This window comes from Columba livia, chromosome 4 (genome assembly GCF_036013475.1).
Source record: "Columba livia isolate bColLiv1 breed racing homer chromosome 4, bColLiv1.pat.W.v2, whole genome shotgun sequence".
NCBI lineage: Eukaryota > Metazoa > Chordata > Aves > Columbiformes > Columbidae > Columba > Columba livia.
Genome location: NC_088605.1, coordinates 269,304 through 473,554, shown reverse-complemented (window position 1 = coordinate 473,554; position 204,251 = coordinate 269,304). Strand labels below are relative to the sequence as shown.

At 68.3% G+C, this 204,251-nt stretch overlaps 12 protein-coding genes across 42 annotated transcripts; 4 read left to right on the top strand and 8 right to left on the bottom strand.

The window, feature by feature from the left end:
- The first annotated feature begins 6 nt into the window (after nucleotides 1-6).
- LOC135579301 (uncharacterized) lies at nucleotides 7-1,960 on the top strand. Of its 2 annotated transcripts, none has more exons than XM_065060102.1 (6): nucleotides 7-370; nucleotides 440-530; nucleotides 699-825; nucleotides 999-1,073; nucleotides 1,271-1,373; nucleotides 1,504-1,960. In XM_065060102.1, the coding sequence occupies exons 1-6, from the start codon at nucleotides 29-31 to the stop codon at nucleotides 1,627-1,629; spliced, it is 864 nt and encodes a 287-aa protein (XP_064916174.1). In that variant the 5' UTR covers nucleotides 7-28; the 3' UTR covers nucleotides 1,630-1,960. The 2 variants fall into 2 exon arrangements, with proteins under 2 accessions (XP_064916174.1, XP_064916173.1); XM_065060101.1 differs by having other exon boundaries at nucleotides 437-530.
- A 3,975-nt stretch (nucleotides 1,961-5,935) lies between these two features.
- Nucleotides 5,936-10,692, bottom strand: LBX2 (ladybird homeobox 2). Its single transcript, XM_065060103.1, has 2 exons — nucleotides 10,000-10,692; nucleotides 5,936-6,595 (listed from the first exon to the last, which is right to left on the bottom strand). Exons 1-2 carry the CDS (start codon nucleotides 10,316-10,318, stop codon nucleotides 6,207-6,209), a joined length of 708 nt encoding a protein of 235 aa, XP_064916175.1. The 5' UTR covers nucleotides 10,319-10,692; the 3' UTR covers nucleotides 5,936-6,206.
- A 15,285-nt stretch (nucleotides 10,693-25,977) lies between these two features.
- PCGF1 (polycomb group ring finger 1) lies at nucleotides 25,978-30,350 on the bottom strand. Of its 5 annotated transcripts, none has more exons than XM_065060098.1 (9): nucleotides 30,168-30,350; nucleotides 29,268-29,373; nucleotides 28,907-29,059; nucleotides 27,809-27,880; nucleotides 27,566-27,674; nucleotides 27,062-27,095; nucleotides 26,765-26,851; nucleotides 26,610-26,704; nucleotides 25,978-26,145 (listed from the first exon to the last, which is right to left on the bottom strand). In XM_065060098.1, the coding sequence occupies exons 1-8, from the start codon at nucleotides 30,261-30,263 to the stop codon at nucleotides 26,648-26,650; spliced, it is 714 nt and encodes a 237-aa protein (XP_064916170.1). In that variant the 5' UTR covers nucleotides 30,264-30,350; the 3' UTR covers nucleotides 25,978-26,145; nucleotides 26,610-26,647. The 5 variants fall into 5 exon arrangements, with proteins under 5 accessions (XP_064916170.1, XP_064916168.1, XP_064916172.1 ...); XM_065060096.1 differs by having other exon boundaries at nucleotides 26,610-26,690; XM_065060100.1 differs by having other exon boundaries at nucleotides 26,765-26,848.
- Nucleotides 30,351-37,007: 6,657 nt separating this feature from the next.
- TLX2 (T cell leukemia homeobox 2) lies at nucleotides 37,008-47,047 on the top strand. Its single transcript, XM_065060095.1, has 5 exons — nucleotides 37,008-41,520; nucleotides 43,822-44,059; nucleotides 44,405-46,064; nucleotides 46,478-46,602; nucleotides 46,666-47,047. The coding sequence occupies exons 1-3, from the start codon at nucleotides 40,752-40,754 to the stop codon at nucleotides 44,619-44,621; spliced, it is 1,224 nt and encodes a 407-aa protein (XP_064916167.1). The 5' UTR covers nucleotides 37,008-40,751; the 3' UTR covers nucleotides 44,622-46,064; nucleotides 46,478-46,602; nucleotides 46,666-47,047.
- A 529-nt stretch (nucleotides 47,048-47,576) lies between these two features.
- Nucleotides 47,577-50,260, bottom strand: LOC135579456 (interleukin-12 subunit beta-like). The gene is made up of 6 exons (XM_065062942.1): nucleotides 50,191-50,260; nucleotides 49,581-49,802; nucleotides 49,050-49,158; nucleotides 48,797-48,978; nucleotides 48,527-48,675; nucleotides 47,577-48,136 (listed from the first exon to the last, which is right to left on the bottom strand). The coding sequence occupies exons 1-6, from the start codon at nucleotides 50,258-50,260 to the stop codon at nucleotides 47,975-47,977; spliced, it is 894 nt and encodes a 297-aa protein (XP_064919014.1). The 3' UTR covers nucleotides 47,577-47,974.
- A 2,610-nt stretch (nucleotides 50,261-52,870) lies between these two features.
- DQX1 (DEAQ-box RNA dependent ATPase 1) lies at nucleotides 52,871-59,405 on the bottom strand. 2 transcript variants are annotated; one of them, XM_065060059.1, is made up of 11 exons: nucleotides 58,585-59,401; nucleotides 56,790-56,983; nucleotides 56,163-56,538; nucleotides 55,674-55,913; nucleotides 55,338-55,437; nucleotides 55,069-55,227; nucleotides 54,735-54,926; nucleotides 54,526-54,651; nucleotides 53,904-54,094; nucleotides 53,633-53,823; nucleotides 52,871-53,446 (listed from the first exon to the last, which is right to left on the bottom strand). In XM_065060059.1, the coding sequence occupies exons 1-11, from the start codon at nucleotides 58,861-58,863 to the stop codon at nucleotides 53,266-53,268; spliced, it is 2,229 nt and encodes a 742-aa protein (XP_064916131.1). In that variant the 5' UTR covers nucleotides 58,864-59,401; the 3' UTR covers nucleotides 52,871-53,265. The 2 variants fall into 2 exon arrangements, with proteins under 2 accessions (XP_064916131.1, XP_064916132.1); XM_065060060.1 differs by lacking the exons at nucleotides 52,871-53,446; nucleotides 53,633-53,823; nucleotides 53,904-54,094 and adding an exon at nucleotides 54,111-54,450 and having other exon boundaries at nucleotides 58,585-59,405.
- Nucleotides 59,406-59,581: 176 nt separating this feature from the next.
- On the top strand, nucleotides 59,582-134,739 carry LOC102085717 (dedicator of cytokinesis protein 2-like). Of its 8 annotated transcripts, none has more exons than XM_065060039.1 (53): nucleotides 59,584-61,988; nucleotides 63,742-63,825; nucleotides 63,976-64,016; nucleotides 64,194-64,249; nucleotides 64,335-64,431; nucleotides 64,502-64,650; nucleotides 65,061-65,196; nucleotides 65,314-65,468; nucleotides 66,261-66,342; nucleotides 67,343-67,478; nucleotides 68,570-68,645; nucleotides 69,624-69,700; nucleotides 70,044-70,169; nucleotides 70,266-70,390; nucleotides 71,127-71,225; nucleotides 71,655-71,727; nucleotides 72,877-72,980; nucleotides 75,625-75,814; nucleotides 78,247-78,344; nucleotides 78,519-78,608; nucleotides 79,175-79,275; nucleotides 80,280-80,414; nucleotides 85,153-85,264; nucleotides 88,641-88,711; nucleotides 89,273-89,379; nucleotides 90,115-90,242; nucleotides 90,923-90,994; nucleotides 92,528-92,623; nucleotides 115,009-115,107; nucleotides 115,354-115,448; nucleotides 115,921-115,999; nucleotides 116,122-116,222; nucleotides 116,339-116,397; nucleotides 117,163-117,311; nucleotides 118,176-118,261; nucleotides 118,770-118,926; nucleotides 119,141-119,181; nucleotides 119,292-119,382; nucleotides 119,513-119,599; nucleotides 120,106-120,195; nucleotides 120,296-120,400; nucleotides 121,187-121,328; nucleotides 121,468-121,549; nucleotides 121,646-121,730; nucleotides 121,972-122,058; nucleotides 131,847-132,023; nucleotides 132,129-132,212; nucleotides 132,293-132,430; nucleotides 132,739-132,824; nucleotides 133,223-133,373; nucleotides 133,544-133,655; nucleotides 133,788-133,921; nucleotides 133,988-134,739. In XM_065060039.1, exons 1-53 carry the CDS (start codon nucleotides 61,931-61,933, stop codon nucleotides 134,078-134,080), a joined length of 5,484 nt encoding a protein of 1,827 aa, XP_064916111.1. In that variant the 5' UTR covers nucleotides 59,584-61,930; the 3' UTR covers nucleotides 134,081-134,739. The 8 variants fall into 8 exon arrangements, 6 of the variants coding, with proteins under 6 accessions (XP_064916111.1, XP_064916112.1, XP_064916115.1 ...); XM_065060043.1 differs by having other exon boundaries at nucleotides 59,585-61,988; nucleotides 64,340-64,428; nucleotides 119,480-119,599; XM_065060041.1 differs by having other exon boundaries at nucleotides 59,585-61,988; nucleotides 64,340-64,431; nucleotides 119,480-119,599.
- LOC135579297 (INSYN2B protein-like) lies at nucleotides 94,817-112,244 on the bottom strand. Its single transcript, XM_065060067.1, has 4 exons — nucleotides 112,155-112,244; nucleotides 101,679-103,512; nucleotides 98,019-98,093; nucleotides 94,817-95,225 (listed from the first exon to the last, which is right to left on the bottom strand). Exons 2-4 carry the CDS (start codon nucleotides 103,157-103,159, stop codon nucleotides 95,018-95,020), a joined length of 1,764 nt encoding a protein of 587 aa, XP_064916139.1. The 5' UTR covers nucleotides 103,160-103,512; nucleotides 112,155-112,244; the 3' UTR covers nucleotides 94,817-95,017.
- A 215-nt stretch (nucleotides 134,740-134,954) lies between the features above and the next one.
- Nucleotides 134,955-146,651, bottom strand: AUP1 (AUP1 lipid droplet regulating VLDL assembly factor). Of its 5 annotated transcripts, none has more exons than XM_065060062.1 (15): nucleotides 146,383-146,651; nucleotides 146,089-146,226; nucleotides 145,456-145,606; nucleotides 144,578-144,762; nucleotides 144,424-144,496; nucleotides 141,510-141,583; nucleotides 140,668-140,734; nucleotides 140,021-140,279; nucleotides 139,590-139,730; nucleotides 139,270-139,430; nucleotides 139,004-139,092; nucleotides 136,761-136,890; nucleotides 136,394-136,488; nucleotides 136,111-136,260; nucleotides 134,955-135,314 (listed from the first exon to the last, which is right to left on the bottom strand). In XM_065060062.1, exons 1-15 carry the CDS (start codon nucleotides 146,427-146,429, stop codon nucleotides 135,266-135,268), a joined length of 1,809 nt encoding a protein of 602 aa, XP_064916134.1. In that variant the 5' UTR covers nucleotides 146,430-146,651; the 3' UTR covers nucleotides 134,955-135,265. The 5 variants fall into 5 exon arrangements, with proteins under 5 accessions (XP_064916134.1, XP_064916136.1, XP_064916135.1 ...); XM_065060064.1 differs by having other exon boundaries at nucleotides 136,111-136,232; XM_065060063.1 differs by having other exon boundaries at nucleotides 136,394-136,485.
- A 34-nt stretch (nucleotides 146,652-146,685) lies between these two features.
- HTRA2 (HtrA serine peptidase 2) lies at nucleotides 146,686-154,635 on the top strand. Its single transcript, XM_065060073.1, has 8 exons — nucleotides 146,686-147,157; nucleotides 149,591-149,795; nucleotides 149,866-150,060; nucleotides 150,309-150,341; nucleotides 150,605-150,713; nucleotides 152,183-152,252; nucleotides 153,936-154,031; nucleotides 154,290-154,635. The coding sequence occupies exons 1-8, from the start codon at nucleotides 146,775-146,777 to the stop codon at nucleotides 154,453-154,455; spliced, it is 1,257 nt and encodes a 418-aa protein (XP_064916145.1). The 5' UTR covers nucleotides 146,686-146,774; the 3' UTR covers nucleotides 154,456-154,635.
- Nucleotides 154,636-156,675: 2,040 nt separating this feature from the next.
- LOXL3 (lysyl oxidase like 3) lies at nucleotides 156,676-174,866 on the bottom strand. 7 transcript variants are annotated; one of them, XM_065060050.1, is made up of 19 exons: nucleotides 174,092-174,866; nucleotides 173,900-173,976; nucleotides 173,438-173,440; nucleotides 167,303-167,615; nucleotides 166,613-166,776; nucleotides 165,685-165,896; nucleotides 165,085-165,147; nucleotides 163,643-163,702; nucleotides 163,187-163,406; nucleotides 162,682-162,862; nucleotides 162,234-162,388; nucleotides 161,434-161,607; nucleotides 161,101-161,256; nucleotides 160,737-160,899; nucleotides 160,162-160,405; nucleotides 159,441-159,556; nucleotides 159,148-159,284; nucleotides 157,735-157,846; nucleotides 156,676-157,310 (listed from the first exon to the last, which is right to left on the bottom strand). In XM_065060050.1, exons 1-19 carry the CDS (start codon nucleotides 174,849-174,851, stop codon nucleotides 157,237-157,239), a joined length of 3,384 nt encoding a protein of 1,127 aa, XP_064916122.1. In that variant the 5' UTR covers nucleotides 174,852-174,866; the 3' UTR covers nucleotides 156,676-157,236. The 7 variants fall into 7 exon arrangements, with proteins under 7 accessions (XP_064916122.1, XP_064916116.1, XP_064916117.1 ...); XM_065060044.1 differs by lacking the exons at nucleotides 161,101-161,256; nucleotides 173,438-173,440 and having other exon boundaries at nucleotides 167,303-167,617; nucleotides 173,900-174,866; XM_065060045.1 differs by lacking the exons at nucleotides 161,434-161,607; nucleotides 173,438-173,440 and having other exon boundaries at nucleotides 167,303-167,617; nucleotides 173,900-174,866.
- A 315-nt stretch (nucleotides 174,867-175,181) lies between these two features.
- On the bottom strand, nucleotides 175,182-195,958 carry LOC102086261 (protein O-GlcNAcase-like). Of its 8 annotated transcripts, XR_010472002.1 has the most exons (18): nucleotides 195,349-195,958; nucleotides 192,640-192,691; nucleotides 184,968-185,061; nucleotides 184,418-184,548; nucleotides 183,644-183,846; nucleotides 183,229-183,327; nucleotides 182,749-183,033; nucleotides 182,239-182,388; nucleotides 180,568-181,727; nucleotides 180,323-180,497; nucleotides 179,980-180,036; nucleotides 179,075-179,160; nucleotides 178,729-178,833; nucleotides 177,074-177,165; nucleotides 176,506-176,698; nucleotides 176,255-176,426; nucleotides 175,678-175,920; nucleotides 175,182-175,561 (listed from the first exon to the last, which is right to left on the bottom strand). XR_010472002.1 is itself a non-coding variant. In XM_065060055.1 (17 exons), the coding sequence occupies exons 2-17, from the start codon at nucleotides 192,666-192,668 to the stop codon at nucleotides 175,784-175,786; spliced, it is 3,168 nt and encodes a 1,055-aa protein (XP_064916127.1). In that variant the 5' UTR covers nucleotides 192,669-192,691; nucleotides 193,286-195,958; the 3' UTR covers nucleotides 175,182-175,783. The 8 variants fall into 8 exon arrangements, 7 of the variants coding, with proteins under 7 accessions (XP_064916127.1, XP_064916124.1, XP_064916129.1 ...); XM_065060055.1 differs by having other exon boundaries at nucleotides 175,182-175,920; nucleotides 193,286-195,958; XM_065060052.1 differs by having other exon boundaries at nucleotides 175,182-175,920.
- Nucleotides 195,959-204,251: the final 8,293 nt, after the last annotated feature.

Here is a 204,251-nt window from a genome sequence, read left to right as displayed (position 1 = left end):
TGGGGTGGACTAGAGCCTGAGGCTGCCCATGGGGCTGGGGGTTGTCGGTGGGGCTGGCTGTGGGTGTCAGTGGGGCTGGCCGTGGGGCTGTGGGTGTCAGTGGGGCTGGCCGTGGGGCTGTGGGTGTCAGTGGGGCTGGCTGTGGGGTGCCGGGGCGCTGTGGGTGTCAGTGGGGCTGGCCGTGGGGCTGTGGGTGTCAGTGGGGCTGGCCGTGGGGCTGGGGGTGCCGGGGGCTGTGCAGGCAGCGGGACTCGGCTCCTCTCCCCAGCGCTACGCCGAGGCCGCCAGCGCCTTCGAGGAGCTGCTGCGCCGGGACGGGGCCAACGCGGAGGCGGTTGCCCAGCTGTTGGCCTGCCGGGCCCTCCTGCCGGTGAGTCCCCAGCGCGCTCCTCCCCCGCTGCCGCCCCACGGGGCCTGACCTCCTGTCCCCCCACAGCAGAACGGCCCCCATGGCTGGAGCAGCCCGGGGGGGGTCCCCGTGTCCCCGCCCCTGCTGGAGGCTGGAGAGCCGTCCCCGCTGCCTCCCTCCGGTAAGGGGCCTCGGCGCCGGTTTTGCTTTGGAGCTGTTGGCAGAGCTGGCAGCAGGGGGGAGTGTGGGAGCTGGGCTGTGGTCTCGGGGGGCGCTGGGCTGGGGGCGGCCATTGTGGGGGCTGTGCCGGCCTCCAGAGCCACCTGAGCCCGTCTCTATCTCTCGGCAGGGGAACGCGCGAGCAGGAGCTGCCAGGACAAGGACACGAGTGGCCTCGGGAGCTACAGGAGCCAGGGCCGAGCTGTGACCCCCCAGCCACTGCCCCCCCAGCCACTGCCCGCCACCCACCCTGCCAGGTACAGCTGGGGCCGGCAGTGCCGGGGCAGCCCCCTGCCCCACTGGGACGCTGCCGGGGCTCACGGGGGGCACTGGGCGGGAGGGGGCGGATCCCAGAGCTCCTAGCGCCTGGGAGTGCTCAGGTTGGTGTGGGGCAGCGCCGGCTGCCGGTGACACTGGTGCGGTTCTGCAGGGACTGCTATCCCCTCTGGGTGGGGAATGTCACTGCCAGGATCGGTGAGAAGGTTCTGCAGGGCTCCTTCTGCCGGTGAGCACACCCCCGCAGCCCCCCAGCCTTGTACCTGTCCTGCCCCGCATCACCTTCCCACCTTCCCGCCCCGCGTCCCCTTCCCGCTGTCCTGCCCCCCCATGCCTGCCCCCTTCCCTGGTGCTCCTGGCCTGGGGGGCAAACCCTGTGAGGGGAGCAGGGGGGAGCCTCTGGGGTGGGTGCTGACACCCCCGCAGGTTTGGGGAGATCCGGTCCCTGCGGCTGCTGCCGGAGCGGCGCTGCGCTTTCATCAACTACACGCACAAGGAGGCAGCAGAAGCGGCGTATGCAGCCATGCAGGTGAGCGGGGGCGCCCTGACCCCCCAGCTCCGGGGCAGGGGGCGCTGGGGGGTGTCTGTCCTGGGCGCTGCCCCTCCTGTCCCTCCCCCTGGGGCAGCGCTGCCAGCTCCCCCTGCCCTCCTGTCCCCAGGACGCGGAGCTGGAGGGCAGCCGGCTGGTGCTGCAGCTCAAGCACCCCTCCCACGCCACCCCGGCCCCCCGCCGGCACCCTGAGCCCTGTGGCAAGGTGGGTGCCCCCCCCGGGGGGCTCCTGTAGCCAGCGGGACTTGGAGCTCCCCCCAACACCGCGGCTCCCGGGGCCGAGCCAGCGCCTGCCTGTGCCTTTCCCTCTGTGGGCAGCGGGACCTGCCCCCCCAGGACCTGCCCCCCCAGGACCTGCCCCCCCACTGCCTCTAGTGCCTGTGCCTTGCGGGGCTGCCCTGGGGGCTATGCTGGGCTCACCTGCGTGGGGCCACAAGGGTCCCATGGGGCTGGGGTTGTCTGTGATTCCCTGGAACTCTTCCTACCACTGCTGGGGGGGCTGTGCCCCTCGGCCCCTTCGTGGGTTTGTACCTCATTTGGGGTTTTAATAAAACTGAGAGCCAGTGGTGGCTGTCTGTCCTCCCCATCCCTCCCCATCCCTCCCCATCCCTCCCCATCCCTCCCCATCCCTCCCCATCCCTCCCCATCCCTCCCCATCCCTCCCCATCCCTCCCCATCCCTCCCCATCCCTCCCCATCCCTCCCCCTCTTCTGTGGGACCGGGGGCTCCTTCCCACGCTGAGGTGGGTTTTGTCTCTGGGACCGACTCTGTGCCCCTGAGGCGCCCGGTGCTGCCGTTGAGCTCCGTTACCGCTCCCGGTGCCGAGCCGGCCCTGCCGGGGCTCCGGTAGGTCGGTGCCAGGAGCCGGCCCGCGGCTCCACCCCACCGCAACGCTCCCACCGCAACGCTCCCACCGCAACCCTCCCGCCGCTCCTGGTACCGGCCCCGCGCGGCGCCACCGGCGGCCGGCAGGGGGCGGCCTCGGCCCTCGCGGGGGCGGGTCCGGGTCCGGTGCGGAGCGCCGCTGGGCGCCCTCCCGGCCCCGCGCTGCCCCGGGGAGCCCCGGGCGCGGGTACCGGAGACCCAGCAGCGGGAGCGCGGAAGCCCCCGGCGCGATCTTCCCCTCCCGAGCCCGCCCCGCGGGTCCCGGCCGCACGGCCCCGCTGTAACGTCGTTTGCGGGTGACGGCGTCGCGGGGGCGTGCGGGAGGTGACGGGCGGGCCATCAAGTAGAATTTGATTAATATGCAAATAGGCAACAGGGAGAAGGCGCGCGGGAGACAGCGAGTAATTAATCACTAGTTAAAAGAAATTAATACCAACAGCAGAGGTTGTCAGGAAACAGCGGTCGAGTTAATCATCCAGAAAATTGGAAGAGGAAGAAGATGAGCGTGTGTGCGGCGGGGAGGAGCGGGGGCTGAGCCGGCACAGCCCGCGGCCCCGGCGACGGGCGGCAGGGGCGACAGGGGTGACGGGCGGCAGGGGTGACGTGCACCGTTGCCCCGGGGCCGCTAGGCCGGGCCGAATCCCCCTGGGCCCGTTCCCCGCAAGCAGGGGCGGGTGGTCCCGGGGGAGCCGCAGTGGGTGCTGGGCAGGGGCCGTGGGGCTCACACGTGTGTGCGGTGCAGCCCTGGGGTCCCCGCTCGAGCTGTGTGCCCGGCTGCCTGTGCCACGATGGGACACGTGTGCTGTGCGCACAGCCGGAGTGTCCTGGTCACAGCTGTGCCGCGATGGGACACGTGTGCTGTGGGCACCGCCAGCGTGTCCCGGTCACGGCTGTACCACGATGGGACACGTGTGCTGTGGGCACCGCCAGCGTGTCCCGGTCACGGCTGTACCACGATGGGACACGTGTGCTGTGGGCACCGCCAGCGTGTCCCGGTCACGGCTGTACCACGATGGGACACGTGTGCTGTGGGCACCGCCAGCGTGTCCCGGTCACAGCTGTGCCCACAGCAGCAGCTCTGGGCCCCACATGCACACTGGGTGCCTTGCGCTGCTCCCGCATGTGTGCGTCCTGCTGTCTGTCTGTGTGTGTATGCGTGTCCCCCACGCCGTGCCCGTGCCGGCGGTGTGGGCAGGCGCTGGCGGTGGTCCCGGTGGTCCCGGCGGCCTGGTGTGGCCGTGTGGAGCAGTGGGAGCCGGCGGGCGCAGGGCTGGTGGTGGCAGCGTGCCCGGTGCCTGCACTGTCTCCTGCAGCAAAGCCTCCCGCCGGGCAGCCGGGGGCGATGCCAGACGCTGCCAGGCCCGGCCGACGCTTCCGCCTGCGATTAGCTGCCCCGGGGGAGGCTGGTGTGGGGCAGGACGGGGGCGGAGGGGCAGCAGCCCAGAGGCCACGGTGAGGGAACTTGGCATCCATTGTCTGCCCTGGGCCGAGAAGGGACAGGGGCGTCTGGAGGTGCTGGACTGGCTCGTGCTATGGGGACGGATGAGATCCCGGTGGAAAGGGGGCTGGTGGGGCAGGGCTGCCCGGCTCTGTGTGCCGCGGTGGGGCCGGCACCGTCCCGCGGCACAGAGGTGTGACCCTGATCCCGCCAGCTGCTCCCGCGTGGCTACCGAGGGACCCAGCCCGGCTGTGAGCTCATCTTTGGGGCTGGACACCCCGCCCCTGCTGCTCCCACGCAGGTACCTGCACACCCTGGACACATGGACACCTGGGACACACAGACACCTGGGACACACACATATCCAGCACACACGCGTGTGCCTGCACACAAGCCCGTGCGTGCGTGCGTGCTGGGACGTGCTGTGGGGCTGTGGGGTGGTCCTGGGTGCAGCCAGAGCAGCTCAGCTCTGTCACTGGGACTGGGCTGTTGTCCAGCCCTGCACACACCAGGCCCAGGCTGCGGGTGGCACGGCTGTGGGTGACACGGCTGCGGGTGACATGGCTGCAAGGGCAGCAGATGCCATCGCCTGCAGCAGACATGTCTTTATCGTGCGGTGGCCGGGCTGTGGCTGCATAGCCACTGGGAGCTGCCGGGGTCACCGGGAGCTGCTGGCACAGGTCTGGGGGAAAACCTTCCCTTTCTGGGTGAACCCCAGTGCCGGGTGTGTGAACCCCAGGCCGGGCTGTGAACCCCAGTGCCGGGTGTGGGAACCCCAGTGCCGGGTGTGGGAACCCCAGGCCGGGCTGTGAACCCCAGTGCCGGGTGTGGGAACCCCAGTGCCGGGTGTGCAGCCCCTCCAGGGGCTGCAGGGAGGGGGTGGAAGGTGCCAGCCCCAGAGCAGGCCCAGGGAGCTGGGGGTCCCGGGGGCTCCTCAACCCCCGGGGTGCTGGGATGGGGGCCCTGAGCCCGGGGGATGCCAGACTTGGGGTTCCTTAACGTCGGGGGTGCCAGGGTGGGGCATCCCGGGGGGGTCCCAGGGACTGGGGAGAGGGAGGCAGGATGGGACCCCCGGGGTTGCTCCCCATCGTCTCCTGCCCCTGCCGTGCTGTCTGTCCCTGCCGGTCCCTGCCTGTCCCTGCCCCCACGGGCAGGGGTCCATGTCCCCCCTCCCCTCGCCGTGCCCCCGGGTCACCCCCTGCCGTTACCGGGCGGGGGCGGGCAGCGGAGCCGGGGGGCGGGGCAGCACCGCGCATGCCCCACGCGTGTCGGCCCGGCCGCTCCTACCTGTCAGATGAAAAGCAATTCCCCGCGGGGATGCTCAAAGGCACTTTCAGGCTAAATCTCATTTCTCCCCCTCCCCCCTCGGCCGGGCGGCTGCGGCGCGGGGGGAGGGGCGGGACAATGCAATTAAAACCGGAGAAAATACCGGGGGGCCGGCTCTGCCTTCGGAAGTTTGCACCGCCGTAATTAGATCAGCGGGGGCTCATATGGACGCTGGAGGGACCCGCAGCCGCGACGCGCGTAGCTGCGGTGACAGGGGCCCCGGGGGACCCGCCGGGGACAGGGGCGGCAGCTGCCCGATCCCCCCGCGCGGGCTCCTCCCGGCCCCCCCCGCTCCGGCTCGTCGGAGAGTGACGTCACCGCTTCGCGCAGTGACGTCACCGGGGCATGACGCAACGAGGGGTGGTGTGGGCTCCAGCGGCCGGGGCGGGTCTGCGGGAGGGGAGCGGGGAGCGAGGTGCCGCCACCCGGCGCTACCCCGGCCCCGCTCCGGTCACGAGTCGGGCAGCGGTCACGGGGGGACGGGCGCAGCCCCTCGACCGCGGTACGTGCCCCCGCCGCCTCCCCCGCGGGTTCTGCGTCCCCTGCAGCCGACATGCGGGTGTGGGCGTGGGGCTGGACACACACAGACACCCCCAGCGCCCCCCGCAGCCGGGGCGCAGCGCGGCCCCGGAGCCGCTTTGGGGCCGTAGCCGGGACCTCCATCCCCTGCGCTCGCCCGGGCCGGTACCGGGTGACCTCCCCGAGCCGTGCTGTCCCCACGAGGGGGCCTTTCGGCTCTCGGGGGCGGGAACGCGGGGCAGCGGGGGACACGGGGTCCTCAGTCCCGGAGACGCGCGGCGAGGCCGGGGCGCCCGCGGGGTGTCTGGTGCTCCGGCCCGGGGGGTGCGGGAGTGACCTGTCCGCCCGTCCCGCCGCCAGAGCCGCTCCGCGCTCCTTAATAAGGTGTCGCCTTTATTCCAAATATGTACACCCGGCCGGGCCGGGCCCCCCGAGCCCCCGGCTCTGCGGCCCCAGGGCCACGGATGGGCCGGCGGGACAGACACGGTAGAAAATAACGTTAAAATTAAAAAAAAAAAAAAAAGGAAAAAGGCGAAAAATTGCACCAATTGCCCCCGGGGGGGCAGCGCGGCCGCCCCGTCCAGCCCGGGGGCTCGGTCAGTCTCGGTGCCGGCCCGCGACCCCCCGGCCCCACCGCCGCCGCTTCAGTCCCCCACGTCGATCTCCTCCTCCGAGAGCTCGGCGGGCGGCGGCGGCGGCGCGGGGCCGGGCCCGGGGGGGCGCGGGGGGTCGGGCAGGGCCGCCAGCTGCTGCAGGGCGGCGGGGGGCAGCGCCTGCAGCGAGGCCACGTCGGCCCGGAGCTCCTCCAGGTCCCGCTTGAGCTTGGCGCGGCGGTTCTGGAACCAGGTGATGACCTGGGCCGTGCTGAGCGCCAGCCGGGCCGCCAGCTGGTCCCGGTCCGCCGGGGACAGGTACTTCTGCCGCAGGAACCGCTGCTCCAGCTCGTAGATCTGCTGGTTGGTGAACGCCGTCCGCGACTTGCGCCGCTTCTTGCAGGCCGGGCGCTGCCCCAGGGCGCCCAGCGGCTCCCGACCTGCGGGGACAGCGGGCTCAGCGCGCCGGCACCGGTACCGGCACCGCGCCCGTACCGGCACCGCGCCGCACCAACACCGCACCCGCACCAGCACCGCACCCATACCGGCACCGCACCCGCACCGGCACCGCCGCGCCTCGCTGAGCCGAGCTTAAGCGACCCCGGCCGCGGGGAGCCCAGCCGGGCCCGTCCCTCCCCCGCCAACCCCCGCTGCCCAGCACCGACCCCCCTCCCAGCCGTGAAACGCCGAAACCGGCCGAACCGACCCCACCTGGGTCGCGCCGAGCTGAGCTGAGCTAAACCGAGCTGAGCCGGCCCCAGCTCAGCCGCACAAACCAGACCGAGCCGCACCGAACCCCGGGCCTACCCGCGGCGCTGCCCGGGAGTGGCGCCACTGCCGGGATCCCGGTACCGGGAGCGGAGAGCTGCCCGGGCTGGCCCCGCGCCGTTCCGCAGCGGTTCCTGTCCCGCCGGGGCCGCCGTCCGCCGCGGCGCGGGGCCGAGCCCACCCGTGTCCCGCCGGCGGCGCGGTCCGGCGGTCACGGGACTCCGTGAGCCCGGTCCGCTGCTGCGGGGCCCGCACCGCGCCGGGGCCGGCATCCCGTAACGGAGCCCCGGGAGTTCCGGACGGCGGGGCCGGACCGGCAGTGCGATTCGCGGCCCTTCGATTGCTTTCACTCAACGGTTTTCACGAGCCCCGGTGCCGGTGACTCCCCGGTTCGTGCGGGCCCCCCGGGGTTCGGTCCCCGCTGCCGCTCTCGGCACGGCCGCGCCGCAGCCCCGAGGCCCCGATCCCGTCGCCCTCCCGTGCTGGTGACGGTGGAGGACAGAAACCTCCAGTGAGCGGCGGATCGCGTCTGCCCGCGGCACCGGTACCGGCTCCGAACGGGCCGCAGAGTCCCGGTTCTGCCCCCCGGGGACCCCCGGCCCTGCCGCTGCTGTGAGCGGGTCCGTCCGTGCAGCGGCCCCCGTCATTCGTTACCGGAGCACCGGGATCTCCCGGCCGTGTCCGTGGGTCCCTCCCGGTAACGGGGTTTTGCGTCACTCGCGAACCCCGGTCGCTCCGTTTCTGTCTGTCTGTCGGTCCGTCGGGGCAAAGAGGCTTTTTTTTCGTTTATCACGGGACCCGCGCTCTGCCCGGGCCGTGTCCGTCTGTCCGTCCGTCCGTCCGAGCAATGGGGTTTTACCTTAATTACGGGAACCTCGATCTGTGTTCTTTCTGCCGGTGAGTCCGTCTGTCCGTGGGTCCCGGTTTACTCGCCGTTAGCCGCGGGCCGCCCCGCTCGGACAGGGAAGGAGTTTTGTTTTCGCTGATTACAAGACCCACGCTCGGCCCGGCCGTGTCCGTCTGTCCGGCCGCGTAACGCGGTTTTACCTCCATCCCGGGAGCCCCACTCTGTCCCGTGTCTGTCCGTGGCTCCGTCCGAGTAAGGGGATTTTTTCCTTTATCGTGGGACCTGCGCTCTGCCCAGCCGTGTCCGTCTGTCCGGCAGGCAACGGCTCTGTTCGTTAATTACGGCAGCCCCGCTCTGCCCGGCCGTGTCCATCTGTCCGCAGGCTCTTTTCGTTAATTACCGCAGCCCCGCTCTGCCCGGCCGTGTCCGTCTGTCCGGCCGAGTAACGTGTTGGGTTTTTTTAACCATAATTCTGGGAGCCCCAAGCTGTTCCCTTTCCGTCCGTCTGTCCGTCCGTGCAACAGCTTCTTTTCGTTAAATACAGAGCGCCGATCCACCCGGCCATGTCTGTCTGTCTGTCCGGATAAGGGCTTTTCCCCTTCGTTAAGCCCCGCTCTGTCTGTTTGTCCGTCCGGTTCGTTAGTTAGCGGAGAACCGCTCGGCCCTTCCCAGCCCGGCGGGGAAAGGAGGTTTTTTTCGTTAATTACGGGCGCTGGGCTCTGTCCGTGTCCGTCTGTCCGCCCGGACAAGGGTTTTTTCGTTAACCGCGGGGCTGCACTCTGCCTGTCCCTGTCCGTCTGTCCGGCCGGGTAACGGATTTCTTGCTTAATAACTAGAGCCCCGCTCTGTCTGTTTGTGTCCGTCTGTCCGGCGGAGCAATGGTTTTCTCGTTAACGGCGAGGCCCGCGCTCTGCCGATCCACGTCCGTCTGTCCGGCCGAGTAACGGTTTTTTTTTCTTCGTTAGTTGCATGAGCGCAGCTCCACTGGTCCCTGTCCGTCCGTCTGTCCGGCCGAATAAAGGGGTTTATTTGTTGTTTTTTTTGTGTGTGGGTTTTTTTGGTTTTGTTTTTTGTTTCTGTTAATCGCAAAGCCGTGCTCTGTCTGTCTGTCTGTCCGTCTCGGTAAGGGTTTTTTCATTAACGGAGGGAGCCCTGTTCTGTCTGTCCGTGTGTCCGTCCATTTAAGGGATTTTTCGTTATCGGCAGGCGCCGCGTTCCGCCCGCGCTTGTCTGTCTGTCCGCCCGACAGATGACTTTCGTCTGGGCCGCAGGGGCCCTGTTGCCGCTCGGTTCGTCCGTCTGTCCGTCCGTCCGCTCTCACGGCGGGTTTGCTCGCTGGGGCCGAGCCTGCGACCGTCGGGGCCGGTTCGTACCCGCGGGTCTATGACCCACCGGGTCTGCCCAGCCCGGTGTCCCGGGAGAGCTGCGGCCGGTCCGGGAAGCGGCTGCCGGACCCCGCCGGGAGCCGCCGCCGTTCCCCGGCCACCCCGGGAACGGGTTTCTGCCGGAGAACCGGAGCCCGGCCGGAGCCGCCATGCCCGGGGCTCGCGGACGCTGGCGGAGGGTCGGTAACGGATTTTCGTTGCCAACGGGACCGATCCGTCGCTCTGCCCCTGCGCTCGGTCACGGTCACGGCTCGGCGGGGCCGGCTGCAGCCGCTCCACCCGGTGCAGCCCGGTCGCCGCCGCGGGACCGATCCGCCGCCCGGTACCGCAGCCTCCGAGGCCCGAGGCCGGGTCGGTCCACGCCTGTCCCGGTAAAGCTGCCGCGCCCGGCCCGGCAGGTCCTCTCGGAGCTCCGGGCTGCCCGCGGCGGTGTCTCGGTCCCGCTCGCGGCTCACCCGCCACCGCGGAGCGGATTCGGCCGGCACTCGCTCGCGGTACCCGTGACCGGCCCCGGGCCTCTCTCTCCCTCCGGGCCGCGGCCGCCGGTGCGGCTCCGGGGAGCGGTGTCGGGGCTGCCCCAGCCGGGCTGCCGCGGCCCCGCGGCCCCGAACCAGCACCGGCCTCTTCCCGGCCAGCGGCCGCCGCGTCTCTCGGCCGCGCTCGCCGCTCCGGGGGACGAGCGAAACTTACCGGGGCCGCGCCGGGCTGGGGGCGAGGAGGGACCCCGGCACCGCCAACGGGCCCGGCGGCGGAGCAGTCCCGGAGCCTCCCGCCCGCCGTCCCGGGCACCTGCCCGATGCCCGCCCCTGTCCCCCCGCTCGCGCAGACCCCGCCGCCCCGGTACCTTCGGCCGCCTGCAGCACGCCCAGCTCCAGCCCCTGGAAGGTTTTGCTGGCGAGCTCCTCCAGCGCGCAGAGCGGCGAGGACGGGGCGCAGCCGCCGCCGCGGGGCCCCGCTGCCTTCTCGGGGAGCCGGGCGGGGGGCGCGGCGGGGCCGGGGGGGCTCCCGCCGCGGGGCCGCCCCAGGATGTCCTCGATGCCGAAGGGGGTCAGCGGCTTGTTGGAGTTGGCGGGCGGCGGGAGCTGGTCCAGGGCGCTCCGCCGGCGGCCGCCGCCCGGGGGGTGCAGCGGGGGGGAACCGGCCGCCTCCCGCGCCGAGGTCATGGCGCGTCCCCGCTCCCGCACCGGGGCCGCCTCAGCACCGCGCCCGCCTCATCCCGCCGGGGTCCCCCCCCTCTGGCCGTCCCGCCCGCGCATCAAGCCGCGGTCGCACTTAAACCCCGTGGGCGCAGCCCGCCCCCTCGGCGGGGGCCCGGCGGCCGCGGGGAGCGCTCGGCCTCCCGGAGCCGCTCGGCGGGGCTGGGCAGCTCCGCGCTCGCTGCCGCTCCCCTTGCCCCGCGGCCCGGCTGCCGCAGACTTAAAGACCCGCGGCCGGGGCGGCAAATTGGGCACCGGGAGGAGGAGGAGCCACCGGCGGGGGCGGGGGGCGCCGCTCCCTCTCCGCCGCCGACACCGGGATGCAGACGGGGCGCGGTGCCGCGCCTCCCCCTCGTACAGCCATCTTAATTCCCCCCCGGGGAGTGGCCGGTGGGTGCCCGCTGTCCCCCCTCCATCATCCTCAGCGGAGCTTTTACCGTCGCAAAAATTTATTAGCTCCCCTGCTCTAAAATGCCCCATAAAAGCGCAGGGGCCGCCGCGTCTGGGAGTGATTAGGCCGCTTCGGGTGGGTTTTGGGTTTCAGAGTGCGGCCCGGCCATAAATCCGCCCCCCCCCCGCAGCTGCCCTCCCCGGTACAAATAGCTCTGGGATCCTGACCGCTCGTAAAAAGCCCAGGGACGCCCGCACACGCAGGTGAGCCCCGGCTGCCGGCACCGGGCCTGGAGCCTCTGGTAGGACAGCGACTGGGGGGTGCCAAATCATCCCTCCGGGGCTATTCGGCATCCCCGGTCCCGGTCCCGCCCGGTGACCCCATGGGGCAGCTGCCGGGATGTTCTGGGCCTGGCAAGGGGACATGGGGGGCACACAGGGGGGTGTGGAGGGCGCAGAGGTCACAGTAGTAACGGGAGAAAATGAACCTGTGGGCAGGGGGTGGTGGGAGAGCTGTGCTGGGCTGGGGGAGCAGGTGCAGGGGACCTGGCAGTGCTGGCGCTGGGAGGGGTTGGGGGCTTCCAATCTTGCTGACAAAGGCAGAACGCGATCCCCCGGCTGGAAATTGGAGTTAGACAAATTCAACCTTGAAATTTCCCAGCAGCCGGAGCAATTAAACGCCGGCGCGGGCGGGGGCAGGGGCTCCGGCAGCCTGGGATCAAACCGATTTGGGAGAGATTTCCAGGCTGCTCGCAGGAAGCGCCGGCCTGGCAGCGCGGCTGCCCCGGCATGGTGCTGCCAGACAGGCCCCCCACGGGCACACCGGGCCTCACCGGCGTGCGAACAGCGTCAAGCCGACACAGCGGCGTTTGCACGGCCGCCTCGCGTGCGGCTTTTGTCCTCTCCGATGGCGGCAGCGTGATGTGGGGAGACATGGAGCTGCCGCTGCTGCGTGTGCCGCCAGCTCCCCTCGCGTGCCGGAGCGGGGCCTGCTCCGGGGGGGCTGTGTCCCCTGCTCCGTCCCGGCCACTGGCCCCACAGGAGCTGCCAGTGGACCCGGGCTCAGCTGGGCCCTTCCAAGCCGCAGTGCCCCCGGGCAGCGCCGCGCTGGACACGAGGCCGCGGGCACCCAGCAGGCAGGGCCAGGGAAGGGACACAGCCCCAGCACAGCCCCGGTTGGCGCCCGTGCCCTGCGCTCCATCCCAGCTAATGTCCTGTGACATGCCAGGAAATTGCTGCTCGGGATAATTCTTGTTCTTGCGCCGTTCGGGCTCAGGGCTCGCAGGGCTCGCAGCCGCCCTGCCCCACTGAGCAGCCCCCTGCAGCCCGGGCGCTCGGGGCTGGAGCGAGCTGTGCTGCAGAGTAGAGTGCTGGGCCAGCAGTGCCTGAGCGCTGCAGCCAGGCCGGGCCCCTGGCACCAGGGCAGGCAGGGCCGGGCTGGCGCCCAGCGGAGCTCCGGCAGCATCGCTCACCCCGGTGGGACACCCCAGCGCCCCTGCTCCATGTCCCCTGCCCATCGCTCCGCAGTGGTCGGGTGAACACCCTGCACAGCAGCCGGTGCCCAGGGAAGCTCCCGCGAGCGGTGCCAGCACCTCTCGCTCTCCTTGAGCCCCCACTCGTGCCCAGGAGCCCCATGGCAGCCCAGGGTGCTGCCGGGGTGGGCTGAGCAGCCCGGGTCCTGCCGGCCCACAGGCAGCGCTGAGCTGGGCAGGGGAGGCGCCAGCTCCAGCTGTGGGAACATGGGAAGGGAACCGCTTGTCACCCCAAAACGGGACACACAGGGGAAATGGAAGGAGAGCTCTGGGTTCTTGCAGGAACGTTGGAGTTTCCTGCGGAGTGGGGCAGAGCGCCCTGCGCCGGCCGGCCGCCCATGGCTGGGGGGATGGCGGCGGGCACGGCTGCTTGGATGAATCTGGTGGCACCACGGGGCAGCACGGCTGGTGTGACACCGCCAGCGCCGCCTCAGCTCCCACACCTCCGTCCCACCGGGGCTGCGGTCCTTTGGGGGTCCCTGGGGGTCTGGGGCCCTGTGCAAGGCCTGGGCCCCTCCCCAGCAACCATGCCAGGCTCTGCACATCGGCACAGGAGCAGCGGCGCCTGAGCGTGTGTGTGCACGCGTGAGGGTGTGTGTGCACGTGTGAGGGGGTGTGTGTGTGCACAAGGGTGTGTGTGCACGTGTGAGGGTGTGTGTGTGCACAAGGGTGTGTGTGCACACGTGGGTGTGTGTGCACACGTGGGGGTGTGTGTGTGTGCACAATGGTGTGTGTGCACGCGTGAGGGTGTGTGTGTACATGTGAGGGTGTGTGTGCACGTGTGAGTGTGTGTGTGCAGGCGTGAGGGTGTGTGTGCACACGTGGGTGTGTGTGCACACGTGGGGGTGTGTGTGTGTGCACAATGGTGTGTGTGCACGTGTGAGGGGGTGTGTGTGTGCATGAGTGAGTGTGTGTGTGCACAAGGGGGTGTGTGTACATGTGAGGGTGTGTGCGCACGCGTGTGTGTGTGCAGGCGTGAGGGTGTGTGTGCACGCATGGGGGTGTGTGTGTGTGCACAAGGGTGTGTGTACGTGTGGGGGGGTGTGTGTGCGCACAAGGGTGCATGTGCACGCATGAGGGTGTGTGTGTGCGCACAAGGGTGTGTGTGCACGCATGAGTGTGAGTGTGCGTGCATGAGGGTGTGTGCGCGCACAGGTCAAGGCATGTGTGCGTATGTCAGGGGGTGTGTGTGTGTCAGGGTGTGTGTGCACGTGTGAGGGGGTGTGTGTACACGGGTGCCAGGGTGTGTGTTTGTGCTGGGGTGTGTGTTTGTGCCGGGTGCATGCATGCACACAGGGGTGTGCACGCAGGGGTGTGCACGCAGGCACAAGGATGTCCCTGCGCTGGGGACCGTCCATGCCAGTGGGGGCTGCCCTGTTCCCCCACTCAGGACGCTCCATCTCGGGGTCACCCCCAGTTCCAGGCACCGGCAGCTCTGTGGCCCCCATGGCGGGGCACCCAGGGCCCCCCGAGTGTCCCAGCCCGGTGCAGCCGCTGCGGCGCAGGCCGGCGGGACACCCGCACCGCGCCGGGTAACGCGGTTGGGGGAGGCGGTGGCTCAGCCCGCTAACACGCTTACGAACCAGCACCGCACGCTGCCCCTGATCTATTATTTAGCGGATCCATTTCAATAACGCGTCTCCGTGCCGAAGCGCCTGGCGGTAACTCGATTAGGGCCGCTCCCAGCCCTGCGCCGGAGCCGGCGCTGCAGAGCAGTTTGCACATGGAAATTGCTTGCAAATGAATTTTCCTTTAATAAGGGGAATAGCTCGGTGCAAAATTAAACTGTCGGTAGCAGAGACAAGTGGGGCATCGCCAGGGGAGCCGCTGGCAGCGCCGCGCCATGCGCCGGGGGAGGAGACCCAGGCAATTATTGGCAATAAATCCTGACCCTGCTCACGGGGCTGGTGGCCCCTGGCGAAGCCACAGCTAATGGGATTACACCTCGCCCCGGTAAACAGGGATTAATGTGCTGGGAGCCGGGGGACGCTGGGGATCCCCCCCCAGGGGCTGTTGGCAAATGATCTATTCATTAACATGTGCCGACCTCACTGCACACACCGGTGCGGGGCTGACCAACCTGTCTGTGCGCACCGGTGCAGGGCTGACTGTGCGCACCGGTGCCGGGCTGACCAACCTGTCTGTGCGCACCGGTGCAGGGCTGACTGTGCGCACCGGTGTGGGGCTGACTGTGCACACCGGTGCCGGGCTGACCAACCTGGCTGTGCGCACCGGTGCGGGGCTGACTGTGCACACCGGTGCGGGGCTGACTGTGCACACCAGTGTGGGGATGGCCGATGTCGCTGTGCGCACCGGTGCAGGTCTGACCTGGCGCCGTGCACAGTGAGCGGGAGGGAGCAGTGGCAGTGACAGGGATGAGATGGGGATGGGATGGGGATGGGGATGGGGTTGGGGATGGGAGGGGATGGGATGGGATGGGATGGGATGGGGATGGGGATGGGAGGGGATGGGATGGGGATGGGGATGGGAGGGGATGGGATGGGGATGGGGATGGGGATGGGGATGGCATGGGGATGGGGTTGGGATGGGGATGGGATGGGATGGGGATGGGAGGGGATGGGATGGGATGGGGATGGGAGGGGATGGGATGGGGATGGGGATGGCATGGGGATGGGGTTGGGATGGGGATGGGATGGGGATGGGAGGGGATGGGATGGGATGGGGATGGGGATGGGGATGGGAAGGGAGGGGATGGGGATGGGATTGGGATGGGGATGGGAGGGGATGGGATGGGATGGGGATGGGGATGAGAAGGGAAGGGAGGGGATGGGGATGGGATGGGGATGGGAATGGGATTGGGATGGGGATGGGGATGGGATGGGGATGGGGATGGGGATGGGGATGGGAGGGGATGGGATGGGGATGGGGATGGGGATGGGATGGGATGGGATGGGATGGGGATGGGAGGGGATGGGGATGGGGATGGGAGGGGATGGGATGGGATGGGATGGGGATGGGAGGGGATGGGGATGGGATGGGGATGGGGATGGGAGGGGATGGGATGGGGATGGGGATGGGGATGGGGATGGGAGGGGATGGGATGGGGATGGGGATGGGAGGGGATGGGATGGGGATGGGAGGGGATGGGATGGGGATGGGGATGGGGATGGGGATGGGATGGGGATGGGAGGGGATGGGATGGGGATGGGATGGGGATGGGGATGGGGATGGGAATGGGATGGGGATGGGGATGGGAACGGGATGGGATGGGGATGGGGATGGGAATGGGATGGGGATGGGGATGGGAACGGGATGGGGATGGGGATGGGATGGGGATAGCGATGGTCCGGGAGAGGAATGTCAGGGGCTCGTCCCCCGGGGGCACTGGGTGGTGGGGCTGGGGACACACGACACGTGGGGCCTGGCACACGGCTCAGCTGCTTCCACATGCGTGTTCCAGGGCAGGCTCAGCCTGGCGTGCAGACGGGGGCTCACACGTGGGTGTGCTGTGCTCACACGTGTGTGTGGTGTGCACAGTCACCCCCTGCAGACTCCCTGCAGCCATGTGCATGGGCCCAGCTGTGTGCAGGAGCGTGCAGGCGTGTGCAGACGTGCATGGGGGCCATCCTGGAGCGCCAAGACGTGCAGAGCTGCCACACGCGTGTGCAGGTGCACACACACACGGGAACACGCTCACAGGGACACACACACGGGGACACACACACAGACACACGTGCCAGAGCCGGGGCTGCAGGGACCGCCAGGGCCAGGGCCAGGAGCAGGACATGGCCCTGGGGGGCACCTGGGCAGGGTGGGAGGATGATGCGGGTCCCCGGCCCCACGCCGTGCATGGGGTGAGCGATGTGCCAGGGACAGGGGTCCCGCCGGCCCCAGCCCCAGCTGCTGCCCCGCCCCGGGACCCCCTCCCCACGCCGGGGCCTCCATATGGGCCTGGGCCAAACTCCAGCCAAATGGGCTGGGGGGGGGGTTGCATTTCAAAGCCTCCGGCTGGAGCAAACGCCGCTGCCCCCCCGCTGGGCTGTCACCCGTCCGCGCCCCCTGACCCCGGCACGGCGGCCCTGGTGGGGACCGTCCTGTCCCCTTCCCAGGGCTGGTGGGGACGCTCTGACAGGGGCCCATGCTGGGTGGCCCCGTGCTGGAACCCCTGCAGGAGTCGGGGTCCCTCCCGGGTTGATCGCAGGAGGACGGGGGGACATGCCAGATGACACGGGGAGGGGGCTGGGGCAGTGGGTTGTGGGAACCGTGTCCCGGCGTGGGGCAGAGCCATTGTGTGGGGCCACGTGCCCGCTGCCCGTGGCGGTGGGGGCTGTTGGTGGCGGGCGGGCAGGAAGCGGGCAGCAGCGCCGGCTCACCGCGCCGCTTCCTTCCCTGCCGCAAAAATAGCTGGGATGGGATGAGAAGGGACGGGATGGGGACAGGGACGGGGACGTGGTGGCTGGCAGAGGTGGCGGGAGCCGGGCGTGCCAAGGCCCCGCTCTCCTGTGACGCCCCGGCACGGCGGAGGTGCCGGCAGGCGCTGGCATGGCCTGGGTGGCGGCTGCTGCGGGACACGGCAGCCACTCTCACGGGCACAGCCGGCGCAGGGTTTGGGGCTCTGGCCATGGTCCAAGGGTGCCTGTGTGCGGGGCAGCCTGGCCACTGCCTGCTGTCCCCCCGTGTCCCCAGGGCCCGGGACCCCAGGACCCGCGGCCGCAGCAGCCGGGGTGTGCCGGCGGGGCGGCCATGCGGATTCAATTAGGGCGCGAGCGCGGGGGGCTCGGTGCTCGGGGGGCAGCGCGGAGGAAATGGCCCGTCTGAGCCGCTGACAGCCCGGCCCCGCGCCCAAGATGAACGACCGCCGGATGAAAGCTCCGCACGCCGACAGCGCGCACCTGAGCGAGGAGCAGGGCCGGGGCGGCGCGGGGGCTGGGACCCCGGCCCGGGCGCTGCCGAGGAGCTGGGGAGGGTGGTCCCCGGTGGCCTAAAGGATGGGGGACGTGGCACTGGTGGGGCGCACCCCAGGGATGCGCACCCATGGCTGGGCCAATGGTGGGAAGGGTGAGGGTGAGCAGGGCACCCGTGGCAGCGCCGTACGCAGGGTGACATGTGGGGCCGGCGGGGCTGCAGCGGCACAGCCGCTCCTCCAGCACACGGCGCCCGTGGCACCCGCTGGGCACCCGCCGCGGGACCGGCCCCCTTGCGCCCCGGCGGGCGAGCACAGGACTGGCAGCGCGGAGCGGGGATCGATGGGCCGCGGCGGGTCACCGATGCCATTAACCCCGGCGAGGCAGCCGAGCCGCGCCACACAGAGGTTAATTAAAAAGAAAAGTGCACTGAAACGCGGCAGCGGCGGCGGGGGGGCGCGGGGCTGCGCTTCGGCGGGCCGCGGGCACGGGGCTGCTGGGTTTGCCACTGGCGCTTGTGATGCCAGCACCCGCCTGGTGGTGTGGGGGGATGTTGGGGGGGTGTGTGTGTGTGTGCACGTGCGTGTGCCCCTGTCAGTGTCTGCACTTGGGCACTTTACCGTGTGGGGCTGGGATACCCGTGTGCCCTGGAGCTGGGGGAACACGATGATCTTGAGGGTCTTTTCCACCCAAAATGATTCCGTGACTCGATGACCTGGCCATTCCGGCAGAGGGCAGGGCGAGGGTTGTATCACACTGTGCCATGCCATGTGCGCCATGCCATGCCGTGCCATGCCATGCTGTGCCATGCTGCGTGGCGGGCTGGGCCAGAGGAAGGAGAGCCGTCGCAGAGGAAGCCCCATCCTTCCTCCTCCTCCCGCCCAGCCCAGCTCTATTCTTAGTCCTGGTCTGTCCTGCATCCTCCCCACCCGGCCGGGGTCCAGCCCTGTGCCCCAGAGGGACCCAGGGGTGGGAAAGCGGGGGGTCTCCCCCACGGGCACTGCGTCCCTCTCCCGACCCAACAGCTGTGCCGGCCTGGGCCCCCCAGCTTCCGTGGCACGGCACGGCACGGCACGGCACGGCACAGGGGTCAGCCATCCAGCGTGCTGGTGCAGGATCGGACCCTCCTGCCCACCAGCATCAGCCCTCATGCAGGGCCCAGCGTGGCCAGGTGTCCCCTGGCCTGTCCCTGTCCCCTGGGCTCGGGGGGCTCTGCCCCGCGGCTGGGGGTGTGGGAAGGGAGACGGAGCCCCGGGGGCGTGAAAGGGGAGGAAGAATGGGGTGTGGGGACAGTGTTCCTGGGGACGGGGCTCATCTGGATGTGGGAACAGGGGGTGGCGCCGTTCCCTGAATGGGGACCCCGATGACGGTGTCACTCCCAGCGTGGGGACACTGGGGACCCCACCTGTCTGTGTGTCCTGGGGACGTGTCTCTGTGGGTTTGGGACTGGAAATGGTGCCTTGCTGGGTTTGGGGTTCAGGGGGTGTCCCCCAGCTGGGGCAGGGCCGTGCTGGCCGTGCTGGTTTGCGGTGACCCCTGCGTGGTGAGGCCGTCCCTGGTCCGCGGCAGGTGTGGGGGGGCCAGCACAGCAGCTCCACATTCCTGCTCCCGGCAGGCCGATCCGGTTACCCGGCTGGCTGCCGGCCCTGGGATTAATCTTCCCGGGTGCCCTTTGGAATTTGCCGCCCGAGGCCCCGCGGGGTGTTTGGGGGGGTCTGGCCGGGCATGGGCTGGGCCAGCAGGGATGGGGACACAGGGGGTGGCAGCCGGGCTGGCACAGGAGCAGGAGTGGGCTGGACCACAGGGTGGTGGATGGGGATGGACACGAACCCCTCGGCCCCAGCACCGGCCCTGCCGGGGTGATGGTGGCCCGGGCAGCACAGGTGGCACAGGCAGGTGGCTCTGTGTGCTGGGGATGGGATGGGATGGGATGGGATGGGATGGGATGGGATGGGATGGGATGGGATGGGATGGGATGGGATGGGATGGGGATGGCGCTGCCCCCCAGCTCGCCCCCCAGGAGCACCCTCTGCCACGCCGGGGCGCCCCTGACCCCTGTCCCCTGCACCGCGGTGGGTGCCCCCGCCAGCAGAGCCTCCTGGCGCGGGTGCTGCATGACTGTGGCGTGGGAGGGGGACCGTGCCGCCGCGGGACTGGGATCACATGCAATTAGCCGCCAGACGGAGACGCGGCGTTTCAATAACCCACCAAATTGATTTAGGGAGAGTGGGAGCGGGTGGGCAGCAGCCACAGCAGCACAAGCACCCGCACTGGGGCTCCAGGGACACCCGCCAGCCCCGTCCCTTGGTGGGACCTGCCTGGCAGCCCCGGTCCATCCCGAGGACACGGTGGGGGTGGGCAGCAGGGCCCCCATCCTGGCTGTGGATGTGCTGCAGGTGGGTGCTGGGGGACAGGGCTGGGGTGCCTGGGGCCACAGAGCGGTCTGGGCAGGGGGCAGCGGTATCGGGGGCTGGACGTGGGGTTGCTGTGCTCCCAGGGTACCCACAGCCCAACACATCCCGGGGCCCATTCTGCACCCCCTGCCCAGGGACGTGGCACCTTCCTGCTCAGCATCCCGTGCCCACTGCCGGGGTCCCGCTCACGCACGCCCAGCCGGAAGGTGGTGATGGAGCTGCCACCATGGGAGAGATCCCAGCTCCTGCCCGCAGCCCCGGCACGGCCGTCGGACCGGGAAAAGGCATGTGGTGGCTGCCGGTCAGCACCGGGCCCCGGCACAGCGTGATGTCGGCATGCTGGGGATGGCATTGCCGCTGGCATGGCCGCAGCGGGGGCTCAGCCTGGTGTGTGTGGTGTGGCCAGGACCCCTGCCAGTGGCTGAGCCCAGCAGTGCCGTCACAGCTCTGGGGGTGCCAGGGCGCGGACGCAACACACCATCCCACCCGGGGGCTGCAGCTGCCAGCGGCCGCCGGCGGGAGCGGGAACGCTGCAGCGATGGCTGCGCTGCTGGCGTGGAGCAGCAGGGAGAGAGCCGGGAGCCGTCCTGCTGCGCGTGGAGCCGCCAGCTCTGCCGCGACCGGGGGCTTCCTGCGAGGAAGGTGCGACCAGGAGGGGAAGGCTATAAAACCCAGGAAATGCTCTGAATAGCGAAGGTAACCGCTGTGCCGGGCCCGCGCCGCCGGAGCTGAGCCGAGCAGGAAGCTCCAGGGCGCTGGGGTGGCCGGGCAGGGACTGGGACAGCGGGAACCCCCCTGCGGCCTGGGCACCTGCAGCCCTGGCACTGGCAGCCCTGGCACCAGCGGCCCTGGTGCCGGCAGCCCTGTGCGGCGCGTTGGGCTGGGCTGAGCCCTCGGTGACCGCGGCTGTTTCCAATCTTGCTGTGATTTGCCCTAAAAGCCTGACCAGGCGTGGCACCTATTTGACTGCTGGGGGTCACCGGGGAGCAGGGGGTCCAGTGTGGCCACAGGGAAGGGACCGGCCGGTCCTGTGTCCCTGCAGCGCTGGGGCAGGGTGACAGCACAGGGGACGCACTGCCCCATGGATGGAGTGCTCACGGGGCCAAGACACAGGACCAGGGGCACCCGTCCTGTGTCTCCCACCCTGCCTGGGGCTGTGGACCCCTGGGACCATGCAGGGAGGGAGGAGTGTCCCTGGCCATGGTGGCTCCAGGGCAGCCCGTGCCCACGGCGCCTTCGCTGGGGCCGAAGCGTGGCCAGTGGGAGCCTTGGGGACCAGCTGCCGTGGCGCGGTGCAGGTCCCTGTGCCAGCCCGGCACAGCTGCACGGCTCGCCCGGGTCCTGCCGCTGCCCTGGTCACGTTCCCGGCAGCCGTGGGCTCGGCCGGTGCCCTCACCGGGGCCGTGGGCACGCGGGCGGCCGTGCCGCGCTCCCCCGAGCCTCCCCGTGCAGAGTGATTTATGGCGGGGGAAGCACGCGGTGCAGACAGATCGGGCCATAAAACCGGGACAGGAAGTTGCCCGACTTCAAAGGCCGCGCGGGACTGCAGCCGCAACAATGGCAGGGCCAGCGAGCACCCAGCTGCGGCGCCCACGGCACAGTGCAGCTCCCACGGCACCCACAGCTCAGCACCCACGGCATGGCACCCGCAGCACCGCACCTGCGCTGGCCCATCCCTGGCGGCCTGGGTGACACCCCACCTGTGAGCACCCCACACCTGCAACCCATGTGTGCATCCCGTGTGCATCCCATGTCCGTCCCGTGTCGGTCCCGTGCGCACGGCCGGTCGGTGCCCGGGCCTGGCCGCGGTCCCTGAGCCCTTCCACGGGGGGTCCCCCGGTGTGAGCGTGGCGCTGGTGTGCACCCCCGCCTCGTGCCCGGCGCACACAGGAAGGCCGGGGGGGCGCGGTGGCCGCAGCCTCGCAGACAAAGGGCCGCAGGAAACGCCGTCAGCCAAGATAAACCGGGAAAGGTGAGGGGGTGCGGGGTGCCCTCCCTCCCGGTTCCCACGGCCCCACCACACCGCACGCCTTGAGATGGGCTGGAGGCGCCCGGCCCCGGCGCCCCCTTTGCCGGGAGCACCCGCCCTGCCGCCACCGGCACCAGGAGGATGCCAGGTCCGGGCTTGTCCTCGCAGACGGGTTTGTGCCGGGGGTGCTGGTGGGGCTGGTGGTGGGGCTGGGTGCCGGGCTGGGGGGCCAGGGCTGCTCCCATCAGTGGCCAGGACTGCTCCGAGCTCCCCTGTGCGCCGCACCAGTCCCAGCCCCGCCCAGGTGGGGACCCCTGGCTGGGGGTGTCGGGGTCCCTGCAGCCAGCACCACTTTCCCAGGGCCCCGCGGCCACGTCCCCCGGGGCTGGGGCAGGACCCGCCGTGGCCCCTCCATCCGCGGGAAGGTGCCCCCCACCCCCGTTCCCACGCTGCCGGGGCGCCCGGTGCCAGCGCCGGTGCCCACATCCGCGGGAAGCCGGCAGGAAGCCGGCACCACCATCCCGCCCTCCCCGGCCCTGCCGCCTCCGTGCAGGGCATGGCGGGCACCGGCCGGCGCTGCCGCGGTGCCGGAGGGCGCGTGGGCACAGCATGCCGGCCCGTCAGAACCGCACGGCGTCGTTTAAAGACGATCAGGCAGTGACAGGAATTAAATTGTGTTTTGATTTTCTCATTAGCCTAATCTCCAGCACGCCTCGTTACGGGATAATTTCCCTGCGCCAACATGACAGCTCATTCACACCATGACAGCCATATGCCAGTGTGCCCGTGCCATGCACCGGCCGTCACCGCGGTGCCCGGCAGGGATGACCGTGTGCCCCGGCGCGTGCCCTCAGGGTGGGCCGTGGTGGAGGCGGGGATCAGGGTGCGGGGCGGCGCCAGCTGGGCCCTGGCGCACGTGTCCCCGCGGTGCCCATCCGTCGGCGCCCCGCGGAGAGGCGCTGGCAGGTCCCGCTGTGCCGCGGGCTGGCAGCCGCGCGAGGCCCCGCTGTGCGGCCCAGCAGCTGGCCCAGCAGCACGGTGCCACCACGCTGGCGCTGCCGGGGCTGGAGCCGGGAGGCCACGGTGGTGTCGTGAGGGGGGACCCTGGCCCAGGCTGTGTGGGGGTGTCACAGGGCCAGCCCCACGCGTGAGTTGCACTCACCCCGCACTGGGGTGTGAAGGCGGTGGCAGGCGCAGGTGGCTCATTTGTCTCTGTCAGGCGCCAGCGCGGGAGCCAGCGCTGCCGGAGCGTGGCAGGGATGGCGTGGCCGGGGGTGCTCAGCACAGCCCCGCTCGCCCGTGACACGGCCTGTGACACGGCCTGTGCCAGCCCCGCACACCAGCTGGTACCGGGGCTGGGATCCCTGTGCCCACCCGTCGATGGGGCAGGGGCTGGCGGGACAAGCGGGGCCCCAGAGCGAGGCCGGTGGGGCAGCAGGGAAGGGGGCTCAGCCCCAGCAAGGGGCGGTCAGGAGGGGCCATAGGGTGGGGGGCGCAGCAGGACAGCTTGGGGACCTCGGCACTGGAGGGAGGGGGGCTGACACCATCCCCTGGGCTGTGCCGTGCCCCCAGGTTCCCCATCCTGCCACTCCATGGTGACTCCAGGGTGCAGGGCCAGCAAAGCCACGGGGGCCATTGTGGCTAATGGCGAGGGGCCCCTCCAAGGAGTCCCTCCTGTCCTCCTGGCAGCCCCACAGTGCTGGCACAGGCTCATCCTCCCGCTGAGCCACCCTGTTACCGCCTGGGCGGCCAGGGGCTGCGGGAGCCCTGGTACGGCTGGAGCGTCCCCCCGGCACCGGGGGTGACCACAGCAGCACGTCCCTGCCCCAGTGTCACCCCATGGGGCTGAGGGGGCAGCTGGGGCTGTTTACCCCTTCACTCCCCAACAGTCCCTTCGCCGGGCCCGGGACCCCCCGGGCTGGGGGTGTCACCGTCCCCAGTGCACAGCCGGGCACGCTCAAGGGACATGGGGACAGGGGAGTGGGAACCCCAGGGTCCCCGCATGGCCGAGGAGCTCCCGGGGCTGGGGGCCGTGCCAAGGTCTCCCGGGCAGGGCTGCGCAGCCCCCGCCGCCCCCGGAACGGGGGGCTCAGGTTTCCAGCGCTGCCGGGCTGGAGCCCGCGGCCATTAGTCCCCTCGGAGCATGACGGGGGCGGGATAGCAAAGTGCCTTCGCCCCTCACTAGCCGGCGTGATCGTGGCTCGCAGCCCCCCCACCACAGCCGGGCCAAGGGTGCGGGACCCCGTACCGGCACCTGTCCCTGCCCCGCTGCCCCCGGCACTGCCCGCGGCCTCAGCCGGGGGCTCCCGCCGCACCCCCCAGGCTTGTCCTGCTCTCCCGGGCTCTCCTGGGAACCTCCGTCTCCAGGGCTGCCTGCGGCTCCCCTTGCACCCCCGGGCTCCCTCTGCCCCCGTGGGCCTCCCCAGATTCCCCGAACCGCCGTCTCCTCTCGCTCCCCCGCAACCCCAGCGCCCCCGGCCCCTGCTGGACCCCGGCAGCCCCGGGGGATGGTGCAGCCCCAGCCCCCGGCGGGCGATGAGGAAAGACTGCGGGCAGGGGCTGCTGGCACCGACCCCCGCGCCCGCCCCCGCTCCCGTCCCGGCGGGGGCTCATTTACCAACGTCAGCCCCGCAGTTGGTTTGAATTAGGCTGCTCCGCGGCCGGCGCTGATAAGGGAGGGGGCGCGGGGCTGGGGCGCGCGGGGGGCTCCCGGCCCCGCTCCCGCTTCCTGCTCTGCCGTCTGGAACCGACTGCCAGAGCCGCTGCTGAAAGACACGGGAACGGCCCCCGCCTCACCGCCCCCTCCATCCATCCATCCGTCCATCCATCCGTCCGTCCCCCGCCCGCTCTCACGGCCGTGCTGCCCTCCCAGCGCCCCGGCAGGCGGCCCCGGTCGGGATCCCCGTCCCGCACCCACCCCGCGCCCCTCTGCCCTGGCTGCCCCAGGAGGCTCCAGTGGGTGCCGGGGGGCGGGACGGAGCGGTGCCGGCGGGCCCAGCGCAGCCCGGGGCTGCCGACCCGACCCGGCACAGGGAGGCCCTGGGCACCGCGGGGGGGGCACAGCGGCGGCCGGACACGGATCCCGTCCCCGCAGGGGCAGCGCGGCCCCCGGGCCTCTGCCCGCGTTTCACCACGTACTTAGCAGGGGCTTTCGGCACGGGGGGGCCGCGGCCGCCCCGAGTGAGGGATGGCCGACAGCTGGGCCGGGGAGAGGGGCCGGTAACCGGATCCCCCGGCGGCGGCGGCTGCGCGGGGTCCCGGCCGCGGGGTCAGCCGCGGTGCGGGGCCGGGGGTGAGGGAGGGGCCGCGGCCGCGCCCCGCAACGGCTGGGGACCCCCGGAGGGGACGGCTCCCCGACGGCTCCGTGCCACGGTCACTGAGGACGGGCCCCCAGGACGGGCCGCCCGGCTCCGCGGCGCGGGGGCAGCAGAGGGGCCGCGGCCGCCACCGCAGCGAGCCCCGGCACCACCAGCGCCGTGCGGGGCGGGACGGAGCGGGACGGGGCTCCCAGCAGGACCAGGGCCCACGGGGACGTCCCATCCGGCTCCGGCCAGCGCTCCAAGGGCACCCGCGCCCCGTCCCCGCGCCCCGCCCCGCGGCCGGGGCCCCTCGGGGTCGGCACCTGCTTGTTGCTCCGCACGGAGCGGCGGCCGCAGCCGCCCGATCGTGTTCGCGGCGCCCGGGCGGGCGGAGCGCGGCCCCAGCTCCGCACCGGGAGGGACCCCCGCGCCCGGGGACCCCCGGGCCGCCCCGCGCCGGCAGCTGGGCCCGACCCTGCCGCGCTCCGGCAGCGGCCCAGATGGCTGCGATATTGTCCCCACAATAGCGAGCTAATTAGGCGAGCGCTGGGGAGCTGGGGGGGGCGCCCCGTCCCCCCCCCCTCCGCTCAGGCAATCAAAGGGCCCATGACTTTATTACGGCTCATTATGCGCGGGCGGCGGGGGGGCGCGCAGCCTGCGCCGAGGCGACAGGCGTGTTATTTCCCCATCACTCCTCATCGGGATTCTGGCACCGGCGGCGGCGCGGGGGGGCCGGGACGTGCGCCAGGCAGCCGTGACCGTGATTAATCTGCCGAGTGCCCGCACAACTGCGCGCGGGAGAGGAACCGGGAGGGGCCGCACCCCCCCGAACCCCATCCCCACCTCCAGCACTGCCCCCCCGCACCCACTGCCCACCGTGCATCCCCAGCCCGCCCCTCCCCAATGCTGCATCTGCTCCCCAGGGCCCCCAGCACCATCCCCCCGCATCCTCCCCAGCGCACCCCAGGGCTCAGCCCCTCCCAGCACTGCACCCCCCATGTCTGCAGCCCTTCCTGGAGGCACTGCTACCCCCAGCCCCACTCCTGGAGGTGTGGGGTGCTCAGCAGGGCCCCCAGGTCCACCGCAGAGACCCCAGTAGCAGAGAGAGACCCTCAGCCCCACCAAAGCTCCCTGAGGATGGAAGAAGGGCTCGGGGGGTATTTTCCAGTTTTATTCAAAAAATATACTTGAGCAGGAAGGGTATTAAGTTAGGGGGAGCAGAGCGGGGGGCAAGGGGAGCAGGGCTGCGCTCTGGGGGTAGCGCCCGCCCCCAGCCCCTACCTCCTCTTGTCCTTGATGCTGTAGTGCAGCAGGAGAGGCGCGGGCTGCAAGGGAACGGGGGGGTCAGGGCTTCCGGCACCCCCGCCCCAGGGCAGGCTCCCCCATCCCGGGGCGGACAGTCCACGCAGACACCCCCACCCTGGACCCGCGGGCGGGTGGGAGCGACCCCCCCTGCAGGGAGAGCCCCGGGCTGCCCCGTGAACTTGTCCACCCCCTTCTGGGACCCGTCCCCCTGCTGACCCGTGAGGAGCCGCGGGCTGGGCGGCTGTGGGGCGGCCGTGGGCAACCCGGGTCACCAGCGAGCGACATTAATCATCTTTGACTCTCCGGCTCCCGACTCAGCCTCACGGCCTCAGCCCAGCGCCGCACCGAGCCGCGTCCCGGGGACGGTCCCCCCGCGGGAGCCGTGGAGCTCCCCGGTCCGGATGGGGACACCCCCACCCCGAGCTGTGCTGTGGGGGCCACAGTGGGGTGGGCAGTGCGTCCCATCCCACTGGGGGACGCCCACCTTGCCAAACCAGCGTGAGAGCCAGAGCTGCTTCATCGTCATGTGGTCGGGAAGGGCCTCGTTGTTGAACAGGATCTGCACCTACGCACGGGAGGCTGCGTCACAGGGGGCTCATGACCCCACCCAGCACTGTGACCCCCAGCGCCCAGACTCACGTGCTGCAGCGGCAGCCCCAGGCGGTGGCACAGGACCCTCCGCAGGTGCTGGATCTGCGCCCGCACAGAGCATCTCACGTACTTCTGCTGCAAGGGCGGAGTGGGTCAGGGCTGCGGGAGCCCCAGCCCCACGGGACCAGTACCCGTGTGTGGCGAGGCCCCAGCTCCCCTCAGCCCAGCCCGGGAGCCCGCGCACCAAGCCGAGCCCGGGCGAGGGCTGTGGGGCCAGGTCTGGGCAGAGCCCGGGGGCTGGGGGCCTGGAGCAGCAGCAGGGCGGCCGCAGGGACCCCCGCTCACCTGCAGCACGGCCTTGCTCTTGTCCTTGCTGGAGCTGCGGAGAGAAGGGGCAGCAGGGAGGGGGCTGTGGGCTGTACGCCCTGGGGGCACCGCCCCCTGCAGGGGCACAGGCTGCCCTGGGCTGGGTGCCCCTGCCCGCCCCAGCGCTCCCCCCGCCCGCCCGTCAGGCACACGGAGCCGGGGACGGCTGAGCGGCACGGGGACAGCACGGTGGCAGCTGAGCGGCACGGGGACAGCACGGTGGCAGCCGAGCTGCAGCCATCGATCCCACCACAGCCCCCAGAGCTGCCGCTTATTGACTTTGCTGTCGGAGCGGCAGGCAGCTGCGCAGCGCCCGCGCGGCAGCGATGAACGCTGCGGCCTCGGGGGACAGGGCTGGGGCAGCTCCAGAGGGGCGGCAGGACCCCCCAGCTCAGCCACGTCCCCCTCCGCGGGGGCCAGGGGACACAGCAATGCTGGTGCCCCCCCAGCCCCTCCCTGTCCCGCAGCCCTGCCCGCGCTCACCTCTGCTTCTCCAGGCACAGCGAGACGTGCTCGTCGTAGCGGAAGTAGTGGGCGCGGGAGTGATCGAAGGTGCTGTAGGGCAGCCCCATGGGGTCACCCCCAACCGTGTCTGGGGAAGCGAGGGGAGGGGGCAGGAGTCAGCCCATGGCTGCCTTGCTGGCACTGCATTGCTCCCTGTTTGCCGCAGCAAGACCCCACACCCCGCTCGGCCCGGCCATCGGCCCCCAGGGTCCCCGCGCCCACCCTCGCCGCTGGGCTGCGTCACCCGGTCGAGGCCGCGGGACTGGTAGAACTCCCGGATCCTCTTCTCTTCGCCTGCGGACGAGAGGCCGGTGCTGCTCAGGGACGCCGCTCGCCCCCGTGCCCCCCAGCACCCAGAGGTGGGTCCGGGCTGCTCTCGGCACAGCGGTGCTCATGCTGCCAGAAACCAGACCCTCCTTCCCCGTTCTCCTCCTCTGCGCCCCGGGGGCTCCACCGAGCCCTGCCGCAGGGGGGGCCCCAGTCCCTGTCCCAGCCCACACAGACACGTCCCCGATGCCGTCGCCGTCACACCTTCCCCGCTCCGCTGCAGGGTGGGGGAGCAGGGCCCATGCTGTATGTGCTGTGCCCCCATCCAGCCCAGGCCCCCACCCCCGTGTGGCTGTGTGACATTTCCAGAGAGGCGTCCCCAGCGCCGTCCCGTCCTGAGTGACAGTGGCTAATCCCGAGGCTGCGGCGTGGGGCTGCCCCCCCACGTGCTGCTTTGCGTTCACCGCCACCGGTTCACCGCGCCGTCACTCAGCGCCCGGCCCCAGGGACGCCACTCACGCAGCGCCAGCCCCAGCACCCGGCCCTGCGGTGCTGAGCCCTGGCACAGCACCCACCTCCATGCTCCGTTCCCCATCCGGCAGCCGCTCCCCCGCCGGCACCACCAAGGGAAAGGCGCGGAGCCCCGGCACAGCCGGAGCCTCCAGTGGGTCCCCACACCCGGACCTTCCAAACCCGCGGCACCAGCACAGAGCACGCCCCTCCGCTCTCCATGCCCAAGCAGCCCCGTGTGCTTCCCGGGCACGGTCCCCGCGGTCCCCTGGCCCTTGCTGCCATGCCTGGAGGCCATTTGTCCTGCCTTTCTCTCTACAACCAGTTTGGCACACTAAGCTGTCCCCCCCGCCAGGTTTAGTATCCACAACAGACGGGGTCAGCAGCGTTTCGAAGACCCACGGACAGACTCCCACACCCCGCAGTGAGGTGCCTCCCAAAACCGTCCAATCCCTCCCCTTGTCCCTGCCCTGGCCCCTTCCCAGCTCCTCCACAGGACCCCGGTGACATGGGACACCCGACCCTGGCCCCCCGGACACTCACTCTCCTGCAGGCCGGGCACCAGCTTGTAGACGATGTCCTGCATGACGCGGTCCAGCTTGAGGTTGAGCAGCGGCTGCGTCTCGTGGATCTTGGTGTTGCACATGGGGCAGTATTTGCTGGTCTGCAGGTACTTGACGATGCAGCTCTTGCAGACTGCAGCCAGAGGGGGGTGTCAGGGGCCGGGGGGGGCACAGCCCCACAGCCCCAAACACCAGCGCTGACCAGGGGACACATTCCCCTGGGCCCCCCAGACAGGAGCCCCGGCCCCGGGGCAGCGCTGGCCCGCCGGTGGGGACGGGCAGCTCCGCGGGACACCCTGGGGACCCCGCAGCGACGGAGCCAGCGGGAGGCGGGGACTCACAGGTGTGCAGGCACTCGGTGATGGTGGTGGCGTCGATGAAGTACCCGGCGCACAGGCAGCACACGATGTGCTCGTTCAGCTCTTTCATCTTCACCTTCACCTCCTCCTGCAGAGACGCGCCACGGTCAGCTGGTCCCCGCCCGCTGGGCTGGCACCTGCAGGCACCCTGCACGGCCCCACTGCTCGGGCTCTCCCCCCCACACAGCCCCCGCCTGCCCCACTGACAGCAGGAACCCCCGTCACACTGGGGAAGGTGCCCCATGGGCAGCACAGCAGGGGACATGGGGCTGGGGGCAGCTCCCACCAGCACGGGCGGAGGGACCCCTCACAGACCGGGCCTGTGGGACAGCGGCTCAGAGCCACCCTGCACCCGTACCGGCACCAGCCTCACCCCACGGCCCGGCCCCGGGGCCCCGGGCGGAGCTGCCACTGTGACGGGCAGGGGGACAGGGCTGGTGGCCGATTCCTCCCCTGCTTCGGTGCCCAGCGCCTGCTGCGGTGGGGCTGCCTGGCACCCACAGCCTCACAGAGCCGAGCCGAGCTGAGCCAGCCCAGCCCGGCCCAGAAAGCCCGTTCCCTGGCCAGGACAGGGCTTAAATCCGCTGTGCCACACCCTGCCCCTGGCCCCGCCCCCAGTGCATGTCCCCGCCCTCACCTGCGCCCCGCCCCTCACACCTGGCCGCGCCCCTCTGTGCGCGCCCCGCCCCTGGCCCCGCCCCCGCCCCTGCCCAGCGGCCCCGCCCCGCCCTCGCGGCCCCGCCCTCCCGGGGCGTGGGCGGCCCGGCGCATGCGCGGGACGGGCGAACAGCGCCTGCGCGGCCCCGGCGCCCCCCGAGCAGCGGCGCGGCGGCCTCTTCCGCCCACGCATGCGCCGGCCCGGCCGCCGCCGCCGCCGCTCGCCTCGTTCCGGAGCGGGTCCATCTTGTAGACGGCCTGGAGCTGGTTCCGCAGTCGCATGGCGATCGCCATCGGGCCCCCCTGAGGAGGCGACGCCATCTTAGAACCTCCTCCGCCTCCCCGCTCACTTCCGGGTTCGGGGCGGGGCCGCCGCCACCCACGCCGTGACTACAGCTCCCGCCGCGCCGCGCGCGCCGCCAGGCATGCCGGGAAGGCCGGGCCGCCGCGGAGCGCACCTGCCCCCTGCTGGGCGCGGCGGGGACTGCGGCCTCGCGCGCCGGTCCCGGCGCTGACCCCGCCCCGCAGGGACCCCCGGCGCTCCCGGGGCGCTCGGTGGGGCGGAACCCCCGTCCCGCCCGCCCGTCACCGGGGCGCCCCCGCCGCCGTTGTACGGGCAGCGCGCCGGGCAGGGACCGCAGACCCGCTTCGGGGCGGGTGTCCCCCGCCGGTGGCCAATGGCGGGCGGCGCTCTCTTGACAGACGGCAGCCGCCGCCAATCGGAGAGGCCGCTGTGTGCGGGGGGGTGCCCGAGCCGCCGCCAGGGGGCAGCAGAGCTCCGTGGGGCCGAGGGCGGGGGCGGCGGGGGGGTCCCGGGGACACCGTGGGCTCCGCGGTCCCGAGGGTCCCGTCCTGCCCCGGTGCGGGCGGCGGGGCCGTTCGGGGCTGTGACCCGCGGGGCTGGGGTTGGGGACCGTGCCCAGCGCTGCCGTGCCCCCCGTGCCCGCCCCATGCAGCCGGCACCGCGGGCCCCGCGAGGGGTCGAGCCCACCGTGCGAACCTCGTGAAGGTCAAGGCCAAGTGCGAGGTCTCGCGCGTGGGTCGGGGCAGCCCCGAGCACAAGCGCGAGCTGGGCAGCGATGGGCTGAGAGCAGCCACGAGGAGGAGGACTCGGGGTGCTGGCTGATGAGAAGCTCAGCAGGACCCACGATGTGCACCCACAGCCCAGAACCCACCCGTGTCCTGGCTGTGTCACCCGCAGCGTGGGCAGCAGGTTTGGGCGATCCTGCCCCTCTGCCCCGCTCTGTGAGACCCCCCTGTAGTGCTGGTCCAGCTCTGTCCTCAGCACAGGACACACATGGACCTGCTGAGAGGGGCCAGAGCAGCCCCAGGAGTGACCCGAGGCTGGAACAGCTCTGCTGGGGACGGGTGAGAGAGCTGGGGGTTCAGCTGGAGGAGAGAAGCTCCGGGGAGACTTTAGTGTGGCCTCCACCTCCTAAAGGGACCTACACGAAAGATGGGGACAAACTTTTTATTAATACAAGGGCACGTAGTGACAGGACAAGGGGTGACGGCTTTAAACTGAAAGAGCAGTGATTTACATTAGGTGTAAGAAAGAAATTCCTCCCCACGAGGGCAGTGAGAGCCTGGGCAGGTTCCCGGAGAGGTGGAGGATGAACCGTCCCTGAGACACCCCAGGCCAGGCTGGACGGGGTCTGAGCAACCTGAGCTGCTGAAGATGTCCCTGTCATGGCAGGGGGGGCACTGGGGGGCTGGGGAGGTCCCTCCAACACAAACCATCTGTGACTCCGTGGACCCAGTGTCAAGGGGCAGGGCTTCTGGCAGCGGGCAGTGTCCCCTCTGCACAGGCACTGCGGGGGCAGGGGGCCATGAGGGGTGCGTGGGGGCCTGCGGGGGCACGTACGGGGCTGAACTGGGGGACAGTGGGTGCAAGGGCTGTACCAGCGGGAGGTGGAGGGGGCTGTGCTGGGGGCAGAGGGTGCAGGGGTCTGGGCAGTGGTGCAGAGAGCAAGGCTACAGGGTCCCAGGCTGGGGGGTCAAGGGGCGTTGCTAGCTCTGGCAAGCCGGGGGTGTCGGTGCCGCGGCGCTGGCGGATCGGGGTTCGGGGGGGCCGGTGTCGGGGGGGCCGGTGCCGCGGCGCTGGCGGACCGGGGTGCCGGGGGTGCCGGTGCCGCGGCGCTGGCGGATCGGGGTGCCGGGGGTACCGGTGCCGGGGGTGCCGGTGCCGCGGCGCTGCCGGGCGGCGGGCGGGCTCCCTGGCGCTGCCCGCCGGAGCCTGGAGCCGCGCTAATGGAGGGTGATTGGATCAGGGCTCTGGAGGGGAAGGAGCGGCCCCGCTAATGCAAAGCAGAAGCCGTTAAAGGCCGTAATGGCTCGTTATGGTTACGATTATTGCTCCAATCCCGAGCAACAAGTGCCGCCTGGGGACCCGGCGGGGGCTGCCGGCGCGGGGAGGCTGCGCGGCCCCCCCGAGGCTGGGCGGGCGGGGGCGGCTGCTGCCCCGCGGGGTACGTGGGAGCGGGCGGGGGCGCTGCGGGAGCCCGGGCCGGGCCGGCACCGCCGCTCACAGCCGATGTTCCCCCCGCGCCCCGCTCGCATCGGCCGAGCGTCCGCGCTGTCGCTCCGGGGGCTCGCGGGAGGTGATTAAATGCCGGGGGAGCCCAAATGCCGCGTCCCGGCGAGCCGGCCCGGGCGCGGCCCCGGCACGGAGCTCCTCGGCTCGCAGCCGCGCTGCCAGCCCGGCCCCGGCCCCGGCCCCGGCCCCGGCCCCGGTCCCGGCCCCCTGCGGCCCGGCAGTGCCCGCAGGAGCGGCCGCGCTCGCCATGGCCGTGCTGAGGCGGCGACATCTGCCCCCCTGATGGAGTGCGCGGGGCCGGACGCCTCCGGCTCAGCGGGGAGCGGCAGCTGCGGGGCCCGTGGGCGAACCGGAACCGTCCCCGGCCCCATCGGCGTCCTCACACACCGAGCAGGCGGCTGCGGCTGGAACCCCGGCCCGGGTGCTCCTGGACGGGTCCTGCTCCCGGTCCCATTCCCCTCGTGATCCGGGTCAGTTTATGTACTCCGGGTCCCGGTCAGCCCAGTGTGGCCCAGTCCAGCTGGCCAGGCTGTCCCGGCCCCCTGTGACCGACCGCAGTGGTTCAGCCTGGCCCTGTGCAGCGCTGCTGGCACCGCCTGAGCCCCGGCGACCCCGGTGTGTCCCCACGGCGTCCCTGCCTCCTGCATGGCTGGGCTCCAGCACCCGCAGCCCGGTGCCCCGGGAGGGGACCCCACTGGGAGCGGCGTGGGCCCCATCCCCGGCGCCCCACGGGCAGAGGCGGGCAGGATCGTGGCCCCCACGACCCACCCACCCACTGCGCGCCGGAGCCTGCCCGCCCCCCCGGCCCCTCCTCGCCGGGGGGTGAGAAATGAGGGTAGGGCGGGTGACACCCGGTCTGGGCAGGACCCGTCCCCATTTGTACCTGCCAGGGGCAGTTCCTGGGCGGAGCGGCCGGGCTGGGGGCTGCGGGGGTCACGGCCCGGCCAGCGCAGCCCTGGGGCAGGGCAGCATCGCTCACTGCCCGTGCCGCGCTGCACCCGGCACCGCACCGCATCCGGCACCCGGCACCGACACCGGCACCCGGCACCCGGCACCGGCACCGCACCCGACACCGGCACCGCACCCGGCACCGGCACTGCACCCAGCACCGGCACCGCACCCCGCACTGGCATCGCACTCAGCACCGGCACCGCACCCAGCACCAGCACCGCTCTGAGCACCAGCACTGGCACTGAACTGAGCACCAGCACCGCAGTGGTACTGGCACCACACCAGCTGACCTCTGGCACCAGCACTGGCACTGCACTGTGCACCAGCGCTGCACAAGCAGCAGCACCAGCAGCGCTGAAAGCCCCGAGCACGGCGCCGCAGTGGACACTGCCTGCCCGCTGCCCAGCCCCACGCGTGCCCTGCGCACGCCCCTTGTGCCCCCATGTCGCCCCTCGGCCCAGGCCAGCAGGACGGGTGGGTTGTGGTGCTGATCCAGAGTGAGGCAGCGCTGGCGAGGGGACAGCAGGACAGGGACAAGCACTGGCGTGTGCTGCGCAGTGGTGCCTGCTTGGTGCACGTCCCTGCGGAACCCTCTGACGCCAGCACAGAGCTCTCTGCGCCCCACACGCCGTCTCCTCACGCCCCACCTCATGCTCACCCCCGTGCTCATGGCAGCAGGTCCCCGCACACCTGCACCTACTGTCACCGGTGCTGACAGCCCCCGTTCGTGTGAATGAGCGCACATCCCACCCCTGTGCTCCCGCTCGTTCCCCCCTGCGCACACCAGCCTCACCTGTGACCCCTAGGCTGGTGAGGTGCAGGGTCCACAGGGCAGCTCCGGCACTGCCCAGGCAGGGCACCCACAGGGATGAGGGGCTGTGGAGGGGCTGGGGGGCCTGCAGCACCAGGACGGGGTACGCACACATGGTCCCTGTCCATGCTGGGCATGGGGGCCGGGGAGCCGGCAGCCAGCGCTCCCCAGGGCCGTGCTTGCCAGCCTGGCACGCATGAAGCTGCGCAGCTCTATCCTGTAAATAATTAATGCCTGGGCGGCAGCCGGCACTTCTCCCGGCCTCAGAGAGGCTCTGGGGCCGGGTGGGCCAGTGCTTTTAGCAGAGACCTGCTCAAATATTCAGCTCCATTTCCGCTGCGGAGCTGCGCGGGGCCTGGGCGGCTCCTTCTGGTAAGCGTGGCCGGGGGCTTTCCCGGCCGGGGCTGAGACTGGACACACTTGTGAGCACAGGGCAGCAGCGCTCTGCCCCGGGGCAGGCGGGTGGGGGCCACGGCCAGACCCGGCTCAGGACAGCAGGGACCACAGCGGGGCTGGGGCCAGCGGGTCCTGGGGCAGGATGGGCAGGACAGGCAGGGCGGGCAGGGCAGGCAGGACGGGCAGGATGGGCAGGATGGGCAGGGTGGCAGGACAGGCAGGACGGGCAGGGCGGGCAGGACAGGCAGGACAGGCAGGATGGGCAGGATGGGCAGGGCGGGCAGGGTGGCAGGGCAGGCAGGACAGGCAGGGTGGGCAGGACGGGCAGGACGGGCAGGATGGGCAGGACGGGCAGGACGGGCAGGACAGGCAGGGTGGGCAGGATGGGCAGGGCGGGCAGGGTGGCAGGACGGGCAGGATGGGCAGGGTGGCAGGACAGGCAGGATGGGCAGGATGGGCAGGGCGGGCAGGGTGGCAGGACGGGCAGGACGGGCAGGGTGGCAGGACAGGCAGGACGGGCAGGGTGGCAGGGCGGGCAGGCTGGGCAGGACGGGCAGGGTGGCAGGACAGGCAGGACGGGCAGGGTGGCAGGGCGGGCAGGCTGGGCAGGACGGGCAGGGTGGCAGGACAGGCAGGACGGGCAGGGTGGCAGGGCGGGCAGGCTGGGCAGGACGGGCAGGGTGGCAGGGCGGGCAGGGTGGCAGGACGGGCAGGACGGGCAGGGAGGCAGGACGGGCAGTGTGGCAGGGCAGGCAGGATGGGCAGTGTGGCAGGACGGGCAGGGGGCCCCGCGGGTTGCGTTGCGGGCGGCCGGGGGGCTGGGCGGTTATGGACTGAACTCCTGCCTAATGCACCTGATTGGATTTGCAGAATCCAATTACCTGCCCTCGGCCTTTGATAACGAGGTTCTGAGCGACGGCTTCTGTCAACGGCCCCACGGCAGCCACGGCCATGGCTACCAGCACCTGATGGCACCCCGGCACGGGCAGCACCGGCACCTGCAGCCGCGCGCCAGGCAGGAACCCCCAGCAGCCCCCAGGCAGTCTCAGGCCCCAGGGGAGGCAGTGATGGGGCTGGGGGCACCGGCGCCCCCAGGAACGCTTGGCCTGGTCAGGGAGGCTGGAGTACAGCAGAGGATCTCGGTGTGCCTGCCCGCGGCTCCGGCACCGCTGGTCCAGGGCGGAGGAGCGAGCCGGGCGGGGGCCGATGCTGCCCACCCTGCCAGCGCTGTGCCTGCCCGGCCCTGTGCATGAACCCCTCCCCCAGCACCCCCCCAAACCCCCTCTCCATCTCCACCCCCAGCCCTCCCCCCAAGCCATCGCCCCCCTGAAGGCCTGGGGGCTCGGAGCGGCCTGTGGGAGGTGCCCCCACCCGCAGGGCTCCCCACGACCTTCCCCCAGGTGGGGAGGTGCAGTGAGGGGCACGGCTGCCTGCGGCCCCTGCCCAGCGGCCCCCCCACGGCCCGGGCCGGTGTCCCTCGCCGCCCATGCGGCCCCGCCGCACCCGGCTCCTCCCCGAGGCCGCCGTGCAGAAGCCAATGGTCAGATGGTCACCGTGACGGTCACCGTGATGGTCACCGTGATGGTCACCGTGACGTGCGGGGCCCCGGGCGCGCGGTCTGGCCGCCTCCCGCCGTGCCGGGTGCTGCTCACGCTGCCCCCGCGCTCCCGGCGGGTCGGGGGGACGGACCGTGCGCCCACCGGCTGCCACCCCGCTCACCCCGCGCACCCCGGCCGGGTGCCGGCGCCCAGCCCGGGGCGGGCGGCGGGGGGCACCGGGAGTGTTTCATGCGGTTAAGAAGTGTCTGATTGAGGCAGGAGGCGCCAGCAGCTCCCCCGGGAGCCGCAAGCCAAGGACTGGAGGACCAAATGCAGGCTAAAGTAATCCAATCTGGGCTGGCTTCATCTAATTAGCCCAGAATTAACCCAGCAGCCAGAGAGGAGCTGACTGTCCCTACAGTTTGCCAGCGGGTTTGGGGGGAAGCGGGAGGAAGAAGGGGACGTCCAACAGTAATGAGATTACGGGGGGGAGCGGGCGGGAGCGGGCGGCTTGGCAGCATCTTGCCAATGGTAACGTGGGGCCCTACCAGGCCTCCGCTGCTTAATTGCCACGCACTGGCCGCGGTCGGCATGAGGGGCTGGCAGGGACCCGCTTCCATAGCTCCTGCCCCAGCAGCACCACCTGAGCACAGCAGGACTCCCTGCAGGGGACAGGGACACCGGCACGGCTGTCTGGCAGAGATGTGGCACCATGAAGCTGGGCGGCTGCATTGGCTGCGATTGGCAGCCCGGGGCCATGGGCACCGCGGGCACGGTGCGGGATGGGCACGGGGCCGGTGGTGGGGTCCGAGGGAGCGCTGGCAGCTCTGGGGTGGCTGCAGGGACGGGCAGTGCCACCAACAGGACCCCGTTATGGAGCAGGGTGGCAGCCAGACCCCCACGTGCCCACTCCCTGCCTGGGGAGTGTGAGGGCCACGGAGCCTGGGCCGGTGTGGGGCTGTGGGGTGGTTTGATGCTGAGATGCAGCCCCGCTCCCGGTGCCGGCCCCGGCAGAGCCGGTGCAGCTCCAGCAGGGCCCGGTGCCGCAGTGGCCATGGACAGAATGTCATGGCTGAAGGCTGATCTATCGCCTGGAACTGGGCAAATGCCCCTTCTGCTGTGTCCCATCTGGCCATCCCGGACTCTGAGGTGCCAGGTCACACTCCTGCCCCGATGTGGGGACGTGTTTGCTGTGCCCTGCAGAGAACTCCCGGTCCAGCCCCGTGGGGAAGGGAGAGACACACTCTGGGGACCACGGGGGCTCACGCTGTGGCGAGAAATGAGGAGTGGGTTTGTACCTGCGCACGCTGGGTGGTCCCAGTCCTCCCAGTGCGGGTGTATGGGGTCCCCCTGCCTGAGGCCTCGCTGGCCATGGGGTGTGAAGCTGGGGGCAGAGCCGGGGGGAGCCAGAAGCAGCAACTCTGCCTGGTGGCTGCATGGTGGCTCTGGGGACCCAAGAACAGGCACAGGGAGACAGCACTGTCCAGCTGCTGGTGGCCTGAGTGTCACTGGCCAGCCAGAGCCAGCAGCACGAGAAGGTGACAGCGGGGGGGGCCCTGGAGTCCCTGGGAGGGTGACCCCTGCACCCACAGCCCTTCTCGAGCCCTCGGGGCTCTCCCTGCCCTGGGGCAGCCGCAGCCACGGTGCTGGGGGGAGCCGGGCAGGGGTGTGCAGCCCAGCCAAGGGGCTGCATGTGCTGCCAGCCCCAGCCCCCTGTGGACACCTCCCGTCCGTCCAGAACCGGTGCCGGGTGCTGGGGTCGCCCTCTGCACCGGGGTCAGGCCGAGCACCCTCCTGGTGAGGCTGCAGACGGGGGTGCGGCCCAGGAGACCCCGTGGGCGCAGGGCGGACCGTGGCGCAGGCAGGCGCCGCATGAGCCCGTACGGCCCGCGGCCCCGTCACCCGTCCCCCAATCCATCTCCCAGGAGCAGCAGCATTCCAGCCCCTGGGCACGGCAAACATCTGCCTCGCGCTCCGGGTTTAATTAACCTGCTGCCTCCTCCCTCCCCCAGCACCCGGCGTTTCCTCCCCAGCGCTGCTCAGGGCTGGGACAAGCACTGACAGGGCCTGGGCCGACACCAGTGCCAACACAAGTGCCAGTGCCGTGGCCAGTGTCAGTGCCGGTGCCAATGCTTGCTGTGTCCACAGGGCCATGGCGAGCCTCCCTGCCGCACCAGCCCACAGCTGGCGGCTCTCTCTGGGCGGGAAAGCCACGGCCGTGCCGTGTGGGTGCAGCTGGAGCACTGGGTGGGTTTCTCCCGGCACCTGTCGGGCCATGTGCAGCAAACTGTAGGGAACTGGCAGGGCAGGGTCCTGGTGCTGCAGACCGGGGCACAGCGTCCCCCCGGCTGAGGCGCGTGGGGCCTCCCACCCATGGCACAGGGCTCCACGGGAGCAACGGGAAGAGAAATGCCTCTGGCATGCAACGCGGCAGTTCCGCACCTGCCCGGCACTGTGGTGGGACAGTGGCACAGCCAGCTCGGCACAGCACGGGGGTTGGGCAGGGCAGCGTGTGCCCAACCTGTGCCTGGCAGGGTTGGACATGTGTGTGTGTGTATGTGTGCATCCGCGCTGTGCCGCATGCGTGTATGCGTGTGCAGCAGGCTGTGCATACACACGCGTGTGCAGGCAGGCTGTGCCCCTGGGGAATATGTTTGTCTATCAGCACCCCATGGCACTGGGTGAGTGGGTGCCCCTGCGGCCACAGCTGCCCCACACCCCAGAGTTGCTGCGGGAGCAGGGACGGTCACCCCACACTGCAGCGGAGCTGGCTGAGCCTGAATCCACCCAGCGCCCCTGGTGTGTGTGGCCCCTGGTGCCCCCGGGGTGTGTAGTGTCCATTGGGACATGCAGTGCATTGCATGCGGTGCCCAGGATGTGTAGTGTGTGTTGGGACATGCAGTGCATTGCATGCAGTGCCCCTGGGATGTGCAGTGCCCCCAGGATGTGCAGTGCCCCCAGCACGTGCAGTGCCCCCGGGATGTGCAGTGCCCCCGGGATGCGGCAGCTGCGGTTCCCGGTGCCGCTGTGATTTACAGGCACAGGCCCCGGTAATGTCATTTACCCCAGACCGGTGGCGCCAGGGTGGCCGGGCAGCTGCCCCTCCTCGCCAGCCCCTGCCCCGGAGTCGTGACCCGCCCGGGACCCGGGACCCCCGTCCCGGGAGCCGCCGGGACCGACCCGCGGGTCTGCCCCACGACCGCACCTCACGGGCCGGACCCGCCGCTTGCGGAGCAGCTGTCGTGATAGCTGCCGGGAGCCCCGGTCCGAGCCGGTCCGGCCCGTGCTGCTCTCCGGTGGCCGCTACCGCCGCCGGTGGAGCGGGGCCGGTCCGCCGGCCGGGGCCGAGCCCGCCCCGGGCGGAATCGTTGCACCCCGCACACGGGCACCCGGTGGGGCTGCAGCAGGCCCCGCTTTTGCGAGCCAGGTACGAGCGTCCCGACGGGCCGGTCTAGGCTCCGTGCCCGGGAACGGCGGGTCGGAGGGACCGGGGTCCGTGTCCCGCGAACGGCTGATTAATAGGAACAGCGGGTTCGCGCTACCGGGAACGGCGGGTCCGCGGGAACCAGAGTCTGTGACTCGGGAACGGTGAGTCGGGGGAACTGCGATCCATGATCACAGAACGGCGGGTCCGTGGAGAATGGGGTCCGTGCTACCGGGAACGGCGGGTCCGGGGGAAACGTGATCCATGGCCCGGGAACGGAAGGTCGACGTAACTGGGGTCAGTGTCCCGGGAACGGCGGGTTCCTGGTAACCGGGGTTCATCCACCGGGAACGGCGGGTTTGGAGAAGCGGGATTCGAACCACCCGGCAGGGCGGATGGGTCCGTGCCCCGGGAACGGCGGGTCGGGGGAAGCTAAACGTGTGTCCCCGGGAGCGCGGGTCCCTGCTACCGGGAGGGGCGTATTAGTCCGTGCTCCGGGACCGGTGGCTCGGGGGAACCGCGGGACGTCTGGGAGCGGCGGATCTGGGCAAACGCCGGGTCCGTGTCCCGGGAGCGGCGGCGCCAGGGACCGAGAGGTCCGGTCGCTCCGCGGTGGACGGGCTCGGTGGTACCGGACTCGGTGCGCCCGGACAGCAGCGGGTCAGCGGAACGAAGCCTGCGCGACTCAGAAGCGGTGGGCGCGGTGCGGGTCCCTGCGTCCCGGGATGCAGGAACGGGCTAGCGGCGCCCGGACCGGGACTGCTCCATATGCCCTGGGGGGCGCAGCCGTGTGTCCCGCGAGGACGGGAGGCCGCGGCTCCGCCTCGGGCGGCCAAGCGGCGGTCCCGGCCCTTCCGCGCTGTGCGCCCCGACGCCCCCGGGGCGCGGAGAGGCACCGGTATCGCGGCGGCTTCGGTGGCCGCCGCGCCGTCCCTTCGTTGCTGCGCGCCGGAGGGCGTCAGGCGGCTTCCCCGGCGGCGGGGAACCGGACCGGAGCGCGGCGGGGCCAGGGGCGTCCCGGGGCCGGCCGGGGCGCTGTAAGCTCTGGGCCCGACGGGCCGGGCTGGAGCAGGTGCGAGAGCCCCGGCGGCCGGCGAGCCGGGAGCCCGGTGCCACGGCAGGGGGGGGGCCGGTGGCGGGGTGTGGCCCCGGGATGCGTGAGCCTCCGCCCCCGGGGGCGCGGGGCTGTCAATCACGGGGCACGGCCGCCAATCAGGGCGCGGGCGGTCGGGATTTTGGCAGGTACAGATGGAGCGGGGCAGAAAAGCGCGCGCCGCCGGGACCCGCCGCGCACCCGCGCTCCCGCGCCGGGGCCGCCAGCAGCCGCGGGCCATGCCCCGGACCCGGCCGCTGCCCCGGCCGCTGCCCCGGCTCCAGCCCCAGCCCCGCCGGGCCCGCAGCGGGCGCCCCGAACCAGCCACCCCCGCTCCCGCCCCCGCGCGGGGCCGCCCGCTGCCGCCCGCCGCCGCCCCCCGCTGCCCCCCGGCCATGTCCGCGCCCCGCCGGCTCTGAGCGCGGCCGGGCGATGGAGGCGGCGGCGCTGGCGCGGGAGGGCGGCGGTCAGGGCCCCCCGCCCCACGAGCCCATCAGCTTTGGCATCGACCAGATCCTCGGCGGCCCCGAGCCCGCGGGCGGCGGCGCGGGACCGGCCCGGGCGGCGGGGGAGCCCGACTACGGGCTCTACGGCGGCGGGTACGGCCCCGCCTGCACCCTCGGCTCCTACAACCTCAACATGAGCATGAACGTGAGCGTCAACGTGACCCCCGCGCCCGCCGCGCCGCCCGCCGGGGTCATCCGCGTCCCGGCCCACCGGCCCGCGCCCGCCGCGCCGCCCGCCCCGCCGCCGCCGGTGCCCGGGCTCTCGGGGCTCACCTTCCCCTGGATGGAGACGACGCGCCGCATCGCCAAGGACCGGCTCTCAGGTGAGTGCGGCGGGACGGCTACCGACCGTTACCGGCGGCTCCGCTGGCTCCGTCGGTGCGGCTCGGCGGGCGCGGAGCGGTTCCGCGTCACCCGCGGGGACCGGGCGAGGTTGGCCGGGCACCGTGCGCTCCGCCGGTTCCCGCAGCGCGGGTCCTCGCCCGCGGCCGCCCCCGCCCCGTTCCTCCGGGTCCCGCCGGGCCGGGCTCTCGCCGCCGCTGGACGCGGCCGCCGTCGGGGCCCGCCGGGAGCAGCTCGGGGCTGGCGCGGCCACCGGCAGCTCCGCCGCGGTCCCGCTCTGCCGCCCGGCGGCTCCGGGCAGGAGGCGGGCCGGGGTCCGGCTCCAAGCGGTGCCCGAGCAGTCCTGCCGTGCTCTGGCCTCGGACTCTGCGCCATGTCCGGTCCCTTCCTTGCGCCCGAGGGCAGCAGCTGGCGGCTCCATCCCACCCGTGGCTGTGTCAGGAGCGGGTGCAGGGACCCACGGTGGGGTTGTGGGGCAAAACCCATCTGCGTGCGGGACTGGGCACGAGGAGCAGGTACCCCTGTCCCATGTGGCCGTGGGGATGCGACAGGTGCTGTGGGTGTCTGTGGGGCCCGGCTGTGCAGTGCCTGGGGATGGACTCAGAGACCCACTGTGCCTGGACAAGCACGGGGCATGGGGCACGGGTGCTGTGGGAGATGCTGGGCTGGGGCTGGGGAGGGCAGCTGGTGGTGCAGGTGTCAGGGAGGTGGTGCAGGATCCCGGTGCTGCCAGCGGGGCCAGGGGCTGAGTGCTTGTAGTGGGGGCTGGAGCACCCAGTGCTGGGGTGGGGATGCCGACTGCTGCACCCTGGAGGAGAAGGTGCGGGGTGCTGTGGTTGGGATGCTGGTGTGGGTGCGGTGTGCCGGGCGGGTGCCGGGGAGCTCTGGCCTGGCTCAGCTTAGCTCGGCTCCTTCCCAAGATGGCGGCACTGCCACGTCCGCAGTGCGTGGCTCCATGTGGGGACAAGGCTGGGGCCACACGGGGCTGGGGGCTGAGCGCTAGCTGTGGGGACACTGGGGCCATGTGGGGTGTGGGGGCTGTGGGGGCCCAGCCTGGACACCAGCAGAGCCGGGTTCGCCTCCCGGCCCACCCCGCCATCGCGGTGGTGACGAAGCACCGTCCCTCACAGGGTGGCGGGTGACGTCCCCGTCTCCTGCCTGGCGCCAGTGGTGGGTGGACGAGGCGGCCCCTCCCCGGTACGGGGTCTCCCAGCATGGCCATCACTCAGCACCGTTGGCCTTGGGGTGGTCTGTGGGCTGTCGGCATCTGTTGTCAGCGAGGGGCCGCCCCGCATGAGGAGGAGGCGCGGGGGCCTCTGTCCCCCGACTGCGCGGCTCCACCTGCGTCAACCGCGTCCGCCCCCGCCGGCGGGCAGCCTGGCTCCCTGCCCGCGCTGCCTGCGGGTGCTGGCGGGAGGGGGGTCCAGCCTTACGGGGAGGGTCTGCTGGGCACCAGGGTGTCCCCGGGGCTGCTGTGGGGTCTGCCCATGTCCCTGTGGCCCCATTGTGGCCCCATGGCAGCCCCATGAGCAGCTCTGCCCGTGCGGTGCTGGCGCTGGCACTCACGAGGGCCATGGTGTGCAGGGCTGTGGCTTGGCTGTGGGTGCCATGGGAGCAGGAACTGGGTGCTGCACCCCACCGAGCTCTTGCCTTCATCTGTGCCGCTTTGCTGCCCCGACACTCCCAGTGGCTCTGGCTGTGTCCATGGCTGCATGTGGCACAGCGGACTCGCTGTCCCTGGCTCATCCCGGCCATGCGGGGACAGCCCGTTCCCAGCCCCTGGGCAGCTGGCGGTGGCCAGACTGGCCGCTGCCGGCACATGGAAGGAGATGCCGGCTGCCTCCTGATGGCATCTCCAGGAGGGCTGGGAAGTCACTGCAGAGCCGCAGAGGCTCCTCTGGGGCTGTGACAGGGCTCGGCACGCAGGGAAGGGTGAGTTTGTGCTGCTGGCCACCCTGCTGGCCCCAGCCCATAGCCACCGGGCCAGGGGAGCAGTTGGGCTGTGGCCGTGGGCTTAGGACTGGCCTTGTCTTGAGCTGCTCGTGTGCCTCTGGGCTCTGGGAGCAGGTGGGGTGACTCAGGGTCTCCTCCTCCCCTCCTCTCTGCCAGGCAGTGCTGGTGGCCTTCCTGGAGCTCGCTGTCCCCACGGCCCCGAGCATCCCCGCAGGCCTTGTGTTCAGCAGGGACCCTGCCCGGCCCCTGCCTGTGCGGAGCAGCAGTGACAGGGTGTCCCTGTCCCTCACGGCTCCCCGAGCAGCCCCTCACCCTTCCTCTGCCCGCAGCCGCGCTGTCGCCCTTCGCGGCGACCCGGCGGATCGGGCACCCCTACCAGAACCGCACGCCGCCCAAGCGGAAGAAGCCGCGGACCTCCTTCAGCCGGGTGCAGATCTGCGAGCTGGAGAAGCGCTTCCACCGGCAGAAGTACCTGGCCTCGGCCGAACGGGCCACCCTGGCCAAGGCCCTCAAAATGACGGATGCCCAGGTCAAGACCTGGTTCCAGAACCGTCGCACCAAGTGGAGGTAACAGAGCTGGGCCTGGAGCGGCTGCCGCAGCCCCCACAGCTCTGACCCGCTGCCCCCTCCAGCAGCCACTGCGCCCCGTGGCTGCCACCCCCGGGAGAGGCTGGGCTGGCACCCGTCCCCACGGCATCCCGCTGTGCCCGTCCCCACGGCTTCCTGCTGTGCCCATCCCCATGGCATCCCCTGCGTCCATCCCCACGGCATCCCCCGTTCCCGGCTGGATGAGGCGCGGTGGTGCCGGAGGAGGGAAGGTTGGCGGGTGGAGGCTCTGGGGCGGTGCCGGGCCGGTGCACAGCGGTGCTGGCAGCTGGAGGGGCAGCGCTGGACGGGCTGTGTTCCTGGCAGGAGGCAGACGGCAGAGGAGCGCGAGGCCGAGCGCCAGCAGGCCAACCGCCTGATGCTGCACCTGCAGCAGGAGGCTTTCCAGAAGAGCCTGAGCCAGCCGCTGCCCCAGGACCCGCTCTGCATGCACAACTCCTCCCTCTATGCCCTGCAGAACCTGCAGCCCTGGGCTGAGGACAACAAGGTGACGTCCGTCTCAGGGGTGGCCTCCGTGGTGTGAGGTCCCCGGGGGCCATGGACACGCCGGTGGGCAGTGGGAGCACGGCGGGGTCTGAGCCCAGCACCTTGGGCTGCTGCCCAGGAGCTGCCCCCATCGGCAGCCCCCTCCCTACCGTGGGATGGCCTCCCTGGGCCCCCTTTGCTGTCCCCCCGGGCCCATGGCCACCCTGCAGCTCCAGGTGGGCAGATGTGCCCCTGGTTGGACTCCAAAGCTCTGTCGACCCTGCCTGGGCCCTGCCTGCGTCACCGCCGTGGGCAGCCCCCGTCGGACCCTCTGGGGAGCCCAGGGCTGGACCCCACACCCTGCTGTGCCAGACCGGGCCCCCGCCCCAGGGCCCCCCACGCTGGGGGCAGCTCCTTGGGTGGTCCCAGCTCAGGACCCGCTGCCCACCCACCAGCAGCCCCCAGCCCGGCAGCCTCCACCCGGAGCCCCCAGCTCGCTGTGGGGGGAGCCCCCGCCCGCAGAGACGGCTGCTGCGGGGTCTGCACCACCCACACGCACTTGCCTTGTCCTGGCTGGAGTTTGCCGGCTCTGGGTCCCAGCTGCAGCCCCTGGACTGGATGAGGAACCTACAGCCCCCACCCCCCAGTAGTGGGACAGACTGACGGACTGGGCTCACCCGCCCCGTGGGCCAGGCTCCTGCCCACTCCTGGCCCCTCACCCACCGGTGTTCTGGCTCCCTGGAGCCCCGGGCCTGGACGTGCCCCCACAGCACCCCGCTACAGACTCGGATTGCACCAGCCCCCCCAAATGGGACTGCCCTTGTGCCCACAACCCCCAGTCTCTGGCTTCAGGGACCCCCTTCACTTCCCCCTGCGCCACCGGGGTCAGACTGAACCTCGATCTGATGTGACCCACAGCACACTTGTGGGGAAGCAGAGGGGTGCGCTGGGGCTGGAACACCCCCCTTCTCCAGCAAATATCTCTTCTTCCCTGGTGACCTCCTGAGTGTCCCCAGCCATGGCCGGGGGTCCCCACCCCTGCCTTGTTCCCCTCTCAGCTGCCCCCCAGCCCCATCGTCTCCCCTGCTTCACCAATGTGGTGCCTGGTCAGTGGGACCCTAAACTTGACCTTGACCCCACCTCGGCGCTGTCCTGGAGCCTCTGCTGCCCCCGCGTTGGGCCCGGCGGGAGGCGGGCAGCCGGTGCCGGTGCCCCGGCAGCGGGATTGGCTGCGGTTCCGTGACGCGGCCCCGTTTCACCGGGGGCGGAACCGCGGCGGCGCGGCCGCAGAAGCGGCGGGATGAGCGCGGCCGAGGGCTGGCCCCGGTGCCGGCGGGGGGGCGAGGCGGTGCTGCGCGCCCGGGCCGAGGCTGCCGGGTACCGGCGGCTGCTCCGCGCCCGCGCGGCCGAGGTGGAGGCGCTGCGCGGGGCCGTGGGCGCGCTGCACCGGCAGCTGCAGGGGCTGCGGGACCGGCGCAGCGGGGAGCTCGCCAAGTACCAGGTGCGGGGCGCCGGGCGGCCTGGGAAAGGGCAGGTGGCTGGGCTGAGGGAGGGCGCGGAGGTTGGGGGTTGGAGGGGAAGCCCAGGCGCTGGGGGGGTGTGGTGCGGGGCTCGGATGCCCGGGGGCTGGGGAGCGGGAGGAAGGGAGTCAGGACGGGGCTGAGGAGGAGGGTCCGGGTGGCGTTGCGGGACGGGGGTCAGGCAGGATCTGCGGAGCGGGGTTCGGGTGGGCCGGGGGTCCGTGCTGGGCCAGGGTCGGAATGGGGCTGGGGAGGGGGGTTCAGGTGCGGCAGGGGGTCGGGATGGGGGTGGGGAGGGGGCTTCGGGGGCCGGGCCGGGGCTGGGGGGCTCCGGGTGCCTGTGCGGGGCAGGGCTCGGGCCGGGGTCCCGGGCAGTGCTGACGGACGGCGGCAGGAGCGGGTGGCGGAGCTGGAGCGGGAGATCGGCGCGGCGGAGGCGGAGATGGCCCGGTGCCTGCGGGAGTACCCGGCGCTGCTGCGGCTGCGGATGGCGCTGGAGGCGGAGATCGCCGCGTACCGGTACGCGGGGGGGGCGGTGGGGCGGGCGGGGCGCGGGGCTCAGCCCGGGCCTGTCTCTTGCAGGGAGATGCTGGAGGGCGAGGAGCTGCGCCTGGGCTGCCTGGCCCCGCCGTGACGGGACCCCGCGCCCCCAGAGCCCGGACTCTGCTCCTCGGCGTCCCCTGAGTCCCCCTTGCCCGCGCCTTGGGACCTCCACCCCCAGACGCCCAGGCCGAGGGCCCCCCGGCCCTTCTGGCGTCCTGGAGCCTCGGCCCTTCTGTCCCCTGTGCCATGGGCTCCCTGGACTCCTGGGCTCCCTAGACCCCCGCCCCGGGAGACCCCAGCCCCCCAGGAGGGCAGCGCGCGTGGGGTCGCACACTCTCACCAGCCTCCCCGGAGCAGCAGCGAGGCTGGGCTCCCAGCCCCAGCCTGTGCGGAAGCACCTCAATAAAGCCCCGTGGCATTACCCAGAGCTGGCCTGTCTGTAGTGGGGGGGCTGCTCGGCTGGGGGGCCTGGGCTCCCTCCCACCTGGCTGCAGCCCGTCGCCCCCGGGCTGGGCACCCCATGGGGATGCCAAGTGGGGCACATCATGGAGGCCCAACCATGGGCATGTGGTGTAGGGGACTGTGCCCCCCCAGTGCTGGTGGGTGGTCCCTGGCCGACCCCTCCATGTCTGTGTCCTGTCCTAGGACAGATGTTCCTGGGGTCAGGCAGGGATCTTGCACCCTGGGATGTAGGGAGGGGGCGCGGCCCCCCAGGGCATGTCCGCTTGGTGGGGACTGGGGATGATGCACCGCTGCAGCCACACTGGAGGAGGCAGAGCTCTGGGGTGATGAGGAACAGGGGGTCCAGGGTGCCTGTGTACCACGGCGAGCAGCTGGGCAGGGCCATGGGACACCCACCCAGGCTGGGGCGTGTGTGCGTGTCATGTGTGTGTTCTCAGCCGCATGTGAAGACCCTGGGGGCTGAGCCCGGCAGCCCCCGCTGGCAGGGAGGGGGCCCCTCAGGCAGCTGTGGGGCAGCGGGGACCCATGCAAGCCTGTGACTCTGTGGGACCGGCACCATTTGGGCACCTTGAGCAGGAGGGCAGGAAGCAGACCTGCCTGCGGGTGCCTGGCCAGAACGCGGGGACCAAGGGACCAGCACCCCCCACCACACAAAAAGTGACTGAGGCTGTGCTAACGCCAAGCCCAGCTCTTTAATGGTTAACAATCCATTCCAAACCGTGCAGGGGCAGGGGAAGGTTGGTGTCGGGTGCCCATGGCAGCTGCACCTGGGGGATGCTGTGCTGTAGCCCCAGCCCCGGGGGGCCATGGCCACGGCGTCCCTGCGCACGCAGGGGTGCAGCGGGTGGGAGTGGTGCGCGGGGAGAAGGGGTGTCCGTGTGCGAGGTCACCGCGCTCGGAGCCGGGGCTGCCGAGCTGCGCCGACATCCTGCCAGCTGCTCCAGGGGCTCCAGGCGGGGTTGGCATAGGGGTCCTGGCAACTGATGCGCACCCGCCGCACCCGCCCCTGCAGCCGCAGCTCCTCCGTGCCCTCCACGTACCTGTCAACCTGCAAGTGGGGCAGGTCACAGCCTTGGGGGGCAGGAGGCACCGGGGCCGCGGGGGGTGAAGCTGTGGGGACGGGGGACAGGGCGGGAGCAGAGCTCAGCGCCGGGGCTCAGGGTTGGCGGACACGGGGAGCTCCCGGGCTCGGGCAGTGAGGCTGCTGGGTGCGGGTGGCACTGGTGCGGGGAGCAGAGGTGACAGCCGGGGTGACCATGCGGCACCCCAAGGGGAGCAGCGTGAAGTGGGGAGGGGGTCTTGCTGAGCCCCCGGTGAGTCCCCGTTCCCAGTGGCCCCCCCGGCAGCGGGAAGAGCCCAGTCTGGGGCCGGGCGGGCGCAGCAGAGCGAGGGCCGGGGCAGCGTGCGCGGGGCCGGGGCTCGGGCGTCCCGCGGTTACCTGCGTGCCGTTGCGGAGCTCATACTGCAGCCGGTAGAGCAGAGCGAAGTAGGACTTGGGGAGCGGCCAGGAGGCGGGGGGGGCCCAGGTGAGGTGGAGCTGCTCCCCTCGCCGCTGCACGGTCAGCTCCCGCGGCGGGTCCGGCCGCACTGCGGGCACAGCGGGGTCAGCACGGGGCGGCGCTGCCCAGCCCGGGGCCGAACCCTCCCACAGGACCCCCAGCGCCCCCAGAACCTCCCCCGGGCCCCAGTGCCGCCGGGCTGAGCTCACCGATGTCGCGGACGAAGAAGTGGAAGGAGAAGTTGAGGTAGGAGGTGTCCGAGAGCCCCTCCAGCTGCAGCTCCATGGGGCGCAGCTCCTCGGCGAAGGGGCAGAAGGATGGATCGGCCAGGCTGGCGCTGAACCGGCCCCAGCGCCCGGCTGCCGGCACCCACTGCCCCAAGGAGCCGTCGCTGCGGGGGGAGGCGGGCGTGAGGGCTGGGTGCTCACGGGCCGGGGCGGGGGGGGTCCCTGGGGCACCCACCTGCGCGTGAGGCGGGCGCGGAAGATGGCGGAATGGGGTCCCATCCAGGAGCAGTGGAAGGAGCCGCGGTAGGACTCAGCCTGGCAGGACACGTTCATCCTCTCCTTGCCTGAGGGGGTTGATGGCTCGGGGGGCTGCACGGGGCCTGTGCCGTACGGGGAGGGGCCTGCACAGCCTGCCCGGCGCGTCCCCGCAGCCCCGCGGGCTCGGCACCAACATCCGCAGCTGCACGAGCACCTCCCGGTCCCCAGCCTGCCCCTGCACCCCCGTCACCCCTGCTTCCCCTGCACCCCCGTTACCCCCGCTTCCCCTGCACCCCCGTCACCCCTGCTTCCCCTGCACCCCCATTACCCCCGCTTCCCCTGCACCCCCGTCACCCCCGCTTCCCCTGCACCCCCGTCACCCCTGCTTCCCCTGCACCCCCGTCACCCCTGCTTCCCCTGCACCCCCGTCACCCCTGCTTCCCCTGCACCCCCGTCACACCCCACTTCCCCTGCCTGGCCGTGCCCCCCCCATGCCCACCCCGCGTACCGGTGCCGCTGACCACCACGTAGGTGCTGTCCAGCAGGACGGAGCCAGCCCAGCAGCTGTAGTTGCCGGCAGCCGGCAGGTCCAGGCCGAGGATGGTGAGGGTCTGGCCCTCGGCCACCACCTCGGCCATGGGCTCGGGCTCCCCGTTCTGCGTCCAGCTCACGCGCTGCACCGACGTGTTGCATGTCACCACCACGTCCCCATTCAGTTCCCCCACCTGAACTGGAGACCACAGGCGGAGTCTGGGGTCAGACGGGCTGTGGGGTGGGCAGCCCAACCCTGCCACAACGGGCATCCTGACCCACCGCATCCATCCTGACCCACCGCATCCATCCTGACCCACAGTCCCCAGCCCTGCTCCTCACCACCTTTGCCATCACCCCACGGACATCCACAGCCTGCCCATCCCCTGCTCCCTCGCCCCACGTCCCCGTCACTCCCCTGCCTGTCCTCTAACCCCCACCAGGAGTGCAGCCCCAACCCGGGCTCACGTCACCCCATGTTAGAGGGGTGTGGGTGCTCCCTCCTGCTGCTGTGCAGGTCCCACAGCCCCCACCCCTGGGGTATCGCCCCCCAAGGCCCCCACAGTGCCCAGGCGGGCAGGACTCACACTTTGGGGGGAAGGTGGTCAGGGCACCTGCAGACACAAGGCACAGCACCAGCCCCAACAGCACCAGCATCTGTGGGGGAAGGAAGGGCAAGGGCAGCCCCGTGCCGGGGGTTCTAGTGGTACCACCAAGGATGGGAGCCGCCAAGCTGGGTGCACCAGCAGGACCAGTAAGGGCCGAGCCCTCGGCCCTGAGGCAGCAGCAGGGTCAGGCAGGAGGGGGAGCGGTGGGGGGGGAGCTGATGCAACACCCCAACATGACACCCTGACCCTTCCCACCGCCACCCCGCTGGGTCCCCGTGGGTAGGGGCTGCAGTGCCCCGGGGATCCCCGGTGCTGTGCTGCGGGACCCCAGCCGTGCCTACCTCTCCGCCGTGGTGCGCGCTGCTCCGGGGGCTCGGCCAGGCTGGGCCGGGTATATAGCAGAGCGGGACCCTGCGGGGCTGCCCCAAGGTGAAGCCAAACCACAGCAGCATCACAGTTCTCAGAAGAGGAGAGAGCTGTGCGGCTGGGGCTGCGAGCAGGGACCCACGCTCAGCCCCGACCCCCGCCCAGCCTGGAGGACTCACCGCCCGTACTTCCCCGGCTGGGGGGAGCTGGGGGACACCAGGACCTGCTGTCCTGCCCTGACCCACCTCCCCTTCTCCAGGGTTTTTCCCCCAGAGGTGCCGGACACTGAACAGGCTCCCCAGGGAGGTGTCACGGCCCCAGCCTGACAGTGTTCAAGAAGAGACTGGACAACGTCCTCAGACACACGGGGTGACCTGTGGGGTGTCCTGTGCAGGGACAGGAGCTGGACTCCATGATCCTGTGGGTCCCTCCAACCCAGGACATTCTGTGACGCTGCGACCGAGGGCATGGCCGGGGCAGTGAGGACGGGCCCCGTGCTAGGAACTGCTGGGTGAAGAGTGACAGAACCCCGGGTGCTCCCAGCACCCTCAAGCGATCCTGGCTGTGGGTCTGCATGTCACCGTGTGCCGCAGAAGCACCTGCTGCCCCCACCACTGGGATGGGACCACCGGCTCTGGCAGCACCTGTCCCAGAGGTGTGGTGCTTGGCCCCAGCCTTCGGGCTGCCATGGGTCTGGGGAGCGGAGTGGGTTCCCAAGGAGGCTTGGGGTGCTGCATCCCCCAGGCACCCACTGTCCTGCCCCTTCTCCCCCTCCCAGGCCACACGGCTGCTCTGGTGCTTGTCCCCCGGGATGCTGGGACAGGGACATGGGGGTACAGGCAGCCACAGCCACCGGCCTTCCCTTTGCCATCCTGGCAAGCACAGCCCAGCTTCTGCACCCATACCAGGCACTGGGCAGCCCCCAGGACAGGCTCCCCAGGACAGGCTCCCCAGGACAGGATCCCCAGGACAGGATCCTCAGGATGGGCTCCCCAGGACAGGATCCTCAGGATGGGCTCCCCAGGACAGGATCCCCAGGACAGGCTGCCCAGGACAGGATCCCCAGGGCAGGATTCCCAGGACAGGATCCTCAGGATGGGCTCCCCAGGACAGGATCCCCAGGGCAGGATCCCCAGGACAGGATTCCCAGGACAGGATCCCCAGGATGGGCTCCCCAGGACAGGATCCCCAGGGCAGGATTCCCAGGACAGGATCCTCAGGATGGGCTCCCCAGGACAGGATCCCCAGGACAGGATTCCCAGGACAGGATCCCCAGGATGGGCTCCCCAGGACAGGATCCCCAGGACGGGATCCCCAGGATGGGCTCCCCAGGACAGGATCCCCAGGACAGGCTGCCCAGGACAGGATCCCCAGGATGGGCTGCCCAGGACAGGATCCCCAGGATGGGCTCCCCAGGACAGGATCCCCAGGACAGGCTGCCCAGGACAGGATCCCCAGGATGGGCTCCCCAGGACAGGATCCCCAGGACAGGATTCCCAGGACAGGATCCCCAGGACGGGATCCCCACGATGGGCTCCCCAGGACAGGCGGCCCAGGACAGGCGGCCCAGGCTGGGCAGGGCAGGAGGCGCAAGCGGCGCTCGCTGCTCCTGCTCACGTACTTTCTGCAGTTCCTAGAAAGCAAAGGGGAAGTGGGGGCTGTGGGGAGGCCCAGCCCTCACCTTTCTGCCCAACCTTCGAGGTTCTGCGGTGGGGACAGGGCGGCGGGGTCTCCGGGCCCCTTCCCGGGAACAGCAGAGCCCCACGCGTGGGTGTGGGAGGGAAGGAGGGGACGGGAAGGAGGGGATGGAAAGGAGCAGACGGGAAGGAGGACACGGCGGGGCATCTGCCGAGATGGCAGTCCTGTGCCATGGTGCCGGGAGCCGTGCGACTCGCTGGAGGGGACCCCAAGGAGGGCAGGGAAGGTGCGCTGTGCCCCGGGGTGTCGCCGTGCCCTGTCCCGTCCCGGGGAGGCGCAGGGACCGCTGCACGCCCGGGCTGGCGCCCGCCCCCACACCAGCCGCAGCTTCCCCTCCGCTTCTGCAGAAGAGGGGCGGCCGCGGGGGAAGCCCCGTCCAAAGGGCAGGGCTGCCCTCGGCCGTACCCAGAACCAGGCGCGGGACGCCAGCGACACCAGGGCCACCTCGTGTCCAGAAACCCCCGGGAGAGGGGAGGCTGGGTGTGCAGAGTAGGGCTGGGGAGCCCTCACCCCACTGCAGGCCGGACCGTGGGGGTAACGGAGCCCACCCCACCGGAGCCTCCCCGGCTGTAATGAGGGACACGAGGCCAGGAGCAAAAGTCACAAAACTTTATACAGGACAGACACGCACGTGGCCCCTGGGCCCCAGCTGCTGCTCCCCCCGCGCACGGGGAGTGAGACGGGCAGGGCCGTGGCCCCAGCCCCAGGAAAACACGGGGCGAAGGAGCCGGGCGGGGGCCCCACAGGACACCCCAGGCCCGGGGCCAGCGCTCCCCGAACCGGCTCTGGCCCCAGGGCCAATGCTGGGGCCAGTCCCGTGGCCGCCGGCAGGGTGACCGCGGCGCAGAGCTGTGGTGGCAGCCGGCTCTGCCTGCACCTCCCCAGGGACCGGGCCGGCCCCGCAGCAGCACGGCTTTCCGGGCTCTCCCGGCCCCGGTGCTCGAGGGCCAGCCCAGACGGCCCCGGCGCAGGGGCTCCGGCGGCTCCAGCTCACTGCAGCACGCAGACCTCCCGCTCCTCATCCTCCCCGCCCGCCGCCTCGCCCAGCGGCTCTGGCAGCGCCGGCGCATCCTCCGCGGCCACCAGCTTCTCTCGCAGCTCCATCAGCAGGTCACGGCTCTCGCTGGGCGGCAGGTTGCTCAGGTAGTACTGGGGTGCCAGCTCCACCAGCCTGGGGGAATGGGGGGTCAAGGAGTGGACCCAGCCCTGGGTCTCCCTGGAGCAGCCTCCTCACTCCCCAACGTGGGGACGGTCCCCCCTGTCCCCGCACATCGCGCCCCAGGGCTGTGCCAGCTCCACAGCCATGCACAGGCACGGCCCGGGCACGTCCCGTCCCTTCCACCCGCAAGGCGCTCACATCTCTGGCTGGATCTCGGAGACCACGCGCAGACAGTTGTCCTGCGAGATGGTGAACTCGTGGTAGAGCACCCAGGGGGGCGGGCGCCGGGGGGGCTGCCGCAGCAGGTAGCAGCAGGCGGGGGGCAGGTGGGCCACGTGCTTGTGCGTCAGCATCACGTAGTTGCCGGAGCCGTCGATGTCCCGGGCCACCTGCGGAGCGCAGCGGGAGGGCAGCGGGGCCGCTGGCATGGATGGCCCCCTCGGCTGGGCCCGGCGCAACCCCCACCCACCTTGAGGAAGTAGCCAGAGATGAGGGCGCGCTGCAGGTTGAGCGCGTTGGCGGCGGTGCCGAAGGCGGGCGGCGACACGGGCAGCTCGATGCGCCGCATCACCTCCAGCAGCTCTGCCCGCACGATGCCCGCCAGCCGCAGGGCTTCCCCGCTCAGCCCGTGCTTGCGGCACCAGCCCTCGTCCCCATTGTCTGCAGAGACAGAGCGCGGTCACACCGCGGGGCCGCGCCGCAGGGCCAGGGCTGGGCCACACCACGGGGGCACGGCTGGGCCACACCAGCGGGTCACGCTGTGGGGACAGGGCTGGGTGAGCACAGACCCCGCATGAAGCGGGTGGCCTGGCTGGGGGCTCACGGGCCGCGAAACCAGGCACGGCTGCTCCCATGTGCCCTCTATGCAGCGGGGACAGGGACCATGCTGAGAACACCGTCCCCAGGCTGGGGCTGCGACACCCTGCAGCCAGGCTGGGGCACCCAGGTGGAGTCATGAACATGGCTGCAGTGCTTGTCCCCAGGAGGAGCAGGGGACACATGGGGGGCTGTGGGACCTGTGGAGGGATGTGGGACACGCTGTGGGGGACGCGGGACACGCAGCCCCTGCAGCCCAGCCCAGCCGCACTCACGCTGCTGGAAGGCGTTGAAGATGTTGATGAGGGTGAAGTGGTCCCCGTGGGGGTGCAGCAGTGCCCGCCGGCGCAGCGTCACCGCCTCCTCCAGGTGCGTGGACGGGGACACAAAGCAGGGGGATGCTGGGGACAACACTGAGAGGTCATCACGCGTCCTCCAGCACCCGCAGCCCCCAGTGGCAGAGGCGCCGCGCCCTGGCCGGTACCGGTGAGCATGGCGGCCAGGCTGACCATCTCCTCCACGCAGTCGAACTCGCAGGACGCGATGAGCGCCTTGGCCAGCTGCGGGTCCAGCGGGAACTCCGACATGATGATCCCCACCTCCGACAGGTTCCCGTCGTCGTCCAGGGCCGCCAGGTAATCCAGGTCCTCCAGCGCTTGCATCAGCGACTCGGGGGCTGGGGCGGGACGTCACCCAGGTGCCAGGCGTGGGCAGCCCTGCCCCGCTCCCCCCGCACCCGTGGGACCCCCAGCCCCTCCCCAGGGGCACCCCAGGCTGCAGGGACAGCCACAGCCAGCCCCCAGCTCCCCGCACACTACCTGGCCGGTCAAGGAAGTCGCACTGGCCCATGTCGGCGATGTCCAGGCGCTTGAGCAGCAGCACCAGGCGGCTGAGGCTGGTCTCGCTGACGTGGGGCGCGGGGCTGGGCGGCAGCCGCTGCTCGTAGAACGGCTCCGAGTAGAGGCGCAGGCAGGTGCCTGCGGAGCGGGGCTGTGAGCCGCGGCAGGGACACGGCCGGGGACGGGGCAGCAGGCGCAGGCAGGGGCTGCCGGGGACGCCAGGGCATGGGGACACACTCGGGGCTCACCTGGGGGGCTGCCGGCGGCTCGCTGCATGCGAGACTCCGCCTGGCTCTTGCTGATGGGCCGCAGCACCTGCGACTCTGCACGGATGCGGGGGTTGTAGACCTGCGGGCGCAGTGTGAGAGAGGACACAGGCCGTGCCACCGGCAGCGCCACCGCTGCCACCTCCCTGGGGCAGGTCCTGCAGCCCGCCCAGCATTGCCCAGCCCGGGGCACCCGCAGGGCTGGGACGACTTGGGGCAGAGACACAGCCCTCGCTGCTCCCGCCGGCTCGCAGAGCCAGCCCCCCGCTTGCCATCGCCCGGCCCCGTCCCGGCGTCCCGGCACCCGCCAGCACTCACACTGCGCAGCTCCAGCCCCGAGTCGATGACGAAGCGCACGGTGCCCAGGGAGAAGGACGAGTCCGCGAGCCAGTGGGTGACGATGACCCGTCGCTCCCGGCCGCTCTCCTCCGGCGCCTCGTACACCTTCTGCGCAGCGCGGCCCACGCCGGGGTGCAGGGGCAGCACCAGCAGCGGGCCCAGCGCCGGGCTCAGCGCCGCGGCCTCGCTCTGGATGGCCCGGCAGCACTCGGTGATCTCCTGAGGAAAGACGGGGGATGCGAGTGACACCCGCGGGCACCTGGAGCGGCCCCGTCCCCAGGACACAGTGCCGTGCCATGCGGGGAAAGACCCCGGTCCCACCAGCGCCTGCAGCCCCCAGGCACAGGAGCCCCGGCTCTTGCGGTTCAGTTCCCTGCAACCCCCAGGGCTCTCCGCATGCAGCTGAGGGGCCCCCCACCCTCCCCCCGGCCCCCACGGTGTGCCCCCGCCGCGGGCACCGCAGCACACCTGCTCGCTGGCCAGGAAGAGCAGGACGTGGCCGGGCTCGCGCCGCCGGTGGATGTCCAGCACGGCCTGGCAGGCGGCCGCCACGTGTCCCCGGGCCTGCAGGTCCCGGTACAGCAGCTGTGGGGGGGGCCCGGGTGCCGGCACCCGCACCACCGGCGGGTCCCCGCAGAAGGCGCGCAGCCGCTCCTCCATGGCGGGCGCGGTGACCAGCACCAGGCGCAGCGCGGGGCGCTGGCGCAGCACGTCCTTCAGCAGCCCCAGCAGCACGTCGCTGGGCACCGTGCGCTCCTGCACCTCGTCCAGCACCACCACGCCGTACTGCCGCAGCAGCGGGTCCGACGTCATCTCCCGCAGCAGCATCTCGTCCGAACAGAACCTGCCGCCAACGGCCCGTCAGCGCGGGGGCCACGGGGCCCTTGGCTCTGGGGGTGCACCCCGCGGGTGTCCCTGCAGGCAGCCCCAGCGGAGCACGACACGGCCCCCCAGGCCAGGAGCCCCCGCTGTGGCGCCGGGGGGGCAGGGCAGCCCCGCTCCTCGCTCCCTAACGAGGCCAGGCCGGATTAAGGGATTAGGCTGCAGGCGGAGCTCAGCAGGATTAGCGCCGCGGCGCAGGCAGCCCCGCCATACCTGAGGATGGTCTCGGTGGTGCAGCAGTCCTCGTGCGGCACGCAGTAGCCCACCTCGTGGCCCAGGTTCAGGTCCATCTCGTCGGCCACGCGCAGGGAGAGGCTGAGGGCGGCCAGGCTGTGGGGCTGGGCACAGGCCACCAGCCCGTGGGCAAACTGCAGGGACAGCGCGTACTCGGCGCACCACTGCGGGATCTGCGGGGACAGGGCGGGGGCTGGGGACAGCGTGGCCCCGGCAGGAGCGCAGGATGTCCCCCTGTGCCCCCAGAAGGGCAGAGGGACCCTCCCCACAGCCACCCCCTGAGACCCGGCTGCAGGACGTCTCTGCAGAGCCCGTACAGGAGCACCCAACAGCCCCGGCAGGACTGTCCCTCCCCAGCACTGTCACTTGTGAGCCCAACAGCCTGTGACACCAGCCCCAGCGCCCCACGCCCGCAGCTTTCTGCCTCACTGTGGGACGGCCCGGCCCTCGCACCGAGGACACGGGACACCAGCCCGTGCTCGAGAGGCGTCTGGACAGTCCCTGAACAACCGCTGTGGCTCGGGCCGGCCCTGGCGCCACGGGCAGTGGGACAGACGATGCGCCGGTCCCTTCTGACCCGAGCCCTGCTCACTCTCACCAGCCCCGGCCCCTCTCCGGTGCCCCCGGGCAAGTCCCAGCCGGCTCCAGCACAGAGCCGTGGTCACCGGCCACGTCTGCACGATCCAGACCTTGCAGCAGCTGCAAACCTGGGCCAGCGCCTCCAGCACCCTCATGTGGGGCCAGAGGGACCACACATCACCCCGGGAAACCCAGGGAGGAAAACACCAGGCGTGGCTGCTGCCCGAGCACCTGTCCCCGCAGGACGGTCCCGGGGCCACGCGATGTCCCTCGGGCACTGGGGCGCAGGGATCTGCTGCTTAACTGCACGGGCAGCCCCGGCTGCAACAATGGTGAAGAGACCCAGCTTTGGGTAGAAAGGCGGCGTTTGAGGAGTGCTGGCACACCAGCAGCCCCAGGCCCCGCGGGGACCGTGTCCAAACGCGGCCCAGCCCTGGGCCAGGCCAGCCTGCACACGGGCTTCACGCCCCAAACCCGGCACCCACGGGCGGCCGGTGCCGCGGGCTCAGCCCAGACCTGTGCTCAGCGGGGTCACACCCAGGGGAGGTGGTTTGGGCAAGTGGCCCCGAGGCTACTGCCAACACAACTGCCAACACCACAGTGGCCCCAGAGACCGGCAGCCGCCGTGTCACGCAGCGCACAGCCGGCCCCGCCAGGGCCACGGCTGATCCCCCACCGGGTCAAAGTCTGCGTGACGATGTCCGCGGTGCCGCAGCAGGGCTGCCGGAGGGACTGGCTCTCTGGGGCAGGCAGGCAGGACCCGGCACCAGCCCAGTGCCGGGGACGGGCCGTTCCTCCCCTGCGCCCGCCTGACGCCCTGTGCCACCGTGGCAGCTGCTCCCAGGCAGCCGCAGCAGCACCTCCCGGCTCGTGCCGAGGCTTTGCCCGCGGCCTCAGCGCCTGCCCTGGCGCATCCTGGCGTGCGACTGCCCGGCTCTGCCTCGCGCCGGGCTCATCGCAGCCACGCGCTCCAGGTACCGCGGTGGAGCCCAAGCTCCGGGGGGCCCGTCACCCCCTGTTCCCCAGCAGCCCAGACGGTGCCGCAGGGTCCAGGAGCCGCCGTGCAGCCAAGGCCCCGTCCCTGTGCCTCTGGCCGCAGCCCCAGGCTCCCGGCTTCCCGCGCACCGCAGCCCCGGCAGCACACGCTGCTGACGCAGGGGCGAGCACCGGTCGCTCCCGGCACAGCCGCGCTCACCTGGGTGCTCTTGCCGGTGCCGGGGGGCCCGGACACCAGAATGATGCCGCTGTTGCCTTCCAGGTGCTCCATGAAGCTGTACTTGGTGGTCCAGACCGGCAGGTCCCGGCGCTGCCGCAGCAGCTGGTAGTAGCGGGAGGAGAAGGGCAGCCCGTCGTACGGGTTCACCTCCAGGTCGCCATCAGCGCCCAGGGCCGGGTCCTCGTCCTCGTCCTCCACCAGCGCCGAGCCGGGGCCGCGCTGCCGGGCCGGGGAGCCGGGGGCCCCGCTGCCGGCCATGGCGGGGACACCGGGGCTGCGGGGACACCGGGGCTGCAGGGACAGGCGGGAGCTGCGGCGGCCCCAGCGGGTCCCGGCAGAGCCGGGGCGGCCGCTGCTGACCCTCCCGGCCCCGGTAGCAGCCGGTGCGGCCACCGACCCGTCCCGCGGGGGACACGGGGGACAGGGACGGGCAGGACGGCAGGGACAGAGGGGGACACGGCCCGGGCAGGGCAGCAGGACAGGCCGGGGACCGGGGCAGGTGGGAGGATCAGGCCGGTCCTGGACCGAGCGGCGTGCGGCAGCCGGCCTGGGCTGTGCGTGGGGAACCGGGCCGAGGCACAGGGGTGCGGGACACGGCGGGCACCCCGGAGGCGGGCGGGCAGCCCGGGGCCGGTCCCGGCGGGCGGACCCGAACGGCACGGGCCGTGTCGGGCCGGGGGAAAGGGGATGGAACGGACCGGGCACCTGAGCACCGGGACCAGACCGGACCTCACCGGACGGGTTCCCCGGCTCAGCCCCCCGCGCCGCGGCTCCGGTTCCGGTTCCGGTTCCGTTCCGGCCGCCGCTCACCTGCGCGCGCCGCCGCCACCGCGGGCCCTGCGGGGGGAGAGCGTCAGGTGACCGTCACGTGGCTCCGCCCACGGCCGCCAATCAGCGCCGCGGGGCGTGCCCGGGACCGCGCGACCCCGGGCGCGGCAGGGGCGCGTGTGGGCACGGAGGGGGCGCCTGGGACCTGCCGGTGTCCGTGTCCGTGTCCGTGTCCGTGTCCGTGTCCGTGTCCGTGTCCGTGCCCGTGCCCGTGCCCGTGTCCGTGTCCGTGCCCGTGCCCGTGCCCGTGCCCGTGTCCGTGCCCGTGCCCGTGCCCGTGCCCGTGTCCGTGCCCGTGCCCGTGCCCGTGCCCGTGCCCGTGTCCGTGCCCGTGCCCGTGCCCGTGCCCGTGTCCGTGTCCGTGCCCGAGCCCGTGCCCGCGTCCGCGCCCGTGCTGCGCCCCGCGCTGCCCGCCCCTCCGCTGCCAGGCCCCGGTGGGTGCTCCCGTTGCTCGGCTGCAGCCCGAGCCCGCCAGCATCCCGTACCCGTGTCGGGCACCCCGTTACCGGGCATCCCGTGCCCGTGTCGGGCACCCCGTTACCGGGCATCCCGTGCCCGGGACCCCGCGCCCGAAGCGGCGGTCTCATCCCGCAGGGCTCCCAGCGCGGCCAGCAGGTGGAGCTCCCGGACCGGCAGACGGCCCGTTACAGCCCGGCGCGGAGCTGCCGCCGGGCCGGGCCGGGCAGGGCCTGCGGGGCTGGGGGAGTTCGAGGCTCCGAAGCTGCCGGCAGTTACCGCTCCGCCCCCACGCTCCGGGCGGGCCCCGCCGTGCCCGTACCCCGCTGCGCCGGCTGCTTGACCCGGTGCTGCAGCCCCGGTGCGGCCGGTCCCGCCGGCAGGCGCTGGCTGCTGCGGCTCCCGCCCTCGCACCTCGGCCCCGGGCGGCAGCTCCTGCACCGAAGGTTCCGCTGCAGCCCCACGGCAAGTGTCCCTGGGCTGTGCCGCGCCATCCCACCGCGCCATCCCACCGCGCCATCCCACCGCGCCATCCCACCGCGCCATCCCACCGCGCCATCCCACCGCGCCATCCCACCGCGCCATCCCACCGCGCCATCCCACCGCGCCCTGCCGGCACCGCCGCCCTGGCAGTGACCCCGCTGTGCCATCCCACCGCGCCCTGCCGGCACCGCCGCCCCGGCGGGGACCCTGCTGTGCTGCCACCCACGACCAGGCCCAGCAGAACGGAGGACGCCGGTGGAGCGGTGACGGTCCCAGGGGTCGTCCCCTCCAGCTCTCTGTGCTTGGGGGCCCTTCAGTGCTCCCGGCCAGCTCCTTGCTCCCCATACCCAGCTCTGCTGGCTCACCCAGAGCTGCTCATGCTCTCTCTCCCATGGCCTGTCCATCCCCTCCCCAGGCCACAGGGTCCAGGAGGGCTGCCCGGGGCAGAATTTGGGACAGGAGTCTGTCCTGGGGCCGGGGTGACCCGTGGGCCAGGGGAACCGCTCCCGGGTGACCACGGTGCAGGCTCAGGCTGTGGGAGGAGGTGGGGGCTGCGAGGGGGGCGCAGGGCAGATGGAGAAGTGACGGAAAGGTGGCTCAAGCTGCGGGAGCAGCAGCCCGGCTGCGGCGGCCCTGGAGCAGCTCTCGGGAGGACGTGAGTCCCAGGGCAGCTTGGCTGTGGGGACAGAGGGGCCGGCCAGCGCCGGCGTTGGCTGAGCAGGGCCAGGGAACAAGCACCATCCCCGCGGGCGCTGGACAGCCGGGGTTTGCAGCGGGCGGGAGGAAGGAAGTGGTTGATGCTGAACCGTTGCTTTGCTTGCCGTCCTGGGGCCGCAGGGAGCACAGGGCTGGTGCGGGTCAGGCCGCAGCGTGCGCTGCACCGGCATTCGCCACCGAGCCTCGTGCACCGAGGGCTGAGGACGGGCGGCCGGGCTGGGCAGGCGGAGGCCAGTTCCCTGCAGGGCTGCTCCGGGCGCGGGGCCGGCCCGGGGGCTGGGCTCCCCGCGCTCCCCGGGCGGCTGGAGCTGCGCTGGCTCCGAGTCTGGGGCTGCCGCCCGTGTCCTGGGTCTGCTGCCCGTGTCCGGGGCCACCGCCCGTGTCTGGGGCCGCCGCCCGTGTCCTGGGGCCTCCGCCCGTGTCCGGGGCCGCCGCCCGTGTCCGGGGCCGCCGCCCGTGTCCTGGGGCCGCCGCCCGTGTCCTGGGGCCTCCGCCCGTGTCTGGGGCCGCCGCCCGTGTCTGGGGCCGCCGGGCCCTGGCTGCGCAGCTCAGCCCGGGGGCTCCTGGTGCCGCAGCATCGCTCGGGCCAGCAGCCCCATTCCCCCGCGGCAGGGCCGGTGACCCACGCAGCGTTGGCCCTGGGGGGTGGTGTGGCAGGTCCCGGGGCTCTGTCCCCGCCGCCCCTGCTCCGGCTCGCTGTGGGGTGCTGCCGGTTGGGTGGGTCCCTGCAGCACCCGCTGCGCCGTGAGGAAGCGGAGGTTTGCACAAGCCGGTGAGGTACACGTGACCGGGGACCGCGGCAGGAGGAACCAGCAGCCGCCCCACGCAGGGTCCTGGTCTCATGGCACAACCGGACATGGCCCCGTGGCTGCCCACCAAGGAGGAGAAGTATGGTGTGGGTAAGTGCCAACGCGCGGGTGCCGCTGGGCTCCCCGGAGGGTGCAGGGTGGGCGGGATGGTGCCGACGGCTGGGGTGATGCTGACGGTGACCGTGGCTGCGGTGGCCCCGTGGCAGCGGGCTGTGGTGGGGCGGGTGGGCGATGGTGGGGGCTGCAGGTGAACGGTGCCGGTGGTGCCGGGCTGGGTGCTTGTGGCGACATGAGGGGGTGCAGGGTAGGGGCTGGGTCTGGTCACTGCTGGTGCTGGGCGGCCGGTGGGCGCAAGGACAATGGGGGTGCCGGCGGAGGCTGCAGGGCTGGGGACAGGTGGCCCAGGGACACGGGGCTCAGCACCGCAGGGGTCAGCGGGACCACACTGAGCACGGCTGGTGCTGGTGGGGCCGGGAGCTGCGGGGCTGAGCGGGAGGCAGAGCGCTGGGGCAGGCGCTCGGTGCAGGATCCGGCCCCCGGGCTGTGGGCCTGGGCTGGGCCCGGCTGCTGAGGCGCAGAGGCCTCCCCAGGGGCTGGCTGGCTTGTTAGCAGGGATGGTCAGCAGGGACAGCTAGCTCGAGCGGGCTGCTCTCGGGGACGTGTCCTGGGAACCCCGGAGCCACCCCAGGAACGTGCCTCCGGTCCCAGCTGGGGCTTCGCTCCCGGCCGCTGCATCGGGGCTGGCAAAGCCCTGGGCAAACCCTGCACCTCCAGCCCAGGGCCCCCGTGCCGACCCCGGCCCGTGTGAGCACCCCCGTGCGAGCACCCCCCTGCGCCCCCGCTGGCCCGTGCAGCCCTGCACCCTTTCCCGTTTCTGAGGGGCCATTTCCCGCCCCCGCCTTGGGCTGCCCGCAGCCCCGGGAGCGAGGGCAGAGCCCCACGGGGACAGCAGCATGGGGAGCGGGGGGACAGCACCGGAATCAGGGTCCCGTCTGGGTTCCTGCCTGTCCCCACGGGTGTCACCAGCCCCGGGAGGGAGCCTGGCCCGGTGGGGGCTGGGCGTGGAAGGGGCTGTGGGTAGCGAGTGGGGACTGTAGGGCGGCAGGAGGGTCTCTGGGACCTCAGGGCTCGTGCTGCTGTGGGGTGTGCTGGAGCCACACGGGGTTTCGAGGAGCCGTGTGGCTCTGGGAGCGTCACAGCGGGGGCTGGCGCTGGGCACAGGGCACAGGGCACAGGCAGTGTCCCCGCTGGAGCCCGGCTGCCGGCGGGGCTGCGGGGACTGTCCCAGGCACGGGGTGCAGCCAGTCCTGGGGCCGAGCCAGGGCTGGCTCCGGCAGACAGAGCTGTCCCTGTCCCTGGGACCAGAAATAGCGGCAGCACTAACCGCAGCACGGCCGGTGCAGCCCGTGCCGCAGCAGGAAGTGTTGGCACCGCGAGCTCCTGCACTCCCCCGACGGCTCCCCCCGCCACCCCCTGCCACTGCCACCCCCTGCCACTGCCACCCCCTGCCACTGCCACCCCCTGCCACTGCCAACCCTGCCACTGCCACTGCCACCCCCTGCCACTGCCACCCCCTGCCACTGCCACCCCCTGCCACTGCCAACCCTGCCACTGCCAACCCTGCCGCTGCCACCCCCTGCCGCTGCCACCCTGCTGCCCCTGCCAGCTCCCCCTGGGTCTGCGGGGCTGGGACCCCGCACCGTCTCTCAGGGCTGAGCAATGGCTGTTGTGGGGCCCTGCTGCCTGTGGGGAGGCTGCCGGGGGGCTCACTGCCCTGAGAAGGGCACAGGGTGAGGGGTCTGGGTGAGGGACCCCGGCTTGCAGCTCCCGGCTCTTCCCGCAGCCCTGTGGAACTTCCCACGCACCCACGAGCATCACCTCCCGCTGCAGATCGGGGAGACGGTGCACATCCTGCAAGCCTCTGAGGGTAAGGGGGGCCCCGGCTGCACCCCGACACCGGCTGGGTGACCCTCCCTCAGCCACGCTGCCGGCGGGCACCCAGCCCTGCCGTGCCATGCTGCGGGCTGCTGTCCCCGAGCCCGGCTGACGTGTCCCTGTCCCTGTCCCTCCCTGGCAGGCTGGTACCGCGGGTACTCGCTCCGGAACAGGGCTGTGCGGGTAGGTGAGGGGGCCTGGGGTGTGGGGGGGTCCAAGGATGGCTGGTGGCTTGTCCTGTCCCTGCTGCAGCACGGCCAGGCTGAGACCCTCAGTCCCAGGACAGGGTCCCCTGGCCGTGCCCCCCCAGGGGCTGTGTCCTGCCCAGCCTGCGGGCACTGACGGCTCCGGCTCCCCCAGGGCATCTTCCCTGCCTCGCTCATCCACCTGAAGGCGGCCGTGGTGCAGCGCAGGGGGTAGGTACCGCAGGGCATGGGGGTGGCCCCATCAGCCCCCCAGTGTGGGGGCTGCAGGGCTGCAGGGCTCCCCGTGCCCCCCCAGGGCAGAGGAGAGCCTGGTTCCTGCCGAGATGCCCATGGTGCAGGAGATCACCACCACGCTGCGCGAGTGGGCCACCATCTGGAAGCAGCTCTACGTGGTGAGGGCCGGGGGGATGCGGGCGCTGGGGGGCCGTGGGGCCGCGCAGTGACCTGGTGCGGCACCCGCAGGCGGGGCAGACGGAGCGGTACCGGCAGGTGAAGCAGATGATGTGCGAGCTGATGGAGCGGCGCTTGCAGCTGCTCTCGGGGACGCTGCCCAAGGACGAGCTCCTGCAGCTCAAGAAGGAGGTGACGGGCAAGATCGACTACGGCAACAAGTGAGTGTGGGGACAGGACGGGGGTCTGGGCACCTGCAGCCCAGCGCGGTGCTGAGGGACACTTGGCCTCTCTGCTGTGGTGTCCCTGCCAGCCTGGCTGTCCCTGTGTCACCATCACCCTGGCTGGGTGTCCCTGGGACACCCTGTGTCCCCAGTGTGCTTGCTGGCTGTCCTGTGGTGGCTGGGGACAGTGAGAGCTGGTGACTGTGAAAGCCATCTGGCCAAGAGCTGTTGGCAGCAAGCCCTGGGTGGGACAGGAGAGCGTCCCCTCGCCAGGGCTCTGCTGGGACCCACTGGGGTCTGTCCGGCACCCTCAGGCCCCATGCCAGCCTGTACCTGGGCCGGTGGGTCCCCCCAGGTGCACAGCCCCGTGTCCTCTGCCCCAGCCTCACCTGTCCCGTCCCCCACAGGATCCTGGCGCTGGACCTGGTGGTGCGGGACGAGGACGAAAACATCCTGGACCCCGACAGTACCAGCGTCATCAGCCTGTTCCAGGCGCACCGGAGGGCTGCGCAGACCATCACGCAGCGCATCCAGGAGGAGACGGTGAGAGCCAGCGCTGCCCTGGCACGCCGACCCCCGTGCCCAGAGCCCGCTGCCCCCCGTGTGGCTGTGCTGTGCCGCGGGTCTGCGCCACGGGGCTGAACCGTCTCGTGGCCGCAGAGCCCGCAGCAGAGCGCGCTGGGCTGCAGCACCCGCCGGGCGGCCTCGCCGTCCCACAGCCTCTACCTCTGCGTGCGCAACTTTGTCTGCAACATCGGGGAGGAGGCGCAGCTCTTCATGGCGCTGTACGACCCCGCCGAGCAGCGCATCATCAGGTGGGCAAGGGTGTGGGGCCAGCCCCCACCGACCCTGCCCCAGCTCGGCTGGTGCCCGTCCTGCTGCTCCCCGCAGTGTCCCTGTCCTGGCTCCCTGCACGGGGACGCCCCTGGGTACCCCCAGGCCGCCCTGGGCTGCCCATCCTGCCCGCCCTGGGCTGCCCATCCTGCCCGCCCGGCTCAGCACTTCTCGAGGGGAAGAGGCTCGTCCCTTCCGCGGGGTTTTCACCTCCGGAGCGGAGAGTTTGTCGCAGTGTGCAGGGTGTGCATGTCCCATGGGACACCCGTGGCTCACAGCCCTGTCCCGTGGGACACCTGTGGCTCGTCCTGCCCGGGTGCTGTGTGCCCGACACCCTGTGGCACATTGCGCTGTGCTGTGCCGTGCCGCCCTGCGCAGATCTGCCCGCGGCAGGTGGGTGCTGGCTCATGGGGCAGCGTGGCCCCGTGCACAGGACCCGTGAGCTGACACGTCCCGCACACTGCGAGCTGCGTGTCCCGCGGGCAGGGCTGGCTGGCAGTCCCGCTGCCGGGGGTGGCCGGGCCGGGCCAGTCCTGTGTCACCGCTGGGGCCACTGGTGGGACGAGGGGTCCGTGCGGGGCAGCTGGCAGAGGCCAGGTGTGTGAACCGGGCTGAGCAGCACCCTGTCCGTGGCCGGAGCCTCCAGCCCCGTTGTGGTGTTTCCCCGTGGGCCGCAGCCGCTGCCCGTGGGGCCCGGGGGCATGCTGAGCTCCCGCTCTGCCGTGGCGGTGCCTGGCCCCACTGTGGCTCCTCAGCCCTCGCCTCCCCCGCAGCGAGAACTACGTGATCCGCTGGGCCAGCACCGGCGTCCCCCAGGACATCGAGCTGCTCAACAACCTCAAGGCTGTGTTCACGGTGAGCGCAGCCCCTGGGGGCGCTCCCCAGCGCTGCCTGGGTCTGCTCCCTGCTGCCTGCCGACGTGTCCCCAGCGTTTTGGGTGCATCCAGCACCACGCACAGGACCCTGGGCCTCGCCACAGCCCACGTGCCCCCCGAGCAGCCAAACCCCGCTGCTGCCCACTGCTTTCCCCTGCTGGCTGTTTCCCACATGTTCCCAGCCCTGCAGCTGCGGCACAGACCCCCGTGCTGGCACTGGAATGGGGGCACCTGCCCTGGGGCTGCCCCAGGAAGCCCCCGCTCCGGCTCAGGGTGCGTGGGGCAGTTGGGGTGCCCGTGCCCCGTCTCTGCACCGTCCCTGCCCACAGCCGGCTCAGGGCCCTGGCCGCGGGCAGGAGCAGGCGCAGGCAGCGCAGGCAGCTCTGCTGAGCCAGCCATTTTCCCGCTGCGCCAGCAGAGCCGAGCTGACCCTCAGGACGGCCCAAGCGCAGCCATCGATATGCAGATGAGCCAGGAAAATCGATGCTAATGAGCAGCATCAGCACTTCCAGCCCCCGCAGCCCAGCTCCCCCGGCTCTCACCCAGTTCTGACCCCTGCCTGCTGCTGGTGGCGGCCGCGTGTCCCCGCGCACCGCGGCGTGTCCCCGCGCACCGCGGCGTGGCCCTGTGCACCGCGGCGTGTCCCCGTGCACCGCGGCGTGGCCCTGTGCACCGCGGCGTGGCCCTGCCCTGTGCCACAACCCTGTGCCACAGCGCCAGGGTGGCCCCTGCGGGACCCAGCTCCCATGGGGTGCCTCAAACTGGGGTGCGTGGCCACCCCCCGAGCCCCACGCTGTGTCAGAGCTGTCCCCTCCCAGGTGACATGTCCCCCCGGCCATGCTGGCTGCCGCTGGCTGCCCCGTGGGGCCATCGGTCCCCACCAGCCCCAGCATTGTCCCTGTCCCTTGGGCTCAGGCTGCCGGGCTGGCAGAGGCACATCGCACGCGGTGCCGCCGGCTCACGCAGCCCCTGACCCCCAGGACCTGGGCAGCACAGACCTGAAGCGGGAGCGGCTGTTCCTGGTGTGCCAGATCATCCGCGTGGGACGCATGGACCTGCGGGACAGCTTCAGCCGCAAGCTCAGCACGGGGCTGCGGCGGCCCTTCGGCATCTCCGGTGAGCGCGCGGCTGCGCGGGTGCAGAGGACAGACCTCGCTGTCTGCACCGGCACCCCAGCACCCACCTCCTGCCTGCCGGGCTCGGGGTCTCCCTGCATGGGGGTGTGGGGGTTCAGGGCTGCTCCTGCCCCTGCCAGGCACCCCCATCCCGACACAGGCCCCGATGCCACTGCCGTGGCTGTTTGCCCCGTCCCCCACGCTCGATGCCCCATGTCCCCATCCCAGCCGGACACACAGCCCCCGGTCCTGCTCTGGGCATTGATCCCCATCGGCTGGCTGCGCTAGGAAATTGTTGATCTTGGCTAATTAGTGTGTGCTGGGACCTCAGCCACAGAGAAGTTACCAGGTGAATTACCAGCAAATCCGTGGCTGACTGGGTTCCGAGCTGAGCGTGTTCCTGTGGAGGGGACAGACAGAGGGACTGTCCTGGTGCCTGTTCTGCAGTGACCTGTCCGTCCTGCACTGAGCCCCCTGTCTGTCCTGCACCAAACCCCCGTCCCTGGGTGGTGGAGGGTTCTGGATATGGCTTGTTTTGGCCCAAATCTGCCCGAGAGCTCTGAGGTCACCTGTGGTGATGGTCTCAATGATGGCTGCACCGTGTCTGTGCCGTTCCCCAGAGGTGCGCAGCTGGAGGGACACGGTGCTGTCCCCAGCAGCCAGGGAAGTGCTGGTTGAGGAGGGGGAGCCAGGGTGGGCTTGGTGCTGCCGAGGTGTTCCGCAGAGGGACCCTGCACCGTGCCGGGGCTGGTGCTGCCACAGCTCCCCGCAGCATCCCTGTGTGTGAGCTGTGCCGGGTGCCAGGTCGTCACCATGGTGCTGTGTGGGTGCCAGGTTCCTCCTGCCAAAAGCCCCAAGCAGCTCGGAGTGTCTGTGGGTGGCAGAGGGGTCTCGGTGGGGCAGGACGACCCCCCATGGGGCACAGACCAGAGCACAGCAGGGTCAGAGCTGGGGACGCGGGCACAGCGGTGGCTGCAGGGTGGGACAAAACTGTCCTGGGTGCTGGTCCCTGGAGGATTCTGCACAAAGGGCCCTGGGCTGGGGGTGCCAGCGCCCCGGCAGCTCCCCCAAGCTGCCGCCTCTGTGCCGCAGTGATGGACATCACGGACATCACCAAGGGCAAGTGCGAGAGCGACGAGGACAAGCAGCACTTCATCCCCGTGCACCTGTGAGTCCCGGGGGAGAAGGCGGCGGGGCCTGTGGGTGGGGGCCTGTGGGTGGGGGCTGTGGGTGGGGGGCTGTGGGCGGGGGGCTGTGGGTGGGGGGCTGTGGGTGGGGGGCCTGTGGGTGGGGGCTGCGGGTGGGGGGCAGTGGGTGGGGGGCCTGTGGGTGGGGGCTGCGGCTGGGGGGCTGCGGCTGGGGGGCAGTGGGCGGGGGCCGCAGTGCTCTGCGGGCCTGGCTGGCCCGGGGACATCGGCTGCAAGGGGGGCAAGATGTACCGGGATGAAAGAGAAAGGATTTTTCCTTTAAACGTGGCTTTGCAAAGGGACCATGGATCCTGGGACACGGTGTCACCAGGGCCAGACCCCCAGAGCAGAGGAGGTGTTTCTGTGGGCAGGGCCGCGCTCAGGGTACCGGAGCCCTGTGGAGCTCTGTCCCCTCGGGCACATGGCGCTGGGGTCCCAGGGCTGGGGTGGATGGGGACAGGCTGAGAGCTGGGCTGTTCAGCTGGAGAAGAGAAGCTCCTGGGAGACCTTATTGCGGCATTTCCCGACTTAAAAGGGGCTGATAAGAGAGATGGGGACAGACTTTTGAGCAGGGCCTGTTGTGACAGGACAAGGGGTGATGGTTTAAACTAAAGGAGGGAGATTCAGGCTGGACATGAGGAAGGAATTGTTGCCCTGAGGGTGTGGGAGCCTGGGCAGGTTCCCAGAGAGGTGGTGGATGAACCATCCCTGGAGACATCCCAGGCCAGGCTGGACGGGGCTCTGAGCAACCTGAGCTGGTGAAGATGTCCCTGTCATGGCAGGGGGGGCACTGGGGGGCTGGGAAGGTCCTTCAACACAAACCTCTGTGGTTCTGTGATGCCATCCTGCTGGGGTCCCTGTACTGTGTCCCCGTGCTGGGGTCGGTGGCAGCCGCGGGAGCAGCCATGGGGTCCCCGTGTGTGTGAGCTCCTCCGGATCGCCCGCTCTGGTGTCTGCAGGGCAGCTGGTGACGATTTTCTTCACAACATGATCAAGAAGGCAGTGGAGGGGAAGGACATCAACCACAAGGGACAAGGTAGAGCCCCCGGCACATCCCGCATTTCCCTGTGGCTGGTACTGGTGCTGGGGGCCAGGCAGCCCTTGGCCCCACGCTGGGGTCCCCCCGTGTTGCTCCTCGCGGGGTTTGGGGGCTCCTGACCGGCCCTGGGCCCCTCCTGCTGCCCCCGGCTCCTGTCTACTGTCACCCAAAGCTGCTTCGGCTGCAGGGCTGTGAGGTGACCCTGGGCGCAACCGGGGCTCACCGTGCCGATTGCCCGGCCGTCAGGATCGTAGCGGGACGGGGTGGCGAGAGGAGGCATGTGTGGCACAGCCCGAGCCACGCTGGTGGCTCCATGGGGACGATGTCTCTGTCCCTGCAGGGTTCTGGGTGTCCCTGAAGATGCTGTGGGGTGACCTGAGCCAGGTGCGGAAGGACCACCCCCACCTGGTGGACCGCAGCACGGTGGTGGCACGCAAGCTGGGCTACCCGGAGGTCATCATGCCAGGCAAGCGGGGCGGCACGCTGGGCCACCCAGGGTGGTCTCTGGGCATGCCAGCGTGGGGGCAAGGGGGTCCCGCTGCTGACAGGGCTGTACCCGCAGGGGACGTCAGGAACGACATCTACCTGACGCTGGTGCAGGGCGAGTTCGACAAGGGGAGCAAGAAGACGCAGAAGAACGTGGAGGTGACGGTGTGCGTCTGCGACGAGTCGGGCGGCGTGCTGCAGGTACGGCAGGTGCTGGATCGGGCCCGGGCTCGCTGTCCCCCTTGTCACCCCCTGCGGCAGAGGCAGCAGCACTGGTGCCAGCAGGAACGGCTGGAGCAGCCCCTGTGGCTACTATAGCAGTCCCTGTGGCTACTGGAGCCCCTGAAGCTGCCCTTCAGAAAAAAGAACTGGGAAGGCGGTGGGAAGGGACAGAAAGTCCCCTCCCCTGGGGACATGCAGCCCCTGGCCACCCCGAGGCCGCGGCTCAGCCCCGGTTCCCCCCAGGACCGGCTGTTGCCCCGTCTCTCCAGCGTGTCCGCTCTCACTTCCAGCACTATTCAGGGCACAGGCTGCGCGCTGCTGCGGGTCCCGCGGGGCTGGGGGCACAGCCCCCACCTCCCTGGCAAGGCCCGTCCCACGGGGCAGCCGAGCCGTGACCCTGCCCCGGGGTCGCGTGTCTGTCACCGGCTCCCTTGGCGGCGGGACAAGGCCTGGTGGGGGCGCAGGGGACAGGGGTGGGACGGCGACCCTCTTGCACCCCCTTGGCGCCTGGCTGGGGAGGGACTGTTGGAAAGATGCCCCCGCGCGGGCCGGTTGCTGTGAAGCGGCCCCTGTGCTGGAGTTCAGGTGGGGACAGCGGCTCGGGGGCTGGAGCGTGCGGGGCTGCCCCGGGAGGAGGGGACACGGAGATCCTCAGCCCTTGGAGCCCGTCTGATCTGACCATGATCCGTCTCTGCTGCCGTTGCTCTCCCTGCAGAACGTGATTTACCACGGCGCGGGGGACAAGCCATCGAGCGAGTACCACTCCGTGGTGTACTACCAGCAGCGGCACCAGCGCTGGATGGAGACGGTGAAGGTCTGTGCCAGCCCTGGGGCATGGGACGGCTGGGACTGGGTGGGACCCCCAGACCGTGTCCCTCACGGGACGGAGCTGCCGCGGGGCACACCCCGGCAGGGCCGAAGTGCCCAGCTCGAGGGGATGGGAGGTGCTGCTGGTGTCACTGCCTGACCCCTGACGGGCACCAGGTGACCACAGCAGGGACGCGACGTCCCCTGGGTCACTGTGTCACCGCTGGTGCCCCTGCATCGCTTCTGCCCCCGCCACGGGCTCAGGGACACGCCAGCAGCCCTGCACAGACACCTGTGGCACCAGTGCAGCCGCGTTAATGGAAAGGAAAGCACGTGGGGTTGGATGTATTGGCTGGCAGCTCAGCGCAGGGGCCTGGGCCGGGCGGGTGGCTCAGCCCACACCCCCCCATCCTCACACGCCCCCGCTCTCGCTCAGATCGCTGTTCCCATCGAGGACGTCCACAAGACCCACCTGAGATTCACCTTCCGGCATCGCTCCTCCAATGACTGTAAGTGTCTGCTCAGCTCTCCCCCAGCAGCTCCCGGCCGGGCTGCGCTGGAGCGGGGCTGCACTGGAGCGGGGCTGCGGGAGTGCGGGGCTGCACTGGAGCGGGGCTGCGCTGGAGCGGGGCTGCGGGAGTGCGGGGCTGCGCTGGAGCGGGGCTGCGCTGGAGCGGGGCCGCACTGGAGCGGGGCTGCACTGGAGCGGGGCTGCGGGAGTGCGGGGCCACGAGCAGCCCCCCCGACACTGTGCGGGGTACGTGGGGTGCTGCGCTCATGTGTGGGGGGCAGGCGGCCAGCCCCGCGCTGCTCCGGCCCCGCTGCTCGTGGGAGCAGCAGAGCCCTGGGACACCGCGACCTCCAGCAGCAGCTGCTGCCCGGGTGCTGTGTCTGTGCCCGGCTCCCTGAGCCCCTGCTCTGCACCTCAGCCCCCTGCTCTGCATCCCAGACCTGCACCCTGCATCCCGGCCCCCTGCTCTGCACCTCGGCCCCCTGCTCTGCATCCCAGACCTGCACCCTGCATCCCAGCCCCCTGCTCTGCACCTCAGCCCCCTGCTCTGCATCCCAGACCTGCACCCTGCATCCCGGCCCCCTGCTCTGCATCCCAGCCCCCTGCTCTGCATCCCAGACCCGCACCCACACCCTGGGCTGCAGTGCCACAGGCTGCACCATTGCAGCTCTGAATCCCCACATGATGGGACATGGTGTGGCATGTCTTCCGGTGCAGGGACCTTCCCCGGGGCCACTGCGGGGACCTGCAGCTGCTGCTGGGTGGCCCGATTTTGTGCCAGCTCAACCCTGCCAGCCCCACGCCCTGCCTGTCCCCAGCTGTGCCAGCCCCATGCCCCTCTGTCCCCGCAGCAGTGTCTCTGGTGGCCCCGGCCTGGGCAGCACACGCAGGGGCTGGCAGCTCCTCCGGCCGCACACCGGCCATCGCTGCCATCTGTCCCCTCTCCCCATGTGAGCTTCCCAAATGGCTGCAGCAGCTTCTCCCCAGTGCCGGGGGTCCCACTGCCGGGGACACAGCCCGTGGGCTCCGGGACAAGAACCACCATTTCCCTGCAGCCGCTGCGGCTGTGCTGCTGTTCCCTGCCCGTGCGGTGCAGCCTCGGGCTCCTACTGTGCCGGGTCACCTCACCCTGCGTTTGTCCCCCCAGCCAAGGACAAGAGCGAGCGGATCTTCTCCATGGCCTTTGTGAAGCTGATGCGCCCGGACGGCACGACGCTGCGTGACGGGGAGCACGACCTGGTTCTGTACAAGGTGCGGGAAGGCAGAGTCCCGGCGCGGGGAGGCTGCGGGGTGGGCTCCCAGCCCCTGCCAGAGCCACCGTGCTGGTGACACGTCCCCAGGGTCCCCGAGGCTTCCCGGTCCCTCCCTCCCCCCTGTCCGTTCTGTCCTTGGTGATGTGGGCTCCTGCCACTGCTCCCAGCACATGGCATCTCGAATCTCCACGTGGCTCCTTTGCGAATGACAAGTTTTGTTTAGACAATGGTAACTTAAATGGAGCTGACTTGGGAGGGAACGTCCCCGTGAAGATATTTGCTGCGCTTTACCTGATCTCACCAGGCTTCCTCCACCTAAAACCCCTCGCTTTTTGTTTGAGAGCAGAGAACGCAGGGAGGGAAAATTCAGTGTTTGGAAAAAATGCAGTCAGCTGCGAGGCTGGAGCGTGACAGACCCTGTGGCCGCGCTGTCCCCTCGCCCCGTGTCCCCTCTCCCGGCCGGGCGGCTCTGCCAGGGCAGCGGGAGGCGTGAGCGGGTGCCCCGCACGGGCGAGCTCAGGCTCGGTGCGTCGGCTCCGCCGCAGTGTTCGCCACCAGCACGGAGCTCCGGGCTCCTGGGGGCCGCTGTCCCCCCTCGGTCCTGGGCTGCTCTGCATTTAGCTGGAGTTCCTGTGATTTTCCTGCTGTTCCTGGTGCTGTGACCCGTTCCTGGAGGCTGACCCGCCTCCCTCCCCACGCCACCACCTTTGTGGGCGAGCAGGTCTGCGTCCCGGCTGCTGTGACAGCTGCGCAGCCCGCCTCGGCCTGTGCTCCCCGTGGGCTCGATGGAGGAGGTCCTGCTCTTCACCGCCTCCTCTTCATCACTTCCTCTTCTTTGACTCCTCTTCATCGCCGCGGTACCCTCCTGGCCCCCCACGCTGTTTCTGCAGCTGTGGGATCTCCCCGCAGGGTGGCTGCTGCCAGGGCACCGTTGTCCTGCGTCACAGGGACGTGTGGTGGGTGTGACAAGGTGTCACCCAGGGTGCTCCCGCCCCACACTCCTGTAGCTGCCCTGCAGGGGCTGAGTGTCTGTCTGTCTGTCCTGGGCTGTCCCACCCCCCTCCTGCCCTGGGCAGCACCAGCTGTCCCCGAGCCGTCCCGGCGCTGCCGTTCCCGTTGTTCACGTCCCGCTCTCGTGACACCACTGTCCCTCCCGCAGGGACCCATGGTGCCCGGCCGGCCCGGGGACGGGACAGAGCTGCGTATTCCCTCCCCGGCAGCTCCTGTGCCTTTGAAATCGTTACTGGGTCCCTCCTGCTGGTGTTTCTGGGCAAAACACCCAGACTGGTGGAACGCCGTGGTGGCCTGCAGAGCTGCAGGCATGGTCCCGGCTCTCCGCAACTGTTCCCTCGGCAGCCGGTGCTGCGGCAGGAGCAGCTTGCGGCTGTGCCGGTGCCGCCAGGGCAGCGCGGTCGCACCCTGCGCTCCCCCCTGCTGCTGCGGCTTCTCCTCAAAGGGCTGTCGCTGCCCTCGCTGAACCGTCATGTTCCCTGGTGGCCCCCGAGCGGTGACAGCCACGTGCGCCGCTTTGTCCTCACCCCGGCCGACTCCTGTTCTTCCTGGCAAACGCCGCGGCTTGATCCTGGAAGTCAGAAGCTATTTCATCTTTGTATCTGTTCGCCAGAGGAATGTGAATGAGGAGCTTTTAGCTCCTCAGACCTCTTGATCTCGCGCTGGTCAGGAAAAGTCTGAAGCGCAGCGGGTTCACCCTGCGAGGGCTCCGTGCCCTCGGGGCCCCCCGCGTGTGGGCTGCGCGCCCGGGGGAAGGCCAGCAGCAAACAGAGTGTGATCTTCAGCCGCCCCTCGGCGGGGGGATTCCATCATGCGGGGTTGCCGGCAGGACGGGTGCTCCACGGGCTGCCGGGCTGTGAGCCGGCACTGCCGAGCCGGCAGCCGCACGCTGCGCCCGTCCTCGCGCGTCCCCCCGGCCCGGACACCCCCACACCCCAGTGTCGCCAGCGAGCAACGAAGGGTCTTTAGAAAGTCACCCAGTGGGTCCTCCTGGCTGTAACGTCATCTTAATTCTTCTATTTTAGAGTAGGGGACACAGAGAAATGGGCTCTTTTGTGCCGTGGAGGGACCCTGGTGTGCCCGCGCGGGCAGGAGTTGCCCCATCGGGCTGGTGTCAGTGACGCTGTGGGACTGTGCTGGCCACCTGCCCGTGTCCTGCTGCCTGCCCGTGTCCTGCCCGTGTCCACGTGCTCAGCCGTGTGTTCCGTTCCCGGTGCTGCCGCCTGGCCCCAGCTCCTCTGTGTCACCGGCCACCCCGTGCTTTTCCCCTGCCGGTTCCCGTGTCCTCCGTGTGGGCTCTGGTGGGGTCCGTGTTTCTCCGGGCCGGCCGTCCCTGTGTTCCCACGGAGTCCCGCAGGGAGCAGCTCTGGTGGGTGCTCGGAGCTCCGCAGCGCAGGCAGCGGATCCCTGTCCGGCTCCGTGTCCCAGTGTCTCCCGTGAGCCCGAGGTCCCCAGCTGTCAGGATGCCGTTAGTGGGAGCCACCGGCTCTGCTGACCTCTGTGCCCTGCCCCGTTCCGCACAGCCGAGTCCCTGCAGGGGCCTTGACGTGGGGTCAGAACTGAGCACAGGGGCTCTGTGCATGGGGGTCCCGGGCTGTTCTGCCCGGTGCCAGCCCCTCTCTGCCTTGCAGGGTGACAGCAGGAGGATGGAGGACGCCAGCGCGTACCTGTCCCTGCCCTCGGTGAGGAACGTGCCCGAGCCGAAGCTCCTGTCCGGCTCCTCGTTCCGCATGAGCGGGGCCACGCCGGGCCTGACGGTGTCGGCGCGGGACAGCTTCCAGATCTCCACGCTCGTCTGCTCCACCAAGCTGACCCAGAACGGTGAGTGCTGGCTCTGCAGGGGTGGCAGCAGGGCCGTGTGTCCCCCACCGCGGCGTCCGGCCCCGGGCTGCTCCGCTCCTGGCAGCGGCTCTGCGGCTGCCGCCTGCCAGCGCTGCCAGTGCTGTGGGACACGGTGACGGTGCCGCTGTGGGACACGGTGCCGCTGTGGGATATGGTGACGGTGCCGCTGTGGGACACGGTGCCGCCGTGGGACACGGTGACGGTGCCGCTGTGGGACACGGTGCCGCTGTGGGACATGGTGATGGTGCCACTGTGGGACACGGTGACAGTGCCGCTGTGGGACACGGTGCTGCTGTGGGACATGGTGATGGTGCCGCTGTGGGACACGGTGACGGTGCCGCTGTGGGACACGGTGCCGCTGTGGGACATGGTGATGGTGCCGCTTTGGGACATGGTGCTGCTGTGGGACACGGTGACAGTGCCGCTTTGGGACACGGTGCCACGGTGGGACATGGTGACAGTGCTGCTGTGGGACACGGTGACGATGCTGCTGTGGGACATGGTGACGATGCTGCTGTGGGACATGGTGACAGTGCTGCTGTGGGACATGGTGACGATGCTGCTGTGGGACATGGTGACAGTGCTGCTGTGGGACATGGTGCTGCTGTGGGACATGGTGAAGATGCTGCTGTGGGACACGGTGACAGTGCTGCTGTGGGACACGGTGCTGCTGTGGGACATGGTGACAGTGCCGCTGTGGGACATGGTGCTGCTGTGGGACACGGTGCCAGTGCCGCTGTGGGACATGGTGACGGTGCAGCTGTGGGACATGGTGCCGCTGTGGGACGTGATGACGGTGCAGCTGTGGGACACGGTGATGGTGCATCTGTGGGACATGGTGCTTTGGTGGACTGTGTCCCCTGGGGAGGGGCAGTACTGGGCAGGGACGCCTGCGGCTGGGACACCGCTGTCCTGGCTCCACTGCCCTGCCCGCGGGCCAGCAGTCTGAGTCACTGTTCCTGCCCTGTGCCACCGCTGCCACCTGCCCTGTGCCACTGCCACCGTCTGCCCTATGCCACTGCCGCCGTCTGTCCTGTGCCACCACCACCACCTGCCCTGTGCCACTGCCACTGTCTGCCCTATGCCACCACCGCCGTCTGCCCTGTGCCGTGCTGCTCTGGCGCCCACATCACCGGGTTGGGCTGGGCTGTGGTTTGCCGCCAGCTCTGATTGCGTGTCGCTGGGTCGATAGCTCGGGGCTGTAACTGGGAGAGCTGCTCCTTTTCTCCTCTTTCATTAGGGTTTTCCAGCTTCTCTGTCTCCCGAGCCTCCTGCGTTACAGCAGATCAGTGCTGCGGGTGTGGGAATGAGGAGGAGCACTCACAGGCTGCCTGCAGGTGCTCCCAGCGCCGGGTGCGCAGCTGCTGCCGGGGCCGCGGGTGCTCAGCAGGGCCTTGGCCGCCCGGACTCTGCAGATGGGGTTGGGTCTGGTCCTGCCCCGGGGCTGGAGCCGCTGGACGAGCTGCTGGGTGCTCTGTGACCTTCCTCGGCCGCGCAGCCCGGGCGGCGGTGGCACTCCTGTTCCACACCTGTTCGCAGTGCTCTGGCTCCAGCGCCGGGCGCTTTGTGCAGCTCATCCCAGCCGAGAGCGCACGAGCCTCCTCGGCACAGACGCAGCAGTGTTTGCAGATGCATTTTGCCCTGTACAGAATGTTTTGGGAGGTGGCAGAACCAAGACGAGTTGGCAGCCTTGGCAACGGCTGGCGTTACCAAACGCTTCCCCCTGGGCCTGGCAGGGAGCAGTGGTGACATGAACGCCCGGCGGTGACGTCTCCGTCTGCCGGGAGTGCTGGGTGCTGCCAGGAGCACCGGTGGCAGTGGCACTGGGACAGGGGATGGGCAGTGGGACAACGGGTTCCCCTGTCCAGCAGCTCCTCTGCGAGGCCAACAGACACAAACTCTGTGTCAAGCTGGTGCTGGAGCGCAGTGACACAGCTGGGGACACAGTGGTCCTGGCACAGGGCTCGGGGACACCGCAGCCCTGTGGTTGGGGACACAGCGCACTGTGACCCCTCCCTGCTGAGGGCTGGGGCCTCTGCGGCTCAGCGCCAGCCGGGCTGGGCTATGGCTGCTGCATTAACTCCCTCCCGGCAGCAGCAGCAGCAGCGCGGTTACAGCTTCTGCAGACCAGCCCCTCTCCCGCCGGGCTTTGTGTTTCCTGGTACGAGGTCAGGGAGCTCTCGGGGCCCAGCAGCCGCTGTGCGGGGCCGGGGGTTCTGGCTGCTCCTGGCACAATGGGGCCACAGTTGCTCAGTCGCGATGGGTGTTCGGTCACAACAGGCGCTTGCCCTGTGCCCGCCCTGCGCGGGGCCAGCAGCGGGGATCCCTTGTCCCCGGGGACGGGGCCGCTGGGGGCCGGTGGGGTCGGGCGGCGGGTGAGGCCGAGCTGAGTGTCCCGTCCTCCCGCCCAGTGAACCTGCTGGGGCTGCTCAAGTGGCGCTCGCAGCCCAGCCTGCTCGCCGGGAACCTCCAGAACCTGATGCACGTGGACGGCGGGGAGGTCATCAAGGTACAGCAGCTCTTCCCCTCCACCTCCTCCCTCCCCGGCTCCCACCCTCACCTGCCAGCCATGTCCCCGCGTGGCTGCTCCCTGGGGACACAGCGCTGTGAAAGTTCCTGGGGACGTGTTGGCACGGTGCTGAGAGTGAATGCTTGAGCCCTCACGTCCTCTTGTCTCCCTCAGTTCCTCCAGGACACGCTGGACGCCTTGTTCTCCATCATGATGGAGAATTCGCACACGGATGTCTATGACACGCTTGTGTTCGACGCCCTGGTAAGCAGGACCTGCGTCCCTGCGAGTGCAGAGCGCGGGTCTGACCCTGCCGGAGCCCAAGGCGGGTGCAGGATGGGCCCCGGGGTGGTTTCAGATGGGGTCACTGCTCTGACCCCCGAGCTGTGCTCAGGGCCCGCAGCCCCCCGGCTCCACCGCGGTGCCTCGAGTCGGCAGAGCCCGGCTGACCCCACGCAGGGCAGGGCCGTGGCTGATGGGGACACTGTCCCTGCAGGGGACAATTCTAGCAAGGGCCAAAGGTGCTTCTCTTGCAGCGAGACAGGAGCAGCCCCAGTGACGGCCCCGGGCAGGGCCGGGGTTGTGGTGACTCCCCTGGGACATCGGGTCGGTGACCGGGCGAGCTCTGTGCAAACTGCCTGTGAGATTCCTGGGGCCGCGGGGCTCGTTTGGAGCTCTTGGCCTTGGAGCTCTGTCTGTCCCGGCGGGCTGGGCGGGTGTGCAGGGGGCTCTGGGGTCCCAGCAGCCTCACGGGGGGTCGGTGCTGCTCTGGCCACCCGGCTGTCCCCAGGTGTCCCACCCGCGCTGAGCGTGTCCCTGCCGCTCCCCAGGTCTTCATCGTGGGGCTGGTGGCTGATAGTAAGTTCCAGCATTTCAACGCCGTCCTGGAGGCCTATATCCGCCAGCACTTCAGCGCCACGCTGGCCTACAAGTGTGTGCGGGCACAGGGGACAGGGGAGATGGGGCTGGGCCACGGGTGTGGGGAGGGACAGGGCTGGGATGGGGCTGGAGCCCGGGCAGTGCCCGGCGGGCAGTGCAGCTCGGCTCAGCGCCTGCCCCGAGGCTGCTCAGCCAACCCCGGCCACGCGTGTCCCCGTCCTGCCCAGCCCTGGCCATGTGTCCCCATTCTGCCCAGCCCTGGCTGTGTGTCCCCGTCCTGCCCAGCCCTGGCCATGTGTCCCCATTCTGCCCAGCCCTGGCTGTGTGTCCCCGTCCTGCCCAGCCCTGGCCGTGTGTCCCCATTCTGCCCAGCCCTGGCTGTGTGTCCCTGTCCTGCCCAGCCCTGGCCATGTGTCCCCATTCTGCCCAGCCCTGGCTGTGTGTCCCCGTCCTGCCCAGCCCTGGCCGTGTGTCCCCATTCTGCCCAGCCCTGGCCGTGTGTCCCCATTCTGCCCAGCCCTGGCCGTGTGTCCCCATTCTGCCCAGCCCTGGCCGTGTGTCCCCATTCTGCCCAGCCCTGGCTGTGTGTCCCCATCCTGCCCAGCCCTGGCCATGTGTCCCCATTCTGCCCAGCCCTGGCCGTGTGTCCCCATTCTGCCCAGCCCTGGCCGTGTGTCCCCATTCTGCCCAGCCCTGGCCGTGTGTCCCCATCCTGCCCAGCCCTGGCCGTGTGTCCCCATCCTGCCCAGCCCTGGCCGTGTGTCCCCATTCTGCCCAGCCCTGGCCGTGTGTCCCCATTCTGCCCAGCCCTGGCCGTGTGTCCCCATTCTGCCCAGCCCTGGCCGTGTGTCCCCATTCTGCCCAGCCCTGGCCGTGTGTCCCCATTCTGCCCAGCCCTGGCCATGTGTCCCCATCCTGCCCAGCCCTGGCCGTGTGTCCCCATCCTGCCCAGCCCTGGCCGTGTGTCCCCATTCTGCCCAGCCCTGGCCGTGTGTCCCCATTCTGCCCAGCCCTGGCCGTGTGTCCCAGCCCTGGCCATGTGTCCCCGTCCCGCAGGAAGCTGCTCTCGGTGCTCACGCAGTACGTGGAGCATGCGAGCCGGGGGGAGCCCTGCGAGCCGCTCCTGCGCACCTTCAAGGCCCTGGAGTACGTGTTCAAGTTCATCGTCCGCTCCCGGCGCCTCTTTGCCCAGTAAGTGCTGGCGATGGTTTGCACCGGTCTGGTGCCGCGCTCTGCCGGGTGCTGTGCCAGCCCCTGGGGAGGGAGAGGAAGGGTCCCGGGGGTCTCTGTGCTGCAGGAGCGGTGTTGGTGCTGACTATTGGCTTGGGGGATGCGGCACTGGCGCCTCCACCTGCCTGGAGCCGGTGCCGGCTGCTCGGGCCAGATGTGGCACCCAGGGTGGCACCCCGGCTCCTGGCACACTGCAGTCATGGGCTTTGGGGTCCCTTCAGCCCAAACCACCCCGTGGTCCTGTGATATGTGGGGTGAGGGGTGGGAGCCTCGGTGGCTCCTTGTTGCTGCTGAGGGTAAGGTCAAGGTCCCCCCGGCATCTCCAGACCCCTCCCCACACCTGGTTTCATTTGTTCCCTGTGGTTTCGAGGTTCCCGTCCTAATCCGAGTGACGGGACAGATGAGGCTCCCCGGGCAGGCGCGGCTGAGCCCGGCTGTGCTGCTGCGCTCAAAACCGAAAACACAACCAGCGGCGTTACCAGAAATAGCCAGTTACGTTCCTCTTTCGTTCCCCGTACACGGCGCCGAAAGCCGAAGCGGCCCAGGAGAGGCGGGAGGAGGGTCCCTGTGCTGCGGCAGTGCCAGCCCGTGCTGGAGAGCGGCGCGGTCGCCCTGTGCGGGGGCTGCGGTTTGGCCGGTGGGTGATCCCGGGGTGGCGCTTGTGGAGGTGCCGGTGTCAGTGTCCCCGCGGGGGCCCCGTGTGCGGTGCGGGGCTGCGTGGGGGTCCTGGCACCCCCGGGGCTCTCAGACCTCACTGTCCCCACCTCGTCTTTGCTGTCTGGCTTCGGCGTCTGCTGGCGCTCCCCGAGCAGCTGGCGCGTTCCCCGTCGCTCGCACTGTCGCCCCGGGGCCACGTCACGGCCGGGCGGCTGCTCCAGCCCCGGCTGCTCTAGCGTTGACCGAGGTGTCTGCCTCCTCGCCACGGGAGAAGACAGAGCAAACTGCCCAGCCTATGGAACTCCTGGCAGAGAGAATTCATTACGTGGCACATTTGCAAAGGGTCCTGTCAATTATTTTGCTCTGGAATTGAGACATCCCTGAAGACATTTAGTGTTTTTATTCATCTTCCCTTTATCTTAGCGATCTTAACACTGCAATAACACGGACTCCTCAGATCTCCTGAATACTTCAAAGAGTGCTACAATTTGTACACAGTCTGTAATTAGAAGACTTAGATTGTAATTCGGATAAGTTGCTGCAGATCGCTGTATCTATGTGGTTGTGTGCGGTACCGCTGGGGTCAGCTCCGGCTGTGGTACGGGGATCCCGGGGGCTGCGGGGACGGTGGCCCCGGCGCCCGGCCCGTGTGGCCGCGGTGTGGGGACGGGGCTCCTGGTCCCCTCCTGCCCTGGGGGCTGGGGCAGCCGAGTTTGGTGAGACGGTGGGTGACGTGACCCCCCGCTCGCGCTTCCTCCCTGCAGTTCCTCCGGCCGCTTCTGCTTTTCGGCTGCCACCGCGGGGACAAACTTCTCCTGGAAGTGCTTGTTGTCACCTCAGGGCTTGCCCCGCCAGGTCGTGCTCTCTGATGTGTGGGGGGAGCTGGTGTCACTCGCTGTCACCATTGTCACCATTGTCTCCCCACAGCCGCCTGCCCCACAGCTCGCAGCCCCCCCGGGCTCTGCCACGGCCACCTCGTCCCCTCTCCTGTGCCCTGGCGAGGACTGTCCCCTTGCCCCCCAGCCAGCCACTTGTGCCACCGGGACCCCGGAGCTGCTGGCTGTCCCCATGGCCCTTTCTGCAGGACTTCACCAGGGTCCCTGAAGGCTGTCACCGCTCCGGCTGCAGCGCCGGGGCTCTCGGGCAGTGCGTCCCTTTCCGAGGGAGCCCCGTCCAGCACGGTTCCATCGCAGTCTGTGCCAGTCTGCTCTGTGAGCTGAGCGGGGGATTTCTCCTGCCTCCTTGCCATGGGTGCTGCCGGGGTTCCCGTGCCGGGGTTCCCGTGCCGGGGTTCCCGTGCTGGGGTTCTTGTGCCAGGGTTCCCATGCCAGGGTTCTCGTGCTGGGGTTCCTGTGCCAGGGTTCCCGTGCTGGGGTTCCCATGCCAGGGTTTCTGTGCCAGGATTCCTGTGCCGCGGTTCCCGTGCCGCGGCTCGAGCCCGGCCGCACGCGGAGCCTGCCGCTGCGGGCCGGGGCGGGAGCAGCCGCTGTGCTGGCAGCGCGGAGGCGCCGGGCTCCGGGATGGGCTCTGCTGGGCAGTTCTCCTGACAACCCCCCAGACCAAGGGCTGGTGACGAACTAAAGACCGCGCTGACCCCCGTCTGCTGCAGCAGCTCAAGCCAGCCCTGAGCTTGGCTTAACCAAGCTGTGCCCTGAGTGCTTTACCCTGCTCTGGCTTGAGTCATCGCACAGCTAGTGTCAGAAATCAGTGCTGACGGTGTGTCTTACAGCGGTTAAAACAGTGTGTTGTGCTCCTGTGTGCCCTCGTTACGACAGAACTGGAGTTTTGTAGGCGGGAGTTTAGGGGGGTGAGTTTGGAACTCCCCGCAGCGAGTTGTGGGCACGTGTGTTAAAAGTGGGGCTGCGGAAAACCCAGCGGGTCGCTCACAAATGGCAACCCCTGCGCGGCATCCGCCGGGGCTGTGGGGAGATGGGGGCTGGGGGCTGTGGGGAGATGGGGTCCGGGGGCTGTGGGGAGATGGGGGCCGGGGGCTGTGGGGGGGATGGGGGCCGGGGGCTGTGTGGGGAGATGGGGGCCGGGGGCTGTGTGGGGAGATGGGGGCTGTGTGGGGAGATGGGGGCCGGGGGCTGTGTGGGGAGATGGGGGTCGGGGGCAGTGGGGAGATGGGGGCCGGGGTCTGCGGGACGGGGCAGGTTCCGAGTCAGTGTGAGCTCTGCTTTGCCTGGGGCTCAGCGCGGGGCTGTGAACGGGCTGCAGCTCAGCCCGGGTGTTGGGGCACATCCGAGGTGCCCAAAGTGGACCCGGGGCTGTTCCCACGGCCAAATCCAGGGGTTCCCCGGGCTGGGCACCAGGCGGGGAAGGGGAATGCGAAAGGAGAACCGTCCAGCTGTAGTTACGAGTCAAAGCAGCCAAGTTGCCACAAGAACCCGACTCAATTTAAACAGCAAAACCGGACAGATCGTGTTTGCTCTGCTGCTCTTTGCACAATTAGAAACCAGAACGTGATTCGGAACCAAACACCTCCCTGGTGCCACGGTGGCGGTGCGGGGCAGGTGGGGTTTTGTCCCGCTTCCCGCCCGTCCCCGCGCTGGGTGGGGGCGCAGGGCGGGGGCGCTCAGAGGCGCCCGGGGTTGGGTTTCGCTGTGGGTCACTGTGCTGACTTTGTTCTTACGCCCGTGCGTTCGATCGGCCGCTCTCAGTCCCGCTGGAGGCCGTTGCTCGTCTCGCAGCTGAAGCTCCCCCGCGCTGGGGTTGCGCTGCAGCGGTCTCGCAGGTCACGCTGGGGAGGGGGCGCAGGGGGGTCCTGCCCAGCTGGGAACATCCTGAGCCCCCCCGCAGGACTTCGGTGTGTAAAATGGAAAAGGGTCTGTATAAATCAAAAGGAGTGCCTGTGGGGTCACATCTAAGCGTGTGCACCGGCACTGCGGGGGAGCAGCCTCTAGTGCGGGTGACTCTGCACAGCTGCGGTGCTACTGCTGGTGGCCCTGGGGCGGGACAGGGGCCGTGCCGGGACAGGGGCCGTGCTGGGACAGGGGCCGTGCTGGGACAGGGGCCGTTATGGGACAGGGGCCGTTATGGGACAGGGGCCGTGCCGGGACAGGGGCCGTTATGGGACAGGGGCCGTTATGGGACAGGGGCCGTTATGGGACAGGGGCCGTGCCGGGACAGTGACCGTGCCGGGACAGTGACCGTGCCGGGACAGGGGCCGTGCCGGGACAGTGACCGTGCCGGGACAGGGGCCGTGCCGGGACAGGGGCCGTGCTGGGACAGTGACCGTGTTGGGACAGGGGCCGTGCTGGGACAGTGACTGTGCTGGGACAGGGGCCGTGCCGGGACAGTGACCGTGCCAGGACAGGGGCCGTACCGGGACAGGGGCCGTGCCGGGACAGTGACCGTGCTGGGACAGTGACTGTACCGGGACAGGGGCCGTGCCGGGACAGTGACCGTGCTGGGACAGTGACCGTGCCGGGACAGGGGCCGTACCGGGACAGGGGCCGTACCGGGACAGGGGCCGTGCCGGGACAGTGACCGTGCTGGGACAGTGACCGTGCTGGGACAGGGGCCGTGCCGGGACAGTGACCGTACTGGGACAGGGACCGTGCCGGGACAGGGACCGTGCTGGGACAGTGACTGTACCGGGACAGGGGCCGTGCCGGGACAGTGACCGTGCCGGGACAGTGACCGTGTTGGGACAGGGGCCGTGCTGGGACAGTGACCGTGCCGGGACAGTGACCGTGCTGGGACAGCGACCGTGCCGGAACAGGGGCCATACCGGGACAGGGGCCGTGCTGGGACAGTGACCGTGCCGGGACAGTGACCATGCTGGAACAGGGGCCGTACCGGGACAGGGGCCGTGCTGGGACAGTGACCGTGCTGGGACAGGGGCCGTGCCGGGACAGTGACTGTGCCGGGACAGGGGCCGTGCTGGGACAGTGACCGTGCCGGGACAGGGGCTGTGCCAGCGCTCACCGCTAGGCCCAGCTGTGGCAAATGGTTACCACGGAGCACAGTGAACTGGCCGGCGGGTGACACGGCGGTGCCGGGCGGCGCGGCGGCAGCGCGGTGACTCTGGCTGTTGCAGGCTGTACGAGGGCAAGGAGATGGCCGAGTTCCAGCACTCGCTGCAGCGGTTCTTCCTGGCCCTGAACCAGCTGATGGAGTCCCCGCTGGAGGGTCCCACGCTGCTGTCCCAGGTACGGCGGGGCCGGGGCCGCGGGGGTCAGCGCTGGTGTGGGGGGACCAGGCTGGCACGGGGCCGGGCAGTGGGAGCGATGCCCTTTGCACTGCGTGTCGCTGCGGCACGGCTGCGTCCTTTGCTGGCAGCCGGTGTCGAGCTCCTCCAGCCGCCGGTGTGACGGTGCCGGTGGCAGCCGAACGTGACCCACGGAGCCTCGTGCGGTTGGTGCCAGGAGGCGGAGCCGGTGCCGGGGCCGGTCGGTGTCACTTCGGCGCTGTGCAGGGTGCGGATGGGCTGTACTCTGTGGGGACCGCGGCTGCAGGCCGGGACGTGCGCAGGGGCAGCCGGAGCTCCTGCGTTGTGTTATTTCACGGCATTCTTAGATAATTCCTTATAAATTAACCTGATTACAAAAGAAGAAGTAGTTTGAAGACCAACGCACAGCTGTCGTCAGGCCAAGAGGAGCCTTGTCCCTCCCGCGCCTCTCCCTGTGATGTTTCTCTGATTTCCACCTCAGTGCTGCTGCTCTAGAGACTCTGCCATGGTCACCCGGCTGCGGCACATCCCGTCACCACAGCTGCCGGGGCCTGGGGTGGGGAGCAGCGGTGACGGCAAAGAACAGCGTGGGGGACACGGGGGTGGCAGGGTCACCGCCCGGCACAGGTGGTGCTGCTGGCTCTGCCACCAGGCACGGACCCGCCTGCTGCCGCTGTCGGGAGGAGGCAGGGGACAGCCAGGAGCCACATCTGGTGAAGCCACATCTGGGACCCAGGAACGGATTAAACCACATCTGGGATCCATGAATAGATTAAACCACATCTGGAATCCAGGAATGGATTAAACCACATCTGGGATCCAGGAATAGATTAAACCACATCTGGGATCCAGGAACGGACTAAACCACATCTGGGATCTAGGGGCTGGTGAAGCCGCATCTGGGACCCAGCCGCGTGTGTCCCGCTGAGGCTCGGGGAGACCTGCGTGTGCTTCGCCCCGAGCGCCGAGGCCGCAGCTGGGCACGGTCGGTGTGATTAGCTGGAGAAGCCGAGGCCCCGGTCGCTCGGCTGGCGGGCGTCCCAGCTCTGGGCAGCCCTGGGCTCAGCCGGCAGCCCCGGGAGGGTGTCCTGGTGCAGCGCCACTGCGGTTCTGCGGCTGCCGGAGGCACCGTGGCTGTGCACGGTGGCCCGGCGTCGGTAACACACCAGCTGGGAAATGGCATCTCCTCATGTGCTGTGGCACCGCTGTGGCTCGGGGCAGGATCCCTTGGCTCAGGGTGAGGGTTCAGCGGGAGCCGCTCTCTGCCCAGAGCAGCCTGTCGTAAACTGGGGACGGGGCTCGGGGATTTGGCCCCTGCTGGTGCTGGTGCTGGTGCTGGTGCTGGTGCTGGTGCTGGTGCTGCTGGTGGTGCTACTGGTGGTGGTGCTGGTGCTGCTGGTGCTGGTGCCGCTGGTGCTGGTGCTGGTGCCGCTGGTGCTGGTGCTGGTGCCAGGCCTGCGCAGCCCGGTGGCGCTTCCTCCCGGGAGCAGCCGGAGTGTGCAGTGGGACCCCGGCTGCCGAGCGGGAGCTGTCGCGGTGCAAACCGCCTTGCTGGCTGCGGTCACTGGCAGCAGCAGAGCCCGAAGCTTTGGGCAGCCCTGCGCGGTTTCCTCCAGGGCAGGAAGGGGACGGGTTCCGTCAGAGTGGGGTGGCGTCAGGTGGCTTCTTGTTGACCTCCCCGGTCACTTTTGCTCCTTGCCTCCCGACTCTAACGTCCTCAGTTTTGTGGCATTCGTGTGTTTGGTGTTTCTGAGCGTGGCTTTGTGCTCGGCCGTGTTGCGGTGCGCGGTGTCACCTCACCCCAAGCGTGGTGTCAGCCGGGTGTCCCTCGCCGTCACTCGTCCCCCTCGGTGCTCGCTGCTGGCTCTGCCGCTCCGCGGTGTCACGGTGATGGGGTTTTTCTGCCACATCACCCGCAAAGGGTTTCAGTGAGGACAGGGTGCCCAGATGGAATTAACCGGTGTGGAAGTGAGAATCAGAAAATGGTCTTAAAAGCAAGAAATCCCTTAACTTTAAATGCCCGGTGATGGGCTCCGAGGGCCCTGCGGTGTTCCCGGTGTCCTGACCACAGCCACCCGGCCACGGTTCCTCTGCCGTGTCCTGGACGTTTGTTCGTGTCCTCTGGCTGGCCGTGGCAGCGGCTCGGCAGAGCTGGCAGCTCCGGCACCGGCACCCGCGGCGCTACCGGAGAGATCTGATGGCGGCTTCATCCCGCTCTGCCCACTCATGTTCCAGCTGCAACTATTGATCAGTCCCAGGCAGAGCGGCTAATGGCTGCAGCGCTTCTCCCAGGGACACACGGACACATGGACAGGAGCTGGAGGGAGCAGCGTCCCTGGGACACACGGACAGGAGCCGGGGGCAGGGGACACCACTGTCCCACAGCTGGGGACTCGCACACGGTTTGTGCGTCGTGGCCGGCCGGACACGATCCTGCCGCAGAACCCCGGCTGGGACAGCCCATTCCCGGTGCGGACAACAGACGGTTTGTCCTGCAGGTGCCGCGGCAGCCGCAGTGAAAGCTGGACAGGGTTTCTGCAGGGAGTGCTCTCTCAGGCGTAGACGCCGGTACGGAGAAGTCTTGTAGCACCAGAGGAGTCCCCAGGAATGGGAACGTCTGTCAGATTGGTTTAAGAAGCGAACCCGGTGCCTTCGCAGCGCAGAGCGCGGGCTGGCCACGGGCCCGCTCAGCGGTGGGAGCAGGCAGGGTAATTAACGTTAATCAGTGCAGCCGTACTCAGCATGGAGTTTAATAACAAAAGGCAAATTTAGCTGTTGCTTTTTGAAGTTGTGAATGTGACAGGCTGAGATAACTGACATAACAGGCGAGACTAACAACTGCTTGACTTCGCACTGCATTCTGACTTAAAATTAGCATTGCGTAAGTTCATTAAAATAACGACTTTTCATTTCCTTAAAAGATATCTTCTCTGTTCTAAAAAGGAGTTTCAAGTGCAGAACCGTCTTGCTGGATGGGCATTTCCCTGGGGTCCCGGGCCGGCCCTCGGTCCTGGAGGTGGCCGCGCAGGGCGTTAGCGGGAAATGCCCGCGGGCGGCACGGCCGGACCGGCGCTCGTGCCGGGGTCGCGCGGTTCCGCAGTGACGTGCAGGCACGGCTGCCCCAGCGACGGCCGGGCTGTGGGACGGCGGCGGTGCCAGGCGCTGGGGCACCAGGTGGCTCCCGGCCCGGTGTCCCCTCCTGGGGACGGCGATGGGTGACAGGCTGGCAGCTGCTGTGACCAGCGGGCGAAGGGCGCGGGTGCCGGCTCAGCACCCGCAGCCAGGGTCACTCCCTGCCCACGCGGCGTCCGTCTGTCCCCCGGGCACCGGCGCAGGGCACCCTCGTGTCTCCGCAGGGAGCGGCACTCAAGTTCCTGCCGTCCGTGCTGGGGGACGTGTTCGGGATCCTCGACTCCTCGGTGCTGGGGTACGGTCCTGTCACTCCGCACCCCCGGCCCTGCTCTGCACTGTGGCTGTGGCTGTACCTGTGCCTGTGCCTGTGCCTGTGGCTGTGCCTGTGCCTGCCACAGCCCCTCAGCCTCCCACCCCACAGTAACCCCATCCTGCAGTGACCCCATCCCGCAGCGATCCCCATCCCGCAGCGACCCCATCCTGCAGGGACCCCATCCCACAGCGACCCCCATCCCACAGCGACCCCATCCCGCAGGGACCCCATCCCACAGTGACCCCATCCCGCAGGGACCCCATCCCACAGCGACCCCCATCCCACAGTGACCCCATCCCGCAACGATCCCCATCCCGCAGCGATCCCCATCCCGCAGCGATCCCCATCCTGCAGTTACCTCGTCCCATAGCGACCCCTGTTCGGGGTGGCTGGTGGGGACACGGGCTGATGCCACCCAGCTGGGACAAGAGCAGGCGGAGGGGCTGGGTTTCCCTTCCCAGAGCAGAACGGGGCTGCAGAGCGACTGGGGCTCTTTACCTCTCATTAAATCAGCGCTCCTTAACCCCTCTGTCCCGGCCGCAGGGCCTTGCTGCGGGACTTCATCGGGAACCTGCCGCCCCAGCGGCTGCTGAAGCAGAAGCTGCAGTCCCTGCGCGACATCGTCACCAGCAAGGTGTTCCAGTCCTACGGTGAGGGGACAGCGGGGTCCCGGTGGTGCTGCCCTCGGGAGCGCCGGGGGTCGCTGGGACGGTGTCAGGGGCTGCCAGAGCGGAGGGGTTTGTGGAGCAGGTTCCCGGGGCTGTTGGGTGTCTCAGCAGGGACACGGGTGATGCAGAAAAGAGCAAACGGGGTGAATTCTGCCTTGCGAGAGAGGAGTGGCCGCGGGTGTGCTGGGGGCAGACTCGGGACTTAAACAATCTCAACAAGTTGGAGAAAAGGTTTTGAAAGACACAGCCGCTGTTTAAGGTAAACCGACCCTGTGAAGGCAGTCGCTGTGCGAGCGGAGGACGGAGCGGGGGCTCAGCCGGGCCGGCTCGGGACGGGTCCGTGGGTGTGAGCTGGAGCAAGGGAGGTCCAGAGGAGGCTGTTGAGGCTGAGTTCGCTTTAGCAGAGAGGGGAGGTCACAGTGTAACACCTGCCCACCAGGTCTGGTGTTTTCCCAAAACCTGCTCCCCCCGAGGACGTTGGCAGCTCCATGTGTATGCAGGGTCCGTGCAGGGTCCACATTGGCAGCTCCATGTGCCTGCAGGGTCCATGCAGGGTCCATGTGGGGTGCACGTTGGCAGCTCCATGTGCGTGGGTCGCAGCCCAGCCCAGGCGTGCTCTGGTCCTGTCCGTCCTCTTGGTCCCTTTCCTCCGGGTCCCCTCCTGTGCCGGGAGCTGCTGACACCCCCGCCAGCCCCGTGTGTCCCACCTGTCCCCAGAGTGCCGGGAGCTGCTGCTGCAGACAGTGGTGCCCGTCCTGCGGGAGCTGATCGAGAGGGGCGAGGAGGAGGACGCCTGCATCGAGCTGCTCAGCAGCATCCTGGAGGTGCTGTACAGGGCCCAGAAGGTAACGCCCGTCTGCTCTGCTGCTCCTTTGCCCTCCCCAGCCGTCACCTCATACATCACCTGCCTGAGCCCCTCCGAGTGGGACTGAGCACAAGTCACTGGCCACGGGGTGGCTGGGGCCAGCTATGGTCCAGCCAGAGTCAGAAGGGACTGTTGGTGCCCCTTCCCAGTGAGAAGCTGCCCCAAACCGGGCAAAGCCCCTTGGATTTCCCCCTCAGCTGGTGTGTGGTGAGTTCCATCAGTCCTGGCGGTGGGGAAGAGGCCACCAAGCCAAGGACAGCACGGCCCTGGGAACAAGGGGGTGCATGGCCGTGCCCCCGCTGTCCCCGCAGGAGAGGGGCACAGGCAGGGACACCTATCCCCGCACTGCCCCGTGTACGGCTATTCCCGCACTGCCCCACATACGCCTGTCCCCGCACTGCCCCACGTACTGCCCCACGTACCCCTGTCCCCGCACTGCCCCACGTACGCCTGTCCCCGCACTGACCACATGACTCTCCCGCGTCATGGGGCACCAAAACCAGAGGCCCTGGTGACCCCTGGGGCTCATGGGGTGTCTGACGGCATGGCCCTGCTGGGGGGGCCTGGCTGCCCACATGTCCCATGTCCCAGGTGGCCTCCGGTGGGGCAGGGTCCCCTGTGCTGGGCGCCAGCCCCATGTCCCGGTGCTGTGTGTTGCAGCGAGCGGAGCAGCTGCGGGCGCAGCGTGGTGCCGGCGAGGGACGGCACAGGGACCGCGGGGACATGGAGCTGGTGAGTGCCCCGTGGCGGGTGGGAGGGAGCCGGGTGCCCCTGCGTGTTTGTGACGGGCTTGTCTGCACTGCTGCGGTGACAATCCCTGTGCGGTCACTTGGAGCTGCGGTGACAATCCCTGTGCAGTCACTCGGAGCTGTGGTGACAATCCCTGTGTGGTCACTCGGAGCTGTGGTGACAATCCCTGTGTGGTCACTCGGAGCTGGTGGGGTTGCTGCAGTGACAGGGTCGGGCCGGGGAGGGGCCTGGGGAGGGGCTGGGGCTCTGTATGGCTCTGGCGGGTGGTGACCTACCCCGTGTCCCTGTCCTGTCCTGGGGGTGTCTGTGCGCAGACCGCTGCCCTGGCCCCGCAGCCTTGGTGCCGTGCAGCAGCAGGTGGTCTCGCGCCGCTCCAGCTCCGCAAGGAGCGAGGGGGCTCATGGCCCTGGGGGCTGCGGGGGCGCCCAGCAGCGTCCCCTCACGGCAGGAACTCGCTGCTCCCCAGCGCTGGGAGGACAGCCCGTGGGTTTGCAGTGCTGGGAGCCCTGCACAAAGGATCAAGCGCAGTGGTGACAGCCGGTGACCCCGGCAGCGTGACCGGCGGTCATGTCTCCCCGTGTGGGATCCTGCCCCGGTGCTGTGGGTGCTCGCGCTGACATGGGAAGGCCCAGGGCTGTGTGACGGGGCTTGCGGAATTCCATGGCACTGGGAGCCCGAGCGGGGATGGGAAAGCTTGGAAATTGGGTTGAAACGTCTCCTTTTGGCCTTAACGTTTTGACCTAAAATAGGATGGTCAGGATGCTCGTGGGGGAGGATCCTGCTCCAGTTTCAGGTCATAGGAGCTGAACCCTGCCTTTGTCTGCCTCCTGCGGGTGCTGCCAGCCCCAGCTGTCCCGCCGTCCCCAGCCGTCCCCAGGGCGGTGTATGAGCCCGAGCTGTGCAGAGACCCCGAGCCCCATGTTTACAGCGGAGAGCGTCACCTTGCTCAGCTCCAGCGGTGGTGCTGCCACCCCCGCGGTGACGGAATGAGCTGCACCGGCTGTGCTGGTGCGGACAAGCCTTTTGTGCTGTTATTTCACATAAATGATGAATCTTTAGTCAGCTCGTGATTTCCCACCTCCCGAGGCGCCGCGGCCTGTCCCTCCTGGCAGTGTCACCGCCACGGACCAGAGCCGCCTGGTGCCCCGGCCGAGGGTCCCGGGCACGGGGCTCGTCCCGTCCGGAGCAGAGCTGCTCCCCCTGCGCGGGGCTCCCCAGCTGCCCAGGACCCCGTGTCCCCATCCCGGCTCCTCTGCCAAGAGTCGCTGTGAACACGTTGCCCCCTCCTCGCCTGCCGTTTTTGGTGACCCGCGCTAACCGCGGCAGTGCCGCAGGGCCGATGGCGCTGCCATGGCCCCAGCCCAGCCTGTCAGCACCCGTGCCGGCGGGGCGGGGGCCACGTGCCAGCTCTGTGCCGCCGGGGCAACTGCCGTGGCTGCAGTGATGGTGCTGCCACCCATGCCCTCCTGTGGCACCGTGCGGGGTGCTCCGGCTGTGACACCTCGTGCCTCGCAGGTGCAGGTGAAGAAGCACGTCCAGCTGATCCTGGAGCGGCTGCTGCACACCGTCAGCCGCAGGCTGATCGTCCTGGAGCGGGAGAACGTGCTGCGGGTGAGTGTCACCGTCACCGTCACCGCCGCGCGCTGCGCCGAGCAGGGAGCGGGGCTGGAGCTGGGGCGGGCGGGCGGGTGTTTGCGGTGCGTGGAGACCATGTGGGCAGCAGACGGAGGGGTCTGGGCTGTGTTCTCCTGGAAACAAGGGACTGGACCCGGTGAACCGTCACAGATTTACATGCCAAGAGCAGGCGGGGGGATTGTGCCGGGACCCTCACCCCCGGGGGGCAGCAGATCCGAGCGCGGCTCAGCCGCAGCTCCAGGCAGAGCCGCTGCCCCGGTGCGAGGATCTCGCTGTGCATGAGGGAAAGGGGCTGTGGGCACGCCGCGGTGGACGTGGCAGAGCTGGTGTGCTGAGGAGTGGCCCCACCGTGTTCCGTGAGCCGGGGGTGGGCAGCGGGGAAGCACTGTGCCGCAGGGAAACGCTGTGCCGTGCCGCAGGAAGTGCCGTGGTGCAGGGAAATGCTGTGCCATGCCAGGGAAGCGCCGTGCTGCAGGGTAACACTGTGCCGTGTCGCAGCGAACCACTGTGCCATGCTGCAGGGAAACACTGTGCCGTGCCAGGGAAGTGCCGTGCCACAGGGAAACGCTGTGCTGTGCCAGGGAAATGCTATGCCGCAGGGAACCACTGTGCCATGCTGCAGGGAAACACTGTGCCGTGCCAGGGAAGTGCCGTGCCACAGGGAAACGCTGTGCTGTGCCAGGGAAATGCTATGCCGCAGGGAAACACTGTGCCGTGCTGCAGGGAAGAGCCACGCTGCGGGAACACCGCGCCGTGCCACGCCGTGCCCGGCAAGGTGTGGTCATCCGAAGCGGCATCCGGAAGCTCAGCCCTTTGCTTGAGCCCTCTTGGGCCAAGCCTGCAGGTTTGCCATGCTGGATTTGTTCCTGTTAAAGAAGTCCCAGCTAAAGGGGGCGATGAGGCCGGCGGGCAGGACGGCAGCGTTATCCCACGAGGCTGCCCGGCTCTGTGCGTGTCCCACCAACGCGCTCCGTTGCCAGCCGAGTTGCTGGTGGGTGCAGTCTCTGGCACGTGCCCGGGCACAGGCGCCTCGTGGCCAGGCCGAGCCGCTGTGCCAGACATGCCCTGGCTCTGCTGCCGAGGCTGTGCCGCGGGGCTGTGCCGGGCATGGCGAGCTCTCGGCGTTGGGGTGGGATCCGCCTGTGACCCGGCGGGACGTGTGCGGGTGGCGTCTGCATCGATGTGCTGTCAGGCTCTGCGCCCGTGCTGCTCAGCGCCGGGGGAAGCCAGAGCACAAGGAGTGCCGGGTGCGCTGTGTCTGCCTGTGACAGCTGCTTTAATGTCGCGTTGGCTCCTCCATTTGCGAGTCTCCTGGTTTGGAGGCACCAGGGTGCAGGGCACCAGCTGGTGACGCCATGGCCAAACCTTCCCGTCCTCTGTCCCCCTTGACGGACCCTGTGACTGCAATGGTCACTTGCTGTGGCGCGAGGAGGCCGGGCAATGTCCCCTCTCCGAGGCTGGTGGCCCCGCTGGCACAGCCGTGGCAGCTCCTGCGCTGGGAGCCCTGTTGCCCCATGCGTGTGGTGTCTCCCGGTGCCAGGCCCGGGCTCTGGGCACCGCTGGCCCCGGGCACACCGCAGGCTGCGGCGGCCGCGCTGGATGCACCGCGCAGGGTATGCGCTCGCTGCCTGCTGCTGCAGCTGCTCCCATCCCACACCTCGGCAAAACGAGACTGAATTTCTCTCCTCGGGGCAGCTTTGCAGAGGCTGGAGTATTTGAGCTGCTAATTTCTTTCTCCTGTAATTAGCCAGTGCATCCTGCAGCCAGTGAGGGAGTTTTCAGCCACCGGAGCGCTGGCAGCCCCAGCACGGGCTGTGCGGGGCTCGGTCCCCGGCATCAGCGCCAGATGCTGGCTGGAAGGACAGCTCTGTGCCCCGGGACTCCCCAGCCCACCCACCCACCGGGGCGCTCGGGGTCCGGTCTCTCCCCCAGCTCGGGTCCCGCAGTGACCCCACCACTTCCCACTGTCTGTGGCTGCTCCTGGTCACCCTGCAGCAGGGGCGGGGACAGGCTGGGCCCCCAGGGCTGCGGGTGCCCATGGGGACACCCGAGGCTGCTCTCGCCGAGGGGCTGTGAGTGCCCCTGGGCAGGGAAGGGCTGCTGGCCCCCTCCTCATCGTCCCCCTCCCCCAGAACAGAAGTGCACAGCTGGGAGAGGGTGTAACAAAAATAGCGTCTCTGTAGAATTTATTGAATTCTCGCTAAATACAGCTGTTGTTCCCCTTGCCTTATTTACACGGGGGCTTCAGAACATCAAACCGACCGGTTAAAAATATAAAAGCTGGTGCTACCCAAACCCTACCGTGAGCGGAGGGAGAGGAGGGGGCGGGCAGGGGGTCAGTGCTGGGACGGGGCCCGCGGCACAGCCGCCTCACAGGAACCAGAAGCACTTGCGCCGCGATTTCTTGGCGTCCAGCTTGGCCGGCGGCTTCGCCACCGGAGACAGGTCCAGCCGGGGCGGCACGGCCACCGCGGGGGAGCCGGGCGCCGCCGCGGGGGAGCCGGGCGCCGCGTGCGGCTCCATGTGGCTGAGCACGCGCTGGAAGCGGCCCTCCTGCTGCCGGAAGTCGTGCTCCACGCTGCGCAGGGACGAGGGGACAGCGTCAGCGGGGTCACCGCGCCCCCGCCGCCACGGCCCCGCGCCGCCTGCACCCCGGCACAGGCACGGGTGTGACTTTGCCTGTGATGGGCCGGGAGCCGCCGCCCGCCCTCGCTGGGGACAGGGACAGCCAGGCTCTGTGGGACCCCCGTGGCACCCCAGGGCAGGGCTGCGCATCCCTGGGGACACGGCCTCTCGTCCCACTGCTGCTGCCACCGGTCCTGTGCCCAGCGCTGGCTGGGTGTCAGGAGGTGATTCGAGGGCTGTGCCTGTCACAGCCCGGTGACGTGAGAAGCTGGGGCCCTGGGTCTGGGGACGCAAGGGGGGCTGTGTCACCCCCCGGTTTCCTGCCAGTGCTGGAGTCCCGGTGTCCCCGCAGCACCCGTGGCGTGGGCTGGCTGCCGGGGCCACGTGCCGCGTGTGTCCTCACCCGAAAGCACTCCACGTCCCCACACCAGCCACTTCCCATCGCATCAGCGAGGTGCTGCCGCATGTGCCAGGACCACGCACATGGCACAGCCACCTTGCACACAGTGCCCTGCGTGGCATGCTGGCACCTCCTGTCACCTCCCGTCACCACCTGCCACCTCCCGTCACCTCACCCTGTGAGGACACTGTCACAGCCATCTCTGGGACAAAGGCCAAGCCCTTAACGGGGGCAGCACGTGGAGGGACCCGAGTCCCCAGCACGGACACAGAGGAGGGCTTGGGGACACCATGGGGTGACGTCCCCAGGTCGGAACGCAGGCGGGCAGCTCTGTGCCCTCCCTGCGGGTGACCCGGAGGCGGGTGCTGGACGCTGCCCTCGAGCCCGGTCCTGCCCCCACTCCCCATGTCCCACCGGTGCCTCTCCCCGTCACCGGACGCAGTGAAGCCTGGGGGGAGTCCCCAGCGGGAGCCTGGCAATGACAGGAGCCACCCCCTGATGTGACATCTCTCCCCGCTGTGGTGCCGCGCAGAGACAGGCTTGTCAGTCCCAATTAGCGCTGAGCCCCCCCCGAGCTGCAGCGGGGGTCGTGGTGTCAACAGGCGCAGAACAAGAGAGGGGACGCGGCAGTGCAGGGGTGCAGGGCTGCGAGGGGCTGGTGCGCGGGGCTGGGGCACCCCCAGACCGAGGAGCCCAGGGGAGGGGACGAACCTGTCACACAGACACACAACAGCCCGGTGGGCAGCGGCACAACCGCCTGTGCACACACCGCGAGTGCTGCCCAGCGCCGGCCCTGCACGCTGCCCAGCCCTAATTAACAGCACAAGGGGAACACGCCTGGGACCCCGCCGGTGCGCAGGGGCAGCTGAGGGGCTGCACGGCCGGGGCGCACACGGACACCCCGGATTCCTGCACAGGCGGGAGTTCAGGCAGAGCTGCAGCACAGGGCCGCGGGCAGAGGGTCGTGGCGCCTTTCCCCGAGACCAACGGGCAACAAGGAGAGAGAGCAGAGGAAAGCGCCTCACACCCCGCCCAAAGGCTGGAGCTGAGGTCCCCCAGCCCTGTGCCGAGGACAGTGGCATCCATGCCCCCAAACCGGGTGCCCAAGGGTCCCGCACGCTGGCTGCTGCCGTGCGTGGGGCGGCGTCACCGTCCTGCCTGCCATGGGGCTGGCACGGCAGCTGTGCCGCTGTGCCCTGCTGCCGTCGCCCTCCCCGGCACCGCCTGGCTCTGAGCACGCTGCTGCCCGGGAGCAGCAGGGAGCCCCGAGGGCTGCTGCCAGAGACACACAGCCCCGCGCGGGCAGCCGTGCCGCCCTGCCCTAGCACGGCCCGGCTCTGCTCTGGCTCCAGGGCCATCCCCGTCCACCTGCCCTGGCGCAGCAGCCCACCTGGGGACGGTCCGTCCCAGCTGCTCAGCACCTGCTGCCACAGAGCCTGGGACCAGCGGTCCCGGCCGAGACACGGGAGTGTGTCCCCTGCTCCGCCCTGGCCACAGGTCACCCTGCGCTGCCGCAGTGCTGGTGAGCGCCCCGTCCCTGGGGCTGCACCTGCATTTCACACCCAAGTGTCTTGGCACAACAGGTGCTGCTGTCTTCCCTGCAGCCCCACAGGATCTCCTGGCAGGCGAGGGGGCCTTGGCAAAGGCCTTTCTCTGGTAAATTGGTACCTACCGGCTGCACCCACAGCCTGGCAGCGTCAGGAGATGGGGCACAGGGTCAGGAGATCACAGAACCATAGAATCATTTCAGTTGGAATAGACCCTCAGGATCATCCAGTCCAACCATAACCCAGCCTGTCCCTGCCCCGTGTCCTGAGAACCTCATGTCCGTCTGTCCAGCCCTCCAGGGCTGGTGACTCCAGCACTGCCCTGGGCAGCCTGTTCCAATGCCCCACAGCCCTTTGGGGAAGAAATTGTTCCCACATCCAACCTCAACCTCCCCTGGCGCAACTTGAGGCCGTTTCCTCTGCTCCTGGCGCTTGTTCCTGGGGAGCAGAGCCCGACCCCCCTGGCTCCAAGCTCCTTTCAGGCAGTTCAGAGATCAGAAGGTCTCCCCTCAGCTCCTGTTCTCCAGCTGAACCCCCCAGGTCCCTCAGCCGCTCCATCACACTTGTGCTCCAGCCCCTCACCAGCTCCGTTCCCTTCTCTGCACTCTCTCTAGTACCTCCAGGTCTTTCTTATGATGAGGGGATGGCGACAGGGACAGACATGTGGCGCAGGCGGGTCCCCTCCCTCCCCAGCGTGGTCCCCAGGACTCGCAAACCACCTCGCAGCCACATCAGCAGCCTGTGGGTGGAGGAGAATGGGGTCCCGCACGTGCACGGTGGTGCCAGAGCTGGCTCTCACCTATAGATGATGCAGGCGCAGTCCCGGCAGGTCCCGCAGTTGGCAATGTCCTGTCCTGTCCGGTACGAGTGTCGCCTGCAACAGAGCACAAGTGCCATGAGCCTGGAGACCCAGCGGGTCTGCCTGTACCCCCCAGCACCCCCAGGCCCCTCAGCTGCATCCTGGCTTCGTGCTCCAGCAGAGAGAGCCAGGATCCAGCTCCTCTCCCCAGATCCAGCTCCTCTCCCCAGATCCAGCTCCTCTCCCCAGATCCAGCTCCTGTCCCCAGATCCAGCTCCTGTCCCCGGATCCAGCTCCTCTCCCCTGATCCTGCTCCTGTCCCCAGATCCAGCTCCTCTCCCCAGATCCAGCTCCTCTCCCCAGATCCAGCTCCTGTCCCCGGATCCAGCTCCTCTCCCCAGATCCAGCTCCTGTCCCCAGATCCTGCTCCTCTCCCCAGATCCAGCTCCTCTCCCCAGATCCAGCTCCTCTCCCCAGATCCTGCTCCTCTCCCCAGATCCAGCTCCTCTCCCCGGATCCAGCTCCTCTCCCCAGATCCAGCTCCTCTCCCCGGATCCAGCTCCTCTCCCCAGATCCAGCTCCTCTCCCCGGATCCAGCTCCTCTCCCCAGATCCAGCTCCTCTCCCCGGATCCAGCTCCTCTCCCCAGATCCAGCTCCTGTCCCCAGATCCAGCTCCTCTCCCCGGATCCTGCTCCTGTCCCCAAATCCAGCTCCTCTCCCCGGATCCAGCTCCTCTCCCCGGATCCAGCTCCTCTCCCCTGATCCTGCTCGTGTCCCCAGATACAGCTCCTGTCCCCAGATCCAGCTCCTCTCCCCGGATCCAGCTCCTCTCCCCGGATCCAGCTCCTCTCCCCGGATCCAGCTCCTCTCCCCGGATCCAGCTCCCTGGTGCGGTGCCGGTTGGTGCCGGGCCAAGTGTGGCGCCTCTCGGCTCTGCAGATTCCGCAGCTGGTTGCAAAGCAGAGACAGGCGCAGCCAAAGCCCCAGACCCTTCCCACCTCCTCTCATCTCCACCCAGAGCTGTTCCTCCTGCCCGCGGTCACCAGGCATCTCCCCACATGGTGCCACAGGGACAGCGGGACCGTGGGCGGCACAAGGCCTGTGCGTGGCCGAGGCAGCAGTGCCCGACAGATGGGCAAGGGAGATGGGCCAGACTAATCTCCAGCCTACGCCAAACTCGGGATTTATCTCTTTTTGATGCTCTCACATCAGAGAAGCATCCTCTGCCAAGGAAGGTGCATGGGACTCAAGCTGACGAGCCCCAAAGCCCAGCTCAAGCCCAAAGCAGTCCTCGCCGCAGAGCTCTACAGAAGAGGGTATCTGCACCTCAAATAGTGCCACGACGCGTCTCTCGGTGTCCCCACGGCCTGCACGTCCCAGCTCCTGCCACCCTGTGAGTGCCGCACGTCCCCGGCTGCAGCCCCTGACACTGGGATGGGCAGCAAACCTCCGGCAGCTGCAGTGCCAGCCCGGTGCTCCCGAGCTGGCAGCCCCCTGTGCCGCGGCCGGCCCAGCTCCCGCTGCCGGCACAGAGCCACCAGCTCCGGGAAAAGGGTCCCGGTGCCTCTCCCTGCTCAGCAGCCTCTGACCTGACTCGTGTGCCTCTGCAGCCCCCCGGGTACCGGGGCCGTGCGGGGCTGTGCCGAGGAGCCCCCCGCAGCCCCCGGCACCGCAGCAGCGCCGGCGGGCGCTCCCCGGTGCTGCCCGACGCCAGCTGCTCTCAGAGCTGCACGCAAGGGCCCTGTGAGACGCTTTTGGGCGCCTTGCAGACCCCGTCTCTGTTGCCCTCTCCAGCCAAGCAGGCTGCGGCTCCTGGGGGCTGCTGAGCAGACACCCCCGTGCCCCACATAGCAGTCACATTTTCCTGGTTAAATCTTTCCCTGTTACTTGACCTTGATCATGATTGTTCTCAGCCCTTGGAAACTAGGTCTTTTAATGCACCAAATTATGTATTACAATTGGGATTATACTCCCAGCACATAAATTAGATCATGATACCTTTTATATATAGAGAGAAGGTAGATAAATACGTGTGTGTGCGGGTATCTGCTGCTGTAGAAGCTGCGCATCTCTAGCAGGATGAGCTCTGGCGCTCGGGTGGGTGTTCGGTGGGGGCTGTTGCTGGCGCAGACGCCGGGACCCTGTGAGGACACGTTGCACCGCGAGCGGTGCCGGGGCTGGCAGCACCGCGCTGGTGCACAGCGGGTGCCCCGGAGCCACCGCGCGTCTGCAGGACGCTGACCCGCGGCAAATGAGGCCGCGCTGTTCCGCAGCACCAGGACACGCGGATAATTCTTGATGTGATTTCCTATCCCACTCCTTATGTCTCCGGGCACTTTGTTTGCTCATTTGGCTGCAACAGTATATGGAGCCGGGATCTTAATTAATCGGCCTGCAGTGAAGCTAAAGCCGCTCCCGAGCAGACAAGCTCAGTCCTGACCAGGGGAGCACCCCTGCGCCCCCGCGGGCCCCGCTCGGCAGGTGCCCCCGCAGGGCAGCAGACGCCAGCCCCGGCCCTGGCACTGCTCTCGGCTCCCGTCGCAGCGGCAGCAGCACCGCGGTGCTTGCCCACCAGCAATGCTTTGCCAGCTCTCTGCTCTGCTAAGCCCGGCGGGCGCAGGAACACAAGCGGGTGCTGCACCCCGGGGCGCCGGGTTGCGCCGGGCTGTGCCGGGCCGCTGGTGCTGCCCCTGTGCCCGGGAGAACGGGACCCAGCCCTGAACACGCTCCCCCGTGAGAGCCCGGCTGTGCCGCGCCGGGCAGCAGCGGCCGGGGAAGGAACAGAGGCGAGCAGGGCGGCCGGGACATGGGCACTCAGGGCACCGGGAAGGGCCGTGGCAGCCGGTGCCCCAGGGCTGCTGGTGGCTCCAGTTGTGCCGCACACACGGGCTGCGCCCGTGGCTGGGCAGCCTGTGCCGGGGGGACCGCGGTGCTGCCCACCCTGCTGGAACACCCCGTGGGCTCACACGCTCTCGGTCACCTTTATCGTCCCTAATTGGAAGGGGGTACTTAGCAGTCATTTGTTTTAGATAAAACAAACACGTGCACAGGCATCGGGTCAGGACTACCCAGCGCCGCCCATCTGGCAAGTCCAGATATCCCCCGCATGCCACCCCATGTCCCCAAAACCAAACCAGACACCAACACCACTGTGGCACGCGCCAAGTTCGGTGTTCCAGCAGGGTGGGGCCCCCTCAGTCTGTGAGGCCAAACTAACGAACTGCCAGCCTAACGAGCACTCCTGTCCCGGTGCCCAGGGCTCTGCCCACAGGGCAAGGGATGCTCCACGTCACCTCTGTCCAGGACCAGGGACTCCGGTGGCCCCGTCCCCCGAGCCCCGCTCTGGGAGCGCAGGGGCAGCTCTGCTGGTGCGTCAGTTACAGCCAACATGGGCACAGCAGCTGCACCGGAGCCGGGCAGGGGCCCAGCTCCCGTTGTCCTCTGGTCTGCACCCCTGCACCTTCCCCAGGCACTGGGCGGGTGCCCCGGGCACAAGAAGGACAAGCCGGGGCGGGTGGGGCGTTGCACCGAGACACGGTGCCACACGCATGGACGGTGGCTCCTGGCACCCAGGGGCAGCAGCACCCAAATCTCTGGCAGGGCCCCCCCCGTTTTCCATCTGCCCCCCTGAACATCAGCGTCCCCGGTCCCCTGCTCACCCGTCCCGCTGGGCCTCCTTCTTCTCCAGGTCCTGGATGACGTCCAGCAGCACGCGGATGGTTTGCTGGCTGGTCTCCAGCACCCCTTCCAGGGACTGCAGCTGGGACTGCAGCTCCCCCTGCGCCCCGGGCCCCCGCGGGGCCTCTCCCTGAGATGTCTGGGCGTCCTCATCCCCCGCCGGTGGTCCCTTGGCTGCCACCACCAGCTGCAGCAGGTCCTGGACGTGGCGCAGCGTCTCCGACTGCTCGGCGGTGAGGCAGGGCTGCCCGTGCCGGGGGATCTCCGGTGCCCACCCAGCTGGGTGCGTCCCCCCGCCGGGACCCGGCGGGGCTGGGGGCAGCGGCTCCCTGGGCCCCTCCAGTCCTGCGCGGCCGAGCCCGGGCTTGGCGGCACGGAGCTGGCTGCAGGCGCTGCGGGGATCCCGACAGCCGAGCGCAGCTGGTGTCTTCTCCGGCGTGGCGGTGGCAGAGCCGTGCCAGCCCGGTGCTGGTGGCGTGGGGGCTGGCGAGGTGCAGCAGGGCCCCCCCCGGGGCGTGCCGCAGAGCTGGTGCTGGGGTGGCGGGGTGCCCTGAGCTGGCTGGCGGAGGCCATGGGTGTCCGTGGCGGGGCTGGGCGGCTGGCGCGGTGGCGAGGGCTGGGGCAGTGGGTGCCCGCGGGGCAGGATCCGCTCTGAGTCGCTGCGGCCGAGCCCCCGCGGCCGGGCGGTCGGCTGGGGCTGAGCGCAGGGCACCGAGGCCGGGCGCGGGGGGGCCCGGTGGCTGCCCCCGGGGTTCGCCCGGAGCCGGGCGCAGACAGCGGGTGGCGGGCATGGCTCTGGGGAGCAGCTTTGCACCGGGGCGGTGCAGCGGGCAGCGGGGCACCCAGCCGTGCCCGGATAGGGGGGACAGGGATCCCTGGGCGGTGGCAGGCTGCGCGCTGCGGCGCGCTGGGCGAGGGCTGTGGCGTGATCGCGGGCGAGAAGGCTGCCGGGCAGCTGTGGGGGCACAGCGTGGCCGGTGCCGGTGGGCACAGCCACCCCTGGGCACCGGGCACTCCCCAGGGCAGCCAGCAGCACTGCATCCCTGGCCACGTCGCAGGCGCTGCTGCTGCGGGGCTGGGGGCCCAGGAAGGGCTTCTGGAGGCTGGGGGAGGTCTGGATGGCGGTGCTCATGCAGGCCTTCCTGGGCATGGGCAGCGTCAGCGAGCCCGGCTGCGCCTGGGGCCAGCTGCGCCGCGAGGCACGGAGAGCCGCCGGCTCAGGGGCGTCCCTGGGGGGCGGCGAGGCACGTGGGGTGTTGGGGCTGGGGGTGGCCGCGGGCCCCTCACTGCCCTCCACCAGGTCCTTGAAACGGACCTGCTGCGTGCGGTTGCGCCGGCGCCGGAGGCGACTCTCGATGTCGGGTGAGTCGCGGTTGAGCAGCACCGAGCGCACCGTCATGGCTTTCTCCTGGCCTCCCTCGCCGGTAGGGACCGGGCTGGGCCGCGGCTCGCGGCTCACCATGGCTCAGGGCCCCGGGGCCGCTGCCCTGCGGCCAGGTGCTGTGGCAGGGCAGGGGGGCCACGCACCGGTGGCCGGAGCCCAGGGCTGCGCCCGTCCCCGGAGCTGCCCAGGGCAGCGGGCGGCCTCATCCCGCGCCGCCGCAGAGAGGGGACGCTGCGCGGGAGGGCGAGGGGCCGCCGGGCATGCTGCCACCGCCCGGCCCTACAGCCCCCGGCTCGCTGCCCCTGCAGCCCTGCCCGCTGCTGGGCCCCCCCGCTGGCGCCGGCTGCCCATGGTCTGTCTGCTCAGTGTCCCCTGCCGCGGGCGGCCCACGGCACCAGGCGCTGGCTGTCCCTGCCCATGGCTCCTGGCACCTGCAGGGACAGAGAGAGCAGTGTCAGCCCCGGCCCCCCATCGCAGCGTTTCCCCCCCTGAATCCCCCCTCAGCATCCCCCACACAGTGTCCCCCTCAGCGTCCCCGCACGCCCGCTGCCCTGTGCCGCGCTGCCAGCCCCACCATCACCAAACGCGAAGAGACAAGCTTTGATCTCTGGCACTGCATCTTCAGCACAAAGAGAGGGAAAAGAAAGAAACCCCTTTAGCATAAACACGTTACAAGTTCACAGCTCAAACCAAGCAGAAGCAGCTGTTAAAAATAGCGGGGCCTCGCCGGGGCGGTGCGCGCGCAGCGGGGGCAGAGCGGGGCGGCAGCGGCTGCCGCGCGGGACGGGGCACTCGGGGCACCGGCTCTGCTGGGGCTGGACAGCGCGTGGGGCTCCCAACCTGCGTGGAGCACGGCTGGGGTGGGCACAGGGGACCCGTTGTACGCGGGACATGGCCAGACTGGGTACAGGGGACATGTCCTGAGCGGGGCACGGCTGGGGTGGGCACGGGGGACCCGTCGTATGCAGGACATGGCCAGACTGGATACAGGGGACGTCCCGAGTGGGGCACGGCTGGGGTGGGCACGCGGGACCCCCCTGGGGGTGTGGAGGGTTGGTGGGGCTGCAGACATGGGGGACCAGCTCTGTGGGGAGACTGTGGCACAAGGACACTGAGCCACTTCGGGTGCGTGAGAACCAGCCGAGAGGGAGAACAGACACGGTGACTTCGGTGAGGTGGTGATCGCTCCCTCCACCTGCCCCGGAGAAGGGCGACTGCTGGGGTCTCTGCAGCGCTCGCCCCCGGCTCTGCCACAGGGCTGTGGTTGGGGAGGCTGCTGCCCCCGGCACACCACACTGCCCTGGCCTGTCGCACCGCGGAGCACGGGGTGCACACAGGAGCCCTGCTGAGATGCCCCCAAGGTGCAGCAGAGCCTGAGTGCTCATTTTAGGAAGTGGAGCAGGGACAGGGCAGGTGAGATGGGGTGCCCGGTGGGCAGCAGCGCTGCTTCGCGCGGCGGTTCGGTCTCACAGCATTCAATGGCTGCGGACACCCAGAGGTACCTGTGACATGGGGGAGGAGCAGAGCAACGTGGGGTTCCCCACGGCATGGGCTCAGCACTCACACCATGGACTCACCCCTCGCACCACGGACTGACCCCTCGCGCTACAGACTCAGCCTTTGCACCACGCCACTTCCCGCATCTCGCAGCCCCGGAGCACGGCCCCTGCTCCCCGGTGCCCCCGCGCCCCGCTGGGCACACGGAGCGGAGCCTGCTCGCTCCGCAGCCCTCCTGCCCTCTGTGCAGACAGACACACGGCCCCAGCCAGCTTCCCTGGCCCCCTCACGTCGCTCCCACTATAAGGAACCTGCTGAATCAGCACAGCACCCGCAGTCACCCCACGCTGCCGAGGAGCAAAGGTCCTGAGCACTGACCGTGCCGGTGCCCGGCACCAGCCCAGCGGAGTGGGGGTGACGCAGCCCCCAGCCCCTGCTCCAGCACCCCCGACGCTAGTCAGGATGCTGCTCCACGCACCACCCAGCCGCCCGGCACCTCCCTCCCGAGACTGGAGCCGTGCCCAGACAGCGGGAGATGCTTGTGAGGCAGGACGCGACGGAGACGCGGCGCAGGGACGGCCACCTCGTTAGTATGGACAGCAACAGGTGGCGGAGCGAGCTCCAGGACGGAGCCAGCGCCTGCCCCGTGCTGCTGCAGCCTGGACAGCCCTGCAGGACGGGGCAGAGCCCAGGGGACAGCGAGGGGCTGCGGGGACAGCCCGTCCCCAGGCCCTGCCACAGCCACAGCGTCACCTCTCCCGCTCACGCTGCAGCGACGGCCGGTGCCGGGGCTCAGCATCCCTGGCGAGGGCATGGCGCCCAGTGGCAGAGGGGACATGGCTGTCACCTCTCCGCGCCAGACTGACCTCCTGAGCACGGCCTGGGACAGCGCAGCAGGCTGAGTGCTCCCGGAGGGCAGCCGGCACGTGGCCAGCCTGTTCCAGAGGCTTCCTCAACGGGAGCACTAATGGGCACAGGGCTCCAGGAGCCACTCCGGCAACTGCGCACGAGGCAAGAGCACCCCTGGCACAACCCGAGCACAGATATGGCCCCACGAGGCGACGGGGACCCCACCGAGGCACGGCTGGCGGCAGAGCGAGACGAGGCCCTCGCTGCCACGCAGCGAACACGACGCTGTCAGTCAGCGGGGCCTCCGCCGAGGCGCCCGTGCCTGCGAACCGCACCGCCGGAGAGATCAGAGACGAGCCACAAGGACACAGAGAAGGGCTATAAATTATACATGTACCAGCTCCAGTTGGGAGCAGCTCTGAGGATGTCAGACACCGAGAGCTGGGACCCTCCCCCTTGTCCCTCTGCGGATGCTTTTTGGCACGGTTGGATTTGTGCCGAATCTGGGCGGTTTGCAGCATGCCGGTACCTCGGAGTGCTGATGCCGAGTTCTGCTGCAGGATGGAGCCAGGAACGTGCAGCCCAGCGCTGTGGAACCTGATGGCCCCTCCTGCAGTGAATCCTCGAGCATATTCACTGGGAAATGGCTCTCGGCCCCTGTTCCCGGGGCCATGCGCTCACCCACAGCCCACACGTGTCTGGCCACCCCACCGATGTATCACGTGTCCGGCGCACAGCTCCGGTCCCTCGGGGCTGCCATGGCTCCTTTCCCCGGGGGACAGCGGGGACAAGGCGTGCAGGGAGGGCACGGCTGAAGGAGACCTGTCCTGGCTGCCGTGCCGTGGCTGATGCTGGTCCCCAGGCGCCCTGCGCCCGCGGCTCTCAGGACAGCTCTCACCGGCCGGGGGACACGGCTGCCAGCCCCAGGTGGCCGGGGGACCGGGCTGGGAGCGTGACAGTCACAGCACGTACCAGCCACAGCAGCCAGGACGGGGCCTGGGAGAACACGGCTGATCAAACCCGTTTGCTGTCTGGTTTGATGAGTTTCCAAGTTTGGTCGATGAAGGTAAAAGCCCCGATGGAGCAGACTCAGATTTCTGAGAGGCATTTGACATTTCGACAAAGCAAGCGGAATAATATGAAAGCAATGTGGCACGCATTAGATGGATTAAAGACGGCTAACCAGCACGTTTCAAGACATAATCATCCGGCGACCGTCGCCAATTAGCCGCGCTCCGGCCCGGGTCCCGCAGAGGGGCGGCCGCCCCGCGCAGCCGCTGCCTCTCACCAGCACCGAGAAAACGTGCGGATCATCCCCAGCTGAGAGGGCGAGGCAGGAAAGGACCAAGGCAGAGGCGGGGGAGGAGCACGGAGCAGACGCCGTGCAGCAGGGGTCTCTGCTGCGGGGGCCTTGGGCAGCAAAACACTGAAAACCGGGGCTCAGCACAGTCAGGAGTGGCCAGTCAGGACTTTCTTAAAACGTGGGGCCAGCCAGCGCTCCAGCAGCTCGAAAGGATTTGCACGGCGGCGGATCCTCCGTCTTGGCAATTTTTTTAAGGTCTGAGTGTTTTTGTCCTGTAGTTCTCGTGAATGAGGTGAGGCAGCAGGTCACATCAGATGATGAACGGATGAAACCAGACGACGCCACTCTACTGCAATAGATGACACGGGTGCTTCAACGACGGGCTCTCGGTTCAGCTGTGAGTGACGTCTCTGCTGAACAAGCCCAGGAGCTGCCAGGGACGGTTTCCTACGACCTGCCCACGGACACCGCTGCACATCGGGTGCCGGCTCCCACGCAGCCCTCAGATCGTCCTCGCTGCCCGCAGACATCAAACGCTCCTCAGAACCAGGGGCTTTGTGAGCAGGGCCGGGGCTCCGCACCCTGCGTCAGCCCGGCTGCCATCCCGGCCCTTCAGGTCCGTGAACCTGCCGTGACACTTGGGATGGCGGGTCCGAACCCCGGTCCTCACCACCCTGTGCTCTGCGGTGCCGTCAGCTCCTGCTGCCGCTGCAGTGGGCTTGTGGGTCCCCTGGGAGAGCCAGTGGCTCTGTGACTGGGGCACCCGATGGTGAATTTTGTGAGACAGAGACCCTAAATCTTGTGGGTTTGTATCTTGAGATTCACGTCTCCGGGGCTGCAGGGAGCTCAGAGGAACGGAGCCCTGCGGAGTGCGGGGGCAGCCTCCAGCTGCCTCCTCCTCCTCCTCCGGGGCAGCAGGGCCCAGCTCAGCTCTTCCTCCCGGCTCGGGCTCGGGAGGGACGAGGAGGCTGCCGGGCACTGCCGGCCGCGGCCACCGAGCAGCAGGGCCAGGGGCACCGGGGGACCGCCCAGCTGCCCCGCAGCCACCAGCAGTCCTGCCCGCCCCCGGCCACCCATCCTCCACCTCGCCTTCCTGGCAATGTCTGTGGCAGAGGGAGAACCAGAGCAGACACATAAATCTTCTCCTCAAGACGCAGGAAGCTGGGAGATTAGATTTATGAGGAGGAAGTCATATTCTCCGGGAACGGCAGAAGAGAACAGCTAATTACCCAGCTCCACTCGCTGGGTACAACGGCTCCTCCTGGGACAAGACCTTTGCTTCCCCCGGTCCCTGGGAGGGACAGGGGTGCAGGTGGTGCTGGAGGATGAGGCATTCGCTCTTGGCCGAGCACCAGCAGGAGCCGGGCTCAGGACACAGCCCTCAGCAGCAGAGCTTAATCCCGCTTTGGCTCCGAGAGGGCTCGATGTGTTTGTACTCAGATTGGAGCATCTGTGGGACCTGCAGTTGGAGGACTAAGAGCATCTCCTCGGGCAGCGAGCAAACCCCAAATCTGGTTCCTCGCTGTGGAAGGCCCGCCACGAAGCCAGCTCGTGGCCTGCCCTCGTGGTTCTCTTGGAGGCTGTTCCAGCGCCCGGCGGTTCGCAGGCCTTCTCGTTTCCTGCAGGCACTTAATCACGGCCAGGCACACCGCCGGTGCTCGCGCCAGCACCGCGCTCCCGCCGAGCGCTCCGCTCCCTGCTCCGCGTCCTCGTGCACTCACGGACAGGACGAACGTTCTCCGTACGGCCACGCTCTGCAGGACGCAGCAAAGCCTGCTCCGCCAGGATCCCCAGGGCCAGCTCCCTGTCTCCCTGTGGCCCCCGCAGCCTCCTCCACACCTGCGGCACTCGAACCTCCTCCCTCCCAGAGGGTTCGGGTACTCGTGCTCTGCAGACACTCCGGGCTCTGCTGCAGACAGCGCACTGGCCCGGCTGAGGCACGGGTACGGTCCCTGTGCCGGGCAGTGCCCGGGGTGCCCCATGCTCTGCAGTACCCCGGCACCATTGCCAGGGCCTCCGGGGAGTCACCGACACCTGGTCCTCCCTGTGCTGGCCGGGGCTGGTGCAAGCAGCAGATCGCGTGAGCCGAGGGATCCGCGCGTCGCTATTCAGGTCACTGTCTGAAGTGCTCTGCGGAACGTTAGTCACTCCCCGCCACGCGGCCCAGGAGACGGCTCTTGGCACCCGCTGGAGCAGGGACCCCGTCACCCCAGCCCCACAGTGCCAGCACCCCCGGGCACCCTGCGGCACCTCTCTGGGGCTGCATGAGGCTCCCGGCCGCCCTTGCCATGCACCACGGTGGATGCCCCATGGAAGGGATCCCAGCAACGAGGGACAGAGCAGCAAGCACCTCCTCCCACCACACAGAGGTCGTGGACTCGCACTCGCATCGCTCTGTCAGCTACAGATACGCTGGTACTGTCAGACAGAGACTTGATGTGGTCAGGAGACACAGCCAAGCACAAAGCTTCAGAAACCTGCAGCAGGCAAATATTCCTCTGTCTCCCGTGGATGCTAATAGGGCTGTCGTGGCAGTCGTGTCTCTGTTCCTGGTGCTGCCCGCTTGCTCCCACCTCTCCTTGCCCGCACAGGAGCACTGGTGTCAGCATTTCAAAGGGCACCTGAAGAGGCAGGGTGACCTGTGCACAGGAACACGGGCAGACCGTGGCACACAGCCCGTATGGAGCAGGACGAGGTCAGAGGACCCACGTCCTCCTCGGCCACCCCCGTGGAGGAGCCGGTGGGCATCCTTGGCACCGCGGCTCAGCACCTTTCCCAGGGGCTACCAGAGGGGCCACCGCGGGAGGAGCAAACGCCCTGTCTGGCTGCTTCCTTCCCAACAAACGTGGCGTGGGCGCTGTCACATTCCTCCGTATCCCAAGACGCCTTGCGTGGCCGCACGGATGTGAGACCCAGCGCAGAGAGTGGCAGAGCTCGGCCGGTGCCCAGCACCAAAGCATGCAGGCTCTGCTGGCGCCTCTGACACACTGCTCCTGCAGGGGCGACAGGGCAGGGGAAGCAGGACACGGCCCAAAGGCTTTGGCCACCGGACCTGCGGCTCATCACAAGTGTTCCCGCAGCCCCGCGCTCCCTGGTGAGGAACGCTGCACCCGGACAGGAATGCTGCACCCGGTGAGGAATGCTGCACCCCTCGGGGAAGGCGCTTGCGCCCATCTGGAGCCAAACGGCCCCAGCGAGCGGAGCAGCCGGCGGGCCTGGGGAGCCCTGGCAGACTGGGACTCCGTGTGCTCCTCCACATGCCAGAAATCTCGTTAGGAAGCCACAAGCTGTCCACAAAGCACACTATGGAGAAAGCTGGAAAGGCTTCGCTGCCCAGCAGCTCACGGAGGCGACAGCAGCATCGCGGCTGACCCTGCGTGCAGCAGTGCGGGCGCAGTGTCCCCCCGCAGCCCCGTCCCACCGCGCTCGCCCGGCGCAGCGGCCGCTGCGGCTGCAGCCTCCCGGCACAGGTAGGGAGAACGCCATCTCAGAATACCAATTCCTGCCTTTAAGTGGATTCCCAATGCCATCGAGCAGCCACCCCCTCCCCCTGTACGAGCTTTAGACAACACCGGCTTCTGGGGGAAATTAGGAATTAGCAAGTGTCTTTCTTTGCTGTGTGCCTCGGTTTCCCCACCAACTAAACAGCTGGGATGACACAGACCATCCTTGTAAACAAGTAAGAGAGACTCCGTCCAAAAGCACCAGTCAGGACCAAGACAGTATTGTTACTACAGAAGGGAATAGACCCACTAATTATTTGTGGCCTCTGGATGCTACCAAACTATTAAATAGTTATAATAATTACAATTCATGAAGAAGATAACCTAAAGGAGCCTCTGCATTTAAATCCTCTCCACTCCTCGGAGTGCACGGGAAGGACCAAACGGTTCCTGCAGAGCAGACGTGCTGGGGCAGGACAGCAGGAGCACAGCCGGCGGTCCCCAGCGCCCCTGCCCCGCGGCTGGCCCAAGGGCTCACCGCTGTGCCCGGGAGGTGGCGAGTGAGGACCCTGCCCGAGTACAAGCTGGCGAGGTTGCTCCGTGCCTCGGAGAGCAGCCCGGCCGACACAGCTGTCCCCATCGGGCACGCACGGCAAAGCCCGGGTCCCGGCGATTACTCAGACGTGTCTGCCCCATGCTCCCAACAGAAAACGGCTCCACAGAGACCCCTTCTCCAGGCTCCGCCCGCACCCCCGCCAAGAGCCGCGGCTCCAGCTGCGTTTTGTGCGCACTCCTGCGGGGAGGAGAGGGGCTGGAGCAGCCCCAAGAGCTGCACACGCCGGTTTCATGGGGAGCAGCTGGGGCTGTACCCAGCTCCGCTCCCGCCTCAGCGGCTGCCGGAGTCCCGCTGGCAGAACGCAAAGGCCTTGAGCGCAGAGCACGGCGCTGGGAAGCTGCTGGGAGCAACGTGGGCTGAATCCCTCCAGCCCGAGCAGCCGTACCCTCGGCCGGCATCAGCGCGGCGTGCGCTACACAAAGTGACATCCCCGGGATCACGCGTGCACACGTGTCAGCCCAACACAGCCCAGGCTGATGGACGCGCCTCCTAACGAGGGCGAGCAGAGCGCCAGCCAGCCGGGCCGAGCGGCGCCCGGAGCGCGGCTCCGTCCCACAGCCCCGCTCCGGGCTGCTGCGAGCGGAGCTGCCGCGGCCGGGGCGGCACCGCGGGCAGGCGGAGTGGGCAGCGAGGCGGGGGCCTGGCCCGGGGGTCTCCTCAGGGGTTTATCTCCCTTGGTTGCACTCCACGCCACCGCCCCCGGTGTGGCTGTGTCCCCCTGAGACCCCGGCCATGGCGGCCAGCGGCTTGCTCGGTGCCCGGTGTCGCCAGCCCCCTGGGTGCGGGTGCCCAGGGCAGGGTGCCTGGCACGGGGCGCTCGGGGCGGGTGTCACCGGCTCCTTGGTTGCGGGGCATCCCGTGCAGCTCCGGCTCCGTGGCGGGGCAGACGAGGAGGAGACTCGGGGAGCGCAACGGGGTCGGGCACCGCGCACCGGCGGAGGGGTGGATGGGGCACGAACGCCCGGGCACCGGGGTCCCGCCCGCCCATCCCGGCTCCCCGCCCCGGCCACCGCAGCGCCCGAACCGCCCCGGAGTTCCCGCCCCGCCGCGGGTCCTGGTCTGCGGGCTCCCTGAACCGCTTCGCTCCGGCCGCAGGGTCCCCGCCCAGCCCCGGCGTCCCCGGCCGCGGGTCCCGCTGCCCCGGGTCGGGGCTGCCGCGCCTCTCCAGGTGCCCGCGCCGCCCGCGGTCCCGGTCCCGGTCCCGGCCCGGGTACCTCCCGGGTGCCCCCCCGGCGCTGCCGACGCAGGGAGCGGGCGCCGCAGGGCCGATGCCCACAGAGCCGAGCCGAGCCGAGCCCGGCCCGGCCGCCGCCCCGCTCCGCTCCGCTCCGCCGCCCGCGGCCCCGTTCCCAGCCCGCGCGGTACCTGGTGCTCGGCGGTAGCGGCGCGGGTCGGACGGCGGCGGGCGCGGAGCACGGCGGGGCGGAGCCGCGCGGGATCGCCGGTACCGGGGCGGGGCCGGCGGGGGCGGAGCCCGGCCGGGTCGGAGCCGGTGGCGGCGCCGGAGCGGCGGGCGGGCGGTGACGGTGGGGCTGCCCGGACGTGGGGTCGGGGTACCCGCGGGGAGGCCCGCGGCGGGGAACGCGCCTGGGAGCCGTGCCGTCCCGGCCCGTACCCGCCGTGCCCCGCAGCCCGGTACCGGCAGCCTGCCGCCGGGCCCGGCTCACCGGGCGGTGCGGTGGCTGCACTCCCGGAGCATCCGCTGCCCCGCGGGGGCTGCGCCGGCGCCGCAGCAGCTGGTGCGGTGGCTCCGGGAGGTGCTGGGCAGCGGGACTGTGCCTCGGCTGGGGCGGTCTGGGACCATTCATGTCTGTGACTGCCCGGGGCGTTTGGGGACCGTGTGCTGGGCGGCCCCTGGGACTGGTTCCCACACGTGTGCCATCCACAGGACAAGCCACATCCGTGTGTGTAGCACTGCTTCCATGTGTGGCTCCCAATAATGTAATTTAAATGTAAATACAGTTTCCCCCGAAGAAGGTGTAGGCTGTGCAGGGAGTTCACCTGAATCTAATTCTAGCAGCCACCAGAGCAGCTCTTTCCACATGACTGAGCTAATCTCATCAAATCCCCAGAACAGCCTGTCTTGCTACAAAAGTTTCCTCCTGTCGCTTCCTCCTGTCACTTTCTGGCCTTGCCCCACGTCCCCTGTGACATCCCCCCTTCTGTCCGCGGTGATGGTGGGTGATGTCCACCCCTGGCTGGCACGTGAAATGTCCCCAGAACCTCAGCCGGGGCTTGGGCTGTGCAGCTCTGCCCGGGGGCTGCACGGCTGGGCGGTGGCCGTGGGGACGGGGACCCTGACCCGAGGGCTCTGTGGTGACATGGACACGAATGCTCAGGGAACGCGGGTGGATTTGTGGTACTTCCCCACTTTGCCGGTGCCCGGTGCTTGGTCCCTTGCAGGGTGCGGGGTGGTGGGAGCAGGTCACGCTGCGCCGTGAGGAGGAACCCGCTCCAGCTTCCCGGAGAGCTGTGCTGGCTGGCATTCCCGGGGCAGCCGGTACCGTGTGTCTGCAGGACCGCTGCGGCGTGCGCGGCCTCCCGGTGCGCAGGGGTGATCAGCAGGGAAGCCGCAGCTCTGCGCCTTCACTTTGATGCTGAAAGCACTGGGATCTCTTGGGGTTTTATTTGTTCGCTTTTCACAAAATGATTCCCTGCAAACCGGCCCGTGTGCTGAGGGCAGCCAGGGCTGGTTGTGGCCACGTCCCGCAGGATCCCCGCGCACGCTGCTGCCCTTCCCAGGGTTGCCCAGGGGCCAGGGGGTGAGCCCGAGGCCTTGATCACAGGCAGCAGCTGCTAAACCATGTCCTGAGAACCTCATGTCCGTCTGTCCAGCCCTCCAGGGCTGGTGACTCCAGCACTGCCCTGGGCAGCCTGTTCCAATGCCCCACAGCCCTTTGGGGAAGAAATTGTTCCCACATCCAACCTCAACCTCCCCTGGTGCAACTTGAGGCCGTTTCCTCTGCTCCTGGCGCTTGTTCCTGGGGAGCAGAGCCCGACCCCCCTGGCTCCAAGCTCCTTTCAGGCAGTTCAGAGATCAGAAGGTCTCCCCTCAGCTCCTGTTCTCCAGCTGAACCCCCCAGGTCCCTCAGCCGCTCCATCACACTTGTGCTCCAGCCCCTCACCAGCTCCGTTCCCTTCTCAGCTCGCTCCAGCACCTCAAGGCTGTTCTTGGCGTGAGGGGCCCAGAGCTGCCCCAGGACTCAAGACAACAGTAGACGTCAGGTGCCCTCATGCCCAACCGTTGGCCCAGCTCAGCCCCAGCAGTGCCGGGTGTCCCACCGTGCTGGGGTGACCTGACCTGTCCCAGGCTCTGGCACACCATGGCAGTTCCAGGGGGCCGGGCTGTTTTCCCTGGCGTGTGGCTCCGGTGCGGTCCGTGTGGTCCCAGCACCCTTGCTGAGGGCAAACAGCTCCTCCGCACAATGGCTGTGCCGCTGCGGGGGCTGGGCCGGGTGACGGCGTGCGGGGAGACTCCTGACAGCGGCTCCTGCTGCTTCGTCCCAAGAGCAAAGCTTCCTCAACCAGCCAATACTCAAACTGCTTTGAAGTCTGTTGCAGACTCAGGTTCTGCCTTGGAAGTGTGGTCAAGAAAACGTGCTGGTTGGCTGAGGGGAAGCTGAGGCTCTGCGGTGAGCAGGGGTGCTGGACCCGCTACCCGCGCTGCTCGATCCACGGGTGCCGCAGCTGAGCAGAGCTCCGGCAGAGCCGGGTGCCCGGGCAGCCCGCGGCGCCGCCGCACGGCTCGTCTGGCAGCACAGCTGAGCACCCGCAGCAAGAGCGGGGACCGTGGCTCAGTTTGGGACCCTTCGCTGGAGGCGGTCGAGATAAATCGGCCTCCAGGCAGGAGCTGCTTGCCGTTTCAGAAATGCACTTACATCCACATGCCTCCTTAAATTACTCTAAAAACTACAGATGTATGCTGCAGCAAACATCCTAGAGAGTCACATCTGTGTCCGCTCAGCACCACAGCGGGTGTCAGAGCTGTCCCGGGGGGGCTGGCGTGGGGGCTGGGCTGAGCAGGCAGGAGAGAGCTCTGCAGAGCTGGGGAGGAGGGCACCGCAGCGGGCGGGGGCGCCGGGGCAGCGGGACCTGGGCTGGGAACTGCCTGGAGGAACACGGATGGGTGCACAGGTCCCACAGGGCCCCCGCACGCCCTGCGGTGCCAGGCACGGGGGACACCCCGTGGTGCCACCACCCTGACCCACCCTCTCCCCAGAGCCACTACGTGGCCTGCTTGGCCGCCATCCTGAGCCAGATGGACAAGGACCACTACAGCTCCTACATCAAGACGTTCCCCTCCCAGCCCGAGCTGATGGTGAGTGCTGCTGCAGCGAGACCCAGGCGCTCCGTCACCCCCCTGCCTCCCCTCCCCGTGTCCCAGCTGGGGCATCTCCCTGGTCCCAGTGCCTGGCGCTGGTGCCACCTGCCCCGGTCCCCGGCACAGCCCACGTCCTGGCCCACAGAGGTGAAGCTCTCGCTGCCAGGTGCCGAGGCTGCTCCCAGCCCCGGTGCTCAGTGCAGCATCGCCCCGGGACGGTGTCCTGATGTCTCCTCCCCGCAGGACTTCCTCATGGAGACCTCCATCCTCTTCAAGGACCTGATCGGCAAGACGGTGTATCCCTGCGACTGGGTGGTGATGAACATGGTGCAGAACCGGTGAGGACCCTGGGGCCGGGAGGGACATTGGGCTGGGACATGAGGACCTGGGACCTGGGCAGGGGACGAGCAGGAACGGCAGCGCACGGCAGCTCGGCCGCGCCAGCCAGCCTGAGGCTGCTCAGCCCCGGGTCCACGCTCAGGCTGGCTCGGGCAGCTCTGGACGCCCCTGCTGCCTGGGGACAGTCCGGGAGCCTGGTGGCAGAGCTGCTCTGCAGCCCCTCGCTGTGCTGGGGGTCTCCGGGGGCACTGGGAAGCGGGTGCATGGTGTGGGTGCAGGACCGGTGCACCCCGGGGCTGCACCGCAGCGGGCGGGAGGGACCAGCTGGGCGCGGGTGCGGGCAGGAGCACCCTGCGAGCCCCGGCACTGCCGGGCGTGCCGCCCTGCACCACCGCTCCTCGCCGTTGCCGGGAGCCACTAGCCCGGCCCTGCCCGCGGGTCGGTGCCGCTCAGCGCCCACTCGCCCCACAGGGAGTTCCTGCGTGCCATCAACCACTTTGCCGTGACCCTCAGGGAGATGTTCCTGAGCAACAGCAGCTTCGAGCTGCAGGTGAGCGGCTGCTGCCTGTGCCTCGTGGGGACAGGGAGGGGACCCGGCCTGGCCTGCGGTGCCGTGGTGAGGGGCCGGGCTGCCCACCCCAGCCGGGCATTCACCCTGTGTTTTCACTGCAGCTTTGGAACAACTATTTCCACCTGGCCGTGGCTTTCCTCACCCAGGACTCGCTGCAGCTGGAGAACTTCTCCCAGGCCAAGCGCAGCAGCATCCTGGCCAAGTGAGTCGCCCTTCCCTCGGGCAGTGCCCAGCGCCCCGCTCCGCGCTCCCGCTCCGCGCCCCGGGGCGCTGCACGCGCGGGCTGCAGGGCGGTGCTGAGCAACAGCCATCCGGCAGGTACGGCGACATGAGAGCCGCCATCGGAGCTTCCATTCGGGACATGTGGTACAACCTAGGTGAGCCGCAGGGCGCCCAGCCGTGAGGAGGCTGGTGAGCCCCTGCAGGCTGGCATCCATCGGCACTGTCCCCAAAACGGGGGCTGGGGAGCGGGATGTTCTGTGTGGGGCACAGGAGCCGCAGGCGTGAGCAGGGTGTGCGAGGCTGCTGACGTGCATACCTGCAGGTGTGCAATCTGCAGGTGTGCAATCTGCAGGTGTGCAATCTGCGGGATGTGCAATCTGCAGGTGTGCAATCTGCAGGTGTGCAATCTGCGGGATGTGCAATCTGCGGGATGTGCAATCTGCAGGTGTGCAATCTGTGGGGTGTGCAATCTGTGGGATGTGCAATCTGCGGGATGTGCAATCTGCAGGTGTGCAATCTGCGGGATGTGCAATCTGCAGGTGTGCAATCTGCAGGTGTGCAATCTGTGGGAGGTGTCAGCCCACGGGATGTGCACATCTGTGGGTGTGCGAGGTGCGGGTGTGCGAGGTGCGGGTGTGCGAGGCTGCGCCTGCCCTCAGCTCTGCCTGCCCGTTCCCGGCCCCGCGGGCGCTGCTGTGCTCTGTGTCCCTGCGCAGCGCAGGTCACGCTGCCGCAGCATCCCGGGGCCAGGCAGGGAGGACGCGGTGCCGGGGTCCTGCCGCACGCCCAGCCCTGGCTGTGCCGGCTCTCCTGGCACCGCTGCCCTCCTCCGCCCCGCGTCGCCGCCCGTCGCAGCCGCGGGCCCAGGGCTGGCCCCAGAGAGCAGCCGCAGGAGCCCCCAGCCCTCCCTGCACCCCCAGGCCAGCACAAGATCGAGTTCATCCCGGGCATGGTGGGCCCCATCCTGGAGATGACGCTGGTGCCGGAGCTGGAGCTGCGCAAGTCCACCATCCCCATCTTCTTCGACATGATGCTCTGCGAGTACGAGCTGACCCGGAGCTTCAGCCGGGTGAGCGCTGGGCTACGGGGGCCGTGGGGGGGCCAGTGTGGCCAGGTCCTGCTCCTCACGGGGTGGAACCAGCCCTTTCGGGTGGGTGAGCAGTGCTCAGCCTCCCCGTCATCCTGGGATGTGGGACTGCACGGGGGAGGACAAGGGACAGGGACAAGGGAGCTGGAAGGGACACGAGCGCAGGGAGAGCCGCTGGGTGACACAGAATTTCCCAGGGACCAGCAGGGACAGGTCTGGTGTCACTCAGCTGGTCCCTGGAAACAAGAACGGGTGGGAGGCGAGCTCAGTATAAACTGCTGCATTTCCACTCGTCCTCCCTCGCTGCCCTGAGCTTTCTCCATGCAAAAGGCTTCTTCAGTTCATGACGAGGTGGCGTTTGTCTCTACTGAGCCAGAAGCGCTTTGCCTGTTTGGGGTGTCCCGTGGGGGGAGAGGGGCTGGGGCTGTCCTCAGTGCCAGGGTAACACGGTCCTGCCGGAGCCCCTTCCCAGCCCCGCTCGCTCCCGGCTCCGCAGCCACGGCAGCGCCGGCCTGGGCCCGGCAGGGCCAGGTACATGAGGCATTCACAGAGGGTGGCCCTGAGCCACTCTGCTGCTGCACGGGGACCTGGGGAGCAGGTCAGGGACCCGGGGAGCAGGATGAGACCCGTCTGTGCCAGGGCAGCCGGGGACTCGCTCCGCCTGGGAGGGGGACAGAGGGACAGTCTGTGCCCCTGGGGAAGGGTCTGCGGCTGTTTGGGACCCGCACTGGCTCCAGTCCCCAGCCGCTCTGGCCCCCGTGCCGCGGCCACGTGCCAGCAGCGCAGCCGTGACAGCCCGGGGCTGAGCCCAGCGCGCCCTCGGCCCCGCGCTCACGCTCTTCCCAGTTTGAGGATGAGATCCTGCGCAAGCTGGACAGCGAGGTGGAGGGCGGCCGGGGCGACGAGCAGTACAAGCAGCTGTTCCAGAGCATGTGAGTGTGCCGGGACGCCCCCGCAGCCATGCGCGCCCCTTCGCCGCCCACCGCGCCCCGGCCCCGGCCCGGCCCCCGGCACCGGCTCCGCTGTGCTCTGGCCCCACGTCTCGGGGCAGCGGGACCTGAGCAGAAAATACCTGCTGCCCAGGCAGCGACACATCCCTTGTGCACCGCCGCTGCCCGGCCTGTCCCCATCGACGCCCTGCTCCTCGCCATGTCCCTGCGCTGGCGACGTCCCTGCCCTGCCCCAGGTGATGCTCCTGCCCGGTGTCTGTCACAGACTGGAGTGCAGGGCAGCTGGGGCCGTCGGGCGTCTCCCCGTCCCTGGTGCGGCTGTTGGGGACAGCGCGGTCCTGGCTCTGTCTGCTGCAGACCAGCTGTTGCTTTTTGACCCTCCTCGGGGGGTCCTGTCCCCCCCAGCACCTCGAGGCACGGAGCTGGGGCGCTGCTGGGATCGCTGTGGAGCTGAGCGTGCGCCAGACCCAGGGCCTCCTGTTGTCCCCAGCCTGCTCAGCTGCTGCCGGGGACACCCCGAGCTGGCCAAGCCTGGGGAGAACTTTGTGGCGCTGGTGACTGGGCTTCTGGAGCGGCTCCTTGATTACCGGGCGGTGATGAACGACGAGAACAAAACCTACAGCATGAGCTGCACCGTCAACCTGCTGGTGGGCACCTCCCCGTCCCCCAGCCCCCCAGTGCCAGCGGGGCTCAGCCCCACGTCCCCCCAGGTCCCACGGTGGCCCTGGCAGAGCAGGGATGGGTTACACACGGTGCTCCCGTGGGGACAGTCCCGGCAGCACCGTGACCCAGAGCGAAGCGTGGGAGGTGCAGCCCGTGCCCCCCGGGGCTGCTGAGGGAGCCTTGTCTGCTCTTCCCCAGAACTTCTACAAGGAGATCGACCGCCAGGCCATGTACATCAGGTGAGCACGGCCCCGGGGAGCCCGGCGTCGCCTGGGGGTCCCTGCGCCCCACGCTGCCCCCGCCCGGCCCACACCGGCCGCTGTGCCCCACACACGGTCCCGCACCCCAGGTACCTGTACAAGCTGAAGGACTTGCACATCAGCTACGAGAACTACACGGAGGGAGCCTACACCCTGCTGCTGCACGCCCGGCTGCTCAAGGTGGGCACGGGGGGACATGGGGCTGCAGCGGACGTGGGGACTGCAGGGGGACCCGGGGGTGCAGGGGCTCTGCGTGACAGCCCCCCCGCCTCTGCAGTGGTCGGACGAGGCAAACACAGCCCCCATGCAGGGCTTGCACAGCCCCAGCCTGCACACCCAGCGCCAGCTGAAGGAGTTTTTGTACAACCAGATCATCGACTACTTTGACCAGGGCAAGGTAAGCGCGGTGTGCACCGCGGCAGCCCCTCGCCCTGTCCCGCTGGCGGGAGCTGGGCTGTCCCAGGGCAACCCGGCTCCTTGGCCACCACTGGCCCCCGTGCCGAGCCCCCAACCGCAGCACAGGCCACCCACCACCCACTGCCGGGGGGCTGGACGGTCCCCGTGCTGCCCAGCTGCTGCAGCTGTCCTTCCCAGCCACCCCATCCCGTCCCACCCCATCCAACCCCATCCCACCTCATTGCACCCCATCCCACCTCTTTGCACCCCATCCCACCTCTTTGCACCCCATCCCACCCCACCCAGCCCCTGTATGGCCTGGGCCAGCAGAGGGACACCCAGCAGAGGGTTTTGCGTGTGGTGGGGGCTCTGGTGCTGGTACAGCAGAAGCCACGTCCTGCTGCTGCCCGCCAGCCCCAGCCGGACCAGCACGGGCTGGTCTGCTCTGGAGCCCCCGCCCGCCACAGCTCACCGCGCACCGCGGGGCGCCCGGCCCCGTCCCTGCAGATGTGGGAGGAGGCCATCCACATCTGCAAGGAGCTGGCGGAGCAGTACGAGAGCGAAGTCTTTGACTACGAAATGCTGAGTGACATCCTGGTGGGTGCCCGAGGGCTGGGGACGCGAGCCGTGGGGGGGCTGCAGGGCTCTGTCCCACGGCGCCCCGGCCCCACCCCCACCCCTGCCCCAATCCCTGCAGCAGCGGGAGGCCAAGTTCTACGAGAAGATCCTGAAGGTGCTGCGGCCCAGCCCGGACTACTTCGCCGTGGGCTACTATGGCCAAGGCTTCCCCACCTTCCTGCGGGTGAGGGCGCCAGGCTGCACCGGGCCAGCACCGGGCCAGCACTGGGCCAGCAGCCACACACACACCGGCAGCCACACACACACATGTACAGCCACACACACACATGTACAGCCACACACACACACACCTGCAGCCACACACACACATGTACAGCCACACACACACCTGCAGCCACACACACACACACCTGCGGATGAAAGCAGAGTCCCCCCCACTCACTGCTACCACATTCCATAGGTTTTTAATCCACCCATGTACCAGTAACCTGGCGTGCTCGCTGGCTTTCCTCCACCGCAGTGTTTGTCCTTATCTTCCCACCCGCTGTTACAGCTGCGGTGAGGGCGTCACCGTTGTCACCGAGGTCACAGCGGGTGTCAGGGGCTCTGTGCTTCCTCTGGGTGGGTTTCTGTATCCACCGACCACAGACCCCGGTCACTTTGTGCGCAGCCACAGGTGGTCCCTGCAGACCCTCGGCTGCCAGAGCCAGCCCCCCGGGCTCACTGCGGGCTGGGGGCTCAGCCTCGTCAGCACCTGCCCCGGGCTCACTGCGGGCTGGGGGCTCAGCCTCGTCAGCACCTGCCCCGGGCTCACTGCGGGCTGGGGGCTCAGCCTTGTCAGCACCTGCCCCGGGCTCACTGTGGGCTGGGGGCTCAGCATTGTCAGCACCTGCCCCGGGCTCACTGCGGGCTGGGGGCTCAGCCTCGTCAGCACCTGCCCCGGGCACCGCAGCTGAGCACGGTGAGGGCTTTGCAGCGCTGGGACCCGCTGCCACCTTCCTCCCCCCAGAACAAGGTCTTCATCTACCGGGGCAAGGAGTACGAGCGGCGGGAGGACTTCGAGATGCGGCTGCTGAGCCCCTTCCCCAACGCCGAGAAGCTGACGACCACGTCTCCACCTGGGCAGGACGTCACCGGCTCCCCGGGCCAGTGTATCCTCTGAGCGTGGGGACGGGGTGGGCGGGCGGCTCGCTCCCTCTGCCATTGCCCCCCACGCGGGTCCCGCGCACCCCCGGGATCCCCCGGGCCCCTCTCCCCGCGGCGGTGCCCGTGGCTCCTTCACTCCCGCAGACATCCAGTGCTTCACCGTGCAGCCCGCGGAGGACGCCAAGGGCCGGTTCAAGGACCGGAGCATCCCGGAGCAGATCACCAAGTGAGTGCCCAGCACCGCGGGGCTGCACCGGCTCTGCGTGGCGGGGGGAGGCGAGGGGGGAGCCTCTGCCGCCTTTCGCCCTTTCCCTCCCCGCAGTTTCTATAAAGCCAACCACGTCCAGAAGTTCAGCTACTCACGGCCCTTCAAGAAAGGCCCAAAGGATCCAGACAATGAATTTGCAGTGAGTGCTGGGACACCTGGCTGGGGGGACGGGGAGAACTGGGGGGACCTGTGCGGAACCAGGTGTCCGGAGGAAGTGGGATGCAGGAGAGACAGCGGATGCCCCGGTCCTGGGACGGGGAAGATGCCCCAGTCCTGCGCCTGTGGGGAGGGGGAGCGGGAGCCCCCGGGCGCACGGGGCAGCCCAGGGTGTCCAAGGGTGATGGGGAGGAGGGCGGGGGTAACAACTGCCCTCCCCGCAGAACATGTGGATCGAGCGCACGACCTTCGTAACGGCATACCCGCTGCCCGGCATCCTGCGCTGGTTCGCGGTGACGTCCACCACCACGGTGAGGGGCTGCGGGGGGCCGGGGCCCTCCCCGGGCAACAGCACAAACCCCAGGTCCAGGCACGGCCCCCAGCCCCTTCCAGGCTTCCCCAGCTCAAGAATCTGGAGCCAGAGCACGGGACCATGTCCTGCTGTGCCCACAGAACTGACCCTGCCCGCAGCAATGACCCTGCCTGCACTGACCCTGCCTGCACTGACCCTGCCTGCACTGACCCTTCCTGCACTGACCCTGCCTGCACTGACCCTGCCTGCAGCACTGACCCTGCCTGCACTGACCCTGCCTGCACTGACCCTGCCCGCACTGACCCTGCCTGCAGCACTGACCCTGCCTGCACTGACCCTGCCTGCACTGACCCTGCCTGCAGCACTGACCCTGCCTGCACTGACCCTGCCTGCACTGACCCTGCCCGCAGCACTGACCCTGCCTGCACTGACCCTGCCTGCAGCACTGACCCTGCCTGCACTGACCCTGCCTGCACTGACCCTGCCCGCAGCACTGACCCTGCCTGCAGCACTGACCCTGCCCGCAGCACTGACCCTGCCTGCACTGACCCTGCCCGCAGCACTGACCCTGCCCGCACTGACCCTGCCTGCACTGACCCTGCCTGCACTGACCCTGCCCGCACTGACCCTGCCTGCAGCACTGACCCTGCCTGCACTGACCCTGCCCGCACTGACCCTGCCCGCACTGACCCTGCCTGCACTGACCCTGCCTGCAGCACTGACCCTGCCCGCACTGACCCTGCCTGCACTGACCCTGCCTGCACTGACCCTGCCTGCAGCACTGACCCTGCCCGCACTGACCCTGCCTGCACTGACCCTGCCCGCAGCACTGACCCTGCCCGCACTGACCCTGCCTGCACTGACCCTGCCCGCACTGACCCTGCCTGCAGCACTGACCCTGCCCGCACTGACCCTGCCTGCACTGACCCTGCCTGCACTGACCCTGCCCGCACTGACCCTGCCCGCACTGACCCTGCCCGCACTGACCCTGCCTGCAGCACTGACCCTGCCCGCACTGACCCTGCCCGCACTGACCCTGCCTGCACTGACCCTGCCTGCAGCACTGACCCTGCCTGCACTGACCCTGCCTGCACTGACCCTGCCCGCACTGACCCTGCCCGCACTGACCCTGCCTGCAGCACTGACCCTGCCTGCACTGACCCTGCCTGCAGAACTGACCCTGCCTGCACTGACCCTGCCCGCACTGACCCTGCCTGCACTGACCCTGCCTGCACTGACCCTGCCTGCAGCACTGACCCTGCCAGCACTGACCCTGCCTGCACTGACCCTGCCCGCAGAACTGACCCTGCCTGCACTGACCCTGCCCGCACTGACCCTGCCTGCACTGACCCTGCCTGCAGCACTGACCCTGCCTGCACTGACCCTGCCCGCAGCACTGACCCTGCCTGCACTGACCCTGCCTGCACTGACCCTGCCTGCAGCACTGACCCTGCCTGCACTGACCCTGCCCGCACTGACCCTGCCCGCACTGACCCTGCCCGCACTGACCCTGCCTGCAGCACTGACCCTGCCTGCACTGACCCTGCCTGCACTGACCCTGCCTGCAGCTCTGACCCTGCCTGCAGCACTGACCCTGCCTGCACTGACCCTGCCTGCAGCACTGACCCTGCCTGCAGCACTGACCCTGCCTGCACTGACCCTGCCCGCAGCACTGACCCTGCCTGCAGCACTGACCCTGCCTGCAGCACTGACCCTGCCTGCACTGACCCTGCCTGCACTGACCCTGCCTGCACTGACCCTGCCCGCAGCACTGACCCTGCCTGCACTGACCCTGCCCGCACTGACCCTGCCCGCACTGACCCTGCCTGCAGCACTGACCCTGCCTGCACTGACCCTGCCCGCAGCACTGACCCTGCCTGCAGCACTGACCCTGCCTGCAGCACTGACCCTGCCCGCACTGACCCTGCCCGCACTGACCCTGCCTGCAGCACTGACCCTGCCTGCACTGACCCTGCCTGCACTGACCCTGCCTGCACTGACCCTGCCCGCAGCACTGACCCTGCCTGCACTGACCCTGCCCGCACTGACCCTGCCTGCACTGACCCTGCCTGCACTGACCCTGCCCGCACTGACCCTGCCTGCAGCACTGACCCTGCCTGCACTGACCCTGCCCGCACTGACCCTGCCTGCAGCACTGACCCTGCCCGCACTGACCCTGCCTGCAGCACTGACCCTGCCCGCACTGACCCTGCCCGCACTGACCCTGCCTGCAGCACTGACCCTGCCTGCACTGACCCTGCCTGCACTGACCCTGCCTGCAGCACTGACCCTGCCTGCAGCACTGACCCTGCCTGCAGCACTGACCCTGCCCGCACTGACCCTGCCTGCAGCACTGACCCTGCCCGCACTGACCCTGCCTGCAGCACTGACCCTGCCCACACTGACCCTGCCCGCACTGACCCTGCCCGCAGCACTGACCCTGCCTGCAGCACTGACCCTGCCTGCACTGACCCTGCCTGCACTGACCCTGCCCGCACTGACCCTGCCCGCAGCACTGACCCTGCCTGCACTGACCCTGCCCGCACTGACCCTGCCTGCAGCACTGACCCTGCCTGCACTGACCCTGCCTGCACTGACCCTGCCCGCACTGACCCTGCCTGCACTGACCCTGCCTGCAGCACTGACCCTGCCTGCACTGACCCTGCCTGCACTGACCCTGCCTGCAGCACTGACCCTGCCCGCACTGACCCTGCCCGCACTGACCCTGCCCGCACTGACCCTGCCTGCAGCACTGACCCTGCCTGCACTGACCCTGCCCGCACTGACCCTGCCCACAGCACTGACCCTGCCTGCACTGACCCTGCCTGCACTGACCCTGCCCGCACTGACCCTGCCTGCAGCACTGACCCTGCCTGCACTGACCCTGCCTGCACTGACCCTGCCCGCACTGACCCTGCCTGCACTGACCCTGCCTGCAGCACTGACCCTGCCTGCACTGACCCTGCCTGCACTGACCCTGCCTGCAGCACTGACCCTGCCTGCACTGACCCTGCCCGCACTGACCCTGCCCGCACTGACCCTGCCCGCACTGACCCTGCCTGCAGCACTGACCCTGCCTGCACTGACCCTGCCTGCACTGACCCTGCCTGCAGCTCTGACCCTGCCTGCAGCACTGACCCTGCCTGCACTGACCCTGCCTGCAGCACTGACCCTGCCTGCAGCACTGACCCTGCCTGCACTGACCCTGCCCGCAGCACTGACCCTGCCTGCAGCACTGACCCTGCCTGCAGCACTGACCCTGCCTGCACTGACCCTGCCTGCACTGACCCTGCCTGCACTGACCCTGCCCGCAGCACTGACCCTGCCTGCACTGACCCTGCCTGCACTGACCCTGCCTGCACTGACCCTGCCTGCACTGACCCTGCCTGCACTGACCCTGCCCGCACTGACCCTGCCCGCACTGACCCTGCCTGCAGCACTGACCCTGCCTGCACTGACCCTGCCCGCAGCACTGACCCTGCCTGCACTGACCCTGCCTGCAGCACTGACCCTGCCTGCAGCACTGACCCTGCCCGCACTGACCCTGCCCGCACTGACCCTGCCTGCAGCACTGACCCTGCCTGCACTGACCCTGCCTGCACTGACCCTGCCTGCACTGACCCTGCCCGCAGCACTGACCCTGCCTGCACTGACCCTGCCCGCACTGACCCTGCCTGCACTGACCCTGCCTGCACTGACCCTGCCCGCACTGACCCTGCCTGCAGCACTGACCCTGCCCGCACTGACCCTGCCCGCACTGACCCTGCCTGCAGCACTGACCCTGCCCGCACTGACCCTGCCTGCAGCACTGACCCTGCCCGCACTGACCCTGCCCGCACTGACCCTGCCTGCAGCACTGACCCTGCCTGCACTGACCCTGCCTGCACTGACCCTGCCTGCAGCACTGACCCTGCCTGCAGCACTGACCCTGCCTGCAGCACTGACCCTGCCCGCACTGACCCTGCCTGCAGCACTGACCCTGCCCGCACTGACCCTGCCTGCAGCACTGACCCTGCCCGCACTGACCCTGCCCGCACTGACCCTGCCCGCAGCACTGACCCTGCCTGCAGCACTGACCCTGCCTGCACTGACCCTGCCTGCACTGACCCTGCCCGCACTGACCCTGCCCGCAGCACTGACCCTGCCTGCACTGACCCTGCCCGCACTGACCCTGCCCGCAGCACTGACCCTGCCTGCACTGACCCTGCCCGCACTGACCCTGCCTGCAGCACTGACCCTGCCTGCACTGACCCTGCCTGCACTGACCCTGCCCGCACTGACCCTGCCTGCACTGACCCTGCCTGCAGCACTGACCCTGCCTGCACTGACCCTGCCTGCACTGACCCTGCCTGCAGCACTGACCCTGCCCGCACTGACCCTGCCCGCACTGACCCTGCCCGCACTGACCCTGCCTGCAGCACTGACCCTGCCTGCACTGACCCTGCCCGCACTGACCCTGCCCACAGCACTGACCCTGCCTGCACTGACCCTGCCTGCACTGACCCTGCCTGCACTGACCCTGCCCGCAGCACTGACCCTGCCTGCAGCACTGACCCTGCCTGCACTGACCCTGCCTGCACTGACCCTGCCTGCACTGACCCTGCCCGCAGCACTGACCCTGCCTGCACTGACCCTGCCTGCACTGACCCTGCCTGCAGCACTGACCCTGCCTGCACTGACCCTGCCTGCACTGACCCTGCCTGCACTGACCCTGCCCGCAGCACTGACCCTGCCTGCACTGACCCTGCCTGCACTGACCCTGCCTGCAGCACTGACCCTGCCTGCACTGACCCTGCCTGCACTGACCCTGCCTGCAGCACTGACCCTGCCTGCACTGACCCTGCCTGCACTGACCCTGCCTGCAGCACTGACCCTGCCTGCACTGACCCTGCCTGCACTGACCCTGCCCGCAGCACTGACCCTGCCTGCACTGACCCTGCCTGCAGCACTGACCCTGCCTGCACTGACCCTGCCTGCACTGACCCTGCCTGCAGCACTGACCCTGCCTGCACTGACCCTGCCTGCACTGACCCTGCCTGCACTGACCCTGCCCGCAGCACTGACCCTGCCTGCACTGACCCTGCCCGCAGCACTGACCCTGCCTGCACTGACCCTGCCCGCACTGACCCTGCCTGCACTGACCCTGCCTGCACTGACCCTGCCTGCACTGACCCTGCCCGCAGCACTGACCCTGCCTGCACTGACCCTGCCCGCAGCACTGACCCTGCCTGCACTGACCCTGCCCGCACTGACCCTGCCCGCACTGACCCTGCCTGCACTGACCCTGCCTGCAGCACTGACCCTGCCCGCACTGACCCTGCCTGCACTGACCCTGCCTGCACTGACCCTGCCCGCACTGACCCTGCCTGCACTGACCCTGCCTGCACTGACCCTGCCTGCAGCACTGACCCTGCCCGCACTGACCCTGCCTGCACTGACCCTGCCCGCACTGACCCTGCCTGCACTGACCCTGCCTGCACTGACCCTGCCCGCACTGACCCTGCCTGCAGCACTGACCCTTCCTGCACTGACCCTGCCTGCAGCACTGACCCTGCCAGCACTGACCCTGCCTGCACTGACCCTGCCCGCAGCACTGACCCTGCCCGCACTGACCCTGCCTGCAGCACTGACCGTGCCCGCACTGACCCTGCCCGCACTGACCCTGCCTGCAGCACTGACCCTGCCTGCACTGACCCTGCCCGCAGCACTGACCCTGCCCGCACTGACCCTGCCTGCACTGACCCTGCCTGCACTGACCCTGCCCGCACTGACCCTGCCCGCACTGACCCTGCCTGCAGCACTGACCCTGCCTGCACTGACCCTGCCTGCAGCACTGACCCTGCCTGCACTGACCCTGCCTGCACTGACCCTGCCAGCACTGACCCTGCCTGCACTGACCCTGCCCGCAGCACTGACCCTGCCCGCAGCACTGACCCTGCCTGCACTGACCCTGCCCGCAGCACTGACCAGCCCGCACTGACCCTGCCTGCACTGACCCTGCCTGCACTGACCCTGCCTGCAGCACTGACCCTGCCTGCACTGACCCTGCCTGCACTGACCCTGCCCGCACTGACCCTGCCTGCAGCACTGACCCTGCCCGCACTGACCCTGCCTGCAGCACTGACCCTGCCCGCACTGACCCTGCCCGCACTGACCCTGCCCGCAGCACTGACCCTGCCCGCAGCACTGACCCTGCCTGCACTGACCCTGCCTGCACTGACCCTGCCTGCACTGACCCTGCCTGCAGCACTGACCCTGCCCGCACTGACCCTGCCTGCAGCACTGACCCTGCCTGCACTGACCCTGCCTGCACTGACCCTGCCTGCAGCACTGACCCTGCCCGCACTGACCCTGCCCGCACTGACCCTGCCCGCAGCACTGACCCTGCCCGCAGCACTGACCCTGCCTGCACTGACCCTGCCCGCACTGACCCTGCCCACAGCACTGACCCTGCCTGCACTGACCCTGCCCGCACTGACCCTGCCCGCACTGACCCTGCCTGCACTGACCCTGCCTGCAGCACTGACCCTGCCCGCACTGACCCTGCCCGCACTGACCCTGCCTGCAGCACTGACCCTGCCTGCACTGACCCTGCCTGCACTGACCCTGCCCGCAGCACTGACCCTGCCTGCACTGACCCTGCCTGCACTGACCCTGCCTGCACTGACCCTGCCCGCAGCACTGACCCTGCCTGCAGCACTGACCCTGCCTGCACTGACCCTGCCTGCACTGACCCTGCCTGCAGCACTGACCCTGCCTGCACTGACCCTGCCTGCACTGACCCTGCCTGCAGCACTGACCCTGCCTGCAGCACTGACCCTGCCTGCACTGACCCTGCCCGCACTGACCCTGCCTGCACTGACCCTGCCTGCACTGACCCTGCCTGCAGCACTGACCCTGCCTGCACTGACCCTGCCCGCACTGACCCTGCCCGCACTGACCCTGCCCACAGCACTGACCCTGCCTGCACTGACCCTGCCCGCACTGACCCTGCCCGCACTGACCCTGCCCGCACTGACCCTGCCTGCACTGACCCTGCCTGCAGCACTGACCCTGCCCGCACTGACCCTGCCCGCACTGACCCTGCCTGCACTGACCCTGCCTGCAGCACTGACCCTGCCCGCACTGACCCTGCCCGCACTGACCCTGCCCGCAGCACTGACCCTGCCTGCACTGACCCTGCCTGCACTGACCCTGCCTGCACTGACCCTGCCTGCAGCACTGACCCTGCCCGCACTGACCCTGCCCGCACTGACCCTGCCCGCAGCACTGACCCTGCCTGCAGCACTGACCCTGCCTGCACTGACCCTGCCCGCACTGACCCTGCCCACAGCACTGACCCTGCCTGCACTGACCCTGCCTGCAGCACTGACCCTGCCTGCACTGACCCTGCCCGCAGCACTGACCCTGCCCGCAGCACTGACCCTGCCTGCAGCACTGACCCTGCATGCACTGACCCTGCCTGCACTGACCCTGCCTGCACTGACCCTGCCTGCAGCACTGACCCTGCCTGCACTGACCCTGCCTGCACTGACCCTGCCTGCAGCTCTGACCCTGCCTGCACTGACCCTGCCCGCAGCACTGACCCTGCCCGCAGCACTGACCCTGCATGCACTGACCCTGCCTGCACTGACCCTGCCTGCAGCACTGACCCTGCATGCACTGACCCTGCCTGCACTGACCCTGCCTGCACTGACCCTGCCTGCAGCACTGACCCTGCCTGCACTGACCCTGCCTGCACTGACCCTGCCTGCAGCTCTGACCCTGCCTGCACTGACCCTGCCCGCAGCACTGACCCTGCCTGCAGCACTGACCCTGCCTGCACTGACCCTGCCTGCACTGACCCTGCCTGCACTGACCCTGCCTGCAGCACTGACCCTGCCTGCACTGACCCTGCCTGCACTGACCCTGCCTGCAGCACTGACCCTGCCTGCACTGACCCTGCCTGCACTGACCCTGCCCGCAGCACTGACCCTGCCTGCACTGACCCTGCCTGCACTGACCCTGCCTGCACTGACCCTGCCTGCAGCACTGACCCTGCCTGCACTGACCCTGCCTGCAGCACTGACCCTGCCAGCACTGACCCTGCCTGCACTGACCCTGCCTGCACTGACCCTGCCTGCAGCACTGACCCTGCCTGCAGCACTGACCCTGCCTGCACTGACCCTGCCTGCACTGACCCTGCCTGCAGCACTGACCCTGCCTGCAGCACTGACCCTGCCTGCAGCACTGACCCTGCCCGCAGCACTGACCCTGCCCACAGCACTGACCCTGCCTGCACTGACCCTGCCTGCAGCACTGACCCTGCCTGCAGCACTGACCCTGCCCACAGCACTGACCCTGCCTGCACTGACCCTGCCTGCAGCACTGACCCTGCCAGCACTGACCCTGCCAGCACTGACCCTGCCTGCACTGACCCTGCCTGCACTGACCCTGCCTGCACTGACACTGCCTGCAGCACTGACCCTGCCTGCACTGACCCTGCCTGCACTGACCCTGCCTGCACTGACCCTGCCTGCAGCACTGACCCTGCCAGCACTGACCCTGCCTGCACTGACCCTGCCTGCACTGACCCTGCCTGCAGCACTGACCCTGCCTGCACTGACCCTGCCTGCAGCACTGACCCTGCCAGCACTGACCCTGCCTGCACTGACCCTGCCTGCAGCACTGACCCTGCCTGCACTGACCCTGCCTGCACTGACCCTGCCTGCACTGACCCTGCCCGCAGCACTGACCCTGCCTGCACTGACCCTGCCTGCAGCACTGACCCTGCCTGCACTGACCCTGCCTGCACTGACCCTGCCTGCAGCACTGACCCTGCCCGCACTGACCCTGCCTGCACTGACCCTGCCTGCAGCACTGACCCTGCCTGCACTGACCCTGCCTGCACTGACCCTGCCTGCACTGACCCTGCCCGCAGCACTGACCCTGCCTGCACTGACCCTGCCTGCAGCACTGACCCTGCCTGCACTGACCCTGCCTGCACTGACCCTGCCTGCAGCACTGACCCTGCCCGCACTGACCCTGCCCGCAGCACTGACCCTGCCTGCACTGACCCTGCCTGCACTGACCCTGCCTGCAGCACTGACCCTGCCTGCACTGACCCTGCCTGCACTGACCCTGCCTGCAGCACTGACCCTGCCTGCACTGACCCTGCCTGCACTGACCCTGCCTGCAGCACTGACCCTGCCTGCACTGACCCTGCCTGCACTGACCCTGCCAGCACTGACCCTGCCTGCACTGACCCTGCCTGCAGCACTGACCCTGCCCGCACTGACCCTGCCTGCACTGACCCTGCCAGCACTGACCCTGCCTGCACTGACCCTGCCTGCAGCACTGACCCTGCCTGCACTGACCCTGCCCGCACTGACCCTGCCTGCAGCACTGACCCTGCCTGCAGCACTGACCCTGCCTGCACTGACCCTGCCCGCAGCACTGACCCTGCCTGCACTTACCCTGCCCGCAGCACTGACCCTGCCTGCACTGACCCTGCCTGCACTGACCCTGCCTGCACTGACCCTGCCCGCACTGACCCTGCCTGCACTGACCCTGCCTGCACTGACCCTGCCTGCACTGACCCTGCCCGCAGCCTGTGCTTGGAGCTGGGGACCAACCTGTCCAGTGCTTCCCCGTGCGCCCTCGGCTCAACGCCAGCAGTCAGTGCCGGGGCTCCGAGGGGCTTTGGGGGGTAGACGTGCAGCCCTGGGGCCCGGGACAGCCCCGATGTCAGCAAGGGCACGATGGGCCGGTCACTGGGTGGCTGCTGACCTTCCTTCCCGGGCACAGACCGTCATCTCCCCCCTGGAAAACGCCATCGAGACCATGATGAAAACAAATGAGAAAATTATGAGCGAGATCAATCGGCATCAGAGCGACCCCAGCCTGCCCATCAACCCGCTCTCCATGCTGCTCAACGGCATCGTGGACCCCGCTGTCATGGGCGGCTTCGCCAAGTACGAGACGGTGAGGACACGGGGCTGCACGGGCACGCTCGGGGCTGGCCACCACCGGCACGGGCACCGCCACGCGCCCTCCCTGCCCGCCCGCAGCACTGAGAGGTCCTTGCAGGCCTTTTTCCAGGAGTCCTACCTGCAGGAGCACCCCGAGGATGAGGGGAACATCGAGAAGCTGAAGGACCTGATCGCCTGGCAGGTACAGCCCCAGCACCCCTGCAGCACCGGAGGGACCGGGGAGCCCCCCGAGCCCAGGCGGACCCACCCGTCCTCCCGCAGGCCCCGCTGCTGGCCGAGGGGATCCGCATCCACAGGCGGAAGGTGACGGAGGACCTGCGGCCCTTCCACGAGCGCATGGAGCAGTGCTTCACGCAGCTGCGCGCCAAGGTGGAGAGCCAGTATGGGGTGCGGGAGATGGTGAGTGCCAGCGCTCAGTGCGGTGCAACCGGGGCCGGGCAGGGGGTGCACGGCCCCCATGGGATGACACCGGACAAGCCACTGCAGGTCTGGGCCAGCGGCGAACAGCTCGAGGGGGCTGCAGCTGCGGCAGGGACAGGCTGAGGGACCCTGCGCACGGGGCACGCCGGGGTCCCCGCCTGCCCTGGGCCGCAGGACAGCAGCGCCGTGGCGTGGCGGCAGCACTGCTGGCCCCGGCTGAGCTGGGGGAGGGTGGGGGAGGCTCCGCACCCCCTCCCTCCGGGCTCCTGGGCTCCCTGTGCTCCCAGGTCTGCTTCGAGGACCGTCGGAGCGGACGACCCCGGTCCATGGCATGGGGAGCCGACTGGGACCGGCTGAGCAATGCTGGGGACAGGCAAGTGCTGCGCGGGGCGCGCTGGCCCCAGGACACCCTATCCCCACCCCCACCCCGCTGGCCCTGCGCCGCTGGGGCGTCCTCACTCCCCTCCGCCCCGGACGCTTCTCCCGCCTCCCCGGCCCTCCAGCTCCGTTCATGCCAAACCACGTCTCGGGGCTCCATCCTGCCCTGCTGCCGCAGCGGCTCTGTGCTGTGCAGGGGGAACGGGGCAGAGATACCCCATGTGCGCCCCCAGGCTCACCTGGACACCGGTGGCACCTGAGCCATCCGTGCTTGTCCCCCCCGAGCACCCACTGCTGAGCTCTGCCGGGGCTGGTGCCGGTGCCGGCCCACGTGTACCCAGCTCCCCGCTCCCCCCGGCCTGCCCCCCCTCACCAGCCACAGTCGCTCCACAGCACAGAGACGCCCCCGACCGCAAAGCCGGCCCCTCACGCCCCCGAGAGCGAGGACTGCAGGAGCGAGCGCAGAGAGAACCGCTCCAGCACCTTCTTCGGGTACCGCCGGCAGGACCCACGCCAGTCCATCTCGGAGCTGCCCGAGCCCCAGGTGATGCTCAGCACCGCCCGCGCATCCTGCTGCGCCCGGGGCCTGGGGACAGCCGGGAACCCTCCGCTGCAGCAGAGCCGGGGGGCTCAGGCTGGAGCCCCAGGGCTGCAGGCGGGGGAGCCGCGATGCAGCCTGGCCCCCCGAGGCGCTGAACACCCCCTGTGCCCCAGGACGAGAAGCGCAGACGGTCCCGCAACATGAGCCAGAGCAGCCCCGGCAGCCCTGACGGGAAACAGCCCCCGCCGGGCCGAGCCGCGCCCGGTGCCCAGCCCAGCACCGCAGGTAGCCCCCGCGCCCCCGCTGCCAGCGCCTTCCCGGGGCCACCCCCCGCCGAGCTGGCCTCGGCAGCCCCGGACACACCGGCAGCCCCCCCGGGGCGCCGGTCCGGCTGCCCTGCCCCGCTTCCCCACGCAGGGCTGGCCCCGGCCCCGGCCCCCACCGGCTTCGGCGGCCGCATGAGGAGCGCCAGCCGGGCGCCCCCGCCGCCCCGCAGGATCAGCCCCACCGTGTACGAGACGTTCCTGGAGCTCAGTGACACAGCGGGGAAGGTACCGCCCGGCCCCCCCGGCCCCTGCCCCCTGGTCACCCCCCGGTAACCGCCGCTCTGCCCGCAGCCGCCCGCATCGCCCTCGGCGGAGGGAAACAAAGGGCTGAAGTCGCCGCCGCCGCCGCCGCCACCCAAGTCCAGGCGACTGTCTCAGCTCTGACCCGCTGCCGGCCCCGGGACACGGACCCCGCGGCGCGGGACAAACGGCGCTACCCGATCCTGCCCCATGCGGCCCCACAGCCCCGCTGCACCACACGCCCCAGGACCCCTGCGTGTCCCGGCACCCGGGGTGGCTCAAGGCACTGCTGTCCCCAAGCTCCGGCCATTGCCACCCCAGGTGTCCCCAGTGCCAGGGCCCCCCCGTCCCACACACACATCCGCCCCCTGCACAGCCCCGGGGCCGCACTCCTCTCCTGCCCCTGCACCGGGACACGTCCCCGTGCAGAGCGGTGCCGAGCTGCCCCCAGCCCCTCCAGTGTGATCACACTGCACCAAGGACATCCATCCGTCTGTCTGTCCGCCCCCGCGCCCCAACCTGCCTGCAGCCCCGCCATGCACGCGACACGCGAGCTCCTCCCGCCCCCGCTCTGCGCCTGCAGCCCTCGGCCGCCCCGTCCCACAGCCCCGGACAAACGCTGCAGCCCGGCGGCCCTGGGCAGCGTCACCGCTGGACGGTGCCGGCTCTGGAGCCGGGCTCTGGTGCTGCAACCGCCTGCACCGGGACGGTGCTGCTGCCCTGGCCACCTGCGCTGCCCACCTGCTTGCAGCAGGATGCGGCCACGGCCGCAGCCAGCTAATAAAGGACTCGTGTATCAGCCAGGCACTGCGTGGTGGGGCTGAACGCCCTGAGCGAGCCTCAGCACCATCCCTGCCCACGCACAGCTCAGCCGGGGCCTCTCCGCAGTCGGGCAGCGCCCAGCACCGTGCCCCAGCACCCCAGGGCAGGCAGAGCCCACGGGCACCCGGGGCGCGCTCCTCTGCCACGGCCGGGCTGTGCCGGGCCCGGGGCGGTGGCTGCCACACGCTGCTCTGCCTGCCGAGCTGGCACAGGCTCTTTATTCACACGTGGCGTTGCAGGCTCAGGAGTCGTATTTACAGTCTTGTGCTAAAGAGAAGGAACCTGGACCCGTAACCGAGGGCTGGGGAGGGCGGGGCTGCCTGCGGCAGGGAGCCGCCATCAGCGGGACCTGTCTACGTGGGGGTCACCTCCCTAGACCAGGACTAAAAAGGGACAAGGGAGATGCCGCCTTGTGCCACAACGCAGTCTGGGAGCAGCTGGGCTGCGCTGGTGCCCGGGTTCCCTCCACACAGAGCGGAGCCGCCCGTCCTCGCTGAGCCCAGCTCTTCACAGCGGGTTTGCCGAGGAGGCCGCCAGCCGCTTCCCGATGTAGATCCTGCGGCGGAGAGAGCGGCTGTGAGGCGCCCGCGTGGGACAGCGACCCGCGTGGGGACAGCGACCCGCGTGGGACAGCGACCCGCGTGGGGACAGCGACCCGCGTGGGACAGCGACCCGCGTGGGGACAGCGACCCGCGTGGGACAGCGACCCGCGTGGGACAGCGACCCGCGTGGGGACAGCGACCCGCGTGGGACAGCGACCCGCGTGGGGACAGCGACCCGCGTGGGACAGCGACCCGCGTGGGACAGCGACCCGCGTGGGGACAGCGACCCGCGTGGGGACAGGCACCCACCCGGGGACAGCGACCCACCCGGGGACAGCGACCCGCGTGGGGACAGCGACCCGCGTGGGACAGTGACCCGCGTGGGACAGCGACCCGCGTGGGACAGCGACCCGCGTGGGGACAGGCACCCACCCGGGGACAGCGACCCGCGTGGGGACAGCGACCCGCACGGGGACAGTGACCCACACAGGGACAGCGACCCGCGTGGGGACGGGCACCCACCCGGGGACATGAACCCACGCAGGGACAGGCACCTCAGCCTCGGCGGGCCAGCAGTGCCAGGAGAGGGCAGCAGCCACAGGAAAGACCGTGGCTGTGGGGAGCAGCGATGCAGAACAGCACCCACGGATCCACATCCAGACACGCTCCCCCGACCCCACGGGGACAGCCCCCTGGGTGGGGGCCAGGCCCCCCGACACCCCAGGCAGCACCAGGCTCGTCCTGCTGCACCGTGGCGCCAGTCCTGGCCTGGGCCGCCCCGCAGCACCGCCACGCCCCTCGGAAACTCACCCCAGGCCCAGGGTCAGCAGGTGGCTGAGCAGCAGCGAGGGGATGAAGAGCAGCAGCAGCTCCGAACTGAAAAGTCTCTTCTTCCTCCCCACTGCACCTCCCTGCAGGCTCCACAGCACCGGCTGGGGGGAGCACACAAAGGCAAACTCCCTGGGGAAAGTGCACGGTTAAGGGGGCAGGAGGAGCGAGGGCAGAGCACACAGGAGGGCATGGGGACAGCAGGACAGGGGTGACAAGGCTGACAGTGAGGCTGTGATCTGCTGGCAGGGGACCCAGGCCTTACTTTGGGGACAAACGCGGTGGGCGGCGGGCACAGGTCCTGGTCAGGGATGCTGGCAGGTGTTGCTCCCTCCGTTCGGCTTCCTCCGGCACGTCCTGCTGGAAGGAGGCGCAGGGCAGGTGAGGGCAGTGGCACGGCCAGCGTGGCGGGGACAGAGCGCGGCGGGGACAGAGCGCGGCGGGGACACAGCGCGGCGGGGACAGAGCGCGGCGGGGACACAGCGCGGCGGGGACACAGCGCGGCGGGGACACAGCGCGGCGGGGACACAGCGCGGCGGGGACACAGCGTGGCGGGGACACAGCGCGGCGGGGACACAGCGCGGCGGGGACACAGCGTGGCGGGGACAGAGCGCGGCGGGGACAGCCCTCACCTGCTGCACGTGGGGCCAGCCGGGATGCAGCTGGCTGCAGGGAGGGGGCAGCTCGCCCTGCCCAGGCTGCTCGCTCTCCTGCCCGGCGCCGGCGTCCTCCCAGGCCAGGGAGCCCAGCGCCAGCAGGGCCCTGCAAACACAACGCGCCGTGAGCGCCGCGCAGGGCCGCTCGGCCCCAGCAGCGCCCGGCGGGCAGGGCTGCAGGTGCTCGGGCTCCTCGCGCTCACCCGTCAGCGCTGTCCGGCTCCAGCTGGGCCTCCAGCAGCATCTGCTCCACGTCGGCGTGGCAGGCGGAGAACCGCTCGGGCTCCGGGTGCGCTGGGCCACAGCGCAGCTCCACCCAGGAGCCTGGGGGGCCGTCAGCCCGGCGCAGCGCCCACCCCCCCGCCCCTGGGGCCTCCCGGGCCCAGCCCGGCTGGAGCCCTCCCGCTGCATCCGGCGCCGCTGCCCGGGACCACGGGAGCACCGGGACCTGACCCGGGACATCCGCCCCCCAGCGCGCCCAGGGCTGCTCCCCGGCCCCCCAGCCCCACACGCAGAACCCCCGTTAATCCGCCCCCGCCCCCCCCGCGCACATCTCCCCACGGAACCGCATCCCCAGTGCAGCCATCCCGGGACCCCCGGGGCGTGCCAGCCCACCCAGGACCCCCGCTGACCCCGGCCCCCCCCCGCCCGGCGCTCCCCCGGCCCCGACACCGGGTCGTGCCGGCCCGTCCGGGACCCCCACCCCACCCCCGCCCCCCCCCCGCCCCCGCCCCCCACGGACCGTCGTCGCCGGCGCGCGCCATGGCCCCGCGGGTGCCGCCGCGCTCAGCCAGTCACGTGACGCCCGCGAGCCCCCATGTAAATAAAACCACCAGCACCGGGAGCCCGTGTCTTAAAAGGGCACCGGCCGCGTCCAGTGGGGCCCGCGGGGTCCGCAGCCGGGCGGGAGCGAGGGGAACGCCGGCCCCGCACGGGGTTCCCGGCCAGCACCGCCCCGAGGCCGCGCCCGCCCGCCGCCCACCCCCCGCCGCGGGAGGGGCCGGCCCCACCGCGTTGCCCCTTTAAGCGGCGCCTACGTGCGGCGCGCGAGCGGGCGGCAGCCGCGACGCGTGCGGCTCCGCACGGAGACGGACCGGCCCCGCCCTGCCGGCTGCCCCGCCCCCCCGCCCCGGTGGCCCCGCCCTCCCCCCCGCCCCCTTGCAGAGCCGAGCCGCGCCAGACGCTGCCGCCGTTTATTTCCGCCGCCAGGGGGCGCCCGCCCGGCCGCGCAGGGCTCGGGCGCTTCCGGTTCCCCGCCGCGCCTCAGGGGCCGCCGCGCGCCGCACGGAGCTTCTGGGCGAACCGGCTGCGGGGAGAGAGCGCGTCAGGGACCGGAACCGGAACCGGGACGCAGCGCGGCCGGGACCGGGACCGGAACCGGAACCGGGACACAGTGCGTCCGGAACCGGCACCGGTACACAGCATGTCCGGAACCGGAACCGGCACCGGAACCGGGACACAGCGCGTCCGGGACCGGAACCGGGACACAGCATGTCCGGGACCGGCACCGGAACCGGGACACAGCGCGTCAGGGACCGGAACCGGCACGGGGACACAGCGCGTCCGAGACCAGAACTGGCACCGGCACCGGGACACAGCGCGGCCGGGACCGGCACCGGGACACAGCGCGTCCGGGACCGGCACCGGTGTGCGGCTGGAGCCCCCGGCGGCCCCGGGACACCCGGTTCCCTCAGGACCAGCCGCCCTGCCGTCACCGCCCGTCCGCCGCGAGCCCCGCCCGCCGCGCTGCCCGCCAAACTCCTGTGCAATTCCTGTATCTTTCCTACAAAGGCCGCAGACACCGGGCCGGACCCGCCAGACCCGGCACGCGGTCCCGCTCGCTCCCTGCGCTCTGGAACTCCACCGGCACCGGGGGCCAGCGCGCTGTCCCTGCCGCCAAACCGCAGAGTGCAAACCGAGCGGTCCCGGGCGTCAGAGCCACCTCACACAAACCTCCACGCGCCCCACGGCTCCACCGCTCAGAGCCGCGCGAGGCTTTTTGCTGAGCCCTGCGCCTGGCGAACAGCTGCTGTCCCAGCGCGGCCCAGCACCGCGAGCCCCGTGGCAGCTCGGGAGCCAGAGCGCTGCCTCGAGGAGAGGGACGGACACGCGTCTGCCCGCTCCCCGGAGCGGAGGGGCAGGAGGCGGCGCGGGGCTGACCCCGGCGCGGCGCACAGCCGGGCTCTGCTGGGGACGGGGCACCGGGCAGGCGGGCTCACCTCCTGGCGTAGTCATACAGCGCTCGCTTCCGCTCCTGCAGGGACAGGTGCCGCTCCACGGGGGACTTCGCGAACTGCTTTGGGGCTGGCTGGAACAGAAAGCGCGACAGCCGTCAGGAGACGCGCAGCCGGGGGACCTCCGCTGGCTCTGCAAGGGCCCCGCTGGCAATTTGGTCTCCAGGTTAAAATGCTCGTTCCCCCGACACCATGGCCAGTCCTGCACACATGCCACGGTGCTCTGGCCGCGGCACCACCCCCAGCCGTACCTTGGCAGGTGCTGCCACGGAGCCCTGGGTGCCGGCCGCGGCTGCGGGCGGGGAGGGGGCTGGGGCGGGCAGGTCAGCGCTGTCCTCGCCGCCCTCAGGGCAGAATGGCACGCTGCCCTCCAGCAGGTTGGCGATGGTGGTGTCCACACAGCTGGTGCGGGCTGCAGGGACAAGGGGGATCTGTCAGAGGGGAAGCTGCTGCGTGGGACACCCACGCCCTCGCTGCTCCTGCGCAGCAGGACACGGTTTCTGCTTCAGGTGTCACAGACCTGGCAGGGACGGTGACGCCGCGTCCCTGCTCGCACCCCAGTGTCGCTTACCCAGGTCTGTCTCGATGACCTCCAGAGGCACGTGGGGCAGCACCTCCTTCACCCGCTGTGCCATCGCCGCGATCCGCACGTCCTCGGCAGTGCCACGGCCGGAGGGGCCCCGGGGCCGGGCGGCCAGGGGCTGGCTGGAGCCTGCAAGAGCAGAGCGGTGGGCACAGGGGCGGCCCGGAGGCGCGCGGCCTCCGAGCAGCAACGGCTGCGCTCCTCCAGGACGCACCGGTGTGACAAAGCCAGACATCCTGCACGGGACCAACGTGTCTGCACTCGCGGTGCTGCCTCCCCCCAGGCGGCGACAGCCCCAGCCTAGAGCACACGGGCAGCCCCTGCTCCCCGGAGACTGAAAGCGCTGCTCCTCTCCCCCGCGCCTGCGCCACGAAGCCCAAGCAGCAGTTCCGCAGCCAGGACACCACCCAGGGACCTACCAGGGGCGAAGGGGAGCAGCGACGTGTGTCTCAGCCTCTTCATGTGCTCAGCTTTGTCTGCTGCGGTGAGCCGTGTGGATACCACACCCAGCTCCACGGCCAGGAGCTGCAGAAACGCAAAGAACCACATGTACAGGACACGCAGGACGCGTGGCCCCGCTCGGGGTGTCAGCGGTGCAGGCCTGCGTGGCGCCACGGCGAGGGCGAGAGCACGGGGAACTGATTTCTGCAGGGCCTCAGTGGTGCATTTCAGCGTTGCCTGGAGCACATGAAGGACCAGGGTAGGCAAGAGCATCCTGCCAAAACAGGCTGACAGGCAGATACGAGATCTTTGGTACAGGAGCTATGAAGTGCCAGCACATGAGGGAAAGGTGGAGAAACAATTGCTTTATTTGATTTGTGGTGTTATGAACAGGGAGTGAGAGGTTTGGACTGGATGGGGAAGGAGAGCCTTGGTAACAGGCAGGAGGATAAATGGGGGGGTCACAAACAGGCCATGGAAAAAACAAGGGGCAATAAATAGGGGCCAGAGTTCCCATCATATAGATACACTCGTCCAGCAACGCCCTTGGCAAGTCCTCCTCCCCGCTCTCCGGGACCATCCCAAATCGCAGCAGTCCTGACCCCCACCCACCCCGTTCTCCTACCTCCTGAACTCGGAGCGCAAAATCCTCGCTCGGCTCTTCAGCTCGTCTGGGGACAGACGGCAGCCACCTGAATGGGGACAACAGCGCGGGGCTGGCAGCACCGGGGGCTGCTGGGGAGCAGCCCCGCGGGGGCACCGCACCGTGCGGCCCCCAGCCCTCCCTGCTCACCCACGAGGAGGGGCGAGCCTCAGCACCAGCGCGAGGCACGGCCCACACAGGACCCCTGACTGAGTCTTTACTGGCACCGGGCGTAACACGCAAAGTGTCTCCCAAAGGAGGTTCCCAGAAAGGCCCCAAATGAGCAGATGCTGCTGTTTACATGAAAGTAGAAAACAGACCAGCAGGACTCGAGCAGATGCGGCTGGTGCCGGCTACGCACGAGTTTCCTTTACGGAAACACCCCGCCCCCCCAGCCTGACTCCGAGCCGCAGCGCTGCCCCAGCAGGCGGGCTCAGGCGGGTCCGGCCGGTGCCTGAGCCACCCCCGCGGGGAAGGGCCGGACACACGGACAGAGCTGCTGCAGGGCACCACCCACGGGACCAGCAGCCCTGGGCTGAACCGCAGCAGGGCAGCTGCCTCAAAAACACACCCGGCAAACCCGACACGAAAGCCCCGGGAGACTCCTCTCCTTCACCAACAGAACGCAGGAGCCCCCCCGCTTCAGAAGCCGGTCCAGGAGCTGGACCCTGCACGGGCAAATCACGCTGGGCAAAGCCACGCTGAGATACCACACCGGGGGTGCGCGTCAGCGCCCACCAAATATCTCTTACTGTAACAGCAAACACGTCAGGCGCTCTGCCCACCCTGAACCCTGCCCCAAATGAGAGAAAGAGAGGTAGTACCTTACTTGATAAACTGTGAAGGGAGCAAAGAAGGTCCAGAGCAGCTCTGTGATCCAGGAGGAGTCAGCGACGCTCTGGGGAGGAGAGCAGAGTGAGAGAGTAGTGACAGTGCAAGGGGACGGGCTGGCCGGGGCTCCAGGGGGAAGCGGGCAGAACACGGCTCAGCCTCGGCGGCAGCAGCTGCGCGGGCACAGAGACGCGGGGGAGCACAGACCCGACACCGAGGAACACGGCACAGCCACAGCACGGACAGCCAGGACAGCTGCACCTCTGCTGGCCTGTGCCTGGCAGGGTGCGCGTCACAGCTTCCCCTGCCCCAGCCATCTGCTCCTCCCACCGGGACAGCCAGAATCTCCCTCAATATTCCCACACTCTCTACCAGGCTGTGCCTTTGGAAGGGAGCAAAAATGTCTTCAGACCTACTAACGCTTCCTTAGAATCATGAACAATCCTCCCTCGTTCTGATGGGAACAGCCCACATGATGCCTCAGCTCCCGTACACTTTCTCTCTCCATTTCCAAACAGGCTGCACTGTGAAATCTCAAACTACTCTTCTCTTTGAAGACAATTCACTAAAGACAAGCTGTAGTTCATTACTTTCTTCTTATTTCTAAAAACTATTAGATACCCTTTTCCCTCAGCAGAGCTCCAAGGCGACGGGCTCTCCGTCCTCCGCAGACGCTGCCCCGAGCAGATGGACCGTCCTCAGGTCCAGTCTGACCACGAGCAGAAGGCTGAAGACTTCTCCAGAGATCCCCCACATCTACGCTTTCCAACGATTCTCAAGAACTTGCCACCGAATGGAGGCGTTCCCGGGATTTCTGCCGCTGGCTGCTTTCATCCCGCAGCGACCGCGCAGCCACAAGCCAGCGAGAGCACCCCCAGACCCGCAGCAGCGCGGCTCCCAGCGGGGTCGTACCGCGGTGCGAAAGGGCGGCCGTACCGGAGAGCAGCCCGGCGACCGCGGGCAACGTGGAGAAACCTCATCTGCCGGATAAACAGATCTGAGGGACTAAGCCCAAGGGCCCTACGGTAACGTCAACAGCCGGACCTGAGTCACGCTGCCCCATGCCTCAGAGCAGCCGCCTCCGCTGAGGGTCCAGCCAACTGGAGCCAGAGAAAATTCATCCTTAAACCCCAATTTGGCGGTTTGCTCAGTATCTGATAAACATCACGTGAGTGTCCAAGGAAGCTTGGGGTAAAGTGCTGACTGAGCCACTGTTAGTATCCCAGCTTCAGCCCTTGGACGTTGCTGCTGGTTCACAGCTACAGGACAAACCCACCAGGACCTGCGGAGCCCGCGTGCTCCAGGGGCAAAACGTCCCGCTCAGCACCGGGAGCGGAAAACCTGAGCCAACACGTGACCAAACCAGCGACCACGCCGCTCTGCACTTGTGTGCTCACGGCTCTCCCCGACATTCATGAGGGATGCACGGACAACTACACACCCTGCCACATCTCGCAGAACTGCCCAGAGGAGCCAAAACTATAAAAATACGATAAATTTGTAACAAACAGTCCAGAACAGGACAGCTCTGCCACTCCTCTGGGGTCGTCGTTCAAAAGCGTAAAGCATCCTCACTGTTGGACAACAGTGTCGTAACCGAAACCTGAATGCACGCAGTCCTGAGACACGGTCCCCGCCTGCGGACTGCTGCTGTGTCGGAAAAACGCAACAACTCTTCACTCTTCAGCCCCGTCTCCAACACCGAGCAGCTGCCGCAACAACCTCCCTGCCGCTTTCCATACGCTGATCAAGCTGAGTGCCTCGAGGTGCTGCTCTGCATTCTGCACCACGCTGGCCCTGCCCTGAGCTCTGCTGCTGCCCCGGAGCCGCGGGGCGACAGGACCCAGCACCGTGTCGCGGTGGTTTCCAGCACTGCGCACACCAGCTCACACCCTGACAGATACTCCTCAGTATGCTCCCACAGACCATGTTACACCTACAAGTAACGGCCGTTCCCTGGGTCACAATCAACAATCCGGCTGATTCGTAGTCAACAACGCGAACTTTCCCAGCAGAGACGTCAGTACTGTCACCCGCAGCACCGGCGGAACGCACCCCCGACAGCCGCGCTGGGAACACCCGCACGCTGGTGTGTTAGTGCGGGCAGCGACGTTCGTGACCTGCTGGTAAGGGGCTTTAGATCCATCCACTGTGCCCCGCTGTCCTAAAGAGACGGACAGGAGACCGTCAACCAAAATGTCACACCAACATAAAACGCAATCAAGTAGATCCATAAATCCCGTCAAGAAATAAGAAATTCGACAAAATCTCACTCTGTAAATAAGCTGAGGACAGTTCTATCGCAATCTATTTAGCAGCACCAGTATCGTGCTCATGAACTTTGCCACTTCTCTGAAACTAACGTTGCATCACGTTAGGTGTCTGCGTTTGGAGTTCCAGACCCTGCTCCAGAGCCCTGCGCGACCGCGGGCAGCGGGCCGGGCACCGGGGCGGCTGGACCCGCTGCTGAAGCACCTTAAACGGGGGGAGCTCACAGAGATGAGACAGAGGTACTGCAGACACGGGAGCCAGACGGCACTGCGAGACAGCCAAGCCGCTAAAACACCTACCGAAACCGCCCGAGTGACTAGAACATCTGGACCCAGGAGAAGGTCCCTGGGAAAGGCACTGAAGAGCAGCCTGGACGCGAGGCCAGGCTGAGCTACCACGGGCAGCAGCAGAACTACGGGCACGGCCGGCCCCCCCGCAGCACACGTCCCCAGGAACCCCCCGCAGCACAGGTGCCCAGGAACCCCCCGCAGCACACGTGCCCAGGAACCCCCCGCAGCACAGGTGCCCAGGAACCCCCCGCAGCACAGGTGCCCAGGAACCCCCCGCAGCACAGGTGCCCAGGAACCCCCCACAGCACACGTGCCCAGGAACCCCCCACCCCGAGCCCCCACTCACCACAGTGACCAGGGGCCTCTGGACATGCAGGGCCACGGGCTGCACCACGTCTGCCAGGGAGAATGGCCAGGAGCTGGAAAGGGAGAATTCAGCCGTGAGGGACCCCAAAGCCAACGCCACGCGAGCACGGCCCCACGGCACCCGTTCGCGGTACCTGAAGCGCAGCAGGCCAGCCCGGCCGTTGGTGGCCGCCTCCTCTGGGAAGAGCAGCAGCGGGGGGTTGGCCCCGTGGGACGAGTACGCCTTCAGAGAATGCACCAGCTCCGCTCGGCTGCCGGCTCCCAGCTCCAGGAACCCCCGCGACCAGCAGAGGAAGCCGGGGGCAGCGTTCAGCGCGGGCTGCGGGGAGAACAGTCAGGCAGGAACGCACCCTGTTCCGCTCCGGGGCCTCGGCAGCTGCTCTGGCCCCAGTTCCCCAAGGTTCAACGCCCAGTCTTCAGTCCAGACTGATTCTGTCTGCCAGAGAAATCAAACCCCAGCGCCCTGGGCGACACCCACGTTGCCCCACGTTCTCCCTCGCGGCTCTCGACAGCCGGGCAGAGGACACGCCTCTGTCAAGAGACTTTTCTCCGGGTGAGGAGCAAATCTGCCGCTCGGGATGCGGACCAGCCCGCTCGCGCCCAGGCGCGTTCAGAGCCTGTTGCCTCGGGAGCTCCGCAGGAGGGATTGCACAAGACCACAGGGCACGTTGCACAACCACCAGCGCAACCCAAGCCCCGCCGGTCCCCGCAGCCGCGGCTCCCGGTGCTGCAGGAAAGCCCCGCAGCAGACCTGCTGACACAGCTCCAGGGTCTGTCCGCTCTCTTTCCGTAACGCCAGCAGCCGTGGTAACGCTCCCTGTCCCTCCCCGCCCTGTTTCGTTTTCTCGTGCACAGCCCAAGAACACAGCACCGAACCACGGAAAAAACTCAAGGCTTGTGCAATCCTGGGCTCACAAATAAGAACTGAAGATCACGGCAGCGCCCCCGCTCCGGAGGAGCTCTGTCCGGAGAGAGCTGCTGGCAGAGCTGCCGCGGGCCCCGCGTCACCCACCGTGCTACACGAGGTCAGAAGGCTGACGACGTTGTGGTCGAACTGCGTCACGTGGTTGGCGATGTACACGCGCGCGCTGGAGTCGCGAAGCCGGGGGTCGCTTTGCCGCACAAACAAGCCCAGCACCGAGCACATCACACGTACAACGAACCTGAGAGGGCAGGAACGCGATCTCCTCAGGCCCCGCAGCCCGAGCCGCCGCTGGTGTTCACAGCCGGAACAGAGTCCACGTGAGCGGCGGGGGCAGCGGGCAAGGATGCGGCGGGTGCGGGACAGGAGGGGCTGGAGGCGGCTGCTGGGGCTGCTCGCAGCGCTGGAGCTGCAGCACAGAACGCGGGCGGCGGCCGCACGTGGTTTCTTAGCGGGACACTCGGCTGACCCCGGCGCCTCCGACCAGCCTTTGAGCGTCCGGGAGGCAGCTACCGGCTCCGGCCTCGGAACGCGCTCCTGGGGCCCGGGCAAGGAGTCCCGAGGGCAGAGCCCCGGTGCGCCGCCCCAAGAGCCGCCCGCGGCTGAGGACCCGGGCCGAGGCCGCCCCCCGCCCCCCGGCCCCGGCCGCCCCCCGCCCCCGGCCGCCCCCCGCCCCGGCCCCGGCCGCCCCCCGCCCCCCGGCCCCGGCCCCGGCCCACGCACCGGCGCAGGACGCTGTCGGGCAGGGTGCAGCTGACCAGGAAGACGTGGGCGCCGATGAAGAGGCGCAGGACGAGCAGGCACAGCCCCACGGGCGCGTACAGCAGCAGGGCCAGCAGCAGGAACCCGTCGGTCGGGAACCTGCGGGGCCGAGGAGCAGAGCAGGCTGAGGGGGCCGCGACAAACGGGGCGGCCGGAGCCCGGGCTGCCCGCGGGGCCCAGCGAGACACCGGCCCCCGGACACCCCGGCCCTCCCCCAGCGGGCCCCGGGGCCTCCCCAGGGACACCGCCGCTCACCGGTGCGAGTCGAAGAGCCGCTCGGGGCCCGGGCCCGCAGGCTCCATCCCCGCCGCGCCGCGGCCTCAGCGCCGCCCCGCGCCCGCCGCCATCTTCCCGCGGCCGCGCGCCCGCCCGCGCGGGGCAGCCTGGGAGCGCCTCCCCGGCGTGCACCGCGCCTCCCCCGGCTCCCGCCCTCTGGCCGCGGGCCCCGGCAGCGGGGCGGGGCTGGCGGGCCCGGCGATCCCGGCGACCCCGACGAGCTGCTTCCGCCGCACGCTCTGCCCGGCCCACCCCGCCCCGCTGGCCGCCGCGCTGCGGCTCCCGGCGGGGCTCGGCTCCCAGCGTGCCCCGCGGCGCGGACACGCCTCCCGGCGGGGCTCGGCTCCCAGCGTGCCCCGCACCGCAGCAGCATGGCGGCCCTGGCGCGTGGGGCGTGGGTCCCGCGCGCGGGGCGCTGGTGCCGGGCGCTGCGCGGGGCCCCCGGGGTCCTAGCGCCGCCGGCTCCTCCCGCTCCTCCCGCTCCCTCCGCCGGGGCCTCAGCGCCGCCCCCCCCGCCCCCTCCCTCAACCGGGGCCCGGGCGCTGGCGGCGGCGCTGGGCGCCGGGGCGGCGGCGCTGGTGCTGCTATGGTTCCGGGGCAGCGAGGCCCGGCGGTCTCCGCTGCCCGCCCTGCCCGCCCTGCGCGCCGCCGTGCCCGCTCCGCCGCCCTCCTCGCCCCGCGCCGCCTTCAACTTCATCGCCGACGTGGTGGAGAAGACGGCGCCGGCGCTGGTCTACGTGGAGATCGTGGGCAGGTACGGGCAGCGGCGGCCGCAGCCCCGCGGGCGGTGCCGCTCGGCCCGTCCCGGCCGCTCCGGACCCGCTGAGAAGGGCGGGTCCCGTGCCCGCCGCCCGAGCCGCCTCCGCCGCAGGGACTCGCTGCGGCCGCGTCCGGGCGGTTCGGCACAGCCGCCCCCGGCAGCCCCGTCCTGTCCCAGAGCACGGCCGCGGATCCGCTCCCGCGCTCCAGAGCCGGCGATTGTCCCGTGTGTCCAGCCTGGCACACCCTGCCGCCGCGCTGTCCCGGGCTGTGCCGGGCTGTCCCGCGCCGTCCCGCGCTGTGCCGGGCTGTGCCGGGCTGTGCCGGGCTGTCCCGGGCTGTCCCGGGCTGTCCTGCGCTGTCCCGGGCTGTGCCGGGCTGTCCCGGGCTGTGCCGGGCTGTCCCGGGCTGTGCCGGGCTGTCCCGCGCCGTCCCGCGCTGTCCCGGGCTGTGCCGGGCTGTGCCGGGCTGTCCCGGGCTGTCCCGGGCTGTCCTGCGCTGTCCCGGGCTGTGCCGGGCTGTCCCGGGCTGTGCCGGGCTGTCCCGGGCTGTGCCGGGCTGTCCCGCGCTGTCCCGGGCTGTGCCGGGCTGTCCCGGGCTGTCCCGGGCTGTCCTGCGCTGTCCCGGGCTGTGCCGCGCTGTCCCGGGCTGTCCTGCGCTGTCCCGGGCTGTGCCGCGCTGTCCCGGGCTGTCCCGGGCTGTCCCGGGCTGTGCCGGGCTGTCCCGCGCCGTCCCGCGCTGTCCCGGGCTGTGCCGGGCTGTGCCGGGCTGTCCCGGGCTGTCCCGGGCTGTCCTGCGCTGTCCCGGGCTGTGCCGGGCTGTCCCGGGCTGTGCCGGGCTGTCCCGGGCTGTGCCGGGCTGTCCCGCGCTGTCCCGGGCTGTGCCGGGCTGTCCCGGGCTGTCCCGGGCTGTCCTGCGCTGTCCCGGGCTGTGCCGCGCTGTCCCGGGCTGTCCTGCGCTGTCCCGCGCTGTGCCGCGCTGTCCCGGGCTGTGCCGGGCTGTGCCAGGCTGTCCCGGGCTGTCCCGGGCTGTCCTGCGCTGTCCCGGGCTGTGCCGCGCTGTCCCGCGCTGTCCCGGGCTGTCCTGCGCTGTCCCGGGCTGTGCCGCGCTGTCCCGGGCTGTGCCGCGCTGTCCCGGGCTGTCCCGCGCTGTCCCGGGCTGTGCCGGGCTGTCCCGCGCTGTCCCGGGCTGTCCCACGCTGTCCCGGGCTGTGCCGGGCTGTCCCACGCTGTCCCGGGCTGTGCCGGGCTGTGCCGGGCTGTGCCAGGCTGTCCCGGGCTGTGCCGCGCTGTCCCGCGCTGTCCCGCGCTGTCCCGGGCTGTCCCGCGCTGTCCTGGGCTGTCCCGGTGGCACGTGTCCCCTATGGCTGGTCGGTGTCCGCTATGGCTGGTCGGTGTCCCCCATGGCTGGCAGGTGTCCCCCATGGCTGGCAGGTGTCCCCTGTGGCCCCAGGTGTCCCCCATGGCTGGCAGGTGTCCCCCGTGGCCCCAGGTGTCCCCCGTGGCCCCAGGTGTCCCCCGTGGCCCCAGGTGTCCCCCGTGGCTGCAGGTGCCCGAGGAGCAGCCCGGGAGGTCTCCCCGGGGCAGCCGTGTCCGCTGCCCGCCCGGTGCCGGCACAGCCAGGCTGGCTGAGCACGGCGTGCGGCCGTACGTCTGTCCTGGCTGCTCCCTGTCCCCGTCGTGTGTGCTGGGAAGCGTTTTTGGGAGCATTTGCTCCACACGTTTCCCAGCAAGGGGGATGAAGGTGACTCACGTGCAGCGTTCAGGACCCTCGTCCGTGGCAGCGTTGCAGGCTGGTGTAACGCTTGCCCTGTTCCCGTCACCCTTCCCTGCTGTGACACCTGAGCAGGGACATCGGCCGCCCCCTCGTGTGAATCCTGTCCGGTGCTGTGGATCGTGCGCGTCCCGCTGTCTTCAGCGTCCCCTCCCGTGACCTTCCTCTGCGTGACGCTGCGTTCCTATGGGCTCTGCCTGGGGACACCGGGAGCTGGGAGGAGCGCAGGGCGGTCCTGTGCCCCGCTCAGCACCAGGCCGTCCTGCAGAGGTCGGGGTGACTGATGTGCCCTGCGGGGACCAGGCCCTGTTCTCCGAGCGTCCCTCTGGCTGTCCCAAGACGTGCCCATCGCCGCTGTGCGGCCAGGGCAGCGTGTCCGGGCAGGTCACGGCGCTCTGACCCACCGCCCTGCTCCTGCGCCCCCCGCCCCGTCCCCGCGGGACCCAGCCTGCGCGTTGTGTGCGGGCTGCGGACCTTGCTGTGGTTCCCCGCTGCAGACTCGGGGGCAGCGGAGCCTCCCCGTGCTGCTGCTGCTGCTAGACGTCCTCGCTGTCCCCGCCTTGAGGCGTGCGGGCCACCCCATGCGCCTGGCCCCCGCCCGCCCCCGCCCCCTCGGGCCCCTGCCGCCCCTCCCTGACACGTGCCCCCCTCGCAGACATCCCTTTTCGGGCCGTGACGTGCCCATCTCCAATGGCTCGGGCTTCCTGGTGTCTCCGGACGGGCTCATCGTGACCAACGCGCACGTGGTGGCGAACCGGCGGCGCGTGCGGGTGAAGCTGGCCAGCGGCGAGCAGTACGACGCCGCGGTGCAGGACGTGGACCAGGTCGCGGACATCGCCACCATCAAGATCAAGGCGAAGGTTCGCGCCGGGGCTGGGGAGGCGCTCCCTGCGCTCCCCGCCGTGCGCTCACCGCCCTGCTCCCTCGCAGCACCCGCTGCCCACGCTGCCCCTCGGGCGCTCCTGCGAGGTGCGGCAGGGCGAGTTCGTGGTGGCCATGGGCAGCCCCTTCGCCCTGCAGAACACCATCACCTCCGGCATCGTCAGCTCGGCCCAGCGCGGCAGCCGGGAGCTGGGCCTGGCCGCCTCCGACATGGAGTACATCCAGACCGACGCCGCCATCGACGTGAGCGCGGCCCGCGGGCGGCCCCTCGTCCCGGCGCGGTGGGGAGGGGGCAGCTGGGGAAGGGCCGCGGGTGCTGTGAGATCGGGGGAGGCGGCTGGACCTGGAGCGCAGGGAGATGGAGATCCGGGCCGGTCTCCCCGGCGCTGGCTGCGTTGCCCGGCCCGTTCTCCGGGCTCTGTCCCCGCGCGGCTCCGGCTGTGCCGGGATGTGGCTTTCACAGCCTGTTCACTGCTCTCTCCTCGCTACAGTTTGGGAACTCCGGGGGCCCCCTCGTCAACCTGGTGAGTCCTGTGCCCCTCCCCAGCCAGGGCCGGGGGTGTCCCTCGGCGGGAGCCCCCGTCAGTGCCGCAGCTGCTGGGGAGAGTCGGGGTCAGCCTGGGGCGGGGGCCGTGTGCAGTGTCTGTTCTGGGGACCCTGAGCTGTTGGGGCTGTGGCGGGGGTCCCTGCCTGGGGGGACTGTGGTTCAGCCGCGGGGGTTGGAGCAGGGACGGCGGTTCCCCCTCCACCCCAGCGCAGGCGGTAGCGTGGCGCCTTTCACCGGCAGGACGGTGAAGTGATTGGGGTCAACACCATGAAGGTGACGTCAGGCATCTCCTTTGCCATCCCCTCCGACCGGCTGCGTGCGTTCCTGCAGAAGGAGGAGCAGCGCAAGGGTGAGCTGGGTGCCCCTGCGTGGGCCGGGGGCGCAGGGAGGAGGAGGATGGAGGATGGAAGCGGGAGGAGCGTGGAGAGGAAGGCTCTGGCACAGCTGAGCTCCGGCCCCTTCTAAGAGGGGCTGGCAGAGCAGCAGAAAGGGCGTGGGGGGGAGGAGGTCTCCCCCGGCGCGGAGTCCCCGTGCCGTGGGGACGCTGTGCTGCGGGTCCCTGCCGCCGGACGCTGTGCTGCGGGTCCCTGCCGCCGGACGCTGTGCTGCGGGTCCCTGCTGTGGGGACGCTGTGCTGCGGGTCCCTGCCGCGGGGACGCTGTGCTGCGGGTCCCTGCCGTGGGGATGCTGTGCTGCGGGTCCCTGCCGCGGGGACGCTGTGCTGCGGGTCCCTGCCGTGGGGACGCTGTGCTGCGGGTCCCTGTCGCCGGACGCTGTGCTGCGGGTCCCTGCCGTGGGGACGCTGTGCTGCGGGTCCCTGCCGCCGGACGCTGTGCTGCGGGTCCCTGCCGTGGGGACGCTGTGCTGCGGGTCCCTGCCGCCGGACGCTGTGCTGCGGGTCCCTGCCGCGGGGACGCTGTGCTGCGGGTCCCTGCCGTGGGGACGCTGTGCTGCGGGTCCCTGTCGCCGGACGCTGTGCTGCGGGTCCCTGCTGTGGGGACGCTGTGCTGCGGGTCCCTGCCGCGGGGACGCTGTGTGGGTCCCTGCCGTGGGGATGCTGTGCTGCGGGTCCCTGCCGCGGGGACGCTGTGCTGCGGGTCCCTGCCGTGGGGACGCTGTGCTGCGGGTCCCTGCTGTGGGGACGCTGTGCTGCGGGTCCCTGTCGCCGGACGCTGTGCTGCGGGTCCCTGCTGTGGGGACGCTGTGCTGCGGGTCCCTGCCGTGGGGACGCTGTGCTGCGGGTCCCTGCTGCAGGACAGCGAGGACAGGCCTGGGGGCACCTGCTGCGATACAGATTTACAAAGCGTCCCAAGGAGCTCGCGCTTTAGGTGTGAGTGGGGACCGGTTCTTTGGGCCCATTGCTGCTGTTCATTAGATGTCGGCTGTGGGAGATCAGCGAACCGCGTGTCCGTGCTCACAAGGGAGAGGATGACCCAGAACCTGGGGTGCTCAGCGCTGTGTGTGCTGGTGGAGCGCAGGGACTGGGCTCAGCTGCGTTGTGAAGGACAGGCAGTTAATTTAGTCGCGTCGAACGTTGCTTCTTTTTGTTCCTTTGTGTTTGTGATAGTTTATTTAATGCAGACTCTTGCTAACTGGTTGTCACATTGACACCATGGAGTAATGTTCTCAGTCATAAAATGACAGCTCACACCAAGAAAACAGAGTCTGCAGTATCTGTAAAGCTGCACCTGGCCAAAGGAACACAAATAAGCTGTTGGCAGGGGCTCGGGGTGACCCCCCGTCTGCCGCGAGGTGCGTGGGCTTTGGGGAGCGCGCGTCTGTTTCGGCGCTGTCACTTGACGTCCGTCTGTCCGACAGGCTCCTGGTTCGGCAGCACAGAGGCAAAGCGCCGCTACATCGGGGTGATGATGCTGACGCTCACGCCGAGGTACGTGTGCGGGGCCCGCGCGGCGGGGCTGCTGGCGGGGCTTCCAAACCGGCCAGCGCGCCCGCGCTGGGGGGTGTCTGCACTGCTGGAGCGTCCGCTCGCGCATCTCGTTGTGCTTGTGTCAGGGCTAAATTAGAAGCTGGGCAGTTTCTGCAGCTGTGGCAGAACCTGTAGATAAACAGCAGATCACAGGTCCCCGGACCGACCCTCAGAGTGCCAGGTCAGCCTGTGTCGGTCACTGGGAGGAGTTCGATCGGGAGCCCTGACAGCAGCGTGAGTGAAAAGCCACCAGAAGCGTTGTGTAATTAATAGAGAAGGTGCCAACCGAAAGTTGCGATGAAGCAGCTGGGCAGGCTGTTCTCTGTGGGAGGAGGTACCTGGCGAATCGCTGTGGCGCAGGAACGGGGGCAGGGCGCGGGGCTGTCGCACGGGAAGGGGCAGGTTTGCCGCAGGCGGGGCGGCTGGCGCGGGGAGGAAGGCCGGAGCCGTCGTGTGCCACCGGAGCCGTCGTGTGCCGCCGGAGCCGTCGTGTGCCGCCGGAGCCGTCGTGTGCCGCCGCACGGCGCTGGCGAGCGGCGGGGCGTGAGTTCCTGCGGGTCTGAGGCTCCTCACCCTCGTGGCCTCAACGTCCACCAGCAGCCCCGGTGCGCAGTGAGCGCTGGAGCCGCGCGGCCTGCGCTCAGCCCTGGGAGCAGCTCTGGCTCTTCCCGGAGACCTTCGCCCTCCGCTGGGGCTCCGCGTGCCGCGGGGGTGGTGGGTGCCCCGTGCTCGGCAGAAACGCCCTTTGGGGCTGTGCCGTGCCCTCGCGACAGCTCCGAGGCTCCCGCGTGCCGGTTGGGTGTGGGGGCACCTCTGGACACCACGGGCAGTCTCAGGGGCACAAGGGAAGGGCGGAAGCTCTCTGTGCCTCCTGGGATTTGGGCCATGGGGTGCGGAGGAGCACCCTCGGCACTGCTGGCCTGCCCGGCAGACGTCCGTGTGCCCGGCAGATGGTGCTGGTAATTGGCAAAACCCGCAGGATGTGGGATCCCAACCTCCTCCTCACCGGCCAGGCTGCTGTTGGGGAAGCAGCAGGAACACTCGGGACGTGTCTCCCGGGCGCGGGTCCAGCTCCAGCGCGGCCGGTGCGGGCTCGGGCAGCTGCTCCTGCGGAACCGTCTGGCTGCAGGGCCCGATTGTGCCCGGGCACTTGGAACATCTCCCAGCACGGGGTTGCTCGGCTCGGAATCAGTGCTTACGCTGCCTGAGCACGCTGGTTTGGAGGGTCAGAAACTGGCCCTCACACAGGCAGGGGGAGAAGCTCAGTGTTTGGTATGAGCTCCTCAGCATCCCATCAGAGCTGGGGCGGTGTTTGGGGCAGGAGCGCGGTGTTTGGGGGCAGGAGCGCGGTGTTTGGGGCAGGAGCGCTGTTCTGGGGACATCCTGCTGGGATCCAGCCATGGCGCTGGGATCCAGCCATGGCGCTGGGATCCGGCGCAGGCACTGGGATCCGGCGCGGGCGCTGGGCCGGGCCGTGCGTCGCCAGCTGGCAGCCACTCTGCCGTTCCCCGCTCTCCCTGGCGCGGTCAGGACTTTTGTCTCCGGTTTTTGCCGGGAGCGCGGTGGGTTCGGGCGCCGGGTCTGCCGCTGCTCCTGCCGCCCCGCCCGCCTCCCAGCCCTGCCTGACGGTGACTGTCCCTGCAGCATCCTGGCGGAGCTGAAGCTGCGTGACCCCAGCTTCCCCGACGTGGCGCACGGGGTGCTGATCCACAGGGTGATCATCGGCTCCCCGGCCCATCAGTAAGTGCTGCCGCGCCTCGGGTGCTGCGAGGGAGCGGCTGCGCGGGGTGGGACGTGTTCAGCTGCGGAGCAGCAGGGCTGGGACCAGTCTGCGGCAGGAACCAGCGCTGACGCTGCCCGGGCCAGGTGCCGGGGCGGCAGGGCTGCCTGGCGCAGCAGCTTGAGCCTGTGCTGGTGCCCGGTGCTCCTTCCTGCCAGAGAGACGGAGCCGAGCGTCCCCCTGCCCGCTGTGCGCTCCTGTCACCGCTGTCCCCACAGGGCAGGGCTGAAGGCGGGCGACGTGGTGCTGGAGATCAACGGGCAGCCGTCGCGGCGCGCGGAGGACGTGTATGAGGCCGTGCGGACGCAGCAGAGCCTGGCCTTGCTGGTGCGGCGCGGCTACGACACGCTGCTGGTGAGCGTCGTCCCCGAGGTGACGGAGTAGCGGCGCTGCCACGCGGGCCGGCGGTGCCGCCAGAGCCGAGGGCGCAGGACGTGTCTGGCGGTCAGGGACAGACTGAGGGGCTGGAAGGGGCAGGCAGAGGGGCCTGGCCCGGTGCCGGGGTGGACTCGTGGTACAACCGTTCCCCCTGAACTCAAATAAAGCACTTTTGTAGCGACCCCAGCACCGTGTGTCTGAGCTCTGAACCCCCATCTGCACCCACGCAGCAGCTCTGGCCGTGCTGAAAGGGAGCCCGTGGGCTCGGAGGCGGCCGAGAGCGTCTCGCTGGCTCTGACGTGCGGGAGGACGGATGTGCGAGCTGGGACAGGGCCGTGCTCCTGCTTCGCTGCTGCTTGTGTTGCCCCCAGCGCCGTGTTCCTCCCCCAGCCCCACGTCCCCCCAGCCCCGTGTCCCCGTGCTGCGGCGCTGCTCCCACGCAGCAGCCGGGCCCTCCCTGCGCTCTGCGGCTGGTGCCTGCAGCCGCCGCTGGAAGGAGGCGCTCCGGGCACTCCTCACGGTCCTGGAGGAGCCCCCGCGCCCCTCCGGCCAGGGCTGCAGGCAGGAGCACAGGCAGGAGCACAGGCAGGAGCACAGGCAGGGCTGCAGGCAGGAGCACAGGCAGGGCTGCAGGCAGGAGCACAGGCAGGAGCACAGGCAGGGCTGCAGGCAGGAGCACAGGCAGGAGCACAGGCAGGGCTGCAGGCAGGAGCACAGGCAGGGCTGCAGGCAGGAGCACAGGCAGGGCTGCAGGCAGGAGCACAGGCAGGGCTGCAGGCAGGAGCACAGGCAGGGCTGCAGGCAGGAGCACAGGCAGGGCTGCAGGCAGGGCTGTGTCCGGCGCAGCCTCAGCGGAGGAATGTGTCCGCCCGCCAGGCCCTGCCCGTGACGGGGCTCCCCAGCCCTCGGCCCTGCCTGTTATTTTTAGATGAAAGACGCACAGTCCTGGGCAGCCGCGGCGGGAGCCGCCCCGGCCGGAGAACAGGGCTCCTTTCACCCTCGCGGCCTCGCCCGAGGAATGTGCTCCCTCAGCACAGCCCCGCCGGCTGCGCACGGGAAATAGCTGAGACGCCGGACGCGTTTCTCACGTCGCGGCTCCGGCAGCGCTGACCGCAGCGCGTTCCAGGCTGAGCCGGGGCCGGCCCTGCCGCTGCCCGGCCCCGGCACGGGGGTCTGTCCCCGGCACGGGGGTCTGTCCCCAGCGCGGGTGTCTGTCCCCAGCACGGGGGTCTGTCCCCGGCATGGGGGTCTGTCCCCGGCATGGGGATCTGTCCCCAGCACGGGTGTCTGTCCCCAGCACGGGGGTCTGTCCCCAGCACGGGGGTCTGTCCCCGGCATGGGGGTCTGTCCCCAGCGCGGGTGTCTGTCCCCGGCATGGGGGTCTGTCCCCGGCACAGCGGGTCTGTCCCCAGCACGGTTGTCTGTCCCCAGCACGGGGGTCTGTCCCCAGCACGGGGGTCTGTCCCCGGCATGGGGGTCTGTCCCCGGCACAGTGGAGCTGGAGCTGCCTGAGCTGCAGGTGGGACCTGAGCACCTGTGGAGCGCAGGAGCCAAGTGTTGTTCCCTTTGCCCGCTCTCACGTCCTTGCTCGCTGCCCCGGCTCTGCCGGGCTCTGTTTCCTCTCTGCCGCGGGACTGGAGATCTGTGGGTCGCACCCGTGGGGCTGGTGGGGCTTCTGCTTGGTGACGTTGCTGTTGTTTCGGTGTGAGGATCAGCACCTCACCCCATCTCCCCACCTGTGCAACAGCCGTGCTGGGCTCCACAGCCCCTTCCTCACCCTCACCCTCCTCCCAGCAGGGCCAGGACCACAGAATCATAATCATTTTGTTTGAAATAGACCCTCAAGATTGTTAAGTCCAACCATTTCCCCAGCCCTGCCCCATGTCCTGAGAACCTCATGTCCGTCTGTCCAGCCCTCCAGGGCTGGTGACTCCAGCACTGCCCTGGGCAGCCTGTTCAATGCCCCACAGCCCTTTGGGGAAGACACTGTGCCCAGATCCGAGCTCAGCGTCCCCTGGCGCAGCCTGAGGCCCGTGTTCTCCAGCCTGCCCTGGCAGGGGCCCGGCAGCGGGGCTGGCGTGCGGCTGGTCCTCGCCCAGCTGCTGCGCGGGCAGGGGGTGTTCGTGCTCCCCGGCGCTGCGGTGCGTGCAGCCAGCCCTGCGGTGTGAGCCGCGCTGTCCCCTGGTCCCGCCCGTGCCCTGTCCTGCCCAGAGAAGAGCCCGCAGGGAAACAGAACCGACAACTTTATGGAGAAAATAAAATTACAGCTAAGAGCTGGGCGTGGGGCCGCTGGTGCGCAGCCGGAGGGGACAGTGCTGCTGGGGCAGGGGCGGCCGCGCCGTCCCGGATCGGGGGGCTCCTGGGGCTCTGCGGGTCGGGCAGGGGGCGAGTCCCACGTGGGCCGCGTGTGTCCTGGCGCTGAGGGCAGAGCCCTGGGGGCCATGGGGTGAGAGGAACCGGGAGAACGGGGGAGCCGGAAGGGGGATGCAGTTGGGATGGCAGGGATGGGGACCAGAGCAGGACAGTGCGGGTAGGGCATAGGCCTGTCCCATGTTCCACAGCCCTGGGACGTGGGCACGGAGCCTCTGGCCAGCGGTCTGGTGGTGGCCCCAGGCCGGGAGGCGTGGGCGTGCGGCGCCTCCAGCACCAGCTCCGCAGTGGGAGCGGCTGCCGGCGACGTGAGCCCTGGGCAGCGCACGGCGGTGCCGGCCCGAGGCCTCCGCGCGGGCCCCGGCAGCTTCCTGGTCTGCGCGGTGAGGGAGGCGCCCGTCTCCGCAGGGCTGGGCCCTACAAAATCTGGTTGTTGAGCTGACCGGGGTACTGCTCAAACCGCTTGCTGGCCTCCTCGCTGAGCGCGTCGCCTGGGCGGGCACAGGGACAGAGCTGTCGGTGCGGCACTGCCCGGTGTGCCCTGCCGGCACCGCGCTGCCCGCCGTGTGCCCTGCCAATGCCGGCACTGCCCGGTGTGCCCTGCCGGCACCGCGCTGCCCGCCGTGTGCCCTGCCCGCCGTGTGCCCTGCCAATGCTGGCACTGCCCGCCGTGTGCCCCGCCCGCCGTGTGCCCTGCCAGTGCCAGCACTGCCCGCCATGTGCCCTGCCCACTGTGTGCCCTGCCAGTGCCGGCACTGCCACTGTGGCTGCCCCAGGACCCCAGCCGTGACCCCCACACCAGCCCCACCATCCCGCCCCACGCTCCCCAGCCCCACGGCTTCCTGCAGCCCGTCCCCTCCTGGGCAGCCCTGCCAGGACACCCCGTCCCTTCGCGCCACGTCCCAGGGCCATTACCGATGTGGCAGCTGTGGACCCAGATGCGATGTCCGTCGTACTTGCAGTTGCATTTCATGGCGTTGTTGGTGAAGTCGCTCTCTGCCACCTCAAAGTTGGGGTTGATCACGACCTGTGGGGCACCGACAGTGAGGGTGACAGTCCGCTGTCCGGCCATGCTGCAGCCCTGTACCCTGTCAGTTTGTCCTTCCCGTGGAGCTGCTGCTGCCCCAGCACCCCGGCCCAGCAGGACGCGGCCCCACTGTGTGGCTGCCACTGTGGTGGGGTGGCCCTGTCCCTGTGTCACGGTGCCCATGCACCCGCGAGCAGGGCTGCTCAGAGCAGGAAACCCAGCCGAGCAGTTCCCACAGGAGCCCCGCGGGAGCACACACCCCCAGCCCCACCGAGCCCTGACCTGCGCGAGCGCAGAGCTGGGGGGCGGCACAGAGCTGGGGGGCAGCGCAGAGCTGGGGGGCGGCACAGAGCTGGGGGGCGGCACAGAGCTGGGGGGCGGCACAGAGCTGGGGGGCAGCGCAGAGCTGGGGGGCAGCACAGAGCTGGGGGCGTCACAGAGCTGGGGGGCGGCACAGAGCTGGGGGGCAGCGCAGAGCTGGGGGCGTCACAGAGCTGGGGGGCGGCACAGAGCTGGGGGGCAGCGCAGAGCTGGGGGGCGGCGCAGAGCTGGGGGGCAGCACAGAGCTGGGGGGCAGCACAGAGCTGGGGGGCGGCACAGAGGTTGGGGACAGCGCAGAGCTGGGGGACAGCGCAGAGCTGGGGGGCAGCACAGAGCTGGGGGGCGGCACAGAGCTGGGGGGCGGCACAGAGCTGGGGGGCAGCGCAGAGCTGGGGGGCGGCGCAGAGCTGGGGGGCGGCGCAGAGCTGGGGGGCAGCACAGAGCTGGGGGCGTCACAGAGCTGGGGGGCAGCACAGAGCTGGGGGGCAGCACAGAGCTGGGGGGCGGCACAGAGCTGGGGGCGGCACAGAGCTGGGGGCGGCACAGAGCTGGGGGGCAGCACAGAGCTGGGGGGCGGCACAGAGGTTGGGGGCAGCACAGAGCTGGGGGGCGGCACAGAGCTGGGGGGCGGCACAGAGCTGGGGGGCAGCGCAGAGCTGGGGGGCAGCGCAGAGCTGGGGGACAGCGCAGAGCTGGGGGGCGGCGCAGAGCTGGGGGGCAGCACAGAGCTGGGGGGCAGCACAGAGCTGGGGGGCGGCACAGAGCTGGGGGGCAGCACAGAGCTGGGGGCGGCGCAGAGCTGGGGGGCAGCGCAGAGCTGGGGGGCGGCACAGAGCTGGGGGGCGGCACAGAGCTGGGGGGCAGCGCAGAGCTGGGGGGCGGCACAGAGGTTGGGGGGCAGGGGCTGGGGTTGGGGTGCACAGGGACGCTGCGGGGGTAGAGCTGGGCGGCAGGGGCTGGGGGCAGCTCGGCAGCAGCACCTGCAGGATGTAGTTGCCGGGCTTGACGTCGGTGATGTCGATCCACTGGCAGTCGATGTCGTGCCGGTACAGGTCCCAGCAGCCCACAGTGATGCCCTGCTCGCCGAAGTTGGCACACTCGTACCGCTTGGCCACGTCTGCAGGCAGGAGAGAGCGGCCCGCCCTGTTTCCGCTGCAGCGTGCGCAGCCCTGTGTCACCCCGGCCTGGCCACAGCCTGCAGGGTGACCAGGGACAGGCAGCCCGCAGTGGGGACACGGGCGGGGATGGTGCCACAAAGCGTCGATGCACCCACCTTCCTCGCACTCGGTGTCCTCGAGGCAGAAGCTGGCCTTGTGTCCCTCGGCCACCTTGGTGCCGTTGGGGGTCAGGATGTCGTAGTGGGTGAAGATGTCCATGCTGTGGTAGTGCCTGCGAGCGGGAGCCACAGCGCGTGGCTGCGCCAGTGCCCGGAGCCCGGGGAGCTCGGGGGGAGCTTGGAGGAGCCCCCCAGAGCGGATGGGGGACCCGTCCTGCTCTGCCTCAGGTCCCCTGTCACCCACCGAGCCCTGTGCCATTGGGAAAGGTCCCCACAGCCCCTGCTCTGAGGCCACAGTGCTGTGAGGTTGGGCAGAGCTCAGTCCTGCCCTGGGAGGGGACGCGGCTGTCCCAGCCCAATGGCCAAGGTGGGGGGGCTCAGCTGCCGGGCACAGCCCGCAGCCCCATCCCCAAACCCCCAGCCCGGCTCACCAGGGACAGCCCTGAGCCAGTGCAGCAAAACCGGGCCCTGGGGAGCAGCCGGCGCCTCGCTCAGCCGCTGTGCCACAGCCAGTGTCACCCTCACCCGGTGACATCCTCACCCAGCGTCACCCTCACCCGGTGACACCTGCATCTGGTGACACCCTCACCCCTCACCTGGCATGACCTTCACCCAGTGACACCCTTGCCCAGCCCACCACAGCAACACCAGCACCCTCTCCCCACCCTGAGCCCCAGCCCAGGCGTTCCCCTGTCCCTGTCCCTGTCCCTGCACACACCGGTGGCACTCGTGCCAGACCCAGGAGTGCCGGCCGGCCTTGGGTCGGAAGTCGGCGCGGCCGTTGTTGTGGATCTGCGAGGAGAAGCGCAGCAGGCGCCGGTGCCCGTAGGGCCAGTTGGCCGTGCGCGCCGAGCTGGAGAGGCAGTTCTCCTCGGCCGCGCAGTACAGCATGTGCAGCGGCCGGTCCTCGATGTACGCCGTCTCCTGCACCAGCGGCGCATGCAGCAGCAGGTCGGAGGCGGCTGCGGAGCAGAAGGCTGCTCAGGGACAGACGGACACCCCGCGGCTCGGCAGGGACGGGGCGAGTGCCCAGCACGGGCAGGGCTGACCAGCCGGGGGGACCCGTGCCCTCCCCATCGGCTGGGCACAGCCCGAGCCTGCAGCCCCGTCATCTGCAGCCCCGTCATCTGCAGCCCCAGTGCCCCAGCCCCAGTGCCGCAGCCCCATGGCTCACAGCCCCATGGCTCACAGCCCCTTTATCTGCAGCCCCTGCCCCCACAGACCCCACTGCGTGCAGCCCGTACTGCCCACAGCCCCCGTTTCCCGCAGCCCCCCAGTCCCGCTTCCGCTCACTCTCAGAGCAGATGACGCCGGCGGCGAAGCGCGTGCCCGTGTTCCTGCAGTTGACGCTGGTGCCGTGGTGCTGGCAGTGGCTCAGGGACATCTCGTGGCCAGCGCACTTCACCCCGCTCAGCACCATCTCCGTCACGTTGCTGGCATCCCAGTACCACGTCTCCTGGGGAGGGGCAGGTGGGCTGGGCTGGCTGCCATGGCTGCCCCACATCACAGCCCACCCCCCGGCACAGCCCTGCCCACGTACCCCAGCCGCCCCGCGTCCCGAGGGTCCCGTCCTGCCCCACACAGCCCCCCACTGATGGGGAAGCACTGGTGCCTGTGCTCGCCGGGGTGTCACCGGGGCCTCCCCGCCGGCACCTACCGTCACCGCATGCAGGGAGTAGCCCAGGCCAAGCTGGCGACAGGCCACCATGGCCTCCTTGGTGGTCCAGCCATCGCTGCACACCGTGCCCCACTTACTGCCTCGCTTCACCTCCACACGGCCCTCGAACGCCGTCCTCCCGCCGGCCAGGCGGATCTGCAGAAACCCTGGGGCCGTGAGCCAGCACCCCGCACCCCGCCGCGTCCCGGTCCCAGCCCCGTCCCGTCCCTGTCCCGGTCCCTGTCCCATCCACGTCCCTGTCCCTGTCCCTGTCCCTGCGGAGCAGAGCTGGTGGCGGCTCGCTGCCCTAACCAAGCTGGCGCTGGCACCTACTTGTAAGCCGTGGTTAGCGAAGCCCAGCCCCAGCTGGCGACAGGCCACCATGGCCTCCAGCGTGCCCCAGCCTTCGCCGCAGACCAGACCCCAGCGCGGCTGCTCCCCGTCCGCAGCCCCCACCGCCACCTCGACCCGCCCCTCGAAGCGGCTCCGGCCCCCGCTCAGCCGAATCTGCGGAGAGAGGCGGCAGCAGCACCATCGTCAGCTCACGCGAAGCCCCTGCGGGGCCGCGTCCCGAGGACGGTCCTGCCCAGCCCCATCCCGCAGCCGCGCAGCTTTGGTCGCTGACCAAAACTGCTGAGTTTGGGGCCAAGAAATCACTTGTGAGCTTGGGAATTGTCTCACCAAAGCAGGGAAAGCGGTTCATTTTGAAATGTCAGTCTCATTTCAGAAATGACACGTATGGGAGTGTTAAAAATGATTAAAAAGCCCAAAATGGATGAAATGACAGACCAGGGCAAACAGCACCACGTGGATCCATTTGCTCATTTCATCATCAGTAAAAAATCCCTCTTGGTTGGTCCATGGTGATTTTTTTCTGGTTGTGCCGCAGAGCTGGCACGGGCTGGCAGCAGGGAGAGCACCGGGAGCAGCCCCCCCGTCACCCCCCAGGGACCCCCAGAGCCCCACGGCCTCACATGGCACCCTGGGACTCAGCCCTGCAAGCCCCCGAGCTCCCAGGGCAGCCCCTGCCCCAGGCCACGCAGGACGCGTGGGGCGCGCTGGGGTGCAGAGGAGAGATTCGGGGCCCTCCCCACGCAGGCCCCGGGCCCCCCCCAGCTCCCCGTGCTGCGCACCAGGTTCTCGTAGCCCATGTAGGGGACGTTGCAGCGGACGGCCGCATCCTCCGTGTGCTTGCAGTCCTCCTGCGTGATGTTCTTGAAGGGGCAGCTCCACAGGGACTTCTCGGTGCCCAGGCACTGCACCTCGTTCATGTGGATGGGCCCCGTCCCTGCGGGGGACAGTGGGGCTCAGGACACAGGGCACGGGGACAGCCACAGCCAGCCTGTCCTCACGCTGCCGCGGCTCCCCAGCGCACACCAAGGGGCCCGGGCTCTCCTGGCCCCGCAGCTGCTGCCGCGGGCAGCACAGCTGAGCGCCTGCGGTCCCTGGGGATGCTCGGGGACACCCCACACCACGTGACCAGCAGTCAGGCACCCAAGGGGCACGCCCGGCCGTGGCCCCCAGCGCGGCACGGCCTCACGCGCAGCCCCAGGAGCCTGGTCCCACGCCCCAGCGCCTCACCTTGGCCCATGCGTGCGCCAGTGAGGGCCTCCTTGGCGCTGCCGAAGCCCAGCTCGCGGCACACCACGCTGGCCGACAGCAGGTTCCAGCGGTCGTCGCAGATCGTGCCCCACTCGCTGCTCTTGAGCACCTCGACGCGGCCCTCGCCCACCTTCGCGCCGCCCTTCAGCCGGAGCCGCGGCTGCGGGAAGCGGGGTCAGGGGTATGGACGGCATGGCATGGCACAGCACGGCACGGCACGGCGTGGTGTGGTGCTGAATGGCACAGCACGGCACAGTGTGGTGCTGAATGGCACAGCACAGCACAGCACGGCGTGTTGTGGCACAACATGTGCTCACAGATCGCTGGCTGTGGCTCCTGCTATGTGATGGGACACAACACTGTCCCCACCTCCTGCTCCAGGAGCTGGTCACCCAGGGATGTGCATACCCACCCTCAGGGACAGCGCGGGGGACAAGCCCCGCAGGGGGACAGGGGCAGCTGCGGGTCCCAACCCGGGGCTCACCTGGCCCTGCTGCTGCTGGCGCTGCTTCTTCTTGTGCCCGTTGCCGGTGGCAAAGAGGGGCCCGGGCACGCAGCTGACGACGGCTGGCGTGCCGGCGGCGCAGGCGGCCGAGGCATTGCCGCGGTAGAACTCGAAGCTGCACATGGAGAGGTGAACCTCCGTCCCCATGCAGGACACCGAGTGCAGGCGGTAGTTGAGCTGCTGCCGCTCCATGAAGAGCCTGCGAGGAGAGAGGAGCCTGAGGCACAGCGCACGGCCGGCAGCGCAGGTGCCAACGGCCACCCTGCCCGCGCCGCCTCCCCGTCCCTGCCCCTCGCGCTGTCCCGGGGAGGGACACGCGGTGCCGTGGGACGCCCATCCCTCGCCAGCTGCCTGCGCCATGTCCCGGGGACACGCACAGCCCTGGTGCGACTGAGCGGGGCTCCTGCCACTCAGGCTCTGCACCGAGCCATTTACCTCTTCTTGAACCCTACGTCCTCCCTGTGCTTTTGTTTAGGCTGAGATTTGTTGGCCAGCCTGGAAAACAGAAAACACCTGTCAAGGAGCTCAGAGCCTCAGGCTGTCACCTCGGCCAGCTGCAGTGGCACGGGGAGCACAGCCCCCCAGCTTTCATTGTGGACTGAAATGGGCACATCGGTCCCCCGGGGAGACTCATGCGTGTCCCCTCGGTGTCATACATAGGTGCAGCAGCATCATCTGCTGCCAGCAATGCAACACAACTGCCCTCCACAGCAATGATGCGGTTTCCTGCCCACATACCCCCAGGAAACTCTGCCGGATGCAGCGACATCCGTGCTGCCTTGTCACACAGCAGAAGATCAAACACCAGCGGCAATGGTTTGATCTGCCGGGTACCAGTGAGGTGTGCCCGTGTCCCTGTCCCGACACCAGACAACGTCACTGCCCGTGCTCCCGGGGCGCAGGACGCACAGCAAGCGCAGCACGAGCGAGCAGCGCAGGCAGGCATGGTCCCCGTGCCACAGGACACGGTGACGCTCGCTGCAGGGGCTGCGGGCCAGGGCAGCTCCCGGCCACGTGCTGGGGCCCAGGAGGCTGCTCAGGACCCAGCACACGTGGTGCAGGTTTGGTCCCAACACACCCAGATGCTTTGCTTCCCGCGGTGCGGGAGGATGCTGAGCCCGGCCTAAACCCCAGGGACCACAGAGAGTGAAGAGCTGAGAGCTGAGCACCCCAAAACAGGGCAGGGGACGGACACCCCCCAAGGGACAAGGCAAAACCAGGCCTGGTACCTGACCCTGCTGGCGGCGGTGGGTTGGTGTCAGCCCACACGGCCCCGCGAGACCCAGGACACAGCACGGGGCTGCCGGGGAGCCACAGCCCGGTTCTTCCCATCACCACAGGGAAGAGCACGAGAGAAAACAGACACAGCGCTCAGGACCAGACCTGCCGCTCCACGCCCAGCCCCAGCAGCCCCGCCGAGCCCGTGCTCCTGCGCCAGCCCGCCCGTGGGAACGCAGCGGCACGCAGCCTCTAGCGCTCCCCACCGCTGCTTTCTGCAGAGAGCAGCCCTTTCCGCAGCCGCCCTGCCCATCCTGCAGCTGACACAGCTCCGCGCCGAGGCCTCCTGGTCCCCGTGGGGCCACAGCACAGGACACCCTGCGCCCCGGGATCCTGCCCGCAGTGACCCCCGTGCCAGGACTCCTGCCCGTGCGCGGCGGCCCGGGAGGAAGGCTGTCTCTCATGGGGGACAGGGACCCTGGCGCGCACAGGCAGGTCCCACTGCGGTGGGTTCGTCCTGCCTGTCCAGCACAGCCCCAGCTTCAGTCTGCTCCATCCGGATCCATCTGCGCCAGGATCCGCTCTGATGGCCGCGACCGCAGGGCCGGACAGCCCGGTTCTGCCGAGGGCTCAGCAGACGGGGCGCCCCGGCCCCTTACCTGCTGCGCCTGCTGCCCGGCCTGGCGCTCCGGCCCTTCATCCTGGCCGCGCGTTTCAGCCGCCTGCGGAGCAATGCCCGCCTGCCCGGTCAGGGTGCGTGCGGTGCTGGGCACCGCGCTGGACACCACGCCGGGCACCACACCACGGACGGCGTGTCCGTGCCCACACCCCAGGCCCCTCATTCGGGCCACGGTGCTGCCGGAGCATCCCTGCCTGGCTCAGCCACAAACCTCCCCTGGCCCGGGAACCCCCACACTCCGGGCCGCAGGAAACGTGGGGGTCACCAGCACCGCCAGGAGCGGCAGCGCTGCCTCGAGGGGCCTCTGCAGTAGCACATGGAGCAGGTGGGGCACGGCCCCAGCCACGCCGTAGCCTCCTGGTTTGGTTAGCCAGTGGCCATACGGCCAGCTGGGGCTCGGACTGGCAAGCAGCAGGCAGGGGAGGGATGCTCGGGAGTCACAACACCCAACAGCATGATCCCCTGCTGTCCCCCAGCTCTGCCCCGCGTCCCTGGCACCGTCCCCAGCTCTGCCCCGGCCCTGCGCCCCAGCTCTGCTCTGACACCCCAGCCCCACGGGCTCCCTGCCGGCCCCACTCACTTGTAGAAGTTTCTGTTGACCTTCTTCTCCGCGGGGAAGCCCATCATGCCGCAGACGACGCGGCTGTTGCGGCTGTCCCAGCCCTGGTCGCAGATCTGCGCCCAGCCGTCCTTGTAGCGCACCTCCACGATGCCCTCGGTCACAGGCAGCTGCCTGCGGGCGCTGGACACCACGGGCCGCAGCCGGACCTCCTCCACGTGGCTCTGCTCTGTCTGCGGGCACAGCGCAGCCCAGGCTCGCGTGGCACCCGCGGCTGGGCTGCCCCACGCCTGGGCTGCCCCACGCCTGGACTGCCCCACGCCTGGACTGCCCCACGCCTGGACTGCCCCACGCCTGGGCTGCCCCACGCCTGGACTGCCCCACGCCTGGACTGCCCCACGCCTGGACTGCCCCACGCCTGCGCTGCCCCACGCCTGGGCTGCCCCACGCCTGCGCTGCCCCACGCCTGGACTGCCCCACGCCTGGGCTGCCCCACGCCTGCGCTGCCCCACGCCTGGGCTGCCCCACGCCTGGACTGCCCCACGCCTGCGCTGCCCCACGCCTGGGCTGCCCCACGCCTGGACTGCCCCACGCCTGGACTGCCCCACGCCTGGGCTGCCCCACGCCTGGGCTGCCCCACGCCTGCGCTGCCCCACGCCTGGACTGCCCCACGCCTGGGCTGCCCCACGCCTGGACTGCCCCACGCCTGGACTGCCCCACGCCTGCGCTGCCCCACACCTGGGCTGCCCCACGCCTGGGCTGCCCCACGCCTGCGCTGCCCCACGCCTGGGCTGCCCCACGCCTGCGCTGCCCCACGCCTGGACTGCCCCACGCCTGGGCTGCCCCACGCCTGGGCTGCCCCACGCCTGTGCTGCTCCATGGCTGGGCTGCCCCATGGCATGTCTTCTGGCAGCTGGCACTGTGGGACCCTGGCCAGCAGCTTGCTCACCTCGATGACGTTGGAGTCCTTGAAGCCTGGGATGCGCTCGTCCTTGCAGATGATGCCCGCATCTTCCTCATGGCTGCAGTCGCTGTTCCCCCAGCCCCGGTGTTTACAATCCCCGACGCTCTTCTCACCTCCAGCGCAGTTCAGGTTGTCCAGCCAGATTCGCCCTGCCAGACACCAGGGCCGTGGTGAGAGGTGCCAAGCCCAGGCACAGGGACAGGGGGTGCCCATGGGGCACAGCCGGGGACCACACCGTGCGCAGCAAGAGTGCGGGTGCTGGGCTGGGGGCAGCCCTTCCGCGGCACAAAGCTGGGGCTGGTGAAACACCAGAGCCCCGAGCAGAGACCTGCAGGTGGGGAGCTCCCACCTCCCCACAGGGCTGCTCTGCCAGGCACGAACCCCACACAGCGTGCGCCCCGGGGTCTGTGCAGCGCCTCAGCTGCAGCACCTGTGGCACCTCTGCAGCCCTCCCACCACCACCACCCACCATGCACGCAAACCCACCGTGGCACACACCCGTGCACGCAAACCCGCCGTGACACACGCACACAATCCCCCCATGGCACACACCCGTGCACACAAACCCTCCATGGCGCACACACATGCATGCAAACCCACCATGGCACATGCACCGCCCCCGGCAGTGTGCCAATGTGCAGCCACAGCCAGGCTGCGCCCACCGCCCCCTCTTACCAACGCCTGTGCCGTACTTGGCGCTGTGGGCCCAGCCGGTGGCAGCCACGAAGCCGAGGTGCCGGCACAGCACGTGCGCGTTGGCCAGCGTGAAGTCGTCATCACAGATGGTGCCCCACTCGTCGTTGTAGAAGACCTCGACACGGCCCTCGTTGTGCTTGCGTGGGTACCCGGCCAGGCGGAACTTGAGCGGGGGCGCGGGGCTGCGCGTGGGGCCCGGGGGGGTGGGCTGGGCGGCGCAGAGCCACATGCCGCTCAGCAGCACCAGCAGCTCCCGACCTGCCCACGTGCCGCAGCTCCCCATGGCAGCCGGCTCTGCAAGGGCACAAAGGGTCGGGGTACGCGGGGCGGACGCGCTGTGCAAAACACTGGCTCCCTCGATCCAGGCCCATGCTGGTTAAACTCCTGCTCGCTCGCAGCTCTGCCCTGTGCCCCCACCCAGCCCTGCACCCCCGGCTGCCATGGGCCAGGGCTCGCCTGGTGCCCCCCGGCACCTCGCGCCCTCTGCCAGCAGCCGCCATGACATCCCCCCGCACCGCGGGGCTGCAGCTCCTGCGCCACCGGGCAGTGCGGGCGGCCGGGCCGAGGGGCGCGTGTCGCCCCGGAGAGGCAGCTGGAGCAGAGGGAGACCGGCTGCCGGGGCAGCGGGAGCTGGAGCAGGGGAAGCCCAGCTGGGCGCCGAATCCACCAGAACCTGACCACCAGGAGCCACGCGAGGGCTGCCGGCAGTGAGGGGCTGCCAGCCCACGCTCCTGCCCGCTGCCAGGAGCCAGGCGGCTCGAGCCCTTCACATTCCTCCCTGTGCAGCTCCTCTCCAGCCCTGCAACGACATCTGCGGCTCCCTGAATGCCTGAGGGAGATGCGGTACTTCTGCACCAGTCCCCTGTGTGACCCGCCTGCCCCTGCACTGTTCCCATGCAACCCCACGGGTGCTGCGGCAGCCCAGGAACAGCCCCGCTGCAGGCCCCCCCAGCACCGGTGCCCAGCCTGCCCTTCGCCACCGCAGCCTCAGCTCGCCCGTCAGCCGGTCCCCTCCGCGGTGGGAGACAGACCCTGCGATGGGCCAGCAGGGGCATGTCCGCACCCCCACCCCGAGAGCAGACCCTGCACTCACACGCAGGTCCTGCTGCCCTGTCGCAGCCCGGGGCACGGGGGACACGGCGGTGCTGATGGGGACGGCAGCCCCGGGTGCTGGCCCTGGCCCCGGGCTCCCCGCGCCCCAGCCGCCGGCGCTGGCACCGCGCAGGCAAAACAAGGCCCAGCAGGAAGCGTTTGTGGGCAGGCAGCGGGGAAACACTCTGCTGAGCCTTTTAATCAGCCTGTGATGGCGGGGGGCGCCACGGGCCACCCAGCCCCTGGGCTCGCGGGGCAGGACACGCTGCTCTGTCTGGAGGGCAGCAAAGGGATGAGTTCACATCTCTCAGCAGTCACAAACCACTTCTCCTGCCCCTCCGCCACCGAGGGGACACCTCCCTGCCCAAACGAAGCACTATCAAAGCTTGGGCCCTCTGGCGCTAATGGTAACACAGTTTGGGAGAGCGTGAGAGCTGCAAGCACCAGAGCACCAAAGCTTCGCCAGCAACGTTGTCCCTGCTGATGCGGCCGGCCGGCTCGGGCTGTTGGCAGCGGGGTCCGTACAACACCAAAGGACAGCGGCACAATTAACGCCAGTCCCCAGAGCTCTGCACAAACAGCCCGTGTCAGAAAGCTGGTGTGACCTTTTATGAGATCACAGGTTTGCTTAATTGGAGGAACTGTGTTGATAAAACAGGCTGAGACTGCAAGGCATTCGATTCATCTTGCACCACCTTTTAATGAATAATTAGCACTCAAAAAATCAGTGCACCTTCTGCTAAGTGGATTAAAACTGGTCACCTGCTGGAAATAAAATGTGGCTACCACAGGGAAGTCACCATTCGGTGGGCTTTCTGGTGAGGATCACAGGCCTTTCCGAGCAAAACCCCGTCTGGAGGAGGAAAAACGTCTGCAGCCAGCAGCGGGGCAGCACGCTGGGCCAGACGGACGCGTGAAATGGCATCACGCAGCCCATGTCCCTCACCACCAGGGAAATTTAGGCACGCACATTGAGGAACAAAGCATACAGGACCAGAGATCAGAACACGGCACCAGAGAAACTGCTCAGGTATTGCGTGGCAAAGCACCATGTCGGCAGTGAGCCCCGCAGCGCGACCGGTCTGCATCACCAACACCACCGCTCGGCCTGACGCGAGGTCTCAGCCCCAGTCCTGCAGCGACGTGGGGCAGCGCCACACGTGCCCGTGGTCCCACAGCCCACGCGTGTCTGCAGTCCCACAGCCCACGCGTGTCTGCTGTCCCACATCCCACACGTGTCTGCAGTCCCACAGCCCACGCGTGTCTGCTGTCCCACATCCCACGCGTGTCTGCAGTCCCACAGCCCACTCGTGTCTGCAGTCCCACAGCCCACGCGTGTCTGCTGTCCCACAGCCCACGCGTGTCTGCAGTCCCACAGCCCACGCGTGTCTGCAGTCCCACAGCCCACGCGTGTCTGCTGTCCCACAGCCCCAGCCGAGCTCCTGGCCCCGTGGCCAGCACCGGTGCAGCCAGAAGAGCCGCTGCGGGGGCAGCAGCCCCGTCCTGGCGCCGCGGCGGTGGGAGAGGGCGCGGGCCCCAGCCCCTACCGCAGCGGCCGGAGTGCCTGGGACGGGGCAGCCATGTCCCGCCTGCCCCGCTCTGCCACTCGCAGCTCAGCCACCGCAGCCTCAGCATTGAAAAGACCACTGTGGATTTCTCTTCCTCACAGTCCTGCAGTTGCTTCTGAACGTGCCCAAACTGATGCCACCCCGTTCTGTGTTAAGCCCAGCTTGCTGGCACTCTTGTCGCAGGTCACGGCGTTCCTGCGTCCAGGCTCCAGTGTCCCTCATCCCCCTGCGCTTCCTCTGCCCGTCCTCAGCTCCTGCCACTCACCCCCGAATTTCCCAGCGCACCACCAGCAGCCCTCCCACACGCAGCCCGGCACAGCCGGCGGGCTGGCAGCACCGCTCCCCGGGACGCAGCGTGAGCCGCTTCCCTGTTCCCGTGCGACCTCCCTCTCGGAACATGCTCCGAGTCCTTGTGCCAGGCAGGTCAGGCTAACAGGGCTCTCATTGTCTAGATCACTTTTTCCACCTTCTGAAACGCAAGCAGCACATTTGCTCTTCCCCAGCCGTGTAAGGCTGCCTGACTTCCCCACGCTGCCGTGGGTCCCGTCTGCGGCACCAGCCTGGCAGGGCCGGCCCTGCCCCACGGCTTTGCAGGTCGGCGATGGGGCCGACCCTGTGCAGCATCTCCCGCTGCCAGCCTGGGGCCCCGTCCCTCGGGCTGGCCAGCCCTGACGCCGCCTGACGGCACCGGCTCACGGCACTGCGGTCCTGGCACAGCCAGGCGGCACAAGATCTGTGCATGGGCTGGGGCTCCGGCTGGCACAGACGAGTGCGGGGGGTCCCTCTGCCTTGGAGGGGCTGGTCAACCAGCACAGGTCCCACGAGAGATTTCTCTGTCTGGGGAAGGCGCACGCCTCTACCCAGCCGCTGCGGGCTGTTCTGAGTGCGAGGGTCCCACATGGTGACGGCTCCCAGCCCATCAGCACGTGGGACACTCGGTGCCACCGGCAGCGCAGTGGGAGGACACGAGCGCTGGTGCTTCCAGAGGAACCTGCAGGAGCCACACACGTGCCCTGGAGAGGGCACGGGGCAGAGGTACAGACAGCCTGGGGACAGCCCGCACCTGCGGGAGGGGCAGGGACCAGGAACCACCTGGGATGGGGACGGGATGTCCAGGCACGTCCCCTGGCTGCTGCCACCGCACGCCTCGGCCAGGAGCTGGGCACGGTCCTGCCCGCCCCAGCGTGCGGCAGCCAGGGACAGTCTCCTCCAGTCCGGGACTCCTGCCGGAGCCACTGGCCTGTGCCGTGCCGTGCCGAATGTGTTTGCCGCGGTGCATGAGCAGGCTCGGACACAGCAGCGCTTGGGCTGCAAGAGGAAAGGGCCCGGGAGGACGGGCTGGCCCGGCCGAGCGCTGGGCGTGGGAGCCGGAGAGCATCCCAGGGCCTTGCCGCTGCCCACGAAACCTCAGGAATGTCCCAGCCGGGCACGTGCGGGGCCCTGAGCCACCTCCGGCTGGGGACACAGCTGGCGCTGGCAGCAGGCGGCTGAGCGCCCCGCGGGGCTGGAACCCTGCGGCACCCCGGCCCAGCCCCGCGCGGCCCCAGCGCAGGGACCCTTCAGCGCAGCCCGGAGCGGGAGCCACAGAATCGCTCGCCCTGCTCCCGCACAGCCCCACCTCTCTGCCGGTCCCAGCAGTGACGGCGGCTCCTGCGGCCCCCAGGACACCCTCCCGGAGAGCTCAGTGCTGACAAGGGGTGTCCAGAGCCCAGGGGTGCTGCTGGCTCTCCAGGGCTGCTCCAATCTGATGCGGCATTCGGCCCCCATCAGGCACTCAGAGGGACATTAGCCCATCCCAGCAAAACCCGGGAGAACAGCGAACAGCCCTTGGGAAGGGGCAGCTCCTGATGAACGAGCCCTGACGAGCTGACACGTTTGCGTGTTCGAGCCGCCAAGCCAGGGCATCCCTGTGGCACGGGGACGACGGCCCAGGCCACAGCAGCGGGGAAGGGCCCAGCCGCGGAACACGCGCTCTCAGCAGCAGCCGGGGACACACGGACATGGAGCAACCCAGGCACCGACAACTGGAAGGACTCAGAGAAGAGCAGCACAAGTGAGCAAAGACCTGGGAAACCCGCCAGCACAAGGAGGAAGAAGATCCCTCTGTTTATCCTTCCTTGGGAAGGTTAAGGGGTGATACAGTCGCACTCTGCAGAGACCCATGCCAGGACATCCCTGAGAGTGCGGGGTCACGTCCCCAGAGCTCAGGGCAGCAGAAGGTCTGGTGGGTCCCATGGCTTCAGGCGCTGGCTCCATCCCTCCCGTTCTCCCCAGAGCCCCAGCGCACACGGCCCAGCGCTGCCCTTGCGCAATCCCGGCTGCGTGGACAGGCCGCTCCACTCTCCCGCTTCCCGGCAGCCACGAGCTGGGACTGCACGAGCTGGGGGAGCCCCAGCACCCCAGCCCGCTTGGGCCGGGACCAGCTCCTGCCTGCAGGGACGCGATGGGGTCGGAGCTCTGGGTGAGCACAGCCAAGGGCTGGAGGGCAGCAGAGGCTCCGCAGCTGAACTGGGCTCCGCAGCACAGCCCAGGGCCACCGCAGGAGCCTGGCCACCCTGGCAGGCTTGGTGACAGCTCCCAATGCCATCCACCTCCGTCGGGCTGGGAGCTCGCTGCCCAGAAGGCAGGGTGCCTGTGCACACTGTTCTGCTGCGTGTCCCCACGCCCGGCAGTGACACGGACACTGCTGTGACCGCACAGCCCGGCTCCCAGGGCTGGCAGGGTGTCAGCTGCAGCAGAGCACTGAGTGCTTTGCTGGGGCTTCTGACTCTGTGTCCATCCCCATTGGGCTACCTGCTGTCCCCTTGTCCTGCTGTCCCCTTCTAAGCCCAGGCAGGTCACAGTGCAGCACTTTGCAGCTCCTAAGAGCACCCGGTTTCCCCAGGACACGGCAGGGCCCTCAGCCCTGGGGGGTTTGCCTGCTCTGCTCTGGGCTCCCCTGGGCCCTGGAGGGGCAGCCCTGCGAGGAACCAGCTGCAGCGGGAGGGAAAGACCCTGGAGGAATGTGCAGATGCTGCGGCCACCAGCCACATAGTCCCGACAGCCCAGACAGGCTGAGGGGCAGGCGGTGGGTCTGGGGGGCCCAGGCACCCCGGAGCAGAGACACAGCCTGCTCGGAGCAACTGGGAGCTGCTCAGCTGCCTGCACGCAGCTCTGGAGAGCAGCTGGGAAGATGCAGGGCCAGCAGCAAAGAGAGAACGCACCCCTGGCTCTCACACCGCACGGCCCTTCATCGCCGCCCTCTTCCAAGGGCTAAAGCAAATTCCGTCTTCATGGAAATCCTGAATCTCCACCAGCCTTTGTAAACCACAGCTCAGCAAACAAGCGTCCTGCAGCCAGTGCACCGGATGCTCAGGGATACGGAGTGGGTACACAGCCCCGACACGGCACCCACAAACCTGCCAGCTCTGCTGGGCACCCCTTCCATCGAGCACGTGAGCACCGTGCTGCCCACACCCTGTCACCCTGTCACGCCGGGACAGGCGGCACAGCCGGCAGCACCACACAACCGCCCATCACCACGCGACGCCAGCGTCCCGCAGCCAGCACCCCCGGCAGCCGCGGCCCGCGCCGCCAGCGCCCCACAGACACGGCGCAGTCGCCCTGACAAACAGGGCTTTGGGGCAGCGACACCGCGCCCCCCGCGCGCCCGCACGGCCCCGCAGCCCGGCCCGTGAGACCCCCGAGCCAGGTCCCGCTCCGCGCCCGCCCCGCGGCGCCGGCAGCCCCGCCACGGCCCCCCCGCCCCACGGCCAACCCACCCGCACCCCGGCCTGTCCCCGCACGTGTCCCCACACGGCCCGTCGGGCTCCGCGGGTGCCGGGCACGGCTCGGCTCCCCCAGCCCCGCCGCCCCGGGACGGTGCCGCGGTCTCCCCGACGCCGGTCCCGTCCCGCTCCATTGCCCGGGCCGGTACCTCTCGTCCCCGCGGGCTGCGCGGCTCCGGTAGCGCCGAGCGAGAGCGTCCAGCCGAGTGTCGGCGGGGCCGAGCCGGGCCCAGCCGAGCCGAGCCGAGCCGGGCCGAACCAAGCCGGGCCGAGTGCAGGCGAGGCGAGTCGAGCCGTGTGGAGCCGAGCCGTGCGGAGCGGAGCGGAGCCGAGCCGAGCCGAGCCGAGCCGAGCCGTGCCGCCCCTCTCCGCCCCGGCCCGCCCCGCGCCGTGCCCGAGTGTCAGGGGCCGCCCCGCTGCCCCAGCCCGCGCCGAGCGGCCCGGCCCCGCAGCCGGTACGGGGAGGACGGGCACCGCGCCCCCCGCCCACCGCCCCGGGATGGGCCGATCCCCCCAGGGCCCCCGCCCCGTCCGGAGTGCGCTCCAGGGCCGGCACCGGCCCCCCGGGACGAAGGCGCGGAGCCGCCCCGCGGCTCTGGGGCCCGCGGGGGGGCACTGCCCGCTGCGGGGAGACACTGCCTGCTGCGGGGGGGCAGCCCCGGGCCTTCCTCCGGACAGCCCAGCGCTCGCCGCCCGACCGCGGAGGGTCCCCGAGCATCGCTCCCGCCGGCGTGGCCATGGCAATGGGACCCGGCAGCCCGGGAGCGCCGAGCTCCACGTCCAGCTCGGGTGACCCCCGGCAGCCCCGGGACAAGGACGGGGCTGCTGCTGCCCTGCAGGGCAGCTCTCCAGGCACAGCGAGCCAGGGACAAGGGCAGGGCTGCCGGAGTCCCCCTGCTCCTGAGCTCTTGGCCGGCCCTGCCCCAGCCTCCTCCTCACCGCCCGGGCCCGAGGCAGACAGCTCTGGAGGGCACGGAAACCTCCAGCGACAGTTTGCTCCTTACACCCCTTCCATCCCAGGGCTGCAGCAGCATGGCTGGACAGACATCCCCTCCCTGGCCACCCTGCCTGTTCTGGAAGCGCAGCAGCCCCCAGGCCCATGAGGCAGCTGTGACTGCAGGGAATGCCCAGGCCGAGCGGTCCCCTCCCGCAGCAGAGCCCCATCCCGCGGCGCTGGGGAGCCCTGCCACAGCACACGGCTGCTGGCACCTGGAGCTCCTTCCTGCAGCGCGGTGCAGGGCAGGGCCAAGGGCTGGTGAGCAGCTGGAGAGGCGGACGTGTGGGGAGCTGCTTCATTTGAGGTTGCACAGGACCAGCTATAACGACGGCTGGGGTGAGGTGGACAGGCAGGGCTGGCTGCAAGCTGGGCATGAGGGTGTGAGAGGGACATGCTGGTACCCCAACAGTTTCCCCCAAGAGATGAACCACGGCGAGAGCCCAGCAAATACTTTATTGCCAAGGACAGCACTTCCCTCGGGCAGCAGAGATGGCAGCTGCCTCACTGTGTCCCACACCAGACCATGCGGACAAGCAGGTCCTTGGTGCCGAGAGCCAGCCCCGGCACCGGCTGCCCTGCCTAGTGCCATGCGGGATGGAGAGAGCGGGACAGCCAGCCCGCAGGACAGGGACACCCTCTTAGCGCTGGGGCACGGTGCCATGCTCTGTGACCCGAACACGGCCCACGCGGTTCCACCAGGCCTGTGCTCTGCAGCCAGCCCAGGGATGTCGCTGGCTGCCCAGCAAAGGTGGAGGGTGCTTGGCAAGCAGGAACAGTCAGGGGAGGAGCAGAGGGGCCCTGCTGCCCAGATCTCCTGAGAAGGCAGAAAGACCTCTCTGTCGCCAAAGGACCCTCACAGCCGAGTGCCCTGCACACATCCCAGTGACGTCCTCCTCACCCCCAGGCTATGTCCCCATCACGTCCACCTGCCCTGCTCAAGGTGCGCGCTGCTCCCGCTGCCTCGGGCCGATGCCGTGCAGGATGGGGGTCAGCACGTCCTGCAGCACGGCCTCCCTGTGCCTGCACCCCCAGCTGCTCAGAGGAGACGTCCCAGGAGCCGAGTGCCAGGAGAGCTGTCCCAGGCCACTGGCAGGGCGACAAAGCCCAGCCTGCTGTAGAAGCTCAGCTGCTGCTGGTCAGTGGCACTGACCTGGCAAAACACTCCCCGCGACCCTGGAAGGGCGGGGAGAGGTCAGGCCCTGGCACCAGGACCCCAGTGCTGGGGTTGGCGCCAGCGGCTGGGACCCCCTCCCCCAGGGGGGCAGCCTCTCCGCAGCCCTTTGGCACGGGGTGCCTGAGCAATGCCCTGAGACATGGGTCCGTGTGCCCTGGTGGGCATGCCGGGGCCAGTCTGAGCCAAGGACGGGACAGGGAGCCCCGGGGAGGGCTGAGAGGTGGGGTGCGGGTGGGGCTGGCCCCTGGCTCTGCAGTGGGCAGGGGAGCAGGCAGGACAGGGCCGTGCAGGATGAAGGGGACTCCAGGGCCCCGGCTCGGGGGCCGTGCTCACCGTTGGCCCTGAGCGCACTGAGCAGGCAGATGGCCAGGCTGCGGCTGGCCCCCACGTCCAGTACACGGGGGGCCGTGCCCAGCTGCACCAGGGAGGGGAAGCGCCGCAGCACGGGCACGGGCACAGCCAGCGGCTCTGTGTGGAAGAAGAGCAGTGCTTCCTCCAGGGCACCCTGCGGGAGACAAACACAAGTGAGGGAGCTCTCTCCACAGCCCCATACCCGCTCCCCTCTGCTCCAGGTGCCCCCTCACCTGTCCTGGAGCTGGGGTCCCTGCGCCCAGGTCTCGGGGGTACTTGTGCCGTGTGGCCGGTAGCCAGTTGCTGTCTCGCTGTTGCAGGAAGTCTTCAGCGCAGAGTGCTCCGGCTGCGTAGCCGCACGGGCCACCCTCATCCTCCAGCACGAACGTGTACTCGGGGCTCAGGCTCAGGAAGCTGCCCAGCAACCTGCCAGCCAGAGCAATAGCACCGCTGAGCCGCACCTGGTGCCCAGCCTGGCCCAGGGAAGCTCAGCCCTGTCCAGCCCAGCCCAGCCTCCTCCTTCCTGCCCCGGCGGGACAGCACCCCAGCAAAGCCCTGGGCCAAGGGGAGCCCCCGCAGCCCCCACAGCCCAGCTGAGAGCGGGTCCACCTGCACGGACACTGGCGCAGGGACTGCCCTCCCTGTCCCCTTCTGCACGGCAGGGCCATGGCAGCCGTGCTGCAGGCACAGCTGGTCCCCACAGCAATGAGAGGAGGGGCCGCTGCCTCCCAGTACAGCCCAGCATCGCCCTGCGCGTGGCCGGGCTTGGCAAGAGGGAGCCCCCGAAGGGCCACGACTCACCTGTCACCAAGGAGGTCGGGGTGGGCCACGAGGATCTCTGCGACTTTGGGGTCACAGTCCAAACTCTCCCGGCACATCTGGTAAAGCTCTGCCTGGAAGATGCAGACCCACCTCAGCCCTGCTGGCCCTGCCCCATCCCTGCCGGGCCACGGGACCAGCAGCTGCCCAGGGCGACTATAAAGGAGCGCAGCCAGGGCTGTGGCATCCCGCATGTCCTGGCCAGGGAAGGTGCAAGGGTATGCGCTTCAGCCGTCCAAGGGCGCAGGCATCTGTGCCAAGCAATGCACTGAGCACCGCCTTTGCTGGCCTGAGGCTCATTGCCACAGCACAGCAACACTTCCCAGGGGAAGCTGCATTGCAGCCAGCACCCCGGAGCGGCAGCTGCTCAGCCCAGGACCAGGCATGCTCAGAGCAACAGCAGCAAAACCAGCCCTGAACCTCAAGTCTCCACAGAGCATGTGCAAAGTGGGACACCTCAACATTTCCCGTGTTGGTCAGAGCTGAGTTTGCTGGTGCTCGTGGGGCCAGCAGAAAGAGCACCCTGCTAAAAGCCTTGCTTCTCAAAGCACAGGCCCCACCGCCGGCCGGGGCGGGACAGAGCTCTTCCGAGCGCCGCTCCCAGAGCCGGCTGAAGCGCTGAGCTGGGTTTTCTCTCAGAGTTTCACTGAACACAGACATTCAGCTTGTTAAAGCTTAGCCTGATCAGATTAAATCTGACAACAGGCAGATGAAGAAAAGCTCTTGCAACGGAAGTGCTGGCAGCTGCAGTCTGATAATAATACAACTCGCTCTCATGTGCCGGCAGCCCCGCTCTGTTATTTGTGAGCGCCGCAGCTCCCCGTTGCCGGGCGCTGTATGAGCAGGGGTGTGCAGTTGTGCCCGTGACGGCTGACCTGCCGCGCTAGCGCTGCCTTTAGTGAGGGAGGCGGCAGGGCCAGGAGCGGCGTGTTCAGCGCAGGCTGTGGCACAAGGTAAGCCAGGGCTCTGCTGGATTCAGCAGCAGTTTAACTCCCGTGTCTCCCCACCTCCAAATTCTCCCATTCCCTCCCTGTCCCATCGCACGGCTGGGATGTCACAGGCAGGGCTGGCAGCAAGCAGGTCACAGCTGACAGAGGCTGCTGCCTCTCCAGTGGGAGCTGCCCTATAAACTGGGTGAGCGTTTGAAGAAGGGGCTGATTTGGAGCTGGACCCGGACAGGCTCAGGCCGTGCCCAGAGCTGCAGGCTGACGAGGGCTGCAGGTCGCCATCCACCCTTGTCTGTTCCAGATGGCCTTCCTCTGCTTGTGGCCACTGCTGGAGATCAGCACCGGGGCTGATCTGGAGAGCCCCTCGCAACCTGGTGACCCCAAGTCTGTGCTGGTTTATCCGCGGCTCCTGCTGCTTGCACCTGGGCTGGGTCTCCCTCCCCGGCTGCTGGCTGCCAGAGGGGCAGGTGACGGCCCCTGCCGAGGCCGCCGGGGCTGGCACGCTGCTGGACACAGCCCCGGGTGACCTGCCCAGGCTGTCCTTCTCTGAGCGGGTCTGGAGCCCAGACATCCCTTCCCACCTGCATCACCTGCACTGCGAGCTCAGTACTGCGGCAGCAGCAGATGAGCACGTGTCTCGTTAGACCACGCACGGGTGAGCTCCGCCACCCCTTCGTGCCGCGGTCTCACCTTGTCCGGGGGCAGCAGCGGGCGCAGCAGGTACAGCTGGCTGCATGGGAAGAGCGGAGGTGGCTGGTAGAAGAGGTCACAGCTGTTCCCCACGGGCAGCAGAGCCTGGAAGAGACACGGCCCAGCAAGGAGCAGGTTGTCCCGGCTCCAGAGCTTGTCCGGAGGCAGCAGGAGGAGGGTCCCCCTGGGGCACCCTGAGCCTCAGGAGCTGCAGCCGAGGCACAGAGGCCCAGGGCACCTCTGCCTTCCCGCGACCCAAAGGCAGGGCCGGGAGCAGCAGCTGGGATCCCAGCTCCCCAGCGGCTGCAGGAGCCCTGCAGCCCCACAGCCTGGCGCGGGCTCTCACCTGCAGCTCTCCAAACAGGCCCCCACGGCGTGCCCAGGGCTCGGCGTCCCCCCCCAGCAGGATCGGGGCAGTGATGCTCTTGCACCCTGGAGGCAACAGGCAACAAATAGGTGAGGTGAACAAAAAACCTGCTGGGCTGAGGGAGATCAGCCTCCACTGCACAGCAATGTCATGACGCACTCTGGTCACAGCTCCAGGGGTCTGTCCCAGAGCCGTGCGGCCCCGGCACAGGACCTCTCCTGGCCGCGGCGGCCAGCCGCACGCCTTCCGTGACGAAGCCTGAAGGGGGGAGCGGGGAAAGGTGCGATCTTGCCTCCACAAAGAGCGTGAGGTAAGACAGCTCCGGGGTACAGCCGCGGAGCTGCAGCCTGGCACGGCGTGCGCCTGCTGCCCTGCACAAGGGGTTCGAGGCACATGGCCTGTCCCACACTGGACCTGGAGACCCTCATTTGGTAACAGGTCCTGGCTGGTAAGAGATAACAAGGCTCACAGAACAACTAGGGCACCCTAAACCAGAGGAACTGGGGCTCCCAAGGTGGTGCACAGGCGTTCAAAATCCAGCCTCATCTCTGCCACCCGGGGCATTACTGCTTCCCATGGCTCCTGGATCCCTTCAACCAGAAAGGACAGAAGGTGCCTGGATTAAAAGGCCTGAGGAACCATGTCCTAGGAATAGGACTGTGAGAGATGGTGAGGAGCCGCTCCGATGCCTGCCCTGTCCCCGCAGCGGTGCCCCATCCTGCCTCGGTGTACCGGGCACGCAGCGCGCCGGCCTCCCTGTGGCCATCCCGCCCTGCCGGCCGCGGGGTGCCGGGGGAGGCAGCCCCATGGCCAGTGCCGCTGCTGCGGGGCTGGAGGTGACCGGGCAGCAGGCGGGAGGGGAACTGGGCAGCACTGGTACTCACAGCCAAAGCAGCTTCGCCAGGTGCCCTTGGGGTCGCGGTCGCAGAGGAGATGCCCATCTGCAAGGGAGGCGAGGCAGTTACGTGGGTACAGCACAGCAGGAGGTGTTCTCCCAGGAGAGACCCTGCCACCCCCTGCTGGACACAGGGGCCCCAGACTGCTACGAGGGGTCCCAGGCACCTTCACCTCCTTAAGGGGAGGAACAGTGGATCACCACAGAACAAGCCTCGGATGCGCGGGTGTACCACAGTGCCCAGGGGCTGCTGCCCTTCAGGGAGTCTGGATTTGGTGCAAACAGGGACTGCAGGGCCTCAAGGCTGGCTCAGGTCTGGCACCAGCACGCACCCAGCCAGAGGACGAAGGCACTGGCGGCCAGCAGCACGTTGCGGATGTCCCAGAGGTAGCGGTGCAGGTCGTAGAGCAGCGCCCGGCCGGCGCTGCTGACCAAGCGGCTGTGCAGGCGGCAGATCTGCGCGCAGAGCAGCTGGAAGGACTGGGCTCGGCCGCGCCACCTCGTGCCCTGGGGACGGACGGGCGTCAGTGCGACCATGGTGGGCACCGGCCCGCAGCAGTGCCTGGACCAGCCTTACCCCACTGGCATCGTCTGCTGCCGCCGGGACACCCACGCTGAGGCTGTTTGCCCAGAGCCACCGAAAGTGCTCCAGGAGATGCTGTGCCTGCGAGCCGTGGTGGTAGGGCAGGTAGAAGAGCTCTACCAGCATCCGCACCTCGTCTAGCGTCAGTGGTGCTGTGGGGTTGGACCTGGCCTCGTCTGGGGTCACCGGGGCTGTGGGGTTGGACCTGGCCTCCTTGGCAGTCAGTGGTTCTGTGGGACCAGACCCAGTCTTCTCCAGAGTCAGCAGGGCCATGGTGCTGGACACAGCCTCCTCTGGGGTCCAGGGTGCCGGGGAGCCAGGGCTGGCACCAGCCCCATCGGGGAGCGGGGCTGCAGGGCCAGGGCTGGCACCAGCCCCATCGGGGAGCGGGGCTGGGGAGCCAGGGCTGGCACCAGCCCCATCGGGGAGCGGGACTGCAGGGCCAGGGCTGGCACCAGCCCCATCGGGGAGCGGGGCTGGGGAGCCAGGGCTGGCACCAGCCCCATCGGGGAGCGGGGCTGCAGGGCCAGGGCTGGCACCAGCCCCATCGGGGAGCGGGACTGCGGAGCCAGGGCTGGCACCAGCCCCATCGGGGAGCGGGGCTGCAGGGCCAGGGCTGGCACCAGCTCCAGGCCCTGGGTGTGTCTGGGACATGTCAGCCCTGCTGGCCTCGGGCTGGGCGCTGCAGGGGGCCTGCGAGGGGCTGCCACCCCCTGTCCTGGCACCACTGGTGGGAAGGGGAAGGTTCTGGCTGGCACTGGCCCTGTTGCTGCAGCACATGGCAGGGCCTGGGCTGTGCAGGGTCTCCGTAGCCACCGGGGCTGTTGTGGACGGGGTGCTCCCGGCCGTGCTGGGCAGAGCAGAGGGCTCGCAGCTCTCTCTGCTCCCTGTGGTGAGCTGGTCCCAGGCCCCTGTGGGGCTTTGCTGACCGTCAGCAGAGGTCCTGCTCCCGCTGCCCTTCCCAGGCTCCGAGGTCACCTTCCTCCATCCCTGCCCCGGTGCCATGCCGCAGGGCTCACGGCCACCCTGCTCCGCCGCACCGGGAACACAGCCATGGGGCTGGGGGTCAGACACCACCTCCTGTCCTCCTGAGTCGGGCTGCAGCCTCGTTCCTCCCTTCAGGCTGACGCTGGGGTGTCCCAGGGCCTTTCCTCCTGGCAGAAAGGAGCAAGGGGAGGCCCCGCTGGCACCTGCATGGAACCTGCTGCCCACAGGCAGGACAGCCCTGGGGCGGCTGTGCCGGGAAGCTCCATCTCCAAGCTGGCGGGACCAGGGAGCTGCCAGGACCGAGGGCTTTGGTTTGCCCTGTGCCTTTCAGGCTGCCGTGGCAGCTGAGGCTTTGCAGAGGCAAACACTGTGAAGCACCAAGCTTGCTCCTGGCTGAATCCGCTCCTCCAGAGCCGTGCCACAGCCTGGGCCAGCGCGCTGCCAGCCAAGGACATCCCCTCTGGCGTGCGGCTGGGCCAGCAGCACCCACGGGGCAGCACGGCACGAGGGACACCCACAGCCGCCCACCACGGCACACAGACCGTGCAGCAGCACCAGCCACAGCACCCCATCCAAACGGGCAGGGACGGGGCTCCCTCACCCACCGAGCGCCCAGCAGAGCCCGACCAGCACTCCGGGGGGGCTGAGGGTGCTGCACAGTGAGAGTTCATCACCTACCTGGCTCCAAGGCCTGCTGGTTTATCTCGGCCACCCAGTCAAGCAGCGCCAACTCCAGGGCCTCCTGGGGGCTGTATGTGCCCTCCCGAGGGCTATATGTCCCCTTCTGCGGGCCTTGGCTGTCCCTCAGGGCTGCTGTAACCTCCATCCCTAAGGAACCGGTGCTCATCAGCCTGGGCAGTCCCATTCTTTGCTTGACAGAGCTGTCGCACACCGCACTGGGGGCAGGCAGTCCCTCCTTGCCACCCCAGGGAGATGCCCCCGGGATGGATGCCATGCCCAGGGGTGCCGACTGGTGCCCATCCGGGTGAGACACCTCACCCAGGTGAGACAGACACCCCACCCCAGTGAGACACCCCACCCCGGTGACACCCCACCCCGCTGCCACGCGGAAGCCTCAGAGCCGAGGCGCAGCCAGGCGGCGATGGCCAGGCCCTGTCCTGGGGGCACGCAACCCCTGCCAGCCCAGGCGCCATGTGCAGAGCTGCCTGGTGCGCTGGGACCAGCTACCTGCGTGATCGGGGCGGGCACAGCTCCCCAGCTCGCTCTGAAACCAGCTGCCCAGGGTGTGTATGGGGATGAAGTTGGCCTGGAGCTCGCAGTTGGGGTTGAGGAGCAGTCCGCGGAGCCTGGACATGAGGCCGGGGGCACGTCCCGTGTAGGGGCCCAGGAAGACACGTCTGCAGTCGTAGTCGTTGGCGTAGAGGTTGTCCCAGATGACGGGGCGGCGCTGCAGGACGCCCTCCACCTCCTCCAGCAGCGTGGCCGAGAGCTCTTGTGACACCACCTTTGGGCCTGGAGCACCACAGCACGGACACGCGTGGAGCAGCAGAACACGGCCCGTCACGCGACAGGGACGTACACGTGGCCGGGCACCGAGCATGGGGACGAGGGTCACCCCCCAGCACACGCTCCCCAGCCAGCAGAGCAGACCCACAGCCCGACCCGCTGTCGGCCCCACGGCACCCCCAGCACCGGGCCGGTGCCCACCTGTCCAGATGACGCCGATCCCCGGGAGCAGCTCCTGGCCAAGCGTCAGCAAGTAGCAGGACTGGCTGGGGCTGGGGGAGCACAGGGAGCTGCAGTACTCTGTGGAGAGAGCAGAGAGCAGCCCCGTGGGGCAGAGACCAGGAGAGGAGAGGCTGCCTGGGACCAGCGGGTGGGGGCGGGGAACGTGTGCATGGGAACAAGCGCGCACGGCTACTGCTGTGCCAGCCCGTCTGCCGCCTGGTCCCGTCCCAGCCCTGAGATCCCCAGGGCTCCCGCAGGAGCAGGACGGGGCCAGCCGGCTCTCAGCAGGCACGGGCACCGGTGCCGCCAGCCCCGGCTGCTGTGGGGCGCCCGGGCCGGTCAAGCACTGGGCCCCAGGCATGAGGGGCTGGGGCCGCGCTGCTGCAGGCGGTACCTGTGGGGCAGAAGAGGAAGATGGAGGGCTGGCCCAGCTCCTGGTACGCCTCGTTGGCCACAGAGGCCTGAGCCTGCGCCAGGGAGGGGAAGACGTCTCTGTCAGCTTGGCACATGCAGGGGTCGATGTCATCAAAGAGCAGAGCGAAGGAGTGGCACCCCATGGCAGCCACCTGTGGGCATGGGCACGGACTGCAGGGATCCCTGGGCAGCAGAGAGAAGGGAGGCAGCAAGCCCTGGACGAGCCCCCGCTGCCCGGGCAGGGGTCTGGGCGCCCAGATGGGCACAGCGGGCAGAGCAGCCCCCGCCGTGTCCCCTCGCACAAGGCCCAGCCGTTCCGTGGGCACACGCCAGCCCCACAGCCACGGCCCCAGAGCTGGGCACGGCCACGTTTGCTGGAGGTGGTGGCCAGGCACGGCGCAGGGCAGCGGCCGCCGGGCTGTGCCGCGGGCAGGAGCAGCTGCCAACAGAGAAACCCGCTGTGCCGGCGGCTCCTCACCCTCCTTGAGGAGCCGGGGTCAGCACCACCTGCACCGGCCTCCGGTGCTGCCCGGCGAGCTCGGGGCTTGACCGGTCCCTCTCCTGCCCCAGCGCTGCCCAGGCACCGTCACCGTGACGGGGACAGCACATCTGCCACCGGCCACCCCACAGCTGCTCCCCAACATGCAGCAGCAGGAGGGGTTTACGGAGCCCGCCAGCCTTTGGGGTGGGCATGGGGCTCACGCGCAAGCTCCTGTGCCCCTTGCCCAGCGGGGGGAAGGAAGGACCACGGTACCTGCCTGAGTTTTTGCTGCAGCAGGAGCCGATCCCCAGCACTTGAAAACACCATGTCCTGGCCAGCAGAAATGGCAAAAACAAACTCCACACCCTGCTCTTGGGCGGCTTCGATGAGAGACCGCATGCGGGCTGGGGACAAAGCGGGTGCTGTGAGCGCGGGGAGGAGGGAGATGGAACCACAGTGGCCCAAAAGGAAGGATCTGAGGGCATCGTGAGGCAGGAGAGAGCACCTGGAGATGCCCAGGGGAGAGTTTCCAGCCCCTTGGGAGATAGAGGGCTCTCTGCAATGGTCTCCAGGCCCTGGCACATTCAAACATATTGCCAGAGCCCCGTGGGGAGCTCCCTGTGCTGGGTGGGCTTGCGGGCAATGCCGTGCGATGGGGTCTGGGAGGCTCCTTGCACCGGCAGGGTCTGGGGTTGCCCGCAATGGGCAGGTTCTGGGCAAGAAGAGCGGTAACAGCCCGCCGGAGCCTGGCTGGGATGCAGACCTTGCTTCCCCCCGCAGACCCTGCGGCCGCCATTTGGGGCCCAGCGGAGCCTCTACCTGCCTCGTGCTCCGTGTAGGGCTCTCGCCAGAGCAGCCGGTGCTTCAGCTCGTCCTTGGGCGCGTACATGTAGCAGTTCAGCTCCCGGCGTTTCAGCCTGTGCAAGGACAAGGGGTCACCCGCGGCTCCAGACGGCTCTTTGCAAAGCGGCACTGGGGCAGGTGCCACCACAGCACCAGGAGCCCGTGTCCCTGTCCCTCCGCGGATCTGCGCGGGGTGCCGCAGTGCCAGCCCCGGCCCACACACAGCGCAGCCGCGATTCCATCCCAGTGCTCCCAGCGCCAAGCCCAACAACTTGTGTTGTTTAGGGACCCCTGGAAAGATCGCATCTGGATGAGAAGGTCCCGGAGACCAGCCGGACATTGTCCCCCGGGGGACGGGTTAACACCTTTGCTGAGGAAAATGCGAGTGGGAGGGACCAGCTGGGCCTAAACGGCCCGTTGTAACCGCTTGAGAAAGTCTGTGATGATGAAAAGCTCCATGTCCTGAGCAAGGGGTGGAGGAGGGGCGAGCGGCCAGAGCGGCCGCAGGGCGGACAGGGGATCCCGGGAGACGGGGAACAAAGCGGCAAGGAGGTGAACGGGGCTGGCGCTGCAGGAGCAGCTCCGTGTGCTGCAGCTGCATGTGCTGCAGTTCGTGTGCTGCAGTTCATGTGCTGCAGTTCGTGTGCTGCAGTTCATGTGCTGCAGTTCATGTGCTGCAGTTCATGTGCTGCAGTTCATGTGCTGCAGTTCGTGTGCTGCAGTTCATGTGCTGCAGTTCATGTGCTGCAGTTCGTGTGCTGCAGTTCGTGTGCTGCAGTTCATGTGCTGCAGTTCATGTGCTGCAGTTCATGTGCTGCAGTTCGTGTGCTGCAGTTCATGTGCTGCAGTTCATGTGCTGCAGTTCGTGTGCTGCAGTTCATGTGCTGCAGTTCGTGTGCTGCAGTTCGTGTGCTGCAGTTCGTGTGCTGCAGTTCATGTGCTGCATTTCATGTGCTGCAGTTCGTGTGCTGCAGTTCATGTGCTGCAGTTCGTGTGCTGCAGTTCATGTGCTGCAGTTCATGTGCTGCAGTTCATGTGCTGCAGTTCGTGTGCTGCAGTTCATGTGCTGCAGTTCATGTGCTGCAGTTCGTGTGCTGCAGTTCGTGTGCTGCAGTTCATGTGCTGCAGTTCGTGTGCTGCAGTTCGTGTGCTGCAGTTCGTGTGCTGCAGTTCATGTGCTGCAGTTCGTGTGCTGCAGTTCGTGTGCTGCAGTTCGTGTGCTGCAGTTCGTGTGCTGCAGCTGCATGTGCTGCAGTTCGTGTGCTGCAGTTCATGTGCTGCAGTTCGTGTGCTGCAGTTCATGTGCTGCAGTTTGTGTGCTGCAGTTCGTGTGCTGCAGTTCATGTGCTGCAGTTCATGTGCTGCAGCTGCATGTGCTGCAGTTCATGTGCTGCAGTTCGTGTGCTGCAGCTGCATGTGCTGCAGTTCGTGTGCTGCAGCTGCATGTGCTGCAGTTCGTGTGCTGCAGTTCGTGTGCTGCAGCTGCATGTGCTGCAGTTCGTGTGCTGCAGTTCATGTGCTGCAGCTGCATGTGCTGCAGTTCGTGTGCTGCAGTTCATGTGCTGCAGTTCGTGTGCTGCAGTTCGTGTGCTGCAGTTCATGTGCTGCAGTTCCATGTGCGGCAGCTCCGTGTGCTGCAGTTCGTGTGCTGCAGTTCGTGTGCTGCAGTTCGTGTGCTGCAGTTCGTGTGCTGCAGTTCATGTGCTGCAGTTCATGTGCTGCAGTTCGTGTGCTGCAGTTCCATGTGCTGCAGTTCATGTGCTGCAGTTCATGTGCTGCAGTTCGTGTGCTGCAGTTCCATGTGCTGCAGTTCGTGTGCTGCAGTTCTCGTGCTGCAGTTCGTGTGCTGCAGTTCGTGTGCTGCAGTTCATGTGCTGCAGTTCATGTGCTGCAGTTCATGTGCTGCAGCTGCATGTGCTGCAGCTCCGTGTGCTGCAGTTCATGTGCTGCAGCTGCATGTGCTGCAGTTCATGTGCTGCAGTTCGTGTGCTGCAGTTCGTGTGCTGCAGTTCGTGTGCTGCAGTTCATGTGCTGCAGCTGCATGTGCTGCAGCTCTGTGTGCTGCAGTTCGTGTGCTGCAGTTCATGTGCTGCAGTTCATGTGCTGCAGTTCGTGTGCTGCAGTTCATGTGCTGCAGTTCGTGTGCTGCAGTTCGTGTGCTGCAGTTCGTGTGCTGCAGCTGCATGTGCTGCAGCTGCATGTGCTGCAGTTCGTGTGCTGCAGTTCATGTGCTGCAGTTCATGTGCTGCAGTTCGTGTGCTGCAGTTCGTGTGCTGCAGTTCATGTGCTGCAGCTGCATGTGCTGCAGTTCATGTGCTGCAGTTCATGTGCTGCAGTTCATGTGCTGCAGCTCCGTGTGCTGCAGTTCATGTGCTGCAGTTCGTGTGCTGCAGTTCATGTGCTGCAGTTCGTGTGCTGCAGCTGCATGTGCTGCAGCTCCGTGTGCTGCAGTTCTCGTGCTGCAGTTCGTGTGCTGCACTTCATGTGCTGCAGTTCATGTGCTGCAGCTCGGTGTGCGGCAGCTCCGTGTGCTGCAGTTCGTGTGCTGCAGTTCCATGTGCTGCAGTTCGTGTGCTGCAGTTCGTGTGCTGCAGTTCGTGTGCTGCAGTTCATGTGCTGCAGTTCATGTGCTGCAGTTCGTGTGCTGCAGTTCATGTGCTGCAGTTCATGTGCTGCAGTTCATGTGCTGCAGTTCGTGTGCTGCAGTTCATGTGCTGCAGTTCATGTGCTGCAGTTCGTGTGCTGCAGTTCATGTGCTGCAGTTCGTGTGCTGCAGTTCGTGTGCTGCAGTTCGTGTGCTGCAGTTCGTGTGCTGCAGCTCGTGTGCTGCAGTTCGTGTGCTGCAGTTCCATGTGCTGCAGCTCGGTGTGCGGCAGCTCGGTGTGCGGCAGCCGTGGGTCTGGCTGCAGGCTCCATCAGGCCAGACCCCGCTGCGGCTGCACCGCGGCTCTGCCAGGGCCTGCACTGGGTCCTGAGCCACCCACACCCGGGACACAGCGGCGTCCAGATGTGACTCACGCGGGAGCGAGACGGGGAGGAGAGCGCCCAGCTCCGCGGGGGCTCCGCTTGCAGCTGGAGGGAAGGGGAGGGAGCCAGAGGGAGAGCAGAGCCCGTCTGCTCGCGAGAGCAGACTGCACCGTCCCCCGGCCCTGGCCTCGGACAGCACAGACGCCTTCCAGAACTGCACAGTAATCCCAGACTCACTGGAAATTACCGGGATGGGGCAGACGCCTACCTGGACAGCTCTCCTGGCTCCCCTCCACGGAAGCTGTCTGATATACTCATTTATCTTTATTTATCCTCCTCAGCAGACAATGTTTTACATGTTCCCACAATGGAACAGACCAGGAAGCACTTTGTGTCCCACATGATGCAGACACCTCATCTTGTTTCTTTCCAGAGCAGCAAACACTGAAGATCATAGTGCTCACACATCGCAGTCCTGTCCAGACAAGGCCACCGTTAGACCTTCTCAGCCCTAGCGTGCTTCAAAACACCAATACTGCTTTCCTTTCCACGATTCCCCAAACTTTCTAAGCTACATTTTCCTGTATCTGCATCTCTGGTCCTGCACTGGTGACCAGCACAGTGTCACCAGCGCGCCCCCAGCACGACCAGCACGCTTCCCCACGGTGCCCGGCTGCCAGCGCCAGCGCCAGCACAGCCCCCGGCACACGGCCCGGCGACACTGCCCACTGCCAGTGCACTGCCGCGCCAAAACCACCGCACTGCCCACTGCCAGTGCACTGCCGCGCCAAAACCACCGCACTGCCCACTGCCAGTGCACTGCCCACGCCAAAACCACCGCACTGCCCACTGCCAGTGCACTGCCCACGCCAAAACCACCGCACTGCCCACTGCCAGTGCACTGCCCGTGCCAAAACCACCGCACTGCCCACTGCCAGTGCGCTGCCGCGCCAAAACCACCGCACTGCCCACTGCCAGTGCACTGCCGCGCCAAAACCACCGCACTGCCCACTGCCACTGCCAGTGCACTGCCCACGCCAAAACCACCGCACTGCCCACTGCCAGTGCACTGCCGCGCCAAAACCACCGCACTGCCCACTGCCAGTGCACTGCCGCGCCAAAACCACCGCACTGCCCACTGCCACTGCACTGCCCGTACCAAAACCACCGCACTGCCCACTGCCAGTGCACTGCCCGTACCAAAACCACCGCACTGCCCACTGCCAGTGCACTGCCGCGCCAAAACCACCGCACTGCCCACTGCCAGTGCACTGCCCACGCCAAAACCACCGCACTGCCCGCACCAAAAAGACGGCAGTGCCCGCGCTGTCCCCAACACACTGCCCGTTCTGTGACCAGCACGCTCTCCTCACTGTCCCCAGCACACTGTCCATGTCACTGTCCATGGTGGCAGTGCACTGCCTGGCTCTTGGCCACGGTGCTGCCCACGGCGGGTCCTGCGGGGCCCGGGTCTGTCACTGGTCCTGTCCCTGCAGCTCATCCCGCCCACGGCCGGTGCTGGGGCAGCAGCTGCCAGGACACCCCTGTGCCTCCCCTGAACAGATCAGCTCCCACCCCAGCACAACTCTCACTGCCAGCCAGTGGCAGCTCCTGCCCACATCCTTCCATGCAGGGACACGTGGTGACACGCAGACATACATGGCGACTCACAGGGGCACAAGGGCCACCTCAGCACCAGGCAGGGATGGCAGCCTCTGGCTAAAGTCACCACCTGTGCCCACGGTTGAGTGAGGCGGGTTTGCTGTGCCATCCGTTCCACAAGGACAAGCGTGGCTCCAGCGGGCCGGGCTGACCGGAAACCCCCGCGGTGCCCCCGCGGGGAGCAGGGCACGGAGTCCCAGGCAGGCCGAGCTGGCCGCGCGCGGTGGGCGGCAGCCGGGACACATGCGCTGTCCTGCAGCCAGCGCACCCGCTGGGCTGGTGCTGTGCAGAGATGGGGCAGTGCGCATTGTCCTGACAGCTCAGCACTCAAGGTGTGGTGAGCAATCCCGTGTTCTCTCTCACACGGATCTGACTTCCCATTCCAGCCCCTCCACCTGCTCCCGACACCCTCCTGTGCACGGGCTGCCGCAGCCACCCACACCGCGGTGCAGCGGGGCAGGGCAGCTGTGCCGGTGCCTCCAGAGGCAGCACTGCCGGGCTGGCGCTCTTCCCCAAACCCTGCCCAGCCGCCACTGCTCTCCCACGGCGTGGGCAGCAGGTCTGGCGCTGTCCCCTGACCCCACCGCTCCCCATGACAGCAGGTCTGGCGCTGTCCCCATGACCCCACCGCTCCCCATGGCAGCAGGTCCTGTCCCTGTGACTCCACCGCTCCCCATGGCAGCAGGTCCTGTCCCCATGACCCCACCGCTCCCCATGGCAGCAGGTCCTGTCCCCATGACTCCACCGCTCCCCATGGCAGCAGGTCCTGTCCCTGTGACTCCACCGCTCCCCATGGCAGCAGGTCCTGTCCCCCTGAACCCGCCGCTCCCCATGGCAGCAGGTCCTGTCCCCATGACCCCACCGCTCCCCATGGCAGCAGGTCCTGTCCCTGTGACTCCACCGCTCCCCATGGCAGCAGGTCCTGTCCCCATGACCCCACCGCTCCCCATGACAGCAGGTCCTGTCCCCCTGAACCCGCCGCTCCCCATGACAGCAGATCCTGTCCCCATGACCCCACCGCTCCCCATGACAGCAGGTCCTGTCCCCATGACCCCACTGCTCCCCATGACAGCAGGTCCTGTCCCCCTGAACCCGCCGCTCCCCATGGCAGCAGGTCCTGTCCCCCCTGACCCCACCGCTCCCCATGACAGCAGGTCCTGTCCCCATGACCCCACTGCTCCCCATGACAGCAGGTCCTGTCCCCATGACCCCACCGCTCCCCATGGCAGCAGGTCCTGTCCCCATGACCCCACCACTCCCCATGGCAGCAGGTCCTGTCCCCCTGAACCCGCCGCTCCCCATGGCAGCAGGTCCTGTCCCCCTGACCCCACCACTCCCCATGGCAGCAGGTCCTGTCCCCCTGACCCCACCGCTCCCCATGACAGCAGGTCCTGTCCCCCTGACCCCACCGCTCCCCATGGCAGCAGGTCCTGTCCCCATGACCCCACCGCTCCCCATGACAGCAGGTCCTGTCCCCATGACCCCACCGCTCCCCATGACAGCAGGTCCTGTCCCCATGACCCCACTGCTCCCCATGACAGCAGGTCCTGTCCCCATGACCCCACCACTCCCCATGGCAGCAGGTCCTGTCCCCCTGACCCCACCGCTCCCCATGGCAGCAGGTCCTGTCCCCATGACCCCACCACTCCCCATGGCAGCAGGTCCTGTCCCCATGACCCCACTGCTCCCCATGACAGCAGGTCCTGTCCCCATGACCCCACCACTCCCCATGGCAGCAGGTCCTGTCCCCCTGACCCCACCGCTCCCCATGGCAGCAGGTCCTGTCCCCATGACCCCACCACTCCCCATGGCAGCAGGTCCTGTCCCCATGACCCCACTGCTCCCCATGACAGCAGGTCCTGTCCCCATGACCCCACCACTCCCCATGGCAGCAGGTCCTGTCCCCCTGACCCCACCGCTCCCCATGGCAGCAGGTCCTGTCCCCATGACCCCACCGCTCCCCATGACAGCAGGTCCTGTCCCTGTGACTCCACCGCTCCCCATGACAGCAGGTCCTGTCCCCATGACCCCACTGCTCCCCATGACAGCAGGTCCTGTCCCCATGACCCCACCGCTCCCCATGGCAGCAGGTCCTGTCCCCATGACCCCACCGCTCTCCATGGCAGCAGGTCCTGTCCCCATGACCCCACCGCTCCCCATGGCAGCAGGTCCTGTCCCCATGACCCCACCGCTCCCCATGACAGCAGGTCCTGTCCCCATGACCCCACTGCTCCCCATGGCAGCAGGTCCTGTCCCCCTGAACCCACCGCTCCCCATGACAGCAGGTCCTGTCCCCATGACCCCACCACTCCCCATGGCAGCAGGTCCTGTCCCCATGACCCCACCGCTCCCCATGGCAGCAGGTCCTGTCCCCCTGACCCCACCGCTCCCCATGACAGCAGGTCCTGTCCCCATGACCCCACCGCTCCCCATGGCAGCAGGTCCTGTCCCCATGACCCCACCACTCCCCATGGCAGCAGGTCCTGTCCCCATGACCCCACCACTCCCCATGGCAGCAGGTCCTGTCCCCCTGACCCCACCGCTCCCCATGACAGCAGGTCCTGTCCCCATGACCCCACCACTCCCCATGGCAGCAGGTCCTGTCCCCATGCCAGCCAGGCGCCCCCCTGCACTAGGGACTGGTGCCCACCCGCTCCACCCAGCCCCTTCCAGGCCCCATCCCCAGGTCCCCATCCCAGCACATCTGGCTGCAGCTGGGCTGTGGCAGAGTCCCAGCACCCTCTGCCGGCACAGGGCAGCACAGCCCACATCTGTCCGGGTGTCCTCGGGCCGCCTGTCCGCCCCCTGTCCCTGGCTGGACCCGGGCGCAGGAGTGCCCTGGGGGCACCGGGAGCAGCCTGAGCTCCCCGGCTGCCGGTGCCCGGTGCCCCAGGGCTGGCCGGCCGCAGGGGCCTCCGTCCCGCATGGCGTCCTCCCCGCTCTGCCTCCACAGCACTCCGCCTTCCACCCCGTCACTCCACCGCAGGCAAGTACCTTCAGACAGGAAAGTTCGGGATACTTGCCATTGAAAGAGAAGTTTCCTCTGTTCCATAGACCATGGTCTCCCATAGAAACCTGTAAAAGTGAGAAAAAAAAACCACAACACGACACCAAAATGCATTTGTAACTGCCGTAAAATCAAGTCTCTATGTGCTGTCCCCAGGTGGCTGCTCTTAAACCCAGATATCCGCCAGCTGTTCACCTCTGGGCACGTCAGAATCGTTATCCTGATAGGGCCCTGCAGGGCACCGGTTGCCGATCCGGGGGTACGGCGCCGTGCTGCCAGACTTCCCGGGAGAGGCAGCTGGCAAGAATGACACAGGGTGGCTGTGACCTGGGGGGCTTTGCACAGTGAAACCGAGCCTGGAGGAGACAGCTGAGGGCTGGCTGCGTTATAGGGCACCCGAGCATGAATTCAGGGTGCACCAAGGCACAGAACTATTGTACATCCATCACAGAGTTTTCTGCCTGGGGATTTTCTTCTTTACAGAGACTGGTTCTGTCTTTCTTTGCATCTCCCTGTGTCTGTGTAGTGTCAGGCTGTGTGAAGCAAAGCATCATCACTCCCACATGGGCTGTAAAAGCTGCTCTCTGTCTTTAACCACTGCAAAAATCAAGCTGCACCAAAGCCGCACTGACAGATCTCCCCTCCAGGCTGCAAACACACACCCGCACTGCGGCGGGGCAGGACTCGGCGGCGTCCCCGTCCCACTGCGAGTGTTCGGGTCAAGAACACACACGGCCTTCCGGGATGCCCACGAGCGCTGGACTGTGGCTCCACAAGGTGTTTCACAGACACCTTGTCTGTCCCCCACTGGAAAACACCCTCCCCATGAGCTTGCAAGGGAAAATCCAGAAAGGGACAGCACACAAGGAGGCAGCTGTCTGCTAACAGACCCTCCTCAGCGCCCGCAAGGACATTGCCCTTCCAGAAGGTTCACACCGACAGAGCCGAATGCAGGAACTGCAGATCTGGACTCAGCAAATTCCCCAGTGTTCCTTAACATTTCCACTCCTGCCGCCTGCGCGCTCTGTGCCTGCGCGCCGGCGCCTGACAGCCGCCTGCCCAGCGCTCCGGGGCTGGGGACGGCAGCCGGGGCACTGCTGGGCGTGCAGCGCCGCTCCCCCACCGAACCGCTTCCAGGGAAGGGCCCGTCCTATTTCTGCATGTAGGAAGACCTGGGAGGCGCAGAGCTGTGTGCAAAGCCAGCGAGAAAGAACACCTGGTGGACAGCAAGCTCACTCGGGGACAATGGGAGAACCGGGAGGTGAACGTCTCCGGCCAGATGCAGATTTGACAGCTTCTTAAAGACGAGGTTAAGAGGAACCTGTAAGTGTTCCAGCATCGACTCGAAATTTAGCAAGAGAAGGATCTTTAACATTTCAAGTCTCTGCGAGAGCCGGCAGCTGCAATGGGAAGTCTCACAGAAAATGCATTGTGTCTTGAACAGGGCTGGCACCGAGCTATCGAGGCAGCTTCCTAGATTTGGATGGGCTCTGCTTTGTGGGCAACTTTTGAACCAGTCAACGCACCTTCCGGCAGAGGAGGCCACCAGGAGCAGATATTCAGGGAAGTGGATGCATCTGCTGAACTGTGCACCGCACAAGGGCAGATGGCAACTACCCTGCAGTCTGGGAGCAAGGACCGGCTCTCGGCATCCGGCACCAGGCCCAGAAAACAGCCACGTTTCCCACACACCCGAGTGCACCGGAGCTGGTCTGTGTGGGGGAGACCCTGCCGCCCCGCTGCCCCGGGAGGGGCCGCCCGACGGCCCAGCGCCAGCCACGGGCAATGGCGTGGTCGTTGCACCACAGCACTGACCATTATCTTCTTTTTCTGCCTGCCTGAACATGTACGCTGTTCCATCTACTTTGAAATAATATATATCTGTCCCACACCATGCACAGGGCCAAATATGTGGCCACTCAGGGATCAAACATTTTACCCAAAGAAAGTATTTCCATGATAAACAGATTTTCCATTTCTCAGCCCCCCGGAACCCCTGCTCAGCTCACAGTGAAGTCCCAGGAGTCCCCGTACAGCACCTGCCGGCAAGCCCCTCCCTCACGCTTTGCTGTGAACTGACAGGACCCTGCAAGCGCGCTGCCCACCCCGTACGCGTGCCCTGCCAGCAGCTCTGTTGAAAACGCCTGCGCCACCGGGGCGAGGGAGCCTTTCCATCCTGTATCAATTTTTCTTGTCTGACTCGTATTTCTTTTCACTATCAACCTCCCCACCCCTGTGCTTTCTATTTATCTCGTGTTTATTTGCACGGCGGCTCTGCTCCTCCCGGGCAGGGCGGGCACTGCTGCCGGGAAGAGCAGAGGTGCTGTTGCCAGGCCTGGCCCCAGCGCAGAGATGCTGCACAAACAGGAGCTGGGGGCGGGCCGGACAGGGCTGAGCCACACGGGGCTGCCGGGCCGGGCGGTGTCCTCGGGCAGGGACGGGGGGGCACACACGGGATGTGCTCCCATGCCCCGGGCAGGCAGAAACCCTTCAGGGTGCTGAAGCCGGGAATGGCTGCGGGATGCAGCAGTGATGTGGGGAAGAGCTGGGCAGCGTCAGCAGAGGGTGCTGGTCCATCACCCCCGGGCAGAGGTGGGGGTGTGCAGGGGCCCGATCCCTGACTCCCCAACACCCGGGGGCTCGGGCGCGGCTCGGGTCCCGGCGGCCTTTCCTGGCCCTGCTCGCTCCGAGTGGACCGGGCAGGGCCCCGGAGGGACCTACCTACCTTCCACCACGCCGCAGAGGAAGCGCGGCCGCCCCGCCATACCGCTGCTGAGGCGGGCGGAGGGACGGGGGGGTGCGCGGAGGGATGCAGGGAAGGACAGAGGGGTGAGCGGAAGGATGGAGGGACGCGCGGAGGGATGGAGGGTGTGCGGAGGGATGGAGGGTGTGCGGAGGGATGGAGGGTGTGCGGAGGGATGGAGGGACGCACGGAGGGATGGAGGGTGTGCGGAGGGATGGAGGGTGTGCGGAGGGATGGAGGGACGCACGGAGAGATGGAGGGTGAGCGGAAGGATGGAGGGACGCGCGGAGGGATGGAGGGTGTGCGGAGGGATGGAGGGACGCACGGAGGGATGGAGGGTGTGCGGAGGGATGGAGGGACGCACGGAGGGATGGAGGGTGTGCGGAGGGATGGAGGGACGCACGGAGGGATGGAGGGTGTGCGGAGGGATGGAGGGACGCACGGAGGGATGGAGGGTGTGCGGAGGGATGGAGGGACGCACGGAGGGATGGAGGGACGCACGGAGGGATGGAGGGACGCACGGAGGGATGGAGGGTGTGCGGAGGGATGGAGGGTGTGCGGAGGGATGGAGGGTGTGCGGAGGGATGGAGGGACGCGCGGAGGGATGGGGGTGCGCGCAGGGGCTGCCGGAGGAGCGGCTCCGCCGCCTGCCCTCCCCCGCCCGCCGCAGAGCAGGGGGCGGCCCCGGCGGGTGGCGCCGCGGCGGGGCCGGGGCGGGGCGGGGGACCCGCGTAGCCCCCGGGCCGAACCGCCCCGTGGTGGGCCGGGCGCTTCAGCCCCTGCGGGTCGGGCGGGCGCAGCTGCCCGGTGCCGTGCGGGAGCGGGGCCGCGGCCCGGGGCGGGCTCGGCAGCCCCTCGGCAGCCCCGCCGCGCCGGCACCGGGGGGAGCTCAGGGCAGCGCCTGGTCCCAGCCCGCTGCCCGCGTCAGCCCCGGCACCGCGTTCCCCGCCGCGGGGTTCTCCCGGTGCAGGCCCAGGGCAGTTGTTTTTCCTGCTTTTGTAGCGTCCAGGACCCAACAGCCCCAAGTCCGAGCCCTGTCCCCAGCGGCCGGACGTCATTGTCCCCTTGTGCTCGGCACTGAGCTGGCACCCGCCCGCGGTGCCTCATGCCGGACCCAGGCTGTGACGCCTCTGGCTTGCCAGGTTCATGGGATCAGGGCTGTTCCATGTGCCTTGCACGTGCCTCGCCTGCTCGTGCATGTCAGGCTGCTATTTGCCTTTCTGACACTACTCTGAGCTGCTGACACGTTTGGCTCGTGATCCGCTCCTTCCCACAGGTTCTGGTTTGCAGAAGTGCCACGTTAGTTCCCCATCCTGCAGCTGCAGTCACTGCAGGACTGCGTTTGACATCACTGCCTTGCTCGGCTGTTTTTCTGATGACTTTTCCTATTTGTCAGTCTCATTGTAAGGTGGACCTGCGTTCTGCAGCCTTCCCCAGGCAAATGGCCTCCTAACCCAGAGAGCAAACGTGCCGCGATGAAGAGACGGGGACGCAACTTGATGCAAGCAAAGTGTCCACTTTATTGTTCTCTACACAATCCTTTTATACTGTTACATACATTACAACTACTATCGTGGATTATACTGATTGGTATACCAACTAATTAGCTCATACATATTACAAAAGCTGAGCTCATGATAGGTTAGTAAGAAAGCATGCATATCTTATCTTAGGTCCTTGTAACTACATGCCTTTCGTGTTAGGAAAGCTTCGCGCGACTATAACAAGATACTGTTGCCAAACCACCAGTTCCTGTGCTTTGTTCTTACACCCATCGGCTGTAATTTTCCACAACCCCCCAGTAACTTCCCATGCTAACACAGCAGGTCCAATAACTAAAATCAGCACATTGCCTATAAATACAGCCAAGATAACCCACATCTCCCCCTTTTTGTTTTCAAACATTTGCTTCTTCCCAAGGTCGGCGCCCAACCAGTTCGAGGACGTCTTGCTTCTGTACTGGGAGTTTTCGGGAGGTCTTGTGCTTGTACAAGAAAAATCTTATTTACTGAAGCGGTTATCGACTTTTGTAAGCACTGCAAAATACATGGAATCGTTAGTAATAATACACAAATTACTAAAAGGATCAAAATTCCCTGTTTAAGTAAATCTTTTATCCACCCTGTAATTCCCCAAGAAGCTAGCCACCCATCGAGTCCATCCATTCCTTCCTGCACATTGTGAATCCTTTCTCGTAGTTCTGCAATCTGTTTATGAATGCTCACAGAGTGGTCAGATAGATTCATGCAACACATTCCTTCAAATTCTTGACATCCATGTCCGTGGGCTAGTAAAAGGAAATCTATGGCGGCACGATTCTGTAAGACTACATGTCGTAAGCTATCTACATCTTGAGCTAATCCTGACAAAATGTCAGAGGTCGTGTTAAATTCTTTGACAGCCCAGCATGCCAATTGTTTTATTTTATTCCAATTGCTTGCGGCCATTCCACCAGGCAAAAATAGGGACAGAGCTATAGTAGATCCTAAAGACCCTAAATTGACGTGATCATCGCAATCTGGTTGTAATTGTCGCAATGACCTTTTTGATCTGGTACTATTGCTCAGGGAACGATTAAGCACGTCCCTCATATGGGGTGCGAACAGCGTAAGTCTCCCAATATAACAAGGTCCTCCCACAGGTTTAAAAGGAATTCCGGGCCATGCTCTATCTCCACAAATCAAGAAATAGCCTTTTGGCAACCTTACCTGTCCAGTGATATTGGCCACATCTCTAGTCCCTGTATTCATCGAAATGTTCCAATGACCAGAGTTACCTGACACGTTTTGATAATGAATCAGTGAATCTAATGTCTCTTTGTGACCATCTCGAATCAAATACCCAGTCCAGCTATCACCAAAATAGACCACTCCAGTCCCGTTAACAGGAAGAATCTCCGGACTCATATTAGAGCAATTTTCGCGATTTGAGATGTTCTCCCATTCCCCCTGTGGAGGGAAGGAGCCCCAAAGTGTCAGTTCCTGAAACGGTAAGTGATTAGAGAAATTGAGCCTTTGAATTAAGCCTTGCTGGAGCATGGCTCCCTGCTCTACTGGCCAGTCGCTACTTTTTATACACCATCCGTCACTGTTATTTCTCCTCCATTGCCAATATGAGGAATTGAGTACATTCGACAAATCAGGGGTGTTAACGTAACCTCGAAAATCGTCTAGGTGTACATATGGGTACCCAATTAAACATGTTCTAAACGGATCGCTTACTTGCGCCAGGGACAGACAAAAGTCTGTGGTCCCAGTACGATTTGCCCACGTGAGCCACACATTAGTACGAGGGTCAACATGATGTAAATCAAAGCTAAGACCTAAGCTTATAGTACTTAACAAAAAGATTAATACTTGGCCCATTCCTGCAGGCTCTTAGTCTTCCTTCTGTTTCTCTTTTTCCGACACCTCCTTTTTGTTTCCTCCCACTTATCGGGGTTTACTTCCCAGGTCTGTGGTACTGGAACAGATTTATCACATTCAATGGCTTTCCAAAGGACAATATTTGATTGCTCAAAAATATACCTATGCCATTTTTCTAATTTTTCCTGATAGGAGCGAGTTCTATCGCCCTCAATTCCAGTTTCCACTGACAGCCTCTGTAAGAGCCCTTGATAATCCTGCAAACAATAGTCACACCACCGTTTTACGCGGCACCTATTTACCCACTGTGGTCTTTCGCAGTCAGCACAAATTCTAAGGATCCAGAAATTGCACACTTCGCAGTCTGGACATTGAAGCTCTCGCTTATCTGTTTCTGAGACGGAATTCATTCGGGAGCAACGTTCTCCTCATCGAACGCAGGTTCTGGAGCGTTATCAGAAGACTGCCGTTGCAATGTTTCTCGGAAGGGTCTCACGTTCTTTGCCGGGATCCAGCGAGGACCTCTCTCTGTGGAAACACAAGCATAACCTCTACCCCATGTAACAAGGGGATAGGGTCCCATCACTTTACCTGTTTCGGGGTCCCGGATCAATACTGGCGGCTTAATCTTGGGTTCAAAAAGGGTGTTTGTGCTAAAATGACGAACTACTGGAGGATTGCTGTCTAACAGGGAACAATTCAAAAAATTAAAAACATACAAGGCTTTCTGTAAGCGCTCCTCTGGTGTAGCAGCCCCTATTCCCCCTTTTTGTTTTAATAACAAACGTAAGGCCTGCAGCATTTTGATGAAAAAAGGAGTGGCTGAGTCGAGCTTGCGCTAATCGATCTGGTAACACCTGCACCGGTAGCGTAAGCAAATCCGCTTGTCGGTTCCCTTCTGCAATAAAACCAGGTAGAGAAGTGTGAGATCGGACATGCATAATAAAATAAGGGTGAAGGCGGGAATCTAACAGGAAAATGAGTTCTTGTAACAGATTGAACAGTGCCGCATGAGAAATATCCCGTAGCACAGAAGCTTCTGCTCGGCTAACAATTCCTGCAACATAAGCAGAATCAGTGATTATATTGAGAGGGGCAGACCATTTTCGAAACACTCGAACAACTGCAGATAATTCTACTATTTGAGGAGAACCCTGTACAGTCTCTACATCTGAGCTCCACCGTTCCCGATGTTCATCCCACCAAAGGATAACAGACTTGTGAGATTTGCCAGACCCATCTGTGAATACAGTGAGGGCTTGTAAAGGCTGGTCACTCCGCTTTGGAACAGGTAAAAGGTGAAAATCAATGCTTAACAGCTTGTGAGAAGGCGGATGAGAAGTGAGTTGGCCTGCGTAGCCAGTCAGGGCTATACCTAGTGCATCTGATTGTTGTTGTAACCATTGTAGGTAAACACTTGTTACTGACATACATATGAGGGCAAAGTCCGTGCCCGCCAGGGTAAGTAATCGCTGTCTGGCCCTGATGATTAAAGATGCAAACATCTCATGTTGGGTAGAAATCGTCTTTGTGGCTTGGTTAGGCAGAAAAATCCATTCAATGATTAGTAAAGGGTCCATTTTCTGGCAGTCCCATTGAAAAATAAGCGCATAAGGCTGTCTAGCAGGATTAAGGATGATTAATTGAAAAGGCAATTCTGGTTCCCATCGATGCGCTTGTCTGGAGGCAATTGCTGTTGCAGCTTTATGCAAGGAAGCTATGGCTTCAGGACTGAGAGTTCGCGGAGCGTTTAAATCCGAGCTTCCTTTAAGCATTTCGAATAAGGGACGAAGGTCCGCATTACTGATTCCTAACAATGGTCTGACCCAATTGATTGTACCCAGCAGTTTTTGTACATCATGTAAGTTCTTTACATTTGCCTGTATCTGTAAGGGTTGCGGGGTAACAGTCTGAGCCCTTATACGCCATCCTAAGTATTTCCAAGGTGGCATTCTTTGAATTTTTTCTGGTGCAATACAGAGGTCTGCTGATTTTACAGCAGCCACGACAAGGGCTACAGCTTCCTCCATGACTTCATGGTGCTGTGCTGCCACTAGGATGTCATCCATATAATGATATAACAATGCAGCAGGCACTGCAGTTCTAACAGGACTAAGTATTTTTGCTACATACCATTGGCATATTGTAGGGCTATTTTTCATTCCCTGCGGTAGCACAACCCACTGGTATCTTTGCAAAGGGGCTTGCATGTTGACGCTTGGTACAGAAAAGGCAAATTTAGGGGCATCATCTGGATGCAATGGAATGTTGAAAAAACAATCTTTGAGGTCTATGATGGTTAAATGCCAATCTCGAGGGATCATGGTAGGTGATGGAAGCCCAGGTTGCAGGGCCCCCATGTCTTCCATAGCGTCATTAATTTTTCTGAGGTCATGGAGCAGGCGCCACTTGCCAGTCAGTTTTTTAATAACAAAGATAGGCGAGTTCCAAGGACTCGTTGAGGGTACAATATGTCCCATAGATAGTTGTTCGTTAACTATTTCTTGGAGGGCGTGAAGTTTTTCCAGTGGCAGGGGCCATTGATCAATCCAAATAGGAGTGTCTGTCTTCCAGGTTAACTTTGGGGTTTCACGCCCCTCAATGGCCCCACCTAAAAATGTGTCTGGATAGACACCCCCCACTGAGACAACACATCACGTCCCCACAAGACCATAGGTACTGGTAAGATAAACGGTTTGACTGAGGCAACTTGTCCTTCTGAATTTTGAACTTGTATCATTTCTGCGCTTTGGCGGCTAGCTCCGCACCCCCCAATCCCTGCTAACGTCTGAGAGACATCAGCTAAAGGCCACCTAGAAGGCCACTTCGCTTGAGAAATAACGGTAACATCTGCACCTGTATCAATAATTCCACTCAACACGACTTGCTGACCTCTGCAAATGAGGGTACATTGACATATAGGACGTTTTTGTGAGATGGCTTGAGCCCATAAAATTAGTGGTTCTCCCGTAGACCCAAAGCTTCCCTGTCTCTGCGGGAGCATTTGGTCAGGGATTGAGACATAGTCCTCCTTAGGGATCAGTATCAATTGAGCAATACGACTTCCCTCTGGTACTGTGCAAGGAGGAAATGGGGTCCAAGCCATAATTTTGATTTCGGAATTACTGTCAGGATCAATTACTCCAGGCAATACAAAAAGCCCTGACAGGGTGGTGGATGATCTTCCCAATAATAAAGCCTGCGTTTGAGGAGGCAAAGGGCCTGCAACTTTGGTAGGCAGTAAGTGAACAGAGGAATCAAGCAGCGTTACTGTGTGGGCGGTTGCCAGGTCCAGGCCGGCGCTCCCTGCTGTTGCGGGAGAGAGACTGGAAACCCTCCGGTCCCCCGCTCCTCCCCCCGCGCTTGCAGGGGCGTTGAGGCTGGCCGCGGAACTTGTGTCTGCACGCGCCGCGGGTTCGCGCTCCACTGCCGGTTTCCCGGTATGGGATGCCCATTCACATCATATTTAGATTTACATTGGTTTGCAAAATGCCGTCCCTTCTGGCATCTGGGACAAATACCAGGTGCTGGGGGTCTCTTCCCCCCGGCGCTGCGACAATCTCTTTTAAAGTGACCTGGCTTCCCACAACCGAAACAGTTCTGTTGCTTACTGTTTCCCACAGGTCCGCGCATGGCCGCAAAGGCAGCAGCCATCGCTTCATATTTATAATCCATAGTGCCAATTCTGTTACACGCCTCAATCATCTCAATCAAAGTAGGATTTTGGTTTGGAAGCGATTTTAAAAGTTTTTTGCAATCAGCGTTGGCATTTTCCACTGCTAATTTAAGTAATAGGATATCTCGAGCCTCGGTATTATCTACTTGCCGATCTAAGGCTTGTTTCAAGCGGTCTACAAATTGCATATACGGCTCTCGGGGCTCTTGGGTGATATTAGTAAACGCTTTCTGAGGCTTTTGAGAATCAGGAACTTTCAATAAAGCCTTTTTCGCTTCCTCCCGGACTGCTTCTAAGGCTTCTCGGGGGATATCCCTTGCCTGTCCGGCCGGGTCTGCATGTTGCCCAGTCCCAGTAAGATGTTCTATGGTTAAGGCAGCTAGGGCAGCATTCGCATGTCCCGCATACCCCAACAAAATTGTCTGCAGCCCCGTTCTCCATTGAGACTCCCACATTGTATATTGCGTCGGGGTTAATAACAATCGCGCGAGAGATTTTAAATCATGTGGGGTCATGACATATGTATCGAATACAGAAGATAAAAGGCTTGCAAAATAAGGAGAAGACAACCCGTGCTCGGTAACCGTACGACGCAACTCCTTAATCACTGAGAAGGATAATGCTTCCCATTGAGCCGCCCCCCCCCTTCCTTGATATATAACAGGCGCTACTATAGTCCTTGCTATCTCTAACTCCCCCTCCTTTAAGGCTTGGCGTTTGATCTCTCCCCAGGCATTATGAGGATCAGGAGGGAAAAGATCGGGTTCTTTTTCGGGATCAACAGGTCCGGGATCAAAGGGATCATCCTCCGGGGGATACCCCGCTGCACAGGCCAAGGGGGGTGGTGACGGTAATGATGGTGCAGAGGGCTTTGTCTCCCCTTCTGAACCTCGTTGGCTCTGCTCTTGCGCTTTCACAGTCTCAAAAATTTTTCTCCATCGTGGGAGCATACGTTGCGCTTCCTCATTTCCAGAGGTAGCTGCATCCCATAATTTCACCCGTACATCGTCCCAAAGTTCCCGGGTAAAAATCGAAGAAGCAGTAACTGTAGGGATCTTAACCTGGACCCATTTAAGGATCAGCTTGAGGTCCTGACCCGAAAGGGTCTTTTCCCCATGCTTATTAAGTAAAGCTTTCATTAATTCATAAACGTCTCTTTCAGGGGAACTCGTCTGATTCCCCATTTTGCTAGTTTCCCGCAGCTCACCTCTCGTTCCAGACGGGGGTGATGACTTCAGTAGCCGGCTTTTCCCTGCTCCTTGTAGCAGCGTTCCCAGTTCTGCGGGACTCGCAGCACGCCACCAGATAGGTGATTATCAGCCTCCGGCGGAGTCTTCACCAAAGATCACGTCGGGGGGCACCATTTGCCGCGATGAAGAGACGGGGACGCAACTTGATGCAAGCAAAGTGTCCACTTTATTGTTCTCTACACAATCCTTTTATACTGTTACATACATTACAACTACTATCGTGGATTATACTGATTGGTATACCAACTAATTAGCTCATACATATTACAAAAGCTGAGCTCATGATAGGTTAGTAAGAAAGCATGCATATCTTATCTTAGGTCCTTGTAACTACATGCCTTTCGTGTTAGGAAAGCTTCGCGCGACTATAACAAGATACTGTTGCCAAACCACCAGTTCCCGTGCTTTGTTCTTACACCCATCGGCTGTAATTTTCCACAACCCCCCAGTAACTTCCCATGCTAACACAGCAGGTCCAATAACTAAAATCAGCACACTGCCTATAAATACAGCCAAGATAACCCACACAAACGCACGACTTCTTTACCACGCAAGTGCGAGGGAGGGCGGCAGGAGAAAGCAGATGTGCTTCTG

Coding starts and splice junctions, on each gene's coding strand:
- DQX1 (XM_065060059.1), bottom strand. CDS start 58,863: ATGGCCGGCAGCGGGGCCCCCGGCTCCCCGGCCCGGCAGCGCGGCCCC. Junction 55,914..56,162: donor TCTTCCTGGCCAGCGAGCAG/GTGTGCTGCGGT, acceptor GTCTTTCCTCAG/GAGATCACCGAGTGCTGCCG. Junction 55,438..55,673: donor CGGGGCTGGAGCTGCGCAGT/GTGAGTGCTGGC, acceptor CTGCGCCCGCAG/GTCTACAACCCCCGCATCCG.
- AUP1 (XM_065060062.1), bottom strand. CDS start 146,429: ATGGAGCCTGCGGGCCCGGGCCCCGAGCGGCTCTTCGACTCGCACCG. Junction 141,584..144,423: donor AGAGGCCCCTGGTCACTGTG/GTGAGTGGGGGC, acceptor TCTCCTCCCCAG/AGCGTCGCTGACTCCTCCTG. Junction 139,431..139,589: donor GGTCATCGAGACAGACCTGG/GTAAGCGACACT, acceptor TTGTCCCTGCAG/CCCGCACCAGCTGTGTGGAC.
- LOC102085717 (XM_065060037.1), top strand. CDS start 61,931: ATGGCACAACCGGACATGGCCCCGTGGCTGCCCACCAAGGAGGAGAAG. Junction 85,265..88,640: donor GTCCCACGCTGCTGTCCCAG/GTACGGCGGGGC, acceptor GTGTCTCCGCAG/GGAGCGGCACTCAAGTTCCT. Junction 116,398..117,162: donor GGACATGTGGTACAACCTAG/GTGAGCCGCAGG, acceptor CTGCACCCCCAG/GCCAGCACAAGATCGAGTTC.
- LBX2 (XM_065060103.1), bottom strand. CDS start 10,318: ATGACCTCGGCGCGGGAGGCGGCCGGTTCCCCCCCGCTGCACCCCCCG. Junction 6,596..9,999: donor CGTGCTGCAGGCGGCCGAAG/GTACCGGGGCGG, acceptor CTGTCCCCGCAG/GTCGGGAGCCGCTGGGCGCC.
- LOXL3 (XM_065060050.1), bottom strand. CDS start 174,851: ATGGGCCTGGGGGCTGCTGCGCTTCCAGAACAGGCAGGGTGGCCAGGG. Junction 165,148..165,684: donor GTCAACAGAAACTTCTACAA/GTGAGTGGGGCC, acceptor ATTGCTCCGCAG/GCGGCTGAAACGCGCGGCCA. Junction 160,406..160,736: donor CGGCGTCATCTGCTCTGAGA/GTGAGCGGAAGC, acceptor TCTGCTCCGCAG/CCGCCTCCGACCTGCTGCTG.
- LOC135579297 (XM_065060067.1), bottom strand. CDS start 103,159: ATGGTGAGCCGCGAGCCGCGGCCCAGCCCGGTCCCTACCGGCGAGGGA. Junction 98,094..101,678: donor AAGGAGGCCCAGCGGGACGG/GTGAGCAGGGGA, acceptor GCTCTGTTGCAG/GCGACACTCGTACCGGACAG. Junction 95,226..98,018: donor TGCGCCTGCATCATCTATAG/GTGAGAGCCAGC, acceptor GTCCCTGCGCAG/CGTGGAGCACGACTTCCGGC.
- LOC102086261 (XM_065060052.1), bottom strand. CDS start 195,388: ATGGCGGGGCGGCCGCGCTTCCTCTGCGGCGTGGTGGAAG. Junction 192,692..195,348: donor CCTCTGCGGCGTGGTGGAAG/GTAGGTAGGTCC, acceptor TCACTTTTACAG/GTTTCTATGGGAGACCATGG. Junction 180,037..180,322: donor TGCCTTCGTCCTCTGGCTGG/GTGCGTGCTGGT, acceptor CCTCCCTTGCAG/ATGGGCATCTCCTCTGCGAC.
- LOC135579301 (XM_065060101.1), top strand. CDS start 29: ATGGGGCTGGGGGTTGTCGGTGGGGCTGGCTGTGGGTGTCAGTGGGGC. Junction 1,074..1,270: donor CTGCAGGGCTCCTTCTGCCG/GTGAGCACACCC, acceptor ACACCCCCGCAG/GTTTGGGGAGATCCGGTCCC. Junction 1,374..1,503: donor CGGCGTATGCAGCCATGCAG/GTGAGCGGGGGC, acceptor TCCTGTCCCCAG/GACGCGGAGCTGGAGGGCAG.
- HTRA2 (XM_065060073.1), top strand. CDS start 146,775: ATGGCGGCCCTGGCGCGTGGGGCGTGGGTCCCGCGCGCGGGGCGCTGG. Junction 147,158..149,590: donor TACGTGGAGATCGTGGGCAG/GTACGGGCAGCG, acceptor CCCCCCTCGCAG/ACATCCCTTTTCGGGCCGTG. Junction 152,253..153,935: donor ATGCTGACGCTCACGCCGAG/GTACGTGTGCGG, acceptor CTGTCCCTGCAG/CATCCTGGCGGAGCTGAAGC.
- LOC135579456 (XM_065062942.1), bottom strand. CDS start 50,260: ATGCTGGTGCTGTTGGGGCTGGTGCTGTGCCTTGTGTCTGCAGGTGCC. Junction 48,979..49,049: donor CGCGCCCGCCTCACGCGCAG/GTGGGTGCCCCA, acceptor CTCCCCCCGCAG/CGACGGCTCCTTGGGGCAGT. Junction 48,676..48,796: donor CTTCTTCGTCCGCGACATCG/GTGAGCTCAGCC, acceptor CTGTGCCCGCAG/TGCGGCCGGACCCGCCGCGG.
- PCGF1 (XM_065060096.1), bottom strand. CDS start 30,263: ATGGCGTCGCCTCCTCAGGGGGGCCCGATGGCGATCGCCATGCGACTG. Junction 27,096..27,565: donor CTGTGCCTGGAGAAGCAGAG/GTGAGCGCGGGC, acceptor TTCTCTCCGCAG/CTCCAGCAAGGACAAGAGCA. Junction 26,852..27,061: donor AGAGCAAGGCCGTGCTGCAG/GTGAGCGGGGGT, acceptor CCGCCCTTGCAG/CAGAAGTACGTGAGATGCTC.
- TLX2 (XM_065060095.1), top strand. CDS start 40,752: ATGCGTGAGCCTCCGCCCCCGGGGGCGCGGGGCTGTCAATCACGGGGC. Junction 41,521..43,821: donor CGCCAAGGACCGGCTCTCAG/GTGAGTGCGGCG, acceptor CTCTGCCCGCAG/CCGCGCTGTCGCCCTTCGCG. Junction 44,060..44,404: donor AACCGTCGCACCAAGTGGAG/GTAACAGAGCTG, acceptor TGTTCCTGGCAG/GAGGCAGACGGCAGAGGAGC.